This window comes from Chiloscyllium plagiosum, unplaced genomic scaffold (assembly GCF_037043375.1).
Source record: "Chiloscyllium plagiosum isolate Xiang-an unplaced genomic scaffold, Cpla_swu_hap1 HiC_scaffold_1, whole genome shotgun sequence".
NCBI lineage: Eukaryota > Metazoa > Chordata > Chondrichthyes > Orectolobiformes > Hemiscylliidae > Chiloscyllium > Chiloscyllium plagiosum.
Genome location: NW_028270139.1, coordinates 41004209 through 41245458, shown reverse-complemented (window position 1 = coordinate 41245458; position 241250 = coordinate 41004209). Strand labels below are relative to the sequence as shown.

The following is a 241250-nucleotide window of genomic DNA, read 5'->3' as shown; positions in this document are numbered from 1 at the left end:
AATTGGGTTATGCCATATTTAGCACAAAGTTGGTAATCACACAACAAAGACCAAGGATTTTTGTTTTAGAGAAGTAAAGTTTTATACTGCTGAAGAATTGTTGATTTTCCTAAACTGAGTTTGAAAAGACTTTATGAAAGTTACTTAGAGTTTGCTGAAAATAACAATTATCTTCAGCAATAACTAGGATGGAATAGAAAGGAAGAATAAAGAAACAAAATGCTGGAAATAATCAACAGGTCAGGCAGTTTATAGGAAGGAAAAAACAAATATACTGATGGCCTTCATCTCAAGAGGCATTGATCAGAATTGAAAGAATGAGATGATTATATCGCAGATTGCATTTCATAGCATCAGAGATTGTTAAAGAAAACTTGAAAACAATGTATATGACTACATTTGAACTAAACGAAACCTCAAGTATATAATACACACACGTAAAGATTAATGGCTCTAAATGACTCATGATGTGGTCACTGTTCTCTTTATGAGCTAAAGTTTGAAACTAGTTTGAATGCTTCAAATATCTTAAGTTCACTCTGAATGTACACAATTTCCTTCAAGAGTGGTTTTTAATAAGCTATTGAATCATAATTCTGGAAATCTTCTCCTCATTGGAATGGGAGGAGAGATGGGATGTGGGAACATGCAGCTTCTTGTGGAAATTATAGAATCACAGAGATGTACAGTGTAGAAACAGACCCTTTGGTCCAGCTCAACCAGATATCCTAAACTAATCTAGTCCCATTTGCCTGCGCTTGGCCCATATCCCACTAAACCCTTTCTATTCATATACCCATCCGGGTGCCTTTTAAGTGTTGTAATTGTACAAGCCTCCATCACTTCCTCTGGCAGCCCATTCCATACATGCACCACCCTCTGCATGAAAAAGATGCCCTTAGGTCCCTTTTAAATCTTTGTCCTCTCACCCTAAACCTATGCCCTCTAGTTTTGGACTCCCCCAGCCAATGTCCTGTACAGCTATAATATGACCTTCCAATTCCTATACTCAATGCCCTGACCAATAAAGGAAAGCATTCCAAATGCTTCCTCACTATCCTAACTACTTGCGACAAGAAGGTAATTAGATTTGTTTATCTGAGGCTTCAATGATGATTGGAATAAGGGAGCTTCACATTTATTTTACTACAGTATAGTAGGTTAATTGTCTCAAACAGAAAACAATCAACAGTACTGCACTAAGCCAAGAGTGAGAGTGGGTATGTGCAACTGTATAAGAGCATCGTTCAGCAAAATGTACCACGTTTCAACTTTAACCACTGAACAGACTGCTCTAGAAAAGAACTCAGAGCTGGATTATCCTGAGATATAGGAGTGTCCTGATTCTGCTGTTAACAGTTAGCACTATCTGCCAGATATACACTCCTAGTATTCACCTGCATTAATTTATGACTAGCTTAACGGAAAAAGAAAAGACAATGAATGTAATAAATTAATCTTTATTTAAAAGATGATTGTAGGTGTACTTCTGAATCATAAAATTGAACACAAGGAAGAACAAGCTGTTGCAACTTCTTCCAGAGACTCCGCCATAAGGTCAAGTATCTTCTTCCAGTATATATATAGCACACTCTTCCAGTCTGCATTGGTGTTAGACAAAGCTCTACACTTCTTTCCATTAAAGTACACTTTGCCACTAAATAAGTTAGTGGCACATAAACCTGTATTTTAGTTTGATCAGTAATGCATGCATCTGGATTATTACAATACTGTATGGATTCAATTTGTCCTATGTAGGTCACATAATTTAATGGCTTCTTTTTAAAACAGGCAATATAGGCATTTAAAAGATTGAATGTATTGCCACTGGATTCATATTATCTGATTATACATTGGAATGTTTGCCTAATATAAAAGCACAGTGGCAAGACAATGAAAAAAATGCAATATGGAATGAAACTTACGTCCATTAATCATATGGGTATTCAATTGGTCTTTGCTTAGATTTTCATTTTAATCTAAACCAACATAGGTTTGGCCAATATTTACTTTTTAAAGTATGTAACTTGTTTTTCTTAATCATGACTTCTTTAATCAAACACCTAGTTTATTAGCCTGGGTGAGAACCACTTTCAGAACTGGCATGAAGGCAGAGATTTCACTGAAGTTACTGGTGCTCACAATGTGTGTATGGATGTTTAATCCCTCACTGTAATTCCGAGTTTCAATGCTCCTTGCTATGTTGTGTAAGCCACCAATTATGGCTGGGGAGAGCTGTAAGAAAAGAAGAAAAATGTTAATATCAAGAACATATTTCTTTGACTGTGCCATTACCAGCAAGATTAATGAGGCTACTTGGTGATCTTCAGATTATTATTAATGGTTTCGTCATGACTCCTAAATGATTTTCTTTTCAGAAGGTCACATCAGATTTGTCAACAGGTTATCGAGATTTATAATTAAAGACAGACAGTAATCACAAACATGGTTCAACAAATGAAGCAGTGTTTATTGTCAAATATCATGCATGCTGAACTTAATTTTATTTTATAAAGCCCCATTAGCTTAAGGCAATATGTTCTGAAAATAGGGAGGGTGGGGTATACTTTTATCTCAAAGACAAAGGACATTGCTTTTGAGACACAGGAGAAAATAAGTTATTGGTGTGGAAAAGGAAGGAGCACTGTCTTGTGTTAATGGCTGATCAGGATACCCAGAAGAATTTGCTTCTTTTTCTAAAGGAAAGGAACAGATCGGATGGGACTCTTGACAATTTAGAACAGGGAACCTGATTGAAGTGTACCTTGCTAGTGGTAATTTTATCCAGGAAAAACTGGATGGCATAGAATGACTCTCAAAGTAAAACTGGAAGTTTTGACCTGAAGAATCAAGAGGAGGTCTCCTTCCATTGGATGTGGCAGGGTGATGGCTCCACTAATGTTATACACCCGCTAGAAGGGTGACACAAAACAAAATGGTTTGGTAAGGTTTATTTTGGTTGTAGTAGTTAATGCAAGACTACTTTTTCTTTGACTTATTAGCTACCTTTTAATTAATATCTAATTTTAACATTAACATTGATTGTAAATAGCTAATATCACAGTATTAATTCCTGCTGTATCCATTTGATACAGCCGGCAAACTTGAAACTGTTCCTTAATGCCCATTCACTGCTCTATGTCCAGAACCCAATCCTTCAATCATGCTAACATAATACTGCCAATTCCACATGCTCTTAAATTTTATGCATGAACCTTTTGCCTGACACTTTATCCAATCGCTTTTGGAAATCCAAGTCCTCTACACCTATTGGCTCCTCTTTATCTGCCCCAGTAATTATTTATTCAAAAAACTCTAATAAGTTTATTAAACACAATTTTACTTTCATGAAACCATCTTTATTCTGTGCGATCATACTATGATTTTTAAGTGTATTGTTAGGACTTTCTTTCAAATGGATTCTTGCTGAAAAGAGACATACTATGGAAGCTTTTCTTGTTGCACTCATGAGGACAAATGCAAGAAAATCAAATTGCGAAGGGAACAACAATTTTGTTGGTTGTCAGATTTTAGAAGTGGTTGCATGCTGAAATAGTTCATCTTGAAATACAGGACAATATCCAAGCTTGGGCTGAAAAATGGCAAGTAATATTTGTGCCACTAAAATGCAGGCAGTGACCATCCCCCAAAATTAATCTAACCATTGTTCCTTGACATTCAAGTCACTATCCCATAATACCCCACTATCAATCCACTGACCACTGACCAGAAACTGGACTAGCCATATAAAAACAAGTGACTGCAAGAGCAGGTTAGAGATTAGAACTACAGTGGTGAGTAACTCACCTCCTGTATCCCCAATGCATAAATCAGCATGTGATAGAATACTCCCCACTTGCCTAAATGAATGCAGCTCCAACAATATTCAAAAAGCCTAACAAGATCTAGCACAAAGCGCACATCCACAAACATTCATTCCCTCCACCACCGATGCTCTTAGCAGCAGTGTTTACTATCTAAAAGGTGCACTCAGAAATTCAATTCAACAAGGTTTCTTAGACAGCACCTTCTAAACCCAAGACCACTTCCATCTAAAAGGACAAAGGCAGCAGATTAATGGGAACACTACCACCTGCTAGTATCCCTCCAACTCACTCACTATCCTGATTGGAAATATGCTGTTGTTCCTTCACCATTGCTGAGTTAAAATCTTAGGATGCCCTCCTTAACGGTATTGTGGGTCAACCTATAGCACATGGACTACAGCAGTTCAAGAAGGCAACTCACCACCACCTTCTCAAGGGCAACTAGGGACAGAGAATAAACACTGGCTGAGCCAGCAATGCCCACATCCCACTAATAAATAAAACAAACACATAAAAATGCTGCCAGTTTGGCCTACAACCTTCCTCACTGGCACCACCTATCAAATATGCCCGGTGCTTTTTTGTGGCTTTCTCTGGTGCAAATATGGACTCGGTAAATTGCATCTATGAAGAAAGTAATTAGGAGAAGTTGGCCACGGAAGGAGATTTGTTCTTATATGATAGTGGCTTCAGAAAAGGGTGGAAAGGGGTGGTGGGGTGGGCAATTGCTTGGAAATCAGGAAATATATTACTGCATCTTCAGGTAATGCAAGTCTTTTTATCTGGAGGAAAAGGAAGGGAGGAAAGAAAGAAAGCTACCATATTTACTCTTGGTTTACATAAGCTATGCAAAAACAATGCTGCAGGAAATGAAAGGCTCAGGATATCACAAAGTACAACATAAAAGAAAATCAGTTCATATTCAGTTACTTACCACCTGGTCCCGTAGCTTATCATACAGAGATTCCAATCGCTTGTTTGCATCATCCAGCTTCCTCTTGGTTTGCTAAACAAACAAAATTTTATGATCTACTAAGTAACTGAATAGCAGCAGAAAAATCGTTAATAAAAATAAGTGTGCTATAATTTTCTCACAGTCACAACTGTACTTTACTAATTTCAAGTTTCCATTAGCTTTTCTCTCCTGACTTAATCCTTCCAAAAGAGGTATAATTTTGAGAGCTATGGCACCCTTTATATGCCTCTCTCTTGAATATCCATTCTTTATACCTGAATCTGCTGGCAACATACTCTGTTATGATGGCAGCAATGGTTCAGTGCAGGCTTACATTTACAAAGCCACACTTTGCAATCGAGAGGTCCTTATTGGATACCAAATCCTTGGCCAATTCCCCCTTTTCCCAGCCAGGAAACAACTGCACTGCCCATACTATATTCCATCCGAATTCAACAAACACAACTCAAGATAGGACTCCAATTCCGATCTGTATAAATCAATATTGCACCTCGTTATGTTTATTTGGATCCTGAGCCACCAGAATTTCATCTTCACGATACAGTTTAATATAAAGACTTGTACTTTCAAAATCACTTCCAATATTGGCACTGAAGCAGGCTTACTGAACAACTCACAATTCTCAAAGCGAATTAGCCTACAAATATGTGTAGGCTAATTAGGAACAGCAGAAACTATTAACTACCTATAAGAAAGGCAAATGATATCAACTTTGGACAGCACGTACAGGATCAGTAGCTGCAGTCATGCACCGCTGAATCAATCCTTCAAAAATAATCTTCAGAATGGCATGCTCTTCTGGAATGGGTTTCTTGGCAATTTTCTCAGTGGTTATTGGTTGTACTGGCTGAGCAGATAACAAGACAGAGTTAGAGTTATTATAACAAGGCAGGCCATTTAGCCCACTGAATCAATGTCAGCTTTCCATAGAGCAATTCAGTCAGTCCATGCTGCCACCCCCAAATACCCTTAGCTCAGCAGGAAGATGTGCCTTTCATTTTTCCAAAATGAGCAGCCCAATTTCTCCAAGCTAGCTCATTAGCTACATTTTCTCAATGCTTATTAGATACATGCAGCAATAACCTTAGGTTTACCAAATGTACAACCCCAAACCTCCATTCGGCAATGTTGACAATCAATAGGTATCATGGGCTATTCCAGTAACTAAACTGGATTGGTACCATTGAATAGGAAGGGTTTGGAGGGATATGGGCCAGGCGCTGGCCGGTGGGACTAGATTGGGTTGGGATATCTGGTCGGCATGGACAGGTTGGACCGAAGGGTCTGTTTCTTCCTGTACATCTCTATGACTCTATCTGGCTGGTCCACTATTTAGTTTCTTTACCTGAGACAATCACCCATCCTACCTAGAAAGAAATGTTGACTTGAATCTGAATCTAAGATAACACTTATTTGGAGGTAGGATGTGGTGGGTAAGAAGCAACTTTAGTTCATTCAAAGGAAATTACGAGAAAATACTTATGCAAATGATGAACCCATTGTAAAAGTATCAAGCATATTGTTTATATCATTTTATTCTGTCCAGGATCAAATTTGCAATAACAAATTAATCCAATTTCATCTGAGCCAAGTTTGCTCAGTAAGAATTGCAGAGTTTAAGATCTCAGGACGATCTTGTACCTGCATGATGTCACCAGTAGGAGCACCAGGAGCTTCCTCAGTGCTATGCTTTGGCATCATTGGTTGTAGTGAGGGCTGCACCATTCCTTGATATGAGCTTTGAACTGCTGGCTGATTTGAAAGTTGCTGGGGAGTCTGGAACGAAGTCTGCAGTGGAGGTGGTTGCTGATGCTGCATTGGAGCCTGATGGTCTGCAATTGGGTTCATTATAGGAGCCGTGATGGGTGCAGGAGGAGTAAAGTTGCCTGGTACCTGTATGATATTGTAATTAAAACAATGAATGGACTGTGAAGAAGAACAAAAGAAAAATCAGCTTGACTGTTTAATAAGTCACAAAGCAGCCTAAGTTCTGTAGCATTTATTGGCAATTTACAACTATGTGACTTTTGGAGACAATAATTTAACATTGAAGCAAAGATCTGCATATTCTGCAGGAATCTAAAAATGGCTTTACCTAAACAATCAACATTAAACAACAAATTGATGAAAATCTCTTTTCAAATTGAAATATTAAGTACTGGAAAGATACATCAAGGCCGTCAACAGGACATTGGTTAGGCCACTGTTGGAATATTGCGTGCAATTCTGGTCTCCCTATCGGAAAGATGTTGTGAAACATGAAAGGGTTCGGAAAAGATTTACAAGGATGTTGCCAGGGTTGGAGGATTTGAGCTATAAGGAGAGGCTGAACAGGCTGGGGCTGTTTTCCTTGGAGCGTCGGAGGCTGAGGGGTGAGCTTAGAGAGGTTTACAAAATTATGAGGGGCATGGATAGGATAAATAGACAAAGTCTTTTCCCTGGGGTCAGGGAGTCCAGAACTAGAGGGCATAGGTTTAGGGTGAGAGGGGAAAGATATAAAAGAGACCTAAGAGGCAACATTTTCACGCAGAGGGTGGTACATGTATGGAACGAGCAGCCAGAGGATGTGGTGAAGGCTGGTACAATTGCAGCATGTAAGAGGCATTTGGATGGGTATATGAATAGGAAGGGTTTGGAGGGATATGGGCTGGATGCTGGCAGGTGGGACTAGATTGGGTTGGGATATCTGGTCAGCATGGACAGGTTGGACTGAAGGGTCTGTTTCCATGCTATACATCTCTATGACTCTATGTGAACACAAAATGTCAGGCAGAGAACATTTGTTGTGTGCGGCAGCACACCCTGTGTGTTTATTTTTCCCTTTGAGCTACACATACCTATTAGATAAGCAGTTGAAAGGGGAAGAAAAGCTGTAGAGAAACAGTGCAAGCTGTGGTATCAGGAGAAAACTCCACTAACTGTCTTTTCTCTGAACAGAATGAACTTTCAATGTTATGACATTAAATTTGTGGGTTCAGAGATGTCAAGATCTGATTAGAACCTTATTTTCATTGCACTCATCATCTAAGTCCAAGCACTTACTGTGTAATGACAGCATTATGGAGCCTGAGACAGATTTATTCTCTGGATTCCCCGCAGTCTTCAAACCATAGGCAGCATGTTTTGTAGTAACAGGAAATTCAATGAGTTTCCAAACCATCTCACTAAGTGGATATTCATGTTGCACTAGACACCTGTCTCTGTAGTTTTATATGATTTTTCATCAGGATTTGGTATGGAGTTTGTAACCAGGTCAAAATAGTGAATGGAACCTTCACTCTCACCAAACAAGTTTTTACCTTGTTGTAAATTTCCAGCATTAAGTTTTATTTCTCGTATTGTTAACATAAACCCATCTTGAAATTAAGAAGCATCTTCTAATTTCACACATTTCCTGACAGCTGTGTTTATTCTATTTCATATGCCTCCAAGCATGCAGAGATGAAACAGGAACGTGAGAGAAACAGGAATTTATTAAGTGTTTTATAATGTCTGCTCTTTCAGGTGTCTAGCTCTTTTTGCAGCAATTTCTAAAGTCTGCTTACTTTTCTGAGTCCACATCTATGCTGAATCAATCAAGCACAGTAAGGATCAATAGTGATTAGACCCAGCTAATCAAACAGAGCAGTTTAGCAAATAGTGCCTCTTGCAACCTTTTATGATCACATTTTAATGAAACCTGTGTAAAAAAAACTTCTCAAGTGGGAATTTCATTCACCCTCTAATGAGGGCACTACAGCACCATCTCTAGCACAATGATGTAAAAAGTGTTAGTATAAGTTTGGACAAAGAAATTCATAACAGAAATACAAAAATAAGAACAGACTGCACAATTTTATATTAGAAACTGAATAATAATGCTGCCTCACAGCACCAGGGACCTGGGTTCAATTTCACCCTCGTGTGACCGTCCGTGTGGACTTTGCACATTCTCCGTATCTGCGTAAGTTTCGTTCGGGTGTTCCGGCTTCCTCTCTCAGTCCAAAGATATGCAGGTTAGGTGGATTGGCCATGGTAAATTGCACAAAGTGTTCAGATGATGAGTAAGCTGGATGGATTAGCTATGGGAAATTCAGGTTTACAGGCGAGGGGATGGGTTTGGTGCGATGTCCTTCGGAGGGTCAGTGTGGACTCAATGGGCTGAATGACCTGCTTCCACACTGTAGGGATCCTACGATAATTACCCTTCACCATTTCACTCTGTTCCACCAAACAACAATATATTCAATCATCTCACTATTTACTTTCACAGAATAACCAAGTTTTAAAAATATTGAAACATTTCTTAATTACCATGGTTTTCTTCTTTGGCATCCGACTCAAAGCTGGAGGGTCATTCCAACCATTCTGAGGTCCTTTGAAACAGAAATGTTGTTTTAAACTAGGCTGTGTGAGCAGTGGGAAAACTAACAAATAACAAGAATCCTCTTCTCTAACTCTTATTTCTTATGTGTTTTTATCTCTTAGCACAGCAGACATCACCATTACCGCCCAAGAACTATTAATCGCCTTTGCCTTGTTTTATTATTCGCTCCCAGTCCTCAGTATTTGGTTTTAAAAAGCACTGAAGGGACTGAGTTGTTCAGTTGGTGACCTTCATGGTCTGCTTCAATTCAGCTTCCTTACCATCAGGTACAGTAATGGTGAAAATCTGAGTCCTCCAGAAAAGGCCTGTCGCAATTTTTCTATCAACAGCTTCAATACTTAGAAAACAGAAGCAAACCTACATTCAAATGATCATGCGGCTGAATCAACTTAGGTAGACAGGAGTGTTATAATTCTCTCTTTCATAACAGCAGTTAGCTTACAGTGTAAACACATCTGCTATTCAATAGCCTTGCAAGTTCGCTAAGATAAATCAGGCACTCTAACTACTAATACAGTGAAGATTTTACTTATTGCCACAGCTTTATAATTTGATTTCCGATAAAGATTGAGCAATTTTTCATGAACATATCAGGATTCCTACATGATGCAATCAAATTTTTTGTTCAGCCAGATTTTCATACATTGGTAAAATAAATGCTACAGTGTGTTCACCTCCAAATTTTGTTTTCACAGAGACAACCAGTAATTTACAGCACAGGAGGAGGCCATTTCTTAAGCATCAAATGAATCATCCCAAACACACATGGTCCTCTTTACATTCCCACTGTGTAAGAAGAACACGCTTTAAAATCTCCTCTTCAACTTAAGAGGAGCTCAACAGTCTCCACTCAGTTACCCCCTCCTCTCACAAGATTCAAACTTTGAAAAAGCAAGCTGGTAATCATTTACTCACTATTTCTGATCTGCTAAATAAATATAACTACAAAAATAGTGGAGACATTCTCAGCTACAAACCTCGGTAAAGCATTAAAAAAAATTACACTTCTGGCCAAATTCCTGGAGGCGCACATTTTTCTAACTCTTGCACTATGGTATGGGTTTTTGCTTTAAAGTCTTTTCTGCCCTGCAATTTGCCATTCAAAGATTAAATGAGAGAATCTTGCAGAAAATTCAGAGAATTAAAAGTTAAGGAATTGAACAACTGGCTTTGAATCCTGAAAATGTAACAAAACAACTTCAGCTCATTACTTATATGTGAAAAAGACCAAACATTAATGACCAATTTTCATTAAAATAATACATTTTTTACATTGTGGATGCAGCATACAAAAAGCATGTGCACAGCACTTAACCTCACTGCATGCTTTGTCAATAAACAACATGGCAATTAACACCACTAGAATCTGCTCTCAACTATATAAAACTATCACCATAGTTATAGGTCACATGCCTGCGTCAACACGCAGGGTAACAGGAAGAAATCCTGACTTTCTGTTTCAGAATTTCACTAAATGAAAATGCTTTATTCTGGTGTGAAACCCTTCCATCCCAAATCTTTCTTATTTAGTCTAAATATTTTCTAATTAAAATTGGTTTTTAGTTATGCAAAAAGAAGGCCAAGACCTCATACAGTTAACAAATACAACAGAATTCTATTTCTGGATTTTAGCTGTGTTCAAGAAAGCTCAACATCAATTCCACCACACAACATTCTAAACTATATACTTACTAGCATTTCATCCAACCCCATTCAAGATCATTTTAATATGTAATTTCATTTCATTGTGTTCCCAACAACCATGATTAGATACAATTCCCCCAAGTCCTTCAAAAATCCTATGGCTATCCAATTTTATATTTTATATTTATGGCTATCCAAGTTCAGCTACCCACGGAAAATTGAATAGTTTAAGCTAATCACATCGAGTGAAACAAGATTTAATATTGAGGGAGGCAGAGGAGAGAACGATTTGGAAACAAGCAGAATTTTGACACCTGGCAAATGGCTTTTGATCTTCCTTACAAATAGTGTACTTTAAGGATTATCTTTGTTCATTTGTGATTCCATTGGTAATTATTAATCAGAGTGCTTTCAAAACAGAAATCAAGTCAGCAGCATTTGTAAATTGCATTAGTGCTAAGTAACATTACAAAAAAAACACATACTTGAAAACAGATTCTATTTGGTGTACTAGTTTAACTTTTAATTAAACCCTCTAAGGGGTGCTGGAGTTTAGCATCAAAGTAGTGTTATAAATGATCCATTTCATTGATTTAATTAAAATTCAGTATCATTAGGATTCCATTTGGATTAGAAAAAATTATTCCCAAATCAACTGAGGTTTCCAAAGTAAATTTTTTTTTACTATCTCTAGTTCACCTTCTAAGGAAGTAGTTTGGTCCTGAGAATATATGTCTCCTGTAGATAGAAGCAAAGTAAATTCAGAACAAGAGATGCAGAAGACATGGCTTATCTAATTTCTAAATTGTTTTGTAATTTGGTATATGCTAATGTTTAGAGGAAACATAGGAGGATGACTCATATTGTGCATTAATAAAGCATTCAAATCCTCTGAATCAAAAGCACGCCTCTCTATTCTGTATTTCTTCCCAACTTGTTTTTTTTAGAATACTTTTAAATAAAAATAGGTAACTCTAGATAGTATTTTAATTAATTTCTCTCAATCTATCAAAAACTTTGTATTTCATAGTGGCAATCCTTTTCCCATACAAAGTACATTCTTATCTATAGTATAAGCACACAGCATATGGGTCCAGACAACCCACTAGCTTGCACACTGTAGCATGAATTTAGTATGTAAACAGCTCCAACGTGACTGTGGCAGTACTTACACTGAAAAAACAATGCGAGCCTGATCCATTGGAGCTTCAGTCACTTTGTTGACTAGAGGGAGTCACATCTCCCAAGGTTTGATATTGTTTCTAAAGCAGGTAGGAATGCATTTTAAATTAGGAGTTTGAAATGCATCAAAGCTCCTTGGACAGCACTTTGGTGACTGGAATGAGGTCAGCCAGGTGGATCTCAGAGAATGAAATCCCTGACTGGGGATGTTAACCTGGCCTAATTGGTTGACAGATATAAATAAGAATTTCAGGGCTTCTGCTCACTCTAGGAACCCGGCTCTTGCTAGTTGAGTCAATGTCATGTATTATGACATCTATTGTGGGCGGCACGGTGGCACAGTGGTTAGCACTGTTGCCTCACAGCGCCTAGCACTGTTGCCTCACAGCGCCAGAGACTTGGGTTCAATTCCCGCCTCAGGCGACTGACTGTGTGGAGTTTGCACGTTCTCCACGTGTCTGCGTGGGTTTCCTCCGGGTGCTCCGGTTTCCTCCCACAGTCGAAAGATGTGCAGGTCAGGTGAATTAGCCATGCTAAATTGCCCGTAGTGTTAGGTATAGGGGTAAATGTAGGGGTATGGGTGGGTTGCGCTTCGGCGGGTCGGTGTGGACTTGTTAGGCCGAAGGGCCTGTTTCCACAATGTAATGTAATGTAATGTAATCTAATCTAAATAAAAGGTGACTTGGGGACACAATACTGGCCTTCGGGAAATTATTTCAAGCACCTACCAGACTCATGACCACTTCCATCTAGAAAAACGAGGTCAGCAAATACCTGGGAACACCACCTTCAGGTTTCCCTTCAAGCCCGTCACCATCCTGATTTGGAACTATATCACCGTTCCTTCACTGCCACTGGGTCAAAATCCTGGAATTCCCAACCTAATGGCATTTTGGGTCAACTTACAGCGCACAGACTGCAGCAGTTCAAGAAGATAGCTCACCACCACCTTCCTGAAGGCAACTAGGGACAGGAAATATATGCTAGCCCAGCCAGTGATGCCCACATTCCTTGAGTGATTAAAAAAAACTTAAACCTAAACTTGTCCAAATACTTCTTAGATGTTGTTAAGATTTCAGCTGCTACCATCCTTTAAGGCAGTGAGTTCCAGACATCCATCATCCTCTGTGTGAAAAAGATTTTCCCTAAATTATCTTCAAATCTCCTGCTCCTTACCTTAAATCTGGTTATCGATCCCACTACTAAGGGGAAATGTTTGTTCCTATCTACGCTTCATAATTCTGTACACCTCAATCAGTTTCTCCTTTAGCCTTCTCTCCTCAAAGGAAAACAACCCCAACCTATTTAGTCACTTTTCATAGCTGCAACACTTCAGCCATGGCAACATCTTGCTGAATCTCTTATATTGCAATCACATCTTTCCTATCGTGGGGCGACTAGAACTGCATCTAGTAGTCCAGCTGTCACTTAACTTCTCCCCGTGTCTGCGTGGGTTTCCTCCGGGTGCTCCGGTTTCCTCCCACAGTCCAAAGATGTGCAGGGTCAGGTGAATTGGCCATACTAAATTGCCCGTAGTGTTAGGTAAGGGGTAAATGTAGGGGTATGGGTGGGTTTCGCTTTGGCGGGTCGGTGTGGACTTGTTGGGCCAAAGGGCCTGTTTCCACACTGTAATGTAATCTAATCTAATATTGTACACAGCTCGATCATAGCTTCCTTGCTGTTTTATTCATTGCTTTGACTGATGAAGGCAAGTATCCCAGATTGTTTCTTAACTAGCTGTCCTGCTGCCTTCAAGGATCAGTAGACACACACAACAAGATCACCATGACCCTCTGAATTTCCAAGGGTTATAGTATTCATCATTTATTCCCTTGCTTTCTTAGTCCTCACAAAATAAATCACCCCACACTTTTCCAGATTAAATCCCATCTGCCAAACTATATTGTCCTATAGTCTATGGCTTTTCTCCTCACTAATTATCCCACCACCAACTTTGAGTCATTTGCGAAATTGCTGATCATACCTCCTACATTCATGTCTAGATCTTTAATGCACTCTAAACAGTAAAGGACCCAGCACTAAACCCATACAGTATGCCCGCCAGACCAAGGTTTCCAGTCACAAAATTAACCCTTGACAAGCACCTTCTGCTTCCTGCCACCTAGCCAATTCGCCAAAATGCCCTGGATCTCATTGGTTCTTACCTTCTTGATCAGTTTCCAATGTGAGACTTTGTAAAATGCCTTCCTGAAGTCCACATAAACTACAGCAACTGCACTACCCTTCAATATACCTAATCACCCCCTTGAAAAATTATATTCTTCCCCCTCAGGTGGAAGGAAAAGATCTTGGAATGTTATTTTGAGAAACAAAACAAGCGTTTTACTTAACTAGCTAATATTTATCCCTCAAGCAACATCACTGAAATAGATTATCCAGTAATTTATCCAATTCTGTATATGGAGTTTGCTGTGTATGGGTTGAGTACAACACAACAGCAGTGACTGATTTCTAAAAAAGGCATTTTTTCCCTTTCTTCCTCAGGCAAACATTCATAATTACAGGGTAGCTGACTGAAGGAAAATAGAGTAAAACGCAGAGAAAGGGCATTTGTGGATTCATGTGTCTCAGGAATTAACACTGAGGCTGTAAGCTCTTGATCTGAAGTTTGGAATAGAAATGAGAAAGAAACCAAATCTTCAGATGACATTAATCTAGAAGATATGTTTTATAAAATTTGTGGTCCTACAATTAACAACCCAATGATCCTTGCCCCTGAGTTCATCAACAACTTGTTTTATTATGTCAAAGGTGCCATAGGAACATAGATGATTCATAAATAAAGACACTTCACAAGAGCAATATGAAATGAACTGCAACACTAAGGAGATTTTAGAGCACATAAGAGTCATAGAGATGTAAAGCATGGAAACAGACCCTTCGGTCCAACCCGTCCATGACCAAAATCAAAGAACTAGATTTTAGAGAATGTTTTAGAGGAGGGACATAAGATAGAGAGAAACATAAGAGTTTACAGAGAGAACTGTATAGCTAAATGCTCAGGCTCTGTAGGCGTGGCCACCAACAAAAGAGCACTTGAAATTAGAAATGCCGAAGAGGGTAGAATTAGAGCAGTGCCTGAATTTATGATGCATCTCAAATACATGTTTATTAAAACTAATTGCAAAAGACATTGTTTGAATAAACTAGTCAGAGATTATATGAAACAACATCTGCAAAATCATTGTTTGCTCTGAATGCAAGATTGATAAAGCTGAGAACTACAAATGGAGAAGCTCTATAATGTGATAGATGGACAAACAGGCTGGCAATTCAGATACATATGCAATTAAAAGTTAATTCACAATTGCAAAAAGTGATCAAATAAACTAATGTGGTGCTGGACTTCCTTATTTTAATACTGTACATCTTCTGTGGTGATGACCTACTCCAGACAGTTGGTCAGATCTACCTTGAATATTGCCTTCAGAAAGTTTTGGTCTCAACATTCAACAATGGCAACTGACATGAAAAACTTCAGTCATAATGAGACACTGAGTAAACCTGGGTTATAATCCTTGGAAGTGAAAGGCTTAAAGGATTCAGAGAACTAACTTGCAATGTTACAGCACATTTCACAATCTCAGAATGTTGCAAAACACTTTAAAGCAAATTAAATACTTTTGAGATGCTGACACTTATAATTTAGCAAAATAAAGGAACTACAGTAATTTGCACAAACAGCAATGAGATACATGATATGATGTTGCTTGAGAGAAATATACTGACAAGAACAGGACAGGAATTCTTTGTTCTTCAAGTATTGTCATTGGATGAACTACGACCACCTAAGGCAGCAGGCAGGACTAGGTTTGACAAAGCAGCTGAAAGACTTACACCGTCAGCAGTGTAGCCCTTCCTACAGTGTGTCCCTAGATTACGTGCTCAGGTTTCAAATGTGGAGCTTGAAGCCATGACCATCTGACTCAGAGTTGAGAGAGCTACCACTAAGCCAAAGTGGTGTGATTGAATGACCTTGCTTAAGATAATTAAGATAATAATAACGTCCCCCTTCAGGAGGTTATTTTAAAATAACGATCTTAAGATTCTGAATAAAAGTGGTTAAACAAAAATCCAGCAAAGTACTTTCACAGAAAGAATTGTGAAAATGCATTGGCTAAAGGCCACAGATTGCACACTGAGGTGTTTGGCGTAGAGGTGGATATGCATTTGGGAAGTAATACCAGAGAAAAATAAGGAATGGGAATTAAAAAGGTAGAGCTACCATGGTACACAAAAGTGGTGTGACAGTCTTAACAAGTACATGCCTTTGTTCAAATAATTGATGAAAGTATGATAAATTTTATATTTCAACCACTGAGGTAACATGCTATTGAAGATAGAGATCAGTTAATGGCATTCCAATTTAAATTCCCCTCCGCCTTGGGACAGAGCAGAAACTATAAGAACTGAAAACATATATTAGTTGACTGAAAACAAGCAGCAGAGACATACGACATTTCAGTGTTTACAGTTTGCTACCATATGGATCAACATCATGCACACTGTATGTCGGTGAATTTAGTTTATTACTTTTATGTACAACAGGTATAGTAAAAAGGGAGACGAAGGACACCATTTTCAACATGTGCACATAATGCACTTCTGTTTGTAAACAAAAAAATTAGTTCAGCCAAATACTTTTCATGAAGACGAACCTTTTAAATCGAGGACAAAGCATGGAAAGATGCTTAAGATAGCCATGCTTCCTTTACCTGCATATCGACTAAGATGAAGCAGAGACCTAAATTGTTGCCATTCTTACAATAATAAATGCCAAATGCATTCCAAACAAAATAAAAGCAACATGCTAACAACAACAGACCTGTTCTTTGCGAGGCAGGCAGCTCATTACTTGCAGGCAGTGTACCTGTTGGTCCAGTTGCTGGTGGATAGCCCACAGAAGGTGTTGGAGCTCCAGGTCCACCATGCTGGTAGGATGCTCCAGAAAGAGGAGGAAAAGCAGCAGCAGAAACAGGTGCTGTAGGAGCTGTTTGTGGTTGTCCTGCGTATGGAGGAGCCACAGAAGGAGGCAAAGAATGAGAGGGAACAGAAGGCAAATATGTAGACGGGTAGGAAGAAGGGGGTGGAGGTGCAGTAGGTTGATGCGGTTGATAGTAAGTTGATCCCCCTGCTCCTTGGGGTAACTGTTGTGGTTGGTAAGCTATGGAACAGAATTAGTTTGTCAGTAAACAAGAAAGCCAGGTTAAATAAACATTTATTCTGGGTTACAACTTAGCAAAATATTAGTCAAAATTCAAGAAGAACACAAAAACAGTGAATAGCTCCTTCAATAATAATTGACTATTAATTTTATTCTAGAACGTCTAAGAGGGTCACTGTGGTGAGACAAAACAACAAAGTGGTGGATAGTTCCTCACACTGAAATTCATCAGGATGCAGAGGTACCAGTGTTGGACTAGGATGGACAACGTCAGAAGTCACACGACACTAGGTTATAGTCCAACAGGTTTATTCAAAATCACAAGCTTTTGGAGCCCTGCCCCATGCCAGGTGAAGTGAAGAGAAGCATGCAGGCACCTAATTTTATAAATTCTGTGCCTGAGTACTACTCTTCACCTCACCTGACGAAGGCAGTACTCCGAAAGTTTGTGGTTTCAAATAAACCTGCTGGACTACAATGTGGTGTCGTGTGACTTCGAAAATTCATCAGGATTAGTGTCCACGCAATCTACTTTCATAATAACTATATAATTTTAAATTTCAGATCATAGGCACTCACTGCATTTAAAATGCAGTATTCTTCACGGTGAATTGTTTTTGTTTTGCCATTCACCATTTATCTCTGTCCTCCATATTCCGGCCTTCCAGCAATAGGAACAATTTCTGTCTAGCTCATCTCTCTAAACCCCTGTCAGGCTTGAACACCTCTGTCAAATTTCCTCTTTGCTTCCTGTTCTCTGACAACAGCCCTTCTTTCCCTAATCAATCCATGTAAATTAAGTCCCTCATCCCTGGAACCAATCCAGTAAATCTTTCCTGTCCTTACTAAAGTTTCCATATACTTCCTAAAGTGCACTTCCCAAAATTAAGCACAATGTTTCAGTTAAGGCTGAACCAGTGTTTTATAAAGGCCATCATCATTTCCTTGCTTATGTACTTTATGCTTCTAGTTATAAAACGTAAAATCGCATAAGATCATTAAAATCACGACCTTAATCTGGAGCCTACTACCTTCAACAATTTGCGCAAACATACCTCAGATCTCTCAGTTGCTGGACCCCGTTTAGAAATACACCTTTTATTTAACACTGACTCTCCTTGTTCATCCTGCCAAAGTATATTACTTTACACTTCTTGGCATACATCTGCCACATATCTGTGCATTCCACTGTTATTGTCCTCTTCATGTTAATCACTATCCTCTTCAGAGAAACTTAAAAATGTACAAAATAGGAGTAGGAGTAGGCCATTCAATATGACCATGGCTAATCTTCCAACTGTTCTGGAGAAAAAAAGCCCCAGCCTATTCAGCCTTTCACCATAACTCAAACCCTTCAGTCCCAGCAACATCCTTGCAAATCCTTTTTGCACCCTCTCAAGTTTAACAACATCCTTCCTATAGAAGGGCAACCAAAATTCTTAAAGAGGCCTCACCAATGTCCTGATGAAGGGCTTTTGCCCTAAACGTCGATTTTCCTACTCCTCGGATGCTGCCTGACCTGCTGTGCTTTTCCAGCACCACTCTAATCTAAACTCTGGTTTCCAGCATCTGCAGTCCTCACTTCTGCCTCACCAATGTCCTGTACAGTTCCAACATGATATGCCAACTCCTTACTCAATGCCCTGACCAAATAATGCAAGCTTGCTAAAGGCCTTCTTCATCACCCTGTCTACTTGTGACTCCACTTTCTTGGATCTATGCACCTGCACCCCTAGGTCTCTGTTCAGCAACACTCCACAGGGCTCTACCTTTAACTGTACAAGTCCAGTCCTGGTTTGACTTACCAAAGTGCAATACCTCACATTTATCTAAATTAAATTCTAAAGGCCCATTGGCCTACCAATCAAGGTCCCATTGTACCCTGAGATAATCTTCGTCGCTGTCCACTACACCACCTTTTTTGGTGTCATCTGCAAACTTACTAACCATACCTCTTATATTCACATTTATTTATATAAATGACAAAAAGCAGTGAACCCAGTACCAATTCTTGTCACACACCGCTGGTCACAGGCCACCACTCTCTGTCTCCTACCGTCAAGCCAATTTTGTATCCAGATGGCTAGTTCCCCTGGATTGCAAGTGATCTAATCTTACTAAGCAGTTTACCATGCAGAATCTTGTCAAATGCTTTGCTGAAGTCCATATAGATAATGACTGCTCTGCATTCATCAATCTTCTTTGTCACCTCTTCAAAGAACTCAGTCAAGTTAAATAGACATATTTTCCCATGTACAAAGCCATGTTGACTTTCCCGAATCAGTCCATGTCTTTCCAAATGCATGTACATCCTGTCCTGCAGAATCTCCTCCAACAACGTGTCCAACACTGATGTCAGGCTCACTGCCCTACAGTTCCCTGGTTTTCCTTACCACCTTTCCTAAATAGCGGCACCACATTAATCAATTTCCAGTCTTCCTGCACCTCACCCATGGCTGTCGATGATGCAAATATCTCAGCAAGAGGCCCAGTAATCTCTTCCCTAGGTTCCCACAAAATCCTGGGATACACCTAATCAGATCTTGGGGACTTATCTACCTTTACGTGTTTTAAGATGTTCAGCACCTCTTCTGTAATATCTTTTCATGACATCACTATTTATTTTCCCAAACATCCTACCTTCAATGTCCTTCTCTACAGTAAATACTGATGTGAAATATTTGTTTAGTATCTCAATCATCTCCTGTGGTTCCACACATAGATAGCCATGTTGATCTTTAAGGGGCCCTATTGTCTCCTAGTTACTCTTTTGCTTTAATATACTTACAGAATCTCTTTGGATTCTCCTTAACTCTATTTGCAAAAGCCACCTCATGTTCCATTTTTGTCCTCCTCATTTCCCTCTTAAGCATACTCCTACTGCCATCATACTCCTCTAGGGATTCACTCAATCCAAGCCGTTGATTCTTTTTTTTTGACCAGAAACTCAATTTCTCTAGTCAACCAACATTCACCACACCTACCAACCTTGGCCTTTTCACTAATATACCGTGTCTGACCTCTCGTTATCTCATTTTTAAATGCCTTCTACTTTCCAACCTTCCCTTTGCCAGCAAATAGCCTCCCCCAATCAACTTTGACAGTTTCTGTCTAATACCATCAATTGGCCTTACTCCAATTCAGAACTTTAGTTATTTTGAAATTTTGATCACCTGACCCAAGGTGCTCCCCCATTGACACCTCCATAACTTGCCCCACCTTATTTCCCAACAGGTCAAGTATTGCTCCTTCTCTAATAGATACATCCACATATTGAATAAGAAAGCGTTCGTGTACAGACTAAACAAATTCCTCCCCATCCAAACTCTTAACATTATGATATTCCCAGTATATGTTTGGAAAGTTAGAATCCCTTTCCATTACAACCCTATTATTCTGACATATCAAAGATCTCCTTATATACTTACTTTTCAATTTGCCGCTGACTATTGTGGGGGGGGGGGGGCGATAATACAATCCCAACAAGATGATCATCCCTTTCTTATTTCTCAGTTCTATCCATTTAACTTCACTAGATGATCTCCCAGGAGTATCCTCCATAAGTACAGCTGTAATGTTATCCCGCACCAAAAATGCCACATCCACCTTCTCTCTTGCCTCCTTTTCTATCGCTCCTATAGCACCCATACCCTGGAACATTAAACTGCAATCCGGTTCATCCCTGAGCACATTTCTCTAATATCTATGATAGCTAAATCCCATGTTCCCAACCATGCCCTAAGTTCAGCTCCTTTACCTGCCAGGTGCCTTGCATTGAAATCAATGCAGTTTGAATTATCACTCTGACCACGTTCTCTGCCAAGTTCTCGTCTGCCTTGACTATTTTTTTAGATTAGATTAGATTACAGCGTGGAAACAGGCCCTTCGGCCCAACAAGTCCACACCGACCTGTCGAAGTGCAACCCACCCATACCCCTACATTTACCCCTTACCTAACACTACGGGCAATTTAGCATGGCCAGTTCACCTGACCTGCACATCTTTGTGACTGTGGGAGGAAACCGGAGCACCCGGAGGAAACCCATGCAGACACAGGGAGAACGTGCAAACTCCACACAGTCAGTCGCCTGAGGCGGGAATTGAACCCGGGTCTCAGGCGCTGTGAGGCAGCAGTGCTAACCACTGTGCCACCGTGCCGCCCATATTTGACTTACTTCCCTTACCTACAGTCCCAGCCTCAGCCTTTTCTCTTTTCTCACTATCGATTTGGTTGTCTCCCAACCCTGCCTTACACCTTCCCCTTTCCCAATCAGATAATCATATATCATCCTGTTTTTGCTATCAAAGTGGACAATCTCACATTTATCCACATCATTCTTCATCTGCCATGCATTTGTCCATCTAATCAACTAGCCCAAAAGCACACTGATGCATTTTCTCTTACAGTTTGCCCTCCCATTCAGCTGTGCCATCTGCAAACATTTGGAGATATTACATTTAGTTCACTTATTTAAATCATTAGTATAGTTCAAAATATTGAGCTATTTGCAAATTTTGAAATTGGGCCCTGTACATAGGGGTCTAAAATTTTAATACCCATAGAAATGCAGCAGTCTGATATGAATCCTGGGAATCCCACTATACAAACATTTGTCCAGGGCAAAAAATAACATCAATCAGTCCCTGCTGCCACTGACCCTCTGAGTCAAGAGACTTCAATTTTGCTTACCAAGTATGTTATGTGGCATTTTGGAAAATGCCTTTCATGCAAACCATATCACTCTCAATCACCATCTCTACTGCCTCGTGAAACTCAATCAAATTAGTTAAACATGATTTTTAATAACCTGGGCTGGCTTTCCTCAGTTAATCCACATCTGTCTAAGTGTCCGTTAATTTTGTCTTGAATGGTGATTTCCAAACCTTTCCTACCACCAAGATTAAACTGACTAACCTGTAATGGCCAGCACAGCTCTGGCGACTGAGCAGCATGAAGGACAACCTGGCTTCATAACAGCTCTTCATTTTTTAGCTCATTGTCAACTGCCTTTGCTTTCAATATGACTTTCATAGCTGTTTCTTTCTTGGTAAAGACACATACAAAGTAATCATTTGGTACCTCAGCATGCTCTCTGCCTCCACACATACATCTAGTTTTTAAATTTAATCAGCCAGAATCCTCCTCTTTCTATCTTTTTAACTACTAATTTGCTTATAGAGACTAAGTTATTGGAGGTTCTCTTTCAGAATTTTAACAGGATACATTTGTTGCCAATCTGGGACTGCTGTAATTCTGTGGCAAAACCCACAATAGAATTACTATGATCTCAACTAGTTGCAGGATAATTAAGATAGCTAAAAGACACATAATCGTGCAGATAAAACTAAAACAAAAATCACGTATAAAGCATTTACTAGATATTTTCTAAAACTTCCAATAAAACATAGCGGTTCAGCTACTAAATTGTGGTACTTAAACATGAAATACTTTATAGGATAGCTTGATTCCAAGCAAAAAACATGAGATTGCTGACTACACTTACTTTGAGGGAATGTCTGGCGGGATCCCACTTGGGAATACATGTTATAAACAGCTGATGTTGAAGCTGGTGTTTGGATCTGACCACTTGGATTTGAAATACCCTGAAGTATGAAACCAGGTGGTGGGGCTTCACCCTGGGGGACATAAGCAAAGCAGCATTTGAAGCTATAATGTTGCATTCAAAATGCAATTAAAAAAAATGCAGCTAACAAAGTATAAACAGCTCGTGAATAAATTTGAAAGTTGCAACATATTGGATTACTGTGTATGGTATTATTTAATGGTAAACATTCAAATCCTGAAAATACAGCTGTCTTAGAAAACAGTTCAAATTTTAAAATAATCAACATTCATGCAGCTGTTTGTGTGGGTAAGCATACTATGAAAAACTCTGCAGGCAGAGACCCTGAATGAAGCCGGGAAAGGAGGATCTGGAGGAAGGGGAGGAGAGTGAAGGAAACTAGCAAAAATGCTATTCGTACGTATTTGAAGACATTGAGCGAAGTACCAAAGCTAAGGGATTGTGAGAAAATAATTCTTAGGTACAGGATAACATTGAGTTAAGAGTTAGGACACAATGTAGGGTTCACAATATGAGCTGGATAGAAAGCGGTGAAAGTTTGGACTCATACTGGACCTAATTCTTTTAATACAAGATCATTTCAAATTTTCTTCATGGATTTAAGCACCAAGTTGCCATTTTGCTCTCACTATCATTTTAACTGAAGTCAAATTTTTATACAGAGCTCAACAGTAAATGAAAGGCAAAGGCAGTTTCTTAAAGCATTACAACTAAAGGTCAATAGTCTTGCCAGATAAACTACAAAAGGAACTGTTTCAAGGACAAATAATATACAATTTTTCATATTTTAAGTAGTACATGTATATAAATGTCATTCCAGTTGATAAGGTCAAATAGTAGCAATGTTTAATTTTGAACACTTTGTTGCCAGGATAATTACAAAATAATTAACACACTGAAACCTTTTACTTATATTCAGACTTATTTTCAGATTAGAGTTTGGACAAAACTTGCAAAATAGTGAATTTCAATTCAAGTCAAACACCAGTCGTGAAACAATAATACCCAACATCCACTGGACAGAATCAGCAATCAATTTTCTCCTCCTTTATCCTTTAACGTAACAGCTCAAACTTTGGTCAGTTTTTGCTTTATAGATTTCCGTAGAAGTTTGTTTCAAAGACCATACCCAAAATGAACTGGACAAAGAAGCAATGGTGGCTTTCGTGCAAAGCATTATGAGATGGAATTCCTTCCCTAAGCTGATAGCATGTGGTTCATCAATGATCAATGTAATTTTACATTTTCTAACTGACAGTGAACTCTCTTTTCTTTAACCTGTACTTCTAACAAAAGGTGTGGAAACTGCCTTCTCAGCGAAAATCATTATCTGTAATGTGATGAGTCGTATCTTCAACAGCACTCAGCCTTCTATGTAACTGACAATGATAAAAGCTTGGAGTGAGACTCACACAATGCAACAGCAGCATAATTTTCTCAAGTGATTATTATGTGCAAGTCTGTTATGTGCATTTTTCAGAATGTCTGTAAGCATCATTACTTCAGCAGCAAACATTGTTACATCGTGTTACAATAAATCATGAGTCATCTGGACACATACGAATATATTTCTTCACTGATGTTTTGCTCATTAAGTACACTGTCACACCACCCTCAACCCAAATGCAATGAACTCAGTAATAAGAGTCATAGAAGTAGGGAAACAACTGGACTGATCTTAAATATTCTCAATTGTTTCAAATGTGTTTCATGTGCCCGATAAGGACATTTCATGGGTAGCCAGGTGGAGGGAATCACTTTGCTGAAATAGATCTATTGATTGAATATTTCCAAGCAACGCAAAATACACAAGACAATCAGTTACTAGTTATTTAAACTGATACCTATGTAAATCCAAAGTCAACATTCAGAGCTCTTTTCAATATGTAAACAACAACATTCAGGAAATACAGCTATAAATCATAGTCAAAGATCCAACAGCAAGCAAAGTGGATTACGTATTAGAATATATATTTTCCCATTTCCAATGCAATTCATTTTCTATCTGACTGTGAAGACAGGCTGCTAAATTGGGAGAGAGCAGTAGGTTAACACTGTTGTACCTGTGTGTTAGATGCAGAGGCTGTTGGAAAGCTGGAAAGGGCAGTGGAAGTTTGGTTACTCCATGATGTGACAGTAGGGGCAGGTCTAACCTGAATCAAACAGAGACAGACACCAATAATGGAAATAAAATAAGAAACCACTATAATGCACATCCATATTTTATACAAAAGAAAATAAAAGATGACATGATAGTTTCCCTTAAACAACATGCACACAAACACAAACAAAGACTGCTGCAACATGACATCAATCACTCCTACAGACCCACACACACACACACACAGAGACCCTCTCTCATACACCTCTCACAGACTTATACCCCATTACACTCACTCACACGCACAAACACACGCACTCAGTCTCCCCGCATGCACACACAAAAAAGCTTGAGGGGTGAATTTGTACTTGCATAATTACATTTTATTTTGCCCAAAAACTGTATAAATCCATGTAAGATTCTGTACACTAGGACACAGACAGACTTTAACCTCTCGCCTTCAATGCATTATCTGAGCTGAGAGGACACCTATTGTTAAAGATATCTCGAGAATGTAACTTTTAAGAAGTTCAGGGATTTACATATGAAAGATCTGAAATTAACATGGTCACTCTAAAAGATAAAAGACTTAATCTAAATTTGTTTAATATTACATTCCATGACACCGCAATCCTGTTACTATAAATCCTGTGTCTTATGATTCTGCTCCACAACCACCTGATGAAGCAGTAGTGCTTCGAAAGCTAGTGCCTCCAAATAAACCTGGTGTTGTGTGATTTTTAACTTTGTCCACCCCAGTCTAACACCGGCACCTCCAAATCATGACACTGACAGATGAGGACCTTACTTCTATTTTAAAAAGCTATTTAAACCCCTATTCAAATTAACACTGTTTGCGTCAATAAGATATTTATTCAGTGCAGTGCAGGTATCAAGCACTATATTATGTCAAATAATAGGGACTCATGTTTGAATCCAGTTTCTGTAGTAGTTACATGGATTCTCTGATTGTTATAGAGTTATACACCATAGAAACAGGTCCTTCAGCCCATTATGTTTTTACAAAAATGATTCGGATGTGAGCATAAGAGGTACAGTTAGTAAGTTTGCAGATGACACCAAAATTGGAGGTGTAGTGGACAGCGAAGGAGGTTACCTCAGATTACAACAGGATCTTGATCAGATGGGCCAATGGGCCAAGAAGTGGCAGATGGAGTTTAATTTAGATAAATACGAGGTGCTGCATTTTGGGAAAGCAAATCTTAGCGGGACTTATACACTTAATGGTAAGGTCCTTGGGAGTGTTGCTGAACAAAGAGACCTTGGAGTGCAGCTTTATACCTCCTTGAAAGTGGAGTCGCAGGTAGATAGGATAGTGAAGAAGGCGTTTGGTATGTTCTTCTTTATTGGTCAGAATATTGAGTACAGGAGTTGGGAGGTCATGTTGCGGCTGTACAGGACATTGGTTAGACCACTGTTGGAATATTGCGTGCAATTCTGGTCTCCTTCCGATCGGAAAGATGTTGTGAAACTTGAAAGGGTTCAGAAAAGATTTACAAGCATGTTGCCAAGGTTGGAGGATTTGAGCTATAGGGAGAGACTGAACAGGCTGGGGCTGTTTTCCCTGGAGCGTCAGAGGCTGAGGGGTGACCTTATAGAGGTTTACAAAATTATGAGGGGCATGGATAGGATAAATAGACAAAGTCTTTTCCCTAGGGTGGGGAAGTCCAGAACAAGAGGGCATAGCTTTAGGGTGAGAGGGGAAAGTTATCACAGGGACCTAAGGGGCAACTTTTTCACGCAGAGGGTGGTACGTGTATGGAATGAGCTGCCAGATGAAGTGGTGGAGGCTGGTACAATTGCAACATTTAAGAAGCATTTGGATGGGTAGATGAATAGGAAGGGTTTGGAGGGACATGGGCTGGGTGCTGGCAGGTGGGACTAGATTGGGTTGGAATATCTGGTCGGCATGGACGGGTTGGACCGAAGGGTCTGTTTCCATGCTGTACATCTCTATGACTCTATGTCTATGTTGACCAACAAACACCAAACTACACTAATCCCATTTACCTGCACTTGGTTCAAAGCCTACTGTGCCCTGGCATTTTAAGATTTCATCCAGATGTTTATTAAATATTGCAGGAGTTTCTGCTTTCACCCCCCTCTCAGGCAACACATTCCATATTTCTACCATTGTCTGGGTGAAAACATATTTTCCTCAGATCATCTCTAAAACCACTTAATCCTCACCTTAAACATATGGCCTCTTGTCTTAGACACATCTGTCATAGGAACAAGATTCTCACAATCTACTCTGTTTATCCACCTAATAATTTGCATACCTCACTTAGATCCCCCTCAGCCTCTGCTCCATATCTGAGACTTTTCATCTTAGGGAATATCCTAGAGAATTTCCTCCGCAGCCTCTCCTGTGCATTTAAGACCTCACCCAGGACATCCTCCCTCATGACTGCAGTAATGGTTTCCTTTATTAATAATGCAATCCCCCCATCTTATCTCAGTGTCATAATGTGTAGAAAGAAACATTTTTTAAAACATAGAAAATAAATTGGTTCCTGGCGGCTGAATTAGCCACAGTACAGTACAAAATTAAGTTAGGTTTGACCCTAATCTTCATTTGGCGAAGCAGCAATGCTCTGAAAGCTTGTGAAACCTGTTGGACTATAACCTGGTGTTGTATGACTTCAGACTTTGTCCACTCCAGTCCAGCACTGGCACCTCCACACTAATCATTTCTGAGGTGGTGATGTTAGTGAAACAGATCGGTTTTAATTGATTATTGTTGTTATGATCACCATTACTGAGGCTAGCTTTATGTTCCAGAATTATGAGTTTTGAATTTAGGTTCTAACTGCTGCCATGGTGAGATTTGAGGTGATGCTCCCAAAGTATCAGCCTGGATGTCTGAATGACTAGTCCAGTAACACAGTCCAGCCTCCACAGTCAAAATCTTTTCCCTTCCACACCCAGCAGCAGCTGCCACCCCTCCACCCAGTGAATACTCGCTAAGAGATTTTTTTCTAATCATTCCATGATATGCAACAACATCACCATTTACTTGGAGACCTAAAAGCTTTCAAAAAGGTGATGCAGACGAATATCGACATGGGATTTTTCCACTGTAAATGTTAACATGCAAGCATGATTCAAAAACTGGGGCATAAGAAATGGGGTTAATTTAGATAGTATGTGCATGACAAATACAAGGACATGCATCATTTACACATGTAAAAACAAAACTGCATTTGCTTGACTGTTCAGTCATGCAGGAGTTTTCCTAATGATTCAACATCAGTTCCGATTTGATCCTGTTGAGATTTTGACATTTCTGTGTTGTGTGTGCTTGATTTGTACAGTGCCATTTGTAATTGGATCAGCCACTGGAGTCCATGGAACTTCCCAGCATTACAGCTGCTAACAGAATAGAACATTTTTTAATGCCTAATTTTACTAGGGATATGAATTAATCTAGTTTTCAAATTATATTCCTGATTCAAATTATATATTTTATACATTTTGTACTGTTGCTTGTGATTGACTCACAGAATCAGTCATTTTTCATTAAGTCTGTGCCAATACTTTAAAAGACTTATTTGATTGCTCCCTCTTACCTCTCAACATTGCAATTTTTACCCAACGAGGATTATTCCAATTCCCTTTTGAAAGTTATTACTGAATCTGCTTCCACCACTATTAATGGTTAAGTTGAGCTATTTCAGAATGTAGAGAATTTAATGTGAGGGCATGTTACATTCAATGTGCTGTCGGATTTCAGTTGTATAGTCTGAGCTAGATGAATATAGCTACTATGGTATCAAACTATTTATCATGATTTTGAGATATTCAGTACGATCACAGACAGAATAGTGAAAGGTCACAAGTTCTTTCTGATGACAAAACACTAACACAGACACAGCAACGGTAAGATGTGTGATTACAAGCAGAATTAAAAACATTGCAAACAGAAACTCTGCATTTGTGTGGGGAGAGAAAACAAAAGAGTCACCAACTTCTGAATTGGAATTTACAAAACAGGTGAGACCCCCTCCACCAGAATGTCATAATCCCCAATAGTAATTCTGTCTACTGGTTTAAAAGACGTGTATCGATTCTTCCACTAGTTCAGTGGATAATATATTTGTAGAATATATTTGTGGAACTGCAAATAAGCATAAGAAATTCCACTAAATTACCCTCAGAAGCTATTAGGTGTCACTTGAGAGGTAAGGACTTTGGAGAAATTGTTATGGTTGAGCACTCCAAATGAAAGGGGTTGTGATGGGAGAATACATTGAATATCTGCATCTGAGTTCAGCCTAACTCTCAGCTCACCGCAAGTTTTTGCCCACTCAAAAGCAAAATTGGTGAAAACAAAAGCAGGCCAAAAGTCTCTTTCACAGATGTCCCTGATACCCCCAACAACCCTCCATCCAATTATATTTGAGATTAATAATGCAGTTTCAACAATCTTTGAATGTTACTAAAAAAAAAAGGAAACAACAAAAAAATGATACAGAGAAAGGCAGGCAGTATCTAAAAAAGGAGAGGGCATTGTCCTAATTGGGATCCTTCACCCAAACATTCTGCCATTTTATTTATCTCCTTAGTATCCTCATTGGTTAGCAGTGCAGTTCAGGCATTGTTTCTATTTAAAATCATTTAGGCACAGACTCCTTTACAATTACTAAAAAGAAGCAGATTCATTAACTTCAGGTAGCATTCAACTGATGGATTCTTCAAATTCCTTCTGAAAAACAGTAAGGTGCAATCTCCACTTAAACCCTACTGATCATCTGCTGCCAGAACTCTCATTTGTGAGTTTTCACTGCAATGAATAATTACAAAAAAGGCTTACTCTAGAAAATATGCACAAAATTGAAGAGAAAAATGTTAAAATCCATGTGGAATAAAACAGTCACAACTACCGCCTTATTAACAATATAATTTGTCACTTAATGTGCTTGCAGTTATATTAAAGCTTTATGGCACAAGGTAAGTTTTAATATAAAGCTTTTATCTACTTAGCATATTGAAGCCTTTTGTAATTTTTGAACAGCTCTTTAGGTCTCCCTCTAACTACCTAATTTTATTTAATTCTAATGTAAAGCCAGGTAGTTTCACTCATTGCTCCACATAACTGTGGACTGTTCTGTCTGCCCTGAGCTCAATGGCTAGTATTGGCTCCAGGTAAACTAATATGCTCGTCCTCATTTTTAAATTTCTTCATGGACTCAGCCCTCCTTATACTTCATGATAGAGACCTGAGCATAAAATCAGAGCTGAAACTTTAGTACCATACTGAGGTGCTGAGTTTGAGATTGCCTCTTACAGACAAAGTTTTAAAGTACAGCCTAGTCTGCCCTCTTAGATGTATGTGGAAGATCCCATGGCATTGTTACAAAGAAGCAGGAAGGAAATTCTGGACAACATCTACCCTTCAACCAACACCCAGAATTAATGGTCTAATCATAATCACATATTCAGATCACCAATTAGCTGTTGTGTTTCCTATATTAGAGATAACATTTAAAAAGTACTTAATTGGCTGTAAAGCATTTTAAAACATGAAGGTTGTGAAAAGTGCTTTATGTATGAAAGTTCGCTCTTATCTCTCTTCTGTTAAACACCTCCCCAAGATCATTTCTATGTTAAATGTGCTAGAGAACACAAGTGGCTGTTGCCTTACTTAATTAAAATCATATACACCCTGTCTGCAGTCTTGTCATCATTACCCAAGAAACACGCCCAAAACCAGGTCAATATTCTCACTGTAGCTGAATGAATGATTAAGAGAAACTAGCTCTCTACTCTATAACCCTTGTTTATAAAATCTAGCATTGCAAATGTATATTTAACCACTTTACTTTTAGAATTTTACTATTTACTTTATACTTCTTATTCTTCCTTCCAAAGTCTATCACCTCACTTTTATCTGCATTAAATTTCATCCATCTTCTCAATTTATTAACTATGCTTTAATTTAATTCCAGCCTTAGGTGGCACATTACTAAAGATATTCATGCGTAGCAATTTGCTTTATCAATAAAGTTTTCTCAAAAACTAAAAACCTGTCAAACAAACCTTCCTTCTTACATTCCTGGGCTGATTGTCCTTAACTAACCCACGCATTATGGCCTCCTGCAGTTCACCGATTGAAATCAGGTTAAGTGGTCTATAGTTATTGGACTTAAATCTTTTTGGGAACACAGGTGCTGTATCAGCAATAATCAGGTCTCTGACACAAATTCAAAATCCAATAATCTTTAAAAGATTGTGATTAAAGCCTTTCCTTCAATATTTGACATTACATGCCTTCCAAAGTCTTTTCACTTTTGAGATATACCAATTCTTTTAAGTTCTACTTCCTTAGCTATAGTTATCATACTGAAAAGCTCCAACTCCTTCATGTATCAGTACCGTATCATCTGTCTACATTTGAAAAGACAGGGGCATCAGACAGAAAACATGAGCAAAAGACAATGCCCAACTTAGATAACAAATTTTAACAACCCTGAGTGAGATACTGAGCAGTACAATCACATATCTTCGTCTATGCTCTGCTACTGAGTTTACTGAACCACATACATGGTCATCATAGAATACACATTTGGTAAATGGAAGTCTTAATCAAAAGCAAAGCATTTATGCTGAGGACCTGTTTGAAGTTACATTAAAACAATATTCTATACATTCTCCAAAACATACATATGCTTAATCTTGGGTTAAAACTGATATAGAAGCTGCCTCTCACCTGTGCGTAGTACTGCTGGGTAGATGCTTGCTGCTGCAGCTGCCCCGGGGCAAGTGAATGGTTGGAACCTGCTTGACCTCTTGGAACTTGATGCTTCCCATGAGAAAAAGCAGCAGATTCTTGCCCAGCTGCCTGTTCACCCTGGGCACGGAACAATCTGTCTCGTAAATGCAAGATCGCCAACTTGTCAAAAAAGAAATTAAAAAATCAAAATAAGGCCAAAGATGGATTTATGAGCTTCTGCAATGAGGATGTTCATTTGTTCTAAGGTGAGCTGTCATTGAGACAATTGGGTATTTTCCTTACTTTATGGGCAATGTTGTGATTGTGTCACAATTATAGCAACTCCATCACCCATCACATTTTGCACCAAACATTTTTTTTTTAAATGTTGTGAACTGGAGATTGTTTGTTCTGTACCATCTACAGAGGAATATCTTACTCTCCCCATTAATGTTGCATTAACGTAGACGTATGTAAATGTGATATTGAGATTTTGCTCACTATTAATATAACCATTTTGTTTCTAGGATGGCAAAAGCAAATCAGCATAAACAGTGACATTTAAAGGCCTAGCCTATGAAATGTAGCAGAGGCGGGTAGGAGAAATCTAAAGATAAAGAATGAGTCCTGAACATAAAACCACAGCAATGCTTATCTGCAAGGAAAACTGATATTAGAATATATTTTGGAATTAGCATTTAGCATTTTCACCTTGGGAAAAAGATTCTGACTATCCATGCCTCTCAATTTTATATACTTTCAAATCGCCCCTCAGCCTCTGACATTGAAGTGAAAATAAAGTTTGTCCAACCTCTCCCTACAGTTAATACACTCCAATCCTGGCAACATCCTGGTAAATCTCTTTTGCGCCCTCTCCAAAACCTCCACATCCTTTCTGTATTATGGTGGCCAGAACTACACATAATAAACAGTGTTAAACATCACATGGCAGTAAAGTGGAGCCAAAGCCAAGCCACCTTTCAGCATACCTGATCTGTATCAGTAGGCAAGTAAGACAAAGCTGCAGCCAGACTTCCTTGGGCAGCCAGCAGATTAGCATATTGACTCATCTTCTCTGCCAGAACAGCACCCACTCCATTGTTGTTCGTTCCTTGGGTGAGTTCAATTGCTTTACGCAAAACCACTACTTTCTCAATCAGATCCTGAAAACAAAGAATACAGGAAAAAAACAAGAAAACATTTGGCTCTTGCTGCTGGAGAAGTTTGCTCCAAATCAGGTTATTGGTTGTAGCTGGACTGAGCGACACCAAAGCCTTGCAAATATGGCCCTGGAAGTTACTGAGATGAAGGAAAGACTTTAGTCACTTGCAGAATTAGTTAGTGCCACTGGATGTTGACTAGAGGATCTCAGAGTTCCATTGCACACAGTCACACCACAGTTCATGCAGCTAATGGCACAAAGTAAATTGTACTATACTTACTGGAAGCTGACAAACTGGAAGAACCAGGGAAATTTCCCTATCACAAGGGAAGTGACACTCATGAGCTTGGTTCAAAGGATTTTGACCCCACATCAGTGGGTTGGGTATTGTGAATTTGAATCACTGCTCAATAAGTTGTTGAGCAGCTTCCTCATAAGGATAGAGGTTACAGATCTTAAGAGCCTCAGTTTCAATTTGATTGGAAGCTCCCAGTCTCTGGGAGGTTCATTATTCACACCCAGTAGTGCGGAGTCCATTGGATGTGCTACAGTTCCCTCTATGTGAGAAGAACTGAATTGCAAGCTAAATCATTCAAAAGTTGGTTCAGGTGTAGCAGGAGATGGCAACTTGTATTTACACAGAGCCTTTAAGGTCATTAAATATCCCAAGGTGCTTTACATGAACACTATTAAACAAAATTTTACATCAAGACAAACAAAGTAATACTAAAACAAATGATACAGGAGCCAGAGGAGAGGGACTGAAAGTTTTGTTGAAAAGATGGTTTTTCAAAAAGTTTAAAAAGGTAGAAAGAAAAACTTAAGGAATTTGGGCTCAAGGTCCAGACTGTGGTGCTTAATGACCTTGCAAACAGTCCAACAAAGGGTGGGGAGGAGGATTTGTGGGAACGAAGAGTTAGCAGATCAAAGGATGCAAATACAATGCAAGGCTGGAGCGGGGTACACAAGTGGATTCAGATGAGGCCATGTCAGCATTTCAAGGAGAGGATCTTATAATGTTTATGTTGGACGAAAAAGATCTAATAAAGGTCAGCACTAATGGAGTTAATGAGTAGCTGAATAAAAACCGCTGAGATTTTTTTAGGAAATGAAGGCTGGCAAAGAAGAGATCAGAGAGCTCTGGCTACATATGATAAAGGCATGGATAATGTGGAGGTAGAAGAAAGCCACTTTGGTGCTAGATAGGGGCTTGAAACACAGTTTAAAGCTGAACAGGTCATTAATATGTCAAACAAAAAAATTGGTTTATGTAGTCAGTCGCAGTAAAAGAATATACATTTCAAAGCAATATCAGATTCCTCTCATCAGCAACAATTTCACCAAAATATATCTGTTATTTGCATCAGTTCCACCTTTTGCTTCTGATGTTTTAGAACAAAACTATTGCTGTTCTACCACTTAACCAGTTTCCAACATAATTAGGGAATTATAATTCCCTGAACGTGAGTCTTGTTTAAAAGCCTCACACTTGAAATCTTACAAAGGACTTAATTTATGCAATTATTGTCCATGTTAAGTATCTCTAACTAGGAATACGATGCATTCTTACTATTGAAGGTGGAGTCTAAGACTTGAGGACATAAACAACATAATCTAGGTTGACACTCAGTACACTGCTGAAGACACGCTGCAATGTAGGGTTTCTGTTATCCAGAAAACATGTTAAAATAAGGCTATAAGTTACTTTACAAATACATGTTCTTCCACGTAGCAAGATGGACGACACAGAACTCCTAACCACAGTGCCACGGATCAGATGGACACTTCACCATACTCTCAATTCCAACTGTACACTGGGGTAAAGCACTGAATGAAGGCCCGGCAACTCTATAGAGAGCCCATGGGAATGTCGCGATGTCAAGGGGGCCGCAGGTTCTATGTGTGCTTGACAGAAACTTGCCAACTTCACTGCAGGACTATTTATTTGAACATATATTACATAATTGCTAACTAGACAGATCCACAATAAAGATTCAGCATGGTTACAGGAAAGCATAGCGACCTCACACTATTTAGATTAGATTCCCTACAGTATGCAAACAGGTCCTTCGACCCAACAAGTCCACACCGACCCTCTGAAGAATAACCCAACAAGACCCATTTCCCTAGCCTATATTTACCCCTAAATGTTGCACCTCACACTATGGGCAATTTAGCATGGCCAATTCACCTGACCTGCACATCTTTGGATCGTGGGAGGAAATCGGAGCACCCGGAGGAAACCCGCGCAGACACGGGGAGAATGTGCAAACTCCACACAGACTGAGGCGGAAATCGAACCTGGGTCCCTGGCACTGTGAGGTAGAAGTGCTAACCACTGAGCCACCATGTCACCCAAACTGCCAGCTGGATTGTGCAAAGGCTGTTGGACATTTATGAGCATATTCCCTCTTAAAATAATGTTAAAATACGGATGAAGAAAGCTTTCTATTCATATTCTCACCTAAGTTTAATTTAGATAAAAATTACATTCTTCCTAGTCTATCTTGGGAACAGATGATATGTTACCAGCAAAATCTAGCCTTGGGAAAGAAATAGCTGGAATAAAGTGGGATTTCAGGTCCCTTATAAACAATATATGAATGTCTACCAAATGTTAAACAGCTCTCTGTGAAACCACTATGGAAGGTTGTTTTCTAAATTCAACAAGCCCTTTGTGAGACTGGGGTTGAAATTTACAAAATGCAAATAATTGTTAAAAAAATTACTGAAAAGACAGGAGGTCCAACTAGCTTTCAAGAACTTAACATCTCCATTGTTTTTCATAAAAGCACAATCATGTTGTACCAAAAATCTCAAAGGCAATAACCTGAAGAGCAAGAGGTGAGTTCCCATTCTGAGCTCTATCCCAACAGGCTACAAGTTTCTCCACATTACCAGCGCAGATGTAGCAAAGGCAAGCTTGGGACTGAAGGCTGTTGTCTCCCTCATTCTCCAACCGTGTGCCCAAGAAGTCTGAGACAGAAACAAACAAAACATAAGGCACACTAAAATCTTTTTTACTCATGTAATTTATTTTCCACATTCAAACCAGACTCTAGCTGTCTTGGATTTCACTTTCTACTTGTACAGCAACATAAGATATATTGTGCTGCCAACTGGAATTGCTAATTATGGCATCACCTTCCAAAATCCCTCGTCCCTGGTTCCTGATTGGTGCAATTCAGGAGAAAAAGCAAAAACCAAACCTGTGCTCTTTTTTATCATTTATTTTTCAATGGCAGTGGAAATGAGCTTTTGTGTTCCAACGCAGTATAATTTGTATCAAAACAGGAGTTAATCAAATGTCACAAAAGTAGGATGATTGGAATGACAATATGGAGCAATTTGTTTTGTCTTTGCCTCAGCCTCGCACTTCAGATGTGCTGCTCCTGCTCAGCTCCAGAATCACTGCAATATTCTGGACCCAATCATTTACCAATCAAGCATTAGATTGGCTGAGTGTTCATAAAAAGTGTAGCAAAACAAAACAAACTTGCAGACCTCTCAAACCTTGGATACAGTAACTTATTTGAGAGGAAATTTTAAAGCCAGTTGATTTTTACTTCATCCTGTATTAAAAGAAAATAACTGCAAATAATATGACATCAATTGCAATCTGTTTTCACTTCTACAAACAATGGTGGTGCCTGACCTCTCCCAGTATATCAGAAGTGCTGAAAGATGTATAATACAAGAAAGGCATTTTTATTTTAATGTGGAAGTGCTGGTATTAGACTGGGGTGGACCAAGTTAAAAACCACACAGCACCAGGTTAAAGTTCAACAGGTTTATTTGGAAGCACTAGCTTTTGGAGCACAGCTACCTGACGAAGGAGCAGTGCTCCAAAAGCTATTGCTTCCAAATAAATCTGTTGGACTATAACTTTGTATTGTGTGATTCCTATTCTTGTTTTAGGCATACAATCAGTTGCGATGGTACTAACACACAGTGATTCTGGCTCTTTATTCCATTTTTGGAGTTGGGTATTTTTCAATAAATAGGCGGTGCCTCAGTCACAAAGTAATCTGCCACTAAATAAATTACTTTGATGAGGAATTCCTGTTGATTGCAATCAGAGGCAGGATAACAAACATTTCAGAATGCAGGATAAAGCATCTCTACTCACCACAAAGTGCAGCAAATTCATCAGACCTCGCATAGGTCAACAAGGCAGCCAAAGCTTCCTTCCAGTTCTGAAGATCACATGACTGTAGGATCTCTTTCCAATCTCTTGTCACTACAGCATCTATCAACTAAACATTTCATCCAAAACTTTAGAGCAAAGAGAATAAGCACTGAGGTTCAAAATATGCTAAAAATAGAAGCTACCTTACCCTGGTGATCTTGCTCTTTGTTTTGGCAAAGTACTTCTTTTGTGTCTTAGCTAGAAGTTCCTGACCTCCAGCTATTGCTAATATGATGGCATCTGCCATTCGGTTATCATACAAGCAAAGATCAACTGCTCCTTCAAAGTTACCGGTCAGCAAAGCCTGAGTAATCAGCCCGTCGACATCTAGAATATGGATAGAACTGTTTTTAAAAATGTTTCACTTCAGCAAAATATTTTAATTCAATAAATCCTCCAGTGTTGTACTATTCAAATACTATATTGTCAAAGATGTTATCTTTCAGGTGTTCCACAAGGATCTGTGCTGGGACCACTGTTGTTTCTGATATACAGAGGAACCTTGATTATCCGAACGAGATGGATGGGTATTATTTCATTTGGATAATTTATTATTCAGTTAATTGATTTCCTCTGGGGCTCGGAGTTTTCTGTAAAGTCTGCTCCCCGTTCAGGAAACAAGGCAGAAGCACACTGCGCGCGAGCAGCTGCCCCCAAGCCACACCCGCTCCCACCCTGCCCCCCCCATATACCGTCCGCCCCCACACACCATCTGCCCCCCCCCCAACCACGTCCATCCCAATCCCCATCGGCAGCTGGACTGTACACCAACAGTAAGACTGCTGCTGCCTTTGTGGGGTAAGTCTCCAAATTGCGTGCGCGGGCACACACACACCCTTCTACTGCAACATTTTGACAGGTTCCACCTTTACCCTGTACAGGACAATGTTGGAGAGATTTTCTGGGAGGGGAATTTAGGGTACACCTCTGCGTAGAACTCCGGGGGGGAGAGAGAGAGAGAGAGCAAGAGAGCTCGAGGGCAGGAGGTCAGTCATTTAGAGACAGTGCCTGGACTGTCCAGGATTGTTCTTGGCAGCGTTTCAGTGAGCCGAGTTCGTTTTTAATCATTGTATCTGTAAACAAAAGTGGGATCAGGGTTGAAACAGCTCTTTGACATAATGTTTTCATCAGGACCTCAGGATCTCCTTCGGATAATCCAATATTCGGATAATCGAGGTTCCTCTGTATATATAAATGATTTGGAGGAAGCTATCGATTGCCTGATTAGCAAGTTTGCAGATGACACTAAGGTTGGTGGAGTAGCAGATAGTGAAGGGGTCTGTCGGAGAATACAGCAGACTATAGACAGATTGGAGAGATGGGCAGAAAAATGGCAGATGGAGTTCAATCCAGGCAAACGCAAGGTGATGCATTTTGAAAGATCCAATTCAAGAGCAAACTACATAGTAAATGGAAAAGTCCTGGGGAAAACTGACGTACAGAGAGATCTGGGTGTTCAGGTCCACTGTTCCCTGAACATAGCAACACAGGTCAGTAAAGTAGTCAAGAAGGCATACAGCATGCTTTCCTTCATTGGATGGGGTATTGAGAATAAGAGTTGGCAGGTCTTGTTACAGTTGTATAAGACTTTGGTTTGGCCGCATTTGGAATACTGTGCACAGTTCTGATTGCCACATTACCAAAAGGATGTGGATGCTTTGGAAAGGGTGCAGAGGAGGTTCACCAGGATGTTGCCCGGTATGGAGAGCGCTAGCGATGTAGAGAGGTTGAGTCAATTAGGATTATTTTCATTAGAAAGACGGAGGTTGAGGGGGACCTGATTGAGGTCCACAAAATGATGTGAGGTATAAAAACGGTGGATAGCAAGAAGCTTTTTTCCAGAGTGCGGAACTCAATTACGAGGGGTCATGAGTTCAAAGTCAGAGGGGAAATGTTTAGAGGAAATATGTGTGGAAAGTTCTTTACGCAGAGGATGGTGGGTGCCCGGAATGCGTTGCCAGCAGAGATGGTAGAGGCAGAAACAGTAGCGTCCTTTAATTTGTATCTAGACAGATACATGAATGGGCAGGGAGCAAAGGGATACAGATCCTTAGAAAATAGGCGGCAGGTTTAGATAGAGGATCTGGATTGGTGCAGGCTAGGAGGGCCGAAGGGCCTGTTCCTGTGCTGCAAGGTTCTTTGTTCTCTTTGAGCACTGAAATGAGACCTTATCTGTTCAGGTGGATGTTAAAAAAAATTATACTGCGTATGAGCTATGCTGATATCTTACTCATCATTATTTTCTCAATCATCATTCAAAGCCGATTAACTGGCAATTTGTTAATTGAGGGACCATATCTACAAATGCATTATTGCAATACTTACACTGAAGCAACTACACTTTTGTCACTGAACACCTACGGCATAATGAGGAGATGAAAACAGGTTGCATAAGTGCAAGTCTTTCTTTCCCTTGCCTGACTCAAGATCAGCCCACAGCTCTAATTATATACCTGTTTCATCCTGAGGGCTTGAAACTAAAATTTCATGATAGGAGATGATCTAGTTACTTTCTAACACAATACAAGAGCTTTGTGTACCCAACATGTGTGGCAACAGTGTTGCTATATCTGGAGGTTTCCTTCTGACTTTCAAGGTTCTGTCCGATTTCATCTTTCTCACAGATGCTGAAGTTTCAGGTTCACTGTCTTTTAGCAGCCTTGTGTTGAAGGGTGCATTGGAGCTGTGCAAATGCTCGTGTTAGCAATGAAACTCAGGCTTTGCATTTTGCAGTTGAGGGCAAATGGATGAACTCAGACAGGAGCCAACAGATATGTTTATTGTTACTTTTGCACAGGGACAAGGTACAGGGATTTAGTATTTTCATGTGATGAATGATTTTTTGCACTTTAGAGATTTGAATCTGATTCAATGGGGCCAGTGTAATAAGAAAATTTGTTCTGACTAGAACCATCCAGATGCAGGGACTGGTCTCACAATTACAGCTTTAACACTTCATTATGAGGGTAGGACTTAACCATATACGCTACAATCAACTGCTCCAATGATACACTGCATCTTTTATTTTTAATTCTCATTTTTTTTCTATATTGTCTAGCAGACCGGCAATACAGTACATTACTAAACTAGTTCTGCTTTTCATTTTAGAGGGATTAACTGGAAATTTTTCAAGAATAGACAGAACTCTGCAAAATATAGTTTTACTTGCATTTAACGAAGATGAGGAGCTTCATTGAAAGTACATGCAACTTTTGTGTTTTCTATGAATGATTCTAAAAATTCAGACTAATTTGTGGAAAGAAAGATCACACAAGATTGATACAGTATTTCATTGTTTAAACAAGACTTCCATTCAGGAGGCTTATTCTAGAAAGGACTGACAGAGACGTGGTTACCAAATGAGCTTTCCTCTTTCTGTGTTATAGACTTCTATGATGCAGGCTTTCAGAGAAGAAGATTCCTGAAGAAGGGCTCATGCCCGAAACGTCAATTCTCCTGCTCCTTGGATGCTGCCTGACCTGCTGTGCTTTCAGAGAAATGCCTCATGGAAAATGTAATTAGTGATTCAAAAAAAAGTATACAAAAGAAAGTATTGATTTAAGTTTGTATTTAGGCTGACTCCTTCAACAGGTTTGAAGCAAGGAAGTTTACTTGTTTACTCTGGCACTGTGGTTCTTTAGAACACAGATCCCAAACTTCGACAAACCACTAACCTCCACTAATCGAAATGTTGAATTTGGTTTCATCTTGATTTTGTTTCTCCGATGTGGACTCACTGAGATCCAAATCTCCTTCATCCTCTTCATGCTCACTTTCTGCCTAGATGACAAAAGAAAAGCAATTATTGATCACATACAAAATACTCAAAAGCCAGGCACTACAATCACTAATTTATATTTTCAAGGTACAGTCTACCTTGCTCTTTAAGCTACGTGTTCTATTGCTTTGAAGAATATGGTCACCAAGATGTGTGTATTACGAATAAACAATGGAACTATGTGACTGATGGCAACTTTTTCAAGTATAGTGGTCATGAGAGATTTTTGAAGTACAAACCAAGTACAGATTATAATAAGTAATCCTAGACTGTATTTGTTTTCTCCCTTTTGGTTTAGCTGCTGTACAAAGACCAAGATGATCCAAGATCATTTCACACCAATGCTCTTGTAACTGATCTCAGCCAAAGCAGCAGCAGATACATTACAACTGCCCTCAGATCCCCTGCATCTGGGTAGATCAGCTGTAAATCCATTTCTTGATAAATATTCAGCATCCAATGAAAATGTGTGTCTGGACACCAGGAGAGGTTAACAAAACTATGAGACATTGTCATTAGTTGTCTATATTCACTGCGAAAGTTATTGGTACAGTTTGATGGCTGTACTCCAGCAAAGAGTCTGCACCTTCAGGAAAATAGCACAGGGAAGTGAATCCCTTTTGAAAAAAATGATATGTATGATCATTAAGTAAGTTAATGCTCTGATAATGTATTCGTTGAAAAATCTGCAACATGTGACACTACACTGGTTTCAAAATACTCAAGTAAAGCAGCACAAAGTGTTATCTGCATGCATACATATAAAATAATGGGATTGATCTAATACCTCCCCCAGCAACTGATCTTCTATAGCAGGGATGTCTTCAGCACTTTCTGCTGCATGCTCAAAGTCACCGACAGCCTTAAAGTGGAAGGGTTAAATAATAACACCATAAGGAACATTAGGAAGCACAAGAACAGCCAGAAGACAACAATGTCAGACAGGACAGTGGGGTAAGAAACTTATTCCACAAGTGATAGATCCACAGTATTACAATTTCAATATGCAGGGCCAGTGAAGTATTGCCCTCTTTCTAAATCCTTCATGAGTCTGTAGAAACTTTATTAAGATACATGATGCAGCACATTTGGAATTCATTCACCTTTGTTTGCTGGCTATTATAGGTCCTACGTAAAATGTGCCTCATTCTTAAAGAGTGTAAAAGCTGATAAATCCACAAGATGCAATAATCTGCATCCCAGGGCACTAATGAAGATGGTCATGGAAAGAACAAAGTTAAAGTCCAACAGGTTTAATTGGAAGTACTAGCTTTTGGAGCACTGGTCCACAACCACATGATGAAGGAGCAGCACTCTGAAAGCTAGTGCTTCCAAGTAAACTTGTTGGGACTATAACCTGGTGTTGTGTGATTTTTAACTTTGTACACCCCAGTCCAAATCATGGAAAGAACAGATACACTGGGGTCACCTTCTAAAATTTTGGATTAGTCCCAGCAGGCTAGAAGGTGGCAAACTCCTTTTTATTTAAAAAGGAGGGAAACAACTGGGAATTACAGATGGTTAGTCCAACATCAGGGGTAGGGAAAATACTGGAGCCTGTTATAAAGGATGTGATACAGGACACTTAAAAATTGATAATAGGATTACATAAAGTCAGCATAGATTGATGAAAGGGAAATCATATTTTACAAACCTACTGGGACATTTTGAGGATGTAAGTAATAGAATAGATGATATAGATGAAGAGTAGAATAGAATGGATGTATCGCATTTGAATTTTCATAAAGTTTTTGATGAAGTCCCATATAAGAGATTACTGTACACGAAGCACATGGGATTGATGGTAATAAACTGGAATTCATTGAGAATTGGTTAGCAAATAGGAGAGAGTCACCAGACTCAAAACATTAACTCTGCTTTCTTTCCACAGATGCTGCCATACCTGCTGAATATCTCCAGCAATTTCTACTTTTGTTTCAAATCTCCAGCATCCATAGTTCTTTGTTTTATTTTAGGGATAAGTGGGTCTTTTTCAGAGTGGAAGGTGGTGACAAGTGGAGTATCACAGGTATTAGTGTTTTGGCTCCAGCTATTATACCAACGATTTGAATTAGGGATTCAAATATAATATTTCCAAGTTTACTGATTATACAAACTAGGTGAGATTGAGTAGTAAGGATGTAAAAAGGCTTTAATATAATTTGAGTAAGTGCATAAATGTATGGCAGATACAGTATAACATGGATAAGTGTGAAGTTGTCCACTTCAGTAGGAAAAGCAAAATGGCAGACGACGGTTTTAATGGTGATAAATTAGGACATTGCTCACCAAAGGCAAGCAGGCAGGTGCAGAAGCAGTTAGGAAAGCAATTGGTATTTTTCCTTCATTAGTGCTTGAGTACAGGTGCAAGGAGGTTTTACTGCAGTTGTACAGGGTCTTGGTGAGATCACACCCGGACTACTGAATGCAGTTTTGACCTCCTTACCTGAGACAGCATGCAGCAAAGGTTCACCAGACTGACTATGACAAAACAATGGGTTGACTGGCCCAACATTCATAAGGATTCAGGAAAATGGAAGGGAACCTCATTGAAACATATCTCACTAGGCTTGACAGACAGGATGCAAGGACGATGCATCCCCTGGTCGATGGATCCAGATAAAGAATTACAGTCTCGGAGTATGCGATAGGCCATTTTGAACTGAGAAAAGGAGAAATGTTTTCACTCAGAGGGTATTGAATGTATGTAATTTTCTACCACAGAAGACTGTGGAAGCCAAATGACTGAATAAGAAAAAAAATTACATAGGTTTTTGGTAGCTAAAGATGTTATGAAGTATGGGGAGAGCACAGGAGCAGGGTGTTGAGATAGAGGATCAGTCATGATTATTTTGAATGAGCCAAATGACTCACTCCTGAACCCATTTTCTATGTTTTTAACACATATAATTTGGCACTGCATTGGCAAGTTATTTTCAGAAATGTCAAGAGGTGACTCGTGTGACAAATAATCACCCCTGTGGTATCGTACAGGCATGGCTGAGGATGGAGCACACAATTAAGAGGGAAGAAAGCTTCATTGTGCAACTCCCATGTAGTATATAACCGGAGTGCCTAAAACTGATTATGGCGCTTGAAAGTATTCCATTCCTCAACAACAAAATCCCTCACCTGATGAGTATAAAACAACTTTCCAAAAAGATGGACCAAGTTGATTCAAGAAAACAAAAGAATTGCACCTTTAAACAGGCAAATAAAATGATCTTCAACAGAAAACACTTTCAGAAATAAAGTGATCTAAATTATAATGACCTTTTTTAAAACAAAATGATCACAATTGAATCATCAATATTATGTTAACTGTCCAGTTTTTCATTATTCAGTTTGAATTGTTAATATTTCAGTTAAACACTGAGTGATGACATTATTGGGGCAATGGTTTTACAAACATTAAGGTTCATCACTAATGCAGGTACAACTATGAAGCATACGTATATAAATTATTGATGATCTGCTACCTCTAACTCTTCCAAACCAGTATTCTCAAAGTCAATAACGTCAATAATGTTTTTTAAAAAGGTACAATTAAACCAAAAATTAAATTTCTCCACCTGATTTTTAAAAACAGGGTTCTAATAGTGAGCCATTCTTTTCAGCCTGTACTGTCACTTCTGTAGCTCATGATGATCAATATTTATTGAAATGCAAAGGCTCACCTCAGAACTGGATATTACAAAAGTGCATAGTTGCAGCTAGATATTGCACACATACAAACACAGAGATTAAACATCGTACTCATATTGCAGTTTTTGTTTGTAGTGAGACAAAGAGATTCTCTTTATGTTGATGTCATAAGTAAAAAGAACTGGCAAACACTGGATTAAAGTATAATAGCCACTAAAAACTATGCTGAAATCAACTGAGCATCAAGTGAAACTGGTATCCAGTAGCAGTTAAAAGAATATAAAGCTTTACTGCACAGTTCCCATAAAGACAGCTCAGAGCTGCAATTACAATCTAAACTGGCCCTTTGTGATCAGATTAGCTGCACATGCCATTAAACCCACAGGCACAAGACTAGGAATGAACAAGTGCCAAAACCACACCAATTTAAGTCACACATGAAATGGTTAATCTGATCCACACTATCAGGAGCAGCAGCGAGTACAGAAAAACTATATAACAGATAGGAAAGAGAAGAGAATTCAACAATTGGTTATTTTTGAAACTTGTATCTAAATTATCTGCACTAGAAGACTTTAAAAGACTGTAGAAATGGTCAAAGTTACACATTTGACTTAGTAGGGATTGATCATATACTACACAAATAATTACTTTTTCTTTATAATGAATTTAAAAGATTGGTACTGAACATAGAACATAGAACAATACAGCGCAGTACAGGCCCTTGGGCCCTCGATGTTGCGCCGATCCAAGCCCACCTAAACTACACTAACCCACTATCCTCCATATACCTATCCAATGCCCTCTTAAATGCCCATAAAGAGGGAGAGTCCACCACTGTTACTGGCAGGGCATTCCATGAACTAACGACTCGCTGAGTGAAGAACCTACCCCTAACATCAGTCCTATATCTACCCCCCCTTAATTTAAAGCTATGCCCCCTTGTAATACCCGACTCAATACGCGGGAAAAGGTTCATACTGTCGACCCTATCTAACCCCCTAATCATCTTGTACACCTCAATCAAGTCACCCCTAAACCTTCTTTTCTCTAGTGAAAACAGCCCCAAGTGCCTCAGTCTTTCCTCATACGATTTTCCTTCCATACCAGGCAACATCCTGGTAAACCTCCTCTGCACCCGTTCCAATGCCTCCACATCCTTCCTATAGTATGGCGACCAAAACTGCACACAATATTCCAGATGCGGCCGTACCAGAGTCTTATACAACTGCATCATGACCTCAGGACTCCGGAACTCAATTCCTCTACCAATAAAAGCCAGTACGCCATATGCCTTCCTCACCGCACTATTTACCTGGGTGGCAACTTTCAGAGATCTGTGTACATGGACACCAAGATCCCTCTGCTCATCCACACTACCAAGTATCCGACCATTAGCCCAGTACCCCATCTTTTTGTTATTCTTCCCAAAGTGAATCACCTCGCACTTAGCTACATTGAATTCCATCTGCCACCTTTCTGCCCAGCTCTGCAGCTTCTCTATATCCTGCTGTAACCTGCCACATGCTTCCTCACTGTCAACAACTCCTCCGACTTTCGTATCTTCCGCAAACTTGCTCACCCAACCTTCTAACCCCTCTTCCAGGTCATTTATAAAAATGACAAACAGCAATGGTCCCAAAACAGATCCTTGCGGAACACCGCTAGTGACGGCACTCCATGAAGAAACTTTGCCATCAACTACTACCCTCTGTCTTCTTCCATCCAGCCAATTCCTAATCCAAACCTCCAACTCACCCTCAATGCCATATCTCCGTATTTTCTGCAGTAGCCTACCATGGGGAACCTTATCAAACGCCTTACTAAAATCCATATATACCACATCTACCGCTTTCCCCTCATCAACCTCCTTCGTCACCTTTTCAAAGAATTCAATAAGGTTTGTGAGGCACGACTTGCCCTTCACAAAACCATGCTGACTATCCTTGATCACATTATTCCTATCCAGATGTGCATAAATCCTATCCCTTACAATTCTCTCTAAGACTTTGCCCACAACAGAAGTGAGACTCACCGGCCTATAGTTACTAGGGCTATCCCTACTCCCCTTTTTGAACAAGGGAACCACATTTGCTATCCTCCAGTCTTCTGGGACTACTCCTGTAGACAAAGAGGACATAAAAATCAAGGCCAATGGCTCTGCAATCTCCTCCCTTGCTTCCCAGAGAATCCTAGGATAAATGCCATCAGGCCCAGGGGACTTATCTATTTTCACCTTTTCCAGGATTTCCAACACCTCTTCTCTACATACCTCAAAGCCATCCATTCTACTTATTTGTGACTCAGTATTCTCATCGACAACAATGCCCTGTTCCTGAGTAAATACTGAAGAAAAGTATTCATTCAGTGTCTCCCCAATCTCTTCCGCCTCCACACGCAACTTCCCCCTACTATCCTTGACTGGACCTATTCCTACCCTAGTCATTCTTTTATTCCTAACATACCTATAGAAAGCCTTAGGGTTTTCCCTAATCCTATCGACTAAGGACCTTTCATGTCCCCTCCTTGCTGCTTTTAGCTCTCTCTTCAGGTCCTTCCTGGCTACCCTATAACTCTCAATCGCCCCAATTGAACCTTCACGTCTCATCTTGAGATAGGCCGCCCTCTTCCATTTAACAAGGGATTCCAATTCCTTATTAAACCACGGCTCCCTCGCACGACCCTTTCCTTCCTGCCTGACAGGTACATAATTATCAAGGACACTCAATAGTTGCCCCTTGAACAAGTTCCACATATCATTTACACTCTTGCCTTGGAGTCTACTTTTCCAAGCCACACATCCTAAGTCATGCCTCACCGCATCATAATTTCCCTTACCCCAGCTATAATTCTTGCCCTGTAGTACACACTTATCCCTCTCCATCACGAGTGTAAAAATCACCGAATTATGGTCACTATCCCCAAAGTGCTCACCTACCTCTAATTCTAACACCTGGCCTGGTTCGTTACCCAGAACCAAATCCAGTATGGCCTCACCTCTTGTTGGCCTGTCTACATATTGTGTCAGGAAACTCTCCTGCACACATTGAACAAACACTGACCCATCTAACGAACTTGAGCTATAGCTGAGGACTGGAACATTTCAATTTTGCCTTGCAATAACAACTAGTACAGGTACATGTCCCTTTATCCGAGCCTTCAAAGACCGAAAAGCTCCGAAAACCAAAGGTTTTCATGGAGCGTGCAGCGTCAGTCACATCTGCATAACATAACAGGGTTTTCTTAGCGGGCAAAGGCCACACCCACTCGACCCACGTGGCGGCGTGGCCCAGCACTCAGAGACGTCAGTTGTGCATTGTTTTTACTGTGCTAAATTGTTTAATTTTAGAATAAAAATGTCAAAAAGAGGTGCAGGCACATCGATGGCTAACAATAATATAGAGAAAAGGAAGCATCTGTCATTATCAATAATGCAGAGAGGAGAGTTATTGCAGAAGCTTGATTGTGGCGTGGCTGTACGGTGTCTTACTGAAGAATATGGTGTCGGAACTACCACTCTCTATGATTTGAAGAAACAGAAAGACAAGTTATTGAAGTTTTACAGTGATAGTGATGACCATCAACTAATGAAAAATAGGAAAACACTGCATAGAGCAAAAAATGAAGCTCTTAATGGAGTGTTGATGGGGTGGGTTAGACAACGAAGAAGTGAACGTTTGCCACTGACTGGTTTGATGGTCGTGAAACAAACTGGAAAATGTCATAGACAACTGAACATTAAAGGCGAATTTCAAATTCAGGAGGTTGGTTGCAGAAATTCAAGAAGCGTAATGGTGTGAAATACCTGAAAACCGGAGGCGAAAAAGCTTCTGCTGACCATCAAGCAGCTGAAAATGATCTTGGTGAATTTGCCGAGCTGATATCTGGTGAAAGCCTTAGTCCTGAACAAATTTACTATGCTGATGAAACAGCTCTCTACTGGCGCTATGTCCCGAGAACAACATTAGCAACGGCTAATGAGAGAGCACCAACAGGTTTTAAAGAAACTAAGGACAGATGAACTATTCTTGGGTGTGTCAATGCTGCAGGCACACACAAGGTGAAATTGGCAGTGACTGGGAAAAGCAAACATCTGAGATGTCTTAAAGGTGTACACAATTTGTCTGTGCATTATTATGCAAACAAGAAAGCATGGGTAACCCAAGAAATTTTTTCCGACTGGTTCAGTAAACATTTCGTACCAGTGGCACGAGTTCATTGTAGATCAGCTGGACTGGAAGAAAAGTGTAACATTTTATTGTTCCTTGACAACTGCTCCGCACATCCCCTTGCCGAACAGCTTGTGAAAAGTGACATAGGTATTACAGCCTTGTGACCAAGGAACTTTCCGCTCCATGAACAGCAAGCATAAAGACTATTTTTTAAACAGTATGCTTGCTGCAGTCAACAGAGAGGTAGGAATTCAAGACTTCCTGAAAGAGTTTAGTCTTAAGGATGCCATTTACGCATTTGTAACGCTTGGAATGATATTGATAAAGCAACATTTACAAATGCTTGGCACAGACTCTGGCCTACAATGATGTTTCTTGTAAATGAGCCTGCAGATGAAGAGTTTAAAGGATTTCATGTCACTGAAGAGAAAAAGATGATAGCAAGCCTTGTTACTTACGCACAAAACTTATCGGACGAAAGTGTAAATAAATTACATGAAGCTGACATCGAAGAAATGCTGAACATTGACAATGATGTGCCTGTCGTGCATTCTTTGAACGATGGGAACATTGCTGCAATGGGTTCAAGTACGGGTTCCTGTACAGATAGGTGTGAGAATAGTCGTGATGATGATGATGAGATAATGAACATAGTTGAAAAAGTCCCCATTGACGATATAGTGAAAATGTGTGAACAGTTAATTGCTGGCCTTGAACAACGTTCATTTATCAGTAAGAGATTATGGCAATTTACTCAATTAAAGAGAGATTGCGTAGACAGAAACCTATGTTAATGAGACAGATGACACTTGAAGAAGCCTTTAAAACTGCCGCCTGCCATAGTGCTGAAGCTGTGTATGTTTAAGTTTTACCGAATGTTTTTATTGTAATGTTTTTTATGGAAATAAAATGTTTGATTAGATTCCCTACAGTGTGGAATCAGGCCCTTCAGCCCAACAAGTCCACACCGACCCTCTGAAGAGAAACCCACCCAGACCCATTACCTCTGACTAATGCACCTAACCTATGGACAATTTAGCATGGTCAATTCACCTGACCTGCACCATCTTTGGACTGTGGGAGGAAACCGGAACACCCAGAGGAAACTCATGCAGACACAGGAAGAATATACAATCTCCACACAGACAGTCACCAGAGGCTGGAATCGAACTTGGGACCCTGGTGCTGTGAGGCAGCAGTGCTAACACAGAGCAACCATGCCGCCCTAATGTTGTTGAATATTTATGGTCAATGTATTTCATTTATCAGCACACTACTCTATAAATAAAGCGAGGTAGTATTTCTAGTCTTTATTTATCTTGCTTCGTGTGAGTATTCATATGTTTTTGCTGCAATACAGTATTTATATTTGATTATGGGTTGCTGCTCCGCACCCTGCAGGGGACGCTATATTAGTTCCGAAAACCACAAAATTCCGATTTCCGCAAAGCAGCTGGTCTCGAGCATTTCAGATAAAGGGTTACGTACCTGTACACCTGGAATTACCGGTTTCGATTCAACAAAATAAAACTCTCTCTGCTCTGTTCCTCAAGCCAACTTCAGAAGACCTTACTAATCTGACCCCTGTCCATTTTCTACACCATCTATGCATCATCTCTTGGAATGAAACAGTGGCAAATAAAGGACCACCTGATTACTTCAAACCTGTGCTCATTTGGAATTAGATTGAGATTGCTGCAACTCATTTCACTTAGAACCTTTACAGCCAGCAAGAACAGACTTTGAACCACAGAAACGGAGTCGCTATTTCACTGTTCATTAAGATCATGTAGCTCACTTTGATTGAATTCAATTTAGATTTCAACTCATGACACAAAGTTAAAAGGGTAGCGTATAAGACACTGATGCAAATTTTAACCTCAAAAAGAGAAACTTGTGATTTTGAGGCTAGAAAAACATAAACAAAGTCATCTTGTGGAATAATATATACCCCATGATTTGTACAACTGGTGAAATTCAGAATCAATCAGATTTTCAAGCTCAATAAAAGTCACATAATAATACAATAAAATGCATGATTATTTCACAGATGTAGGTAACCATGATTGAAAATTAGAGAAACTGGGACAATGTGGTTAAGCAAAATAGGACAAAGCTGTATAAAATTATATGGCATTTTGGTAAGATATACAGGGAGAAAGATACTAGTATTTGTTTTGTTCAGTTAGTTGGTAATTAAAAGACAAAGGTCTATGATCGGTAATGAAAAAGGGTAAGATTAGAAGTGGAACTCTCTTCTAATCACAGCAATGGAAGCAGAATCTAACAGCATTTAGAGGAAAAATAGATAAACATCTAAGAAAGAAGAATTTAAAAGGAGTGGGGAAAGGGGAGTGGGCTGAGACTAAGTGGACAGCTCTTTCGAAGAGTCACACACGTATGGCATGGTGAACAAATTTTTCCTGTGCTGAAAATTCTATTAAATATGGCATTAACTCCCTGCTGAAACCATGCTGTTACTGAAGTGCAATATATATGTCTCTTTAATACTGGAAATAGTTAGAAATTGCCATTATATCTTCAACACCAGAGAATGCAGGAAACCAATTTCACTTTTTAAAGGTTTGAACAACAAAGTCCACAATTTGTTTGATATATATATATATATATATAGGTTGTTGATAAATATCTGCTATGACTCAAATGTTTCTGGATTCAACTCCCACTTCAGGACTTGAGCACAAAATCAAGTTCAGAAGGTTCAATGGGTTTCATCATGAAAGTAGTAATGTCGAGGAAGATAAATTTACAATTGCACGATGCACAGTTTCGCTCTGAAAAGTGCAATTGTACAGCAGTTATCTTAAGAAAAAGCACCTTCCAAGAACTGAGATACTTCAAAGTTTTGACCAACACTCCCTGATGGTTTTCTGGAGAAATGACTGGAAGAAATGAAAGAGGTAGTTTTATGTAGATGAGATGGGCATATGGGCAGGATATCACTGCTGATCAGTCAATCAACTATGTTTCTAATAGATATATGTTACCACGTGCTGCTGATTGCTCAGTGCTACAATGAACTCATCAAACTAAAGGTCTGCTCTGATACTGGCTGTGTTCAATGTGCCTTTGCCTGAAACTTGTCTTATCAATCTGGAAGAAAACTTCTGCTTATCCAACAGAATTTCAGTATCACTGGATCAAATTTATGATCTTCCACCCCTAAGCATCAAGTCAACATCATTCCAACGGCAAGGTTCCTATTTCAAACAAATAAAGGTACTGTCCTGGGATTTTCATTGTTACTAATTGTCACCGACATCTTTATGGAAGACTTTGAAAAAGCAACATTTCAACTGGCAAATGGGAGGCTTTCAAATGTGAGATACTGAGAGTTTGACAGTATATCCCTGTCAGAGTGAAGGGTAAGGCTGTTGGAGTAAGGAACAATGGATGAATAAAGATATTGAGTTCCTGGTCAAAAATAAGCAGGCATATGTCATGTCTGGTCAACTGAGATCAAGTGAATATCTTGAAGAGTAAAAAGAGAGTAGGGACATTCTTAAGAGGGAAATCAGGAGGACAAAAAGGCAAATATGAAATAGCCTTGGCAGACAAGGTTAAAAACAATCAAAGAGATTCTACAAGTATATTAAGGGGAAAAGAACAACTAGGGAGAGAATAGGGTTTCTTAAAGATCAATGAGGTCATCTATGTGTAGAACCACAGCAGATGGGAGACACACTAAACAAATATTTTGCTTCAATATTTATGTGGAGAAAGACATGGAAGCTAAGGAACTCTGAAAAGTAAATACTTTTGTCTTGGAAACAGTCCACACTACTTAAGAGGTGATGGAGGTCTGAAAAAAGCATGGACGTAGGTACATCTCCAGGACCTGATCAAGTGTATTCTAGGACATTGTGGGAAACTGGGGAAGAAATTGCGGAGCCCCTAATAGAGATATTTGTATCATGAATAGACATGGGTGAAGTGTCGGAAGGCTGGCGGTGGCTAATGTTATGCCTCTTTTCAAAAAGGCTGCAAAGAGAAGCCTGGAACTGCATTGTTGGAGATGTCCTATTTCAAAACAGCTGTTAATAAGTTGCCCTGTATGCCCTCATGGTTGAGCATAAAAAGTGCCATGGTACTTGTGTGAAGAATAGCAGTCCAGATATCTCCAGAAGCTAGGCCATAATCATCCCTCAACCAATACAGATGGCATGGTGGCTCAGTCGTTAGCACTGCTGCCTCACAGCATCAGGGAGCTGGGTTCAATTCCACCCTGAGGCGACTGACTGTGTGGAATTTGCACATTCTGAGTTTCAGAATGTTTCGGAGCACTCAGATGAAACCATGTTTCATCTGAGTGCTGCGGTTTCCTCCCACAGTCCAAAGATGTGCAGGTTAGGTGGATTGGCCAAGCTAAATTGCCGATAGTGATGAGCTAGGTGGATTACCCATGGGAAATGCAGGGTTACAGGGAGAGGCTGGGGAGGTGAGTCTGGGTAGGATATTCTTTGGAGGATCAGTGTAGACTTGAGGGGCTGAATGGCCTATTTCTACACCGTAGGGATTCCATGAACACCATAAAAACAGACTGTGCTTTGTGCACATTTCCTGCCACATTTTCCTTTGGTATAATAGTGAGGATACTTCAAAAGTGCATCACATTCCATCAAAACACTTGGGGACTTCCACTTGCCATGAAAGATACTGCATGTGTTTTGAACGCTTTGCCACAAATGATGACTGATCCACAAAAAAACCTTTCAAGCAATTAAAGATATCGGGTATCGGGAACAGTGAGATAAATTCTGATATTTAAAATTTTCTCTTGCAGAGTTGGACGCAGGTAGTGGGCTAAATGACATTCTTCTGGACTGTAAACCCCAACCATAAAAACAAGATTACAGATAGTATTATCTAAGTTATTTATGCATAATAAATAAATAGAAGCATTTGTACAAAGCAGGACAATTATTTTTCCAATTTCACAATCTGAGATGAGAGAGGCCTGTGTTTCATTTTGCTTATTTTGTATGACTTTTACCTTATATGATGGAAGTCCAATCTTGTCTCCTCCACTCTGTAGTGCTGTTGCAATCTAAAATAGAAATGCAGAAATGTTGAAAAGTGTACTGGGCCCAAGAGAATATAGTTTCAGTTAAATTCTGAATTCTCATCCTCCCTCACAAGTAAATGTTATCAAATAATAATTATTCCAACAGATCTCATGGACAAAATGAATAAATTACAACTTGTTTGTCTTCAGCACTCAGATGTTGACACCAGGTAATGATCTTCCTACCTTCTCTGCAAGTTCTTGTTGCTTGTATCCCAGTAGCTCCAAGTATTTACTGCGATGATCTTTCTCAAAGTTTACCTGTGAGTATAAGACAATTAAAATCAGTGAAATGCGCTCACTCTATGATTTACCAGCTGAGCTGACTAAAGTATCCGTGCTAAGTTATATTTTCCACACCTCCGAAAAGGTTAGTACCAGAGACCGTAAAAAAAGCAACAAAATATTGAGAATCAAAACTAAAAATGCACCAGAGTACAAATCCGAGTGAGAGAAAAACACACACACGTAAGAGACAGAGGGCACATGTGGGCATCAAAGCTCTCATTAAAGCTTTGCGTCAATTGTATTAACTTCTGAAGCATTGTTCCTGTAATCAAAAAGAGATTTTGATCTGGAACCCTGATGTGAGATGCTGGGTACCAGAGTGACCCAGTCTCTCTGCTGCCACCCAGCTGCTCTCTTGTGCTGAGTTAAAAAATCACACACCAGGTTATAGTCCAACAGGTTTATTTGGAAGTACTAGCTCTTGTGCTCAAAGGACCACACCTCTCCTTGGCTAACAGTACAGAGGGAGGCTCCAACTTTTATGGACTGGTTGTAAATTGTAAATGCCACAGGTACCTTTTCATGCCTGTGTAAACGGGTCATATAAAGCATTCCAACTGTAGTGTATTTGTTTCTCCTCGTTAAAAAGCTTGGCCAGACACTCAGTTTTAATGCGGCGTTTGGCGGTTATTTCTGACTAAAATAAAAATATCGGTGCCAATAAATGGATCCAAGCAACAGATATCCAAGTCACCCATTTATTCAGCTAATCAATAAATGGCAAAGCATGAAAAGTAGTTCAATTCCTGGTCTGTGCTGAATTAGACAATCTCCATGATGCCTGTTGCAATTACCCGCAGAACTTCTTTGTTAAGGAAGTGGTTCAGGGTCAAGGTTCCTGTCCTTCATCACATTTATCCCCCAATATTTATAACGAGGACAGAGGTTGATGTGCATAAATCACTGACGGTGGTAGAGTAGGTTGAGAAAGTGGTTGTAAGAGATACAGGACCTTCTGCTTTGTAAAGGAGATGGTAGTGACGTGGTAACATCATTGGACTAGTGAACCAAAGGTCCAGGCAAATTCTGTAGCGACACTGGTGCAATTGAAATTCACTTAATGAGTTCTGGAATATAAAGCTGGTTTCAATGATGATAACATATGTCCTCAACTCTTGTAAAATCCCGTCTGGTTTACCAATGTCCTTTTGGGAAGGAAGTCTACCGCCAGTACCTGGTCAGGCTTATATCAGGCTCCAGACCTATAGTAATGAGGCTGACTCTTTAAGTGACCTCTGAAATCACCAAGGGAGCCACTCAATTTAAGGGCAATTAGGGATGGGCAAGAAATAAGCTTTGCCAGCAACACCCATATCCCATGAAAGAATGAACCAAGGGGACAGGATATAAAAGGAGGGAGATCATGATAAACCTGTCCTTGTTTCAGCCTCACCTGGCGTACTAAGTCCAGTTCTGGGCATCATCCATTAGGAAAGCCTGAGAGAGAGCACAGAAAAGATTCCAGGGATGGCAAACTTCCAATACCCTGAGAGATTACAGAAGCCACAACTGTTCTTCTTGGAGAAAGTTAAAAATCACATAACACCAGGTTATAGTCCAACAGGTTTATTTTTAAGTACAAGCTTTCGGAGCACTGCTCCTTCGTCAGGTAACTCCTGTCGAAGGAACATCACTCTGAAAGCTCGTACTTTCAAATAAACCTGTCAGACTATAATCTGGTATTGTATGATTTTTAACTCTGTCCACCCGGTCCAACACCAGCACCTCCACATCATGGCTTCTTAGAGAAAAGAAAGTTTATCAAATTGACTTAAATAAAGACATTCAAAATCACGAGAAATTTCAACAGAGTAGGTCAGGAGAAATGTCCTGTTGGATTTCGACCCAAGGGACCCTGATTTAAGATGACTGGTGAAAGAAGCAACAATGACAGGAGGAAATATTTCCTACACACCGAATGATTAGCATTTGGCATCCACTGCTTAAGAATGTGACAAAGTTAGATTCAATTGAAGCCTTCAAAACAAAACTGAATTCTTACCTGAACAACAACAGTGCCATCTATAAGGAAAGGACAAGGGAATGGGACTAGGTGGGTTACTCTTGCAGTGCGGTATTGATTTACCACTCCAAATAGGGTGCTTTCCTGGGTCAACCAGTTATGAAGCTATGAACTGTCTCAATTTAGTATTTCCCCTCACCTTTAAGAACCCCCAAACATTCTTCTCAAAGTCTGTGTGGGCAGCATTAACTTTGGACTGACAGTACTCCACAAAGCCTCCTGAATGTATGGTTGATTGCAATTCATTAGAACGGTTCACGAGTTCGGATTCTGTGACAACTTGGCTGACGAACACTTGGAAAGGAGCTTCTTGCTGCTGCTGCTGCTGCTGCTGCTGAGGTTGGGGCTTCACATTTTGGAACGTGACCAGTTTTCCTCCAAACTTTGTTTTTTTTTCAAATTTAATTGGAAACAAGTTATGCAATAGAGAAACAAAAAACAAAGAACAATTCAGCATGATTTCAATTTACAGCAATGTCAGGTACATAGATGTGACATATTGATCTACTAAATGTTAAAACTCTGATAAATTATTAAAAATAAATTACTGCACCAGCAACCAAGCATTCAAATACATGATGTCACAGTGATCGAAAGTGAGTAGTCAAGTTCAGACAGGAAGAGGAGAAGATCAGGTACTTGAATGTAACAGTGATATAAAATGGCACCTTGAGAGAAAGTGCAATCAAGTAACTTCGCTGTTGCTGAACACTATTGGCACTCAGGTACATATGGTAGGAGAATTTGAGGTTTCAACTGAATGAATGGTGAGTGTACCACAAATGCATTCAGTTTTACTGGAAGGTAAATGCTATGCTGGCCTTTAATTCAAGAGGATCTGAGTGCAGGAAAAAAATGTCTTGCTGCAATTGTATAGAACCTTGGTGAGGCAGCACCTGAAGTAGTATATACAATGTTGGTCTCCTTATGTAAAGAAGGCCATATCTGCCAATAGGAAGGTGCAAGAAAGGTTCACCAGACTAATCCCTGGGAAGGTACAATGGAAGAGAGTGGGCCGTCTTCCTCTTGAGTTGAGATGTGATTGCACTGAAGCATATGAAGTTGACACCTTGATATATTTCTAGTGACTAATGACCATCAAGGGATATGGGGACAGTACAACAAACTGTTGAAAGAAATGATCAGCCATGATCTAGGATGGTGAAGCGCACTCAAGGGGCTGAATGGCCTGCTATTACTCCTATGTCCTTTCATGGACTGATAGGATACGTCAGTGGCTGGGCATGTGTGTCTGCGTACTCGTGGGAGCTTCTGCAAACAGCAGACACAGAGTTAAAGTAAACGCTAGGCTATTAAGGACTGAGATGACAAGGAATTTCTTCACTCAGAGGATGGCGACTCTTTGGAGTTCTCCACTCCAGAAGGCTGGGAAGGGTCAGTCATTGAGTACATTCAAGACTGACATCTATTGATTCCAAGATATTAAAGACATATGGGAATAGTGTGGGAAAATGGCTGAAATTCTATCTCGATGCCATGATTGAGGTGAATGGCAAAGGAGGTTCAATGAGCTGAATGGTCTTGAGCTCCTACTTTCTAAGAACTTAGTATTTAAATTTATCTGAGATTTACCCAGTTATATCAGTGGTAGGTGTGCATGAGGATAGCAGATGCAGACAAAAGCAGCTTCATTGTAGCTGTTCCCACAGTCACACCTGGTCAACATCTATCATCTTAACGTTGCTCAAGAAGAATGAGATGAAAGATGGTGCTGTCATATTTTAGTTCATATTCTAAATAAGTGATTACCTTCTGAAGGAGGGTGCAGGGAAGTCAAAAGCAATAAATAAATAATCTAGAAAACTCAAGTTTACTTCTAACTCTAGATCACAAAGATTCCAAAACCTACAGCAAATGTAGCTCCTACAGGGCGGCGAATCCACTTGGGCGGTTTCTTCAGAGGCAGCACGGCACTTGGTTGTGCTATGGACTGAGGAAGTTGCAATGGAGGAAGGGTTTGTCCAGTACCAAATGGATCCAAATTCCCAAAAGAGGAGGAAATCTATATCCAAAAAAGCACAACATTTGTAGATAATAGATGACAGCTTCACAGAATTGTAATGGCGCAAATAGAGACTCTATTCAGTCCTTTGGGCCTGCACCAGACAGCGCCTAAAAAGTACAAGGGAATACTTAGTGGCAAAGGGACATCGCATCAGAATTCAGAGCAGAGTTTGCATTATGATCACTGCTGAAAACGGCAAATGTTCTTCGATTTGTCATGCTGGGTTTTTTTTTCCAGAACAGTTCTGACAGAAACTCTGCAACAGATTGGCTCCCTTGCCTACTGAGGAATAAACAGTGACCTTGCAGATCGTCTTTTTTCCTTATCCTCAGGAGTCCCTGATGATTCCCAGCACACCCTTGAAAAGCACACCCAACTTAATATACAGCACACATAAAAGCAAAAAGTGCTGGAGAAACTCAGCAGATCTGGCAGCATCAGTGGAGAGAAAGAAAAAGAGTTAATGTTTCAAGATCAATATTATTCTTCTTCAGGCCTAAAGAGCCATATTGGATCCAAAGTTTATTGTTTCGCTCTGCATAGAATCTGCCAGATCTGCTAAGTCTTTCAGTACTTCCTGTTTTTATTTTAGATTGCCAGCATAACCGCAACACTTTGTTTCATTAATCGACAGCTCATTGTGCCTCCTGCATAACTTTATCTCCAACAACGTGTCTCTTCTGCTGTCCTCACTTATTCTCCAACAGTTCACATCTCCAGTCCCAACATGACTTATAAACTTTACATTTATTTTGCTGCAATTAAACCAGGCTGAATACATGCTGTCAGGTTTGACCCCAGAATGAGCTTCCCGTCAGACTTTTGTGTCAACGTGAGTGAGATCCATTTCCAACTCAGCTCATCTGCTAAAGAAACAGACTTTCAGACCTTTGTTACCTCCACATCGTCTATCCAATGCATTCCCCCAATTTTACCCTCTCAAAACTTGCCCATGCTCCATCCTGTTCACCTGTCACAGCTCTGTTTGCTGACCTACGTGGAACCCTGGCCAAGCAATGTCTAAATTTTAAAATTTTAAAATTTTCAAATCACATTTTGGCCTTGCTTTATCGCTATCTCTGTAATCTCCTCCTGCTCCATGACCCTCCAAGATCTCTGTGCTCATCTAATTCTGGCCTCGTTAGCATTTAAAATTTTAATTAGTCTACCCTTCACAGTTGTGCCTTCAGTTGTCTAAGTTCAAAGTTATGGGATTCCCTCGCTGGACCACTTAACTTCTCTACCTCACTTTCCTCCTTTCAATGCTAATTCTTTGACCAGATTTTAGTCATCTGACCTAATATCTCCTTACATGCTTCAGTATCACATTATGTTTACTGACATTCTTGTGAAGTACCTTTGAATAATGTATTATGCTAAAGATTCTATTTAAATACTAATTGCTGTTGTCAGCAAACTGCACTGTCCAATGGAGGTTCGACTGATTTCCTCAGCTTCAAAGGGTGCATGCGTGTAGTTGTTTAATACTGTAGTCAAGACTTTGTTGTTGCCATTTTTGTCATGTTTGCTGCAAGCGTGTAAAGGCGAAGAATTAGACACTGCATTAGATACAGTGAAGAAACCACAGCAGAAATAATCGTGATGAAATTCACACAAAGAGAGATAAACCATCACCGCCTTTGTAAATAATTCATTTACATTGTCAACCTGTCGCTGCCTTTGAGCATCCTGATTCCCACCCATGAGAGAGTAGACGCTGATGTGACCATCAAATGCAGCAGCAGAAAGGATGGCAGGATTCCTGGGGCACCACTGAATGTCAAAGCACCATTGTGTAGCTGTTGGAAGCTCATATACAACCTGGTAACAGCCAAGAACAAGAAAACAAATAACCACAGGTTAATAGTTAGGATGGATAATACATGATTCAAATCAAGTCATACAGACAATGTTAATACTGAACTTAACTGTTCCAATTTGTTAAGTGTAAACAGAAGGCACAGACAAGTGCCATCAGCAATATAGCTGTGTACACATTGAACTGGTTGATTACAGAATTAATTCTGGATCAGAGCAACAGGATTCTCCACTAGACCTAATGTTTTCTGTGAGCTAGGGTGAGGGTGGGCAATCAAACAGAACAAACAATAGAGAAATAGGGGTCTTGCAGCTGCATAATATTATTTGGAATTAGGGAATATTAACACTTTTTATCAGGTTTTTGGACATGGAGTTCACTCAAAATGGGTCAAACAATTTAAATATTCTATCTATTCAAAGTCCTATTCTTGCTTCCAATTTTTTTTGTGCTTCTGCTATCATATTTATCTAAAAGACTCCTTGAGGGAGCCCATTGCATAAGGTGGAGACAGCTGAGTTTTGTTTTGAAATCCCTATCAATGACAAAATGGTAAAGGACAGCCTGTCAACTATCACAAGATCAATGGATAAAACCATAAAAGTCATGTCTAAAACATTTCACCTAATGCTTATGGAAACTTTATTTGATGACCTCTGGTCAGGTTTCTGCCTGCCTGAATAGCAAAATGGCTGTTCAAGTCATGACTGATGTGATTGTGATAGAAGAACACTATTTCACACACCCCCACTCCCTCATTCTTCTTAACCTGTGCACCTTTAACACTATTGACTGCACTTTCCTCCTTCATCTCTCTGTCATTCACAAAATAGGTGGAAATGTTCTTACCTGTTACAATTCTTATCTCTTCCATTATAATCAGAGAATAATTTGAATGTTAACTCCTCCTGCTCTCACACCGTTACGTCTGGTGTCCCAAGTATCCTTAGACCCCTCCTATTTCTCATTGAAATGCTGCCCCTCAGTGATGTCATTCAGAAGCACAGCGTCAATTTCCATAGACATGCAATGAACCCAGTCCAACCTCACGACCACTTGATGCAAATCTTCCACTGTCTGATATATCAAACTGATAACCCACCACTCAGTACCACAGCAGTAGAACTTCCTTCAATTAAAGGAAATTATAAATGGGAATGCCACTTTCATTTGTCCTGCTAGAAACATTGTTCCCAAGTCATTAACTCCATCCCTCCTCCTGGTAACTGAGAGGTCAAGGCAAACTGTTGGTAGAATTGGGATCATATTTGACTGGCTGTCCTTTATATCCAACCCTCCATAAGCTTGTTCAATCACAACTCTGCTGTTTGTGTCCTAGTTTGCACCAAATCACATTCAGATATCACTCTTGTGTTTACTGACACACAGAGATTCTCAGTTATCAAAGCTTGTATTTTAAACTTCCTCTTGGTTTTATGTCCCTCCTTAGCCTCATTCTTCTCATCTCTGTAATCTCCTACAGTTCTACAACCCTTTGAGATATCAGCTCTCCTCCCATGTTAGTCTCAAGTATCCCTGACTTTAATCACTGTGCCTTCAGCTCTCAAGGCCCTATGCTATGGAATTTCATCCCTTAACCTCCCCTTCTCCTTAAAAAGTATTTATTTGACCAGGTTTTTGGTTATCTATCCTAATAGCTTTTAATCTAGGCTCAGTGTCAAATCTTTATTTGCAATGCTCCTGCAAACTGCCTTGCGACAAGTTACTATGTTAAAGAAGCTATACAAGTGCACGCTGCAAGACAAATTAGGACACTCAATGAATACACATCAATTTTAATATTTAGTTTATTCTTGAGAAAAGAGAGCTCAAAAATTTCATATCAATACAAAGTTACGTGCAGTTCTACACCGAGCCCGGTGAAAAGTTAAGACTGAGTCAAGATTAAAATATTCCAACAAGGACAGGCTTAAAGGGATTATTATTGAAGTTGTTCAACCAGTCATCATCGTACTGAATGTTGCAGCAGGATCAACAGGTTGAATGGCTGACTCCTGTTTTTATGTCTCTAGAGTTGTGTTTTTCCTTTTCATTAAATATTTGGCTTACCTCTGCAGTATTGGGGTTCCAGCAAAGCATGCGATTGTCCTTCCCACAACTCAACAGTAGCTCCGGGTCCGCCAGGCTCCAGGCAATGGCTAAAATTCCTCTGCAAAACATATTTAAGTCACAATGTTAGCAAGAATGAAATGCTGCTCCTTAACTTTAAAAGAAAGCGTCAGATGTGAACAGCCCCCTTAGACCTCACTCTCACCCGCATTGCTATATCAATTGTACAATTCAGATTAGAGTGACAGGGAGCTATTTAACTCTGGCTGCTTCACAGCAAAATCTAATCAGATTCTCACATAATGTTGACATAAAAATCCTCAGCAGTACTGGAAACAATATCCTTTTGTAAAGTCTATGTAGAGTCCTGAACTGATCTGATGAAAGATTAGGAGAACTTCTAAAGATTCAAAAGCAATTTGTTATTTCACTGCAGCCATTTTGGGAACAGCAAAGTCCCACAGACAAGAATGAGATGAATGATCCAGTCATTCTGGTGAAGGACAGCAGGAGAACCCCACTTTTCTTTGAAATCTTTCACACGTTGTTTAATGAAGGATTTGGTTCACTAGTTTAGCCAAAGTAGCTGAGACAATGCTGCACTGAAATAACAGCTCGCACTATTGTGCTCAAGTCCCAAAGTGGCGTTTGAACTGTTGATTTTCTGACTTGGGCCAGAGTATTACCAATTGATCCAAAGTGAAACTTGGATGATCTAACAATAACCGACCGAGGAGAAAATAAGTAAGTGACAACCATCCAAGGTGGGGAGGAATCTTTTAGATGGCCATTCCATGGCGATGCACTCCATATAAATGCTGGACATTTTAGATGCATCATAAACTTAGCAAAGAAGGAACACTGCCACAAAAGGGGGAAGAATATGTAGTTTTGAAGCATTGAGGGAATTACAAGTAACCTTTGTATCAAAGAAGTATTCACAAAAGGCTGCATGATGTAGTTTCATTCCTTCTCTGTTAACTATGAAACATTTCAGAAAAGATTGAATGAATTAGAGTTAAGAAAATAAATGAATATCCCACTAAATCAAGATTAAAGAGAATAACGATGGCAATCCGACCGGTCTTTCTCTGCATTTAACTCTACCTTGTGTGGTTTTCCAGCACTCGCAAGGGAGATGTTGCGAACCGAAGATCCCACATCTGAATCACGGGCATTCGATCATCCTCTGATGCAACAGCCATCTGCGTGGCAATGTCAGGATGCCAGGCTAGTCCAGAGCAGTGCATCTGCCAACAGGAACAACACACTTGTGAAAAAGAATATAAATATTACTGGATTTTCTGTGGCAATGCTCGTAGATAATGTTATATGATCTGGCTTGTGTTGGGTTGAAGAACAGAAGGCGAGAGGGAAAAGGCAGAGTAGCAGTGTATAATGTAGAGGGAGACAACAAGTGTTCCCTTTCTTCATTCTACTTGTTTCCTTGAATTTTGGAAGCATACAAATATTTTTTGAGATAAAATGCAAAATAGGAATGGAATAATGGGAATTGGTTAACCTGGCTTCTGGGTACTTGACAACTCCCTTTGGCACAGAGGTCTACAGCATGGAAACAGGTCCTTCGGCCCAACGCACCCATACTGCCAAGTTTTCACACTTTAAACTCATTCCATTTGCCTGTGTTTGGTCCATATCCCTCCAGACCCATTCCCTCCTTGTACCTGCCCAAATGATTCTTAAATGACAAAATGGTACTCACCACGACCATTATCTCTGGCAGGCCATTCCAGATACTTACCACCGTGTGTGAAAAAAACTACCCCTCTGGGCCCCAATTAGTGAGTGAAAGGCAGGTACTTAAACAGGAAAAGGCAGTGTTATGCTGAAAGGGAGACAAGTGAAAGACAAAGAAAGGATAGCTGAAAGACCAAAAAACGGGGAAGTAATGGAGTGACAGAGCAACAAATGCACTGGAAACAAGGGAAGCTCCTGAGACCCATAAGTTTCAATTTACAATCCCAACCAGTATAAACATTGGGTGCTTCTTTCTCTGACTCATGTCTCACAAACTTGATTGAGTTTTTTGAAGAATTAACAGAGAGGATTGATGAGGGCAGTGAGGTAGATGTGATCTATATGGACTTCAGTAAGGTGTTCGACAAGGTTCCCCATGGGAGACTGATTAGCAAGGTTAGATCGTATGGAATACTGGGAGAACTAGCCATTTGGATACAGAACTCGCTCAAAGCTGGAAGATAGAGGGTGGTGGTGGAGGGTTGTTTTGCAGACTGGAGGCCTGTGACCAGTGAAATGCCACAAGGATCAGTGCTGGGTCCTCTACTTTTTGTCATTTACATAAATGATTTGGATGTGAGCATAAGAGGTACAGTTAATAAGTTTCCAGATGACACCAAAATTGGAGGCGTAGTAGACCGCGAAGAAGATACCTCACATTACAATGGGATATTGATCAGATGGGCCAATAGGCTGAGAAGTGGCAGATGGAGTTTAATTCAGATAAATGCGAGGTGCTGCATTTTGGGAAAGCAAATCTTAGCAGGACTTATACACTTAATGGTAAGATCGTAGAGAGTGTTGCTGAACAAAGAGACCTTGGAGTGCAGCTTCTTGGCTCCTTGAAAATTGAGTCGCAGGTAGATAGGATAGTGAAGAAGGCATTTGGTATGCTTTCCTTTATTGGTCAGAATATTGAGTACAGGAGTTGGGAGGTCACGTTGCGGCTGTACAGGACATTGGTTAGGCCACTATTGGAATACTGCGTGCAATTCTGGTCTCCTTCCTATCTGAAAGATGTTGTGAAACTTGAAAGGATTCAGAAAAGATTTACAAGGATGTTGCCAGGGTAGGAGGATTTGAGCAAAAAGGAGAGGCTGAATAGGCTAGGGCTTTTTTCCCTGGAGCGTCGGAGGCTGAGGGGTGACCTTATAGGTTTGTAAAATTATGAGGAGCATGGATTGGATAAACCGACAAAGTCTTTTCCCTGTGATGGGGGAGTCCAGAACTAGAGGGCATATGTATAGGGTGAGAGCGGATAGATTTAAAAGGGACCTAAGGGACAACGTTTTCACGCAGAGGGTGGTGCATGTATGGAGTGAGCTGCCAGAGGAAGTGGTGGAGGTTAGTACAATTGCAACATTTAAGAGGCATTTGGATGGGTATATGAATAGGAAGGGTTTAGAGGAATATGGGCCAGGTGCTGGCAGGTGGGACTAGATTGGGTTGGGATATCTGGTCGGCATGGACAGGTTGGACCGAAGGGTCTGTTTCCATGCTGTACATCTCTATGACTCTGAGACAGACAGAGAAGCAGCAAAGAACAAAATAAACCGAAGGGGAAAGCTAGAGAAACAGTCACACAAGGATATCAGGCTCAGGAAAGAGAGCAGCTCCATTCTTACATTTACCATGCACACCACCACTAAAAAGTAACTCTCAACTCCCATAATGCATATCAGGGGTGCTTTTCAAATAGGGAACATTCCCCACCAGTCATACAACTCAGAAAACTGTAGCCTGGCCTCCAGTGATGTTCCACTCAGTAAATCAGAGAACCAGAAACCACTGGTTTAAAGAGAATGGCAAAACAACCAACAGAGACAAAGTTTTTATTTTTAAACATAGTGGGTGGCTCGGATCTTAAATGCAATGCTGAAGGGCAGGCAGATTCAACTGGGCTTTCAAACGTAATTGTTGAGCACTTGGATAGAAACAATATCTGAAGGCTATAGGGAAAGAGCATAGGAGTGGGAGCACAGAATTTCTGTCGGAGAGGTAGCACAGGCATGTCAGGACAAATAACCTCCATTTTTGCTTCAATCATTCTAACATTGTATGCTAATCATAAAGAAGATGTGGCGAATTTTCTGGTTGTGCAGAGTTTATAGTGAGGCTCCTGGTAATGCAAATTTTAAAAAAATAACTAGATGATTGCAGACCCAACTATGCTCAGCCCTATCCAGGACAATTAAGTCCTTTTGATTGATAAGCCCACAGCCACAATGGTTCATCATCTCCATCAGCTGCTTAATGGCTGCAGTATGTATCACTTGTAAAATGCAAGAACAAGCCATGGCTTTTTTGACAGCATCTTCCAAACCATGAACTGTACCATCTAGGAGGAGGCAATGATGAAGTTTAAAGTGGTAATGTCAGTGGACTAGTATTTCAGAGACCTAAGCTAATGTTCCAAGGTCATAGATTCATGTCCCACAATAGCTGGTGGAATTTATATTCAATCGCTAGCTCTAGAATATAAATCTAGTCTTAGCTTTTAGCATAACCCTAAACCTATCGCAGATCCCAATGATATCATGGACTGTTCAAATTCCCATTTGGTTCATTAACTTCTGGAAAGGAAATCAGTTGTCCTTACCAGGCATGGCCTACAAGTGACTCCAGAGCCACAGCAACGGGATTGACTTTTAATTGCCTGGTGAGGTAGCCTAGCAAGGGCAATTAATGTGTATCTATGGGCAACAAATGATGGCCTTGTCAATGACAGCAACACCTATAAAAGGAATAAAGAAGGAACAAAGGCAGATGAGTAGGAAAACCAAAATCTGCAAGCTCTCTTCCATCAGTCCGTCTTGAAAGTGTATCAGTGTTCCTTTAATACTGGGTTAAAAGTCTGAAATTCCCTTTCTGACAGTGTTGTGGGTGGACATACACCATCTACTGCAATAAGGGATTGTCAACAAACACTGGCCTTTTGGGGTAAGGCCAACATTTCAGATGTGAATTAAGAATTTTCTAAACTTACACTGAAAATAATCACAATACTGTACAAGATTCTGTTTTGGAGTAAAACTCTGAGACAGTTGGAGTTGCTACAAGAAGGGTTTGTAAAATCTTATCTTATTTCCCAGGAGTTATTGTGTCATTATTTTCATATCCAAAATGTTATACGGAATTAAATGTTGGAGCAATCACAGCACATTTGTTTGTAGCATCTTTTCAGGTACCAACCTACGTATTGGCTGGTTTAACTTGCATAATGGCACAGTCATGCTACAACATGGTGAAGAACTTAATGTTTTACGGAAAATGGCCATAACAGAAAAGGGATATCTAGCAGAGGTGTAGGAAAACATTGGCAAGGTGAGGAACCTCACTTCAGATTCTACACAACCAGAAAATTCATTGCACTTTCTTTATGAATTCTAAAATTTTTGACTATAATTGAATAATGTTCCATACTACCCAAACATGTGTCTTCCTAAGAAAACTACTTACTCGATTGGTGTGGTCACTGACTTTCAATATTGGCTCATTCTTCCGCAGGTCCCAAACAACAGCACGACCGCTTGGAGTAGCTGAAGCCAGGATATGCTGTACTTGCCTATTCCAGGCAACACAACTAATGTCCTCAGGAGGCTAGAAAACAGCCAGGGAGAACCAAAGAAATCATGAAATATATTGTCACTTTCCACATCAGCAGCTCTATTTAATTAAGAACTATGATTTTGTGAAATTTGATTAATCTAAAATAGGATTTCAGTTAATACCATTTTATGCAGGATATACCAGATGAACAAAAGCAAACTGAAAGATGGAATTATGATCTGATAGTAATACCGGACAAATTAGATTTCACAGTGAAACCTGGCATGTGGACCATAAAATTTACCTTTGCAATTTTGGTTACTACCGTGGCAAGTCAGTGAAAATATATACAAATATATACAAGAGAACATATGCTATTAAACAAAATGCAAATATAAAAATAAATGCTTGGAACATCAACAGCAAAAAGATAGATTTAACTCTTGTTTCTTTTCAGAAACTCAACCCCAATGAAATATCACACCTATCTTCACTTTATAATTTCTTACTGAACTAACAAAAGTCGCATGCATTTCCTTTTTGTACATTCACCCAATTTGATTCTCTCAATTACTGTCTCTCCCCATCACACTGACAGGCTAACCTACTGACTTTTGCCTGCTTTGAGGCTGCTAAAACAGCTCAAGAGTTTGTAAAACTAAAATCTGTCTTCTACTGGAGTTGATAACTTTTTCTTAACTCAATCTGCTCATGACCTCTAGCCATTTGTTTCTGTAGGTCAAAAAATTCTACTTAGGAAACACTCTAGCAGTTATCTCCCTTGGTAGCTTGCTAGTCATTTCTGCCTGCTTTCTTGAAATGCAATATTGAACTCCCTGTTCAAAAACGGCTTTATCACCTTTTCTAAAAAGAAAGTCACTTCATTTTAACTCCATTTTAGAACTGGAGGGTGTTGGAACTTTTGACTAGAGATAACATTACGGCTGTACTTAGGGAGGATATTTCTAAGAATACGTCCAGGAAGTTATTTGGGTGGAACTGAGAAATAAGAAAGGGATGGTTGTCTTAATAGGATTGTACAGTAGACCCAGGTCAATGCTTCGGAAGTTTATGGGGTGGTTTGGTTCCTTTGTCTGGCATCGTGGGCGGCCCCTCATCAAACTTACTAAATTGCAGTTGCCTCAAGGAGGGGGAGGAGTTGATTTCCCAGACATCAGGAGGTATCAATTGAATTCCCTGCTGTTCCTTTGTCTGTGATTGAGTAGGTAACAATCCAAACTCAACATGACTGGATATCGAAGCCTCCCAGGCAAAGTGCCCTCTTATTAACCTGTTGTTCATGGATAAGATGAGGACAGTTATGGACCACTGCCGGAACCCCATTGTCATTAGTACAGTCAAGGCTTGGAGGGTGATGCGTCAGAGTGAGGGTTGTTTATCCAAGACTTCGCCACTTACACTTATAGTTGGCATGCCAGGGTTCGGACCAGGGATGATGGACTCAGGGTTCAAACTATGGGCAGCGAGAGGAGTTTCTAGTTTGGGAGACTTGTTTGAGGGGGAGGTTATGATGTCTTTTGAGCAACTGAGCCGTAAATACGGGTTGCCCAGCAGAGATCTTTTCCGTTTTTTTTCAGGTCAGGGATTTCATCCAGAAGAAGACAATGCTTCTCACTGAGCCCGATACAGAGAGGATGTTGCTACATTCCACAAGCACCCTTTTAGTTAGTGCCCTCTATCACCTGCTGGGTGGCAGGGCCTGCCAGATATTAACTGGTTATAAGAGGTCTGGAAGCAAGAACTAGGGGTGGTGATCTCTTCTGAAACATGGGAGAACATATGGAAGAATATTCGAAAGATCTCAATCTGTAATAGGACATGTGCTACGCAGTTAAAAGTTCTGCACAGGGCTCAACTGGTGAAGTTTAAAAAAGGGCATCTTCAGTGTGCCCTAAATGTAAAATAAGTGTAGGTACTCTTACCCATTGCTTCTGGACATGCCACAGGCTCCGTGTTTATTGGAGCGCTGTGGCGGGAGAGATAGGGAATGTATTGAGGACTGAAGTCAAAGTAGACTCGATATCTCTCCTCTTAGGTCTACCGAATTTACCATCTTTAGACAGGCATGGGAAGAAACTATTTAATATTCTTGCATACTGTGCACGGAAGAATATTCTGATGAATTGGGTGTCTGAGAACCCGCTGGACTTGCTGGGATGGCAGAAATTAATTATGGAGCACATTCCCTTGGACTTCTTTACAATCATGGTGCACCACACAACAGACCATTTTTATAAGACATGGCAGCCCTACTTGAGTTATTTGGATATAGATTTGTCAGTTATCTTAACTAGGGCATTTGTTTCACCAGGATGGTTAGATTTGTCAAGCCCTGGGCCCAGGAGGGGGGGGGCTCCTGAGTTAATACAGGTGTATATACAATGCTCCCGTTCCTTTGTTTGGGAGCTTTGCGCCGAGCATAGCTGTTCTGTAGTTTGTGTTTTTTTTTGCTTTTTCTTTTTTTTTGGTGTTGCTTTGCACAGAGTTAGGGTTTGTCTTGTATTATAGGGTAAGTTAGTAGATAGCAGTTGTATTGTAATTTGTGTTTTTTTCCTTTTTATCATACTGATATTTGTTATTGATTATATTTTTCAATAATTTTATATGTTTGTAAAGTTAAAAAAGTTTGCTAATAAATATATTTGCAAAAAAAAACTGTCTGACTGCTTTCATTGAATAACCGGATCAGAGTAAAGCAGAGCTGGGAGAACTGGCTACTCCCTTTCCCTTGTATAATTTGTTTTATTTTAAAAGCCTTTTGCCAGGTGCAGTACCGGTTAGCTATAATCAGATTGGCTCTAAAACCCATCCAAGCCCAAACAACTAGTGTTTTTACAACCTGCTGAGAAAGAAAACAAGGACATTACCTTGTTAAAGAAGAATCATCACCACATCGTGTTAAAGGCTTGGATGGAGAGGAATTTATTAAGTGTGTGTACAAGAAAATTTTCTGATTCAGCATGTGGGTGCACCTATAAGTGAAGGTACAAATCCTGATCCACTCTTGGGAAATAAGGCAGGTCATGTGACTGAGGTGTCAGTGAGGGAGCACTCTGGGGCCAGTGACCATAATTTTTATCAGTTTTAAAATAATGATGGAAAAGGGTGAAGTGGATGTAAAAGTTGAAGTTCTAAATTGGAGGAATGCCAATTTTGACGGTATTAGGCAAGCACTTTCAAACGTTGTTTGGGGGCAGATGTTTGCAGGTAAAGAGACGGCTAGAAAATAGAAAGCCTTCAAAAATGAAACGAGAGTCAGAGACAGTATTGCTCCTGTTAGGGTGAAGGACAAGGCTGGTAGGCGAGGGAATGCTGGATAAGGTTTTGGTCAAGAAAAAAAAGGAAGCATATGTCAGGTATAGATAGCAGAGATCGAGTGAATCTTTAGAAGAGTATGAAGGCAGTCGGAGTATACTTGAGGGAAATCTGGTGGGCAAAAAGGGGACATGAGACGGGGAGGGGGGAGATATTAAATGAGTATATCCATGTTTACTGTGGAGAAGGAAATGGAAGATATAGAACATAGGGAAATAAATAGCAATATTCTGAAAAATCAGGTGTACATAAGAACTCTGTGGGAAGTAAGGCAAGTGACTGCAGGGCCCCTTACTCATATATTTGTATCATTGGTAGCCACAGGTAAGGCGCTGGAAGACTGGAGGTTGTCTACCATGGTACTACTATTTAAGAAAGATGGCAAGGAAAAGCCAGGGAACGATACACTGGTGAGCCTGACATCTGTGGTGGGCAAGTTGTTGGAGGGAATCCTGAGGAACAGGGTTTACATGTATTTGGAAATGCAAGGACTGATTACGGATAGTCAACACGGCTTTGTGCTTGGGAAATCATGTCTCACAAACTTGAGTTTTTGAACAAGTAGAGAAGAGTATCGATGAGGGCAGAGCAGTGGACGTGATCCATATAGACTTCAGTAAGGCCTTTGACTAGGTTCCACTTGGTAGACTGGTTAGCAAGGTTAGATCACATGGAATACAGGGAGAACTAGCCATTTGGAGACAGAACTGGCTCGATGTAGAAGATAGAGAGTAATGGTGGAGGGTTGCGTTTCAGACTGGAGGCCTGTGACCAGTGGAGTGCCACAAGGATCATTGCTGGATCCCCTGCTTTTCGTCATTTATATAAATAATTTGGATGTGATAATAGGAAGCATAATTAGTAAGTTTGCAGATGACACCAAATTTAGAGATGTAATGGACAGTGAAGAAGGTCACCTCAGATTACAACGGGATCTAGATCAGATGGGCCAATGGGCTGAAGAGTGGCAGATGGAATTTAATTCAGATAAATTCAAAGTGCTGCATTTGGAAAGGCAAATGAAGGCAGGACTTCTCCACTTAATGATAAGGTCCTGGGGAGTGTTACTGAACAAAGAAACCTTGGAGTGCACGTCTGCAGTGGAGTGACAGGTGGACAGGATAGTGAAAAGGCATCTGGAATGCATTCCTTAATTGGTCAGTGCATCGTGCATAGGAGTAGGGAGGTCATGTTGTGGCTGTACAGGACATTAGGAGAAAGTGAGGACTACAGATACTGGAGCTCAGAGTCTAGAGTGTAGTGCTGGAAAAGGCTACTCTTCCTGTGGGACATTGGGCAACTTTCATAATATTGTATGCAATTCTGATCTCCCTGCTATAAGAAAGATGATCACATGCTAAGCCCTACGATTTTTCCACTTGTGACCATAGTGGAAGAAAAACTATCAACGTAACAATATGGTTTTGAGAATGCTACTGTTACAGAAAAAGTGATACAAATACATGCTTATTCTACTGAAACAAAGATGTGTGATATCCTTTTTGAACACTTCAATCAAATAGAAAAAAGTTCTTAAAATATACAGGACTTTTAACACAGAAGACTGAAGATATTACCTCCTTCTATTGAGCAACATGCTTAGCTTTTACTTAAAATGCAGCCAACTAAAGCTCTGCTGTGTCAAGGTTTTCTGCATAGAAGACACTTGCAATTATCTGAATATTTTGTGAAAGTTTTGTAAAAGAGTTTGCAGACTTGTGCACATAAAACCAAAGTTTACTCCCTCCAAGAGAATGGAAATGCAATGTTCAAAAAGATTTTCCAGCTTCATCAGGGAACAGCTTTATTCCATTACCACCACTGCCCCTCCACATAGACATATGTTCATTTTGTTATAAACCAATCTAAATTAGTCATAGTCCTATCTTTTTGAAATAGATCAGAAATAATAATTTATTTCCTGCAGTTCACTTTAAATGGTCCATTTTATGCAGGAATCTGTATTTAAAATATTCAGAAGATGGTATAGCACAAGTCATAAGCCAAACCCTTCATTGCTACAATCATGTAATCGTCTTAAGACGACACATCCAATGTTAATGACTTGCTGTAGTTAACAAAAGCCCAAATAATGTTGAAATCAGAATTATTTTATGCTCAGCTCACCTGTAGAATTATTCAGATAGTACAGGGATGTGACTGGATATATTTTTAAGATTGAATTTTTAAAAACTAAGTTCAATTACGCCACAAGTAAATAATAAATTCACAGATACAGGGCAAAAACTTCAACTTTGTGATGTCCTTAGCTAACAAAAAATACCTATCAGCTCTGAAAGCTCCAATGTATGCAGTATCCACAGATCTTTGGGCAGTGAGTCATAGATTTTTATCACTGGCGTTGAAAAATGCCCTATCTTTCTCCTAAGCAGCTTAGTTCTTATTACGCATACTTATGTCTGACTTGACCAGAGGAAGCAGTTTTCTTCCTACCCATATTTGCAAATTATTTAAATATTTTAAACGATTCAATCATATGACTTAATCTCCAGTATTAAATACAAACCAAGTGTAAGCAACGTATCCTTGTAATTTAACTACTTTAGCACAGTTATTTTTCTGATGAATTAGCTCTGAATCTCCTCCAAAGACAACGTATTCTTTCTGAGGTGCAATAACCAAGACCAAGTGTAATTCTCTGGTGGAGCCTGCAAGTGAAGTAAGAGACACACCTATTTCCTGTTTCTCCCATGTCACAGTTGCATGAAACCACATTCCTCCATCATCTCATTTATCTGAATAGATTATAAAAGGATTTTCTGTTACTTTTGATAAACCTTGTATAGGTTTCCATTTTCTTTTTTGCAGATTATAATTTTCTTTGCGTTGTTGTTTTGGTATGTTGGATTTTGTTTTTTTACTGCCCTTGTGCAAGCTTTTGTTTTAACTTGATATTGCTCACTATCTCATTTGTTGCCCATAGTTCCTTTTAGGGGTTAATATTGCAGAATATATTCCAATAACACCAGCAGTGTGGTTTCGTGCCACAATATAATTGGTTTATTATTTTGCTTAATATAGATTTAAAGTTTAATTACATTTTTAATATTAGTTGATAAATTTAAATTTCAGTCACAATGTGTTTAGATTATTGTTCAAGGTAACAAATAAAAAATTATCAAATCATGCAATCATGTAGTGTGGAATGAGGCCATTTGGTCCATCAATACTGTCAGTTTATTCAAAGTATAACTCTTGAAATTCTTCTCTTCCAGGTGTGTATCCAATTATCAATTTGCATTCATCACCATAATTGGCAGTGTTTCCATACACTTATTGCATAAACATGCTTTCTTTGGTTCTTTTCCTAATCACCCTTTTGCTCTCCCTGCTAGTTATCAACACTACAGCCATTGCAAATAATTTCTCTATTTACAGGTAGTTCTCCAATAATACGTATTTACTAAACGCTATTGGGTTGTAACATGATTTGTGAACTGCAGACCTTTTTGTATTAAAGCAAACTCCCGTTCGCTATGATTCCATCGCTGGCACTAGCTGAACAGCAAAACCCAGCCTCAGGACCCTATATCTGTAAAATGCAAATTCAGTGTGTTCAGCTAAAACAGGAATGTAATCAGCTCTGCAAGCCTTGAAACGTAGCTTGAAACTAGGAATTTTAGCCTGCATTTAGAAGGAACTTTATTTCAAACCGGGGGTAGTGGTGGGAGAATCTTGAGGACTGGATTTTTTTTTTAGATTACTTACAGTGTGGAAACAGGCCCTTCGGCCCAACAAGTCCACACCGCCCCGCCGAAGCGCAACCCACCCATACCCCTACATTTACCCTTACCTAACACTACGGGCAATTTAGCATAGCCAATTCACCTGACCTGCACATCTTTGGACTGTGGGAGGAAACCGGAGCACCCGGAGGAAACCCACGCAGACACGGGGAGAATGTGCAAACTCCACACAGTCAGTCGCCTGAGGCGGGAATTGAACCCGGGTCTCTGGCGCTGTGAGGCAGCAGTGCTAACCACTGTGCCACCGTGCCGCCCACTGATTTCTGGTCAGTCAGATCGCGCACTCTCTGATGACGAGCCTTGTGAAAGGTACAGTGCTGTAGTCAGTGACTTTAGTGTTAAAGTGTTAAAATTACCTTATTATTGATTAAAATATATGACTTAAGCATTTACTTAGACTGTGTTATTGTTTGTATTTGGCTAACTACTGTTTTTGTTTCAATTATTACTGATATTTTTGGTAGTTTGCCCCAACCCTGTTTTTCCCACAGGCGCCATTATTTCTATTGCATGATTTTCTGTAACACGGTGATGCACAAGAACACAGGTACTGCATTATAGGAGAACTACCTGCATTCAGACTAAACTCTTCACCATTTTAATTTCCTCTATTAATCATCCCATCACCTTGTAGACAGTCTGGCAGTGCCAGGCAGGTTACGGAGGAGTCCCCTGAGGCTATCTTGCTTAGTAACGAGTTTTCCAATTTGGATAATGATGGGGGCGATGATTTCTCAGAGGAATGTAGTAAGAGCCAAGTTTACAGCATCACATGTTGCTCAACTGCACAGGTATACGGGGAGGTGGGATGAAGGAGAGTGGAAGGACAGTATGGTCGGAGATTCAACAGTGATGGGAACAGAGACATCTCGCCAAGAGAGTATGTTGTCCTCCTGGTTCCAGACTCAGGAATATCACAGAGCTACTGCAGAACAATCCTTTGGGTACGGTAAACAGCACAGATGGGTATGGTCGTAAATTGGTATGAATGACAGAATCATAGAGATGTACAGAACAGAAACAGACCCTTCAAACCAACTTGTCCATGCAGACCAGACATCCTAAATTAATCTAGTCCCATTTGGCAACACTTGGCCCATTTTCCTCTAAGCCCTTCTGATTCATATACCCATCCAAGTGTCTTTTAAATGTACCAGCCTCCACCACTTCTTCGACCAGCTCATTCCATGCACACACCACCCTTTGCATGAAAAGGTTGCCCCTTAGGTCCCATTTAAATCTTTCCCTCTCACCCTAAACCAATGCCCTCTTATTTGGAAGAAAGAGAAGGTCCTGAAAGCAGAGCTGAAGGAGTTAGCAAAGAGATTGAAAAGCAAGACATCTAAGGTAGTAATTTCAGGATTACTCCCAGCATCATGTACTAACTAACACAGAAATAGGATGACTGTGCAAATCAGCACATGACAAGCAAAGTAGTGTAGGAGGAAGGGCTCTCAGTTTCAGAGGCAGATGGGATCTGTACAAGGAGAACACATTGCACTTCAGCAAGCTCAGCACTAATATTCTGGGAAAATAACAAAACTGGCTACAAGAAGTAGAAAAGTTGGAAACAAAAATGGAAGGCAGCATAGACAAATGCTGACATCAAATAAGGTCAAAACTATAGAACAGCATTAAAAGGTATTATGAGATGTGGCCGCAGAGTCTAAGGCTGGGACGATCATCAAGGAGAATCAACATTCCGGAAGAGCAGGCCGAAAGGAATACAAGGTGGGATGGTTCTGATAAGGAATGTGATCTGCATATTTTGAGAGAACATCTCAAATCTGGAGAACCAGATGTAGAATGTTTGGATGGAACTAAGAAACAGCGAGGGGCAGCAAACATTTGCAATTGTTTTTAGGCCACCAAATAGTGGTGGGAATAAAGGATATAGTACAAATCAGGAAAAAAGAGGCGATTGTAGCAAAGGGAATGCAGTAATCGTGGTGACTAACATCTACCTTTGGACCGACTAAATCTGATGAGCAACAAAATCGTAGAAGATTAATTCCTGAAATGTGTATGAGATGGATTTCTAGAACAATATGAAGAAGAACCAACTGGGAACAGACTATTTTAGATTTAGTATTGTGCAACGAGAAAGAACTAATTAAAACCTTGATGTATAAAAACCCTTAGGGAAAAGTAACCGTAATATGATAATGGAAAATTCTAAGTTTAAATAAAATTTAAATCAATGCAAAAATAGGGTCTTAAATCTAAACAAAGGAACATATTAAACAATGAGGGCTAGTTGGTTGTGGTAGGCTGGGAAAATACATTGAAAAGTTACAACGATAGACAGGTAAGGGTGAGTATTTAAAAGATTTAATACATGTTTACAAATATACATTCCTTTAAGGCCCATCAGGAAGATCAACTCAATTGTGCTAACAAAAGAAGCTTAAGATTATATTGGATCAAAGTGGAAGGCTTATAAATTTGCCAAAAAAATAGCAAGCTTAAGTAAAGAAGGACCAAGAAAATGAAAGGGAGCATAGAATAGGAATGTAAACTGGCATGGGACATAAAAAACAGACTGGAAAATCTTCTATAGGTATGCAAAAGGAAAAGATTAGAAAAGACAAATGTGTGTCTGCATCAGGCAGAGACAGGACAACTTCTAGTAAGAGAAAGGGAAATGGTAGAGAAGCTAAATATTTACTTTGTGTCTGCTTTCATCAAAGAAGATACAAGAAATCTCCCAAGAATAATACAGATCCAAGAAACTAGTAAAATGAGAAAACAAAATAAATCACTATTTTTAATGGAGAAATTAAGGGTATCAAAGGATGAAAAACACACGAGACCTGATCATCTACATCCCACAGTGTTGAAAGAAGTGACTATGGAGTTAGTGGAAGATGGTCAACTTCCAAAATTCTGTAGATTTTGGAATGCTGCCTGGAGATTGATATGTAATGTTACTATTTATGAAAGGAAGAATAGACAAAATGGGGAACAATAGACCTGATAGCCCAAAGTCAATAGTAGGGGAGATACTAGAATTTGTTATAAAGGATATGATTACTGGAAACTTAGAAAGTGATGACCAGATTGGGCAGAGTCAAAATGGATTTAAGAAAGTGGAATTATTTTTGAGGATTAGCAACTCAAAGACCTGGAGGAACAAAGGGCATGGATGATCACCAGGCACTCAAGGACAATCAGGAAGTAGTGCAGGAATCCCCTGAGGTCCCACTCACAAAGCGTTTTTCCATTTAGAAGCCGACGAGGGTACTGGTTCCTCAAGGGAGTGCTGACAGAGCAAAGCTTCTGGCATCATGAGCAGCCTGACTGTATAGGAGAAAGGAAGAAGAAGATGGGAGTGATAGGAGATGAATTAGTTAGGAAACAGATAGGCATTTCTGCAGCTGCACACGACTCCAGGTCCTGTGTTACCTTCCTGGTGCTAATGTCACTGAGAGGCTGCAGGGCATCCTGAAGGGGGAGGATAATACGACAGAGGTCATAGTACACATTAATACCAACAATATAGGTAGAATGAGGCATGAGATCTTCCATTAAGAATTCTGGGAGCTAGGCAGGAGACTAAAAACAGAACCTCAAAAGGTTATAATCCCCGGATTACTCCTGATGCCATGTGCTAACGAGTACAAAACTATGAGAATACAACAGATGAACGCATGGCTCAAGAACTGCAGGAGAGGGTTTTAAATGCTTTCATCACTGGGATCGTTCCTAGGGAAGGGGGGAAACCTTTTCAATTGGAACAGTCTGCACCTGAACCAGAATGGGTACCATATCATTGCCAGAGAGTTTGCTCCTGCTGTTGGGATGAGTTTAAAGTAGCTCAGGAGAGGAGGGGACATAGAGTGATAGTACAACAGGAACACAGCATCCTTTCGTAAAGGAACCAAAGTAGAGGGAGTTCAGCCATGTTGAATTCCAATGGAGTAAGGTGAGGCTGTATGGACTCTAATGCTGTGAGTATTATAGGTAAGAAAGAGAAGTTAAGGGTGTGGACTGACATGAAATGTCAATGCTGTTGAGATGTGGTTGGGGAGGAGGGATCAAGAGAGGGGGGAGGTGGGATCAAGGGGGGGGGAGCAGGACTGTCAACTCAACATCTGGGGTATAGAATATTCAGGCAAGGTAGGGAGGGTGTAAAAAGGTGATGTCACATCATTAATTAAGGAGATAGTTACTGTTGCAAGGATTTCATGGAAGGGTCTTCAAAAGAGGCATTGTAGATTGATATTAGGAATAAAAAGGGGCAGTCACATTGCTGGGTCAGCCAACAAGACTGGTGCAGCAGATTGGTGCAGCAGACCGTCATGGCAGCGCAGGCGGTGAAATGTTCCTCCTGCAGGATGTTTGAGGTAGGGGTGACCACCGATACTCCTGCCGACTTCGTCTGCAGGAAATGCAGTCAGATCCTGATCCTCACCGAACGAGTTAGGGAACTGGAACTGGAGTTGGATGAACTGAGGATTATTCGAGAGGCTGAGAAGGTGATTGATAGAAGCTACAGGGACATAGTTACGCCGGAGAACAGAGGTAGCTGGGTAACAGTTAGAGGTGGGAAGGGGAAGAAGCAGGCAGTGCAGGGTTCCCCTGTGGCCGTTCCCCTAAAAAATAAATATACAGCTTTGGAAACTGTTGGGGGGGACAGCGTTGCAGGTGTAAGCTGCAGTGAAGGGGTCTGTGGCTCTGAGACTCAGAAGGGAAAGGGGGAGAGGAGGAGAGCGCTAGTTATAGGGGACTCTCTAGTTAGAGGGACGGACAGGCGGTTCTGTGGACATGGGCGAGACTCACGGATGGTTTGTTGCCTCCCGGGTGCTAGGGTCCGAGACGTCTCAGACCGTGTCTTCAGAATCCTTAAGGGGGAGGGTGTGCAGCCAAAAGTCGTGGTGCACATTGGCACCAACGACATAGGTAGGAAGAGGGGTGGGGAGGTCATTCAAGAGCTCAAGGAGTTAGGCTGGAAGCTAAAAACTAGGACAGACAGAGTCGTCATCTCTGGGTTGTTGCCGGTGCCACGTGACAGTGAGGCAAAGAATAGGGAGAGAGTGCAGTTGAACACGTGGCTGCAAGGCTGGTGTAGGAGGGAGGGCTTCAGATATTTGGACAATTGGACTGCATTCTGGGGAAGGTGGGACCTGTACAAACAGGACGGGTTGCACCTGAACCAGAAGGGCACCAATATCCTGGGGGGTAGGTTTGCTAGCACTCTTCGGGGGGGTTTAAACTAATTTGGCAGGGGGATGGGATCTGGACTTGTAGTCCAGCAAGTAGGTTAGCTGTTTGTCAGGATGCCCAAGACTGTAGGGGGGCTGTGGAGAAGGTAGCACTGACAGGGACTACTTGCGGACACAGAGATGGGCTCAAGTGCGTATACTTCAACGCAAGGAGTATCAGAAATAAGGTGGGTGAACGTAAGGCGTGGATCGGTACCTGGGACTACGATGTTGTGGCCATCACGGAAACGTGGATAGATGTGGGACAGGAATGGCTGTTGGAGGTTCCTGGTTACAGGTGTTTCAGTAAGATTAGGGAGGGTGGGAAAAAAGGAGGGGGGGTGGCATTGCTAATTAGAAATGGTATAACGGCTGCAGAAAGGAAGTTTGAGGGGGATCTGCCTCTGGAGGTAGTATGGGCTGAAGTCAGAAATAGGAAAGGTGCAGTCACCTTGTTGGGTGTTTACTATAGGCCCCCCAATAGCAGCAGAGATGTGGAGAAACAGATTGGGAAACAGATTTTGGAAAGGTGCAGAAGCCACAGGGTCGTAGTCATGGGCGACTTCAACTTCCCAAATATTGATTGGAAGCTCTTTAGATCAAGTAGATTGGATGGGGCGGTGTTTGTGCAGTGTGTCCAGGAAGCTTTTCTAACGCAGTATGTAGATTGTCCAACCAGAGGGGAGGCCATATTGGATTTGGTACTCGGTAATGAACCGGGACAAGTGGTGGGCTTGTTAGTGGGTGAACATTTTGGTGATGGTGACCACAATTCTGTGACTTTCACCTTGGTTATGGAGAGAGATAGGTGCGCACAACAAGGTAGATTTTATAATTGGGGGAAGGGAAATTACGATGCTGTAAGGCAGGATTTGAGGAGCATACGTTGGGAGCATAGGCTGTCAGGGAAGGATGTGGTGGAAATGTGGAACTTTTTCAAAGAGCAGATACGGCGTGTCCATGATATGTATGTACCTATCAGGCAGGAAAGAAATGGTCGTGTGAGGGAGCCTTGGTTGACGAGAGAGGTTGAATGTCTGGTAAAGAGGAAGAAGGAGGCTTACATAAGGTTGAGGAAACAGGGTTCAGACAGAGCAGTGGAGGGATACAGGATAGCCAGAAGGGACCTGAAGAAAGGGATTAGGAGAGCTAAGAGAGGGCATGAAAAATCGTTGGCGGATAGGATCAAGGATAACCCCAAGGCATTTTATGCGTATGTGAGAAACCTGAGAATGACGAGAACGAGGGTAGGTCCGATCAAGGACAGTAGTGGGAGACTGTGTATTGAGTCGGAAGAGATAGGAGAGGTCTTGAACAAGTACTTCTCTTCAGTATTTACGAACGAGAGGGACCGTATTGTAGATGAGGAGAGTGTGAAATGGACTGGTAAGCTAGAAGAGATACCTGTTAGGAAGGAAGATGTGTTGGACATTTTGAACAACTTGAGGATAGACAAGTCCCCCGGGCCTGACGGGATATATCCTAGGATTATGTGGGAAGCAAGAGAGGAAATTGCAGTACCGTTGGCAATGATCTTCTCGTCTTCACTGGCAACGGGGGTGGTACCAGGGGACTGGAGAGTAGCGAATGTTGTGCCCCTGTTCAAAAAAGGGAATAGGGATAACCCCGGGAATTACAGGCCTGTTAGTCTTACTTCTGTGGTAGGCAAAGTAATGGAAAGGGTACTGAGGGATAGGATTTATGAGTATCTGGAAAGACACTGCTTGATTAGGGACAGCCAGCACGGATTTGTGAAGGGTAGGTCTTGCCTTACAAGTCTTATTGAATTCTTCGAGGAGGTGACCAAGCATGTGGATGAGGGAAGAGCAGTGGATGTAGTGTACATGGATTTTAGTAAGGCATTTGATAAGGTTCCCCATGGTAGGCTTATGCGGAAAGTCAGGAGGCATGGGATAGAGGGAAATTTGGCCAATTGGATAGAAAACTGGCTAACCGGTCGAAGGCAGAGAGTGGTGGTAGATGGTAAATATTCAGCCTGGAGCCCAGTTACAAGTGGAGTTCCGCAGGGATCAGTTCTGGGTCCTCTGCTGTTTGTAATTTTTATTAATGACTTAGATGAGGGAGTCGAAGGGTGGGTCAGTAAATTTGCAGATGATACGAAGATAGGTGGAGTTGTGGACAGTGAGGAGGGCTGTTGTCGGCTGCAGAGGGACTTAGATATGATGCAGAGCTGGGCTGAGGAGTGGCAGATGGAGTTCAACCCTGCCAAGTGTGAGGTTGTCCATTTTGGAAGAACAAATAAGAATGCGGAATACAGGGTTAATGGTAGGGTTCTAAGTCAGGTGGAGGAACAGAGGGATCTTGGGGTCTATGTACATAGATCTTTGAAGGTTGCCACTCAGGTGGATAGAGTTTGTAAGAAGGCCTATGGAGTATTATCGTTCATTAGCAGAGGGATTGAATTCAAGAGTCGTGAAGTGATGTTGCAGCTGTACAGGACTTTGGTTAGGCCACAGTTGGAGTACTGTGTGCAGTTCTGGTCGCCTCACTTTAGGAAAGATGTGGAAGCTTTGGAGAGGGTGCAGAGAAGATTTACCAGGATGTTGCCTGGAATGGAGAGGAAGTCGTACGAGGATAGGTTGAGAGTTCTCGGCCTTTTCTCGTTGGAACGGCGAAGGATGAGGGGTGACTTGATAGAGGTTTATAAGATGATCAAAGGAATAGATAGAGTAGACAGTCAGAAACTTTTTCCCCGGGTACAACAGAGTGTTACAAGGGGACATAAATTTAAGGTGAAGGGTGGAAGGTATAGGGGAGATGTCAGGGGTGGGTTCTTTACCCAGAGAGTGGTGGGGGCATGGAATGCGCTGCCCGTGGGAGTGGTGGAGTCGGAATCATTGGCGACCTTTAAGCGGCATTTAGATAGGTACATGGATGGGTACTTAATCTAGGTTAGAAGTTCGGCACAACATCGTGGGCCGAAGGGCCTGTTCTGTGCTGTATTGTTCTATGTTCTATGTTCTATGTTCTATTATGTAGACAATTCATGGAAGTGTTTAAAATAAGAAAAGACAATTATATTCAGGGAGTTTGATGTTCCTAATATTAATTGGGATAGTCATAGTGTGAAGGGTTTAAGAGGGGGCAGATTTCTTGAAATGTATTCATGAGAGCTTTTTATACCAGCACGTAGAATGTCCAACAAGGGACAGTGCTGTGCTGGACCTAATTCTGGGGAAACACAGCCAGCCAGGTAACAAGGAGAGCATTTCAGTGATAATGACCACAATACTGCATACTTAAAGTTTGTTATGGAAAAGGAAAAAGGTGGTCTGCAAAAAGGGTTTTGGATTGGGGGAAAGCAGATTTTACTAAAATAAGGAAGGATCTGGCCAAAGTGGACTGGGAACACTACTTCTGCATAAATCTGCAGAGGAACAATTGAAAGCATTCAAAAGGAAACTGGGGAGAGTACAGGCCCAGCATGTTCCCTTTCGGGTGAAATGTAACAGCAATAAGCCTCGAGAATCTGGGATTACTATGATTATTTAGAATTGGTAAGAAAGAAAAGAAAGGCTTTTAACAGGTACAAAGGGAGCAAATCAATGCTCCAGTGGAGTCAAGAACTTGCAGGCAAGAATTCAAGAAAGAAATTAGGAGAACAAAGAGGGGGCTTGGAAAAACACTGGCAGCTAAGATTAGCGGCAATCCCACTATATAATAGGGAAGAGGATACCGTGGGATGACGATACCACGGAAAGAGTGGAGCTAGAGGATATTGATAGGGCATTAAACAAGTATCTCATATCTGTCTTCACTTTGGAGAAAGAGGATGTAGGTACAGAATTCGGGAACCTTGACATAGGGAGTAAGGATGTACTGGAGGCTTTGCTGTGCTTAAGCGTGCAGAAGTCCCCAGGTCTGGATGAGTTGTATCTCAGGCAGTTGTGGAAGACCAGCGACAAAATTTCAGGGGTTCTGCCCCAAACTTTTAATTCTTCTCTGGCCATAAAGGAGGCACTGAAGGACTGAAGGCAGCTAATGTGATTCCACTTTTCAAAAAAAAAAGGATAAACCAGGAAATGAAACTGGTGAGATCAGTAAATATCACATCAATGGTAGGGAGAATATTCTGAAGGAATTAATCTCCATTTGAAGAGGCAAGGTTTGATATGGACGATAATTATAGATCACAGAATCCCGACAGTGTGAAACAGGCCTTTAGGCCCAACAAGTCCATGTCAACCCTCCAAAAGAGTAACCCACCCAGATTCATTCCCCTACCCTATTATTCACCCCTGCCTAAGCACCTAATGTACACATCCCTGAACACGATGGACAATTTAGCATCGCCAATTCACCTAACCTCCACATAAAGTCATAGAGATGAACAGCACGGAAACAGACCCTTCGGTCCAACCTGTCCATGCCGACCAGATATCTCAACCCAATCTAGTCCCGCCTGCCAGCACCCAGCTCATATCCCTCCAAACCCTTCTATTCATATACCCATCCAAATGCCTTTTAAACGTTGCAATTGTACCAGCCTCCACCACTTCCTCTGGCAACTCATTCCATACACATACCACCCTCTGTGTGAAAACGTTGCCTCTTTTATATCTTTCCCATCTCACCCTAAACCTATGCCCTCTAGTTCTGGACCCCCCAAAACCACGGAAAAGACCATGTCTATTTACCCTATCCATGCCCCTCATGATTTTACAAACCTCTAGAAGGTCACCCCTCAGCCTCTGACGATCCAGGAAAACAGCCCCAGCCCATTCAACCTCCCCCTATACCTCAAATCCTCCAATATTCTTGTAAATCTTTTCTGAACTCTTTCAAGTTTCACAACATCTTTCCGTTAGGAAGGAGACCAGAAATGCACGCAATATTCCAAAAGTGGCCTAACTAATGTCCTGTACAGCCGCAACATGACCACCCAACTCCTGTACTCAATACTCTGACCAATAAAGAAAAACATATCAAACGCCTTCTTCACTTTTCTATCTACCTGCGACTCAAATTTCAAGGAGCTATGAACCTGCACTCCAAGGTCTCTTTGTTAGATTAGATTAGATTAGATTACTTACAGTGTGGAAATAGGCCCTTCGGTCCAACAATTCCACACCGACCCGCCGAAGCGCAATTCACCCAGACCCTTTCCCCTACATTTACCCCTTCACCTAACGCTATGGGCAATTTAGCATGGCCAACTCACCAAACCCATTGGAGAAAACTGGAGCACCTGGAGGAAACCCACGCAGGCACGTGGAGAATGTGCAAACTCCACACAGATAGTCTGCCCAAGGTTGGAATCGAACCTGGGACCCTAGTGCTGCGAGGCAGCAGTGCTAACCACTGAACCACTGTGCCATTAGGGAGTGTTGTTCAGCAACACTCTCTAGGACCTTACCATTAAGTGTATAAGTCCTGCTAAGCTTTGCTTTCCCAAAATGCAGCACCTCGCATTTATCTGAATTAAACTCCATCTGCCACTCCACAGCCCAGTGGCCCATCTGATCAAGATTCTGTTGTAATCTGAGGTAACCTTCTTTGCTGTCCATTACACCTCTAATTTTGGTGGCATCTGAAAACTTACTAACTACACCTCCTATGTTCACACACAAATCATTTATATAAATGATGAAAAGTAGTGAATCCAGCACCAATCCTTGTGGCACTCCACTGGTCACAGGCCTCCAGTCTGAAAAACAATCCTCCACCACCACCTTCTGTTTTCTACCTTTGAGTCAGTTCTGTATCCAAATGGCTAGTCCTCCCTGTATTCCATGAGATATAACCTTGCCAACCAGTCTCCCATGAGGAACCTTGTGGAATGTCTTACTGAAGTCCATACAGATCACATCTACTGCTCTTTGTTACCTCTTCAAACAACTTCATCAAGTTCATGAGACATGATTTCCCATGCACAAAGCAATGTTGACTATTCATAATCAGTCCTTGCCTTTGCAAATACATGTAAATCCAGTTCCTCAGGATTTCCTCCAACAAATTGCCCACCGGTCTATAGTTCCCTGGCTTGTCCTTATCACCTTTCTTAAATAGTGGTACCACATTAGCCAACCTCCAGTCTTCCGGCACTTCACCTGTGACTATCGATGATATAAATATCTCAGCAAAGGGCCCAGCAATCACTTCCCCAACTTCCTATAGACTTCTAGGGTACACCTGAACAGGTCCTAGGATTTATCCACTTTTATGTGTATCAAGGCACTTCCTCCTTTGTAATATGGACTTTTTCAAGATGTCACCATCTATTTGCCTACATTCTATATCTTCCATCTCCTTGTCCACAGTAAACACTGATGCAAAATTCTCATTTAGTATCTCCCCCGTCTCCTGCGGCTCCACATAAAGGCTGCCTTGCTGATCTTTGAGGGGCCCTATTCTCTCCCTAGTTACCCTTTTGTCCTGAATGTATTTGTAAAATCCCTTAACCTATTTGCCAAAGCTATCTCATGTCCCCTTTTTGCCCTCCTGATTTCCCGCTTAAGTATACTCCTACTGCCTTTACACTCTTCTAAGGATTGACTCAATCTATCCTGTCTATAACTGATATATGCTTCCTTCTTTTTCTTAACCAAACCCTCAATTTCTCTAGTTATCCAGCATTCCCTACATCTATCAGCCCTTCCCTTCACCCTAACAGGAACGTACTGTCTCTGGTCTCTCGTTATCTCATTTCTAAAGGCTTCCCATTTTCCAGCCATCCATTATCAACAAACATCTGTTCCCAATCAGCTTTTGAACATTCTTGCCTAATGCCGTCAAAATTAGCCTTCCTCCTTGTAGAACTTCAACTTTTAGATCCAGTCTATGCTTTTCCATCACTACTTTAAAACTAATAAAATTATGGTCACTGGCCCCAAAGTGCTCCCCCACTGACACCTCAGTCACCTGCCCTGACTTATTTCCCAAGAGTAAGTCAAGTTTTGCACCTTCTCTAGTAGGTACATCCAAATGCTGAATCAGAAAATTGTCTTGTACGCATTTAACAGATTCATCTCCATCTAAACCCTTACCTCTATGGCAGTCCCAGTCGATGTTTGGAAAGTTAAAATTCCCTATCATAATCACCCTATTATTCTTCCAGATAACTGAAATCTCCTTACAAATCTGTTTCTCAATTTCCTGCTGAATATTCAGAGGTCTATAATACAATCCCAATAAGGTGATCATCCCTTTCTTATTTCTCAGTCCCACTCAAATAATTTCCCTGGAGGTATTCCCAGGAATATCCTCCCTAAGTACAGCAATAATGCTATCCCTTATTAAAAACCCCACACTCCCTCTTCTCTTGCCTCCCTTTCTGTACTTCCTGTAGCATTTGTATCCTGGAACATTAAGCTGTCAGTCCTGTCCATCCTTGAGCCACATTTCTATAATTGCTACATCCCAGTCCCATGTTCCTAACCATGCCCTGAGTTCATCTGCCTTCCCTGTTGGTCCCCTTGCATTGAAATAAATGCAATTTAATTTATCAGTCCTACCTCGTTCACAGTTTTGTTCCTGCCTGCCCTGACTGTTTGATTCGCTCCTTTTCCCAATTGTACCAGGCTCAGACTGATCTCCTTCCTCACTATTTCCAGGGGTCCCAACCAACCTCCACCTTACTAGTTTAAATCCTCCTGAGCAGCTCTAGCAAATCTTCCTGCCAGTATATTAGCCCCCTTCGAATTCAGGTGAAATCTTTCCTTTTTGTACAGGTCACTTCTATCCCAGAAAAGATTCCAATGATCCAAAAATGTGAACCCTTCTCCCCTGCACCAGCTGCTCAGCTACTCTATCCTTCTATTCCTACCCTCACCAGCTCGTAGCACCAGGAGTAATCCAGGTATTTCTACCCTTGAGAACCTCCTTTTTAAATTCCTGCCTAACTTTCCATATTCTCCCTTCAGAATCTCATCCTTTTCCCTTCCTAAGTCATAAGTTCCAATGTGTACAATGACCTCCTGCTAGTCCCTCTCCCTCTTGAGAACATTCTGCACCCTCTCTGAGTCATCCTTGATCCAGACACCAGGGAGGCAACACATCATTATGGGCGGCACTGTGGCACAGTGGTTAGCACTGCTGCCTCACAGCGCCAGAGACCCGGGTTCAATTCCCGACTCAGGCGACTGACTGTGTGGAGTATGCACGTTCTCCCCGTGTCTGCGTGGGTTTCCTCCGGGTGCTCCGGTTTCCTCCCACAGTCCAAAGATGTGCAGGTCAGGTAAATTGGCCATGCTAAATTGCCCGTAGTGTTAGGTAAAGGGATAAATGTAGGGGAATGGGTGGGTTGCGCTTCGACGTGTCGGTGTCGACTTGTTGGGCCGAAGGGCCTGTTTCCACACTGTAAGTAATCTAATCTAATCATTCTGATTTTTCGCTGCTGGCCACAGAAACGTCTGTCTGTGCCTCTTATCAGAGAATCCCCTATCACAATCGATCTCTTGGAACCCAGCGTACCCCTCAATAACATTACAGCCATTCTTGGTACCAGAAACTTGGCTGTTCGTGCTACATTCCCCTGAGAATCCATCACCCCTACATTTTCCAAAACAGCATACTTGCTTGAAATGGGGATAGTCACAGGTGACTCCTGTACTACCTGGCTATCCCTCCTACCTTTCCTGGAGTTAACACATCTGCCTAATTGTATCTGCTGTTTTTCTCCCTTCCCGCAACTGCCATCCATCACACTCACTAGCTCTTGTAAATTCCTCATTGCCTTCAACAGCAAAGCCAACCGATTCATACGATCCGATAGGATTCACAACCAAAGACACTTCCTGCCGACATAATCATCAGTAACATGTAAACTTTCCTTAAACTCCCACATCTTTGCACCTTAGCAATCTACAGACCCAGAAAATAGCACTGTCTTATTGCTCTTAAAAAAAAAACAGGCTAACTTAGTACTTATGCTTTGTATTTTTTAAAATGTAATCAAAAAACCGATCTCAATAAAACACATAAATCAAGAACAAACCCACTCTACTCACTAGTGTAGACTTACAGCAAGGTTACACATTAAAAACTATGCACTTATCTGTTCCTGTGCTGTGAGCTGTCAACTATTGTTATTGATTAAGACAAAATGAAAGAGGCCAGTATTCATGGAATTCATTGTGTTTTAAATGAATCATTCCTGCTCATTTAAAAAAAGTTTCAACCATCTCGAGTGGATTACATTCATACGTTTTTTTGTAGCAGCTTCTCAACAATACTCGGAATGAAGCTAGATTGAGTACAAGGAAACATGAATGGAATAAACATACCTGAGATTTGGTCCCAGGTGTCATTGGAGTCTCAAAATTATTCAAATCCCAGATGTAGATTTCAGACTCATTAGCTCCGGAAGCTACAAGGTTACTCTGGTCAAAAGAAGCAATTAATAATTCATTAGGTGTAGTGGAAACATTACCTGGACAACTCTGAAAGAGGCAGGTTACACAGTTGCATGATCTCACCAACCCTTTCAGTTAAAGCAGACTTTTTTTTCAAATGCGTCAAACGTTTTTTAGTTAAAATTGAAATAAATAGATATTTCAGATACTAGTAAGTCTCGTTAAAAGTAATTCTAGTAAAAGATTATACTGAAAATATTTGCAAAATTTCTTTTTTTCTCCAATTTTTACAGATGGCATTTGACTTCCCTTCCTATTTGTTGCATTACTGACATTCTCTAGAGATGCAATTCTATAAGTTGATTACAACCACAGCAGAATAAAATGTTCCCAGACTAAAACACTGGGAGGGGGGATCAGCAAGTGTAAATGCAAACAATTTTAAATGCTAAGTGGTAATGCATCTGAAAAGAGTTGGAGAAACAACCTACACCTTTTTGACTTTATGATCCTGTTAAATGCCTTACTTCACACTTTTCATACTTCATATTACTACATATTTGCATACTTTTCTTAATGCCTTTTATCATTCTCATTCTGTGTTTAACTCACTAACCCCCAATAGTTCACCTACTTTCTCTAAACTGCCCTGAGCTAACAACTTTCCAAGAATTCAATGTCCATGCGACTTTGCTGTCTTGTGCACTTGTATTCTTTCATCGCACTAATTAGAAGGTGCACCTTCAATTGTCTAGGCCTCAATTCCCTGTCTAAATCTCTCTATTTTGGGGAGTAAGTATAAAAATCCATCATTCATTGACCTCTTTATCTTGAGAATCAAATAGTGTGAAAACAGACCCTTTGGTCGACCGTGGTCCCAAACTAAACTGTCACACATGCTTGTGCTTGGCCCATATCCCTCCAAACTTTTCCTATTAAATACATTTATATAAAGTTCGCGAAATGTTATAACTGCACCTGCATCTATTACTTTTTGTGGCAATCATTCCACAAATGTGTAAAAAAAATTGCCCCTCATGTCTTTTTTAAATCTTTCTCCTCTCACCTTAAACATATGTCCCCTAGTTTTGAAATGCACAACCCTGGGGGAAAGAACCTTGTCATTCACCTTATCTACGCCCATCATGATTTTATAAACCTCAATAAAGTCACCCCTCAATCTCCAATGTTCCAGTGCAGAAAGTCCCAGCCATTCCAGTCTATGTCAAGCCCTCCAATCCCACCAACATCCTGCTTAACCTTCAGTTTAATAACATCTTTCTTATAACAGGGCAACCAGAATGGCACAAAGTACTCTAGAAGAGGTCTCACCAGCATCCTGTACAATGTCAACATAACATCCCAACTCCTATGCTCAAAGGTCTGAGCAATGAAGGCAAGCATGCTAAACGTCTTCTGAGCCACTTGCTGAACCCCTTAGTCTCTCTGATCTACAACACCACCTAGGCATCTACTATTAATTTCACAAGTCCTGGCCATGTTTGTATTACCAAAACGCAGTACCTCACATTTAGCCAAATTAAGTTCCATCTGCCACTCCTCAGCCCACTGGCCCAATTGATCAAGATCTCTTTGTAATCTTAGATAATTTTCACTCTCCACTATACTTCCAATTTTGATGTCATCTGCAAATTTACTAACCATGCTTCCTATATTCTCATCCAAATTATTTATATAAATAACAAACAATAGCAGACCCAGAAGAAGAACTGAAGGCATTTTTGTCCAAACGTAAGCATACCTAGGACAGACCTTATCAACACAAAATACTGTGGATGGAGGAAATCTGAAATTAAAATAGAAAATGCTGGAAACACTCAGCAGGTTAGGCAATATCTGTGGAAAGAGGAACAGAGTTGATGTTTCATGTTCATTAAATACATGTTTAACCCTTTCCAGTTCAGCAAAAATTAGTCACACTGTTATGTGTCCCCTCCACAAATGGTTCCAGAGCTCAAAGTTTCCCTGTTGTCTCACCCCCACCCATCCTTTTTGATAAGTTCTATAAGAACAAAGAACAAAAAAAAATTTACAGCCCAGGAATAGGCCCTTCAGCCCTCCAAGCCTGAGCCAATCAAAATGTAATGTCTAAATCTGTCAGTCAATTTCTAAGCATCGGTATCCCTCTACTCCCCACCTACTCATGTAGTTATCTAGACGCATCTTAAATGAATCTACCGTGCCTGCCTCTACCACCTCTGCTGGCAATGCGTTCCAAATGCCAACCACCCTCCGTGTGAAGTACTCGCCGCATGTATCCCCCTTAAACTCTCCACCTTTCACCTTAAAAGCGTGACCTCTCGTTACTGAATCCTACACCCTGGGAAAAAGCTTGTCTCTATCCACCTTGTCTCTACCCTTCATGATTTTGTAAACCTCAATCAGGACCCCCCCTCAATCTCCTTTAAACTTAATCTACTGAATCTCTCTTCATAGCTAGCACCTTCCATACCAGACAACATCCTCGTAAACCTTCTCTGCACCCTCTCCAAAGCGTCCACATCCTTTTGGTAATGTGGCGACCAGAACTGTACACAGTATTCTAAATGCGGCCAAACCAATGTCTTGTACAACTTTAACATGACCTGCCAGCTCTTATACTCAATACCCCGTCCAATGAAGGTAAGCATACTATATGCCTTCTTGTCCACTCTTTCCACCTGTGCAGCAACCTTCAGGGTACAATGGACCTGCACTCCCAGATCTCTCTACCCATCAACCTTTCCCAAGGCTCTTCCATTCATTGTATAATTCACTCTGGAATTAGTCTTGCGCTTTCTTAACTTGGTTTCCAAAGAAAAAAAAATTATACTCAGTTTCCAACTGGCTTTTCACATTTTACGCTCATTGCATAATATGCCTGTTGCATATTTCCAAGAATTTGTGTCTTAACTCATGGTAACATAAACTATTTCTACAGCCTCTCTTAAGACCAGTGCTATGCTCAAATAAAATTATGAGATCCAAATGTAAACCAAGCTCTCATTTTCCCTCAATAAAACCCTCCACACTTTACCAGCATCCAGTACAGAGATGAAAATGGGCCACATAGCTAAGGCCTGAAGTTACTCTAGTCAAAGATTAAAAAGGGCTGAAGATTTAATGCTGCACCTGAAGCTTGCATTGACTTTTGATGAAACAGAATAGATGAGCAAAGATTAAACAGCGCGGTAGAAATGAAAGAAAGAGCCAAGGAATATTATATTGCAGTCTTACTAGGCCATCTTGGGGGCAAGAAAACCCTGGAATTCTAACTTAAAGGCACTGCAAGCCTACACAGGCCAGGTTCAAGGTAGCGGCTCTCCAGCACCGTCTTCTCAAGGACAATGAGACAGAATAAGTGAAGGAATAAAGAAAAAAATACTTTGTCCATGTCTCTAAATAAGACCACTGCTTTTAAAAATAGTAACAAAGCAGATCACCCACAATCTTCTCTGCCTACCTCCATATTCCAACTAGGTCAGCCCCATGCATGTCTACAACGACACAGTGGCAAGCATCATTGATTGTCCTACCATAGAATTGAATTATTTTTTCCAATACTTGTTAATTTTGTCTTCATTAGCAGTAAGTGATTAAATCACCTACTGATTAATTTGAGTTCAGTTGTTAAACAGTTTATTTTAGGAAGAAGTCATACCACTGGTCAAAGTGTTTATGGTTTCACTAATGTTTTATGGCTTAAGCTGATGTAAACCTAGGCTAACAAATGTGAAAATTATTTTGAAGTGGACAGGTCTTTGTGTAAAAACTATGTTTCAAAATAGTGATTTCAAGTCTGCAATAGGCTTGTGTGTGTTAGTTGGTGTCATTATTTTGAGTTTTAGGTGGCAACGGTTATTGTTGAGTTGCATGTCAGTTATTGGTAGATTTTGTAGAATTCTTAGATTTATGATTTAGGATGACTGGACACATGATGCCCTTTGATCATGCACAAGGGAGTCGTGGCTGATAATGGTTAATAATTAGTGGGTACAATGCCCAACAAGGGAAAACCAAAGGTAGAAGAAGAATTCACTCATCAAAACAGAACAAGATACGACTGCCCAGTAAACTAGTGCTGCAAACTGGTATTCTGAAGTGGATCAATTGAAAAACCATTGCCTCATTAAGCATAATTTATCTTGAGCTTGCTTTGATAAACTTAATAAATTCTGTCAACCCTCAATTCTGTCAAATTCTGAAAACATATTAGCGCCTTGTAACTAATCAGGGCTAGTAAACTTAAGATTGGTTCTTTCAAACTCAGTCTATAGTTTAATTGTAAGATCTACATCAATTGTAAGATAAAACACACCTCAAAATCCTAGACTAGAAGTGCACGAGAATATGCATCTCCACAAAGATCACTGCCTTTCTAGTTTGAAACTTGTATTTGAATGCATAGATGGTAGGATAAGTGTTTCTCTCTGCTGGCAACAAGAGCTGAAATGAAATCAAACTGATCTGTTGCAACTAAATTCCTATTGAGCATAGATTAATAGCACAAAAAGCCACTTAATCTTTTACCAACAAAAGGATGTCCAGGTTATGAACTTCAACAGCATATTAGGATTGAGCACAGTCACTGCTGCATTTGACCTGGGAGTGTTTTTTGCTGATGCTGCAAATAAACAATCAAACCATTTAGTTTGCCTTCTACCCTCCTGATAGTTGAATGATAATAACAAATATGGAGCTGCTGATTAACCAGGGCACTCTATCTCTACCAATTAGTCTAAGCCATCCAAGACATCCTATTTATGGAAACCTTTGGGAAACCAAAAATATTATCCCCGTCCTTCATCATGATGGAGAATGATATATTTTCTGAGTTTTTTTTTCCATAAAAACATGCATTTAGCAGATAATTTGAAGGTTGGGCTAACTTACCTGAAAAGGATTGAAATCAAGTGCTCTAACCGGACCAGAGTGTGTGTTATTCTGTCCAATCACAACGTCCTCTCCTCCTGATATAATTTCAGCTGGGTTGTACAGGATGATATTCCCATTTTCACCACCAGCAATTAGGACACCAGAGGACTGGCCACCCGCTCTGATTTCATGAGGACTCCAGATAAGCTTATGGTACCTTAGGAACACAAACATATAAAAGAACATAGAACATAGAACATAGAAGAATACAGCGCAGTACAGGCCCTTGGGCCCTCGATGTTGCGCCGATCCAAGCCCACCTAAACTACACTAACCCACTATCCTCCATATACCTATCCAATGCCCTCTTAAATGCCCATAAAGAGGGAGAGTCCACCACTGTTACTGGCAGGGCATTCCATGAACTAACGACTCGCTGAGTGAAGAACCTACCCCTAACATCAGTCCTATATCTACCCCCCCTTAATTTAAAGCTATGCCCCCTTGTAATACCCGACTCCATACGCGGGAAAAGGTTCATACTGTCTACCCTATCTAACCCCCTAATCATCTTGTACACCTCAATCAAGTCACCCCTAAACCTTCTTTTCTCTAGTGAAAACAGCCCCAAGTGCCTCAGTCTTTCCTCATACGATTTTCCTTCCATACCAGGCAACATCCTGGTAAACCTCCTCTGCACCCGTTCCAATGCCTCCACATCCTTCCTATAGTATGGCGACCAAAACCGCACACAATATTCCAGATGCGGCCGTACCAGAGTCTTATACAACTGCAAAGAATGATTGTGCTGAGTCCTAGGGACCAAAAAAAATCCTGCATTACCTTCAGATTTGAACTGAGAAAGATAAGTTCAATGAGTTAATTTTTTACATCAAACCTAGAGCACAGAAACTGGCCATTCAGCCCAACTGCTCCATGTACTCCACACATATCCACCAATCATTCTTTGTTTAACCCTATTTGCATATCCTCCACTCTCTTCTCCTTATATGTTCCTTTTAAAAGTATCTGTGAAGGGGTTGAAAAGGCAGGCTCCAGAGAATCTGCGACTTTCAGTTCTCCCAATCATAAATTTGTTGATGACATACAGCCCCAAATGGAAGATGCTGGAAGAATGAGAAGGGACACCTTCATTCTGGGGAGGGCGGATCCCTCAGTCTGCTATCACAAACTAGAAACATCCAGCTCCACAGCAGAAAAGAACTCATCACTTAACTAACCAAAAGCAAACAGTGGAGGGATTAAATTAAATATAAAATACCAAATATACACGTGTAATAGTTGAACTTTTTAAGACTATTTTTAATGTTTAAATTTATCGTGTTGGCTATTACATGGATGCTACTTTTGAGGGGCTGAAATTCATGCTACAGTCCAAAATACCATATCATTAGCAGAAGCCCAATTGGTCTCTAAATTAATAAAGAGAAAAAAAAACACAATGAATTATGGTAATTACTGGCCAAAGACAATAGAAACAAAAAATGAATTAGTAAGCTTTTATTTATACATACAAAAAGTGAAGTAGAAATATAATACAGCTTTAAATCACAATTATGCTACATCTTAAATTAAACATGTCAAATACAAAAGTTCATTAAAATCCTGCAAAATCACATTGTTCAACATCTTCAGCACTGAATAAAGCTTTATAATTATCAGGATAAATGATATCATCGTATTGATCCTCCTCATAGAATTAAAGAGAATCATAGAGACCTACAGCGTAGGGACAGGCCCTTAGGCCCAAACATTTCCATGCTGACCAAAATGTTTATCCACGCTAACCCCATTTCCTTGTACTCGACCTATGTCCTTCTAAGCCTTTCCCATCCATGTACTTGCCCAAATGCCTTTTAAATATTGTTAATGTACCAGTCTCAACTACTTCTGCTGGCAGTACATTCCATATGCAGACCACCCTTCTGTGTAAAAAAGTTGCCTCTCAGGTTTCCTTTCATTCTTTCCCCTCTAGCCTTAAACTGATGCCCTCTAGTCCTCGATTCTCCAACCCTGGGAAAAAGACTTGAGTGCATTCACCCTATCCATGCCTCTCATGATCTTATACATTTTTGTAAGGTCTTCCCTTCAGTCTCCTACACTCTGAAGATAAAAAGACCTAGCTCGTCCAACCTCTCCCTATAACTCAGACCACTGGATACTGGCAACATCCTTGCAAATTTCTTCTGCACTCTTTGCAGTTTAGCAACATCTTTTCTCTAGTAAGGTGACCAAAACTAAATATAATACTCCAAGTGCGGCCTCACCAATGTCCTATACAACTTCTATACTCAATGTCTTGACTGATGAAGGCCAGTATGCCAAAAGCCTTCTTCACTGCCAAGGTCACTATGTTCACCATGAAACTCCTATCGTGATTTGACTTTCCGAAAAGCAAGACCTTACACTTATCTATATTAAACTCCATTTGCCATTTCTTGGTCCACTTCCCCAGCTGATCAAGATCCAGCTGCAATTTCTAATAACCTTCCTCACTGTCCACAATAGTGCCTATTTTGCTGTCTTACTAAAACCTTACTAATGATGCTTTGCACATTCTCATCCAAATCATTGATATAGATAATAAACAGCAATGGGCCCAACACCAACCCCCAATGCATGCCACTAGTCACAGGCCACCCATCCAACAAGCATCCTTCCACTATTACCCTCTGCTTCCTACCATCAAGCCAACTGTGTATCCAATTTGCCAGATCCCCCTGGATTCCATGCAATCTTAACCTTCCAGAGCAGCCTACCATGTGGAACCTTATCAAAGGCCTTACTGAAATCCATATAGGCTATGTCTACAGCCCTGCCCTCATCAACCTTCCTGGTCACTTCATCAAAAACCTCTAACAAATTTGTGAGCCATGATCTCCCATGCACAAAGCCATGCTGACTATTCCTAATCAAACCCTGTCTTTCCAAATGCAGTATATCTCAGAACCTTCTCAAGTAAATTACCTACCACAGATGTTAGGCTTACTGGTCTATAGTTCCTAGGTTTTACTTTGCAGCCCTTCTTGAATAATGGCACAACATTTGCGACCCTCCAGTCTTCCGGGACCTCACCTGTGTCTAACAATGATGCAAAAATATCAGCCAGGGCTCCTGCAATTTCCTCTCTAGCTTCTTTCAGTGTTCTTATATATATCTATTCATGACCAGGAGATTTAGCCACGTTCATAGATTCTAATACATCCACTTCCTCCTCTCCTGTGATATGGACTATCCCCCTAGATATCACCACTAACTTCCCCCAAGTTCCCAAATCTTCATGTCTTTCTCCACGGCAAACATGGAGGAGCAATATTCATTGAAGACCTCACCCATCTCCTGTGGTTCTATACATACATGTCCACTTTGATCCTTGAGGTGTCCTATTGTCTCTTTAGTTTTTTTATCCTTTTTATGCTTAAAGAACCTCTTTGGATTCTTCCTAATCTTGTCAGCCAAGGCTATCTCGTGCCCCCTTTTCATCCTCCTGATTTCCTTCTTCAGTAGCTCCTGTATCCCCTATATACCTTCAGGCATTCCCTTGATCCCAGCTGCCTCTACCTGAGCCAATGCATCCTCCTGTTTTCTGATCAAAGCCTCAATATCTCTCGTCATCTAAGGTTCCCTATTCCTGTCAACCTTGCCTTTCACCCTCGCAGGAAAATATAGACCTTGAACTCTAGCTATTTCACTTTTAAAGGCCTCCCAATTGCCGGAGGTCCCTTTGCCTGCAAACAAATTACTCCAATCAACCCTTGCAAACTTCTTTCTCATTTCATCAAAATTTGCCTTGCCCCAATTGAGAACTTGAACCTGTGGAAAAGTTTTGTCCCTCTCCATAACAATTTTAAGATTACTGTGGTTCTGTTCGCCAAGCTGGAAGTTTTTGTTGCAAATGTTTCGTCCCCTGTCTAGGTGACATCCTCAGTGCTTGGGAGCCTCCTGTGAAGCGCTTCTGTGGTGTTTCCTCCGGCATTTCCCTGCCACTTCCGGTTGTCAGTTTCAGCTGTCCGCTGTAGTGGCCGGTATATTGGGTCCAGGTCGATGTGTTTGTTGATGGAGTTTGTGGATGAGTGCCATGCTTCTAGGAATTCCCTGGCTGTTCTTTGTTTCGCTTGCCCTATAATGATATTGTTGTCCCAGTCAAATTCATGTCTACTAGGGATAGCTGGTCACACACGTAGACGACAAGCAACATGAATTTGACTGGGACAACACTACCATTATAGGGCAAGCGAAACAAAGAACAGCCAGGGAATTCCTAGAAGCATGGCACTCATCCACAAACTCCATCAACAAACACATCGACCTGGACCCAATATACCGGCCACTACAGCGGACAGCTGAAACTGACAACCGGAAGCGGCAGGGACAGGCCACTATAAATGCCGGAGGAAACACCACAGAAGCGCTTCACAGGAGGCTCCCAAGCACTGAGGATGTCACCTAGACAGGGGACGAAACGTTTGCAACAAAAACTTCCAACTCGGCGAACAGAATCACAGCAATGAGCACCGAGCTACAAATCTTCTCACAAACTTTGAATTTTAAGATTAATAGATCTATGGTCATTGATCCCAAAGTGCTCCCCCATTGTCACCTCAGTCACCTGTCCTGCCCTATGTCCCAAGAGTAGGTCGCATTTTGCCCTTTCCCAAATAGGACCCTCTATATACTGCTTGAGGAAACTTCATCTTCACTGTCCGTAGTTAGCGGTAGCATATCATCCACTTTTTCTTCTTCATCTACATCACCCCATAGATAATCCTCTGTACTGTCCAAAGCATTTGAAATTCCACATTTATTGAATGATTTGAAAATAACGTCAGCTTTTATTTCCTTCCATGGATCTACGATCCATTCACAGATCAGTGGCAGTGATGGAGCCCTCATACTGCCTTCTTTTGTGTATGCTTTTTCTCCGTTACCCATCCAGTTATTCCACTTCATTCTGATCATGTCCTTGAATGGTTTATTGACACCAACATCTGTTCATTGCAAAATGCTTGTAAATCCGTTGGGAATTACAGCTACGTCAGTGTTATGTGATCCGACGTTTTCAACAACGTCCTTCACTAGATGTCATCTAAACTGGTGCCAGACAAGAAAACTCTTTTCCTTCTGTCGTCCACCAGGGTGTAAATTCCAAACCTCCTTTATCCATTTTCTAAATCCACCTTCATCCATCCAGCCTTGTGGATGCATATGGATGCCAATTCCTTTTGGAAATTTCTCCTGTGGCAAAGTTTTTTTCCCTTAAAAACAGCCATCAGTTTTAACTTGCTGCCATCAGCCAGACAAGAAAGAACGAAAGTCAACTGCTTTTCTCATGGCCAGTGGTTTTCTCCCCTTTTTGGTTCACAGTTCAATTCTCCGGCAAGTTGAGAGTAATACAGGTAGTTCTTCTATAAAGCGATGGTTGCATGCTTGTGAGCCCACGCTATATAAAAATCGTGCATTAAAAATAGCACTTAAAGTGAATGGATCGTAGATTCATGGAAGGAAATAAAAGCTGACACTAATTTCAAATCATTCAAGAAATGAGAAAGTTTGAATGCATTGGACAGTACAGAGGATGTGAGATGCAATCACGTTATAGCCAACATGTTTTAACAGTTCACGCTTTAGTGTGCCCTATTCGTTAATTCGCAACAGCTAATTCACGTTGACTAAACACACATTATAGCAGAACAACCTCCAACGCAGATACCTTGTAGTCTTACTTTGCCGATTTCTGATTACAAATTGGTGAAACTGTGATATCATATCTTCTAGTTCAGCAGGCAGCTTTTGTGCAATCTTACTTCTCTGCCGAATTACTAAGTTATGCCTTCTGACGAACTTGATGCACCATCCAGCGCTTGCCTTAAAATCCCAAATTTTACCCTTCTTTGATTCATTTCATTCAGATGGCCTCACGATTAACACACTTTCCATTTTGTTGATTTTCAAGTACCCACTCAGCAACGTTTTTCTTCCAATTGTGTCCTCTTGCTGGGTTTACCTCCGGAGGCACACTTTCATTTTAGCATCGTCTGAAGTTGGTTCAATATCTTTCTCCAGTCTCTCACAAGCCTCTCCGAAACACAAAATTCTCTTGCTGCTACACGGTTAATTGTCTTCTCTGTAACTTCAATAACTTTCAGTTTAAATGTTGCTATATATTTTTGTTATTTTCTGCAGGGTATTTTTACACAAAATGAAGAAGAAATTTCAAAATCTCAACTTGGTATATGACTATTCCACGAGATTGGTTGTCACCTGACTCTTTTTCACTTTAAATTAGTGTGAATTGTACATCAAATCACAAATAACATGAACAAAAAATTCATTTCCTCATCGTAACATTTATGTACAAAGTAATACCTTGACTCACAAATGTTGATCTGTTATCTGTGAAGAACTAGGGTTGACTTTTACACTAGATATATAGAAATTGCTGACTTTTTGGCCAAAAATAGGGGGTCGACTTTAATACGAGATTGTCTTTGACTCGAGTACATATGGTACATTTTGTGCAGGATTAAGTTAGGATCTAACACTTATTTGATTTTACCTGTGTGGGGAAGAAAAGGAACCACATGATTTCATATCCAGGGTACAATCAGCCAGATCCAACTCAAAGATCTCCAGGGATGCATTTGTGCTGAAGGTCGCATCCAGCTGCTGTGCTGAGGTGCCTGTGTTAAAAGTTAGAAAGAATGTAAAGACACTGCACAAAGTCACTGCAGCCTAGCAGCAAGATAAATGTAGATTTAGGTTTTCTGGACATGAATCAACTGTGTCTTTGCAAAATGCTGGTTATTCACTGCTACTAGCAGTTTTAAAAATACACACACACCAGCTGCACAACATTTCAACCAGTTAAACAGCAATTTCTAAATTCCATTGTTCAGACAGTCTCTTCAAACTTTGCTGAAGTTCACAGCCAGATACAGTTTCTATAAATCAGAAAATGACTTTTTTTTGTGCACTGTAAATGTGAAAGTTTTTAAAGTTTTACAGCTTTCTATCTAGATATTTTACATCAGATATAGCAAATATTTCCCAACATTGTATTGCTGACTTCTCCCATCTGCAGAAAAGAAAACCACGGTTACAGCCTGAAATAAAAACATAAAATTCTCAGTAGTTCAGGCACTATCCATGAAGAGAAAAGCTTGCTAGGGGCCATAGATTTAGGGTGAGAGGGGAAAGATATAAAAGGGACCTAAGGGGCAACTTTTTCACACAAAAGGTGGTGCATGTTTAGAATGAGCTGCTAATGAAAGTGGTGGAGGCTGGGGCGATTACAACATTAAAAGGCACCTGGATGAGTGCATGAATAGGAAGTGTTTAGAGGGATATAGGCCAAGTGCTGACAAATGGGACTAGATTAATTTAGGATATCTGGTCGGCACGGATGAGTTGGACGGCAGGGTCTGTTTCTGTGCTGCACATCTCTATGACTTTAATTGGTGGTACCAATTGAAGTGAGTGGTAATGCCATAAAGGGAGAAACAAAGAAATAAGATATTTTTCTACAGAAGGCATGAATAGCAAAATGATGAACACCTACCATCCGAAAGCAAAGAAGAGAGAAAGAGAGTAAAACCAAAACCAGCAACTAAAAGGAAAACAAAATGAAGGCAGATATGGTCTGACATTTTTGAACTTAATGTTCAGTCAGGAAAGCTATATGGTTCTTTATTGGAAGATGTAGTTCTTTGAGTTTATATTGAGATTTGTGAGAAGGGAACAGAGAGGTCAATGTGCAACAATGTAACTTGTCATTCCAATTCACCATCATCCTCCCACACTGATCTCTGTAATCAGCCAGCTATTGTGGAACAGTTCCCTGTACCAAGGAAGCTCACACAAGCTCAAGGAAAATCACCTCATCTCTCAATTAGACACTTTATAGCTTTGCCTACTTGATATGGAATTCAACAATTTAAGGCCATAATCTCCACTGCCAATTTTTTTTATTTCCACTTTTGCTCTTACTCTGGTTTTCATTTTCAGGTGGCCACTAATCACCTTTCTCTTAGTCATATCTCCTTTACACACGCATTTTGCATCCGTACTATTGCCACTCCCTTTTGCCTTATGCAATCAATTCTTTCTTCATTTAATCTCTATCTTCCACCCTTTCACAAATCATTTCTTGTGTTCTTTTCAAAACCTTCCCTTTCACTTGTTTAAAACCTATTACATTTTGTCCAATCCTCAGAAGAGGTAATTGACCTGAAACATTACCAAGTCTCTCTGCACAAGAGTATTTTTAGCTCTTCCTGTTTTTATTGCAGTTTTCCATCATCCCCAGTATTTTACTGTCGTATTAATGGTTACAGAAAATACTGATCAGGTTAAAACAGTCAATTTTCATTTACTAGGCACCAGTTAAAATTACACAGAAGCAAAGGGCAATTAGGGATAGGCAATAAAAGCTGGCCTAGCTAGTGAAGTATACGTCTCCTGAATTTTAAAAAGAAACTTTCAACACAACAAGGACAAGATTGAATTGATCCAAAAAATATGATTATTTTTCATACTGTAACTGAACAACCAAGGCTCTTCCATTAGCACTTCCAAACCCATAGCCTCTACTTCCTAGAAAGACAAGGTCAGTCGATGCTTGGGAAAACCACTACCTACAAGTTCCTCTCTAAACCACACACAATCCTGACTTGAAACTATATAGTAGTTTCTTCACTGTTGCTGGGTCAAAATCCTGGAATCCTTTCACGAACAGCATTATGGGTATACCTGCACCCCAAGAACTGCAGCGGTTCAAATAGACAGCTTACTACCACCTTCTCAAGGTTAATTAGAAATGGGTAATAAATTGATAAAATATCTTTGGTAGAAAGCATCAATGTTGCTTTATACTCAACTTAAACTGAAGTGCACAAGGCATCCAACCATTGCTACAGCATCAGGTTAAGTTTTTAACACCACAGCTCAAAGGAGATGCTTTCGTTTGGAGAAGTTCTTGATGCTCTTTTAACTAATTGGGAATTATCATTGAAATAAACAAAAAAGGCATTTTAAAATTTCCAATTTCAGGCATGTGACTCTCTGTAATTACTACAGTACTACGGGCAACTATATTCCATCTATCTCCACAATGGCAAACCAGTTCAGATTAATGTTTAAGAAAATAATCCAAGATGTTGACCAAATAAAGATTTACAGCACAGGATGTGACTATTCAGCTCATCATTGCCCCATCAGCCATAGAGATGCATCAACTTAAATTCCACTTTCCAATTCTTGGGGGTAACCCTTTAGGTTAAGGCACCTCAAGTACATAACAAAGTGATTTTTTTTCTTTGCAATGTGAGGTTGCGTCACTATCAAACGTTTGAGCACTGAGTTCTCGACTCTCACCAAATAACCTTGAGATATCTCAGGTCTTCCCAAGACTGAAAGGAGCAGCTAATGTTTGGATTAATCTAATATTTATCCGACTACATCCAGCCAAAACAACAAGGTCCTTTATTAAGGAACACAAGGATGAGGAGTAGATCATCTGACACCCCAAGCCTTCCCTAACATTCGATCAAATCACAGGTGATCTCACTGTGGCCTCAACTCCACTCTCCTGCCCAAAGTCCTGGACTCACTCTCAATGAAAAATTATATTCCACAACCATAACAAGCTGTGCTACTCTCTTAGAAGGAAAATTTCAGTGCCTTCAAACCTCAAAAGAAATTCCTCTTCATCCAAGTCTTCAGTGGGAGAGCCTCTAAACCATGCCCCTTCATTAAAGATTCCTCCACAAAGTAGGACATCTTTTCACCACATACCCTTGTCAATTCCCCTCAGAGCATTACATATTTCAATAACATTACTTCTCAATCTTTGAAACTCCAATAAGTGTAGGCCCAACCTGCTCAAACTTTCCCAAAGAACCATAGACAGATTATGGCGCAGGAAGAGGCCATTCAGCTCACCATGTCGGCAATGGGTGAAAAGTAAACCTCGTCACATTTTAATCCTACCTTTCAGCACCTGCTCCCTTGCTGTAAATTACAGCATTTCAGCTGCAGATCCAAGTGTCTCTTAAACAAGTTTCTGCTTCCACCACCAAACCAAGCAACAAATTCCAGACAACTATCATCATCCAAGTGAAAAAACCTTTCCTTGTGTCCCTGCTAATCCTTTTCCTGATGAACTTAATTCTTAAAGACCACTCCTTCACCCAAGGAATCAGGCTTCTGTTAACCACTTCCAAGAGGAGCCTCCTTAATCTCTTTAAGTCAGGAGTAAGTACTCCAGCTGCAGTCTCACCAACATCCTCAATAGTTGCAATAAGTCTTCACTACACTTATAGTGCATCCTCTTTACAACAATGGCCAACTTTCTCATTACTTGCTGTACATTTTGAGATTCTGTACAAGCAAACCCAGATCCCTCTATACCTGCACTACATTTCCCCTTTCCATTGCAGCATTGATTCAGGCACATGTTCATGTTGCTCTTTATCTGTAAGATTGTTTCACATGGACAACTATACTATTCTGATTTTTGTGAACCATTTGAACTTCTCCAAATGTTAGTCATTCATCAGTAGTTTTCTTACCTGCAGCCAGGTAAATAGGATGCTGTTGAGCTGGGCTCCATGCTTGGATAGCAGTCCGATTGATTTCTTTAAGCTTCATTCTTGCTAGCTGAGCTGGGAAATAAAGATACCAAGTGCCTCAGTGTTGGGATAGACATAGAAACAATAAGGATCAGAACAGCAGTTATTTAAATTGCTCGGCTGTTGAAAATGCTACCTACATGCTCCAAATGCACAGAAGCAGCCAGAAAAATATCTTCGCCTTTTAAATGGAGAAACCCACAGTCATATTTACAATGAAGGTCTACGTCAAGATTGGTGGTCCATGAGGTAAACAGTCACCGAACCATTACGGTACAAAAGGAGGCCATTAGGCCCATCATGCCTGCATCAGCACCATTAGCGAAGTCCAACCTCCTGCCTTTCCCCCATATCACTGCACACCATTTCTATCTAAATAACCATCCAATGGCCTCTTGAATGCCTCAATTGAACGTTCCTCCATCACATTTCCAGGCAATTCATTCCATTCCCTAACTACTCACTGTACAAAAAGGGAGTTTCCCACATCACCTTTGCTGCATTTGCACCTATTTAAATCTATGCCCTCTCTTTTTTCTTAAACCAAACTAGTGGGAACAGCTTAGAGTTATTGAATCCCAACGCTGTTGAAAGAGGCCATTTGGCCCACTGTGTCTACACCGACCCAGTGAAGAGAATCCCACCTAGACCCAGCTCCCACCCTGCACCATAACTCCGCATTTATCCTGGCTAACCCACCCAGCCTGTATATCCCTGGACATCATGGGACAATTTAACATTGACGATCCACCTGACCTGCACATCTTTGAACTGTGGGAGGAAACCAGAGTATCCAGTGGAAACCCACAGACACAGGGAGAACATGCAAACTCCATACAGACACTCGCTGGATGCTGATATCGAACCTAGGTCCCTGGTACAAGTGAGGCAAGCAGTATGGCCTACCGAGCCACTGTGCTGCTCTCCACATCTACTCTGTCCAACCCACTCATGATTTCAAAAATTACATCAGAACACATTTGTGATTGAAAAACGTTTACCAACGAAACAAAACAAATAATGCACTTGAGAAAAATACAAATTGTTCAAGGTTCTGGAGTGCTTGGAGCCTTCCTGCATCTTGCCCTGATGATCACATTTCTCAGTGTGTGGACCTAAACAGTGACGAATGCCAATTGGATGATAGGCCATAGGACATAAGAGCAGAAGTAGGCCATTCTGCCCATCACGCCACCTCCACAGTTAATGAGATCATGGCTGATTTGATAATCCTTAACTCCACGTTCCTGCTTTTTTCTCCTTAACCTTGATTCACCTTCTGATTAAAGTTCTGTAACCTCAACCTTGAATATACCTAACAGTCCAGCCTTATTAGCTGTTTGGTAAAGTATTCCATAGATTCACTACCCTCAGAGAAGAAATTCCTTCTCATTCTGGTCTTCCTTGGGTCCTCTGCTTTCATAGAAGGGGAAACAACCTCTGCACATTACTGTGTCAAGTTGCCTAATTTTGGTCTCTTCAATAATCAGGGTTACTGGGTCCACATGGCTTTGGGGGCACACAGTACCTATCCATAGATTTAAAACTACATATGTTTATTTGTACCACTGTAATCCATGAGAAGTTGAAGAACTGCAGCATCTGTCATTTGTGAATTCAGAAATTATCTGCGAGAATCGATTATTAAACCCTCTTTATACCATGGATTCAGAAACACATTCAACTGAAAGAAGAATATCAGGCTAGTTCCGAACTTACAGAAAGTTTTATAAATAATTTACACCATTGAGATCATCATGTCAAAATTGAAGTCTTTGCTTGATTTGTAAGTTTTAAGCTAAGAATCTTGTATGTTTCAATAAGGTTGCCTCTCATTCTTCTAAATTCCAGTGAGTACAGGCCCAATCTACTCAACCTCTCCTCATAAGTTCCTTTATACCCAGGAACAAGCCAATGAAACTCCTTCAATCTGCATCCTATGAAAGTATATCTTGCCTCAGAAATGGGGATTAAAACTGTCCACAGCTATGGCCTAACTAATGCATTGTTTAGTTTTAGCAAGATGTTTCTATTTTCATAATCCACTCTCTTTGAAATAAAGGCCACCCTTTCATTTGCCTTTGCTACTACCTGCATACCTTGTATGCTAGCTTTTTGTAATTCATGTACAAGGACTCCAAAATCTTAGAGTTCTGTATCTTCCTGCAGTCTTTCTCCATTTAAATAATATTCAACTCCTCTATTCTTCCTGTCAAAATGCATAACCTCTAGAATTATATTCCATTCTGCCGTGTTTTGCCCAAGCATTCAACCTAGGTTCCTCTGCAATCCTGTAGTCATGAGATATCCACCCACTCAACTGTCACAGAGACTCCTCAAATAATCACTGAATACAGTAGATATACAGTCATATTCAACCACACTAAACTATTTTTCCCAGGTATAGCAAATTCAGGATAAAATATAATTTTCGATAAAAATTGAAAAATGCATATTTTACAAAATAGGTTCCATGCTCAGCAGAGTGGAGATTCTTGTCTACATTGTAAAGGAAGAGAACAAGACAAGTTTAGCCCAAGCTACCTTAGCTCACCCAATGAAGGTTACAGAAGTGTCACTAACACTGCGAAAGATCACCAGTTCATCTCTTCACATGTGGAAGGATCTGAGAAGGAGGAGAAAATAAGATAACAAAATGGGAGAAAGAAACTTAATTCTTTCTTTTTTTAAAATAGATCCTGCTCAGTATTATTAAATTCAAAAAATGTTACCAGAAATACATGAAGAAATTGATTACCAAAATTTTGTTCTAATACATGTAGAGAAGTAGATCCGAACAAAAAAGTAGCAATCAGCAAAATCCCAGGACTTCACTACCTGCCAAATAAATACCATAGTGACTCCAAAAGATCACTTTGTCACTAACTGAAGTAGATAGAATGACATTCCTACAGAGAATAATGCAGTCAATCAGCAACATTTCAGTGCACACCTTAATGACATATTTCAGTGGAAACACTCAAAGAATTTCTTCAATTTTAAAATAAGTCAATAAGAATTGAAGGCAAGATATGTTCAATTGTTAGCAATTCTCCTTTATGAAAAGGAGTTACAGTGGATACGTGCAAATTATGAAGCGAAAGTGAGTACTACAGATGCTGGAGATTAGATCAAAATTAGAGTGATGCTGGAAAAGTACAGCAAGTCAGGCAGCATCTGAGAAGCAGGAAAATCGACATTTCGGGCAAAAGCCATTCATCAGGGCTGAATTCCTGATGAAGGGCTTTTGCCTGAAATGTCGATTTTCCTGCCCTTTGAATCTGCCCGACCTACTGTGCTTTTCCAGCGCCACTCTAATTTTGACATGCAAATTATGAGCCAAATAAATAACTAAATTAAATTCATGCCATTAATTTGATGAGTTTACACTCCTCACCTGCATATACACATACACAAAGACACGCCCCACAGTTTTAATCTGACGGAGGTGATTAAGAAGAAGCAATAGGAGTTTTCACTGAACTGCTTCAGCTTTTTGGACCTTAAGGAAGTCAGGTAATGATGTTTACACAAATAAAAGTCAATAGAAAATACAGAAGGGATTAATACAAAAGTGGATAGGCAACTAAGTAAAAAGATGGTGAGTTTTGGTAACATGGACTTCCCACTCCAGATAAATTTACATTGCAGATATAATTGGCCCAATGTTAACTCTAGGACTAATTTTAACTAATTTTACACAATAAAAATGCACAACTCAACTGCTTACAAGATAGGAAAATGGCATTTCCCCTAAAGCTAAAACTGCACTGAGCAGCAAAGGCAGGGAAAGTAGTGATCAAATTTCAATGATCCTATTTAAAAAAAAATTATAAGCAATCTTCAGAACCGGGAGATCATTGAGAGTTTTTTCCTCTGACTTAGATTATTTCAGCTTCTGCATTTTCTCTCATTCTTAAGATTACTCTCCACCCCCTGCTGGCCAATGTTACCAAGTTTTAGAAAGTTCAACTCCACAATTTTTCTCTCATGAGTGAGATTTGAACCATGACAGCAAGGCCATCATTAACTGCTTATCTTTAATTGCACTTGAGAAAGTGGTGGTGAGCCAGCTTCTTGAACAGTTGCAGTATATCTAGTATAAAGGTGGTAACAATGGTGTTGGGATTTTGACCCAGTAGCAGTGAAGGATCAGCAATATATTGCTAAATCAGAGTGATGTTGTCTCACCAGGGAAATGTGGAGGCACTGTCCCATGCAACTTCTGCTCTTGTCCCTATAAGTGGTATAAGTTGTTGGTTCATTTTTTGTTTAATCTCTCTTGCTTACCATCCAAATGCAGGCTTTTCCTTTGTTCTTTTCTCAACACCAACTTTCCTTCCCTCTGCCCTTTGTTAAAAATTGTTAAATTAATTTATTGCCATTATTTCTGATGAAAGGACATGATCCTCAAACATTAATACTTTTTTTGCCACTGTGCTACTTGACCTCCTGAGAATTTCAAGCATTTTCTTTCAGCATATGCCTACGCGCAAGTCCTACAGTTTAAAAGCTCCCTTTAAGTTCCTTCTCAAATGCCTTCTGAAAATGCATGCAATCACTGTTTCTCTTGTATCAATATGCTGCATTACATCTTCCAAAAACACAATGAAAGTTGCCTCAATGCTCGCAGCTCCAAATTTGCCAATGTCATTCCAAACATGTATTATCTCATCTCCAGATTATAATCTCAAGTTTGCCCACTACTAATGTTAGGTTGACTTATGAAGATGTATAATGACGATGATTACAAGATTCAACTGCTTGAATGGATCTTTTTCCCTTCTGACATATAGGTTATGTATGAAACAGTCAGCAATAAAAATGATTAAACAAAATATAGGTAAAGATGAACAAAACTGATGATCAGGGAAAATGGGGGAGACATGGGGCTCCAGTGTATGATGTGAATTCCATGATGGTGGGACTAGAGTGTGAGAAAGATAGGATAGAAAGATAATTAAATCTGAAAAATTATATTTGGGGGGAATCACAAAGCTGGTTCTGATTGAGACTATGCTGTTGTTAGCAGTGGTTGTACTACTAATGACAACTCGCTGAACATAGACAAACTAACCCCAAGGGTCAATGCACAGTCCATGATTACTGTGGATCATGTACTCTGCTATCAGGTTATTCATCACATGTTAAGCCCCACCTCAAGTTTGCTGAACACATCAATGGAATTGCAATGAGACACAAAATGACACAATGACACACTAGTTCAACATCAATCCCTTCCTTCATACTCAAAACCAGATTGTAAATTTCACAGACTAGTCAACAACGCTTCAAAGCAGTGAGCTCAATCCCAGCAAAGCTAGATCGAATTGACACCCAAACATAGCACCAGACAATCATATATCAAATACTGCACAGGAGTCCATTCAGCCCATCCTGTCTTTGCATTTTAGCCTGAATCAATGGTTAGCATAGAGTTATAGAGATGTACAGCATGGAAACAGACCTTTCAGTTCAAGTCGTCCATGACAACCAGATAGCCTAAATTAATTTAGTGGAGAAAGTGAGGTCTGCAGATGCTGGAGATCAGAGATGGAAATGTGTTGCTGGAAAAGCGCAGCAGGTCAGGCAGCATCTAGGGAACAGGAGAATCGACGTTTCGGGCATTAGCCCTTCTTCAGGAATGAGGAAAGTTGGTCCAGCAGGCTAAGATAAAAGATAGGGAGGAGGGACTTGGGGGAGGGGCGTCGGAAATGTGATGGGTGGAAAGAGGTCAAGGTGAGGGTGATAGGTCAGACTGGGGTGGGGGCGGAGAGGTCGGGAAGAAGATTGCAGGTTAGGAAGGCGGTGCTGAATTTGATGGATTTGACTGAGACAGGCTGGGGGGAGGGGAAATGAGGAAACTGGTTTGACACCAGTCTGACCTATCACCCTCACCTTGACCTCTTTCCACCCATCACATTTCCGACGCCCCTCCCCCAAGTCCCTCCTCCCTATCTTTTATCTTAGCCTGCTGGACCAACTTTCCTCATTCCTGAAGAAGGGCTAATGCCCGAAACGTCGATTCTCCTGTTCCCTAGATGCTGCCTGACCTGCTGCGCTTTTCCAGCAACACATTTCCATCTCTAAATTAATTTAGTCCCATTTGCCTGCACTTGGCCCATATCCCTCTAAACTCTTCCTTTTCATATACCCATCCAGATGCCTTTTAAATGTCGTAATTGTACCAGCCTCCACCATAGAGTCATAGAGATGTACAGCATGGAAACAGACCCTTCGGTCCAACCCGTCCATGCCGACCAGATATTGCAACCCAATCTAGTCCCAACTGCCAGCACGCTGTCCATATACCTCCAAACCCTTCCTATTCATAAACCCATCCAAACGCCTCTTAAATGTTGCAATTGTACCAGCTTCCACCACTTCCTCTGGCAGCTCATTCCATATACACACCATCCTTTGCATGAAAACATTGCCCCTTAAGTCCCTTTTAAATCTTTCCCCTCCCAATTGCAGATATTTCGTCACTGATTCTGGGCTGTTCAGGCCAACAGTAATGTCTTTAGTGCAGACTTGGCTGAAATAAGCACAAACCAAGATCAAAATTTAGACTAAGATAAAAACGGGGGGGATAAAAGGAGAAATTATACCTGCTCCTTTAAAGCACTACTCTATTTCTTGTTCCATGCCATATTAACATTTAACACATATGGTGGGAGATGTGAGGGGGTTATACAAATGTACATTCCCACATGCTCCGATATGCACACAAAGAATGTTTCCTTGCACAGACAACATTACCTCCCCTAAAAAAGGTTCTCCACTTTGGTTTCTGCTAAACTGTCGTTGTTGTTGACCATGGAGGTAGTATGGAAAAATAGTGTGGCACTAATTTTCCTGTACAACCTTGGAGAAATATCTGCGACCTAAAATAGCCATTACCTTTCTCCATATTAATGCACAATTATATAATTAAGCAGTGAACACATGTGATATATTAATATAAGGATTAGATCATTATGAAATTTACAATAAAGCCAATTCATAGAGTTATGCACATTGGCCTCTTCATATCACTCAATTTTTGCAAAGCGTTCTTGGCAAACTGAAGAAACTGAGTTTACTCTAGTTGAAATCTGCTGATTCTGAAACATGTGTGTTTTGGTTAGATATGGGTCAGTTGTAATCAATTCATAGTTAAGAGAAAATGACTGCATTTAGCTGCTGCTGTGATCACCTCAACAAGCTCTAGCACATTAACAATTACCAACTAAGTAAATATTTATGCTTGAATCAGAATTTATCCATATCCGCAGAAATTAGAAGCAGTTTGATACATCAGATTTCTTGGTTTCTAGATACTAGATTGCTAACCCATATGTTTCTTTCATGAATTAATATTAATTTGGCAGAGTTGCAGCATAACAGCAGCTCCCTGGCTCCTTTAAACCAGTCAGCACAGGGCAGGAGACCAATAACCTCAGTAAAGCTAAAGGTTATATATTTTCACAACTTTATTCTAATTCTGCACAAAAGGTAACCATTCAAAACACACATATCAATGCAGTTTCAACTGAAAACTTTAAATCTATTTTTGCAGCTCAATGTGCCATTTTGCCAAAGGTTTCGCAATAGGCCAGCAGTAAGCAATTCCACTAAGTTGCCAAAAAAAGTATACATTTAATAAATTTTCAAGGGTGACAGTGTACAAAGGAAAGGAAGCAGCAAAATAATTTTGCATTTTTATTCCTGCCTCTCTAAGTCATGATCTGACTGGATCTCTGAAAGGATATCATTCTGTACTTAGCTATTCCCAACTGGAGTCTGTGTGTTCTGTGTTTGGTTCTGCTTCTCCCAGTTACAAAAAGCTTTGTCTCCCCATCCAATCCCAGGAGATAACCACATAACTAATTATATAATCGACCCTGCGCACATGGCAATCTGTGGCAGTGACAGCATTGCTGCATGGCTAAGCTTTGAAAAAATAGATTGCAAGTTAATAGAAACTAAAAGATCTCCACCACATATATGACAGCACATGGACTGAATCTTTCTAATGCCCTTTTGCAAAAGTGCTTCTTGTTTAACAACAAAGCAACATCATGCCTGACCCAAAGCAAACCCAGCTGATTATTTGGCAGTATTTACTGTTATTTTTGTTTGCTGAATTGTAATATTTCATTTGCTGATGATATGAAGATAAATGGTATTCTAAGTAGTGTTGACAGAGGCCTGGATACACAGATTATCAAAATATCATGTATTGAACAAAAAAAATCATTAAGGGTAATGGAATGCTAGACCTTTATATCTAGCAAACTAGAATACAAGGGAATATACATCAGGTTTCAGCCATAGAAAGCACTAGTTAGACCACACCTGGAGTATTGTGAACTGTTCTGGGGACTACACCTTCAGGAGGATAGACCGGTATTGGATATTAACAATGTAGATAGACCAGAATGATACTTGGACTCCGAGGTACTTTGATCAAGACGAAATACGCAAACTAGGGTGCATAAACATAAATTATTGCCTGCGGATGAACAGACTGGGTTTAGGAAACATAGCCTAATAACTACAGTCAGACAAGTTAGATAAACTATTTCCACTGGTTGGAGAATCTATATCCAAGGGACACGGTGTGAGAATTAGGGCCAGACCATTCAGGAGAGATATTGGGAAGCATTTCTACAGACACAGGGCGATTGAATTTTGGAACTCTCTCCCCTAAATGGTAGTGGATGCTGAATCAATTGTTGCTTCTAATAATAGATAAAGCAAATGTACTAAGGTAAGTGGGGCAAAGGCAGGAACATGGAGGTGGATTGAAGATTGGCCATAACCTCATTGAATGATGGAACAGGCGGAATGGTCAACTCCTGTTTGGGGTTGACATATGGACACGTGTGTGTATATACACACACACACACACACACACACACACATACACACACAAAACGTGGTAGATGATGAGACCATTTGCCAGCAAATGGTAAATAATGCTAGATTAGTTTAAATGTTAATTGTGGGGTTTCTAAAGTTCTATCAACCAAGATTGGTTGATAGAACTTAAGAGACATGGGGCAAAGGTGGATATTTGGAGTTAAGTCAAATATTACACTGAATATTGGAAGAAGCTGGATAGGCTAAATATCTTAGTGCAATTCCCCAGGTCCTGTATTCCCCATATTAATGAAAGTAAAGATTTAAATTGTTTAATTATGGTAGGACTGATTATCTCTTCGGAAAAAAGTACAATAAACTCATACTTCCTTTGAAACATAACTGCAGTCCTCTCAAACATATTTTTGACAAGTACATTAACTGCTTAAAAAGCAAGCTGAAGGTGTACTTAAGAGTGTTAATCCATGTGCTCAAATGCTGGGGTGGGACTCAAATAAACAATCTCTGACTCAGATGTAAAAGTGCTATCAATGAGGCCATACATCAGCAGTATTAATCCTCAAAGCTGCAATTCCTAATTCACCAATAAACTAACAGACCCAAACTGACTGAACTATCCATAGAGAGGTTTCCAACAACGACCCTGATAAGAACAGGATTAAAGATAACATTATCTGTCCCAGTAATGAATGGCTAGCCCAAGACTCAATCGGAGATATCAAGGTGGAGAGTCTTGCATAGAAGTCCAGGCTCTTTCCATCACTTGTCCCCTCGGTCTTCAGTCTCATCAGCACTCATCCTGAACCAGAGCTGACAACTGGACGAGTACACTGGGAATGTACTGTAACAGGTTAAGTATTAACAAGCACACTTTTCTTCCCATCTTCTTGAGACAAACGAGGAAATCTCAAGCAATTAAGAGATTGCTAGAAGCAATTTTCACTGAATTGAAACATACAATGTGCCCTCCATCATGTTCTACTATTGATCTGTCAAATCATCGCACCTATTTGCCGTGGGGAATGGAGGTGGGAGAAACCAGTTTTATAGAGCACCTTTCCCAGATAACTTTACCAGCAGCGCAGCACCTCTTTGAAGCGTAGTCACTATTGTGATGTAGGAGAAGTAGCAGCCAATTTGTGCATAGCAAACTCCCACAAACAGCAAGGTAATAATGACCCAGATAATATGTTTTGTTTAATGCTCCTGACTGAGGGATAAACAATGGTGGAGATACCAGGGGATAAATCCCATGCTCTTCTTCAAAATAATGCCATGTGATCTTATGAGTACACCTGACACAGGTCCTGGGCTTGACGTCTGTTTTGAGGGACAGCACTGCAGTACCAGCTTCAGCACTTAATGTTCAAATCTCTAGACTGGAGCTTGATTCCACAACCCTTTGACTCAGAGGCGAGGTTGTTAGGCCCAACTCCAGGATTTGAGATGCAAAAGATGCAAGTTTTGAACATCTCCCCCACACCACACACATACACACAAAATCCACTGCATTTTCATTGCTGGACATAAATAGTATTATTTGGAAAAGGGGAGGGAGACTAAGATCAACCAGTGAACAAAAAGAAAGGCAAAATGATGTAGAACAGTGTTGACCGGTAGAACCCCTGGATTGGAGAGAGATAGAGGGTGAATTGGGCCGCTCTGATGGTGACAGTGAGTGAACCCACTGGTGATACAATGTTGACACAGACAGTACAGTATTTCATGTAAATAGCAAGAAACATTGAATCCAGCAGACAGACTGCGAGGATCGGGGAAAGTTGGATCTTGCTGCAAAAAAAAATAAGGCAGAGAAACGAGTGAAGTTTCAGAGCCGTCCTCCAGTCAAATCAAAACCCATTTATAAAAGGAAGCTCCTGGGAGCGGCCCGGGCTGCAGCTTCCCTGCCGATCCCTGTGCTCCCTCAGCTGGGAGAGATTTCACGGGGAGCCGGGGCCCGCTGGAGGAAGCTCCGACAGAGCAGCTGCCCATCCTCCCCCTCCCCGGGATCCAGGCACTCACCCCCCTCCCCGAGCTCCCGGTTTACCTCCGGCTCCGGCTCCGGCTCCGGCTGTCGCTCCCGGGCCGCCGGTGCTTCAAGTCCACGTCTCCACCAACGTGGCAGCCAGAGCAGATTGGACCGACCCAGCTCCACTTCCGCTTCCTCGGAGTGCAAAGTCCGCCCAGCATCAGGCACCAGTCAGCGAGGGAGGCAGGGAGCGCAAATCCTGTAGCTTGGGCAAGGAGGACGGGGGGGGGCAGACCCTGAGGCAGGGCGAAGCAGAGCAGCAGCTGGAGGCACCCACTGGGCACACAACACTGCAGCCCCCACTGTAACCCAGGCACTGAACTGAACCTCACCATTATCACAGTCATCGAGCAATCACACTGTGGGATCAATGAACTATTCTGTGCACTTCAAAAGTGTTGAATGGCTACATTTGAACAACTGAATGGGTGTCCAAAAGATATCCCTCAACAATCTGAAAGATAATCGAACTGAGTTGTCGACTGTTTCTCTCTCCCTCCACAGATACTGCCTGATGTACTGAGCATTTCTAACATTTTGTGTTTTAAAATCTGTTTTTGTCATTGAAAGCAGAAAGTGCTGGAGAAAGTCAGTGTCTTGAAGCACTTGTGGAGAGAAAAAGAGTTAATGGGTCGAGTCTGATATGACTCTTGAGAACTGAAAGGGATTAGAAAATTTTGGGCTTTTTTTATTCTGTACACATTCAATTTGTTTCACTCGCTGCACTTGCCCCTCTGTCTACAACATAGAAACACTATTTTCAACCGCTTTCAGTTTTAACAGTCATATCTGACTCGAAACATTAACTATTTCCCCCTCCACAGATGTTGCAAGACCTGCTGATTTTCTCCAGCACTTTTTTTCAGATTTCCAGCATTCACAATAGCTTTTGTTGTTTACGAAAAGTGTTCTGCTCCTCTCTTAAGTTGGCATTTTACCCCACTTTCTGAAATGAATATATAACCAGAAATAATTCCTGACATGCAGTTTCCTGACTTAACTTGCAGTAGCCCTTATCAAATGGACAGCGAAGAAGGTACCTTAGAGTACAATGGGATCTTGATCAGATGGGCCAATGGGCCGAGGAGTGGCAGATGGAGTTTAATTTAGACAAATGTGAGATGCTGCATTTTGGAAAGGCAAATCAGAGCAGGATGGTAATGGTTAGGTCCTGGGGAGTGTCGCTGAACAAAGAGATCTTGGAGTGCAGGTTCATAGTTCCTTGAAAGTGGAGTTGCAGGTAGATAGGATAATGAAGAAGGTGTTTGTTATAAAGAAAAAAGAAAATTACAGCACAGGAACAGGCCCTTCAAGCCTGCACCGATCCAGATCCTTTTTCTGAACTTGACACCTATTTTCTCAGGGTCGGTAAACCTCTACTCCCTGCCATTCATGTCTCCGTCTAGTTTCATCTTAAGTGATGCTATCTGCCCACCTCTACCACCTCTGCTGGCAAGGTGTTCCAGGCACACACCACCTTCTATGTAAAGAACGTTCCATGCATATCTCCCTTAAACTTTACTCCTCTCACCTTGAACTCATGACACCTAGTAATTGAGTCCCCCACTTTGGGAAAAAGCTTCTTGCAATCCACCCCATATATACTTCTCATGATTTTATAAACCTCAATCAGGTTCCCCCCCCCCAACTTCTGTCTTTCTAATGAAAATAATCCTAATCTACTCAACCTCTCTTCATAGCTAGCACCCTCCATACCAGGCAACATCCTGGTGAACCTCCTCTGCACCCTCTCCAAAGCATCCACATCCTTTTGGTAATGTTGTGACCAGAACTGTACATAGTATTCCAAATGTGGCCGAACCAAAGTCCTACACGACTGTATGCTTTCCTTTATTGGTCAAAGCATCGACTATAGGAGTTGGGAGGTCATGTTGCAGCTGTACAGGACATTGGTTAGGCCACTTTTGGAATATTGTGTGCAATTCTGGTCTCCTTCCTATCGGAAAGATGTTGTGGAACTTTAAAGGGTTCAGAAAAAATTTACAAGGATGTTGCCAGGGTTGGAGGATTTGAGCTATTGGTAGAGGCTGAATAGACTGGGGCTGTTTTCCCTGGAGCGTCGGAGGCTGAGGAGTGTGACCTTGTAGAGGTGTTTAAAATCATGAGGGGCATGGATAGGGGAAATAGACAAAGTATTTTCTCTGGGGTCGGGGAATCCAGACCTACAGGGAATAGGTTTAGGGTGAGTGGGGAAATATTTAAAAGGGACCTAAGGGGCAACTTTTTCACAGAAAGGGTGGTGTGTATGGCATGTATGGAGCTGCCAGAGGAAGTGGTGGAGGCTGGTACAATTACAGCATTTAAAAGGCATCTGGATGGGTAGATGTATAGGAAGGGTTTAGAGGTATATAGAACAAAAGCTGGCAAATGGGACTAGATTAATTTAAGATATCTGGTCAACATGGATGACTTGGACCAAAAGGTTTGTTTCCATGCTGTACATCTCTATGACTCTATAAGTTGTTCATTCATAATCTTGTAAAAGGCCACAGACCCAAAACATTTGGCTTTCACTGGAGCAGGTCATTCTCAGTCCAGTCCTGATGGACAATAAACGCCCATATCTAATGAACATTTTCCTTTAAGAGGCCCTGGCATAAAGATAAACTCATCATCAATTTAGCACACTTTACCTTCATTAATGAACCATTTGAACCATTAGCTAGCTTAGCAATAAGGGAATAGTCTTGTGGTCACTGCCAGTATGTAATAGTTTTTTTTTTAAATGTTTGTAATGTAATCTTATTTGACTCTGCTGTGGGCAAGTTTTCCCAATCAAACAAAATCAGAGGTATTATCTGCAACAAAGCTGTTACATCACTTGTATCCTAACTGGTAAAACTGCAAACAACTGGAAATTGAAGTGATTGTCTTGTGAGGAGAGATTTTGAGCAGTTTAGATCTATATTCACTGGAGTTACTAAAAGATGCTAAAGAGGATTCACAAAGTAAACATAGAGGAGACATTTCCTCTTTTGGGGCAATGTAGAATGAGATGTCTTAGTTTTAGGCTAAAGGGTGGCAAATTTAAAACAGAGATGGGGAGGAATTACTTCTTTCAAATAGTCATGAATGTTTGGAATTCACGACCCCAGAGTGCAGTAGATGAAAATAGACAGATTTTTGATTAGTATCTGGTTTGATCAATCTAACCTATTTTGTGCTGTGATGTTCTTCCACTGAAACATAAGCACACAAGCCTGTAGATTGGGTTCTAACAATAAAACATAAGTTTATCACACAAAATAAAATAAAGCAAACCAAGCTATCTACATATAACCACAGAATTACTGTTCTAGAGTTTGCGTTTTAAACTATTGGCAAAGGGGTCTTTTTTGTGGTGGTGTTTAATAATTAATTAGGGTCAATCTTTCAGAACTATGACTTTAAAAGCAATATGAGTCAGAAAGAGCAGGAACTGTTTTTGAAAGATTTTGAAACATGCAGCAAAACAGAATCCTACCTACTCCCCAAAACCATTGCCTTTTCGTTCACAAAATCCAGATACTTCTTCCTTCCCAGTCCAATCTCTGACTTAATTGCTTCTCACTTTTGCTTCTGTACATTGTGAAGATTTCTTACCTAGAATCCTCACACAACTGATTAGAGCTTAGGTGTTCTCAGTCTTTTAATAATAAACACTTCTGGTGTGAACATTTCACAAACTAAACCCTTTCATTGAAGTAACGTTTTTCCATAACTGCTGTAAACAATCCCCTTTTCACGGAGAGACAATATGTGTTTCTGATCTCAGACAGGTCTCCTTCAAAATGAACCCAAAAAGCTTTTGAACAAAACTCGAAAAGATCTTTACAGTTCTGCCCTTTCTGGCACGTAGTGGTTTTAAAGTCATGGTTCTGAAAGACTGACCTAATTGTTAAACAGCTTCATAAAAAAGACAAACACCCATATGACACTAGTTTACAATACAAGCTCTAAAGCAATGATATTAATATACTGTGATGATGCTGTCACTTTAGCAAGGTGTATTTTGTCTTTGGGGGTTTTTTTGAGAGGGGTCGCAAAGGCAGAGGGACCAATGAGCCTAGTTTAACAATGGCAGAGGAGTGGCCAGTTCTCCCAGTTCAGGTTTTTTCTAGTTTATTTTAGCTGTAGCAGTCACAAAATGCTACAGTCCAGAAAGGTTCCAAGCTTCAGTGATTGTTTTCTGACTGACTTTCTCTCTGAAATCTCTTTAGAAGTTGTTCCCTCCTGCTTGTAAGAATCTGCGTTTCAACTGCCCTTTTTGCAAAGGCATATGTTTATCGAATGTTACTGGATCGAAACAATTCCTTCCTTAAGTTGCTGTATTGGGTCGATTAAGTTTTCTAGTAGTTACGTTACTCTAAGTTCAATTTCCTTTCATTCATGTTTCAACTGTAGTGTTTAAATAAATTCTGTTTTGTTTAAAGCCAAGTGATTTGACCAGCCGCATCACACCTGGAATATCCAGTTCACATTTGCCTTTAAAATAAGAAAAAGTTAGGTTCTAGGCTACCTTTTAAAAATATTTTGAGGACATCTGGCCTGGTCCATAATAGTACACACATCTCTATAAATCATACACGTCATCATATCTCGCTGTAAATGAGAAAGAAAAACATATCATTAAGAAGCATTTTCATTTTCCTAACAAGAATTTTTTTTAACGCTATTTCTATGTAATATTAACAGAAAATTAAATGGCATAAAACCTGCAATGAGATTCCTGCAATTATATTTACATAACTCAATTTGCATCAAGCACTCAATTTCTTTATTGTACTTTTGACAAAACCTTAACTACAGCATTTTCTTTTCTAGATACCTGAATACTTTTTAAATTGTATTTCCAAAATATTAAGCTCCACCAAAACAACCATAAGCTCTTGACTGTACATTTCTTCAAAAAAATCAAAGGTTTGTAGTTTGTTTAAAAAGTGGTTTCTTTCATTTGACATAAATTTCAAAATGATTTAGAGTCAATCTAAGACTCAATGTCTTCTTCCTCATTTGAATATTTATGTTGATTTATGATCAGTTTCTTTGAAAAATAAGTAACAAGCATTTTGATCCCCATCTCATGTTCTTGTAGTAGTATTGCACCCATACTAAAGTTTAGGTAATTATAGACTGGTGAGCCTTATGACAGTGCTGGATAAGTTGTTGGAGGGGGTTTTGAGGTATAGGTTTTACACGCATTTGGAAAGGCAAGGATTGATTAGGAATAGTCAACATGATATTGTGCATGGGAAATTGTATCTCACTAACCTGATTAAGTTATTTGAAGAGGTGACAAAGAAGATTAATGAAGGCAGAGGGATAGACATTGTCTATATAGACTTCAACAAGGCTTTCAACAAGATTTTGCATGTTACACTGATTGGTAAGGTTAGATCACATGGGATCCAGGGATAGCTAGTCAACTGGATACAAAATTGGCTTGAAGGTAGAAGACAGAGGACAGTGATAGAGGGTTGCTTTCCAGACTGGACGCGTGTGTGCCTCAAAGATTGGTGTACACTGCTTTTTGTCATTTATATAAATGATTGAATATGAATATAGGAGGCATGGTTACTGTTGGAGAAATTTGCCTAATAGGTCAGAGATCACAAAACACAGCTCGAAGTGAAATTGACAATTTATTGCAAGCGATATCGCTGGACGAGAAATTGACTAGGCTGACACAGAACAGACAGTCTGTACAGGTAGATCAGAATTCTCCTGCCAGAGCTGAGGATGAGACCAGTTTTATAGTAATGCTGCACAACGACACTGATTGAGAAATGGGAAATTACAATGTTTCTGGAAATGGAGTAATTTAGTTACAAGGGTGCTAATTGGAAAACATCGGATGAATGTCCTGTTCCTTCACACAATGCAACATCCTGACAGTATCATGGTTCCATTCATCTCCACAGGTAGCTGTTAAAGTTTCTTCTAAAGTGGTGAGGTGGTTCCATTGTCCTGTTCCTGGAACATGTCCTTTGCTGGTGCCTGTCTGTCTGTCCTGCTCTCTGTGTGGCTTTGGTATTGTTGGGTTGTGAAACTGCCCTTCAGGCTTTGATATATCTGTGGTGCTCTGTCATGTCCATGGGAGCTTACAGTGTATTCCCTTGTCTGATCCAACTTGTGAGCTGCTCAGGGATTCTGGGTGTTCTGGTACAGTTTGGCCACTTTTACTTTTGTGGACCTATCGTGGGTTGGCAAATCTTTTCCCACAATTCCCCCTTTTTTTTGTTTTGCGTAGGGGAGGGACAAGAAGGGGGCAATGTAGCCAGAGCCAGGGGCATTGTCAGGTTGGGGGGAGGGGGGTAGCTCCGTATTGGACAGGTAGCTCTCAGTGTCCGAGTCTGGCCAGCAGAGGCCAGGGGCAGGGATGTTCTCCCAGTGGATCTGTGCTAGCTGAGTGGTGAGGGGGGCAGAGGGTAACAGGATTGCACGTAGGCGTGAGCAGCACAGTCGGATGGCCATGGCTAACACTGTAAGACCAGCAATGATAGCAATGAGGGCTATCAGTCCCTGCAGTAGGTCTGTGCCCCATAACCCCAGACGGGATGCTGCCCAGTCCCATAAGTCCCATTGGGTGTTCTGATCATGCAGGACAGAAGCTGCCTGCCGGACATGTTGGGCCAGGTCTGTGATGTTTTCACTGGGGTCAGGAATGTAAGTGTAGCAGTCAGCACCAATAAAGGTGCATGTGCCCCCTTTTGCAGTGAGCAGGTAGTCCAGGGCCATCCTGGTCTGCAGAGTTGCAGTACGGATGGCAACAGCCTCTGCATTCAGCTGGGTGAGTGCGCCTGCTGTGGAGTTTGCCACCTCCTCTAGTGTGGCTGCGAGTTTGTGGGCTTCTACGTGTAACCGTAGGGTTACAGAGTGGTGTGACATCAGGTAGAGAGCTTCTTCAATGGCAGCGAGGGCTCATCTGCTGCAGGTCATGGACTTTGGGAAGGGAGGGGACTTGGAGTGATACATGAATGGTACAGCATATCTGACGTAACAACTCCCAGCCCAGGATAATGGCTACCAGGTGTAGGCTTTGTGGCTACAGATAAAATAGGTGCCTTTGTAGGTCTGGAGATGGCAGGTCGGGATCCCTGTCCAGATGCTGAGGAAGGTGGTGTTCTGGCTACTCCTGTTGAGGACCTGTAGGTTTAAAATGCTGCGTTCTGCAGTGGATCGACGTGCTGTGGGAGTTAGGAGCAGGGTGTCAGTGCACCAGTTCCAGCCAGCCTCCCATCTGTGTGGCTGTGTGCTTTTTAAACAGATGGATCCCGCAGGTGGCCCATGTGTGTCAGTGTCAGCAATGGTCAGGGCTGAGGGCTCACCGGAGAGGTTGTAGGCTGGGTAAAACCACCCTTTAAATTTGTCCAGGTGGTACCCTGCCGACCTCCAGAAGGCTGGGCTGTTGTCCCGTAGTTGGGCGTGGCCAGGGGATTTGTCTGGGTCGAGCCACCACTCCACCATGTCAGAGATGTTTAAGGGGATTGAGGCTAAGGGAATGCCCCCGTAAGAGTGGACAGGGACACTAGTGCAGACCCAGCAGCGGTCTGATTAAATCTCTGGGCATACCCATGGGCCATTTTGAGGAAGGTGTTGGCCCATAGGTCACAGTGGGTTATGAAATGTGCTGCCCTTTGTCCCTGTTTACCAGCAAGCCACAGTGTTGGTCAGACAGGTCAGGCCGAGGGTGCTGATGGTGATGGCTGCCATGAGCAGCTGGATCCATCCTCGGTGGTTGGAGTGGTGTCTTTCTCTGTGTGGTCCCTGTTCATTGGTTGTGGAGCCCTCTTCCATCGGGAGGCATGTGTCCATTCGGGCCATCCTTCCAATTTCACAGCTGTCCGGGTCATCATTAGGATCAGGTGCAGGCCTTTCCACCGAGAGGAGAAAGAATCTTTTTCTAGTGATTTTATCATGACATAATCCCCGGGTTGGATCGGATGGATGGGCACTGATTGGGGTGTGGGCTTGACTGAGGGACGCAAAGTGGAGGGGGCACTCCCTTAGGCGCACCATCATGTGACCTAAATCCTTAACAATGAATATGTAAAGTCATAGGGATGTACAGCATGGAAACAGACCCTTCGGTCCAACTCATCCATGCCGACCAGATATCCTAAACTAATCTCGTCCCATTTGCCAGCACTTGGCCCACATCCCCCTAAACCCTTCCTATTCATACAGCCATCCAGATGGCTTTTAAATGTTGTAAATGTATGATGTTGAAACAATATTTTGTCTTGTGGGAGAATATAGAACTGGGGCATACTTTGGAAATAAGGGAATCTTTTAAAAAAATTAAGATGGGGTAAATAGTTTCTTGATTAACAAGGGGATGAAAAATTATTGGGGATATGCAGGAATTTTGAAGCGAGGTTAAAATCAGATTCACCATGATATTATTGAATGGCAGAATAATCTCAAAGGGCTGAGTGGCCTTCTCTTGTCCCTTGTTCATATATTTGTATGTTCACAGTTCTTCTGATGTTTTTATGTCACTTGCTAATTCTTTCACTACAGTTAACACATTTTTTATCCTAACTATCATCCCTGTCATATTAACATGACACACTTGCTGATTCTTTCTCCTGTCTGGAGTAATTACCAAATATTTTACATTATTAAATTTCTTTTTGATTTGATAAGTTCCAATGAACCCTGCTTTCAATAATTCTCAAGATTAAGGTAACATCTTGTCATTAGCAACAAAAATTTGACTTCAACCATTTTATCTGTTTTAATTTTCATTGTTTGTTGAGCACTCTTCAATTGCTTCTTGGCCAGTTCATGTGCTTTGATTGGTTTCTCACTGAAGCTCAAAATATCTCAGAGCTTTGGTCTATCACCAGTTTCACTTTAATCAGTTTTAAGAGGTCTCTACACTTAATGTTCATGTAGCAGTTCAAAAAGACTATATCCTGTGTACTGATTAGGAACATTCCTAATAGCAAGCAATAGCAAAACATACTTTTATCCTAACCATTCAGATATTCTTGGCATGGTCTTCAGCGTTTGGTGCCATTGCATCTTGAGATTGTGGGTTATAAGCAGAAAATGCAAATCCCCAAATTAGTCATTTCTTTGAATATTTGTGGCATAATATTCACATCCTAACTTGATTTTGGTTAATCCATATTTTATAAGGAAATGTTATAGAATCCCTACAGTATGAAAGCAGAGCATTTGGCCCATTGAGTCCACACCGAACCTCTGAAGAGCATCCCACCTAGATCCCCCTCCCATCCCTATCCTTGTAACCCTGCATTTCCCATGGCCAATCCACCCTAACCTGCACATTCTTTGGACTGTGAGAGGAAACCAGATCACCTGAAAGAAAAATCCAGGGTGGAATTCAACTCAGGTCCACTGTGAGGCAGCAGTGCTAACCACTGAGTCACCATGCCAGTGGAAATAATTTTTCCACCATCATTTTCACAGTAATTATTCCTAAAGGCACTGCTTCAGGTAATCTTGCTGGGAAATCCACAATCATTGGGCAGCATGGTGGCTCAGTGGTTAGTGCTGCTGCCTCACAGCACCAGGGACCCCAGTTTAATTCCGGCCTCAGACACCTGTCTGTGTGGAGTTTGCACGTTCTCCCCGAGTCTGCATGGGTTTCTTCTGGGTGCTCTGGTTTCCTCCTACATTCCAAAAGATGTGCAAGTCAGGTGAATTGGCCATAGTGTTAGGTGCATTAGTCAGGGATAAATGTAGGGAAATGAGTCTGGGTGAGTTACTCTTTGGCGAGTTGGTGTGGACTTGTTGGGCCAAAGAGCCTGTTTCCACACCATAGGGAATTTAATAAAAGAAAATACTGATTTTCATTCCTGGGTTTAGGTAGGAGACCTACCTAATCTACTAAGACCCTGCTTGAAAATTGGTATTGGAATTAAAGACACAGGTTGATGGCTGTGCTTTCCCATTACCTGACATGCATGGAATGTCAAGCGAAATTGACACATCATTATGTAATCCTAACCAATAAACATATTTTATTATTTTAGCCTTTTCCTAACATCTAAGTGACCTGTGATTGGAATTTCATAAGTCACTCATAATGTGTCATTATAATATGGGGCGGCACAGTGGTTAGCACTGCTACCTCACAACGCCAGGGACCCAGGTTTGATTCCAGCCTTGGGCAACTGTCTGTGTGGAGTTCACACGTTCTCCCCATGTCTGCATAGGTTCCTCTGGGAGCTCTGGTCTCCTCCCACAGTCCAAAGATGTGCAGCTTAGGTGAATTGGCCATGCTAACTTGCCCATAGTGTTCAAGGATATGGAGGCTCAGTGCATTAGATAGGGGCAATGTAGAGTAACAGGCTAGAAGAATGCATCTGGGTGGGATATTCTTTGGAGGGTTGGTATGGACTTGTTTCCACACTGTGGGGATTCTAATGTACAGATTCTTATCATCAGATGGGACAATCACCTGATGAACTACTCCCCACTTCTCATCAGCTGGTTTTTGAATACCTCATTAGCACTATGTCTTTCAAGTAATAATTTTTGAAAAATTCATTCATAGGATGAGGGCGTTGCTAATTAGGCCAGCATTTATTGCCTATCCCAGAGAGCATTTAAGAGTCAACTACATTGCTGTGGGTCTGGAGTCAAATGTCCATAAAGGATATTAGTGAATCAGACGGGTTTTATTCCTGACAATCAATTCATTGTCATAATTAGACTCTTAATTCCAGATTTGTTTTTGTTTTGAATTCAAATTCCACCATCTACTACAGCAGGATTTGAACCTGGGTCTCTAGACTAACAGGCCAGCAACAGTACCACTAGGCTATCATCTCCCTTCTAATTATATTCTCAGGAAACATGTTGCCTTTGCACTACTACTACACTATTAGTACTGTGATATTATAATTTTGAGTAATGATACTCAGATATTGGTTCAAATTCAATTTCTGAGTAGACTATTTAGTATAACTTGCAATTCAGGATCCATTGGTAACATTTCTTTTAAAGAAAATTCAATCAAAATGTCAATATAAATCTCTTTGCCTTTATTCTTTTATACTGTACTTAAATTTTCACAAATAGTGTCGGATAACTAAATTTCCAAGTCATCTCCCTGCTTTACAGACTCCATGTCATCTGATCTAAGTCTATGGACATCAGGTCTAGTCATTAAGCAGCCACAAAACAGTCTTCATTTGTTTTGGTTTGGCTTATTATTGTCACACATGCTGAGATACAGTGAAAAGTATTGCTTTGTGTGCCAACCAGACAAATCATACCTTACATAAGTACATCAAGGCAATAAAACAGAATACAGAGTATAGTGTTACAGCTACAGAGAAGGTGCAGAGAAAGGCCAACTCTAATATGAGAGGTCCATTCACATGCTGATAATAGTGGGGAAGAAACTGTTCTTAAATCTGTTGGTACATGTTTTCAAACTTTCCTATACTGAATTTTCCACCAGCCTTGATGAAACCAATATTTTTGAACCTGCTAGGTCATTTCCAAAAATATTATCAATTCCTTCTATCGGAATTTGTTTCATTACTCCAACTACAACTTCGCTATTTCCTCAGTCACTCTTTAATCTAACTCTGTATACTGGGACTGGTTTGTAACCTCCATGAACAACTCCAATTGATAAGTCCTTCTTCATGAACCCCTCTGGAAGTCAAATAGTATCATCAGCCAGCATCAGTGACTGACTTGCTCCAAAACATCTCAATACCTTTATCAATTTACTGTTTTGATCTGAAACATAAGGAAACACCTCTCCTTTTGAGATAAAACATTCAGAAGATTCAGTGGTCTTAGTCTTCTTGTCAAAATTCAAATAATCTTCTTTTCATTTTTAGAGCATTCTAAGGAAACATTCTCTTTGCACGACTGCTATAGTTTTAGTACTGTGACATTACAAACTTCAGAACATCAATAGCTGTTCATGGATTGAAAGAACCACCAAAGATAAGCTGTTAAACATAAAGTGATCGGCAATAACCCTGCCTGGAAAAAGTAGTTAAGGGACAAAAACAAGCTGTTACATAGGGGATTGAAAACAATTAGCCCTCCAATCCCTCTGCTCCAATCCTGACCTCATCATCAAGCCAGCGGACAAAGGGGGCGTAGTGGTAGTCTGGCGCACTGACCTCTACATCGCTGAAGCCAAACGCCAACTCGAGGACACCTCTTCCTACTGCCCCCTTGACCATGACCCCACCCCCATCACCAAACCATCATCTCTCAGACCATACAGAACCTCAACACCTCAGGAGATCTCCCACCTACAGCTTCCAACTTCATAGTCCGAGAACCCCGCACTGCCCGGTTCTACCTCCTTCCCAAGATCCACAAGCCTGACCACCCTGGCCGACCCATTGTCTCAGCATGCTCCTGCCCCACTGAACTCATCTCTACCTACCTCGACACTGTCCTATCCCCCCTAGTCCAGGAACTCCCCACATACGTTCGAGACACCACCCACGCCCTCCACCTCCTCCAAGACTTCTGTTTCCCCGGCCCCCAACGCCTCATCTTCACCATGGATATCCAATCCCTCTACACCTCTATCGGCCATGACCAGGGCCTCCAAGCCCTCCGTTTTTTCCTCTCCAGACGTTCCCAACAGTACCCCTCCACCGACACTCTCATTCGTTTGGCCGAACTGGTCCTCACCCTTAACCATTCCTTCGAATCCTCCCACTTCCTCCAGACCAAAGGAGTAGCCATGGGCACACGTATGGGCCCCAGCTATGTCTGTCTCTTTGTTGGCTACATAGAGCAGTTGATCTTCCGTAATTACACCGGCACCACTCCCCACCTCTTCCTCCGCTACATTGATGACTGCATTGGCGCCACCGTGTGCTCCCGCGAGGAGGTTGAGCAATTCATCAACTTCACCAACACATTCCACCCTGACCTTAAATTTACCTGGACCATCTCTGACACCTCCCTCCCCCTCCTGGACCTCTCCATCTCCATCAGTGACGACCGACTTGACACTGACATTTTCTACAAACCCACCGACTCCCACAGCTACCTGGATTACACCTCTTCCCACCCTATCTCTTGCAAAAATGCCATCCCGTATTCCCAATTCCTCCACCTCCGCCGTATCTGCTCCCAAGAGGAGCAGTTCCACCATAGAACACACCAGATGGCCTCCTTCTTTAGAGACCGCAATTTCCCTTCCCACGTGGTTAAAGATGCCCTCCAACGCATCTCGTCCACATCCCGCACCTCCGCCCTCAGACCCAACCCCTCCAACCGCAACAAGGACAGAACGCCCCTGGTGCTCACCTTCCACCCTACCAACCTTCGCATAAACCAAATCATCCGCCGACATTTCCGCCACATCCAAACAGACCCCACCACCAGGGATATATTTCCCTCCCCACCCCTCTCCGCCTTCCGTAAAGACCGTTCCCTCCGTGACTACCTAGTCAGGTCCACACCCCCCTACGACCCACCCTCCCATCCTGGCACTTTCCCCTGCCACCGCAGGAACTGTAAAACCTGTGCCCACACCTCCTCCCTCACCTCCATCCAAGGCCCTAAAGGAGCCTTCCACATCCATCAAGGTTTTACCTGCACATCCACTCATATCATTTATTGTATCCGTTGCTCCCGATGCGGTCTCCTCTACATTGGGGAGACTGGGCGCCTCCTAGCAGAGCGCTTTAGGGAACATATCCGAGACACCTGCACCAATCAACCAAACCGCCCCGTGGCTCAACATTTCAACTCCCCCTCCCACTCTGCCAAGGATATGGAGGTGCTGGGCCTCCTCCACCGCCGCTCCCTCACCACCAGACGCATGGAAGAAGAACGCCTCATCTTCCGCCTCGGAACACTTCAACCCCAGGGCATCAATGTGGATTTCAACAGCTTCCTCATTTCCCCTTCCCCCACCTCATCCTAGTTTCTAACCTCCAGCAACACGATCCCCTTGACTTGTCCGACCTGCCCAGCTCCCTTTCCACCTATCCACTCCACCCTCTCCTCCCTGACCTATCACCTTCATCCCCTCCCCCACTCACCTATTGTACTCTATGCTACTCTCTCCCCACCCCCACCCTCCTCTAGCTTATCTCTCCACGCTTCAGGCTCTCTGCCTTTATTCCTGATGAAGGGCTTTTGCCCGAAACGTCGATTTCGAAGCTTTTCGGATGCTGCCTGAATTGCTGTGCTCTTCCAGCACCACTGACCCAGAATCTGGTTTCCAGCATCTGCAGTCATTGTTTTTACCTTTTCAGACATACAGACCAAAATCAGACATGTAATGGACAATAAAGAGGATTACTTCAGAGTACTACAGGATCTTGATCAGATGGGCCAATAGATTGAGGAGTGGCAGATGAAGTTTAACTTAGATAAATGTGAGGTGCTACATTTTGGAAAAGCAAATCAGGGCAGGACTTAAACACTTAATGGGGAGAGTTGCCCAAGGTTACAGATTCATGTACCTTGAAAGTGGAGTTGCAGGTAGACAGGTTAGTGAATTAGACGTTTGGTATCCTTTACTTTATTGATCAGTGCATTGAGTATAGTAGTTACAGCTGTGCAGGACATTGGTTAGGCTACTTTTCGAATACTGCATTCAATTCTGGTCTCCCTGCTACAGGATTAATGTTGTGAAACCTGAAAAGATTCAGAAAAATTTACAAAGATATTGCCAGGGTTGGAGGGTTTGAGCTACATAGAGAGGCTGAATAGGTGGGGCTGTTTTCCCTGGAGCATTGAAGGATGAGGTGTGACCTTATAAAGGGTTATAAAACCTTGAGGGGCATGTACAGGGTGAATAGACAAGGTCTTTTCCCCAGGATGGAGGAGACTAGGCCTTAGGATTATGGTGAGATGGGAAAGATTTAAAAGGGACCTAAGGGGCAACCCTTTTGTCCAGAGGGTAGTGCATGTATGGAATGAGCTGCTAGAAGAGGTGGTGGAGGCTGGTACAATTACAATTAAAAGACCTCTGGATAGGTATATGAATTAGAAGGGTTAAGGGGAGTATGGGCCAAATACTGACAAATGGAACTAAATTAATTTAGAATATCTACTCAGCATAGACGAGTTGGACCAAAAGGTCTGTTTTCATGTTAGGATGCTGTAACCAAACACGAAAGAAAATGTTTTTTCCCCCCAAAGCTTTTCATTCCTTTTTATGTTTATATAACAATTTATTTGTGAATAAAGTTTAACATAGATCCAGGGTACAGGAAGAAAAACTATTGTGAAGAAATCAGCTTTTATGTTCCCTGGATGCATGCAAGGATTTTTTTTTATTATTGATTTGTGCATTTTTAAAACAACTTGATGTGTAGAAAAAGTCAGGAGCCCAATCAATCCAGAAGAGCCCAACTCATTTGTGGATGACACAAAAATAGTTGGGAACGCAGGTAGTAAGAATGACAATCTGCAGAGGGATACAGACAGGCTAAGAGTGGGCATAAAGGTAGCAGATAGAATATAACGTGCAAAATAGAGGAGCTGAAGATTATTTAAATGAAGCAAGATTGCAGACAGCTACAGAACAGATGAATTGGAAGTCCTTGTCAAAACATTCAACAGGTAATAGGGAAAGCAAATAGAATGTCAATGTTTATTGCAAAGGGAATAAGAGTATAAAAGTAGGGAGGATTTGAACAAACTATACAAGACACATTGGAATACTCTGAACAGGTTTGGTCTCCTTATCTAAGGAAAGATATACTGGGATTGGAGGCAGTCCAGAGAAGGTTTACTATGCTGGTCCAAGGATATAGTGACAGAGGCTAGGTAATCAAAAGTAGAAAATGATAAAAAGTTGTGGCTGTAAGAGGTATTTTAGGTGTTGGAAGTGATTTCCTCAAAGTCCAGGAGCAGCAATTACTATTTTATATACTGTTGCATTGTTTTGGAACTTTGGGGTAAAAGATCAAAACAACAGCACTTTAAAAAGGAGGACAAAGGTAGTGACCACATGGTCAGAGAATGAAACCAATGCTGCTATCTGACACAGCAGTGAATCTACAGTTATTGCCTTTGCTGTTTGAATTTAAGTATCTCTGAACATTGGGGTGTGTCTCAGAAAAATTAACAAACAGCGAAATTCAAAGCTGACCTTAGAGGAACCTGGTTGGGAGAGCTCACAGCACAGAAACAGATAGGTGCATAGCTTTTAAGTGTAGCTTTGCTGTAAATCTACAATAGTGAGTAGAGTGGGTTATTTCTTGATTATGTGTTTTATTGAGATTGATTTCTGGATTAAATTTTAAAAATATAAGCCGTAAGTATTAAATTAGCCTGGAGTAGTTTTTTTTTTAAGAGCAAGAAGACGGTGCTATTTCCTGGGTCTGTAGATTGTCAAGGAGCAAAGATGGCCTTTCATAGAGAGATGTGGTCTTCCTGTCGGATGTGGGAGATTAGGGAGAGCTTTCAAGTTACTGATGACTGTCTGCAGGAAGTATCTTTGGTTTCAAATCTTATCAGATCACATGGATCAGTTGGAGTGGCAGTTAGAGGCAATAAGGAATTTACAGAAGCTAGGGGGTGTGATGGATGGCAGTTATAGGAAGGAACAAAAGCCGCAGATACAGTCAGGTAGATGGGTTAACTCCAGGAAAGGTACGAGAGGGAGGTAGGTAGTGCAGGAATCTCCTGTGGCTATCCCAACTTAAGTTGCTGTTTTGGAAAACATAGGGAGTGATGGACTCAGGGGAAGGTAGCACAAACAGCCAAGTTTCTGGTACCGAGAATGGATCTATTGTAATGAGGGGTTTGTTGGGTTCTAAGCAATCAATTGTGATTGGGGACTCACTAGTCAAAGGCACAGGCAGACGGTTCTGCAGCCGGCAGCAAAAAAATCTAAATGATATGTTGCCTCCCTGGTACCAGGGTCAAGAATATCTCAGACGATACAGAATGTTCTCGAAAGGGGAGAGAAACGAGCAGGAAGTTTTGTACACATTGGAACTAACAACGTAGGAAGGGAAAAGGATGAGGCTCTGAAGGGACGTTATAGAAAAGTTGCACAGGAGGTCTCAAGGGTAGTAATATCTGAATTACTTCCGGTACTACGAGCTGGTGAGGGTAGGAGTAGGAGGATAGAGCAGATGAACGCATGGCCAAGGAGCTGGTGCAGGAGAGAACAGATCACATTTTTAGATCATTGGAATCTCTTCTGGGGTAGCAGTGACCTGTACAAGGAAAGAGATCAATCTGGTACAGTTGGGAAAAGGAGCAAGTCAAACAGTCAGGTACAAAGCAGAGAACAAGGAAGGAATAATAAATTAAACTGTATTTATTTCAATACACGAGGCCTAACAGGTAAGGCAGATGAACTCAAGAGCATGATTAGGAACATGGGACTGGGATATCATACCAATTAAAGAGACATGGTCAGGGAGGAACAGGACTGGCAGCTTAATGTTCTAGGATACAAATGCTATAGGAAAGATAGAAGGGGGGGGGGGGGGGGGGGGGGCGCGAGGCGAGAGAGGAGGGGGACTAGCACTTTTACTTGAGGATATTCCTGGGAATACATTCAGGCAAGTTATTTGGGTGGAACTGAGAAACAGGAAAGGGATGTTCACCTAATTGGGATTGAATTATAAACCCCCCCCAATGGTCAGCAGGAAATTGAGAAACAGCTGTAAGGAGATCTCAGTTATCTGTAAAAATAATAGGGTGGTTGTAGTAGGAGATTTTAACTTACCAACATAGACTGGCACTGCTATAGTGTTAAGATGGAGAGGGATTTGTTAAGAGCAGACAAGAAAATTTTGTGATTCAATATGTGAATATACGTACTACAGTAGCTGCAAAACCTGACCTACTCTAGGGAAATAAGGTAGGGCAGGTGACAGGTGTCAATGGGGGATTTTGGAGCCAGTGATCATAATTCTATTTGTTTTAAAATAGTGATGGAAAAGGATGGATTAGATCTAACAGTTGAGGTTCTAAATTGGAGGAAGGTCAATTTTGAGGTATTAGCCAAGAACTTCCAAAAGCTGATTGGGTGCAGATGTTCACAAAAGGGGTAGCTGGGAAATGGGAAGCCTTCAGAAATTAGATAACAAGACTCCAGAGAGTAGGTTTCTGTTAGGGTGAAAGGCAAGACTGGTAGGTATAGGGAATGCTGGATAACTAGAGAAATTGAGGTTTTGGTCAAGAAAAAGGAGGAAGCATATGCCAGGTATAGACAGGAGAGATCAAGTGAATCCTTAGAAGAATGTAAAGGCATTAACAGTGTACTTAAGGAAATCAGGCAGGCAAAAAAGGGAACATGAGATAGCTTTGGCAAATATGATTAAGGAAAATCCAAAGGGATTTTATAAATACACTAAAGACAAAAGGGTAACTATGGAGAGAACAGGGCTCCTCAAGGCAGCCTATGTGTGGAGCTGCAGGAAATACTAAACAAGTATTTTACATCAGGGTTTACTGTGGAAGACATGGAAGATACAGAATATGGGGAAATAGATGGTGACATCTTGAAAAATGACCACTTTTAGTTTGTGTTTTTAACCATAAATGTTTAAATAAATTATATTTTGTCTAATATAAAGTGGTTTGACCAGTCACATCATTCCTGGAACACCCACTTCACATCTACCTTTAAAAAAGAAGAAAAAGTTTAGGGTCGAGACTACCTTAAAAATATTTTGAGGGGTGCTAGCCTGATCCATAACAGGTAGAATTCCAAAAAGACATTGACAAGTTGAGTGGATGGATAGGTGGCTGATGAGGTTCAATACAGAGAAGTGTAATGTGATATACTTTGGTAAGACGAACATTGAAATACAATACTAAATGGGGGGTACAATTCTAAGGGGAACTGCAGGAGCAGAGTAATCTTTGGCATATGCACACAAATCAATGGAAGTGGTAGGAGCAGCTGATAAAGCATACAGTATCCTCTGCTTTATTAACAGACAAGAGTACAAGATAGTGTTAAACCTCAGGTTTAACACTACATCATTATGGTCACCATGTTATAGGAATGATGTGAACACATGGGGAGACCACAGATGTAACATACAAGAATGTTAAACTAGTTATAAGGTTTTCAAAATCATGAGTGAGCTAGACAGGGAGAAGCTGTCCCCCACTAAAAGAAAAAAAGCATATGTTTAAGATGATATGCAAAAGCAGCAAGATGAAAAATATACTTCTCCACACAGCATGGAACATACTACATACTGCAGTGGAGACAGGTTCAATAGAAGGCTTCGAGAGCACACTGGACAATTTGGATTGAAAGTGTGCAAGGGTATGGAGGAAAGGATGCAGAAATTGGCACTAGGTCATGATGCATGTGGTTAAGAGACATTTAAAAAAGGAACAATGGGCCAGAATAAGGAGTCATACATTTAAAACAGAAATGGAGGAGGAATTTCTTCAGTGGCTCATGAATCTTATGGAATTCTTTACCAGAGGACTGTCACATCTGGGTTAAGTATATTCAAGGCTGAGGTAAGTTTTAAAAATCAGTTATGGAATCAGGTAGGAAAAGCGAAGTTGAGAATTAATACATCCACAATCTCATTGAGTAGAACGCGATGGGCTGAATGGCCTACACTTGCTCCTACATCTTATGCCACCCATGAAAACCAGAAGGTAGACCATGCAAACTTCAGCCCTTAAAAATAAAAATCTGATGCCGCCATACTAGCATTCCAAGGAAACCATTTAGTGGCAAATGGACATCCTATACTGTACATGTCTTGGTTTGTATCAGGAGCACATGTCATATCATTATAACATACTAGAGGTTGACAGTACATAATCAATTCATGGAATTTGAAAAAAATTCACAGCAAGACAGTCATTGGCTAATATTAAGAGATTTGTAAACTATTTTACTGGGAGACACACTTGAAAGCTGAAATCATGTGACTCACTTCTGGACAGTGCGACTTTTAAATTTACAGTGACTGAATAAGACCTCATCCTTCTTTTAAGAAGGATTTCTCATCAATTAGGGGCTCAATTTAAAGGCACTCATTGCCACAACCTGCATTCAGCAAGAATCCCAAGTCAGCTCCAATGTCTCCAAGACACCACACCAGCCACAACTGTCCATGACTGCACCAGTAATGGAGAAAGCACAGGTGGAAACAAACTGCCAGGCATGAATAATCCCTCCTAATTTTATCAAATTGTAACATCTGACAGTTTTGCGTACTTGGGGAAATTCTTTTCCATTAGTGGGGTAGTTGCACATTACTGTAATTTTGCTTGAGTTTTAAGGTAACATAATTAGGAATTCACATTCAGCATTTGCTTTTTCCAAGGGTGTTTACAGAAATTCATTAAGTGGAAGCAACATTCATCTGATTTAAATGTCTACTTGAAACCAATCAACTGCAGACTTGAGTTATCAAAATGTAGTGAATACAGATCAAATCTGCAACACTTACATTTGATCTAGTGCTCCTGCTGCTTCCATCACTGCAAACCTTGCCTAAGATTTCCTCCTGTCCCAGTCCTGATTTCAAAATCACACGTCCTCATCCCTGTTCAAAGCATCATCACCTAGCTTAAACTTTCTGCTACAAGAACATGGAAGTGCCAGTGTCAGACTGGGGAGGACAGAGTTAAAATCCACAAGCACCAGGTTATAGTCCAACAAGTTTATTTGAAAGTACAAGGATCTTATTCCATTAAAAGATACACACCACTGACTTCTACTAGCCATTTTACCCCTTCATTCTTTCACATCTTGCTGGCAGCACTGGTCAAGGCAAGCATTTATCTTTCTCTAAATTACCTTTGGGTCAAATGGCATTGGGCTGGAGAGAGAGAGAAAAAAATCATGGGAAAGACAGTGAAAGATGATTGTTGTGGGTCTGGATTTATCAACTCCAGGATTTCCTTCCATTAAAGGAAAAAAAAAGGGACTTAAGATGGGCAGCTTTAGTTGTCATTGATAGCCTTAACTGAATTCAATCCCAGACTCCAGATCTAAAATTCTGATCCAACCAACCAAATTTTAGTTACTTACCATTAATGACTACAGACCCAGCTGCTAAAAAGGTTAGAAATTCTAAAATTCTCCATAAACCTTTTCACATTTTTTCCTTCAAAAGAAAATATGACCAAAAGCTTGGTCATTTGCCACCCTTTTAATACCTCAAGTTTTTTTTTGGCTAAAGATCTGTTATTTCACAGTTCTATAAAATAGAATTTGCTGTGATAAGCTCAGGTGTTTCCTCCTTTCACTGGAAGCAAACTAATGAGTGTTCCTTCCCTCTGACAGAATCACTGGTTGAATCAGTCTTGTTTACAAAAACCACAACCAGACAAATGCATTCTAGTTTTAAAAAAGGCTCCCCAGGAGGGTCACACTTTCATTAAGTTACACATAAGTAAAGAATGGTTGCCATGGAATACACGCTTCATTAGTTGCTCTCAACACCAAGACAATCAGCCTCAGCAGATGGGAATATGATTAGGTATACCTGAAGACTTCAATTAGGCTGCAGTTTATCAAGATGTTTGGAACTGCAATATATGCTACATTTCTCTCCCACCAGGTTTAAAATTTGAGGAACATATAGCCCCTTTGCTACCCAGGAAACTGCTGTTACCCCTGCAACAGGATCAGCTTAGATTGCTTCTGTAAGTGTATTACTGCTATATGCAGAGGGAAAATGCTTTTGCCAAGAATTTAAGTCTTGGCTTAAATTTGGCTGCACCCAGTTCACTCGAATTAACATTAGTCACTTAAATGCTCAACTTTGCTGATCCAGGGACATAATTGCACCAACTTCAGTGGAACAACTGCAAATAGACTAGAAAAGTTTATTTTAAAAAAATTTATGAAGTTACATATACTATTGGTCAGACGGTCAATAGATTGGTCAAATAGTAATCAGCAAACCTTTTAAAAGAAAATCACAATGACAAAGTCAAACTACTTTTGCTTAAGTTTATTTCTTTTCTATTTGTTTCTAAAAATAGCATACTACAACATTTCACTCAATTGATCTTTACTTTGGGCAAAGAATGAGATTTTCTTCTTGTTCCAATCTACAATTCGAGGATCATCAGATCAGCCAGTCTTACGATGAGAGAAGACATAACTGGCCAAATGGTTCAGTGTAACCTGCAAACAGAATGGGAGGAAATGAAAACAAATGCGGAAAATACTAAAACAAATATCTTCAACTAAGTCACTTTTTTTCAAAAGTTAACACTTGCTTTCGTTTAACTTTTCTAAATCCCGATTTGTATTTAGTTCAGCTTTTTAGGGAAAAAAGGGATACTAATTATCACTGGACAGAAGATCGCAATGGTCCCTCAACTTTTACACACTGCAACATATCTGGACTGTACCCTCATTTCAACATATTGATCATCCTGCCCCTTACAGGGTCAGCTGGGTAGTTAGTGACAAATTTAATCAATGGGACAGTCATGAACATCTAGATCAGTCTCTCATTCACACTGACCTGCCATAAGGTAAAGTGAACAAAATACATTTACCTGACCAAACATGGTTAGCACTGCAGTAACTCTCCATGTAGTGTTCATGATAACATCATGTAGCCATATAACTTGTTATCCATATGCCTTGCAGGAGAACAAAACAAGAAGAATAAGCAACAAGCATAAGCTTAAGTTTTAATTTGTACATTTAAAAAAGAAACCAAATATCTGAAAAATCTAAATGACTGTTCATAATTATATCTAGCTTTGCTCACCTGAAGTCTAAAAAAGTTGCAAAACCTACAACAAAACTCAGGAATATGAATAGTAAAGGAAACATGCTACATCACACCTCAAAAAAGGGCTTGACAAATAAAAAAGGAATGGACTTGCAATGATAAAACTATGGCATCTACTCAATTTGAGATGAGAATCACAATTTTAACTTCTGATTGGCAAAGTGGCCCCACCCAGTTTTCTGGCTTCTGGAAATAACTATGCTAATTATAGCATTTGCAAATAGTTCCAAGTGCACAATAAATACTTTAAAACAATTTCTTGACATCCAAACCACCATTAAGGTAGAAACGTTAGCTCAGTAACAGCCTCTGAAGTTTCTACATATACAAATCTCAGAAAGGCATGAGACTCATCACAGCTAACAATGACTTTTGTAGCAGGTCAATTCTGCATTATACAATCTTTCAGAATTAAGTGTTTAAATTTAGCCAATAGTGATGCTAACATCACTAAAAGGTTTAAGTGCATACCTTTCCACATGGAGTGTTAACCAACATGTTTGATCTTCAATTTGCAAACTCCTAAACCTAGCAATTTGCAGACAGAGGAAAATCAAAGATATCAACATGCTTGAAGGAATGAAATGATTAAAAGTAAACAATTTTTAAAACTATAATTACTACAACATTTAAAACAAAATATACTTTTTACTTAACTACATGTCCTCAGTTTTTCAACATAATCATAAAAATTCATGATGTGAACAGCAGTGAAAGTGTTTTAATCACTGGACATGCATATTCATAACCATTTAACTTTTGCATTTGCAATTTTTTGGTAAAAGTAGAAACTATAGATGTCCAAAGCAGAAGTTTATGTTTAGCTGGGTGGCAGTAATTATATCTTTTAGTCAGAAAAAAAAGCTAGACGAGAATATAATAAAAGGAAAGCACTCATTAAGAGTGGGGGATACCTTTAAGGAAAATCCCATTTACTTTCATACAGGACAAGTGTCCAAGAATAATGCACACTACAGTACATTCACATCAATTTTAAAGATAGGAATCACGAGTATCATAACCACAACAGCAAAAAAATACAGAATTTGCTGTGGTTCTGTTCGCCGAGCTGGAAGTTTTTGTTGCAAACGTTTTGTCCCCTGGCTAGGCGACATCAGTGCTTGGGAGCCTCCTGTGAAGCGCTTCGCAGGAGGCTCCCAAGCACTGATGATGTCGCCTAGACAGGGGACGAAATGTTTGCAACAAAAACTTCCAGCTCGGCGAACAGAACCACAACAACGAGCACCCGAGCTACAAATCTTCGCACAAACTTTGAACAGAATTTGCATCACTGCTTTAATCCATATTGGTTTGTCTAATCTGTAAACTGCAGAGCTCATCTTACCTTTGTAGCATGTCCTAACCACAGGAAGCCGATTGTACGAACACGATTCACCCAGAGCTAAACAAGACATCCATTGTCAAAATTCTAAAAAGAGAATGTCAGTTGAGAAAGTGACTTGTGAACATACAAGGATATCTTATTAACAATCAGGAAACCCTCATATTTGCAGGACAGGTAGTCTTTTCCTTTCAAAGAAGAAAGGATAACTCAAATTGTGTGATCATGCTTTAATCATAGGGTAACCTGACTTTGGCAATTATCTCCAGTAGACTGTTAAATGCCAATCTACTGTAGACACATTAGAATCTGATTTTTTTCCTGCAAATTTGTTTTGTGGCATTACAAGGAAATAGTAAACACATACCTGGTTCATTTACACACCCCCAGGTTGTTCCACAGCTTTACTGCTTTGTCACATCAGGCAGATACAATGCAACTTAACTGCAGAGAAGGCAATGTTCACATTAAAAAGATGGCCAACAAAAAGTCACTTGCATTATCCACCATTTACAAAGAAAGCCAGAAATTAACCTAGTTTGATACCACCATCTTATCAAAATTCAAGCCAGCACATACAACTAATTGCAAGAAATGTTTGAAATCTTGTCTTTTGCCTTTTCATGGTGGTTTTGGAAGACAAAAAGAAAGAAGTGGGGTGTGTGTGGAAGGAATTCATGAACACCAGATTAAAAACAGTCAAGTTCAATCATTTGCTCCACTGAATGCCAGAAGAAAATCACCCCACATGAAAAGGTGGCCAGTACAGTTTCCACTTGAAATAGTTGGTGTTCGAGGCATTTACATAATGCCACCTTCTTCCTATCTTAACGCCACATTCCAGGACAGACCAGAACCTGATCAAAAACATAAAACAGTGCTGGAAAAGCACAGCAGGTCAGAGTATCAGAGAAGCAGGAGAACAGACATTTCGGCATAAACCCTTCATCAGAAATGTCAACTCCTGCTCCTCGGATGCTGTTTAACCAGCGGTGCTTTTCCAGCACCACACTCTTGACTGACCTCCAGCAACTGCAGTCCCCACTTTCTCTAAAAATGTAATATGCATAGCAAGCCAAAACAAGTTCATTACTGTTTCTTTCTGGGTTTGAGTATTTTACACTAGGTTAGTATTCTACACACCCGCCAAACTAGATTTGTTACATAACACTTCAAATCAAAATCAATTTCTAATTATTGCTAAAGTCTATCATGTGACGATCAGGAACTACCCAAAGCTTGTATGGAGATCTTACCAGCTGAGTGCCATTCTTTGATCCAACTGTCAGACGACCAGTGAAAGAGGGAGTGACAGGATGTCGCATTCCAAAGAAATGCATGATTTCTCTCATTCCTTAAGTTTTTACACAGGCTTTATCTATATTTTAAAAAAAAAAGTGTTACATATTTGAAGATTAAATATTTAGCACAATTAAAAATGCTCAAATTCTGAATCACAACACTAGCTCTAGCATGATACTGCAGATTTAATAGGCTCAGATTCTTCTATCTGTATTCATTCTCAGGCTGTTAGAAAGTAAAATGCTGCTACTAGCAGCAGTTACTAGCCAGCCCTAGCCAACGCTGGCTGTGTAGCATCGGTACTCCCAAACTGCTGTTAGGAAATAATGTTCTTTATACAGTATTTTATTCTCTTTACTAGACAAATTAGTAACTGACTGGATAGATGCAAAAAGGATATTCCCACGTGCTGAAGGCTAGAACTAGGACACACTATGACATCACTTCATCACAGCACTCGTTTGTTTCTTCTGGATGGAAAAACAGTTGAGTTCTCCTAGTTGAATTTCTGATAAAATTATGAAACTTGGTATGTTCATGATGGGGGGAGCGAGCTGCAGTTTGTCAGTGAAGTGCCATTGTTGTACATGTAGCAGAAAAGCAGAAGCTGAGCTCATGACATCTTTGGATTGTGGGAGGAAACCCACACAGACACAGGGAGCATGCAAACAACACACTCACCCGAGGCTGAAATTGAACCTGGGACCCTGGTGCTGAGAGGCAACAGTACTAACCAGAGTGACCATGCTACCCCAATACCACTGAACCACCACAACACGGTGGTTCCAGAGACATGTACACTAGAAATGACTACCTCCCCAGTTATTCTAGTGACATTTCATACAAGAGTTGAAGATTAACTTTAGATCCCAGGATCACCACATCCTGTCTCCTTATTGATGCAGGGAAGCTCCAGCAGATTCATCCTTTCAATGAAATGGGATGCATCATGGTGTACTGATGAAGACTGGGATGCTGGTTCACTAATTTCAGCAACAACTTTCAATTTTAGCTGTTCAGATCTTACTGGAATTCAGCAAATATGCCTTAATTCAGTTCCCTACGGTAATCAATTCATCATAATAGAGTTCAGATAGCACTAGCACTTTGCTACAAAGTAACCTGTCCTGCCTATCACAATCAAGTGAACAATCCAAGAAATCTCAACAATATGCATGAATATAGGGGGGGGGGGGGGGGGCAAGTAATACCAGAGCTATCAGATAACCGATCTTAACGCAACATCCCTCAAGTTTGAATACATGCAATCCCTATCCATCCTGACCAGGTCAAAAATCACATGGCACCAGGTTATAGTCCATCAGGTTTATCTGAGAGAAGTTTACTAGCTTTTGGAGCACTGCTCCTTCATCAGGTGGTACAGAGTTAGATCAGAGGCACGTAATTTATCAGGAAAAGACTAAAGGGTCATACAATTCATGCGAACAAACATAAGACGGCTCCTAAGTCTTTAATTGTGTCTAAGGTCTTCCTCCCTTACTAGCCACCTGATGAAGGAGCAACACATTTTCAAATAAAACCGTCTATAACCTGGTATCGTGTGAAGTTTGACCTTGCTGTCCAACACCGGCACCTCCACATCGTGGCAACCTGACCAGGTAAGGAGAAGTTAGTCAGTGGTTTCCAGCCCAAGCTGGGGAGAGCTCAGTCTCTTGTACCTTTCTCAGCACCTGGGCTCCAGAGGAAATTCCGCCTGCTGACTGCAGGGGGCGGCAAAGGGCAACTCCACCACGTGGGCCCCTGGCGCGCAGGCCGGGTCAACCCGCAGCCATCCGCCCCACCCCCCCCCCCACCCCACAGAACAGCTTGTAACCGCCACCGCCCCCGACGCTCTCGCTCACACCCCCAGCTCCAACACCGAGAGCAGTTTCGCCCGCACCCCCACAAGGATCCCCGAACATCCCCTCGCCACCACTTCCTCCATCCCCCGGGGCAACCCTGGATCCACAGACCAGGCAGAGACCGACAAACCTCCCCCCAACTTATCAACCCGCCAGGACTAGGGCATCGACTCGAGCTCCCCGCGGCTCCCTCTGAACCTGTCCCCGAGTCAGGGGAGGCCGAAACACCCCACCCGCTGGGGAGAGGGCCGGTTACCTCGGGACGCCGACAGGACGGTACCCGTCATCCGGAGGCGAGCACAACCTATGCTGCCACTCTCAGGCCCCGGCGACGGAAAGAAAGACTGATTCCCCGTGCCCGCCCCAATATAAACCGGTGTCGGCGGGTGGGCGGGGTTAACGCGGATGACGAACAGCTCGTAACTCCTCCCACACCTCCCCGCGCCCCTCCCCCCCTCTCCCATTCAACCCCCTCGCGGCAAAATGCGCGGGAACCTGTCCTAGGAAATGAAGACCAACGGTCACCTGAAAAACAAGCAAAACCGTATCACTGTTATTATCGCCAAACAATCTGAAACGTTTACTCCTCCCCTTCCCCGACCAGCTGAGCATTTTTTGGACATGGAATCACAGTCAATTTAAATTCATAAAATGGTTACAGCGCGCACAGAGGCCTTGTTGGCCCATCGTGTCCTTGTGAATCAGTTAATTCCGATTACCTGCCGCGTGAGTTACAGTATTTCTGGTCCAGTGCCATAAGCATCAGGTCAAAACACCTTGACAGTTGAACATGTGACACTCTGGTTGTTCACATTCAATTTTTTGCTCTGTCCCTGTTGTGTCAAATCATGTGATTTACGATCAAACATTGTATTTATAAGAATTTGCCAAGAACATTTTTCAAACAATATTTCAAACAATGTTTATTATCTTAAGTAGTTATTACCCTATCTGCTGTATTTTCATTTTCATATGTGGTGTCATATGTTATTAAATCTGACCAGGTCGGATAGCATTTCTGCAGCATTTCTGAGGTGGCAAGAAGTCCATGGTGGGTATTCTGTCTTATCAGCTTGGACCTGGAGAAGATATCTAACAGGATACCTCAAAATTACACAATGGACTGTAACATAGTAAAACTTAGCTTTCTGAGAGAGGAAACTTGGGTCGGAAACAATTTTGTTAAAGCTGACAAAAAGAAGGTTATCTAGAATTACAAAGAGATCTTGATCAATTGGGTCAATGGGCTGATGGATTTTAATCTGGATAAATGCAAGGTGTTGCAATTTCGTAAAACTAGCAAGGACAGGATTTATAAAATTAAAAGTAGGGACTTGGGTAGTGTTGTAGAACAGAGACACCTCGGGGTTCAGGTACATAATTCTTTGAAGTTTGCGTCACATGTGGGTAGGGCTGTTAAGAAGATATTTAAGCACATGCCTTCATTGCTCAGATCTTTTGAGTATAAGAATTGGGATGTCATGTACAGGGAGAAAGTGAGGACTACAGATGCTGGAGATCAGAGTCAAAAAGTGTGGTGCTGGAAAAGCACAGCCGGTCAAGTAGCATCCGAGGAGCAGGAGAGTTGACGTTTCGAGTATAAGAACTTCATCAGGAGATGTTGTACAGGATGTTGGTGAGGCCTCTTCTGGAGTACTATGTCCAATTCTGGTCGCCCTGCTATAGGAAGGATTTTATTAAGCTGGAGACGGTCGCAGTCAGTCAGTTAGGGTGGGAGTTAGGGAGAGAGATAGGTAAATTGCAGATTATCCAGGAGTTTTTAAGGGCATCATTCTGACTGTGGGCAGCTCAAATCTGGGAATTGGAGTCATGATGTTCAGTTGCTGAGGGGAATGGTCACAGTGATAGGAACAATTGCAGATAATAGTGTGGGACTCAGAAGAATATTAAGAGTTGAATACAAGGTCTTGAAATGGGCCAGATGAGGGGTTGGGTGTGTTAAAGCAAGTAGTGGTCATTCTGGCTTTGTTGAGGAGGGTGCAAGACCAACAAGGGCATAGAAAGCTTGAGAGTCATGGGCTCTGAGGGTACAAATGATACAGTAATGTAAAGGGCCCAACTGAAATGCAGAAGGGTTAAAGATCATTGGTGTCACAAGGACAGCAATAGGAAAGGAGACATGAAGAACAGGAGGGAAATCCTGGGTCATAGGCAGAACCTGAAAGTCACTCATGTGGATGCAAAAGTTGGAACCTCACCACATTGATCAAAAATGCACAATAAGTTCTGAAATTGGAAAGTGGAAAGAGTGAAAACTTATCAATTTTAAGGGGGTGGTGTGTAGTGCTGGAAATATGAGACCTTTTAAGGGACAGCACAACCAATTTTACATCAGCTATGCGTATTGCATGCAGGTTTGTTACATGTGCGGAAATGATCTTAATTTTCCTCTTTCATCAATTATCACTGTATAAGCTACCCGCAAACATGAGTAAAGTTATGAACTTTTCTTATGTAATAAAAGCTGTCAAGATTATAAGTTAATTTTGAACAAGAACCCTTCTGAATTCCTTGTTTAAATTCTTACTTGGCATTTCGATGCTGCCTATGGCAACCTAATCGTGTTGATATGACATGGTTAAGACGAGGGGAAGATTCTGCAAAGGTGTTAGACCTGATGCCTGGAATCATCACTTTTCTCAAATCAAGGAGTGTGGTGTTCAGTGAAATATCAGACAATGTGATCGCTCAGTTTTGGGCTCTTTACAGACATGATGTGAAAATTGAACGGGTGCACTTTAGAGAAAGAACAGAGACGTAGCATAAATGGTCAGTACTGCGAATACGTTTAGATTGAAACTGGTCTGTGATTCTTTCAGTTTTAAAAATAATACTGCAGCATTTCCCATGTCTGGAGAAAATATTAGGAAAAAAAACAATGATTTTAAAAAATTAGTTTCACCCAGAAATCTCTGTACACACCTGAGGAAGTCAGCAAGTGATTCCAGGAATTCGATATGATGGAATAAATCAAGTTTATCTCAGTCCATCTCTTCAGTAGACATTGGTGGGTTGGCTACCAAATTCCATCAGGTTTTTGATTCACAAAGCAGTGGACTTGATATGGAGAAAATTATAAGATGATAATTATAAAATTATAAAATGATATTGAGCTGAAAATTAGATCAAGGTACAGTGATTTTTGGGGACTGGAAAACAGAGAAGTTACCCACTTTTAATATTGTGCTTTTAAAGTTTAGATTAGATTACTTACAGTGTGGAAACAGGCCCTTCGGCCCAACAAGTCCACACCGCCCCGCCGAAGCGCAACCCACCCATATCCCTACATTTACCCCTTACCTAACACTATAGGCAATTTAGCATGGCTAATTCACCTGACCTGCACATCTTTGGACTGTGGGAGGAAACCGGAGCACCCGGAGGAAACCCACGCAGACAAAGTCAGAGTTTACTTTGACTCCACAAACCTCTGTGAGATAGCGTTCTCCCAAATGTCAAGTATCTCATCTATCTCACAGATAGCCATTTGATGGACTGTATATGACCAGCATACCCAAACTATAATCCTAGCTCTAAATAAAGGAAACAAAATGGAATGAGGTGCGAGCTGGCTACGATGAATTGGGAACCTTACTTAAAAGGAATGATGGTGTACAGGCAGTGGCAAACATTTAAAGAGTGCATGGAGGAATTGCATCAACTGCCCCGCAGGAAAGATGGCCTGCCAATGTACATTAACAAGTAACTTAAATAGGAACAACAGCTATGAGAGCAGGGTAGACAGATAGAAAATGATCACTAAATGTGGCAAGAAAGGATGTAGCATGCAAACTGAAAAGTGGAACAGAAGGTATCCCAGAGTTTGCAAAAGTGGTAAAAATATTGAACTAAAATTTTGCATCTGGATACATTGCAGCGTTCATAACAAAATGGTTGAATCAATAGCACATTCAGAAATAAATATATACGATATAATAGCACTTTCAGTTATATAGTTGCTAGCAGAATAAGGAGAAAGTGAGGACTGCAGATGCTGGAGATCAGAGCTGAAAAATGTGTTGCTGGAAAAGCGCAGCAGGTCAGGTAGCATCCAAGGAGCAGGAGAATTGACATTTTGGGCATAAGCCCTTCTTCAGTGCGGTGGTAGTTTGGCGCACCGATCTTTAAACTGCTGAGGCTAAACGCCAGCTCGCGGACACCTCCTCCTACTGCCCCCTTGACCATGACCCCACCTCCCACCACCAAACCATCATCTCCCAGACTCCATAACCTCATCACTTCAGGGGATCTCCCATCCACTGCCTCCAACCTCATAGTCCCACAACCCTGCACCGCCCGTTTCTACCTCCTGCCCAAAATCCACAAACCTGACTGTCCCGGCCGACCCATCGTCTCAGCCTGCTCCTGCCCCATCGAACTCATCTCTACATAGCTCGACACGGTCCTGTCCCCCTTAGTCCAAGAACTCTCCACCTACGTTCGGGACACCACCCACGTCCTCCACCTCCTCCATGATTTTCGCTTTCCCGGCCCCCAACGCCTTATCTTCACCATGGACATTCAGTCCCTATACACCTCCATCCCCCATCATGAAGGCCTCAAAGCCCTCCGCTTCTTCCTTTCCCGCCGAACCAACCAGTACCCTTCCACTGACACCCTCCTTCGAATGACTGAACTGGTCCTCACTCTGAACAACTTCTCTTTCCAATCCTCCCATTCCTGAAGAAGGGCTTATGCCCGAAATGTCGATTCTCCTGCTCCTTGGATGCTGCCTGACCTGCCGCGCTTTTCCAGCAACACATTTTTCAGCTAGCAGAATAAGGTCAGGTTTTAAATATTCAAATACATTGGATATTTAAGAATGATAGCTAGGAAAAGTTGATGGGGTAAATCTGATAATTCAGTGCGATAATAGTATGAATGGTGGAGGAGGATCAAAGGGCTGGATGGCCTACTCTTGTATTGAATTCTTGTATCTTAAATATGAAATCTTGTCATGTGTTAAGTTAGTTTACCCCTTTCTCCTGAGGTAATGTTGGAATATATTTATACAGTGGTAACCATCAATACTTTACCCAAATATCCATTTAAATCTATGTAATGAAATGTGGTATCACAGCTCAGACTAAATGGACCTTGTTCCACTATCCATACACAATAGAATTCCCTAGACAGAAATCAGTAACAGGAACCCAACCAGTAATTTCAATAGCTAAGATCTTCTGGTCATTAGATTAGATTCTCTACAGTGTGGAAACAAGCCCTTCGGCCCAACAAGTCCACACCAACCTTCCGAAGAGTAACTCACTCAAACCCATTCCCTCTGACTAATGCACCTAACACAATGGGCAATTTAGCATGGCCAATTCACCTGGCCTGCACATCTTTGGATTGTGGGAGGAAACCAGAGCACCCAACACAGGGAAAATATGCGAACTCCACACAGATAGTCGCCTGAGGCTGGAATTGAACCCAGGTCCCTGTCACTATGAGGCAGAAGTGCTAACCACTGAGCCACTGTGCCACTCTGTCAATGACAGTATAGAAGCAAATGTGCTGACTAGGTTTGAAACTGCCACTTACCTTTTTATGCTGGCACCTTTGGACTGTCCTGACTTCAGCCTGGGGATGCTGCAGTGAATTAACAGTCATGTTTTCATCACATGCCTCTGAGGCTTATCCTCATCTCATATTATTTTAGATGTATTAGTCTTTGTTCGGTGACATGCCTCCCCCTCCCCCCATCAGTACAATTCTGCACCAAGACAACACCCCACCAAAACCACACACTCCACCAAACCCTTCCCCCTACCAAAGCCCCTTTTAGGGAAATTGTACAGGCATTGACCAGATCAAGGAACAAGAGAATCCAGCAAGCAAATGGTGAAGTGATGCAAAGCGTGAGAGGAGCAAGACTGAGGAGACAAGGCTATGTTTAACAATGGGAGTATTACATTGAAAATTTGTGTGTATTTCTTTGAATCCAAGGTGGATGGAGAATTCCTTAGAGAGACTTAGATGACATAATTCTGTCCGTTAGAAACTTAAACTTCCAGATAATACCACACATATACACAGGTCAGGATTTCCCCAAGAAACTGATTTGCAACCATTAGAAGATCTAGGCCAAAGTAATACAATCACCTTCACTAACTGAATGCAGACAAATGAATGAACTCATCAACTTCCTGATCCATTACCTTTTCATGAGGTAATCAAGGAAGCAGACAAGATACAGAGATTATTTATGGTAAATAATTTTAAAAATATTATTTTTCTAATTGTTTAATTAGGTCTTTACAAAACTTGATATATCCACTGCACCATTAGGGAGACACATTTTATATCTCAGATTAGTTGCAGATCATTCTGCTAAAATGTACTTTGTTCACGTGAGTTTGCTGTAATGAGATTGATGACTTTTTTTTTAGATTAGATTACTTAGTGTTGAAACAAGCCCTTCGGCCCAACAAGCCCACACCGACCCTCTGAAGAGCAACCCACCCAGACCCATTCCCCGACATCTAACACTACAGGCAATTTAGCGGGGCCAATTCACCTAACCTGCACATTTTTGGACTGTGGGAGGAAACCCACACACAGGGAGAATGTGCAAACTCCACACAGACAATTGCCTGAGGTGGGAATTGAACCCGGGTCTCTGGCGCTGTGAGGCAGCCGTGCTAACCACTGTGCCACCATGCCGCCCCAATAATCAAAGCACCCGTTCCCTGGCCGAGAATCGAACCTGGGCCGTGGCGGTGAAAGCGCCAAATCCTAACCACTAGACCACCAAGGAATGTTACCTAAAGCACATACTATTAAAATGTGTGGTGCAATTACATCACCAACACTTTAAGCATGGTTTCCAAAGTGTGATTCTTATATATTGCACAAGAATACAACCATCACATTATAGAAGATCTACCTGTAGTTGCTTTTTAAATTCTATCAGCTACACAGCTCCAATTGTGGGATTTAACCTGCAGAGGATGAAGCAGGACCTCTGGATTACTGGCCCAGCAACTCATCCTTATATATCAAGATGTGAAAATAAATATTTAAAAGGAAGCATTAAACAATTTACAGAAAAATAAATTTCTGGATTAATACTTTTTTTGTATGTTTGATTGGGGACTGAAAAGGGAAAAGGACTGTTTTAAAATCTAAGGATTGTGTAAGGATTACTGATTTTTTTTAAAAAAGCAAGTAACTGGAAACTTGTTCAGTTTCTGTTCAGAGCGCGGCTGGCTCTAGCCATGATAGAAGGTACAGACAAGCTAGAGCTGAAAATGTGTTGCTGGAAAAGCACAGCAGATCAGGCAGCATCTAAGGAGCAGGAGAATCGACGTTCCTGGCATGAGCCCTTCTTCAGGATGGTGCCTAACCTGCTGCGCTTTTCCAGCAACACATTTTCAGCTCTGATCTCCAGCATCTGCAGTCCTCACTTTCTCCACAGACAAGCTAGAGCCAAGGGTATGTACAAATGGAAATTCGGCCAGTAACAGTAACAACTGATCTGTGGACGCGTAATCAATTATTGATGACAATGGCCATCTATCTGACAATATCGTGATTGATCTTACGTAGCTGAAAAATTTTGGATAATGAATTAGATTTCAGAACACCCAAGGTTCAGGAAATCTCTATTCTCTGCAGTAAAAGACATCTTAAGCTGGAGGAAAATCAGATGGCTTTTATGCCTGGGAAATCATGTCTCACAAACTTGTTTGAGTTTTTTTTAAAAGATGTAACAAAGTGGATTGATGAGGGCAGGACGTGATCTATATGGACTTCAGTAAGGCATTTGACAGGGTTCCCCATGGGAGACTAGTTAGCAAAGATCTCATGGAATACAGGGAGGACCAGCCATTTGGATTCAGAACTAACTCAGAGGTTGAAGACAGAGGGTGGTGGTGGTGGCCTGTGACCAGTGGAGTGCCACAAGAATCCGTGCTGGGTCCAATACTTTTTGTCATTTATATAAATGATTTGGATACCAGCATAAGAGGTAAAATTAGTAAGTTTGCAGATGACACCAAAATTGGCAGTGTAATGGACAGCAAAGAAGGTTACCTCAGATTACAAGGGGATCTTGATCAGATGGGCCAATGGGCTGAGGAGTGACAGATGGAGTTTAATTTAGGTAAATGCGAGGTGCTGCATTTTGGGAAAGCAAATCTTAGCAGGACTAATACAGTTAATGGTAAGATCCTGGGGAATGTTGCTGAACGAAGATATCTTGGGAGTGCAAGTTCATAGCTTCTTGAAAGTAGAGTCACAGGTAGATAGTGAAGGTGGTGTTTGGTATGCTTTCCTGTATTGGTCAGAGTATTGAGTATAGGGGTTGGGAGGTCATGTTGTGGCTGTATAGGATGTTGGTTAGGCCACTTTTGGAAAATTGTGCGCAATTCTGGTCTCTTTGTGAAGAAGGAGGTTATGAAACTTGAAAGGGTTCAGAAAAGATTTACAAGGATGTTGCTATGGTTGGAGGATTGGAGCTAAAGGGAGAGTTTGAATAAACTGGGGCTGTTTTCCCTGGAGCATTGGTGACGTTATAGAGGTTTATAAAATCGTGAGGGGGTGGATAGGATAAATAGACAAAGTCTCTTCCCTGGAGTGGGGGAGTCCAGAACTAGAGGGCATAGGTTTAGGGTGAGAGGGGAAGATATAAAAGAGACCTAAGGGACAACATTTTCATGCAAAGGGGGTGCGTGTATGGAATGAGCTGCCAGAGAAAGTGGTAGAGGCTTGCAACATTTAAGAGGTATTTGGATGGGTATATGAATAGGAAGGCTTTGGAGGGTATGGGCCAGGTGCTGGCAGGTGGGACTAGATTGGGTTGGGATATCTTGTTGGCATGGACGAGTTGGATCGAGGGGTCTGTTTCCATGCTGTACATCTCTATGATTCTACGTTCAGCAATTGCAGTATGTTGTGAATTGATGGGACACTTTTAGAAGTGTGAGCAAATCACCCAATGACTCCGCAAACAACTGTAAATCTTTGTAAAAGGAGAAAAAGCAGCATTCTGATCAGTGGAGGAAAGTCATTTCAGCGAGTCCTACAACTGTGGACCTCTGAACTGCTTTTCCATGTTTTCTTTTGTGTGTGTGTAAAGTTTATATGCAGGTTAGGGTTTTAACAAAGTAGAATGATAATGCCAATGGTTCATGATTGTTTACTTGTAGCTAGATTACATTTACTTATCAAAGTTTTCCTGTAAAGACTGCAAAGCATAAGTACAATGTGGGGTTTTCAAGTGTTAAAATGCTAGTAAGGGATATCCCAGAAGTGTCACATATTGGTTGTAGAAGAGGTAAACGGTTTTCTTCTCAGCATCAAGTTATGAGGTTTCTATTACATAAGGATATTTTTTACTCTATAGCATTGAGGCTCAATGCAATCTCAAGATCCATGCCTCAGTTGAAATGTTCTTCAGTTTAAAATATTGTGTAATGTATATCACAACATGCACAGGTTTCCCTTGAATTTACTACTGGAGGAGCTATATGCAGGTTATTCTTCTATCAGATGGAGACAAGCTAGAAATTCACCATAAAAACTAGTCTCTGGAAATTAGAGCAAGTTTGTCACCATCTATGATAAAAATAAGTTCCATACTTTAAGTTTCTACTCAATTGCCTCTTGCATATTGTTAGAAACGAAAATCGCTTCTCAATAATCGCTCTAGACAAATTCAGGAAAACAAAGTTTTATTAACAAGTCAAGTCTGCAGAGTCGGGCACCCTTAAAGAAAAGGCGCGCTGAGGCTTACAAAGTCTCCATTATTTATAGGACAAGTCCCTCCTCTCCTTGGCTCCAACAAGCCATGAGGTTCACATTCTTAAAAACATCATTATTTTTATCACAAAGTCTGCAACAAAAGGCTCCAGAGTCTCCAAAGTTTGTTGTTTTTCTCACCCTGTAGTCTTATCAGTCAAAAGCTTTTTAATCTTGAAACAGATGTCTCAAGTCGTACTCCCATCCTGGAGTCTTATCAGCGAAGGACTCATCCTTCTCTGCCATGTGAATGGCTTCATTAATCAAGAGCCTGCATGCTTTTACTATAGCTCACAAATTGTCAGCATTCTGCACAATTTAAACTACTCTACTTTTGAGTATATAAAATGGTTGTTAGAAAAGAAACAAAGGTTTTGTCTTTTATTATAGATCAGTCTGTGGTCCAGGCACATCTTAAAGTTTAAACCGAAATTACCTCTCACACATATTATGTCCATGGAGAAAGTGAGGACTGCAGATGCTGGAGATCAGAGTCAAAAAAGGAGAATTGATGTTTCGGGTATAACCTCTTTATCAGAACTGTCACGATGAAGGGCTTATGCCCGAAACATCAATTCTCTTGCTCCTTGGATGCTGCCTGACATACTGTGCTTTGCCAGCACCACACTTTTCTACCCATATTATGTCCTTTTATCCAGTCATTTAAATTGTAGACAGGGAGGTTAAGAAATTTAGTTTTAAATGGCAAGGTTCCAAAATAAAATATTTGTTATGTTGCTAAAATCAAGACAAATGAGCAATAAAACAAGTAGCCAATTATACATTTTTATTATAAATGCAGCTTTTTTATATAAAATTCGCATAAGTACATTACAAAAATCAGTTTCTAATGAACAGAAGGTAGAATTGAAATTAAAGCTTCAGATTCCATTTAAAAGGTAAAGTGGAAAATCATCAAGTACCTATTCACCCAATGAACCTTACAACAGGTGCTTAGCACCAGCAACATATTCTTATTCAGGTTTATTCTGACCACTACTACAATTTTTTTCAGCTGAGCCAATTAAATCCTATTACTAGCATATTGATTATGTGGCTGCTGCTTTAAAAGCATATGCCAGTTATGATTAAATGATGTGATATTAATCAAATCGATTCAATCCGGATTTCTCTCAAAGTTATCAACTTCAAGAAACACAAAATAGAAAATGCTGCAGATCCCTTGAAAATGGTTAGTATGAGTGAGATGGTTAACATGGTGATGATTCCCTTCAAGTGTGAGGAGTAATGAACATTGTGGAGGATAAAGAATTAGAAATCCCATGGTTGGGTGGTTAAAATCTCCACAGAAATTTGTGCTGAACAAATCTGACATTCACATAGAAATTATCAAGCAATGCAGCAGTCAGAAACCCTTCAGACAACAGCTGCATTTAAATATATCAGTTTCAGTATACTACATTATATATAAAAAGGTTTGTTAATCCACAAAGCAGCATAGGGAAAGCAACACAAATGAAAACGTAATGGTCTTTTTTTTGCCATTATCAATCTGAAGCATAGATACCCTTTTGCAATTAGAAGCACCAGAGCACTGCAAACTCATACACTGTCACGAGCGCACAAAGTGTGCGTACAAAATGCAAAGTTTTCATCCCTAGCAGTAAATATCAAATATTAAGAACAGAAATTAGAACATCCAGCTTCTGAGAACATAAACTGAAGTTAGTTTTCCTTAAAGTTCAGAGGACGATGAACAGCTTGACATCACAACGCCAGAACAATGTCAAGTTCAAGTGGTGTGAGACAACCTAAGTGTCGAGCAATGGCAAACTCTTTATTGCTCCACAGTCAAACTGTGACCGAATGTCATGGAGATAGTCACTCTTATAGTGCTGTGCATTGGAAGCAATATAGAAGTGACCAGATAACCTTTAAAAAGAAACATTCTTAATAATGATCAAAGTTCTTCTATCCCTTGATATCAGGAAGTTGTGCAATATAACAGCTCCTCCATATTTGTATTTTTATAGAAATACTTCACACAACAGTCTTTGACACCCCTCTCTAGCAGTGCAATTAGTAACACTATCATGATTTGATCGGATTTGTTCGGACAAAAGCACATGCACTATTAAAGTCAATACTTTTTAAAAAGGTATCTCAAAAATGATATAATGGAATAATTTTTATTAACTTGATTTATATTCTGGTATACCTTAAAGGTTAATAATCACTAAAGGAGAAAGGCCAAAGTTTAGGTGTAGGATGAGGAAAGTAGTTTTCAATTTCTTACTTATTATCAGTGAAATTCACAACAGGACTACAAAGGAGCACTTCTTTAATGTTGGGAATCCTGGAACTAGCCACATCTGCATGACTTTTGAAGTAAAGTTTACTATAAGGAACAATATCTTTCCTCCACATGCACCTGGCCCATGCACCAATCATGGTTAACTACTTCAGAGGAGTTTGCAATGCCATTATGAATTAGCTGTTGCAAGTTATTCTAGAACATGTTACTCCTCTTCTCCTCAAGGAGGAGTCAGGAAGAGAGGGTGCTTGGTATTTCATTACAAAACTGAAGGTTGAAGCCCAAATCTGTACCTTGTACACAGTGCTTATGTTATCATAGTTGGATTTTTTTGAAAAAAATAAAGGCCCAGAAGCTAAATAGTAGACAATAAGTTTAACAAACTACTTCAGAGAGGTAGAATGAGAGTCCAAACTCAGTTGTTTTATGATTCACAGTCAGCTGAATGACATCCACAAAAGGAAACTGACAAAACCTTGCTTCTTAGAACATTTACGTTAAGCTTTTTGCTTGTTTCTTTGTCTAGAAAATAGTGTGCACAGATCAAAAGAATGAGAGAAAATTAAAAGACAAAGCAAACAAGGTTAAACCAGAAAACATCTTATCCAAATTTTAGGGGAAAGTATGACATCTTTTATTCCCTTGGATCATATACAGATTGCAAGTGCTAGGGTTACCCACACATCATGTCACAATGAAATGACACCAGTCAATTGGTAGGAATTGCCCAAGTGCAGGTAAAGGATGTTCTGTGGGGACAGCATCACAGCTGGGGAATTAAAACTTGGATCAGAGAATGAAGAACACATGCCCACAATCCATTGTACCAAACGCTAGTTATTCCAGTGTTATGCACCATCCCACCAACTGCAAAAAAAAACACAAGTCTAGTCTCTACAAGACTTTTCTTCCTTTAAAGGTTACAGGTTATGTTTTAGGGTATCCAGTAGTGCCTCGACATACGAACGACCCTGTTCATGAACAAATCGGTTTACGAACAGGATTGTACGTAAAACTTTGCTTCAACATACGTATGAAATTCAAGGTACGAACGTAAAAAAGCCAGTGTGCCACTACGTGGTTTCATTGTTCTGCTTTGCTACGCACTTGTTGAATGCAAAAACTCTCGGGCCCCGCGTGATCTCATTCAGTTCGTCTTTGGCACGTGCGCTGTGAACAGCGTTCGTTGCTACGTCCAAGCATTCTTACGCTATCCGAACAATGGGAAATATTGATTCGGTTCGCAAACCGGGTCCCGGAACGGATTAAGTTCATAAGTCAAGGCGCTACTGTATAATTTAAAATTAAATCTGTTAATATTAATTATCTTGGTGTTGTTCTCTAAGCTCTCATTCTTTACTGATCTCAAAATCACTCCTCAGAAATCAAAATTACATTAAGATGGGCCCCTTTACCAACATAAACTGCTCTTCAGAAGGAATTTGTGAAAGGAAGGGTTAAACAAATTCATTTCTCGAATCTGTCTAGCTGGAAAAATGACAGCATTGTCAGTAAACTGTACTGAGAATCATGCATTTTGTCATGTCTAATCCTCTCAAGTAGTGAACAGTTACAGCACAAATACATTTGAGGAAGTCATATTACTAAGATCACAGACAATACCAAGGACAAATATTGCTTTACATTTAACTTGAAAGTGTATATCCTGAAGTATATATTTGAAATATCCAAACATGATGGCTGTTTTCTGGACGCTTACTTGAATTATCCATTCAAAGATTGATGCCCATTTATCTGGCTATCAGTTTAAGTTGTCACAGGGTATTTAAATCACTAAATTTAAAAAGGAAATGACAAACCGTGTTATCTAAAGTTTTACATCTTTCATAGACTTCCCAGTTTGCATGAAATACAAATCTAAAATTGATTTAACATAAATAAAGTATACATCTGCTTTCAAAGGTAACATAGAAGGCAATTAATCAATTTAATATTTGGGCTGTTACAAAAAGCTTCTTGCATTGTATTTGACTAGCTTGAAGAAAAAAAATATATAAAATGTAGTACAGAAAAATCAGAGGAAAACACAAGACACCAGAAAGATATGGAACTGCATCTTCAAATTAAAACCAGTAAAACACCCACAGTGATATCCACACTATTTTCACAATCTACACACGTAATCTGAATTCCATTCAGATAACCAAAAGTACTTTTGTATACAATATTTAAATATTCATAATACAGCTGCAGAAACTAAATAAACAGAATATATACAAATTAGTATAGCATTTCAATTCCTGGTACAGTAGAGAAAGACAATGCTTTCCCCCCCACCTCTTGAAACCTGATAAAGTACAAGCTTGAGAAACAACTTATCCACTAATATACATTTTATACATCATTACTCAGAATAATTAATCTAAGGCAGGTATGGACTGTAATCAAATACCCTGTTCTAACATTCTGTAAAAATACCTTTTTAAAAACATCCTTGTCGATCTGTATGTTAACAGGCTATTCCTCAAGTTATATGAAAATAGCAGTAATTAACAAAAACGTTTTGAGAAGATTAGGACACTGTACACTGCTGGTACCAAATTTCACTAAGTTGACTATTAATTTTGATTCAAACAGGCAAACATGTCTTTCTACAGCAGAATTATGTAGTAATACTTTAGAAAACTTCTTTAAAATTTCAAATTAAAATAAGGGAAATAATCAGTTTTGCCTACATTTTTCAAAAACAGTTTTTAAAAAGTGTGCCTTGAAGTTTTGCATATTGCACTGTCATTGCAAATGGGCATGCTGACATGTTCAAAGAGAAGCATTCACTTTCAGGCTTCTACCTCCATTCATTAATCATCGAAATGGTTATAGCAACTTTATTCAACAGAGCACACTTTACAAAAAGGTCGTGCAAATATGCTTTTATGTAAAAAAAAAAAGCTTACCCTAAAAATTGTGTGTTTTTCACAATGTTAGGTGACCCTTGTGTGACAAGATTATGTTTCTCAGAAGACTTTCTTTTGGAAAGATAAAAGTGATGACTGTTCTAGCATTTCTTCCCCTTTTCCTGTTCTCTGTTCATAGCTGAGAATGTGTTTTTGGACCTCTGCCAATACTATTTCTACAAATCAAGGGGTAGCTCTTTATTGTTTTCCCCTTTCACAGGCAAATGCCTGCACTTTGGTATGGCAGCTCACAAATAGCCAATAATAGGAGGGAGGGGAGGGAAGGTAAGGGAAGAGAGTGAGTGAGTGAGTGAGTGAGATGGTATTGGAGAGCAAGGGAGACACACAAACAGACAACCTGCTACAACCTACACTGCAGTGCCAGCTTGTGATCTTAATTGGCAGTATTGTTCAGAGGTGGAGAAAAAGTCAACAAAATGGTCAGAGGGTGAAAGTCAATGTTAATCAAATATACCTAATACATGAATTTGCCATGTCTGATATAGCGCAAAGCCATCAGTTGATCAAAGTGTTATAAAGCCGATAGTCCCTTCAGTACTAGCTCACAGCAAGTTAACAGATTTTCAAAGTGCTAATGACTCAATGACTCAATAATTGATGATGCATCTCATAAGGAGATACACATTTACATTAACACCAAGATGATATGTAATGCAAAAGCTTTTCAGCCACACAAAACCGTATTTCCATCCGCAGATTCTGTTACATTTTTAATTATCATTATCATCTTCATAATGCTTTTGGAAAGTAATTTGAGGGTATCTTTAATTGTAGGTATAGTACTCAAATCTTCCACTATCAAATGCAGAGACAGAATGTACCACAAACTAACAAGACACTTTTCACTGAGGGATCAGTATGCCCAAAAATTGTCAATAACATCCTGGGGAAAAGGTGGTCAAAGAGAAAGCAACCTTGCATAGAGGGATGGAAAATATATAAAATGTCACCACTAGCATGAAAACGGTGTCTTCTTCACAACGGTTTTGCATATTCACACACTGATTTTACATCATAAAATCTACTTACTCTGTATTCTAAGCATTAAGTTTAAAAAAGGCACCTCAGTTAGACAATGCACACAAAGTCTGCCAAAAAGGAATAATCTGACTTATTGAAAGTTCTTGCTAACCATACAGCTGTAAAATATCATGGTAAGCCCAAAACTTTTCAGTTTTAATCTAGGAAAAAGCCATTAGCTGAGTTTTCACAGATGATTTTTCCTGTTCAGTTTCCACAGGACAGCAACTGGTGGATCAGCAACTCAGAGCACAAGTATCTCCTTTGGCTTTTCCTGCTGAGTTTATAATCTGCATTAAACAGCGCCCGAATTCTTCCAGGATCATGCGTTCCGTGACAGCTTTTGTCTGACTATTCTTCTCTGCCTCTTCAGCTTGTGCCAGAAGGCATTCACAAGTCGCTTCTGCCACTTCTTTTGTCACAAATGTGAATGGCAACCTGAAAAACAAAAAACAAGAACAATGAACAAAATTATTCAGTACATATCAAATTCATAAAGGCTTACTACAAATATTTCTTAATTTACCTCAAAAGTATCTTAAACATGATGGTCCCTAAAGGATTAATTCTCGAGTGAAACTAGTATGAGGGGTTAATGATCAATTTGATTCTTGATCTAAATCAAGTAGGTTCGTTCCAATATTAATTAATGGTAAAATGCTGAGTGTGCTGAAGCCAAATTAAGCTTCAACAAATTAAACTTTGGGAAATTGTTGGAAAAATTTTTTAGGGTCACTATTTACTTCCGTTTGGAAAAATATGGTTTATTAGGAATAGTCAGCATGTATCATGCAGGGGAGGCCTAGTCTCAAATGTGATTTTTTTTGAGGAAATGACAATGATGATTGATGAGAGTATGGCAGTGGATGCTGTCTACATGGACTTTACTAAAGCATTTGACAAGATCCTAGTTCATTTGACTAGTTCAGAAGATTAAATCACGAGATCCACAGTGAGTTGGTAAATTGGATACAAAATTAGCTTGGTTATAGATAACAGATGATAGTTGTGGAGGGGTGTTTTTCTGACTAGAGTTTTGTTCGTAGTGTATATAAGAATTATTTGGATAAAAATGTGGATGTTTTGATTAGTAAGTTTGCAGACAACACAAAAATTAGGGGAATCATAGAATCATATAGTTAAGAACAGGCCCTTTGCACCATCAAGTCAGTACCACCAGAAATATACTACCTACACTAGTCTCATTGCCTCAAATATTACAATACTTCAAATGCTCAGAGTACGTTTTAAAGATCGTGAGAGTCCCTGCCTCACTATCCTCCCAGGCAGTGCATTTCAGACCTCCCCAACATCTCTGGATAAAAAAGGCTTTCCTCAAATTGCTTCTAAACTTGAATTACACTTTAGTATTGTGCTCAATTGTTACTGACCCTTCGACCAAAGGGAACAGCTGCTCTCTACGCACCCTATCCATGCCCCTCATAATCTTGTACATCTTTATCAGGACACCCTCAACATTCTCTGCTCCAAACAAAACAACCCAAGATTATCCATACTCTCTTTACAGTTGCAATGCTCCATCCCAGGAGACATCCTAGTGAATACACTTGCACCCACAACAGTGCAATCACATCCTTCCCACAGTGAGGTGACCAGAACTGCACACAATTTTTCATCTGTGACCTAAACTAAGTTCTGTACAGCTTCAATGTGATCTCCCTGCTCATATAATCTATGCCATGACTGATAAAGGCAAGTATCCTCTATATTTTAAACTGCATTAATAACCTGTCCTGCTACCTTCAAGGATCTATGGTAAAGCACTCCAAGATCCCTGTATTCCTAAGCTTCCTAGTGTCTTACTATTTGAGTACTATTTTGTCTTGTTCCTACTTCCAAATATTTAGAGTTAAATTTCACTTGCCACTGATCTGCTCAGCTGACCAATCGTTTATATCCTCCCATAATCTAATACAAGCCTGCCCTCCCTGTCAACAACCCAGTCAAACTTTTGCATCATCCGCAAATATACTTGTCACCTCTCCCACATTCTCATCTACATCATTTACAAATGTCACAAACAATCAAGGCAGCTTTGCAGCATGCTACAGCACACCACATCCAGACAAAAACAGTCTCCTACCACCACCCTCTGTCTCCTGTCACTAAGACAACTTGGAATCTATCTTGCTAAGTTATCCTATATCCCATGAACTTCTACCTTCTTTCAGTTTGCCATGTGGGACCTTGTCAAAGGCCTTGCTGACATCCATATAACTGCATCAACTGCTCTACCATCATCCAAACACTTCAGTGCAGGGTTCCCTGCCCAGGATGGGGGGAGTTTAAAACTAGGGGTCATATTTTTAAGTTGAGAGGAGAAAGATTTTAAAAAAAAGGATAAGGGACAACTTTTTTATAAACAAAAACAGTGTGGTTCATATGTGGAATGAACTGCTAGGAAATGCATGTAGCGTTATAACAATTAAAAAGACATTTGATAAGTACATGTACAGGAAAGGTTTAGCGGGATATGGGACTAGTTTAGTTTGGGGATATTGTTGACGTGGACTAGTTGGACCGAAGGGTCTGCTTCCATGCTATGCGACGATGATCTCCTCAAAAAATCTCATCAGATTTGTTAGACATGCCTCCCTCTAACAAAGGAGAAAGTGAGGTCTGCAGATGCTGGAGATCAAAGTTGAAACTTTATTGCTGGAACAGCACAGCAGGTCAGGCAGCATCCAGGGAACAGGAGATTCGACGTTTCGGGCACAGGCCCTTCTTCAGGAATGAGCAGAGAGTGTTCAGCAGGAGAAGATAAAAGGTAGGGAGGAGGGACTTGGAGGAGGGGCGTTGGAAATGTGATAGGTGGAAAGAGGTCAAGGTGAGAGTGATAGGTCGGAGTAGGATGGAGGCGGAGAGGTCAAGAAGAAGACTGCAGGTCAGGAAGGCGGTGCCGGGCTGGAGGGATCCGGCTGAGACAAAGTGGGGGGAGGGGGGATGAAGAAACTGGTGAAGTCCAAGTTCATCCCCTGCGGTTGGAGGGTTCCCAGTCAGAAGATAAGACGCTCCTCCTCCGACCGTCGCGTTGTTGTGGTTTGGCGGTGGATGAGTCCAATGACCTGCATATCCTCGGTGGAGTGGGAGGGGGAGTTGAAATGCTGTGCCACAGGTTGGTTGGGTTGGTTCGTCCGGGTGGCCCAGAGGTGCTCTCTGAATCGCTCCGCAAGTAGGCGGCCTGTCTCCCCAATATAGAGGAGGCCACACCGGCTGCAGCGGATGCAGTAGATGATGTGGGTGGAGGCCCAGAGGTGCTCTCTGAATCGCTCCGCAAGTAGGTGGCCTGTCTCCCCAATATAGAGGAGGCCACACCGGCTGCAGCGGATGCAGATGATGTGGACCCCTCCCCCCACCTTGTCTCAGCCGGATCCCTCCAGCCCGGCACCGCCTTCCTGACCTGCAGTCTTCTTCTTGACCTCTCCGCCTCCATCCTACTCCGACCTATCACCCTCACCTTGACCTCTTTCCACCTATCACATTTCCAACGCCCCTCCTCCAAGTCCCTCCTCCCTACCTTTTATCTTCTCCTGCTGAACACTCTCTGCTCATTCCTGAAGAAGGGCCTGTGCCCAAACATTGAATCTCCTGTTCCCTGGATGCTGCCTGACCTGCTGTGCTGTTCCAGCAATAAAGTTTCAACCTCCCTCTAACAAAGCCATACTGACTATCCCGAAGCAAATCTTGCCTCTTTAAATGGAGAATTCCAGTTATTCCTAATATTTTAGTTTCTTTTCCTTGATATTCCATGTGCGTGCGCGCGCATGTAGCGGGGGGGGGGGGTGTGTGTGTGTGTGTGTGTGTGGGGCATGTGTGTGTGTGCACGGGGGCGTCTGTATGCACATGTGCACACGTATGCGCTCATGTGTGTGTGTGTATGCGTGCGAGTGTGTATATATGTGTGTGGTGACAATCAACCCCCGGTTTTGAATAAAGCATGCATCTGTTTTAACCCTAAATAGTTGCTGCAGGTCATTATAAATTGGCCTTTATCAACAGAAACAGGGAAATAAATATGGAAGAAGAGAACAAGAACAAATTCAAATCCTCTCTCCCCATTTGTCTGCAACACAGGACCTTTTTAACACCACAAGAACAAAATATATTTTATCTTCTGCAAAATATATCAAAACAATAGTTTGCATTAATACAATGTTTTCAATATCTGAAAAGTTCTAAGCCCATCAGATGGGCCAATGGACTGAAGTGGCAGATGGAGTTTAACTTAGATAAATGCGAGGTGCTGCATTTTGGGAAAGCAAAGCTTAGCAGGACTTATACACAATGGTAAGGTCTTAGGGAGTGTTCCTGAACAAAGAGACCTTGGAATGCAGGTTCATAGCTCGTTTAAAGTAGAGTTGCACGTAGATAGGATAGTGAAGGCGGCATTTGTATACTTTCCTTTATTGGTCAGAGTACTAAGTACAGGAGTTGAAAGGTCATGTTGCAGCTGTACAGGACATTGGTTAGGCCACCATTGGAATATTGCATGCATTTCTGGTCTCCTTCCTATCGGAAGGATGTTGTGAAACTTGAAAGGGTTCAGAAAAGATTTACAAGGATGTTGCCAGGGTTGGTGGATTTGAGCTATATAGAGAGTTTGAATAGGCTCAGGCTGTTTTCCCTGGAGCGTCGGAGGCTGAGGGGTGACCTTATAGTGGTTTATAAAATCATGAGGGGCATGGATAGGGTAAATAGACAAAGTCTTTTCCCTGGGGTGGGGGAGTACATAACTAGAGGGCATAGGTTTAGGGTGAGAGGGGAAAGATATAAAAGAGACCTAAGGGGCAACTGTTTCATGCAGAGGGTGGTACGTGTATGGAATGAGCTGCCAGAAGTGTGGAGGTTAGTACAATTACAACATTTAAAAGGCATCTGGATGGGTATATGAATAGGCTAGGTGCTGGCAGGTGGGACTCAATTGGGTTGGGATATCTGGTCAGCATGGATAAGTTGGACCGAAGGGTCTGTTTCCATGCTGTACATTTTTATGACTCTTCAGATATTTAACCAATATATGGACATCAAACTCAAGGCAGGAGATTTCAGGACCATTGAATTAAATAGAACAGAAGTAGCGAGAACAAGTTATGATAGCCCCTACATCTGAAACAGAAACCTATCAATTAAAATAATTTAAAGTATAAAGATGAATTATGGGGAGATCAAGTGTGCTACACAAAAATACTTAAAAACCTATAATTTCAAATTAAACAGACTTGAAACAATTCTGAAAACAACAAATGCTGGAGATCAGTGGGTTAGACAGCATCCACAGACAGAGAGACGGCAAGCTCCATGGATGCAGTCTGACCTGCTGTGACCGCTAGCATTTGTTGTTTTCAGTACAGATTCCAGCATCTGCAGTAATTTGCTCCTACAACCTTGAAATAATGGTATTTTTAGCTTGTCTAAAATCTGATCCGATCACAAGTTTTGGAATCAGTGAATGACCTACTTTCCCCCACCACTTGTAACTGCTGGCATTGTTCTGGTCAGTAGGTCAGATATTTGTGATGAAAGCTTTGTTTTTGCAGCCGTCTGTTGCTGGACACGCACTTCTGCGGCATCTGCCAAATGCATGAGGGTCTTCCGCTCAGGGCTTTCCTCAAAGTTTTTACAGCCAATACATTTACATATCGATGAACACATTATCTTTGCCTGAGAAGCAATAACATAAAGGGAAAACATTAGACTTCAATGTCATGTAATTCACTCAATCATCATCAGTAGCTGGCAATTGTTTTATGTTTTCAATGAGCTGAACCATTTTGATAAAATAATGTTGCACTTCTCTAAAACAAAGGGCACGATAAGCAGAACTGTCAAATTTTCATTTAAAGGTCTACCAAATATTGAAATGCTGAGAAGACTTCAAGAAAACTCATCCCATGCACTATTACTTTAAATCAGAACTGTAAAGAGTAATGTTCTCAAGTTTGTCATAAACCACTCTTAGGATTATACCAGTTGTTATGAGAGTTCAATTCCAGGACCAATCTCCACTCGCCTGAGGTGTGGTGACACTCAGATTAAACCACCACCAGTTCTCTCTCCATCTAATAAGACAGCAACCCTATGCTCTGAAAGACAATGTTGACTTTACTGTTCCACAACTGATTTTTCCATTCCCATCATTGCAACATTGAGAAATGACAGACTACTCAGAGAAAAGATGTACAGATTCCATATAAATTATACGACCTAACCTCACCAACATTTATTTTGTAAGGTTAAACGTAGTTTTTAATTCACTCATAAATGCTTTATTTTTGCAGTTTACTGCTGTAAATTGTAGTCAAGAGTTTTACCAAAGGGAGTTCAATGTTAGTCTTACAAAGGCATCATTGAGGAGGAGGATTCTTTTATTAAAATCTTATGAGATTTTCAGGCAGCAGAGGATCGGGTGTCTGTTATATAGCACTTACACTTTATCTTTTCAGCAATGGGCAGTAGTAAAAGAAAATTCACAAGTGAATACAGGCAGTAGATCCAATGTAATACGTTACATGCCCCCAAAGCTTTGTCCACAAGACAGAGCACTGAGGCAAGAACAGCCCAAATTTTCAAAAAGGCTAAAAGGCACAGATGCAAACATCCTTCTTGGTAGAGACTAAGAGCACAGGAAAAAGGGAGAATTATTCAGTTAACAAGTAACTAGTTAGACCTGAATTTAGGTGAAACATTATCCCATAAAGAAGTAAACTTATGAAACAGACGGAGCAAAAAGACTTCCATAATGTGTTCATGAATTCCTTCATTGGAAGTGTTGGTTTCGGATCAAGATTATGCTCCTAACAAAATGAATAGACTCAAAGGATTAAATACTTCACCGGTCACAACATTTTCCTCTAAATTATCATGCTAATTACCATCTACAAATGTTTTCAGCACAATTGCACTGACATGTTAGCTTTGAAATTTGCAACTGGGTGGCAGGATCTTGTCTCTTACTGAAGCCCGTTTCCCACCTAGCACCCATTATTTGTTATGGAATGAGTGAAGCCTCTCTTCCAATTCCTCCAGTACCTTTTGTATGGAGCACTTCATCTCTTTCTACTTATCACCATTTTAAAATTCTCAATGACTACTGATCCTACCAGACTAAGAGTCAAATGTTTCAGAAACCGACCCTTCAATCTAACTCATCTGCGCCGGCCAGATCCCAATCGGACCTAGTGCCATTTGCTGCAATTAGATCCATGTCCGTCTAAACCTTTTCTAGTCATGTACCCATCCCGATGTCTTTTAAATGTTGCAATTGTACCATCCTCTACCACTACCTCCGGCAGCTTGTTCCATGTATACACCACCCTCTGCATCAAAAATTAACCCCTCAGGTTCTTTTTAATTTTTTCCCCTCTCACTTTAAATCTATGCCCTGTAGTCATGCCAATTGTTGTGCTGCTATCCCTTTTCAACTTTTGAAATTAACCTTATCCTCAATTTTCTTTCGCAGCTTTTATGTCTTCTTTCTTCTAAATGTATTTCTCTCCTATTCTCAGTACCTAATATCTATTGTCATAAAACTCTATTTGTGCTATCCACAGCCAACCTCTCATCTTTGCCATTGTCTATCATTGCTTCCATGGTAATTTCTCGCCAGTACTGTGTACATATCACAGATCCTTATCTGTTCTCTCATAATAGCTTCTTATTTTTGACTTGGTGTTCATTTTATCTCTTCAACACGTGGGTTTATATTTTTGTGGAGGCACAATATAATTAAATTGAAATTGTTGAGCTGGCAGGACTTGGAGAAAGGCAAGTACGGTATGTGGAAAGCAACTATCCAGGGCTATACTGTTGTGAATTGGGAACAGATATTTTAGTGATGCAATATTACCTATGAGAATTCAGAATTCATTGTGCTAAAGTTCTCACAAAAGTATGTGTAAGTGGGATAGAGTCATCTGCAGACCATTGTCTACATTCAGACTTTTACAAGATCCAAGCAATTTGTTTCAAGTCTCTCTCGTACTGTTGCAGTCTACTTTTCTTACAATACTCCAAGTGCAAAGCATTGCTGCTATAGCATTGGAATATAACCCAACCATGTCAAAACATTAATTTGTTTTGGATGGATTAAGTTATTATTATTATTCATTTGTGGGAAATGGCCATCATTGGCAAGGCCAGAATTTGCTCCAGTTTGCTAAATGCCCCCTGGACTACATGGTAGAGGGCAGTTAAGAGTCAATCACATTGCTGGAGATCTGGAGTCACAGAGACCAGATCAGGCAGGAGCAGATTTCTTCCCCAAAAGGAGATTAACGAGCCAGATGGGTTTTTAATGACAATTGATGATAGTTGTCATAGTCACCATCAGCTTTATATTCAAAATTTGTTAGAATTTGAATTCCACAGTAATGGTGCGATGAAAATTCCATCTCCAAAGCATTAGCCTAAGCATCTGGATTACTAGTCCAGTGGTATTATCATCACCTCTCCCAATTATGGAATTGAAACAAAGCAAAACTTCTTTCCAAAGTAAAAACAGAAGACAACAATAAAGGTGCTCAGTCAAATTAACTGATTTTGCAGATGATAGCAAGCCAGAAAAGTTTGGAGAATCAAAGTTGGCCACTCACTAATACAACAAAAAATGGGTTGGATGGAATATATGTGCAAAATAACAGATGAAATTTAATGCCACTCGCTCAACTTGCCCAAACAATGGAATAAAACAAACAAAACTACATAACCAAAACAGTCAAACAGAAAGTTATCCAAGTTTTATCGCACACTGGCAATGTTGCACCTAGAGATTGTTTAGGTCAAGAAAACTAAGCCACCCCATAGGAAACGCAAAGACCACCTGCCAGGCAGATGCCTAGAATGAAAAGCTTACACTTTTGGACAAGAAAGGAGATGTTAACATTTCAACTCGGAAAGGAGGTTCATAGATTACGTATCCCTCACAGTGCTATAATGAAAGGACTTTCAGTATCTTGCGACAGTGAAAGTGCAATGATAGAGTTCAAATTCAAATTGATATAAATTTTATGTGGGGGTGTTCTCATGCACCAGTTTTTTCTTTTAACAAAAGTGCTAGCAGTAATGGGTGATGCAGTCCAGTTGTGGTAAATTGTTGCAGTGCCCCTTGTATATGGAACATACTGCTACCACAGTGTGCCACAGGCAGAGAATATGCATGTTTAAGGTGGTGGATGGGTTGTCAATCCAACAGGCTACTTTGTCCAGGGCGGTGTTGAATTTCCTGAGTGTTTTGGGAGCTGTTCTCATCAAAGCAAAATTCCTTTATAATTCTGACTTGTGCTTTGTGGAGTCAGTGGTGAGGTACTTGCTGTAGAATTTTCAGCCTCTGGCACACTTTTGTAGCCAGAGTATTTACATAGCTTGTCCAAATAAAGTTTGTGGTCCAGGATATTGATGCTGGGATATTCAGTAAAGGTGTCAGACAATCGAAGGGTGATGGCAAGATTCTCTCTTGCTGGAGATAGTCATTGCTTGGCACTTGTATGACACAGGTGTCTTGTCATTACCAGTCCAAACCTGAATTTTGTCATGTACCTGCTACTTGCAGCCATGGACTGCTTCTTCGGATGATGACAGGACTGACACATGAAGTCAAACTAGATCAGTTAGGACTATATTCACTGAAGTTCAGAAGAATGAGAGAGGATCTCATATAAACCAATTAAATTCCAACAGGACTAGACAGGGTAAACTCAGGAAGGATGTTCCCGTTAACAGGGAAGGAGTGGACACAGTCGATTTAGGACTAAAGTGATATTTTTCACCCTGTCAGCAATAAGTCTATGGAATTCTCTGCCTTAGAGAACAGTGGAGGCCAAAGCAATTAATACTTTCAAGTTGGAGACAGATATAGTTTTTAGGATTAAAGGAATCAATGGGTATGAAGTGAATGCAGGAACAGGGTCCTGAGTGGAATGAGCAGCCATTATCATACTGAATGGCAAAACAGGCTTGAAAGATGGAGTAACTTACTCATTATTTACGATGTTTCGGTATCTTTCATTTAATGTCTCCTGCTTTTCACCCTATCACAGAAATTGTTTATTTCTCACTGCTTCACTAACCCTTCATTCTAGCTACTTTGAAGCTATTACATTTCTAACTGTTTCCCAGTTTTGAAAATAAGGGACCTGATACATTTAACTGTTTCTCTCTCCATAGATACGATCAGCCATTTTCTGATTTAATTTCAGTATCTATGGAGACGGCATTGAATGTTGTACGATCATGAGAAAACATCCCTAATCATGACGACATGAGGGAGGCTATTGATGAAGCAGCTGAAGGTATTTGAGGAATTCCTGCAGTGATGAGCTGGGCTGAGGTGACTGATTTCCATGAAACACAACCTCCTCCTTTTGGCCTACATGAACCCAACCAGTGGGTTGACTCAAATAATTCAATTTTGCTTGAAGTTATTGATACCACACCTGATCAAAATGTACCTTGATGTCAAGAACTGTAACTTTCACCTCTGGAATTTAGCTGGGTTTTTTTTCCAAGTGTTTGGACAAAAGCTGTAATGAGGTATGAAGAAGAACACTCTTGGCAGAGCCCAAACTGAATATCAATAAGTGAGCAGGTTATCACTCAGTAAAGTGCTTCTTGATTGCACACTCAGTGTTATCTCTCATTGTCGAGCACAGGAGCAGGGATGTGTTGTTACCATGTATATAGGACCTTGGTATATAGCACCTACAGTGCCTCAAGAAAGCACAGCAAAGGCTCACCAGGCTGATTCCGGAGATGGCAGGACTAACTTATTAGGAGAGATTGACTAGGTTAGGATTATATTCATCTGAATTCCAATGAAAAATGTGGGGGGGTGGATTTCAAAGACTTACAAAATTTTAACCGGATAGGGAGGTTGTTCCCAATGGTGGGTGTGTCCAGAAGCAGGATCACAGTCTGAGGATTTGGGGTAGACCATTTAAGATGATGAGGAGCCATTTCTTCACCCAAAGCATGGTGAGGAATTAATTACCACAGGAAGTAGTTGATGTCAAAATATTAAATGTATTCAAGAGGCAGCTTGGGACAAATGGCATCAAAGATTATGGGCAGGGGGGCGGGGAACAGCAGGATTAGGCTACTGAGTTGGACATGATGAATGGTGGAGTAGGCTTGAAGAGCTGAGTGGTCTCCTGCTACTCCTATGTTCTATGCTGATGCTGCAAAGTAAACAGATAAGGTGATTGGAGACATGTAGAAATGTGTTAGACATGACTCAAAAAGGCATTCATGTACACTAAAGGAATATAAAAAACTAAATCTGGACTACCATTTCAAATTAAACAGAGTTTGTCAAACTATTGAAAGGTAAATTTAAGACTGATAACAGGAAGTTTCTCACATGCAAAACAAATCAATATTTGTGATGGACTTAAAAAAACCCAAGAACTGCAGTTTCTGCAAGTCAGAAACAAATTAGAGATTGCTAGAAAAACAGCATCTGTGGAGAGAAAACAGAATTAATGTTTTGGATCCAGTGACCCTTCTTCAGAACTGAAGAACAAAACACAGTTCCTGCCAGACCTACTGAGTTTTACCAGCAATTTCTATTTTTGTTGCTTGTCATAGACTGTCTGGTAAACTGGAAATGAAAACCTGAAAATTAAATCTAAAACAGAATAATAGGTGGGGAAAATGTGCAGTTTTTTCTGGCTGGCTAGATTAAGATTTAAAATAGTCTGCCTGCTGAGATACTGGCATTCCTGCTCCTGAGAAATATCAATTAGCTCATAATTATATTTGAATGGTGAACTTGAAAGCTGCAGAATTCTGTGAATTTCAACATCTGTGTCTTCAATAAAGATGGGGCTGGAATTTTAGGAGCTGACCTTCGTTGCAGTAATAATGGTATAATGATAATTGGCAGTTATTCTGAAAGCTATGATTACTTGAGATAAGTTTGCATCCAAATGGTAACTTCAGCTGGCAGGAACTTCAAAAGCATAGCATAAATGTTTCTATTTGTGGGGTAGTACATTTGAATTTTCAAATTCATTTGATCAGGTTCCACACAAGAAGTTATTACGCATCAATTCTGTATGACTGATTCCTTTTTCTGAAGCTTTGAGTTTTCAAGCACCCAGTCAGGAGTGACATCTTCCCACCTGCCTACCACATCAATCCATGGGTTCATGGTAACTGGAATAACATATTAGCATGAATTGAGAATTGGTAATTGGGAAAATAACAACAAACTGATCTTTTTCAAGCTGGCAATCAATGGAACAATGTAAGGATCAATGTTACAGCCTCAGCTACTCTCAATTTATATTAATGACTTAAATGAAGAGAAATTGTATCAGCAAACTTGGATGCACTAAGTGAAATGGAAAAGTAAGCTATGAGGAACTGAGAAGTGCAGGAGGGAAGGTGGCAAATTGAATATATTCACATTGGTTGGAAAAATGGATTTCTTCCAAGAAAGATTGGAAATGTTTATATTCAGAGGAATGTGGGCATTTTTTTGCACAAATGTCACAGATAGGAAAGCCACAGGTATATCATGCAAAATGAAAATATATGGTATGCTAATGCTTTCTTCAAAGGAATTGATGTAGAAGGGTGAAGGTGTCTTACTGCAATTACATAGGATTTAGGTACTTGGAGAACTATTAACTGATGAGGATATACTTGCCATAAAAGGTGGTGCAACAAAGTTCGTTAGACTGATTACTGTGATTAAGGAATCAAGTAGACCTGGTCTATATTTCCTACAGCTTAGAAGAATGAGGGGTAATCTCACTGACACATATAAAATTATTAGTGGGATTGATGTGGTAGACAAGTGGGAAGATGCACCCCTGGCTGGGTACTTAAACTCAAAGCTTCAGAATAAGGAACCAGTCACTTAAATTGAGGCGAAGAGAAATTTTTTCATTCAAAAGGTTATGGACTTATGTGAATCAGTCCATAAAGTTGCAGATGCTCAGTTGAGTTTATTCAAGCCAAAAATCAACAGTTTTTTTGGACACTAAGGAAACGATAGGTAAACATGTGGGAAGATGGAATTGATATAGAAGATCCGCCATGATTTCAGCCTGCTCAATAATGGCCAAATGACCAAACCTTGCTCCTATTTCTTAGGAGAAAGTGAGGACTACAGATGCTGGAGATCAAAATAGAATGTGGTGCTGGAAAAGCACAGCAGGTCAGGCAGCATCCGAAGAGCAGGAGTGTTGATGTTTCAGGCATTTGCCCTTCGTCAGAAATTAGGCTCATTCCTGACGAAGGGTTTATGCCCAAAACATCGATTCTCCTGCTCCTCGGATGCTGCCTGACCTGCTGTGCTTTTCCAGCACCATATTCTCGACTCCTATTTCTTAGTCTACATTCACATGTAGACCAAAACTAGGGATCAAAAATACAAGATAATCAGCAATAAATTTAACATCTAAAGAGTTTATAAATGTGGAATTTACGATACAAAAGAGAAGTAGTAGATAGCATAAATGCATTTGAGGGTATACTGGCTAAGTTGAAGAGGCAGAAAAGGAGTAGTGGAATACACTAATAAGATAATGTCAAAAGGCTAGTACGAAACTCACATGAGGCATAAACTTGGTCTTGAGTCAAATGGTCTGCTTTTCTGTGCTGCAGATGCCATGTAATATTGATGAGTGAGTATTTTTTCATAAATTTTAGAAAGAGGAAATGTATGGACAAGACAGAAGCCAGAGATCCTTGAAAATTCTTTCATCTTTAGATTGATTGGTATTTGATAACTTCGTTCAGCAACAGCTAGAGATTGCAATTAGTTAAATCATCCCTGGTCTCCAGAAGTTTAGAAATCAGTCAGGAGTTTCATCTTAGCCCTGTCAATCCTGTATACATTTAGATGTTGGGTCAAGCTAAGTTCCAATTTAGCTGAAATGTCTGTTAGTCAAGCAATCCATTAATTTCACACAGACTGTGTAACATTTGAGGAAGATGCCCAAGAGTTGTCAGATTGAATACCAGAAGGCAGTAGAAACCCAAGAAAAGAAGAAGGATGGAGAAGAACACATTAGTACATTTAAAAAATAGTCAATCTATAAAGTCTTCTGAGATAGATTGAAATTTGTAACCTTGGGCATATAATGAAAGACCTTTACTCTGTGGCCAAGTAATAGTTTACTCAGTTTCAAATCTAAAAGTCCAGAACAATATCTTGCCATCATGCTTACCTCATAGCATTCACAGTAATTTTTCAGACACCCTGATCTTTTACAGTTACATCCTTTGCTGTGTCGTCTATCAGATTCACCTTCCTTTCCTTTCCCAATCTTAGGTTTAAATGCTTCTGGATTTCTGTCAAGACATGCCTAGAAGAGAAGACAACTTTAGGGCATTTAGAGATCTAGGTTTAGAATAAGTCGTCAAAAATGAACATAACATTATGCATTAGCTCTTCTTTAGTTTAGGTTTTGTGGTCAGAAACAACTAAAATCACAGAAAACATGGCAAGAATCTTGCTCCAGTCAGATTATTTTGCAAGATAGCATTCAGCTAACTAGAGAAAACTACCAACCCAAAAGTTCACACACAAACTGGATCCAAGATGTTATCTTATAACGATCCTTGTAAACGTTTGGCTTTGATAAAAAGTGGAGAAAGAAAGATGGCTTTCATAACATCAGAATATCAAATCCAAAAAAAAAGACTGACCACGCCAAAGTCAAATTTTATTACTTTTAATCCCTTATTTTCTCATTACCCATTCCATCTTAAAAATGACATAACTTCTTTGCTGTACCTCTATAAGTTGGGTAATGATCACATTTGGCACAAAATTGTCTAATAAAAAAACTATATAGAAGCAAGGATGGCTGTTAACTTGCACTGCTGTAGAGTTACTCAGAAGAACACCACAAATTGTTTCTGTGTTGGTTTGTGTGATATCAGTTCACCTTTGTTCAGTCAGCATTAAAGGAGAGAATAAATGTGGGAAAAGGAAAAATTGGATCAGGAAAATCCAACAGGATCTCCATTGAGTTGAAACTCATGAATAGATCACATAGATCATGGACAAAAGGCAGCTTGGCAATCATGTTCCTATAGCCAAAAGGCCTGCATGTGAACTTAGGCCCTCTTTTGGTGACCTGGCTTCCTTCCACAGTCACCTTGATTTCCATTCTCTCTGCCCGATGGAGGGGCATGTGACTGTACAGAAGACAACTGCAACACATTACAAGAGAAAGCAATGTCCTAAGCCTTAGCAGAAGAGAATGTTGCTCTGGTGTCATTCTGAATTCTCACAGCAAGGATGTGCAATCGAGGGCAATTCAAAGGCAGATCAGGTGAAGTATCTTCAAAGCTTGCTACTTCTCTTCCAAATAATGATAGCTGACTCTAACAGATTCAGTGCTGTGTAAAGAAGTCTCTCAGTTAGTCCATTTCTGGAGTTGTTCAGTCCAAATGACCAAAACTTTCACAAAGGCAGTTCCTCTCATGTTCACCTCACTATCAGATGAAGGACAATGAGAGACTAGTTTCCTTTTGAAAAGTGGATTTTCACTGAAAAGTTTAACTTAAATCAGTTTCTTAATAAGTTCAATTGGCTGTCACCGTTAGACAGATGGCTACCAAAGCATTCAAGCCACACAAAGAAAAATGGCAGGAGCAGGAACATGTTATGGTATTTCTTCTCCCAACTTCTCTCACCTACATGGGCCTGGGAACCACCATGCCCACCTCCATCCCCACATATCAGACCTAGTTTTGAGATTAAAATATTGGTTTTATCTTGTAAAATGTGGCCATAGAATCAAACCATATTTACAGAAGATCTCCATTCACTTAAAATGGTAAGAACTATTGCCATTACATCCTTTAAATACAAATCCTTTGTAAATTCCCTTTTCTGACTTTTTAAAAAAAAACACTCTGAAGGCCTAATAAATCTAAACTGGTTTGTTAAAAATTCAAGCTTAATTTCTTCTCTAGAGTTTCAAACTGATGGGTTTTCAGATTTTCAAAACAGACTGCAATTTGAATGTTCTTTGAAATAGAAATACAAAATCCATGGGATATCAGCATCCCTGCAAGATTGGTATCTCTAGTCCCTCCCTATTGTTTCAAGTAGCTTGCTGGGCTACTTCAGGAGCTATTGGGAGAGGTTGAAGTCACAAAGAACAGCGATCAGGTTTTCTTAGCGAAGAAATGATAAAAGAACTAGTTGTATTTTTATTACAATATAAAAGCTTTCAGATAATTTTTAATGAAATCAATTTCTAATTCAGATTTAATTTCTTGTTAAAAGCAGAATTATACCCTGAAAGTTACTGGGGGGAGCAACTGAACTAATATAGCTCAAAACAGTCCAGTCATTTGGATTACTAGTCCAATAATTTAGTGACGACACAACACTAAATATTTACACAAAATAGACTAATCAAATATAGAAACATAACAGAAGGGCATTCAAACTTGCAAATCTTTTTTGCCACTCAATAGAATCCTGGCTGATCTTCTACTCAACATTATATTCCTTGTTTTTCTCCATATCCCTTGTTTTTCGCCATATCCCTTGATGTCTTTAATATCTAAAAAATTATCAATTTCTTTTTTGTATACACTTAATAGTGGAACCATCACAGCCTTTAGTGGAACAAGTTGCATATGTTGACCACCCTCTCTGTAAATAAATGCTTCTTAACACGATCCGAAATGGCCATCCCCATAACACGACACAGTGACTTCTGAATCCAGACTCTACAACCAGGGGCAACATCTTCCATGCATCTCATCTTTTTAGTCCTGTTAGAATCATGTGTTTCAATAAGATCCCCTTTCTTTTTTCTAAACTCTAGTGAATACAGACCCAGTTGAAGTAATCTCTCATATGACAATTCCACCACTTTTGGCATTAGCCTAATGAACCCTTCACTACCCTCCCTCTATGGAAAGTGCATGAGATATTCCAGGTGTGGTGTCACCCATATAACTGCAGTAAGGCATGATGGCTCAGTGGTTAGTTCTGCTGCCTTACTGCACCAGGGACATGGGTTTGGTTCCACCTTTGGCCGACTGTGTGTGGAGTTTACACATTCTCCCCATGTTTGCATTGGTTTCCTCCAGCTGCTCTGGTTTCCTCCCATGATCCAAAAGATATGTAGATTTAGTGGATTGGCCATGCTAAATTGCCCATAGTGTCCAGAGATGTTCAAGGCCATGGAAAATGCAAGCTAGGGAGACTGTGTCTGGGTGGGACGCTCTTTGGAAGGTCAGTGTACACTCAATGGGCTGATAGGCCTGCTTCCACACTGTAGAGATTTGATGATTCCTACTTCTGAACTCAGAATAGTTTTACAATGAAGGTCAACATGCCATTTACCTTCCTGATTACTTGCTGCATATAGCCTGTTTACTTTCAAATGACTGGTGTACAAGGACCATCCATATTTTTTGTAATCCACATTTCCTAATATTTCTTCATTTAAATAATACTCTTATTTTTCACACGGAAATGTTTAAATTAATATTTACCCTTGCTATTCTTCATTGGCCATGTGTTTGCTAACAATCAACTTATCTGGACAGTCCTTGCATCTTTCTCACATCTCAATATTGCATATTGCAGATAAATGTAGCACAGAGCCATCATAAACAAACTGCACCATTCACAAAATTACTTAAGCTCGAATTTTTCCTGAAACAAAAATTGCACTTTATCAGGATGTGCACAAAAATCAATCATGAATTCCCATGTAAAACATACTCCACGACATCATTTACAGGAGCAGCCACCAAATCAAAAACAAAAGAAAATGTTGTAATGAGTAATATGAAGCAATATTGTACTCAATGTATTAGAAAATGCATAAAAGCACCTAAAGTTAAGGAGACAATGTTCATATTTAATAAATACTTCATGTCATAGGAGAGAGTGAAGCAAGCCTTCAAAAACTTGAAAATGATAATGTGAAGGACAACTAGTCAGTATTTGCATGAACAAGAAAACTGTTCCCAACAGTCTTCAGGTATTAAGTAGTTGCCAAGCAGCAGGAATAGAGTCAGAGTGAAACCCAGGATGGGATAAACAGTGATGACTTGAGGCCTAAGAGTACTAGTCCAGTGCCATGACACAGTTAGGTTGGGAGTGGACAGCTGGCATTCAAAAGAGAGAGAAAATAAGGTGTGACATCACAGGAAAGCAGCCAAATGGTTGTTCAGTATTTCTTTGTAACTTTCCCTCTGTAAACTAAGGCATTAGAATAAACCACAAACCAGGAAATCAATAATTTGAACTGGGGTCGAGTATAACAGTAAATGCATTTATAAGAGTATTAAAACTGAGTAACTGTAAAGGGAATGATTAAAATTAATAGTAATGTCACAAAAACATTCTTGTGTCAAACAGTGAATATGTAAAACAAAGCCAGCATGCTGGATTTAGGGGGGAAATTGAGCTACAAGTTTTTCAAAAAGAGCTGGAGAAGGGGATCAGTAAATTGAGATATTGGAGGTTTTCAGATTCTGTTAGTAGCAGGAATTGTCAAATTTCTGGCCGAGAGCTCAGTGAATACCAATGGGGTCACAGATAAGTGTGGAGAGGTGCCTTTAATGAAAGTTTACTCGCAGAGCGTGGTAGTTGTCAGGCTGGTAACAGTGGATGTGATCCCAGCCATTGTCCATGTAAAGGGTGGACCTCGTGCTAAGAAATGACTTGGCTAGCTGAAAGACTACTCGGCAAGAGACTGAGAAGGTTGGTAAGATCAAGACAATTCTAAATGGACTGAGGAAGGATCAAAAGACCTGCAGGAGGCAATAGGGACCATATGAATTAAAGTGGCTAAAGAAAAGCTAACAAATTAAGAAGGGTCAAGCTTTTTTCTTAATTTGTTCACCAGATACGGATATAGCTGGCTAGACCATAATTATTGGCCATCTCTGATTAGCTTTGAGCAAGTGGGAATGAGTTGCATTTTTTCACCACAGTAATCCTTGGTATGTAAAGACACCCGCAGAGCTGTTAGGGATGCATTCCCTGGATTTTCACCTAATAGTGAATGAATAGCAATGTAATACCAAGTCAGGATGGTGTGACTCTTGGAGGGGAACTCCAGATGGTGTTCCCATACATCATCTGCTCTCTACTGCAGATGTCACAACTGAAGCAGCCTTGGTGAATTTTGCAATGTATTTGGTAGATGATACACTCCACTGCTACTGTGCGGCTGTCGTGAACAAAGTTAATATTCAATTTGGTGGACGGGATCCTAATCAAGTAAGCTGCTTTCTCTTGGATGGTGTCAATTTTGTTGAGTATTGTTGAGAGACACACTCATTCAGGCAAGTGCACAGTATTCCATCACACTCTTGACTGTGACATTATTGATGGCAGACAAGTTATGAAGTAGTCAGGTGGTGAGTTACTTGCCATAGAATTCCTAGTTTCTGAACTGTTCTTGTAGCTATGTTATTTACCTGGCTGTTCCAGGTCAGTTTGTGGTCAATGATAACCCTCAGTATGTTGACAGTGAAGGATTCAGCAACAGTAAAGCCATGGTTAAGAGCTGCTGTTAAATAAGATGGTCAAAATGAATCCGTTGACTTTAAAATGACCAAAGCAGGAACAGGGTTAAAGAAAAATTGGCTGAAACAAGAACATCCTAAAAATGACTAGCAGAGACCTGACGTGACAGGACAAACTAAACGACCTCAAAAGTAAAGGCATATCAAGATAGGAGCAATTAAAAATATGATTAAATGTTGCATTCAGTTCACAAGGAAAAGAGTGCGACTAAGACTAGTATTTTAAAATTGAAACAGAACAACTATGTAGGCACGAAAGCCAAGTTCTCTGAAGCAAACAAGGATATTAGAATTGTAGGGAGTGTCAAGTTTAGAAATGCAGGTTCCTTCAGGGTCAACTTGAATATCTTACCAAACAATCTATCTAGAGATGTTGGGACTCAAATCTGGGTCTTCTTACCCATCGAACTGCAGCCCAGTCTTCGAGATATTTCTCATCAATTCCAACTTTACTGTCTGCCAAACTGAACCCATGTCCCCAGAACAATAGTCTTGGTTTCTGGGTTAGCAGACCAGTGACGTTACTACTGCACCACCTTGTGACAGAAAAGGGTCAACCAGAAGAGCTCCTCACTTTTTCCAGGAGATGTGTAGTAACAGGTTTGAATAGGTTATTGATTAAAAAAAATAATCTTACCTCTGATTGGACTGATTAGAAAGTATCAAGAACCGATTTCTACCTTTGAAACCTTGAGAGACAGAAAGGCATATGGGGACTAGAGTACATTATCCCCCTCTTCCACCAAAACTATTTTGTCTTGATTGTTGTGAAACTGTCCCAAATAGGCAGTGTTTGTTGTTATTTGCTTAATTAGTTTGTTGAGCAATTTGGAGGGGGGTTTTACAAAATAAAAAGCAGCTACGTTGTTTGCCATGGTGAGCAGTGCCAGTAATTTGTTTTAGATTAATTAGTTAATTGGGTGATTTTGGTGATTATGTTTAAAAGAAAAATAAAGAACTGGATTCTTGGAGAGAGGATTGATTGGCTGGCTGGAAACAGTATGCATAATGGATCTTTTTCAGATTGGTGGGATATGACAAGTAGGGTCCCACAGATGGGTTAGGCCCTTTTTATTTTACAAGCTGTATTAAAAACTTAGGTTGAAGTATGGTGGTTAAATTTGCAGTTGACACAATGATAGGAAGGAAAGTGTGTTGTGAAAATGATGTAACAAGGATGCAGACTGATACAGATAGGTTAAGTGAGTCAACAAAACCTGGTGGATAGAATATAATAGAAACATTCAACAGAAGGAGGGGAGTTGAGGGCTTTACTTTTTTTTTTAGGGCAGAGGTAGATTGATTCCTTTGCCTAACAAGAATCAAACATTAATTAAGATAGATGGAAATTTGGAACACAACTAGATTAGCCACAACCTCATCAAATGGCAGAGCAAGTTTGAAAGGCCAAATGGCTTACTTCTACTCCTAACATATATGTTTGTATTTAAACGGGGATAGAGAAGTCCCCAGGCAGACAAAACAATATTAAGGAATGAATTCAACTCCACAGGGGTATTTCCGAAACAACAACGACCAAATGTAGCCTAAAACAAGCCATATCAACAAATTATAAACTCTATGCTTGATTACATTTTTTTTTCTGTAATCTGGTAAACCTATCCTTCTCAATTCTAATACACGTGTGCGCAATACATATGAAAATTGGTGCGTGCTTCATTATTTTACTTACATTCGTTTGAGTATAATAAAACAGATCTCTTTGAAGCTCAAGAAAACCTGTGCTATTGGTTCTTTCACGTTAACGGGCATGCAAACAGTTACTAACTGAATTGGGCAAACATCCTTGTTAAGCACAAGCCTTTTACAGTCAAACGAGGATGGGGCAGGGGGGGAACCATTAGACCCTTCCTCACCTGATTGTAATGTTTACAGCAAGCTACTAACTAGATTTTAAAAAGAGGAACTAGTGATTTTTTTTAAAAAAGTCATGGATGGGTAGTTGAGACCAGCTATTGTAATTCCTGAGCTATATAGGAACCTGAATATTTCATGGGTCTTGGGTGAAACGTAAAAGATATGTCTCCATTTGCTTGAACTCGGGCCTTTGAAGCTTGATTGATGGCTGCAGTCACTGTGGAGCAGAGATTGTGATAGTCATTCAATTGTGTGCTCCAGGAGGTGGTCACACCACAGGGGAAGTTAAAAGTCCCACAACACCAGGTTATAGTCCAACAGGTGGTTATTTGGAAACACTAGCTTTCAAAGTGCTACTCCATCAGGTGATTGATGAAAGACACAATCACCTGATGAAGGAGCAGCACTTCGAAAGCCAGTACTTCCGAATAAACCTGCTGGACTATAACCTGGTGTTGTGGGATTTTTAAACTTTGTACACCCAGTCCAACACCAGCACCTCCAAGTCATGAACACCACAGGCAGTGTGTTCAACTGAAAGACAATGAGTGGACACACTAAAGAATAGAAGAGGTGACTGAGGTACTGAAAGAAAGAAGAAAGCACAGCAAAAAAAAAAGTAGAAAGGAGCGTAGTAGCCTGCGACAGCTCAAAGTGAGAAAAATTATTAAGGAGGGAGGCCAGAAATACAGGGGCAGCAACTGAAATAAACAGGGTGTCAAACATTGACCCAAAAAAAAAATGCTGGGAATGCCCGAGCCAAAACAGACGATTCTGTCAGGCGTCAAGTCCTTGCAAGATCAGCACCCAGACAATCGAACCAGAGAGTCCCCAGAATACATTAGGAAGTGTGAAAAGGGCAATTTAACCCTTCCTGACAAACAAGCACTTGATGCACGGGGCAGACATGCTTCAGTATGACAAAAGATCAGCTGTATATTCTGAGATGGAACCAGACTTCCAGGCCAAAGAGCAAAGGGATTGTTGTTAAGCAAGCCAACAAGAACTATTAGCAGCATTTCAAAGTGATAAAGCCAATTAATTTGATACTTCTGATTGGTCAAATCTTGGAAAGTTCCAAAAGGTAGCCAGAAGGGTATAAGAATCCAGCCTGGCAGGAGTTGGGGGACCTCACTATCCAGCCTACCTATAGGCATATTGGGATACAGCAGCAACCACAGCAGCTTGCCTCCTGACCAGAGAGGGAATCAACATGTGAAGAGAGGAACAGACCAACAAAAACTATGAGTATCTGCCAAGTATTTTAAGCTTCTAAAGAAATTAGAAATAGAGTTGTTAAACATCTGAGAGAGACCCTGTTCTAGGCAACAGGAGTGTATAAAATTCCAAGTCTCTTCCCAAGCAGAATCCAAATCCACATCACAACCACTTCCAAATGGCTTCCTCTGCCAAAATGTTTTGAAATCAAAAATTACCAGGTTATAGTCCAAAAGGTTTATTTGAAATCAAAAGCTTTCGGAGCACTGCCCCTTTGGCAGGTGAAGTGAAGACAGCATTCAGGCACAGACTTTATAATCAGAAAAATCAAAAGATCATACAAATGGCATGAGTGGAGTGTCGACAGGCTGAATAATAGGCGTCCAAAGGTGATCAAGTTTCGGTGTGAGTAAATTGTCAAAAGCAGATAACAAGTGGAGGGAATACCCATAATCTGATTAATTGAAGCAGAGATATAATTACAAAAAAATCAAAAATAAGGTAATGTTGGAGATAAACCAAACAACTGGAACAACATGCTCGGGAAGAGAGTTACATTCTGAGGGTCTAACTAAAGTAACATGTAATCTAAAACCGTACAAACTAATTAAGGTAGAGAGATCATAGGTTATCAAGGTGATGGGATCAAAATAGGACAGTAAGGAAGATTTTACAAATACTGAACAGTATGGTGGGGTTACATGCAGCACAACATGAATCCAAGATCACTGTGGAGGCCACCTTCATCTATATGGACTTGATCATCAATTTCTGCTCAGGATTCTGCATTGCTGTGTATCTCAAAAAGTTGCCTTGAGGGATGCTTACCCAAAAGATTGGAGGCTGAACATCCTTGTGCGCTGCAGTGTTCCCTACTGGGAAGGGAATTCCTGTCTAACGATTGCTGCATGGTGTCCAGTCATCTGTTGTCTTAGTGTCTCTGCATGATCACGCCAATGTACCATGCCTCAGGGCATCCTTGCTTGCAACATGTGAGGTAGACAACGTTGGCTGATCACGAATATCTGCCAAGTACATGGTGGGTGGTGTTCCCACGTGATGGTAGTATCCATGTTGATGATATGGCCTATCTTGCAGAGGTTGCATGGCAGGGTTGTGTGGTGTTGTGGTCGATGATGTCCTGAAGGCTGAGTAGTTTGCTCTGAACAATGGTCTGTTTAAGGCTTGGTGGTTGTTTGAAGGCAAAAAGTGGAGGGTAGGGATGATCTTGGCAAGAGATTGGTCGTCGTTGACACATTGAAAGCAGCAAAGAACATGGCATAGTTTCTCCGCTTGGTGGAAGTACCGGATGACGAAGCGTACTTTGCCAGTCATATCTTGTGTTTGCCTTCTTAGAAGGTCATTGTGATTTTTCATTGTGGTATGTCGGGACTGGTGATGGAGTTGAGCATCATATTCTATTCTCATGAGTGCTTCTTTAGGTGTCTGTTGTGTTCATCCTCGTCTGAGCAGATTCTACGCATGCGGAGGGTTTATCTGTAGGGGATGGCTTCTTGAACATGTTTAGGATAGAAGCTCGAGAAGTGCAAATCATGAGGTTATCCACAGGCTTGTGACAGAGTGAAGTACTGAGGTGTCCTTGACGGAGATGTGCGTGTCCAAGAATGAGACTGATTCTGAAGAGTACTCAATGGCAAGTGTGATGGTGGGATAAAATTTTTTGAAATGACTACGCAATGATATCAGTGATTCCTTGTCATGAGTCCAAAGGAAGGAAATGTCAATAATGTATCTGGCATATCGTGCAGGTCGGAGGTCCTGTGCAAAGTAGTCTTGCTTGAACTTGTGCACAAAAACATTGGCATGTTGTGGTGAACGTTTGGTCCACATGGTTGTTGCGTGTGTCTGAGATGAAGAGCTAGTTGTCAAAGATGAAGACGTTGTGGTCAAGAGGAAGTGGATGGGTTTATGACGCTCATGTAGAATGCCAAAACATCCACTGTGACAAGGAATATTCCTGGTTTGACTGGTCTGTGGGTGCTACGTTTCTGTAGGAAGTCTATAGTGTCGGGATAGAAGCTGGGGGTTCCTCATACAGTGGGTTTCAAGATGCCCTCGACATAACCAGAGAGGTTCTCACACAGGGTCTGTTGCTTGATACATTGGGGTATCTAAGTGTGTTTGCTTGGTATATTGGCAAGACCATGCAGATGTGAAGACAATGGATAAATGGACACCATGCAACAATCGCCAGACAGCAAAGTTCCCTCCCAGTTGGGATACACTTCAGTGGCTAAGGACATTCAGCCTCCAATCATCCCATATCCATGATAATGACCTTGGGTTAATGTTGTGCTACATTTGATCCCATCATACTGTTCTGTGACATCTTCCTTACTGTCGGTTTTGCCACCATCACCTTGAGAACTTGTTGTCATCGAAGAGATCACAGAATCCCTACAGTGTGGAAACAGGCCCATCGGCCCAACAAGTCCACACTGACCCTCTGAAGAGTATCCCACCCAAAACCATTCCCCTCCCTATTACTCTACATTTACCCCTAACACATTCCCGAACAATATGGGCAATTTAGCATGGCCAATTCACCTAACCTGCACATCTTTGGATTGTGGGAGGAAACCGGAGCACCCAGAGGAAACCCACGCAGACACAGGAGAATGTGCAAAATCCACACGACAGTCACCCGAGGCTGGAATCAAACCCAGGTTGCTGAAGCTATGAGCCACTGAGCCACCATGCCGTCCACATGATCTCTCCACCTTAGTTTGTACAGTTTGTGATTACCTATTACTCTGGTTAGACCCTTGGCATGCGACTTTCAATTAGCATGTTATTCCAGTCATTTGTATTGTTTCCAGCACCCTTTATTTTTGTAATTATTGATATTCAGCTATTTACACTTTACTCACACCATCTGACACTCTTGATCACCTTCAGAGACCTATCATTTGGCCTGTCGACACTTACTCACACCATGTGTATGACCTTTACATCTCTGATCATTAAATCTGTGCCTGAGTGCTCTCTTCACTTCACCCAATGATGGGGCATCACTCAAAAAGCTTGTGATTTCAAATAAACTTATTAGTACTATAACCTGGTGTCATGTGATTTTTGACATTGTCCACCCCAGACCAATACCTCCACAAAATGTGTTTCAATTTGGTCTGTACAGGACCTCAAGATGGAAAGTTTCCTAAGCTGGGTACAAGTTAGCTTTATTTTTGGACCATGAATTCAACCAGGAGTAAAGGCACTTACTTTTCCTGTTTTGAGTATTTCAACAAATTTTGGCCCGCATATTTCATGCCCAGCTTTCAATGAAAAGAAAATTAGCCACCAAGCTCTTTCTCCTTGAAATGTAAAAGTAAATATATGAAATTCTTACATCACTGCATGACAACATATTCAGTGGAGTTGACTGGAAAAATATTCATCAGCAATTCTATTTCGGATCTGTGCTCCATTGGTTACAACCACATTGAATTATTCAAAGTCATGACAACCAAGTTCATGCACAGCCCCAAAAATCACATCTGACTCAACAGCCAAGAAAATAAATTGTTAATAGTAATTTTTGTTCTTTCTGTCAATCGTCTAATCCACTCTTCTTTTCCTGCATGACTTGTCATTACAAATTCAAGATTCCATGCATCTTTAATACCGAGTGGTCATTCCTCAAATGTGAACTTAAATTATTGAGTTACGGGTGTAGCCCAACCATGATTCTAAACCTACACACATCTGGCAATCCTGTATGCATTGTTAGCTAGGCTCACTGGAGGGAAAAGCAAAAAAATAGTGACAATTGTTGATTCGCAAGTCAAGTTTAAAATGTGTACTGGTGGGTGGGGTAAACAGGATGAAAGTGGATTGGTGAGATTGGCAGACATCCTGGGCAGAAAGAATCCTAAGATTAACACTGAGAACTTTCTGCACTTGTCAGACAAAGCACATTTTTAATGTTGCATCTTTAAATTCAAGAACTACAAGTATAGCACCTCACCTTTATTGCTTTTAGCCGCTCAGCTTCATGTTCCAGATTGTTGAAGCAGTTAGTACAATTGCAGTTATTGCAAAATTCTCCATTTGCAAAACAATCACAGTATCTAAAATGAAAAGGTGAAATTTTACATGAATATCAAATATATTAAGTCCACAAATACATTTAAAACACTAAGGAATTCATCACTGTCATATTGTGTACCATTCCTGAAAGCTTGGAGGTTTAGCTCACATTTTATAAAAACATTGTAATATACGCAAATCAGAGATTTAATAAGGGTGGCTATTATGTATTTTAGGTTTACTAAGTTTTTACGTTGATCTAGTAAAATGAGGCAGTTTGTGTCTGCCACAGTCTACTCAATGCAGACAGCATGACAAGTGATCAGCTTAGTTCCCACAATTCAGCTGTGAACATCAAATTTGATGCTTTCTGAATGATTTTAAGAGGCAGCAGAGTTTCCTTCCTTGCACTCATCTCCCATCTGTCGTTTGGCTAAGGGAATACCAATGGAGTCTGCCTTGGGGTTTCTCCATCATTTCAGTGGGCTGAAAGAATTACTGGCTACAAGCAGACAGGAGTGGTGCTGGAAAAGCACAGCAGGTCAGGCAGCTGTGCAGACTGCAGATCTCCAGCACCTGTAGCCTCCCTTTTGCCTACAAGCAGACAGGGTAACCCCTACAGCTTCCATATAAGAAAGGAAGAAAGCAAAGTTATCATGAAACAATAAACAATACAAATGGTAAAGCACAATGATTATTTTAGCATCAAGTGTTCTGTGCAACTTGCATGCTCTGTGTAATGTGAAAATATTTTGAAAATTGTCAAAAACTGAGTGATGTGACGACCGATTGAACTGACTGCAGCACTAAATTGATTAATTTGAAACCCCTTATTCTTGACATGCACCTAATAATCTACACTTAGACACAATCTAGGGCTCTTTTGGTGCAGGGATAATGTGTCAATCATTGAGCCAGAAGGCCTGGGTTCAAGTCTCAACTTGCTCCTGAGGTGTATCACAACAGGTTGATTAAAAATCATTTTAAAATATTCATTAATTTTTAAAAATAAAAACAAACATACTTTAAGATTTTGGTGCTCAACCTGCTGTATGGTACATTTAACTGTGAACTTTTTGGGGGACAAAGTTCTTCTGGGAAATAAGTCACATGTAGCACTTAAATGATCAAATTTGATATCAGTTGCATATCAACCAATTCATTGGCAAAATGTAGTTACAAAGTGAAGTAAATGATAAGCAAGGGGGTCAATATCATCAGGGAGTTGACAGGAATGTGGAGAAATCATATCAGTCACAATTTTATTGAATGGCAGAGGAGCTTTGAGGGGATGAGTATCCTATTCTTGATTCTAATGCGTTGGCATGTATCTAGACACCATGACAGACACAATGTATTCAAGGATGGAAAATAAATATTCCAGGGTTTACAACATTTGAGAGACAAGCAGAATGGCTAAGGAGCCGTAGTAGTAAAAGATGACAGAAGGTCTTAATAAGAGGCCTCAGATGATCATGAAGTAAAATCAACTTATGAAATTAGGAATAGCAGGAATTAGACAACTGAGGGGAGTACTTTAAAAACCCCTAACAGTAGTTATAACGTTGCACACGGCATTTGCAAGTATTCATTATAGCTTGTAATAGAGGCAATGTGATAATTGTGGTGGACTTGAATCTTGTTTTTGACTGGACAATCACATTGTCAAGGGTGCTCTAACAAAGGAACTATGAAATGTTTTTATAACAGATTCTTGGAGCAATATGATGCAGAACAGACTAGGGATAAAGCTAATCTAAGATTTGGTATTTGTATTGAATCAAGGTTAATTCATAATGTCCTAGTAAAAGGCCTTTTGGAAATTGTGATCCTAAAACCTAGAATATTACATAAGTCATACAATATGGATTGAATTGCATGTTAAGTCAGAAGTTGATGTACTCCAAACACAAACATAAATCTTTAATCTTAAAGCAATTATGTGAGTTTGACAGAAGAACTAGTTAAAAGTTAATTGAATAAGTAGTCTAAAAGCCATGACTGTAAGTGAACAATGGGAAATAATTGAAAATGTTCAGATGTACATCCTCTGAAAAGCAAAACCTCAGCAAATCAGACCCATCCGTGGCTCACTCCAAAAATTAGGATAGTAATGAATTAAAAGCAGCTTTTAACATTACAAAAATTATGGCATCAACATTGAGGATTTGGGGAGTTTTCTGCTCATCCTGCAGTGTATGCATTAAATTATGTGCATGTGTCAAACTGTTCTTGAGAATGTTCACTCCTGAAAACCAAGTTGCCGTGATCTATAACCTTGTAAGTAGATTAACCTACCATCATCTTGGTGTGACTAAAACCTAGAAAAAAAAACATTTGTCAACATGGTGACACATGCTCACCTGACTATGAGTATAACGCCTAAAGTGTGGTGACTCCTATGTTAGTGGGTCCAGGGCAGTGGAAGTCTCTCTTTTGGTTACTGGAGGCTAGTTGCTGGCGTGGACTGGATGGGAAACAGTATTTTTCCATTTTTCTCCCCCCAAAAGAATTTGTTCTTAAAAATCTGTAACGAGGTCCCTTGGTACCTAAAAAATCCCATAATGTGACTTGCAAACATTTCATTGTACTCATTTGAGTACGTGACAATAAAGCTAATTCAATTCAATGTTCTGCTCTTTTTTAAAAAATAAAACATATTACACACCACCACATTTTTCCTAAAGAAATAGAGGTTCTAGAACGAACTCAAGTCTCAGCTGCACTACTTATCAATTGGCAACTTCACCTTCTTCAATGAGCTCACTCGCTTCTGTTAATCCTACTTCCTTTAAAAGTTGCATGTAAAGAATATTTAAAAATACATCTTGGTGAATATTAAGAACAAGAAATTTTAATTAATGAATTTTATGCTGAGAAAATGCAATTATCATCAGATAATTAAACTCCAGACAGCTCTTGTGCAATTTAGTTATTCTGTACCTTTGATGCAAGTTGCCACTAGACTTTTCATGATGCTTAGTTGTTATGCTTTACCTATTTTTGTGTTCTACTTGTTTATTGAGAATTTTATCTTCCTCTCTACTCATGTGAAAACTGACACTGGTCTTCCTTACTTGACCAACCTCTGTTACAAGTTCCCCACAAATATCTTCATTTCCCTCACCTTTGCTGACATCAATCTATGTCTCAACTCTCCTGGACTTTCTCTGCTCAATTTCTCAGGGTTAGTCCCAGGGGACTACAGGATTGAAAATGTGACACCATTATTTGAGAAAGGGACAAAGGATAACCCAGGAAACCAAAAGCCTACCAGCTTTATGTCACAATGGGCAAACTGATGGAAACCATAATACAGGACAAAGTAAATATACACTTAGAGAAAAATAAATTAATACCAGACAGTCAACATGGCTTTGTCAAGGTCAGGTCATGTCTGAAAAATGTGATTGAGTTCTTAGATGAGATAATACAGGCATTGAATGAGGGTAGTGCTTCCTGAGTGGCATTATCAAACCTGCACTATTGATCCATGCTGAGAAACGAGTTTTCCTTTAAACTGTAAAGTTGTTCAGCGGCTGGCTGAACATACCTGCCGCTCAAAAGAAGTTAAAGGCAAGGTATGTTTAAATGAATAGGTCAAGCACTACAAAATAAAAGAACTGAATCGACAGTTCCCAACTCATTTCATATCCAACCGTGTAGAATAGTCTCTCATTGCCCTATCATAGTGTCAAAGAGATGTACAGCATGGAAACAGATCCTTCGGTCCAACCCGTCCATGCCGACCAGATATCCTAACCCAATCTAGTCCCACCTGCCAGCACCCAGCCCATATCCCTCCAAACCTTTCCTATTCATACACCCATCCAAATGCCTTTTAAATGTTGCAATTGTACCAGCCTCCACCACATCCTCTGGCAGCTCATTCCATACACGTATCACCCCTTGTATGAAAATATTGTCCCTTAGGTCTCTTTTATATCTTTCCCCTCTCACCCTAAACCTATGCCCTCTAGTTCTAGACTCCCCGACCCCAGGGAAAAGAATCAGAGGTGACACACTGGCAGTTCAACATTCACTGAAAAGATACTGCAATTTGAAATCTAAAATGTATACTGGATACTGGAAGTGAAGGGGCATCATTAAAGTATCGTGGAGATTGGACATCAGTGTTTGGCAGCATGATCAAAACATCTTACTTACAGCTTGAGGCACTGAGACTTTGTACAATTACAAGGTTTCCGAGGTCTTGTTCCTGACTCTGATGTCGATGACCTAAATAAAAGAGAAAAGGGTGGATGGACAAAAAAAAGAATAAAGTCTTAACTTCTCAATGTCAATAGCACATTGCTTAATGTTGAAATTGTGGATTAACAAAGCAGACTTTCATGGACATTTTGGGATCCAGCCAAGTATGCTTTTTATACATATTAACACAATGAACAATATGCTGAAATTGTTCCTTCTAACCTTAAGTTTTCTTTAAATAATGTGTAAGCATTATAAAAACACGGGTTTGCTTCCTCAATTACTGAGGTAACACTAAAAATTAAAGTAAGCATTTCAATAAAGGACTACCATCTGACCAACTGATTTCATTTTAATAGCAGTGGGAAATTTGTGAATTACTGAGAGAAAAGTCACAGAAATCTTTGAGTCACCAAAGAACCTGACTTTGTGCCACAACTGAGAAGGTACTTCACATATGAACTTTCATTATTATTTTAGAAAAATCTATAATTAAAATTAAATTTATATTCCCTAATTTGCCTCCATCAAGTCATTTCTGGAATTACATTTTTGTTCAGCATAGTTAAAATCTTGCAAGGACAAAGAAAGAACATTTGTATCGCTACTGATACTGCTTTACCCAAGCTGACCAATACACAAAATCTTGTGGACAGAACTATGCCAGTTATTACTGTACAGACAAGCTATAATTGCTTGTTGTTCCATTATTATACTGTACAGAAAGTTAGAGAATACATTTAAAAAAAGACATTTGAAAATTAGATTCATGGAAATCAACAGCAGACCTTTGATTGGTGTTGGGATCATAGCTGTTCACAATTGATAACAATTATTTAAACTTTGCAATAAAAAAATCAATACTTCTGAGTTTGTGGTGACAGTAACTTGTGCAGTTTGGAGAGAATGGGAAGTGGAGGTAGTGAATAGCCAGTTTAGATGGAAACAAGTTACAAGACAATGTGAAGAAATTTGCAAAACTGGTCTATAATTCACAAATTAATTTCAACGTACTACTTATTTCAACAAGAAAAACGAGTTGACATATTCTTTGGAAGAGAATCTAAATGGGTGAGAGGACTAAAAGGGAAACACACAAAATCACTAAGAATAGTGAAATAGCTACAACAAAAACCAAACTAAGTAGTAAGGAATTCAAAGGAAGTAAATTTTATAGTGTTTAGACTGTGGACTTCAATACAGAGTGATTGGAGTGAACTACACAATTCTAAATTCAGCTAAAAACTATAAGAGAATGATGGAGTAGGGAAAGAGAGTCTATTATATTTGATGAGTAAGGACAGGAAATAACTCAGGTGGAATATAAGTGTAGACATGGTCTGGTTAGGCCAAATGACCAATTTCTTACCATTTTCATGCAATTCCATATAACTCCATCATAATACATATTAATGTTAGATGCATCAATGTCTTACCCATTGATTGGGAGCTTTGCTTGACTCTGAATGTTCGATGTTCCAGAAAATCCATTGTTACTGGATATTGATACATAGGAGGTCTGCTGCAACTAAAGTTAGGGGAAAAGTTAATAACAATATATATTTTGTCATGTCATCCATTTAATGACATTGCATATCTCTATAATAGTTTAAATATTGTTGATAATACATTGGGTGCTATTTGGTATCTTTATGTATAAATTAAAGCAACTATTCTGCTGCTGAAAAGATCAGCCTATTTCCATTCTTCATTTCCTGACCTGGATGCAAGTCCCATCTATGATCATTAGATTGGTGTGTTACATTATGGTCAGTATACCTTGAAGAAAGATGCTCATGATATCATAATTGCATAATAACATGTTACATAAAACAAATTAATAGTGGGAATCCAAGATAATCTTTCTGGGCATTAATGCTAATTGCAACATCTCAGTGACTACCTTTGCTGGGTCTACCAGCGAAATCTAAGATTTTCATGGCTTCACAATTTTGATCAACATTCGAAGAGCATTTAGAAACTTGGGCAGTGTACATGCATTTACATATACTTCAGTAATAGGGAGAATGGAACCCTAATTCACTTGGTCAACATAATTGATCAAGAATGAAATCAAACATGTTTAATTTATAATGTTCTTTTGTGATCTGAGGCCATTTAAAGTATATTACCACCATTGAAATACTTTGGAACTTTAGTTATGGAAGAAATGCTACAACCAAAGTAGACACAACACACTCCCACAAAGCAAAGTGATAATCAGATAACTCCGATTATTTTTAGGTTGTTAGTTGAAGAATAAATATTGGCTTGGACGTGGGGTAAAACCCGTGGCATGGGATCTTGAACATCTCGCTGGAGGCGAGGGGAGGCACAGATGGACCTCTGCTAACAATTTGTACAATACTGAGGCTCTGCTACATTATTGCTATAAGTTTAGATTTTGTGCTTCACTTTTGGAGTAAATCTTGAAACAATAATGTTTTGATCTGGAGGTGAATGTGCTACCGCTGAACCATTTGTTGACACTTGACCTGTTGAATCATTATCTGCAGTAACAATTGAAGAGCTACAGGATTAAAGAGGTACAGTGGCAACTTTTAAAAATGCCACTCTGTAGATTGAATTTAATTCAAAGGAGTAATCATCTTCAAGCTTAAAAGAGGCCTGTAATGTTATATAAACATTTAAAATATTACAGATAAAATCCTTCACCAAGACAGATGAAGCATCTAATCTGAAACATTTTGTTCACAAAAGCTACTGATATGCATGTCTTGCTTATTGTTTCAAGTTGGCACTTCTTGTTTGTTCATGTTCATTATCTTTAATAAAGATTAACACCATTAGCTGATAGAAAAGAAGCACCAAGACTGAAAATTTGAAATCGCCAGGAGCAATCAATTGCAGAATGATATTCAATTTGTAATGTGCTGATTATAACAGCATGAAAACTGATGTTCAGTGTGCATACAAATATTTTATATTGCTTTGAAAGCACGAACCTGTATTAACTGAGAACAAAAGCCATTGTTCCCCCCCGATCACAGGGCCATAACACCAGGGGGAAAAATGTAAATAATCAGAGCATCATGATTACCAAGGGTTTATATCCGTTTTATACCACACAAAGCCAATTGTTCCACAAGTCTTTTAAAAAAATATAAACATGTCTTTTGTGCATGATCCTCAGTAAAACCAGTTTTCTTCCCAGTTACAGCAAACTGCATGGTGCAGTGGAATCCAGCAATGCTAGCTCAGACCCCTGGATAGCCTAAAAGCAGCTCTGGGCTTTTAGGAAAACAAAATTTAATTAAGTTACATTCATCTTATATTTACAAATCAACGTAATTTCTAAAAATCCTGGTTAAGAATTTCTTCCACTTGCCTGTGTAACATATTGAGCTGGGACAACTGCATAGCCCACACCGCCAGTTCCAGGAGCTGGTGCCAGAACAGTGCCTGGTGGGAGATTTGTTAAGTTAGGCTGGATCTGTGGCAATGCAGTTGCAGGCATAATGAGTCTCTGTTGAGGTTGGCTGGTAGTAACTATTTGTGTCGTGCTGCCAATGGGTTTAGGAACCACCTAAAGTGAGAATTAAAAGAAAATGGTTTCTTAAAATTGGAACACTAACAGCTGCAAAACAAATTTATGTTTGATTTATATGCAATCATAACTCAAAAGTATTGTCTTTAAGCTGAAGAATTTTTATTATCAGACAGTCTTGCAATAAATTATACACATGACATCAGTTCAATGACTAAAACAAACAAGTGTACAAAGTGGCAGGTAACTGGCAAGGGAAAGGCCCTTCAAGCTGAAGAGAAATGTAGAATGCCCGCACCCCCCAACCCAAAATTGGTGTTAAGACAATTGTACTTTTTAATTTATATTGACGACGTGGAGTTTGGTATAATTTCAGTATTCAAAGACAAAACTTCTAAGTTGAGACAACAGCAACAGGAAAACTCTTAAATTTCCATAGGACATGGCTGAACTAATAAAGGAGCAGACACATGCTAAATAAATTTAACACAATGAAATGATTCATGAGGAGAAGAGGCTACTCAAAATAGATGGTATTAACTTAAAGAGAGCAAGAACAGAAGTGGGTGCCTGTACATAAATCTTTGAATGTAGCAGATAAGTTGGGAAGGGTGTTAAAATTGGATCTTTGGCTTTATAAAGAAAGGGTATACACTACAAAATCAAGCAAGTTATGATTAATTTTGACAAATCACTGGCTAGGATCTACTGGAGTTCAGTAAGAAATTCTGGGCACTTCACATTAGAACAGATGTCAAGATCTTGGATACGGCACATGAAAGCTATACTAGAATGATCAAATATAGCAAGTTTACATTATGCAGAATGACTACAGAAACTATAGCTGTTTTCTTCAGAGCAGAGAAGGCCATGGTAATCAGAAACAGGCACAGGAGTTGGCCATACAGCCCCTTGAGACTGCTCCAACATTAAGGGAAAACCTTATGGAGATGTTCAAGATTGTAACAGTTTTAATAGTTTCATTTTAATATTTATGATGTTGTAATGTGATATAAATATTGGACAACAAAAGAGGCACATTATACAAACATCTGAGCATTAAGCTAGTGAACACTTAATGGAATGGCAGTTTATCAATGACATAGGCTGGGTGACAGCATTATAAACTGTGAAGACAAGTACATAATAGCTTTTGACTTATTACTCACATTTTTAATGCCTTGTGCTGGTGCAATTGGGACAGACATACGAACTTGTGGATTCAGCACAACTGTCTTCGCTGTTTGCAAGAAATAAAAATTGATTACAGACAGAATGGGTTTAACTTTTAAGTACTATTTTACACAAAGAAAAGTTAGGAAATTATGTTTATTAGAGTATAATTCATAATAACTGATTATAATCAGTATGGAAATAACTTTTATAGCTTTGAAAAAATTCTTTGAAAACTGCAAGGGGTTTGACCACTCAAGATTAGAAACACTTTTTTAAAGCAAGATTGCTTTGCATGTACATTTGCCGCTGAGCTGGAAGGTTCATATCCAGACATTTTGTCACCCTATTAGGTAACATCTTCAGTCAGCCTCCAGGCGATGCACTGCTGCTTTCTATTTATATGTTTGGATTTCTTTGAGTTGGTGATATCATTTCCTGTTCTTTTTCTCATGGGGTGGTAGATGGGGTCTAACTCGAAGTGTTTGTTGATAGAGCTCCGGTTGGAATGCCATGCTTCTGGGAATTCTCGTGCATGTCTCTGTTTGGCTTGTCCTAGGACGGCTGTGTTGTCCCAGTCGAAGTGGTGTCCTTCCTTATCTGTAAGGAAGGATACTAGTGAGAGAGGGTCATGTTGTTTTACTGCTAGCTGATGTTTACGTATCCTGGTGGCTAGTTTTCTGCCTGTTTGTCCAGTGTAGTTCTTGTTACAGTCCTTGTACAGTATTTTGTAAATGACATAAGTTTTGCTTGTTGTCTGTATAAGGTCTTTCGAGTTCATTAGCTACTGTTTTAGTGTGTTGGTGGGTTTGTGGGTCACCATGATGCCAAGGGGTCTGAGTAGCCTGGCAGTCATTTCCGAGATGTCTTTGATGTAGGGGACAGTGGCTAGGGCTTCTAGAAAAAGAACAGGAAATGACATCACCAACTCAAAGAAACCCACACACATAAATAGAAAGCAGGAATCAGCAGCAGTGCTTCGCCTGGAGGCCCACTGAAGATGTTACCTAGTAGGGTGACGAAACATCTGGAAATGAACCTTCCAGCTTACCGAGCAAACCTACATCCTGAACCTCAACCTGAGCTACAAATCTTCTCAAAACTGGCTAAGATTGCTTTGCTTTATTATCTGCCTAAAAAGTACTGAGATTTAATACCCTGTTCAATGCAGTTCAAGAGAACTGTCAATTTATAATTATTTTGCATAGTTAGATTTACAAAGTGCAGATGAGACAATCCAGTTGAGAATATGTATGGGGCATAAGCAAGCAAAGAAAGAGTTAAGTTCTGCGTTTTGTGAAACAAGAGGTTCAGCTGAGCATGACTCAGATCTTAAGAACTTACAGTTAGCAATGAGGTGCTGGAGGCAAGGATAATGGGTTAACAAGGTGGAAAAGCATTCACCATGTAGAGCCATTTAACAAGATGAGGAAACATTCAGTATGGGAGGTCAGTTTAACAAGATGAAAAGTATTCATTATGTAAAGTTATTGCATAACAGCAGATGGCTTAATCTTTACTATTAACACTTGCTGACTGTAACGGTCACCCAATTAATATGTATATTGCCTTATTTGGATGCTCCTGCCTGTAAAATGACTACATAGTTCATTGAGAAATTACTGTTCCAGAGAAGACTGAGAACTCATGTCCCTGTGCACATGGGTGATTGTTCTCTCTCCCTCCAGGCCCCAGAATAAAGATGGAGGAGGTAAAACTACACTGAGCGTTTTGTTTTGACTAGGGATTGGGGGGGGGGGGGGGGGGGGGGGGGTGGAAAACAGGATGACACAGTCAGTTGTCAGTGTCCCAATTTTCTTACAAACCTTCATTACTGTACTCAGTGCTTTTTCCACTGAACTCAGACCTTGCCTTCTACTTCTCTTGTTATTTTATTTCATATGTACTCAACTTCAGCATCTGCCCAATTCCATTTCAGTCTCTGGCTTGCTGCCCAAGGCTCTAGTCCATCCCCAACTTTACCACCATGAAAACAGTGTCAGCAGACACTGAGAAGGCAGGATCACAATGTTAGGGAATCTCCAGAGCCCCTATTTCCACTTTCAAATGAAAATCCCATCCCAGAAGTTTTCATACTTCTGAAATATATTTTCTAAAAGTAAAACATGAGAAACAAATGCACGAAGCATATTTTCTTCAAGTTGGGTGCTCGTCATGTAGTGGAAGGGTCCCTATCTGAGCCAGCAGCCTCAGATGCAGGTGTATTTTACTATCTCTGAACAGTGTGATTAAAAATATGCATTTTCTTCAAGCTTTCTACTCAAAGGCAGGCCCTTGACGATTATTTGCCAAATCACAATAAAATACCTGCAGTTTAAAAAAAAAAGGCAAGGTAAGGAGATACATTCCAAATTAGATATGGAGAGTCACTAAGAAGATAGCTTAGTGAAGGTGACGTTTGGTATGTTTGTCCTTCTTGGTCAGAGTTCAGTATAGGAGGTGGGAGATCATGTTGCGGATGCACAGGAATTGGTTAGGCCACTTTTGGAATATCGTATGAATTCTTGTCTCCCTCCAAGAGGAAAGACGTTCTGAACTCTTTCAAGTTTCACAAAAGATTTACAAGGATGTTGCCAGTGTCGGAAGATTTGAGCTATAGGGAGAGGCTGAATACACTGGGGCCATTTTCCCTAGAGCATCGGAAGATGACCTTATAAAATTGTGAGGTGCATGGATAAGATAAATACACAAGGTCTTTTCTCGGAGGTGGGGGGTGGGGAGTCCAGAACTAATGAGCATAGGTTTAGGGTGAGAGGGGAAAGATATAAAAGAGACCTAAGGGACAACATTTTCACACAGAGGGTGGTGCATGTATGGAGTGAGCTGCCAGAAGTAGTGGTGGAGGTTGGTATAATTACAGCATTTAAATCCATCTGGATGGGTACATGAATAGGAAGGGATTAGAGGGATATGGGCTAAGTGCTGACAAATGGGACTAGATTAGGTTAGGATATCTGGTTGGCATGGACAAGTTGGATCAAAGGTATGCTTCCGTGCTGTACATCTCCATAACGATCACTTGTCCTTGTAAACCTAACCTTTATGTTTTATCTCATAGTTTTGACAGTATTTATTGTTCGCAAGTCTAAGTCCAGAAAATTTACATTTCTAAAATGTTTTTCTACTAATCAATAAACTTTATGATTCAGACAGAATTCCAAAAATAAAATTTTCTTGAAGCAAACCTTGTGATAAAGGTTGTGTGTTGGCACTGGAGCTCGAGCTGACTGTCTGAGGGGTGCCACTGGCTGTCGTTGCAGTAACTAGCCGTACATAATGAAACTTGCTCCCTGGTACTTGTATCTGCTGAACGTTGGGTGGTGTTGCCAGAGGAATGATGGTTTTGAACTGGGGAGCATTCACTGTTCCCATTGTTAGTGCTTGGGCAGCTGGCTTCACTGTCTGCTCAGAAGTCAATACACAGTGTTCAGTAAAAACATAACGTGGCATACTTTAGTAACCAGAATTATCAAATTGACAAAACAATTGCATCAAGAGAAAACCTTTAAATCAGATTACATACATCAGGGCAATGAAAAACAAAATTGGATACCCCATGCTGTTATAATAAGAAAAAAGCCATACAAATCAAATGAACTCAAGGGTGAAGGTGATAGGTCGGAGAGGAGGGTGGGAAGGAAGATGGACAAGAGGACAGTTCAGTAGGGCTGTGCCAAGTCGGAAGGTTGGATCTGGGATACAGTGGGGGAGGAAAAATAGGGAAACCTGTGAAATCCACATTGTTCCCATGTTGTCGGATGGTCCCAAGGCGGAAGATGAGGCATTCCTCCTCCAGGTGTCAGGTGGCTAGAGTTGGGCGGTGGAGGCGGCCCAGGATCTGCATGTCCTTGGTGGAATGGGAGGGGGAGTTAAAGTGTTCACCCACAGGGCAGTGGGGTTGTTTAGTGCAGTTGTCCCAGAGATATTCTCGGAAACATTCCACAAGTTAGCGTCCTGTCTCCTTAAGGAGGAGACCACATCGAGAGCAACAGACACAGTAGATGACATGTATGAAAGAGCAGGTAAATCTGTCGAATGTGGAAGGATCCTTTGGGGCCTTGGCCAGAGGTGGGGAGTGTGGGAGCAGGTCTTGCACTTCTTGCTGGGAGTGGAGGGTGGGTTGGGGTGTGTGGACCTAATAAGGGAGTTTTGGAGGGAATGATCTCTCCACAGCGCAAATAGGGGTGGGTAGAAAATATATCACTCATGGTGGGGTCAGTTTATAAGTGGTGGAAATGGCAGAGGATGATGTGATGTATCCAGAGGTTGGTTGGGTGGAAGGTGAAGACCAGGGCAGTTCTGTCCTTGTTGCGATTGGAGGGGTAGGGTTCAAGGGCAGAGGTGCGTGAAGTAGAGGAGATGCACTGGAGGGCATCATTGACCACGTGGGAGGGGAAATTGTGGTCTTTGAAGGAGGCCATCGGGGATGTTCCATGGTGAAACTAGTCCTCCTGGGAACAGATGCAACAGAGGTGGAAAAATTGGGATTAAGGGATAGCGTTTTTACAGGAGGCAGGGTGGGAGAAAGTGTAGTCCAGGTAGCTGTGGGAATCGATGAGTTTGAAGTATACGTCCGTGTTAAGTTGGTCACCAGAAATGGAGATGGAGTGGCTGAGGAAGAGGAGGGAGGTGTCCAGGATGGTTCAGATCAACTTCAGGTCAAGGTGAAAGATGTTCGTGAAGTTGATGAATTGTTCAATCTCCTCATTGGAGTACCAGGTGGCGCGGATACAATTATCAACGTAGTGGATGAAAAGGTGGGAATGGTGCCGGTGTAGCTGCAGAAGATAGACTGTTCCAGGTACCCGAAGAGGCAAGCATAGTTGGGGCCCATGTGGGTGCCCATGGCTTCCACTTTGGTCTGGAGGAAGTGAGAGGATTCAAAGAAGAAATTGTTGAGGGTGAGGACCAGTTCAGCCAATTGCATCGAATCCAGCACACCTTCACCTACTTATCGCACTCTCAGCTACCTTCCCTCCAGCCCCACCTCCCTCCCATTTATCTCTCAGCCCCCTTGGGTCACCCCCTCATTCCTGGTGAAGAACTTATGCTCAAAACATTGACTCGCCTGCTCCTTAGATGCTGTCTGACTGGCTGTGCTTTTCCAGCACCACACTCTTCAACTCCGGTCTCTAGCATCTGCAGTCCAAACTTTTTCCCTCTGTCAGTTAGCAGTGGAGGTTTCTTTCTCTCTCTCTCTCTCTCCCCACCCCCTTACTGACCAAGTAGTTGATGCTTTTTGTCTGTCTTCCTCCTTTTAAAGTGCCGATGTTTTGATCCCCCCCACCCAAAGTTCCAAACAATGCAACAGCATGTAAAACTCTAATAGTTGTTCCTAGAATTTGAGGAAATTGCCTCCAACACCTAAAATACCTCAAAAAAAAAGGTAGCAGCTCTTACAGCCACAAATTTTTCCTGTCCTCCATCTTGGATTACACAGAATCTTTTGAATCAAAAGGTTATTTTAATAGCTTTCCCCATTTTTCTACTGTAGAGTCACAGTTGGTAAACACTGAATGTTCTCTTTCATCTTCCTATGGCAGCATGCACTATGTTGGAACTAAAATGACAAAGCACATTCAGATTGCGTATTTCTTAGATTAAATATAGAGTGTAGAAGTCCCTCACTGAAACAACAATATGCTTCTGCCTGAGCAAAACAAGTGCAATCTAGTGAATCAACATGACACCTCTATCTCACAATTTAAGTTGTAATTAAATTGTGTGCATTGTATAGCCTGGATTCCTTTAAAACCTAGATCTCTTGAGGACCATCACCTTGATGTGGTGGTGATGCTTATACTTTCTGATCCTCTGAACGATGATATCAGAAATTCCTCATCCTTAGCATGGCCACCACCTATGGCACCAAGATTGGGGAGGAGTCAGACAATCAGGAGACATCCAAATTCTCAACGGCAGGAGAGAATAAGGACAACTATGCATTCCATCACTTGCAAAGGCAGCTGTAGCAGCAAGATAGAGAGCTTGACAGCTCATTAAAATCTGATTACTTAACCAGCAAAACTTGTGCAGTAGTGAGGACACCACAGGGTCCCATGTAAATCAAGTCATATGCAGAGTTCTACCATTCGTCAAGAATCTGACTACAGAATCATGAAGGTCATTGTGTACCGGCATTAGAACAGAGGTGACTTTGGGCAGTAATTCAATGCAATAACATGGTGTCGAATGAAGTTAGTTACGCTAGATTTTGGCTTCTCAACTATTGTATTTGAGCACTATCACTGTCACCAGTAATGGTTTGATGTAAACACTACTGAAATGTGACCACCTGGAACAAAAACTCTTACTGCCTGGCAGAACAACATTTGGGCACAAGTCAAGAAGGTAAACAGTTCAATAGCTCAAGGTTTCTACTTGAAGAAAAATCCAAAACTTAAAAAGGATTTCTGGTGAGAAGAGAGAGCCCAAGAAAAGCAAGAAAATGCTGATCAACATGTGAACATTTTTTGAAGTCATCTATAGACCTAGGCCAAATGGACAAAATCACTCAGAAGACATTACCATATATCACTACTAAAAAGAAAGTTTTGAACAACTCAACTGTGAATTCACAGTTGCACTGGACATTCTTTAAGCTGCTCACAATACCCTATAGCAGAATTTATGACAGATTTATTACAAATAATCAAACAGGTGGAAAACAAAGCTTGGCACCATGGATGTTCCAGCCGGGATCTTCAAAACTTAAACTACTGCTCACATGTAGACTTCAAACATTCATCCCACAGATGGTAAGGAACAAAAGAACTAGCTCTTAATTTCAGCAATGTGACAACTGTAACAATCTTCAAGAATTGAGATACATTACACAGAAATACCTGAGGTATTTCCCCATAACTCAAAGCTGCAAAAATCTTGACAAGTATCCTCCTGAATCACCTACTTCTTTGACTAAGGTTTTCCAGAGACAGAGAATTTGGAACTTTCAGAGGAACCGCCAACATATTTTTTGCTCTCAGACAAAAATCAAGAAATATGTTAAGACTAAGAACACCGCAGACATTCACCAACCCGACCAAAACATTTCACTTAGTAAATTGGGAAGCTCAGAGGATTGCACTTCCAAAGATTTGGATAGCCAAGAAACTTTGTCACAATCCTGGAATTGCTTAATGATGATATGACAGCAACGTCTCAAGTGAAAAACCTCAAACAGACACCTTTAAAATTCTGTCCCAGGTCAGGCAAAACTATATGATAGCCCTCAAACATTTTACAATCTACCCATAATGAATATTCACCATAAAGACAACCGTCCTCTACTGAGTGTTGAAAATCACCTTGATGGAAAACTAACATCCATGGCAAAGCAAAACTCCTACCTCATTACAAATCCTGGTCAGCCAAATATTCCACTTCCCACATACAGAGGAACTCGATGATCTGAATGACACTGGCAAGGAGTATTTTGTTGAATAATCGAGTGTCTGGATAAATTGAATGCCAGATAACACAGCTTAGCCAAGCATCGGTACCTTGTGATCTTGCCGGATAATCCGAAATTTGAATAATTGAGGTTCCTCTGTATGTAGAAGGACAAACTTTGGAATATGTTCAGCACTTTACATAACTGGACGGCCACCTTTCTTAAAAGGCCAGCAATGACTAGGAGATCCAACACCAGAACAGCAGTGCCAGCTTAAACTACAGCAGTGAGTATTTGACAATTAGGATCCTTTTGTCCAATAGAAGTCCAAGTACTAAACAGTAGCCTTCACCAGACTCGTGTACTGTGCAGAGTCCTGGACTTTAAATTTCTCGTGTCACACATTCAATCAGTTAAGTCTCTGCCACATTTTCCACATTTAATGGAAGAACTGCTGAAGAAACAATAGCATCCTTCTTGAAGGCAAATCCACAAAAATGAAGACAAAACACCTGCAAAATCAACTTTTATGAATTGACGTCTCCTGCGAGGTCCAACTCCCTCATCGTTTAAATGGCCAATGTTCAGGGGACAGACAGAAGAAAATGCTTCAAAGATCTCCTTGAAGGCTGACTGCATTATTATCAATGACTGAGTGGAGCTTACCAATTGTATAAAATGGCAGCAACCTATTCATTAAACTGCATCAGGTTTTGAGCCACAATTTCTTCACAATGAGACAGAGATGCAGCAGAGGACAAAGATAAAGAAACCAAATCCTACACCCTGGATCTCACCAACTTGAAGGACTTCCTGCTAGTCTTTGGGCACATTGGGCAGGTCAAGTTTCCCCACTCAGAGTTGATCCTCTTCTCAAACTAATGGTCAGCCAATGACAAATAACTCGGTTAAAACTACTCTTAGAAAAAGATTCCATCAGACCATAAGAGCAGAATTAGGCCATTTTGCCCATCAAGTCTGTTCTGTCATTGAATCACAGTTGATATGTTTCTAAACACTGTTCTGTTCTCCTGCATTCTTCCCATAACTTCAATCCCCTTACTAATCAAGAACCTATTGGTCTTAAATACACTCCAGAAGGCTTGGCCTCCACAGATTGACCCTGGCTGCAGAAATTCCACCACATTTCAGTTCTATAGGGTCATTCTTTTACTTAGAGACTGTGCCCTCAGGTCTTAGTTTCTCTAACTAGTGGAAATATCTTCTCCGGTCCATTCTCTCCAGGCCTCTCAGTATTCTCTAAGTTTCAATCAGATCTTCCTCAAACTCCACGGAGTACAGACTCAGAATCCTCAGTCACTCCTCATAGGACAAGCCCTTCATCTTTGAGATCATTCTTGAGAAGCTCCTCTGGACCCCTCCAACACCAGCACATCCTTCCTTAGACGTGGGGTCTAAAACAGCTCACAATATTCCAAGTGCTGTCCGACCAAAGCCTTACACAACCTCAATTGTACACCTCTGCTCTCATGAATTGCCCTCTTGAATGCATTTGCCTTGCCTTTCTGCCAACTGAAGCTGCATGTTAACCTTAACAGAATCCTTAACTAGGACTCCCAAACCCCTCTGTATTTCAGATTTGCAAAGGCTTTTCCACGGATTTCGAAAATAGTTACGCCTCTATTCTTCCTACCAAAGTGCATAATCTCTCACTTTCCAACACGGTTTCATCTGCCACTTTAAACACTCTCCTAGCCTGTCCAAGTACTTTACAAACCTCCTGCTTCCTCAACATTACTTGTCCCTCCACCCATCTGCAAACTTAGCATCAACGCCCTCAGTTCCTTCATTCAGACCATTAACTATATTATGGAGCAGTTGTGGTCCCAGCACTGATCCCTATGGAACTTCAATCACTAGATGCCATCCTGAAAAGAACCCCTTTATCTCCACTCTCTGCCTTGTGCCAGTCAGCCAATCTTCTACCATGCCAGGACCTTGCCCCTAACACTATGGGTTCTTCTCTTATTTAGCAGCCTCCTTGTCAAACTAGAAGGCAAAGCCCAAAATCAGATCTCAAAAAGGAGAGAAACACTGCCATTGACTGCTATTCAGTACCCAATGCTATTTTACTTTTATCTATTTTCAGAGGAGGGCTGAAATGGGAACATTAATAGAACTCAGACTTGCTCTTTTTGTTTTAAATTCACAAAATTTGTATTAAAATAAAACTGATCAATTCCAAACTACAAATTTTAAACAATAAATATTTCTTCTCCAGGTGCCTCCTAGCACTGTGCTGTCCAGTTGTACGAGACAGAGTGAGAGAAAATAAACCTTATTTGGAGATTTCAGTGGAGAGATAGCAATCTTGTTGGCTGTCTGTTGTGCTGCAGAGTTGAAATTGGACCCAATAGCACTGCCTTCAGACATAGTGATAGTGTTTGGGGCAGTTCCAAGCGCGTTTTGAGGAAGAACTCTACCTGCAAATTAACAACAAAACCACAAGTAAACATGTTTGAATAAAATTCATACAAGAGGAGAAATCTGAAAATCTCAAAAGAACATTGGGAGAATAACCTGTTACAATGTTCTTGTTGTGGACGGGTTTGGCAATAATGAATTTTGTGATCATTGGTCCTGCAGCAGAAGTGGAAGTGCATTTCTTGGCAATCTGCAAAATACATAAGCTTCTGTAAGTAAAAAAAAATTAAAATCTAAAGCTTTACTTTCAATCTAAAGCTTCGCACCCTTAATAGGAGAATGTACGATAGGAGAGGTATGTGTGAAAGGGACAATACTTGGATGGAAACAAGCTTGGCGGACCAACCCAAATGCAGCATCGAAGCTTTTCCTGAAAAAGAGGGAGGAGATAAAGAGATATAGGGAGAAAAGGAGAGAAAAACAGAGAGAGATCATAACCGCCAACTTGCATGTGCTTAAGCTGACATTTAAAAGTGAGGAGTTGTAAACTTTAAGCAAAACTCAGAACCCAATTGCATTCTTTAGCTCCATTATGCCTCACATTTCATGCCACCGGACACTTTGACTCCACTTTATGTTGTAGAATGCAAAGAGATGAACGTGTAACTGTTGCAATTTAAAATACATTAAGATTCACTGGAATATTTCAGTTTTATCCATTCATTAATGCCATTTTTCTCCTGTTTGACTCATGATTCTATGTATTATTTTTTGTTCTTTTGGAGATCCCATGAATAGAAGCAAGCAGAAATCTTACCAGAAAAGCTAACAAGCGAGTATAAATAAATTTAGCAGTAGATCTGTGAAAATAGCTGAAGCACAAAAGGGGAGAATTATTTCTGCAGTAAATTGGCAAAACGGAGGAAGAGAAGGATGGCAAGATGAGAAATGCATTGAAGATTCTCACCGCATATTAACCCCTTCAAGAACAAGAAAGCACAGTGGTTTAGTTTTGATCATTTTGCCAACTTAGAAGCTCCATGGTTATAATCGCAGAAACTTTCCAGTCCAATTAAATTATCTTGGCCTGAGAGCAGAACCTTAATTTCAAATAAATTTCCCATACACTGACAAAATGGGTAATGAAAAGTGATTATGAAATTATACTATGATTGCTTTATATATACTGAAATCTTCATTGACAATATTCTTACAAAATTTGAGACAAGATGTTGCAGAAGATATTACCTACAGCATTTTAATAGTCGCCAACCATGAATCAATCTCAGCCCAAAATCCACAGGAGTTACCTTTTTATTGAATTGTGCTTACCGTTATTTCTGTGACTAATGCTTGCTTGTGACAGAAGAAAAAAATTGGAAAATTTTGTGGCTTCATGCTAATACATCAATTAACTTTGGGGGGAAATTATGTCGCATTGAATCTCAGAATTTTTACAACGCAAACAGAGGCAATTAGGCCAATTATGTCGGCATTGCATCCCTACCCAACCAAACGAGCATCTCATTTAGTGTCATTCTCCTGCCTTCTCCTTTTAAGTCTGCACAATATTCCTTTTCAAATAACCATCAAGTCTGCTGTTGAATGCCTCAACTAAATCCATCTCCAATTCACTCTAAGGCAGGATTCCAGACCATATCCACTGGGTGAAAGAAAACGTTTTGTCTCATATCACCATCTGCCAATTTCCTTCCAAACTGCACGATCCTCACTTGGAACTATATTGTCACTCCATTGGTGTTGCTGAGTTAAAATCCTGGAACTATCTTCATAACAGGATGCTATACCTACCAAAAACAGTTCAAGAATGTGGTCATACCACACCCTGAACAGGAAGGATCAATGATAAATGGTGTTGCCAGTGATGTCCTACGAACAGGAATATGTGCAGCCGGTTTCAATACCATCAACTTTTTACGGTTCTGCTTCACTGATGTACTCCACAAAAAAAAAGCATGGCGGTTAAGTAAGTGAATTTCAATCTCAAGAATAATGTGGCTCTTCAGGAGAGGAAGTAACTCCATGACCTGTGAATCCAGACTACAAATATTGTAAAGTGCCAAAGTTAAACAAAATCCAGCATCAGATATAGAGTTTACTCATTTAAGTATTTGACTTCAGTATCACTAAGCAATATCACAGCTCAGACTTGAGAGAAGAGCATCATTGGTGATAACAATCAGCTCAAATGCTGATCATTCAAATCCTTTTTGTGTTACTGCTTGACAATATGGAGCTCATCGATTAGTTTAAAATGAAGGGTGTGTCTTATCCACAGCTTGTAAATGACACAGTCAGTCAATGAGTGAATAAAATTGTTAGCTTCAACATATGTGGCTCTGAACATTACCAATGCTGATAAATCTCAAAATATTTAGCAGGAGAAATTAAACAATATATCATTGGAAAGAAAAATAGGAAATGTTGGAAAAACTCAGCAGGTCTGGCAGCATCTGTGGAGAGAGAAAAACAGTTAACAGAGTCTGGTATGACTTCTTCAGTCTTAAATCTTTGAATACATGACATTTTGAATGCAACAATTGTACCATCAATTTAATAAAACCATAATATATTTTCTTGCTTGCTTTTTTTGTTTTCCTTCCATCCTAAGCTAACTCATGAAAATAAAATCTGGTCTCTTATTTAAGACTTTGTTCACAACTACAGAAGAATCTTTTTATAAATTATTCATCCAAGAATTATAATTAACCTATTTATACAACAGACTACATAATGTTGAATCTTCCAAGTCTAGGAGTGGAGTTCAAATCTAACTCACACTGATGACTGGAACCTGCAGAAATCCAATTTGACAGATTCAATTCAATCCAAGTGAGTTTAAGCTGACAGCACAAATTGTCCATGAAAAGCAACTGTTTGAAAACCAAACAAGGGATGAAAGAACATTCATAAACTAGATGAGATTGCAATGTGTCAGGAGCAAAGTATATACCATAGCAAGAGGAACATCACGAATCTTACCCTCCACCAAGTTCTACTCTCCCATTAGATTAGATTACTTAGTGTGGATACAGGCCCTTTGGCCTAACAAGTCCACAACGACCCTCCGAAGGACAACCCACCCAGACCCATTCCCCTAAATTTACCCCTTCACCGAACACTACGGGCAATTTAGCATGGCCAATTCACCTTTTTTTGGACTGTGGGAGAAAACGGGAGAACCCATGCAGACACAGGGAGAATGTGCAAACTCCACACAGACACTGACGTGGGAATTGAACGCGGGTCTCTGGCGCTATGAGGCAGCAGTACTAACCACTGTGCCACCGTGCCGCCCATATGCGCTCTCTCTCCAGAGGCAGGGGATAAAAGACTGGATAGGAACCGAGCAGAGAATAAAGCTTTTCCTGATTTAAATCTGTTGTTGATTGATAATGCTCCAAACTTAAAATTCTTATTTAAGTTAATTTAATTTTAATACGACTCACTGCCTTATTCCTCCCTAACTCTTGCCCTTCATCTTTCCTACCCTACCCAACCTCCTTGAAACACAATCACCTCGAAATGTCCTTTTGAACATTTATTCTCTTTCCCCACTGTTGACCACAAAATAAATATGAAGGTACAATTTCCGAGGAATTGGCCATTCGGCCCTTCAAACCTCTTCCTTCATTCAATAAGATCATGGTTGACCTATTTGTATTTGGAATTCCATATTCCCATCTGCTCCTGATAACCTTTGATTCCCTTGCCTAACAAAATGTATTTATCTGTGTCAATGACATTTAATCATCCTGCCTCTATTTACTTCGGGGCAGAGTTCCACAGTTGCACAAGCCTCAGTAAAAGGCTTACCTCATCTTTGCCCGAAAAGGATGACGTCCAATTTTAAAATGTGCCCTCTAGCTCTGAACTCATCCCAAAAAAAGAATCAGTAGCCCTCACTTTCCAAATTCCAAAGAAGAATAAGCCCAGTCCATCCAAACTTTCCATACAAGACAATCCATACAGTCCAGTCGATCTACCAAGCTACCTTGGAACCTGCTACAAAACATTTACATTCTTCCTTAAATAAGGAGACCACCAAAACCTTTTTAGGACTTCCGTTTACTTATCCTGTTATCTTTGCCACATCCAATCTTGACTGGTGCATTATTAGGTTTATTCTTCTTACCCCTTCCTGCCTTGCTAATTTGTGATGCAGAGCAATGGGTTTCAATTCCTGCAACACCTGAGGTTACCATGAAGGACTCCTTTTCAATCTCTCTCCTCACTTGAAGCATGGTGATCCTCAGATTAAACCATCACCAGTCACCCTTCCCTCTTTTTCTAATGAGAGACCAGTCCTACAATATGCAGGACTATGGTGACCTCACCTTACTTTTAACCTTATAACTCACATTATTAATTTGCTCTCCTGCCTTGACCCTCTTCTTGAATTTTCTACATTTACCCAAGCTTAATCCCTTAACCACACAGTTTTCTTTAAAGCCCTCTCTATATTCATCGTCATTTGGTTTGCTAGATCCCAGGTCCTAGCATGATTCAGATGCAGACTGCCTCTATAGTAACAGCCCCCAGCTTTTCCTTGTATGGATGCCAGTGTCCCACGAACCACAACTGACTTCTCCTGCACCACTCTTGAAATCACATTCATTTCACTCATCTTATCTGCCCTCTGCCAATTGGCACGCAGCCAATATAATAACGCAGAGGTTATTAAACTAGAGGTTCTCTTCAATTTGGTGCCTAGTTTCGCATTCTGTCCATGCAGAACCTCCTTCCTGGTCTTGCCTATATCATCGATACCTATATGGACTGCAAAAACTGGATACCACTGCTAATAGTGATATCTTTCCTCCATTATTCTTCATCTCCATCCAAACCAATTCTATATCTGGATTGCTCGAACAAAGGTCATTCCTCACTATTTACACCAATGCCATCTTGATTAATACTGTAACCTGTTCACCTTTAATTAACTGTATAAATATAACTGCAACTGTCTTGGTCACACACTAAAATTCCTTTTCTAAATCTATATGCCTTTCCATTCCTCTCTTCCTTTAAAGCCACCTGCAATCAAACTTTTGATTCCTCTGTTGAAAAGCTTCTTTACAAATATCCTTGCGATATTATTGACACTATATTGACATCTCTCTTCATTACTCAGAATTAATTTACTACAGTGCACATCATACTAAAATCATACTGATTTTATATTGCCAATATACAGCATTTGAAGTCTACAACAGCTTCACATTTAACAGCATTCAACATTTGGATAGAAGCCAATGTGAGCCAAAACAGCCAGTACAATTTGACAAAGTGCTGCAGCAGGAATTTGCTTAATACACTTGGAGGCCACCCTTTAATTACCGAGGCCCCAAGCTCTGGAGTTCACCTCTGCTCCACCTCAAACTTCTTTGCCTCACTCCCTTCTTTGAAGCTATTAAATCTACTTTCTTGACCAAGTGTTTGGTCAGCTATCCTAGTATCATTACGTGACTTTGTGACAAACTTTGTTTAGTAACACTTCTGAAAAGCTTCATTTAGATGTTTTATAAGTTGAAAGTGCCGTGTTTGCCAATAGTTTATCTCAATTATGATCCTGTTGTCATGCACCCAGTGTACCTATCACACACACATCCACAGTAAAATAGAGCTGAATTTCTCCTGTAAGTAAAAGATCTTATTCTGAGATTCAAGACCTTTTGTTTTATTTTGTAGCACAGACCATCCAAACTTCTGAAAGCTGGATGTCTTTTAATTATTCATGATTCAGAGATGCCGGTGTTGGACTGGGGTGTACAAAGTTAAAAATCACAACACCAGGTTATAGTCCAACAGGTTTAATTGGAAGCACACTAGCTTTCGGAGCAACGCTCCATCATCAGGTGATTGTGGAGGGCTCGATCGTAACACAGAATTTATAGCAAAAATTTGCAGTGATGTAACTGAAATTATACATTGAAGAATTGATTGTCTGTTAAGCCTTTCATCTGTTAGAATACAGTGATAGTTTCACTTCTTTCATGTGTAAATCACAAAACCCTTTTTTTTTAAAAGTTGCATTCTCGGGTTAGCTGTTAACAATGGTGATAGCAGGACAATGTGTTGAAGGTGTTAGCCCCCTGTGTTCTCTGTCTATGACCTGATGTTTAGATTAATTCCAATCTAAAAAGTGAAATAACAGAGTTTTACATAAATTCATGCAGTTTTTTGAGCTCAGAGTTCGACATGAATCTATGTGGTTTTTGAAGTGCAATGTAACTTTGTACCAAAAAAATTCACCACACACAATATATATGTGTGCATGTGGGTCTTTGTCTGTCTGTCTGTCTGGGGTGGGGGTTGTGAGTGAGAAAGTGTGTGTGTGTGTGTGTGTGTGTGTGTATAGTGAGTGCAGAGTGTCTTAAGTCTGTGAGGGGGTGCATGTGTGGGAGTCTGTGTGTCTATAAGGGTGTGTGTGGGTGTCTGTGCGAGAGTGCGCGAGAGTGCGCGAGAGTGCGCGAGAGTGTGCGAGAGTGTGCGAGAGTGTGCGAGAGTGTGCGAGAGTGTGCGAGAGTGTGCGTGTGTAGTGCAATGGTGATCACCTGTAATGTGACATGAACCCAAGGTCCTGGTTGAGGCCCTCCCTATGGGTACCGAACTTAGCTATCAGCCTCTGCTCAGCCACTTTCCTCTGCTGCCTGTCCCAAAGTCCACCTTGGAGGATGGTCACCCGAAGGTCCAAGGCTGAATGTCCTGGACCACTGAAGTATTTCCCAACTTGGTGAGGTGCTCATCTCCATTGATAATGTGTTGCAGACCTTCCCCACACCTCCATTACTTGCCTTTAAACAACCGCCAAACCTCAAACAGATCATTGCTCGTAGCAAACTGCCCGGCTCTCAGGACAACTCCATACAACCCTGTCACGGTGGACGCTGCAAAACGTGTCAGATTGTGGACATAGATACCACTATTACGCGTGGAAACACCTCCCACCGTGTACATGGCAGGTACTCATGTGACTCAGCCATCATTGTCTATCTTATACGTTGCAGGCAGGGATCCCCAGAGGCATGGTACATTGGGGAAACTGAGCAAAGGCTACGACAACGGATGAATGGGCACCACACAACAATCAACAGACAGGAGGGTTCCCTCCCAGTTGGGGAACACTTCAGTGGTCCAGGACATTCAGCCTCGGACCTTCGGGTGACCATCCTCCAAGGTGGACTTCGGGACAGGCAGCAGAGGTAAGTGGCTGAGCAGAGGCTGATAGCTAAGTTCGGTACCCATAGGGAGGGCCTCAACCGGGACCTTGGGTTCATGTCACATTACAGGTGATCACCATTGCACTACACACACACACAGATATTCCTACACACACACACACACTCTCACATACACATGTACACAGGTACACACAGATGCGCACACAGACACCCACACACACCCTTATAGACACATACACTCCCACACACACACATGCACCCCCTCACAGACTTAAGACACACTGCACTCACTACACACACATTCTCACACTCACAACCCCCACCCCAGACAGACACACACACAGACAGACAAAGACCCACATGCACACATATATATTGTGTGTGGTGAATTTTTTTGGCACAAAGTTACATTGCACTTTGTTCAAAAACCACATAGATTCATGTCGAACTCTGAGCTCAAAAAACTGCATGAATTTATGTAAAACTCTGTTATTTCACTTTTTAGATTGGAATCAATCTAAACATCAGGTCATAGACAGAGAACACAGGGGGCTAACACCTTCAACACATTGTCTAGCTATCACCATTGTTAACAGCTAACCCGAGAATGCAACTTTTAAAAAAAAGGGTTTTGTGATTTACACATGAAAGAAGTGAAACTATCAATGTATTCTAACAGATGAAAGGCTTAACAGACAATCAATGAATAATTTCAGTTACATCACACTGCAAATTTTTGCTATAAATTCTGTGTTACGATGGAGCCCTCCACAATCACCTGATGAAGGAGCGTCGCTCCGAAAGCTAGTGTGCTTCCAATTAAACCTGTTGGACTATAACCTGGTGTTGTGTGATTTTTAACTTTTAATTATTCAGCATTACTGTAGAATATGCTGCCAACACTAGATGGCACTTTAGCAAATTTAACCTAAGAGTCACAGAGTCAGAGATGTAGAGCACGGAAACAGACCCTTTAAACCATCTTGTCCAAGCTGACCAGATATCCTAATCCAACCTAGTCCCAATTGCCAGCACTTGGCCCATTGCCCTCTAAACCCTTCCTATTCATATACACATCCAGATGCCTTTTAAATGCCTCCACCACTTCCTCTGGCAGCTCATCCCATACATGCACCACACTCTGCATAAAAATGTTGCCCGGTAGGTCCCTTCTAAATCTTTCCCCTCTCACTCTAAATCTGTGCCCTGCGATTCTGGAGTCCGCCACCCTGGGAAAAGACCTAGTCTATTTATCCTATTCATACCTATGATTTTATAAACCCTTGTTGGTCACCCATCAGTCTTCGACGCTCCACAGAAAATAGCTCCAGCCTATTCAGTCTCTCCCTGTAGCTCAAATCCTCCAACCCTTGCAACATCCTTGTAAATCTTTTCTGAACCCTTTCAAGTTTCACAACGACCTTCCAATAAGACAAGAGGGAGTCAGAATTGCACCCATTATGCCAAAAGTGCCCTAACTGATATCCTGTGCAGCTGCACCATGACCTCCTAACTCCTGTACTCAATGCTCTGACCAATAAAGGGAAACATACCAAACACAACCTTCACTATCTTCTCTACCTGCAACTCTCATTCAAGGAACTATGAACATGCACTCCAAGGTCTCTTTGTTCCCGAGGCAACACTCCTAAGGATGTTACCATTAAGTCTATAAGTCATGCTCTAATTTGCTTTTCCAAAACGCAGCACTTCGCATTTATCTAAACTCCATCTGCCACTCCTCAGCCCATTGGCCCATCTGATCAAGATCCCCATTGTAATCTGAGGGAACCCTCTTCGCTGTCCACTACACCTCCAATTTGGGGGTAATCTGCAAACTTACTAACTATACCTCCTATGTTCACATCCAAATCATTCATATAAATGAAGAAAAGTAGCAGACCCAACACCGATCCTTGTGGCACTCCACTGGTCACAGGCCTCCACCACCACCCTCCGTCTTCTACCTTTGAGCCAGTTCTGTATCCAAATGGCTAGCTCTCCCTGTATTCCATGAGATCCCACCTTGCTCACCAGTCTCCCATGAGGAACCTTGTCAAATGCCTTACTGAAGTCCATATAGATCACATCTACCACTCTGCCCTCATCAATCCTCTTTGTCACTTCTTCAAAAAACTCAATCAAGTTCGTGAGATGTGATTTCCAACGCACAAAGCCATGTGGATAATTCCTAATCAGTCCTTGCCTTTCCAAATACACGTAAATCCTGTCCCTCAGGATTCCCTCCAACAACTTGCCCACCACCGATGTCAGGCCAGTGTATAGTTCCCTGACTTTTCCCTATAATGTTTCTTAAATAATGGCACCACATTAGTAGACCTCCAATCTTACGGCACCTCACTTGTGACTATTGATGATACAAATATCTCAGCAAGGGGGCCAGCAATCACTTCCCAGCTTCTAGAGTTCTAGGGTACACCTGATCAGGTCCTGGGGATTTCTCCACCTTTATGCATTTCAAAACATCCAGCACCATCTTCCTCTGTAATATGGACATTTTTCAAGATGTCACCATCTATTTCCCTGTATTCTACGTCTTCCATGTCCTTCTCTACAGTAAACACTGATGCAAAATACTTGTTTAGTATCTTCCCCCATCTCTTACAGTTCCACACATAGACCGCTTTGCTGATCTTTGAGGGGCCCTATTCTCTCCCTAGTTACCCTTTTTTGTCCTTAATTTATAAAATCCCTTTGGATTCCCCTTAACCCTATTTGCCAAAGCTATCTCATGTCACCTTTTTGCCCTCCTGTTTTCCCACTTAAGTAAACTCCTACTGTCTTTATACTCTAAGAAGTCTTCAATCTCTGCTGTCTATACCTGATGTATGCTTCCTTCTTTTTCTTAACCAAACCCTCAACTTCTCTAGTCATCCAGCTTTTGAGACATCTACCAGCCTTTACTTTCACCCAGACAGGAATATACTGTCTCTGCACTCTCCTTGTCTCATTTTTTAAGGTTTCCCATTTTCCAGCTGTCCCTTTACCTGCGAACATCTGCCCCCAATCAGCTTTTGAAAGTTCTTGCCTAATACCGTCAAAATTAGCCTTCCTCCAATGTAGAACTTCAACTTTTAGATCCGGTCTATCCTCTTCCATCACTATTTTAAAACTAATAGAATTATGGTCGCTGACCCCAAAGTGCTTCCCCTCAGTCATCTGCCCTGCCTTATTTCCCAAGAGTAGGTCAAGTTTTGTACTTTTTCCATTAGATACATGCACATACTGAATCAGAAAATTTTCTTGTACACACTTAAAAAATTCCTTTCCATCTAAACCCTTAACACTATGGTAGCCCCAGACTATGTTTGGAAAGTTAAGACCCCTTACCATAACCACCCTATTATTCTTACAGTTAACGGAAATCTCCGGACAGATTTGTTTTCTCAATTTCCTGCTGACTCTTAAGGGTGTATAATACAATCCCAATCAGGTGATCAACCCTTTCTAGTGAAGAGATTTGAGAGATATTGAAAATTACAGACATAGAGAGAAATACCAAGAAATTGGAAACAGGCTAATAGAACATAGAAAAGTACGGCACAGAACAGGCCCTTCGGCCGACGATGTTATGCCGAGGATTATTCCTAATCTAAAATAAAATAACCTAACCTAATCTATGCACCCCTCAATTCACTGCTGTCCCTAATGACTCTGCTCCCATCATTCACAACTCTCTGCATAAAGAACCTACCTCAGACATCTCCCCTATACCTTCCTCCTAATATCCTCGTGCCAGTCAATCCTGCCCTGGGGAAAATTCTCTGGCTAATGACTCTATCCATTGCTCTCATTACCTTATAAACCATGAACAGGTCACCTCTCTTCCTCCTCGTCCTCCTCTCCAGCGAGAAAAATCCGAGCTTAATCAATCTCTCTTCGTAAGACAAGCCCTCCAGTCCAGGCAGCACCCTCTCCAAAGCCTCCGTATCTTTCCTATAATAAGGCAAACAGAGATGGACCCAATGTTCCAAGTGTGGTCTCACCAGGGTCTTCGAGCTGCAGCAAAACCTTAAACTCGATCCCCCTGTTAATGAAAACCAAAACACCATATACTTTCTTAACAACCCTATCCACTTGGGTGGCAACTTTGAGAGAGCTATGCACTTGAACACCAAGATCCCGCTGTTCCTCCACACTGCCAAGAATCCTGTCTTTAATCCTATATTCAGCATTCAAGTTTGACGTTCCAAAATGCATCACTTCACATTTATCCAGGTTGAACTCCATCTGCCATTTCTCAGCCCAGCTCTGCATCCTGTCTATGTCACGCTGCAGCCTGCAATACCCTTGATACTATTGACGGCACCTCCAACCTTTGTGTCATCAGCAAATTTACTAACACACCCCTCAACATCCTCATCCAAGTCACTTATAAAAACTACAAAGAGCAGAGGCCCCAGAACAGAACCCTGAGGGACGCCACTCACCACTGACCTCCAGGCAGAATACTTTCCATCTGTAACCATCTCTGCCTTTTGTCAGCTAACCAATTCTGAATCCAGATAGCCAAATCTCCCTGTATCCCATACCTCCTGACTTTATAAATTAGCCTACCATGGGGAACCTTGCCGAATTCCACATACACCATATCCAGTGCTCGACCTGTCTTGTCACCTCCTCAAAGAACTCAATAAGCTTGGTGAGGCATGACCTGCCCCTCACAAAACCATGCTGGCTGCCTTTAATCATGCTATGCCTTTCCAAATGGTCATAAAATCTATCCCTCAGAATTCTTTCCAAAACCTTGCTGAGCACAGATGTAAGACTGACTGGTCTGTAATTGCCAGGGTTTTCTCTATTCCTCTTCTTGAAAAGAAGAATAACATTTGCCTCCCTCTAATCCACTGGTACGACTCTCGTGGAGAGTGAGGAAGCAAAGATCTTCACCAGCAGCTTCACAACCTCCTTTCTCGTTTCCCGGAGCAACCTTGGATAAATCTGGTCTGGCCCTGAGGATTTATTAATCTTAAATGTTTACCAAAATTTCCAGCACATCAACTTCATCAATCTTGATCTGTTCAAGCCTGTTTCCCAGCTCTTCGTGAGGTATTCATTTTCAAAACACATGACAAAATAAGCACAGCTATCTACAGAGCTAGTAGACTTGTTACAATTTCATGCAAGTTAAAAGAACTAATCATGAGTAAACTTGAGAAACCTTAGAACAATAAGTTAACAACAGTTTACACAGATTGCCACATGGAAGACTTTCCTAAGCGAGAATTTTTTTTTGCAAAGAGTAACAACCTAAGTCACTTATGGCAGACCTCATGAAGTTGCGCACATGGACTTCCAAATTTTGGGAATGGTGATGTAGTCAGGGACAAGTTTTCAAAACAAAAGTCCAAGAGTTTTAGAAGACTCAATCTATGTTCAACATGTATGCTACTTTGCGTTAGCTAAACAGGAAAGCCAATAAGTGAATGAACTGCACTGTAAAAACTACAGAGTACATTAGAGGAAACAAACAGGTAACTTGCATCTCTATTCACTATAGAGGGCACAAGTAACATCCCAGAAGTAACTATAAATCACGTCGTGGAAGGGATGGTAGAACTCAAGAAAATGAATATCAATTCTCAGGTAAGTTGTTCAAAGTTGCAGGCTGACAAGTGCCTCATTGACATCATCCGAAGGTCTTTGGAAAGTAGCTACTGAGATAGTTAATGCGTTGGTTTTAATTGTGCAAAAGTTCCCTCTATTCTGGAAAGCCCTGTTAGGTTGGAAGATAGCAAATCTAATCTCTTTGTTTAAAAAGAGAGGAAAAAGAAAGCAGGAAGCTTAACATCTGCCATGAGGAAAATGTTAGAAGCTATTATTTCAGTAGTTATGTAAGGAAATCTGGATAAGTTCACGATAATCAGAGCAAAGTTAGCATGAATTTGTCAAAGGAAAATCCTTTTTAATTAACTAATTGGAGTTCTTCAAAATAGTAACATATGATATGGAGAAAATGGAATCAGTGGATGTATGGTTCTAAGATTTCTAGACTGTTTTGATACACTGCCATATCAAAGATTATTGAAGAAAGAAGTGGTTCCTGGTGTAGAGGCTTGTACACTACCTTGTGTAGAACATTGGCTGGCTAACTAGAACGAGGTAGTGGACATGCATAGGTATCTATCAGGTTTGCAAGATGTAATGAATGGTGGGTGATAGGATAAGAGCTGGGAACTCAACTGTTGACAAGTTAGAAAGAAATAACTTGTATGAAGGGATAGAAGAAATAACTGCCCAACTTGTTGATGACAGAATGATGCTATGAAAATAAGCTCTGAAAAAGACACAAGGTTACCAAAAGAAACAAGGTTAGTTGAGTGGGCAATGATCTAGTAATTGGAGTATAATGTAGAAAAGTGTTAAATTGACAATTTTGAAGGAAGAACAGAAAAGAACAAGATTATCTAAATGGTGAGAGGATATAGAGCCGTGAGATGGGGAAGGATTACGGGCGGCATGGTGGCTCAGTGGTTAGCATTGCTGCCTTACAGTGCCAGGAACTCAGGTTCGATTCTAGCCCTGGGCGACTGTCTGTGTGGAGCTTGCACATTCTCCCAGTGTCTGTGCGGGTTTCCTCCCGGTGCTCTGGTTTCCTCCCACAGTCCAAAGATGTGCAGGACAGGTGAACTGGCCATGCTGAATTATCCAGTGTTAGGTGCATTAGTCAGAGGGAAATGGGTCTGGGTGGATTACTCTTCGGAGGGTCGCTGTGGACTTGTTTGGCCGAAAGTTCTATACTGTAGAGAATCTAATCTAATCTGGGTGGCCCAGTGCATGAATTACCAAAATCTGGTATTTAAGTAATGAGGAAATTAAACGTTTATTGCAAATAAAAGGATACAAAAGTAGGAATTTCTGCTTTAGTTATTGAGGCCTCTGCTGAAACCACATATGGAATAATGTTATAGTACTGGTCATCTTATTTAAGGAACAATGCAAATTAATTGAAGGTAGTTCAAAGGAGGTTTTCCAGACTAATACATAGAATGGGTTGGCATGCCTTATGATTAAAAGGTTGCATGATTCTGAGGGGACTTGACAGGTTAGATGAGAGAGGACCTTTCCTCTTATGGGGGAATCTAGAATTAGGGATCACTATTTAAAAATAAAGTGTTATCTATTTAAAACAGTTTAGGTGAATTCTTTTTCTCTCAGAGGGTCATGAGTCCTTAGAGTATTACTCCTTAAAGGCAGAAGCACGGTCTGGATCTTATTAAAGGCAGAAGTGTACAGATTCTCGGTAAGGAAGGGGGTGAAGGGTGATAACCTCAAGTGGGCTTAAAGGTTGCAATCAGATCAACCATAATCTTATTAAATAGCAGAGTAGGCCAAGATTTCTCTTTCACAGGCAAATAGCCTATTCCTGCGCCATGTTCATATGTAAATCAAATTGTACAGCACTTTAGTCAGACCACACGGAATACCACGTCCAGTCTGGTGGCAACAAGAGATACTTAAATGTGAAGCATTATGGAAAAGAACCATGAGGTGAATACCTCATTGGTAATTGGAGGAAATAGTGGAGAACTCTAGGGCTTTTAAAGCTAAAAATGTGTCTTGCAGCCATAATCTGGTACAGTTATATAAAAATAGTACAGAAGCAGTTAATACCAAATACTACTTTAAATAGTGGCACTTGAAGAAATGGATACCAATTACCTTTAGGACTGGTAATAGCAGAGCTTTCTTCAGATAATGAATTACCACATGGAATTATGTTTCAAGTAGGGGATACAAAGGACGTGAGAATTACAAACAAAGAGCAGAAATTAAATTTAAAGTATTGCATCACTATTTCTCATGGTGGCTTAGTGGTAAGCACTGCTGCCTCACAGTGCCAGGGACCCGGGTTCGATCCTAGCCTCGGCTAACTGTCTGTGCGGGTATCCTCCGGGTGCTCCGGTTTCCTCCCACAATTCAAAGATGCACAGGTTAGGTGAATTGGCCATGCTAAATTGCCCAGTATTCAGGGATGTGTAGGTTAGGTGCATTAGTTAGGGGTAAATATGGAGGAATATGGTTGGGGAATGGGTCAGGGTGAGTTACTCTTCAGAGGGTCGGTGTGGACTTGTTGGGCCAAAGGGCCTGTTTCCACACTGTAGTGATTCTATGATTCTAATTCAGGATGCCCATAGTACTTTGAAAACAATTGTGTACTTTTTCCACATGTAGTCATTGTTGTAATTTAAGAAGTACAAGCAGCTCGTGCAGAGCTAGCTCCCATGAGTAAAGAGATAGTGCCCAGATAACCTAACTTTGCGATCTTGATTCAGTCTTGATTCTACACTGTCCTGCTCTTCTTTGAATTGTGGGTCCTTTTACATCAACCAGAGAGCACAGACAGGGCTTTAGTTTAACAGTTCATCCAGAAGATGCTACCTCTGATAATACTGCATTCCCTCAAGTTCTGCAGTGGAGTATAAGGCTAGATTTTTCTGTTTACGTTTCTGGAGAGCAACTTGACTTCATAACCGCGATAGGAATGCTACAAACTAAATCGCCGCCGACAAAATAGATGAGATCGACTTTGAATTAACAAAATTGAACTAGAAGCCCTTCATCATCAGTTTTTTTTAAAATTTCTTTCATTTTTCACCAGTGAATTAAAAAAATCCATGGAAGTAATGAACCTAGCATTGACAGCAGTAGTGAAAGTCCATTTTGAAAATACAAAGAGCAAACCACAAAGTCATACAGACAGAGGCAAGACAGCGGGAAAAAGAAATCAAGGGTGATAAACAAAAACAGTGAACAGCTTGGGAGAAAGGACCAAGTTCAGTTGTCGCGTATTTGTGATCCAAGACCCACTTGATAAATGCTGTCTCTCTCTCTCTCTGACCAGACTGAAGTTTATAGCTCATGGTATGACAATGTCACATACGGCTTTTCCCTAAGCCTGTCATTAAGTTTCTGTCAGTCATTCATTAACTTCACCAGATATGCCATCTCTAACATTTCAGTAGTCACTGAGTCTTATTAGAAGCACTTTATCATTTACCTGATTTTGTGTAGGCTGAACTGATGTATTTAGAGACGGATTCCCAGAAACCAACATATTTGATACTCCAGTTAGTGTCTTTCCCGCAACTCTTCCACCAAGAGTAACTACCTTTATTTGTTTCTGCCCCTGTGGGTCCATTGCTGGTAATTGAGATGAGACTTGAAGGTGAGCTCCTTGACTTGGCGGCAATGAAAGTACGATGGACTGTCGGGACTTTCCAAGAGTAGTCACTACCAGTTGCTGCCCTACTGGTTCTGACTTTATAGCTTGGCTGGAGATGCTGTAATCAGAGTGTTCAGATACTGGGTTAAGAACAATCTGATTTGCTGCTAAAGATATGGGTGTTCCAGCAGTTGTGCTTGGGAGGCTGATGTTACCAATAGCCTTTGACGTACTGTCAACAGTATTAATTTCCATCTTTATACTTGGGTCACTTAAAACAAATGGTGTAGTACTATTTGTCAACACAGTGACCTGGTCTGCAATGCTCGACAGAATCTCAGAGTTCTTGCCTTCATTTGGATCTATAATTTCCTCGAGCTCAGTTTCCATGGGAACTGGATCACCATGCTCTGAGGTTATTGTGATAGCCTCAATACTATCATCTTCGATGATGGCAGTGTCCATTATCTCCTCAGGTAGCAGGCTATTCACCTCAGCTGACACCACTTCCATCTTAATAATGCAGATACTCGGCAAGCACTGGGTAACTGAAACAAAAATGAGAGAAAAGCAAAATTAAAATTTGCTATTGCAGCACTTAAAATAACGCTAGATCAAATCTCAAAAACAAACTGGCAAAAAGGAAAGTACTCTTCCATTCATGTTGGTTGACAGCTTAATGAGTAATCTACTTCTATTAATATTGATATTAAGAGAAATAATCAAAACTTAGTCAAAGCCAAAGTTTTTGAAAATTGCTTTATAGAGGCCAAGAGGTTTAGAGAGGGAAATCTAGAGCTTAGGGCCTACACAGTTGAAGACACTCACGATTTGGACAACCACAAGATTTGGAGGAATGCAGAGTTTGCATAGGGTTAAGGGACTACAGGAGTTTACAGACTTAAAGAGAGATAAGACCATAGAGAACTTGTGTGCAAGGGACTGAAGTTTACCAGTGTACCATTTCCACCCCAGCTAAATATTCAGATAGGGGTGGCCCATCCATAAATCCTGATTGCACTGCAGCAATTTAACACTGGGAGCAGCAGCACAAATTGCTTTAATGTGAGACTTCTGTCTCTTCGCAGGGGAAAGTCCCATCTTAGATAACTGCCAGACAATCAAATGAAACAGATCCTAACCAAGTGCATGAATGAAGGCCTTAGCCTTGTGGTTAAGGGGTTGCAGGGCTCTCAGCTATTTAGCTGAGAGTGGCCGTGATTGTAGGGAGACTCCACCCATCTCCTAACTCTATGGCAGTCAGGCTTTGCACCTGGTATGTGCCTCTCACTACTGGGGACAATATATAGACAGTGGCAGGAAAAGGTGGTTAAGTAGTCATTAATTGGTTCATTAAGGTCTTAAATTAAGCTCCAGACCAAATAAGCTGCCTGATGCATTTCCCAACCACATAGAATTTTATGCAGGAGGTAGTGAGAGATAGGCAGCAGGAACATCAGATGCTAGACTTTACTTTCATCCCTGTCCTAGGATGGGAATGTATAAAAGCTGGCCCATTTTAAAAAGGTATTCAGAGATCCGAGGCAAAATAAAAAAGGACAAGTCACCACTGTTTTCTCATGAGAGAGACTACTAATGGGGAGTTCAACTGGAGAATTATCAAGCCTCAGGTGAGGTCGAGAAGGAGAGTACTTCATGGTAACCTCGGCCAAGCGGGACTGGAATTCACGCTGTTAGCATTACTCTGCATTGCAAAAAGGTTGTCCAGCCAACCGTGCTAAGATTCCATAGAGACAAAGTAGATCTGCAAGCCCAGGGTTGATGAATAGCATTGTAGAATGGTTATAGCAGAAGAGGCAGCTATTCAGCCCAGTTATCCATGCCAGAAGAACTCTGCCATGCTGGTTCCAGTTCTGTGCCCTTTCTTCATCGCCCCAGGCATGTAGTCTTTTAGCCTTTTTAAAAGCTTCAACACACATGTTGTGCATTCACTCACTGCTTTTAAAAAAAAGCTTTTCCTCATGATACCATTGACTCTTTTCTAGCTCACCTTAAAATTACTGATCCCTGGTTCTCACCCTTTCCACTATTAGGAAATGTTTTTCTCTATTCTAGCTAAAGCCCTCAATTTTGAAAAGACTAGGAATCAATGGGTTATTTTCCAAATGATAGGAGAGTCTAAAACTAGAAGGCAAACGTTTAAGGTGAGAGGGGAACAACTGAAAAGTGATCTGAGGTGATCTGTACGGAACAACCTGACAGTGGAGGTGGGTACATTCACAACATTGAAAAGGCATCTGGACTGGTACATGAAAAAGAAGGATTACGATGGATTTATGCCAAATGTTGGCAAATGGGACAAGATCATTTTAGGAAATCAGGTTGACATGGAGGAGTTGGACAAAAGGGTCTTTTTCTGTGCTGTATAACTTTATATCTCTGTGGTAGGCAGTGGCGAATGGGATGCAAGAGGGATCTGTGCAAGAACCCCAGTTATGCACAATATACATTAATAAATTAGACGAGAGAACTTGATGTAATATCTCCAGATTTCAAATCACACAAGACTGGCTGGAAGAGTGAACTGCAAGCAGTATGCACAGATACTTCATTGTGATTTGGACAAGTTGAGCAAGTGGGCAAATAGATGGTAGATGAACTAGAGTGTGCATAACCATGTATGGGGAAGGTGATCTGGTTATGGAGGGAGTGCAAAGACCTACCAAACGGATTCCTGGGATGGCAGGACTGATTTATAAAGAGAGAAATTGGATCATTTTAGATGATATTCACTGGAGTTTAAAAGATCGAGGGTCAGTCTCACAGAAGCCTACTGCAGGACCAGACAGGACAAATGCAAGAATGACATCCCCTGGGAGCAATCAACAAGTAGCATCAGAGGCGGTGGAGGGGTTGTGAGAGATAAAATGTGTACAAAAGAATGGGCAAGGGACTGTGCTGGTGACCAAGTGAGATAATGTCACATATGTGGATGCAAAATCTATAAGTGAATTTTAATTAGATACTTCTAAACATACAAGCAAGGTTGCTTGTTGATTGAAAACAATTAATAACTAAAAGGCAGCTTTTCATGAACTATTTTTTTTTTAAAAACTTACTCTGCTTCAGATTTTTGACTCAAAACATCTTCTGTTGTTACATGATGATAGTTATCTCGTCTTGGCATGGACATTCTTCTGAATTTAACAATTAATTCGATCTGTGAACAATCATATACAGAAATAATGGCGCGTCTATATGCAGAGTTGATAACAACTTGTGCCATGTCATTGTTTTTAAACCCAGAGCATGAAATATCTAATTTCAATGCTAGTTCAGTAGGACTTATGAACTTGCAGATGGAGAACGTGGCGGTATTGGGAATTTTTTTCCATTGTGAAACCTGGTCTATATCTGTAATCATACTAGCATTGCTGCAGTCGAGTTTTTAAATTTTAAAGAGATTCTAAACTACTCCATAATTCTTTGCTTTTATCAGTGCATATGCAGCGAAAGAAAAAGTTGGAGGTTAAACTCTCAAATTATACACAGGTTTATTTACATTTTTAAGCAACACAGCTCCATAATTTATTTGTGCAGTCATGTGTTTCAGATATAGTAGTTTTAAGCAGCCAACTTGTGCATGGCCTGAATGGGGACTTTCAGTTTGTGGCATGACTGCGCAGCTTAAAAGACAACATTGGTTATAAAATCCTTAGGGGAGAAAGTGAGGTCTGCAGATGCTGGAGATCAAAGTTGAAACTTTATTGCTGGAACAGCACAGCAGGTCAGGCAGCATCCAGGGAAGGTGATAGGTCATTCGACGTTTCGGGCACAGGCCCTTCTTCAGGAATGATTCCTGAAGAAGGGCCTGTGCCCGAAACGTCGAATCTCCTGTTCCCTGGATGCTGCCTGACCTGCTGTGCTGTTCCAGCAATAAAGTTTCAACTATAAAATCCTTAGGCCAAATAATAGTTTTCATCCAAGAAATATGCTAATATTTGATAGCAGGTACCAAGTTCAGGAGCTCATGACTGAAATGCATGATATCAGTGAAGTAGCATGTGTGACCTCGTATTAAATCAGGTCTTTAAAACACCACAATACTTAAAGGGCAGAAAAAATGTCCTCTTGTGCTTGAAGTCGAGGAAAAAACTTATCACCGGACATCCACAATTGTATCGAGCCATCTTCTCTAAAATCAGTACATTGCTCCATTAGTTTTCATGCCAAGACCACTTACAAGAACCATAGGGGCAGTAGCCTAGTGGTAATGTCAATGGTCTAATAATCCAGAGTTCTGGACTAATCCTTGGGAGATATGCTCAGATTCCACGGCTACAGCTGGAAGAACTTAATGAATCCAGAATTAAATGCTAATTTCATTACTAATAATCATGAAATTATCAGGCTGCATTACAATTCCATCTGGTTCATTTGTGTTCACCAAGAAGGATGGTCCTATACAAGATGGATGGATTGCACCTTGCAAGACTAGGACCAATATCCTCAGTTGAGAGTGTGTTGCTGGAAAAGCACAGCAGGTCAGGCAGCATCCAAGGAGCAGGAGAATCGACATTTTAGGCATAAGCCCTTCATCAGGAATGAGGCTTGTGGGTCGGAGCTGAGAGATAAATGGGAGGGGGGTGGGTTTGAGGGGAGGTAGCTGGTAAAGTGATAGGTGGCTGTAGGTGAAGGAGAAGGTGATAGGTCAGAGGGGACAGTGATGGACAGGTCTGGAGGGCGGTGCCAAGTTGGAGACTTGGAACTGAGATCATGTTTGGGGGGAATGGTTGCAGGGTCCCAAGGCGGAATATGAGGCATTCCTCCTCCAGACATCAGGTGGTAATGGTTTGGCGGTGGATGAGGCCCAGGACCTGCGTGTCCTTGACTGAGTGGGAGGGGGAATTGAAATGTTCAGCCACAGGGCAGTGGGGTTGGTTGGTGGTGCAGGGGTCCCAAAGATGTTCTATGAAATGATCCACAAGAAGATGTCCTGTCTCCCCGACATAGAAGAGACCACACCAGGTGCAACCAGTGTCATCTGCTGCATCCGTTGCACTCTCAAGGGCGTGCAGGTCCTGGGCCTCCTCCACTGCCAAACCATTACGATCTGACGCCTGGAGGAGGAACGCCTCACATTCCACCTTGGGACCCTGCAACCACAGGGGATAAATGTGGATTTCGACAGCTTCCTCATTTCCTCTCCCCATACATGATCCCAGTCCCAATCCTCCAACTTGGCACTGCCCTCCTAATCCATCCATCACTGTCTCCCTCACTCTCATCCATTTATCGCTTTCCCAGTTAACTCCCCCCAATCCCACACCTTTGCTATTTATCTCTCAGCCCCAACCCACAAGCCTCATTCCTGATGAAGGGCTTACGCCCGAAAAGTAGATTCTCCTGCTCCTTGGATGCTGCTTGACCTGCTGTGCTTTTCCAGCACCACACGTTCGACTCTGATCGCCAACATCTGTAGTCCTCACTTTCTCCCAATATCCTCACAGAGGCATTGAGTAGTACAGTGGGGAAGGATACATATGAGTGGCAGGGGCATTGGAACCCAAGTGAAGAGATACATGAGAAGGAAATAAAGCCAGAAATAAAACATGGAAAAGTAGGAAGCAAAAAAGTTGAATGCAGAGGAAACAAAGGCTACTAGCAGAAAACAGGGGAACACTGAAAAGACAAAATTAATGGTATTATATTAGAATGCTATTCAAGAGTGTTCAATATTTAGAAAGGACAGGAAAGGAAAGGAACTGGAGAGTATTTTTAAAAAAAGAATGAACTCTGCAATAATGAGAAAGGATATTGGTTCAGAAAATCTAGATGTAGAATCAGTATGGGTAGAGATAAGAGATAACGGATAGAAAACATTAGTTTAAGTTGTCTATAAGCTTCTTAGCTGTAGTGTTTAGGAACGACAGGAAATTAGGCAAGCATGTAGGAAGGATGATATTCATTGAATACTATATCTATATAAAGACTTAGCAAACCACATTAGCAGATGAACCTCTAGAGTGTGGACTCGATTTATTTTTCTACCCAGTTTATTGAGGAACAAGTTGTTCTAGATTTGGTACTGTGCACAGATATGGGGTTAACTAATAATCTTTTTATGTAGGTCCATTAGAGAACAGTGACCAAGTACAAGGGAATTCTTCACTGGGATAAAAAGAATAGTAGTCTAATCCAAAACTTGGATCCTAAATCTAAAGTGTGGTGCTGGAAAAGCACAGCAGGTCAGGCAGCATCTGAGGAGCAGGATAATCGACGTTTCAGGCATACACCCTTAATCGGGATTCCTGATACAGAGGAAACAAAGGCTACTAGCAGGAAACAGGGGAATACACAAAAAAAGTGTAAAAATACTGAAAAGACAAATCTAATGGTATTATATCAGAATGCTATTCAAGAGTGTTCAATATTTAGAAAGGGTTTAGAAACTTTTCCATGTTTTATTTCTGGCTTTATTTCCTTCTCATGTATCTCTTCACTTGGGTTCCAAGCCCCTGCCACTCTTTTGTATCCTTCCCCACTGCACTACTCAATGCCTCCATGAGGATATTGGGAGAAAGTGAGGACTGCAGATACTGGCGATCAGAGTCGAGCGTGTGGTGCTGGAAAAGGATTCCTGATGAAGGACTTATGCCCGAAATGTCGATTCTCCTGCTCCTTGGATGCTGCCTGACCTGCTGTACTTTTCCAGCATCACACTATCAACTCTGATCTCCAGCATCTGTAGTCCTCACTTTCTCCTAAATCTAAACAAAAGGATATTATGAAACCCATTGCAACAGTTATACATTTCTTTCTGGTAGAAAAGCACATCAGGAAAAAATGGCACACAACTGTAGCTAACAAAAAGAATCAAAGATAGCATTAAATCCAAAGAGGAATCAACAAAGTTGCTAGAAAAATAACAAGCCTTGGATTGGAAGCATTTTAGAATTCAGCAAAGGAAAGCAAAAGAAAGAGGGGGAAAATATAAAAGTAGGAGAGAAACGTTGCAACCAACATAAAAGCAGATCATAAATTCTCCATACTACAGAGGAGGAAGTGCTGGATGTCTTGAAACGCATAAAAGGTGGTACATCCCCAGGACCTGATCAGGTGTATCCCAGAACTCTGTAGCTAGAGAAGTGATTGCTGGTCCTCTTGCTGAGATATTTGTATCATCGGTAGTCACAGGTGAGGTGCCGGAAGACTGGAAGTTGGCTAACGTGGTGCCACTATTTAAGAAAGGTGATAAAGACAAGCCAGGGAACTATAGACCAGTGACGTCGGTGGTGGGCAAGTTGTTGGAGGGAATCCGGAGGGACAGGAGTTACATGTATTTGGGATGGGCAAGGACTGATTAGGGATAGTCAGCGTGGCTTTGTGCATGGTAAATCACATCATACAAACTTGATTGAATTTTTTTGATGAAATAACAAAGAGGATTGATGAGGGCAGAACTGTAGATGTGATCTTTATGGACTTCAGTAAAGCATTTGACAAGGTTCCCCATTGGAGACTGGTTAGCAAGGTTAGATCTCAGAATACAGGGAGAACTAGCCATTTGGATATACAACTGGCTCAAAGATAGAAGACAGAGTGTGGTGGTGGGAGGGTTGTTTTTCAGACTGGAGGGCTATAACCAGTGGAGCGCCACTACTTTTCGTCATTTATGTTAATGATTTGGATATGAGTTTAAGAGGTACAGTTAGTAAGTTTGCAGATGACACCAAAATTGGAGGTGTAGTGGATAGCGAAGAAGGTTACAACGGGATCTTGATCAAATGGGCTGATGGGCTAAGGACTAGCAGATGGAGTTTAATTCAGATAAATGCGAGGTGCTGCATTTTGGAAAAGCAAATCTTAGCAGGACTTGTACACTTAATGGTCAGGTCCTAGGGAGTGTTGCTGAACAAAGAGACCTTGGAGTGCAGGTTCATTGCTCCTTGAAAGTGGAGTCGCAAGTAGATAGGAAGTGAAGGCGGCATTTGATATGCTTTCCTTTATTGGTCAGAGTATTGAGTACAGGAGTTGGGAGGTCATGTTGCAGCTGTACAGGACATTGGTTAGGCCACTGTTGGAATATTGCGTGCAATTCTGGTCTCCTTCCTTTTGGAAAGATGTTGTGAAACTTGAAAAGATTTACAAGGATGTTGCCAGGGTTGGAGGATTTGCGTTGTCAGGAGAGGCTGAATAGGCTGGGGCTGTTTTCTCTGGAGCATCAGAGGCTAAGGGGTGACCTTATAGAGGTTTATAAAATCATGAGATACATGGACAGGGTAAATAGACAATGTCTTTTCCCTGGGGTCAGGGAGTCCAGAATTAGAGGGAATTCTAATGACGCAAATACTAACTGGGATAGTTTTACTCTCCAAGATAAGGGGGAACAAAATTCCTAAATTGCACCCCGGAGAACTTATGCAATCACTATGTACGAAGCCCTCCAAGGGAGGGGTGTTCCTGGATGTAATATTCTAAAATGAAACCAAACAATTAGTAAGTACCGTACATCAGTAGGAGAACATTTTGGTGATAGTGACCATAATTCAGCTACATATTGAATAACTATGGAAAATAATAAAGGATGATTTGGAAATTAAATCTGGAGAAGACTAATTTCACAAAGATATGATTTTGCCCAATGGGACTAGGCTTGGAAGGCAGGTGTGTTCCTGAAAAGACAAAGGGTGAGACCAAGACTGGAGAACACTGGATGTCAAGGGGTATGATTATTAGGATTAATTAAAAAAAAGTGTATGGCAGATAGAGTTCAATTTCAATGAGATTATAACAGATTTGATAACCCTCAACTTCACCTTCCTGACTCTCCCCATAATCTTGATTCACTTACTAATTAAAATTCTGTCTATCTCAGCCTTGAATATCCTTAATCATTCTCAATAGCCCTCTTTGGTAAAGAATTCCACAGATTCACTGCCCGCTGAAATAATTCATCCTCATTGCAGTCTTAAATGGGCGACTCCACATTGAGATTATAATCTCTGCTCCTAGATTTTCCCATGAGTTAACAATCTTTCTGCATGTACCCTATTAAGTACCCTAAAAGTCTATGTTTCAATAAAGGTGGTCTCTCATTCTTCTAAATTCCAATGAATAGAGGCTCAATCAACTCAACCTCTCCTTGTGAGATGATCCCTCCATAACCAGGGTCAATTTAGTGAACCTTCTCTGGGCTGCTCCAATGCCAGTATATCTTACATTAGATAAGGAGCCCATTAAGTATCCCCGCTGTGGTCTGACTAGTGGTCTGTAGTTTTAGCAAAACCTCCCTGCTTTCATACTCCATTCCCTTTGAAATAATTCCATTTGCTTTCCTTATTACTACCTTCCCCAACAGTAATTTTCAAATCCTCAATGGTTATATGAGAGCTGCCAGGATTAACTGATAATTCCATTACCATAAAAAGGACAAAGAGATGGAGCAGGGAATTTCAAGTCAATCAGTTTAACCTTAGTGTTGGGTAAGTGATTAGAAAGAGTTTGGAGGAACAGAATGTATCTGCACTTGGACAGACACAGATTGATCAGGGAACTTGGCATAGGTTTGTCAAGGGAAGCTCATGTTTGACAAATCTGATCAAAGTTTTTGCAAGGTAGCCAGAAGCATTGATGAAGGTCTACATGGACTTTAGCAAGGCTTTTGAATAGGTCCTTCAAGGTAGACTGGTCAAGAAAATAAGAGCCGATGGGATCCAAGGCATGGTGGCACATTAGTCCCAAAATTGACTGAAAGGCAGAAATCGAGGATGACTGTAGAAGGATGTTTTTGTGTCCAGATGTTTATTTCCCTGGGGGATTTTGCAGGGTTCAGAGTTGGCGCTGTTGCTGTTTGTGGTATACATTAATGATTTGGGCTTAAATATCGGGTTATGATCAAGTTCATGAGTGACACAAAAATTGATAGGGTGGTAAATAATGAGGAAGATAGCATAAACTGCAGGTGGATATCAGCACATTGAGCAGGTCGGCAGAGCAATGGCAAATGGAATTCAACGCAGGAAAGTATGAGGTAATAAAAGAGCGAAGGTGGCAAGGCATTACACTGTGAATGGTAAAACACTGGAAAATACTGAACAGAGGTACCTTGGTAGGCAGTCCTCAATGAATACTTTGCTCTAGGGAAGGCAGTAATAGGGAAAACAAATGGAATTTTGGGCTTTATTTCAAAGGGAATGGAGTATGAAACTAGGGAGCCTTTGTTAAAACTCTACAAGACACAAGTCAGACCACAGTTAAAATAATCTGTGTACATCCAGAGATCCCTGAAGGTGGAAGAACAGATGGATAAAATGGCTAAGAAAGCATATATACTTTCCATTATAGCAGAGGTTAGGCCTCAATTAGGGAACCGCATGCAGTTCTGATCACTACACTATAAAAAGGATGTGATTATGCTGGAGAGAATGCAGATAAGATTTAACAAGATGCTGCCTGGACTGAGGGGTTTGAGCTAGGGAAAAGATTGGATAGGTTGGGGTTTTCTTCTTTGGAGCAGCAAAGGTTGAAAGGGGACCTGATAGAAATGTATAATATTATGACAGGCATAAAGAAATAGATAGGAAGGTATGTTTTCCATGAGGTGCACTGGGACAATAACCAGGGCCAAAGACTTCAGTGAAGTCTAGGACAGCCAAGAGGATGGTGGAGAAAGAATATTTTCAGAGGGTGGTGGGTGTCTCGCCCTGCCAATTCTCTCACACCCTAAGGATGATTATGAGACATAAATCACATTGTAGCCTTACTTGTTTTGAAACATATGCCTGTTCTGGACCAGGCAAGATCCCTTCAAAATATTTCAAGAAGGTAGCCTAAGCCCAAACTTTTTCTTATGTTAAAGGCAGATGTTTAGTGGATGTTCCAGTTGTGATGCAGCTGACCTTAAGCAAAACAACACTTATTTCAACACTACAGTTTAAACATGAAGAAAACAGAATTTAGAATAATTTAATTATTTGAAAACTCCATCGACTCAATATTGAAACTTACTAAAGAGCTGTTCTAATCCCCGCAACATCACATCAACACACCCCTTGGCAAAAAGGTAAACTTGAACACAAGTTCTTACAAGCAGGAAGGATTTCAGAGAGCAAAGTCAGGCAGGTATCATCTGCTGAAGCATGGAACCTTTTTCCACTGCAGCTTCTGACTGCCTGCTACTAACAGCTTCTCTGCTGCAACTAAACCAAATTAGAAAAAAAAATACCTCAACTGGGAGAACTGGCCAATTCCCTGCCATTGCTAAAGACGACAAATAGACATCTCTACCTTTACGACCCCTCTTAGAAAAAGCCAAGGACAAAATAACCATGTTAAAAGGGGTGGCATCATCACAGTGCCAATGGGAAAAAAAAACTGCTTGCAGAACAAAAAGAGAGGAATCTCTTGCTCCTCCTGACATTGTACTCAGCCCTTAAGTGAGGCAAGTCAAACCCTCAACAGCTTGCACAGGTTGCCATTGACTTGCAACATGCAGTAGTATACGGGGATGAGGATATGGAGGCCATTCGTGATAAGGAAGAAGGGGCAAGTACAGCTTCACCTGGTCCCTTTTCTAAAAATCTATTGCCCAAAGAGGTCTCAAGTTTGATCTGTTTTCTGAATGGAGTTCACTTATCCCATTATGGGTGGCACTCTGCATAAGACTGGTAGAAATCCTGGATTTCCATGAATTCATCACATTCAGTGAGACTGGCTGAAACAAAAAAAAACCCAGACAGACGAAAGCAGCAGCAGAAGATCACGGCACATTCCAACTTGGCTGGGATTCCCCATGAAGCTGAACAACCCATCAATGCGTTCCATAGAGGCTGACTTAGTGGATTAACAAGGCGAGAGGGGGTGATGGGGTAGGGAAGACAGGATTTTACTTTAAGGACTAGGTGATGATGGAGAGAGTGCCAAAACAAAAAAGCAAATAGTTATTATTAGTAGCCATGGGGACCCCAATGTACTGGAAACTTTTGTCATCTTTTAAATTAATTTTGGTTTCTGCTGTCAGGCTTGGAGCCCACACACAGTAGTAACAAACAACACTATGCTATTACTCCCTTTAACAATTCTGAAAGGGAGTGCAAGTGGACTGGAAAGGTAACATTGGGGTTATGACAGTTGAAGTCGAATACTTAAGAGTTAAATGGAAGTGGATTTGAGGAGAAAGTTGTCCTCTTGGACGAGACATACTTGGAGGGGGCAAGGGCAGAGAAGCAAGATGTTGAGGGCTAGTTTGGGAGGGGAAGTGGGTGAATGTTTGAGGTTATGGGAAAAGACTGGAAATTGCAGCACTAGGATGGCGTAGAACAAAAGAAAGTTAACAATGAGGGTGAAGGTACTGGCACAGAGGTTTAAGAAAGTACCTCTCATTAAATAAAATGAGCCAGCTTATATCTGTTCTCCAAGATGATGCCAGCATAGTAGATTATTAAGGCAGGGGATGGATCATAATAAAATATTTGGTGAAATAAATGGGAAATTCAAAAGGACAAAGTAAATTTCATGACATTGGCCAAATAGCACATTTAAATAAAAGGGTATTTAAGGGATACCTGCAGAAATATTTCCTCCTCCTTTTTATTTGTCAGCAGCTATTCTTCCATCACTTTTGGTGATGTCTTTGACCAGTGTTCACCTCTGCCCCAACAAATAAGTTACTTTTGTTGATAAATAGTGAGTTTTGATATTTGTTGACAAAATAACGTGTTTTGACTAAAGTAACAAAATCTGACCACCAATTTGCATACATCAACATCTAACAAAAAAGAAGAAATGACCAGTTACTCAGTTATAATGAAATTTGTTGAGCAAAAAATGTTGGCGAAACAATGTTGACCAGAACTTAGGAAGAACTCCTCTGCTTTTCTTTGACTGGTGCCATAAGACTATTTATGAGCACTTGAAGGGGAAGAAAGGATTTAACTTTTATCCAAAAAAAAAAGCTTTTCATTGTAAACAGCTTATTATTGTGCATGTTCAAGAAATTGAGATTCAGCTTGTCAATATTTTTTAAAAAATAATTGCTGTCTTTTTAGGGAGCATCATACCTCATTCTAATTAAAAAAAGAACTGGAAACTCCATCTTTTTCACCACACAAAGTGGTGGAATAAAGAAGTAGTCACGACTTCGACAAACTAACCATCAATTTCCTTGACACAAAGTAAGAACATTTTTCAGAGCATCCTAATAATATTTGCAATGGGTAAAAAAATTCACTCTGGAAAATTAGTGGTATAAATGTGTACTAATGTTCATTTTGTGCTAAACATTAGGAACCAATGCACAAAACCTACAAAATACTGATGATTCCCTCACAACAGGGACGACTTACAATGTCAACTCAAGACACTGGAAAGAGATTTAGTGCACAAAATGGCACCAAGCTTCAGCATTTTATAAAAGATACTTCCAACCGAGCAGATAAACTGTTAGCAGAACAGCTGTTCGCTGTATTTGCACAAAAAAAAACTGCATTGGTACTTGGTTTGCTACACATTCCTTCACCTTAACAGGCCATGTTGCAATTGTAACTAAGAACTGGCTTCCTTTATGTTTACCTAGAATTCTCTGAAGCAATCTGAGAGGAGTGTGGGGAGCATAAAGGGGAATGACGTTACTTGTTTCACATTGTGGGAAACAGCTTTGCTTCTGAACAGCAATTTCCTACAACAACACAATTAAAATAAGAACAATGTTACATAGCAAAATCCCAACAGCATGTCACTGTTGCACATGCCAATTGGGCATCACCATTTTATAGTACACTTTATTTTGACTGTGAAATTCCTTTACAAATTAGCTTGCAAAAATCAAAGTTATCAGTGAATTTAGAAGTCCTCAAATGTCAGGATACTGCTGACATTCATAAATTATAAGATTATCAATTACATAAATCCTATTAGTTATATGGTAGCAACTCATGTCATCTCAACTACCTTACATTTTTTTTTAATTTTCTGGAATGATTGGCTTTTTAAACTGTGTAATTCAAGATAAATAACCATAACAATATAGATCAGCTATTGTAATGATGTTAATAAGGTCAGCTCTTCTCAAATAATCATTGTGTTAGATTATTTGTTATTTAATTTTCTAGTTTTTCCAATCCCTTGCATCAACTGTTCATGTTCTGCACCAGGAATGGCTTGTGTTCAGGATGCAATTAAAACAACTGCTTGTTTTAAGCCTTGACAGTATCAACAGGCTAAGTGACTTATTTTCAAGATCTTGTTCAAGGCTTTGTTATATGTAGAAAATGTAAATAATAATGGCTAAGCGACTACTGGTCTTACAACCAAGTTACATCATCATCTTTGGTTTCAGCGTGAAAATACTGGAATTTGCTCAACTAACCAGAAGAGTATTGGAAACAGTAAGAAAAATTTGTTGCAAAATTATAACTTTACCAAATTGTATGAGGCTTCATGTTCTCTAAATGTCAGCACTATTTCTTCAGCAAGGAGGAATGTCAGGCTTTTCAAGAAGTACTACTTTATGCATCATGTTTGTGATTATTATTCTCAAAGCAGATGAGCCAAACAATCTCCATCCAGTTAAACTCAAAATATTTCATTGTTTCAACCATACTCATCCAAATGAGAAAGTATCAGATTTTGTTTTACTCCGATTTCCTTCCAATGACTTTCCTCTGTCCATCTCTCAAGATTCTCCTTAAAGCCCAGCTCTGAAAAAGCGTGTTAACACCTCTGAATCACTTTCATTTACATCCATTTTCGACTGAATATATCATTGTGACGATATTCTTTTATATTAAAAAGGTGCTATATAAATACAAGTTGAGTAGTTTAAATTCTTCACAGAAAGAGTTACCGAGCGAAGAGGAAGGTTTTCAGAAGGTTATGGAGATAGAACCAGAAAAGTAGTTTGGGGAAGGCAAGTGGAGATTGAAAGAAGGTCAGTCAGAAAACCTGAAAGGACACAATGGAAAGAAAGATCAAGTGATAGTGGAAGGAGGGGGAGCACTTTGTGGGCAACTGCATCAAGCTGTCTGTAGATCCTCAGTGCGCAAACACCAAGTGTCACTCCCTACTCTCCCACTCAGGTTCTCGCTGCCCCGGTGTTGCAAATGATTGGTCTGGCCTCCTGACTATAGAATGTTCCAAGGAGTTGGACCATTTCATTTAACCGAAACCCCGTGGAAGATATTGCAAAGGAAAACACCTTTGACCTCAAGTCATCAGACAGTGGTCTGCAAGAATATCCTTGAGAATCTCCAGGAAAAGGACAGGGTTGATTCTATTGGGCAGTTCCTTGAGTAGACTGTCAACAAGTATTTAGCAGACTGCCTCAACTCCAGAATTTTCCAACAAGCACCAAGACATAGCTTGGTGGTGCTGAGAAGAGCACAACCAGTCATATCGTTCAGACTCTGCCATCATATGCTGTCTGGAAGCAGCTGTAGAGGGGAAGAGATTGTCATACATCATCTTCTGGAATGCTTCTACGCAAAAAAGGTCTGGAGATAGCTGCAGTGATTTTGTCGAAGATCATCCCAAGCAGCTCTGTGATGTGGGACTGTGTGCTCTATTGGCTTTTTCCCAGGACAAGCACTGAAACAAAAGTAGACTGCACCTGAAGGACCATCAACTCTGTGAAAGACACTCTGGTCTGCACAATACTTGTTGACCTTCCAGCGTAAAGAGTTTACCTCAATTAAGTGTTGCAGGCTGATTCAGAGTAACAGGACTATGTGCTGAGTAATGCACTGAAGTTTGGGGCAGCTGCCACCAAGTGGAGAAAGACGACAATCTTTCTGCCAAAAACAAGGGCCTGTTAAATTTCAAGATTCCCTCATTACCTGAATGGGAATGCAAGTAGTCTCCTTTCAATATGAGGAATGACAAATTCATTGTATTTTCTGAAAAGTTTATACATAACTGTTTTGACCTTTTCATACTTGCTTGTAGATAATTTATGATTAAAGTACATTTTTGCAATAAAAAAGAGGGGACATCACAACAAAATTTGTAGAAGATTGAAGATTTAAAACTGAATAGGATGGGGAAGAGAATAGGTCAATGAAGAGATGATAGGTGAAAGTGAGGACTGCAGATGTTGGAGATTAGAGTCAAGATTAGTGTGGTGCTGGAAAAGCACAGCAAATCAGGCAGCATCCAAAGAGCAGGAAAATCGACGTTTCGGGCAGGAGCCCTTCACCAGGAAAGATGAAGGGCAACTGCCCAAAACGTTGATTTGCCTGCTCCTCGGATGCTGCTTGGCCTGCTGTGCTTTTCCAGCATCACTCTAATCAATGAGGAGACGGTGACAGGTCGTAGAAGCAATGGGGAAGAAACAAGAGCAAAGGTGACTGATGGTTGAGACAGCAGTTTGGTGATGGTTACAATATATTGGGCGAAACAGATGTGTATTGAACAGGATTTGCACAGCCTAGTTTGGTTTGAGTGTGCAATATCTTGGAGCTGAATACTTGGCAGGTATTTGGTTATTTGGGGTTAGCAACCCACTAGTACTTTTGCCACTGGCTTTTCTTCATGTGTGACCATAGAGGAATGCTGGCAGGCAATTCACCTGTGAGGACAAAAAGCTAAATCCATGTTTATCCTCATCCAAATCTCAATACACTTTTTCAGAGTGGATGAATGGCTAATAATAAGAAGCAAGGATTCTTCCTGATTTTTTGCTTTTCCTAATACTGGGGAAGTGAATATAGCACCTTACTAGCTAACCTGATGTGTTTTCCTACTCAATACTGACTGTCAAGCAAATCAAACATATTCTGGCCTTTATGTCAAGAATTTTGTCCCCACTGAGAAACTCCTTCAAAAACTGTTTATTTGTTCTCTTTTTGAAAACCTTAGATTATTTTTCACACAACACAGGAAGAAAAGTAATTATTGCAGAACAGAAAAACTTACTTTTCTGATTATGTTAATGGAGTGCCAACTCCATACATTTCTGTATAGGTAGTAGAGATTTGAGCCATTATGTTCAACAATATTCTGTACTTTAAGTCTTCAGAATAGGGCTAGCTAACTATTTGAAAGCAAAATACTATATGCTCTCTAAGTTTCAAACAAAACAGAAAATGCTAGAAATAAAAAAGTGTGGCAACAGCAAAAAACATGAATGAAATTTTCCAGCTGTGATTGTTCATCAGGATAGAATTCTAGATATTATCTGGTTGAGTGCCACAAATGTCAAGAAATAACCACCTCTCCCTTATATTCAATGACATTACCATTGGTAAGTACCCAACCAACATCATCCTCAGGGTTACTATTGATCATGAACTTAATTGACTCAACCACGTAATAACTGTAATTATAACAGCAAGTCAGAATCTACGAATGCTGCAGCAAATAACTCACCTTGTTTCTCTAAATGTTTTGCACTACCTACAACATATAGCTCATGAATGTGACAGAACTCTCTCCACTTGTCTGGATGAGCACAGCTCCAACAATACAAAGCTCAACAACTCCAGGGTAAAGCAATCCATTTGCTGGAGACCAAATCTACTACCTCAACATTCACTCCCTCAATCATCAGCACACAATGGCTGCAGTATTTTCAATTTATAAGTGCTGCAGTAACAGAACTTCTACAACAGCTCCTCCCAAAAACCATGAACTCTATCACTCAGGATAAGAGCAGCATGGGAACCAATACTGGCAAGTTTTCTCTTCCAAGCAACACACTAATTCGAAATGTATTGGATTTTTCTTCCCCACTGTTATTTGGTCAAAATCCTAGAACTTCCTCCCTAACTAAATTTTGAGAATGCCTACACCACAGACACTGCAGCTTTTGTACCATCATCTTCTCAAGGACAACTGAGGATGGATAATATATGCAATGCTTGCCTGTAACATCCACAATCCAGGAGCAAAAAGAAATTGAAGGTTAAAGATTTGTAACACGAGGAATTAAGCAGGCTACAGAGTTTGCTGTTACCAAACAAAGCACAAACTGCAGAAACCAAGCATGCAGGTTTGCACGTCAGTGTGAATACAAAAATATTTTGGAGCTTTGTTCAACTACCTCCCTGGATAAGGAAAAGTTATACAGTACTTGAATGTTCTCCGTGTAGCAACACAGCAAGGCAATTACATAATGGGACAGAGTCAATGAAAGGATAATCTGTGGAGATAGAAGACTTAATAGAATGAATGCAGATTACTTATTTAACATTTGTTACCCCAAGCTGAAAAGACATCCTCTTACTACTGACTTTTCTATTTCCCACAACAAATATTAACTCCTTTATCATTGTCTGCGTACTTACTGATGGAAGCAGCACTAATGACAACCTTGCAATTGAAGACGACTAACAGACATAAAAGGCAGCCAAATCTTAAAAATATTTAACTTTTTGCCTGCATTGGCAAATACACACTTTGTAATCAAGTCATCATTTATCACACCATATGTTTGTGGGGCTTTGCTGTCACATGCCAACAAGTCACCACACAAAAAAAAAATCACTTTCAATGGGTGACTGAACAGGAGTACAATTTATTTTCATTCCCATTTTTAATTCCAGTTTCCCATCACACCTCTAAAAATCTTCTCCATCCCTCCTTCCTTGTCTGCTGATATTTCAACATTTACCTACATCATGGTCCTTTGTGCATTCCAATCTCTCACTGGTGATCAAAAGAATGATGCATCACAGAAGGAGGTCATTTGGCCCATTGCCCCTGTGTTATCTTGTAGTATTCTAATTTGCTTTTTGTTATATTTCTTTTCACCATTAAAATGTATCTCCTCAGCAGCACTTTGGTCCACCTCCTGTAGTCTTGCTACTCCATCCCTCAATCAAATGTTTTGGGACATTATAAAGATGTAAACTTGAAGCTAAACAATCATTCACACAGTTAACACACCAGTTGCAAACAGAATCACTGCCTCCAATCCTGGAACAGCTGGTAGTCAGGAATGCAGTATCCATGAGGCCCAGGTTCAAGTCACATCTGCTACAGAGATGTGTCATAACATCCTTGAACAGGGTGATTCGAAATTTATTTTACGTTTACACAGTTGTGAACCTGACTATGATAACTTAGCTGTGTTCTGGGAGGACGAATGGGAGGAACATTGGAGGGGGCTCTGTAAATTTCATAATCGACAGAGTAAAAAGAGATCAAGGAATGAGGATTTTTGCGACGTACATTTATGCATGACCTCTATTTACTAATTATCTTTATTAGTGAAAAACCTCAACAACAGTATTGCTGCTTGCCCTTCGAAATCCTAGGTACGTAAATGTGAATAATTTTACATTGTATTTGGATCAGGTCTACTAGACGACAAGGTAACTTCTAAACGTAATCTTTGTTAGGCGGAATCTGAGCATACCTTACTGTATTCTTTCAGAGAGCCACGTCTCTCCAAACGATCTCTAAAGAAAAGGAGAACTGCAGGCCTTTGCACCCGAATTGTCTGTGCTTGGCAGAGAAACCTGAAGTGTTATTAGCGTGACATCTGGGTGCGAAAAGGGAGGTCGTGTCATTTTATGTCTAAGCGGCCGGGCAGAACTCAAAGCCGGTTCGGTCTTTTCAGACTGGGCTCGGGTGTATTATTAGGCAGGGATTGCATTTCGAAAGGTCCGCCATTTTCACCTCGTCATCACATTTCCAGAGAAAGGCAGGGCCTGAGCGAGACTAGGAGACATACAAAAATCATACGAAAAAACCGCGGAAAAAAACTAACAGGAAATACCATAGTTGCCGAACAAACCCCACAAACGTTCAGCCTGACGCCCTGGCGCACTCCTCCCCAAACAACAAGCAACTTACAAATCAACAATCTACCTGCTGGAAGTAAAACCTCACAGATATTCTTCAACATATAAACACACTATCGCTCCCGTTCAAATCGCTGGCGGGGCTTAAAGAAATGGTTCCTGCATAAGGTCAGCACGACAACGACAAAAAAAATTCGACCCTGGGGTATGTGATGTTCCCCGTTCTTGAGAACATTGACAGTACAAAGCCCTTTGGATCCCAGGGGTGGGGGAAATCTGTAACTGGGGAGATCAGTCAGGAGCTAAGATTAAACTTCACAATGAAATGTTACCACTGCAATACATAAACTAGATATCGCTTCAGACCAAATACAGGCAGGATCCAGCCGCTATTTAGTTTTTTTTAAAAAAACCTGAGCGCAGATCATCTTCGAACTGCTCACTGCTGCAAATGTGTTTTACAAACGCGGAGCTATAACAGCGACGTGAACCCTTCTTGTCTCAGAAATGCAGTAAAAGTTACACAGTATTAACAAAAAGCAATTTAACACAGCAAAAAGAAAACGAGACACACGGCTGGACGAGGCGGGGAAAGTAGTTACAAACAAATTAAGGCAAAAATCACTGTAAAGAAACAGAAAAAGGGCAGAATCAGGGATTGGGGTGAAGGCAAGAAGACGCTGAAAGAGCTGTCACCGGAGGAGAGTCTCTCAGAAAGAGGAGAACAGTCAGTGAGGCCACTGACAACACCGCGGACAACTTCAACCAGGCAGAAAGTCCCAGTCAAACCGCCCAAAGACCCCGGCTCCAGTCAGATCGGGCGGGAGCATCACTCTCTCACTCCAGCCGCCATCAGCCGGTGCCTCTGAAGCCGCCCAGCGCCGGTGTCCTCGGTGCCAGGCAGGCAGCGGGTGCAGCGTTCCCTGTCCCTCAGACATAAACACAGCCGCGCCGCTGACGGATACTCACCGGCTGCGGTGTCCGGGCCGCTCGGACCTGCAGGCGGGCGGCATGAAGGAGGGTCGTGGCCGCCTGGGGCCTGAGGCGGCGCTGGCGGCCCCGGTTACCAGACACACACAGCGCTCGTCACCGGGAGACCGATCGTGTTTGTTCAAAATCACGCGCCCAGCGCCATTCCTCCAGCTCTAACATCCCATAATAACACCACGCTCCCCGGGAGACCACGGCCCCGCTCCGCGAAGCACGTCACACAGCACACACCGCCCCCTTGTCAAACCACGCGGCGTCTCATCACGTCGACGCTGCGTCATGCTGCTCATGGCACGCACGTCGCCTCGTCCGTGCCCCCAGGTACCGCCCACTCGCCCGGGCACCGCCCACTTTCCTGATGAAAGGCTTTTGGCCGAAAGGTC

The 241250-nt window shown here is 40.6% G+C and overlaps 2 protein-coding genes and 1 long non-coding RNA gene across 15 annotated transcripts; all 3 read right to left on the bottom strand.

Moving 5' to 3' along the window:
• Positions 1 to 1444: 1444 nt before the first annotated feature.
• sec31a (SEC31 homolog A, COPII coat complex component) lies at positions 1445 to 115367 on the bottom strand. Of its 10 annotated transcripts, none has more exons than XM_043695150.2 (29): positions 115228 to 115366; positions 104253 to 104345; positions 100241 to 100364; positions 93682 to 93880; positions 88720 to 88815; positions 67078 to 67218; positions 62968 to 63110; positions 61861 to 61960; positions 59631 to 59792; positions 57816 to 57968; positions 56085 to 56327; positions 53821 to 53895; positions 53563 to 53616; positions 41519 to 41593; positions 40628 to 40733; positions 37102 to 37280; positions 36894 to 37020; positions 35595 to 35740; positions 32592 to 32765; positions 31600 to 31782; positions 24829 to 24918; positions 22685 to 22817; positions 16842 to 17180; positions 11513 to 11551; positions 9097 to 9158; positions 6445 to 6696; positions 5531 to 5650; positions 4762 to 4833; positions 1445 to 2235 (listed from the first exon to the last, which is right to left on the bottom strand). In XM_043695150.2, the coding sequence occupies exons 2-29, from the start codon at positions 104329 to 104331 to the stop codon at positions 2056 to 2058; spliced, it is 3846 nt and encodes a 1281-aa protein (XP_043551085.2). In that variant the 5' UTR covers positions 104332 to 104345; positions 115228 to 115366; the 3' UTR covers positions 1445 to 2055. The 10 variants fall into 10 exon arrangements, 9 of the variants coding, with proteins under 9 accessions (XP_043551085.2, XP_043551103.2, XP_043551086.2 ...); XM_043695168.2 differs by having other exon boundaries at positions 16887 to 17180; positions 115228 to 115365; XM_043695151.2 differs by lacking the exon at positions 115228 to 115366 and adding an exon at positions 106857 to 106938.
• Positions 115368 to 137084: 21717 nt separating this feature from the next.
• Positions 137085 to 142786, bottom strand: LOC122552491 (uncharacterized). 2 transcript variants are annotated; one of them, XR_006312410.2, is made up of 7 exons: positions 142660 to 142786; positions 140496 to 140617; positions 139607 to 139683; positions 139243 to 139326; positions 138369 to 138425; positions 137656 to 137742; positions 137085 to 137275 (listed from the first exon to the last, which is right to left on the bottom strand). It is a non-coding gene; the product is annotated as an uncharacterized LOC122552491 (long non-coding RNA). The 2 variants fall into 2 exon arrangements; XR_015756978.1 differs by lacking the exon at positions 142660 to 142786 and adding an exon at positions 142557 to 142600.
• Positions 142787 to 152940: 10154 nt separating this feature from the next.
• On the bottom strand, positions 152941 to 241027 carry lin54 (lin-54 DREAM MuvB core complex component). Of its 3 annotated transcripts, none has more exons than XM_043695198.2 (14): positions 240847 to 241027; positions 223255 to 223355; positions 220010 to 220722; positions 203939 to 204032; positions 203696 to 203841; positions 197190 to 197406; positions 193980 to 194050; positions 192652 to 192849; positions 190739 to 190830; positions 189258 to 189329; positions 185029 to 185131; positions 172595 to 172732; positions 163879 to 164081; positions 152941 to 158837 (listed from the first exon to the last, which is right to left on the bottom strand). In XM_043695198.2, exons 3-14 carry the CDS (start codon positions 220685 to 220687, stop codon positions 158636 to 158638), a joined length of 2214 nt encoding a protein of 737 aa, XP_043551133.2. In that variant the 5' UTR covers positions 220688 to 220722; positions 223255 to 223355; positions 240847 to 241027; the 3' UTR covers positions 152941 to 158635. The 3 variants fall into 3 exon arrangements, with proteins under 3 accessions (XP_043551133.2, XP_043551138.2, XP_043551134.2); XM_043695203.2 differs by lacking the exon at positions 240847 to 241027 and adding an exon at positions 239490 to 239728; XM_043695199.2 differs by lacking the exon at positions 223255 to 223355.
• Positions 241028 to 241250: the final 223 nt, after the last annotated feature.

What these genes read in the sequence shown, in the direction of transcription:
- sec31a (XM_043695150.2), bottom strand. Translation starts at nt 104,331, where the DNA reads ATGAAGCTTAAAGAAATCAATCGGACTGCTATCCAAGCATGGAGCCCA. An exon ending in CAACATTTCGATTAGTGGAG is followed by an intron (nt 37,281 to 40,627) that starts GTTAGTGGTTTG and finishes TCCATATTCTAG; the next exon opens with ATGTCGACGGGCTGATTACT. An exon ending in CCCAGCAGTACTACGCACAG is followed by an intron (nt 24,919 to 31,599) that starts GTGAGAGGCAGC and finishes TGTTTGATTCAG; the next exon opens with GTTAGACCTGCCCCTACTGT.
- lin54 (XM_043695198.2), bottom strand. Translation starts at nt 220,687, where the DNA reads ATGGAAGTGGTGTCAGCTGAGGTGAATAGCCTGCTACCTGAGGAGATA. An exon ending in GCAAAGCTCCCAATCAATGG is followed by an intron (nt 189,330 to 190,738) that starts GTAAGACATTGA and finishes TCTTTTATTTAG; the next exon opens with GTCATCGACATCAGAGTCAG. An exon ending in GTTACAAGTGGTGGGGGAAA is followed by an intron (nt 158,838 to 163,878) that starts GTAGGTCATTCA and finishes TTTGTTTTTCAG; the next exon opens with GTTGCCATTCACATTTGTGA.